Source organism: Rhinoderma darwinii, chromosome 2, assembly GCF_050947455.1.
Source record: "Rhinoderma darwinii isolate aRhiDar2 chromosome 2, aRhiDar2.hap1, whole genome shotgun sequence".
NCBI classification, from domain to species: Eukaryota; Metazoa; Chordata; class Amphibia; order Anura; family Rhinodermatidae; genus Rhinoderma; species Rhinoderma darwinii.
Genome location: NC_134688.1, coordinates 186416880 through 186705237, shown reverse-complemented (window position 1 = coordinate 186705237; position 288358 = coordinate 186416880). Strand labels below are relative to the sequence as shown.

Here is a 288358-nt window from a genome sequence, read left to right as displayed (position 1 = left end):
ACTTCCATCTAAAACACACTGATCAACCACTGCACCTCACCTACTTTGAGTGTAGATGTCGCTCTGCTCCTCATGCCCTGGATCTTATATCCCTTTTACATTCCAGCCATAATAATCGGGTGAATGTTACCCCACACACACACACACACCCCGCATATGTAAGAAAATGGAATTCTGACATTGGATCATAACTCTTAGATAGAAAATGGCAACAAATATGTGAAGGGACAGCAAAAAAAACAATAATACTCTTTTATTAGAATCTTCCTAGAAAATTTTACTTTGTTGGTACCTAGTTCCTGTGAGAATTGTTAATGCAGTACCTGACTATTCCCCTAATTGTTTTAGTGGCTGTACTTCATCTGGTACTATGTATCATACCTGGTGGCAATGCCCCAAAGTGATGAACTTCTGGACAAAATTATATTGACTTATTAACCCTTTCAAGACCGAGCTAATTTTGGCCTTCAGGACCAGCCCCATTTTTTCAAACCTGACATGTGTTACTTTATGTGGTAGTAACTCCGGAATGCTTTTGCCTATCCAAGCGATTCTGAGATTGTTTTCTCGTGACATATTGTACTTTATATTAGTGGGAAAAATTTGGTCAATAAATTTATTGCTTATTTGTGAAAAACACCAAAATTTAGAGAAAATATGCAAAAATTATGATTTTTCTAATTTTAAATGTATCTGCTTGTAAAACAGATCGTAATACCACACAAAATAGTTACTATTTCACATATTCCATATGTCTACTTTATATTTGCATAGTTTTTTGAACATTATTTTCTTTTTCTAGGACGTTACAAGGCTTCGTACTTTACCAGCAATTTCTCACATTTTCAAGAAAATTTCAAAAGGCGATTTTTACAGGGACCAGTTCAGTTCTAAAGCGGCTTTGAGGGCCTTATGTACTAGATAGACCCATAAATCACCCCATATTAAAAACTTCACCCCTCAAAGTATTCAAAACAGCATTCAGAAAGTTTCTTAACCCTTTAGGCGTTTCACAGGAAATAAAGCAATGTAGAGGGGAAATTGACAAATTTTATTTTTTTTGCTGCAATTCATTTGTAATATATTTTTTTCTGTAACACAGAAGGTTTTACCAGAGAAACGCAACACAATATATATTGCCCTGATTCTGAACTTTTTAGAAATATCCCACATGTGGCCCTAGTGTGAAAATTGACTGAAATACCGGCCTCAGAAGCAAAGTAGCACCTAGTGGATTTTGTGGCCTCCTTTTTTTAGAATATATTTTAGGCACCATGTCGGGTTTGAAGAGGTCTTGTAGTGCCAAAACGGTCGAAATCCCCCAAAAGTGACACGTTTTTGGAAACTGCACCCCTCAAGGAATTTTTCTAGGGGTATAGTTTGCATCTTGACCCCACAGGTCTTCTGCTATATTTATTGGAGTTTGCTTGTGAAAGTGAAAATCTACTTTTTTTCTGAAAAAATATTTAAAAAAAAGATATTTGTAAGGAATAAAGAATAAAAAGCACCCCAAAACTTGTAAAGCTACTTCTCCCGATTACATCAATACCCCATATGTGGTACTAAACTGCTGTTTGGACCCACGGCAGAGCTCAGAACGGAGGGAGCGCCATTTGGATTTTGAAGCGCAGATTTTGCTGGATTGGTTTTCAGTGCCATGTCGCGTTTGCAACGCCCTGGAGGGAGCAAAACGGTGGAAAGCCCCCAAAAGTTACCCCATTTTGTAGACTACACCCCTCAAGGAATGTTTCTAGGGGTATAGTTAGCATTTTGACCCCACAGTTTTTTTGCTGAATCTAGTGGAATTAGGCCGTGAAAATGAAAATCTACTTTTATCTGAAAAAACATAGAAATGTTTAATTTTTACAATGAATAAAGGAGAAAAATCACCCCAAAATTTGTAAAGCAATTTGTCCTGATTACAGCAATATGCCATATGTGGTAATAAACTGCTGTTTGGACCCACGGCAAGACTCAGAAAGGAAGGAACAATATTTGGCTTTTGGAGCTCAAATTTAGCTGGAATGGTTTTCGGGTGTCCTGTCGCATTTGCAAAGCCCCTGAGGTACCAAAACAGTGGAAACCTCCCAAAAGTCCCTTTAGGGGACTGGAACGAGTGATCATTAGGTCGCTGGTACAATACACTGCAGTACTAATGTATTGCAGTATAATATCATTTTTACAGGCTCCTGTAACAGCGCGATCGCTGTTCCTGTCCATTAGTCCCGGGTGTCAGCTGTAATACACAGCGGACACCTGCAGAATATGGCGCGGGCGCAGCGCATGAGCCCGCTCCATATATAGCCCCCCGCACCACGACATGCTATTAAGTCGTGGTGCGCAAAGGCGTTAATGCGCAGCGGATGGTGCAAAGTGAAAATGAAAATTTTCCACTGATATGCCATTTTAACGCACAATATGTTCTGCCCAGTTTGTGCCACTGAAGGCAAATACCTCATACAATGTTGAGCGGGTTCTCCCGGATATAAAATATCATATATGTGGACGTAAGCTGGTGTTTGGGCATGCTGTGGGGCTCAGAAGGGAGGGAGCGCCATTTGGCTTTTGGAGCGCAGAGTTTGCTTGGTAACTGTTCTGTTTGGAGTTTTGCTGGTATTTCAGTTCATGATGTGGGGGTATGTGTAAATTGGGCAGAGTACATCAGGACATAATAAGAGGGTATAATAATTCGGTAAATAAATAATAATCCGCAGATGTGTGGCCGATGTCGCACTGATAAATGGCGCCCGATCTTATCAGCTTTTGGACACTGCACAATTTCTGTCGCTATATTCTGAGAGACAGAACTTTTTTTTTTTTTTCTTCACTGGAGCCGTGCGAGGACTTATTTGTTGCGGGACAAATTGTAGTTTTCATTGGTACCATTTTAGGGTACATGTGATTTTTTTTATCACTTTTTATTAGATTTTTTTTGGCAAGCAAAGTGACAAAAAAACAAATTCTGACAATGTTTTTTGTCTTTTTTTTTTTTTTACACTTTTCACAGTGCGCTATAAATGACATTTTACTTTATTCTTCGGGTCGATACGATTACGGCGATACCAGATGTATATAGTTTTTTTTGTGTTTTGTGGCATTTGCACAATAAAATCACTTTTCGATAAAATTATTTATTTTTTGTGTCACCATATTCTGAGAGCCATAACTTTTTTATTTTTCAGTCAAAAAAGCTGTGTAAGGGCTTGTTTTTTTGCGGGACGGGTTGTCGTTTTTATTGGTACTATTTTAGGGTACATGCGACTTTTTGATCACTTTTTATTCTATATTTTTGGAGGGTTGATGACCAAAAAATAGTGATTCTGACATTGTTTTTTAATTTATTTTTTTGCGCTGTTCACCGTGTGGGAAAAATAATATTATAGTTTTATAGTTTGGGTCGTTACGAACGCGGTGATACCAAATATGTGTACTTTTTTTTAACATTTTCATTTTTTTCCTATAATAAAAGACTTATTATAGAAAAAAAGCATTTTTTGTTTTCGTAACTTTTATAACTTGTTTTTATACTTTTATAAAACATTTTTATTTTATTTTTTACTTTTTACATGTTTTACTTGAAGACCTGCAGCACTGATCGCTGCTATAATACACTACACTACCTAGGTAGTGTAACGTATTATAAACTGTCAGTGTGACGCTGAGAGTCACACTGACAGGAAGCTTATGAGGACCGGCCTCCGGCTGGTTCTCATAGGCTGCTGTGCATGGCAGACCCGGGGGCCGTTGTGTAGCCCCCGGTTCTGCCTTATAACCGATTGCAGCACCCGCAATCGGTCCCCGGGAAAGTTTGTTGTAGCAACAAACTTTCTAGTTTGTTGTAGTAACAAACTTTCCAGTTCGTTGCTACAACAAGCTTTCCCTGCGATCACATGACCGAGATCTGAACCAATTAGGTCCCGGTCATGTCTCCTGGACCAGAGGCAGGGGTTAACAGCGCGATCCGGGTGTCAGCGCTATTCTGAGACACCCGGATCGCGCTTTTAACACCCACCGTGAATTCACGTTGGCACTGCACAGAGCCCAGCAAATGCCGGCGTGAATATACAGTGGGCGGTCGGGAAGTGGTTAAAATGATGACCACTGCTTTTAATTTCATGGGACACAGAAGTGCACAGTAGTATCTATTAAGTGATGCATGTGGTCTTTACGTAGGGGCCCCAGAGAAACCTATTTAAAAAGGGTAGTCACAGGTCCGCTCTGGTCTTTATGGATGGTCCTCCCAAAGAGTTGTTCTTCTGGGGAGGTTTCAATGTACTTTCTATTTAGCAAATTGGCGCATAGTTACATACATGCACGACATGGAAAGGGAACCATTCGTGCATTCCGCCATGCATGTAAGTGATTGTGATCGTGCGGGCAGATGCTGCGCCCGCACGATCACTATGGGAGCCCGGCTGTGTATGACAGCCAGGCTCCCGCTGCAATGACTAGGATTGGAGAAACCTCCAATCCCGGCCAAATAACCACACAAAATGCCACGGTCAATAGCGAACGCGTCGTTTAAGTGGTTTGACAGAGGGAAGGGTTACCGACCAGCGCCCCCATGATCGGCGACCACCAACAGGTTGCCATGGCAGCCGGACGCCTAACAAAGACTATATGCCTATTATGCCATGCCAGAGGAATGGCCTAATAGATTGTCTGTCAGTTTTACACTGATTTGGTATACTAAGTATATTAGATGATCGCATTGTAAAGTCCTGTAGTAGGACTAAAAACAAAACAAAAAAAAAACTGTTAAATAAAGTTTATTAAAAAAAAAATAAAAAAAGATTACAGTAAAAATGAAATAAAACCACTTTTTGCCATTAAAAGTGGTTTTATTTACTAGAAGTGTAAAAATATATATATGTAATATCGTCATGATCATAACAACCTGAACAATAAAGTTAACACATTAATTAAACCGCAGAGTGAACGCCGTACAAAAAAAATACACAAAAACGATGGCGAAAATGCATTTATTTCCATTCCTCCAATTAAAAAAAATAAAATAAAAGTTAATCAATAAGACCCATGCACTCCAAATTAGTATCAATGAAAACTACATTCTCGTCCCGCAAAAAATAAGCCCACATATGGCTACATAGACGGAAAAAGACGAAAATTACGGCTTTTGGAAAGCGGCGATGCAAAAACAAATAATTTTGTTTAAAAGTGTTTTAATTGTGCAAAAGTAGTAAAAAACAATAAAAACCTATACATATTTAGTATCACCGTAATCGAACTAACCCGTAGAATATAGGTAACATGTTATTTACACCGCATAGTAAACGGCGTCATTTGGAAATGCGAAAAACAATGCTGGAATAGCTGTTTTTTTCCCAATTCCTTCCAAAAATTTTTTCTAAAAGTTAATCAATATAATATATACATCCAAAAATGGTGCAATTAAACATGACTCTTGAAACGCGAGGAGTAAATAATGAAAAATAAATCTTGCTCATTAACCCCTTAAAGAGGCTCTGTCACCAGATTTTGCAACCCCTATCTGCTATTGCAGCAGATAGGCGCTGCAATGTAGATTACAGTAATGTTTTTATTTTTAAAAAACGAGCATTTTTGGCCAAGTTATGACCATTTTCGTATTTATGCAAATGAGGCTTGCAAAAGTACAACTGGGCGTGTTGAAAAGTAAAAGTACAAGTGGGCGTGTATTATGTGCGTACATCGGGGCGTGTTTACTACTTTTACTAGCTGGGCGCTCTGATGAGAAGTATCATCCACTTCTCTTCAGAACGCCCAGCTTCTGGCTGTGCAGATCTGTGACGTCACTCACAGGTCCTGCATCGTGTCGGCACCAGAGGCTACAGTTGATTCTGCAGCAGCATCAGCATTTGCAGGTAAGTAGCTACATCGACTTACCTGCAAACGCCGATGCTGCTGCAGAATCATCTGTAGCCTCTGGTGTCGATGTGTCCTCGCTCGTCTGACACGATGCAGGACCTGTGAGTGACGTCACAGCGTGATCTCTGGAGAACACGGCTGTATCTGCACTGCCAGAAGCTGGGCGTTCTGAAGAGAAGTGGATGATACTTCTATACACAACGCCCAGCTAGTAAAAGAGGTAAACACGCCCCGATGTACGCACATAATACACGCCCACTTGGACTTTTACTTTTCAACACGCCCAGTTGGACTTTTGCAAGCCTCATTTGCATAAATACGAAAATGGTCATAACTTGGCCAAAAATGCTCGTTTTTTAAAAATAAAAACGTTACTGTAATCTACATTGCAGCGCCTATCTGCTGCAATAGCAGATAGGGGTTGCAAAATCTGGTGACAGAGCCTCTTTAAGGACGCAGCCTAGTTTTGGCCTTAAGGCTCAGAGCCCATTTTTCAAATCTGACATATTTCACTTTATGTGGTAATAACGTCGGAATGCTTAAACCTACCCAAGCGATTCTGAGATTGTTTTCTCGTGACACATTGGGCTTCATGTTCTAGGTAAAATTTGGTCGATATATTCAGTGTTTATTGGTGAAAAATTGCAAAATTTAGAGAACATTTTGAAAAAATTGAATTTTTCTGAATTTAAATGCATCTGCTTGTAAAACAGACGGTTATACCACCCACAATAGTCACTAGTTCACATTTCCCATATGTCTACTTTAGATTGGCATCGTTTTTTGAACATTCTTTTATTTTTCTTGGACGTTACAAGGCTTAGAACATAAACAGCAATTTCTCATATTTTTAAGAAAATGTCAAAAGCCTTTTTTTTAAGGTACCTGTTCAGTTCTGAAGTGGCTTTGAGGGGCCTATGTATTAGAAACCCTGATAAAACACCCCATTTTAAAAACTGCACCCCTCAAAGTATTCAAAACAGCATTTAGAAAGTTTTTTAACCCTTCAGGCATTTCACAGGAATTAAAGCAAAGTGGAGGTGAACTTTGCAAATTTCATTTTTCTTGCGGAATTTCAATTTTATTCATTTTTTTTTCTGTAACACAGAAGGTTTTACCAGAGAAACACTACTAAATATGTATTGTCCAGATTCTGAAGTTTTTAGAAATGTCCCACATGTGGTTCTACTGCGCTCGTGGACTAAAACACAAGCCCTAGAAGCAAAGAAGCACCTAGTGCATTTTGAGTCCTCTTTTTTATTAGAATATATTTTAGGCAGCATGCCAGGTTTGAAGAGGTGTTGAGGTGCCAAAACAGTAGGAATCCCCCAATAGTGACCCCATTTTGGAAACTACACCCCTCAAGGAATTCATTTATGGTTGTTGTTACCATTTTGACAGCACAGTTTTTTCACAGCACGTATTTGAATTGGGCTGTGAAATGAAAAAAATGTCATTTTTCCAATAAAATGTCATTTGTGATCAAAATTTCTTATTTTCACAGGGAACAAAATACCCCATTTGGTTGCCCAATTTGTCCTTAGTGTGGCAATACCCCATTTGTGGTGATAAACTGCCGTTTGGGCCCATGGGAGGGCTCAGAAGGAAAGGAGCGCTATATGTTTGTTGGAGTCCAGATTTTGCTGGATTGGTTTTCGGGTGCCATGTCGCATTTGCAGAGCCTCAGGGGTATCAAAGCAATGGAAACCCACCAAAAGTGACCCCATTTTGGAAACTACACCCCTCAAAGAATTCATTTATGGTTGTTGTTAGAATTTTGAGCACACAGTTTTTTCACAGCACCTATTTCAATTGGGCTGTGACATTAAAAAAATGAAATTTTTTCCAATAAGATGTAATTTTTTATCAAAATTTCTTATTTTCACAGGGAACAAAATGCTCAATTTTGTTGCCCAATTTCTCCTGAGTGCAGCAATACCCCATTTATGGCAATAAACTGCCGTTTGGGCCCATGGGAGGCCTCAGAAGGGAAGGAGCGCTGTGTGTTCTTTGGAGTCCAGATTTTGCTGGATTGGTTTTCGGCTGCCATGTCGCATTTGCAGAGCCCCAGAGGTATCAAAGCAATGGAAACCCACCAGAAGTGACCCCATTTTGGAAACTACACCCCTCAAGGAATTAATTTATGGGTAATGTGACCATTTAGACCCCATAGTTTCTTCACAGAACTTATTTGAATTGGGCTGGGAATTAAAAAAATATATATTTTTTCCAATAATATGTCATTTTAGCTCAAAAATTCTTATTTTCACAAGAAATAAAATACTCCATTTTGTTGCCCAATTTGTCCTGAGTGCGGCAATACCCCATTTGTGGTGATAAACTGCCGTTTGGGCCCATGGGAGGGCTCAGAAGGAAAGGAGCGCTGTGTGTTCTTTGGAGTCCAGATTTTGCTGGATTGGTTTTCGGGTGCCATGTCGCATTTGCAGAGCCCCAGAGCTATCAAAGCAATAGAAAACAATCACAAATGACCCCATTTTGGAAACTACACCCCTCAAGGAATTCATTTATGGGTGTTGTGACTATTTTGACCCCATAGTTTTTTCACAGAACTAATTTGAATTGGGCTGGGAATGAAAACAAAATTATTTTTCCCAAATAATATGTAGTTTGGGCTGAAAATTTCTTATTTTCACAAGAAACAAAATACCCCATTCTGTTGCGCAATTTGTTCTGAGGGCCGCAATACCCCATTTGTTGTGATAAACTGCCGTTTGGGCCCATGGGAGGGCTCAGAAGGAAAGGACCACCATTTGGCCTACTGGGGATTTTCTAGTGCGAAGTCATGTATGCAGAAGCACCTGAGGTACCAGTACAGTTGAAACCCGCAAGAAGTGACCCCGTTTTAAAAACTACACCCTTAAGGCATTCATCTAGAGGTGTAGTGAGCATTTTGACCGGAGACCTACACCCCATAAACTGTAATGTGGGTTCTCCCGGGTATGGCAATACCCTACATGTGGCTGTTATCAGCTGCCTGGGCACACAGCAGGGCTCAGAGGGGAAAGACGAGGGGGGATAAGCTGTGCGGAGTGCATCAGGGTAAGTAGAATTGGGGTAAATTATAAACCAAGGGATGTATGATAAATTTTAAAACACTCTTTCATACAGAGCTCTGGTTATTCGGGACACGTGTCACATTGATATATTGTGTCCTCCCTTATCGCCCTCTTATAGCAGACTTTGCACCTCTTTTGACTTTTTCCCTTCTTGCCAGTTTGGGGAACTTCCCCTGGAAAGTGTTGCCGCCCTGGTACGATGCGTGTGGCCCCGCTTCCAGAAGTACTGGGTGCCCCCCCTGCTTGGTCCCTAAAGATTAGGTTCTTGATAATCACCTCTTGAAATTCCAGGAAAGTTCCCGTCTGGCCTGCACATCGACGTAGCACGTACGCATTGTACAAAGCCATCTGTATGATGTGCACGGCCGGCTTCTTATACCACACCGCATAGCGCTGTAGGGCTTCAGGGCTTGATCTTACAAGTCCACCCCTCCCATGTACCTATTGTAGTCCAGGATGCAGTCTGGTTTGGGGGTGGCCTTTCCTTCATATATCCTAAACCTGTAGGTATACCCTGATGCACTCTCGCAGCTTATACATCTTCACGCCATACCTTGCCCTCTTACCCGGCAGGTACTCGCGGAATTGAACCCTCCCTTTAAAATGTACCAGGGACTCATCTATAGAAATACACTTCTCGGGGTGTATGCTGGGGAAAACCGGGCACTGGAACGGTCTAATAGGGGTCTCCGTTTATACAAACGGTCAAAACTGGGGTCATCTCGGGGTGGGCACGGCTCATTATCAGTATAATGTAAGAAGCGAAGTATTGCCTCATTTATTTATTTTTTTAGGTTCCAGTTCAGTTCTGAAGTTGCTTTGAGGGGCCCATATATTAGAAACCCCTATGAAATACCCCATTTTAGAAACTAGACCCCCTCAAAGTATTCACAACAGCATTTAGAAAGTTTATGAACCCTTTAGGTGTTTCACAGGAATTTAGAGCAAAGTAGAGGTGAAATTTACATTTATTTTTTGTCGTCAGAAATCCTCTTTATACCATTTTTTTTATACCACAAAAGGATTTATCAGTGAAACGCAAATTATTACGTATTGCCCAGATTCTGCAGTTTAGAGAAATATCCCACATGTGGCCCTCGGGCGGTAATGGGCTGAAGCACCGGCCTCCGAAGCAAAGGCGCACCTAGTGGATTTTGAGGCCTCTTTTTTATTAGGCACCATGTCCGGTTTGAAGAGGTCTTGTGGTGCCAAAACATTGGGAACCCCCCAAAAGTGACCCCAATTTGGAAACTAGACCCCTTGAGGAATCCATTGTAGTTTTCTTGGGGTGCATGCGGCTTTTTGATCAGTTTTTATTCTATTTTTAGGTGGCGTGGTGACTAAAAAACAGCAATTCTACTATTGTTTTTTTATTCTTTTTTTTTTACAGCGTTCACCGTGCGCTATAAATAAAATATTCACTTTATTCTGCGGGGCGATACGATTACGGCGATACCAGATGTTTATAGGTTTTTTTTATGTCTTATGGCGTTTGCACAATAAAATACGTTTTGTAAACAATCATTCACTTTTTGTGTTACCTTATTCTAAGAGCCATAACGTTTTTATTTTTCAATCAATAACGCCGTGCAAGGACTTATTTTTTGCGTAACGAACTGTAGTTTCGATCAGTACCATTTTTAGGTACATGCGACTTTTTGATCTCTTTTTATTCCATTTTTTGGGAGGTGAAGTGACCAAAGAATTGTGATTGTGGTACGGTTTATTATTATTTTATTTTACGGCGTTCATCGTGCGGGATAAATAATGAAATAATTTTGTAGTTCAGGCCGTTACGGACGCGGCGATACCAATTATGTATAGTTTATTTGTTTGTTTATATATTTTTATTAATAATAAAGGACTGATAAGGGAAAAAGGGGGATTTTTACTTTTATTACTTTTAAATCTTTTATTTTCTTATTTTTACACATCTTTTTTTAACTTTTTTTTAACTTTATTACTTTGTCCCACTAGGGGACTTGAGGGCAGGAGGCCCTGATCGCTATTCTAATACACTGCACTACATGCGTAGTGCAGTGTATTAGAACTGTCAGCTACTCACTGACAGCAAGCATAGTGGGTCCTGACGTTGTCACGACCCACTAGGCTTCCGTCTATGGCATAGCCGGACGCCATTGTTTGGGGTCCGGTTGCCATAGTCACCATCGCCGGCCGCTATCGCGTAGCAGGCCGGCGATGGCAGCTTAACCCCTAAAAAGCCGCGATCTCTATAGAACGCGGCTTTTAAGGGGTTAATCAGCGGGGACACAGCGATCGGTCCCCGCTGTAGGAGCTGTGACAGCTGCTGAACAAGACAGCAGCGTCACAGCTCCTGTATGTGTCGGGAGGACGGCCGAAACGGCCGTTACTCCCGTGACGTACTATTACGTCATGGAGCGCGAACGATACAGCTGCCATGACGTAATAGTACGTCAAGGAGCGGGAAGGGGTTAAGGCCAAAATAGGCCTGGTCCCCAAAGGGTTAAAATATATAATTTGATCCATGCTGAATTTTATTGTTTTGCAATGTTACCATAATTGTTAGAAACCATGCTTGTTAAATTATTGTATGTAACTTACACTACAAGTGCATAATGCTGATCTTAAAAACCCCATATGTTACATTACATGGAGAATAATACATTTAGTGAACTAACCTCATTTTGGAGCGCACATTAAACTACTAAAAATCACAGGGCATTTATCTTCTGAAACGCTAGATATTTTAGAAATATTAATTTAGTTTTCATTTTAGGCTTAGTGACCTTATTTCATATGTCAGAAACTTCTAGAAATGAGGGCCCTTTGGAACCTCCAGAAATGACACTTCTTCAAAGTTTTATGTCACAGATGGAGTACCAAAGGGCATCTTTGCTGAATACTGAGCACATATGATCTACCAACATACAATACAATGTCTCAATACAGACATGAATGTATGGCAACGTATGTGTCAAGGACTGTGACAGATTCGGAGTCCAGTTGCTGAAACGATCAGGTGGGAGGGTGCAAAGAGCAAGAGTAATCATGTAACAGTCTAGGTTTGGTACACAGATAGACAGCAATAAGTAGTTACATGTGGCAAATATATGATCGGAAACAGTCGAAGTTCGGTACACAGATAAATGGCACAGGTACTTACGTGAGGCAGAGATGTAGTCAGGAAATATTCCAAGTTCGATACACAGATAAATGGCAATAGGTTGTTACGTGAGGTGGAGAGAAAGTAGACCACAAGCAGGGAGCTCAATAGTCTGGCAAGGAGGTACTGCAAAGTCCAGGCTTGTTAAAGGGCTAGTATGTAGTGGGATTCACTGGGCTAGTGTCATCCACTATTACTACCTTTTTTTATTAGGGTCACTAGGGTTATGCCTAGCTACCCTACCTTTTTGCTTGTGTTATGCGTCACTATTTGCCTTAGTACTAAGTGTGTGTGCGCGGTGATTCACAACACAATTGTATAGTAAATAAACGTTTATTACTCACGCAATATCACACACACCTATAAAACACAGTATATACACAAAATATAAATAATCACTGAACAGTATGAGTATACCTCAATAAATATAATAACTGTCAATATGTATTAAGTATACTAGCAATATGCGTGGTACAATAAAACAACAACACATTAACAGTACCCATACAATCCTATACTAGTACCAACCCACGTACCTACACACACATATAAAATACAATACCCTCGCTCAAGTTTACTTCTGTGACCCTCCCCCACCTGGCTCTAACTGTCAATAAGGCTGTATGGAAAGAGAAAGGGTAAAGGGGGTTGTAATAGATTAAGGTTTGTGGCATATGGATGTGAGCTGAGGGCTAGGGTTATAGAATGGAAAGGGTTGCTGTAGAGCAGGGTTATAGTAGGATATGGTTAAATGCCATGAAAAGGAGTTGCAGGGGATAAGCTATTGCTGGAGGGGGATGCAGCAGCTTGAGTAGTTATGGCAGGGTAGGGAAGGGTTAGGAATGATACTTAGACTGCTGGTATTAGTGGTTTCAATGGTTGGTGGTGCTGGAGCCTCTTTTGGAGTGAGTTCAGCAGGCCTGCTTTGGTGGTATCAAACTTCTCCTCAGGTTAGGGCAGAAGTGCAGGTCTTCTCAGGCAGGGGGTGGAGTGTAGGACTTCTGAGGACGAGGGTGGACTGTAGGACTGGGGAGTGCACTCGCACTGGATTATTTAACCCTGTCCATGCACTCCTGTATGATATCACTGTGCCTAACTCATGCACGTGCAGGGGGGGCAGGCCGTGGGAACCTCCTGTGACATGGGAATGCATCATAGGATGTGTCCACTGTTTATGGGCCTCCTGGAGGGTAGGAGACAAGAGGATCAAAAGCAGATCCTTTTGTCTTTCCTATTTTAAAACAGACAAGACAATGGGCTGGTGTTAGATTGTTCTGTCTTGTTTTACCTGGGGCATTTTCACATGGCTAGGGCTGTGTTTATACAGGCTCATGGGACATAGATAGACATAGATATACACAGTCGAGTCATATTATTATGACCACCAGCTAATATCCAGAGTAACCGCTGTGTGCAACACGGACAGCAGCTAGATGGGCTGGGAGTGACTTAATAAGGTGCTGATAGGTTGTCTCTGGTATCTGGAGTCATGCTGACTGCAGTGCATCCCACATTTGCTGGAGGGTGCGTGGATCCATAGAGTGAACAAGATGATCAAAGTGGTCCCACAAATGCTCAATTGGGTTCAAATCTGGCCAATTAAGTGGCCAGGGAAGTACTTGCAAATCTTGGTCATGCTCTTCCAACCACTGTCGGACATTTCTAGCCGTGTGACATGTTGCATTGTCTTGCTGGAACATTCCATCTGCCCCAGGGAAGATGAACAGCATGTATGGGTGGACGTGATCTGCAACAATGGATTCATACCCAAATTGGTCCAGAGTGTCTTCTATATGGATGAGTGGGCCCAGACAATGGCATAGAAAAAAATTCCCCAAACCATAACGCTGCCGCCACCAGCTTGCATTCTTCCAGGGTTGGTTGCAGGGTGTTGTTCTCTGATGTTTCTCGCCTGACACACTAAAGTCCATCCGTTTGACGAAGAAGAAAACGTGACTCATTGGAGAAGGCAACCCTTTGTCAATCATCGGTGATCCAATTCCGATACTGCCCTGCAAATTGAAGCCTTTTTTTTCGATGCACCTTTGTTAGCATAGGAGCAGTGACCATACGTCTGCTTGGGAGCTCCATACGCAGAAAGGGTCGCTGAACTGTTGTTTTAGACACACGTCTGCTAGCCCCCTGGTTGATTTTCACGGTGAGCTGCTCCACTGTAACGTGTCGTTTGGCCCTCGCGCACCTACATAGCTGACGTTCACCTCTCACATCAATGGCACGTGGTGCTCTGCAGTTTCCACTTCGGTCATTCCCAATGGTGCCATTTGTCCACTCCCAATACACTTTCACCACAGCAGCACGCGAACAATTCACAAACTGGTCTGTTTGAGAAATACTGCCACCCTTGGCCCGAAAGCCAATAATCATCCCTTTTTGCAACTCTGATAATTCGCCCCTTTTACCCATGGCAACAACGAGTGATATGTGTTCAGACAGCCTATCACACACCTTATATAGAAAACCAAGACAGCCCAGGACACATCACTGCCTTCGTGGGCTATATGCAGCCGACGTCGAAAGTAGGAGGTGGTCATAATAATGTGACTCGACTGTGTATATGTACATATATCTCTATCTATCTATAACAAAAGGGACACTTCGCTTTACAAGGCTTATATAGGAGCCACGATGGTGTGACCATTTAAGACAATCAAGGCAAGCAATTCAGAGAGGGAGGAAATAAAGAGAAGCTAGACTCTAAATCCAGCATTGGAGCTGTACACAAGAGAACAGCTAGTGCCTGGGACAAAGTAGTCTCCGGGTTTGAATCCTGACAATATGACAGCAACTTTAGAGTCCAGGTTAGCATTCACCATCTAGGGATCTAATCCTGATGTCTGGTCTGATCATTTGTTTAAAATGGACCCTATCATTTTTATGTACAATTAAAATACAGCAGTAGAAATGCTCAGGTGTATATGCTAATTCTGCTCCCCTACATCCTCTACGCTTACTTATCCAAAGGCTGATTCAATATTTATTCATGAATAGAAAAGAGAGAATCTGTCAGGCAAAGCTTTGAAACATCCACCTGGGAAATGTCCTCAGCAGTGTGAGAGTAAAGCAGCTTTGCACAGTTAACCAGTACTGAGACTATGTACAGAACATATCTCCAGGGGCATACATCAAATCTCAAGCTTTTCAATGAGAGGACAATACTTCTGGCATCATCTCCAGCCTCTCTGTGATTCTACATGATGAACAAGTAGAATACGTAATATTATCAACTGGATGTATTACTATGTTACAATAAAAATTATATTGTTTTCGCGATAAGATTGACAGTAGAAGAATTAGCCTCATAGAGGATGTAAAGGCTTCACTGCAGAACAGTGTATAGAAGTATAAAGAAACCTGGGCTCTGGTTTCTACACATTTGTATACAATAATAACATGCATTTACTAAGCCTGCTAAACTCTAAACCTTGAGTTACTACTGAAATACTATATAGTTACAGCTAAAAAATAATACAATAAAAACTGAAGAAAGAAAAGGCAGTGAACACGTGTATAGAGCGAATCTGTTCCATCTGTGCCGCTGCCTATTTTCTATTCGCTGAAAAAGATTTGGTAATAAGTCAACCATTGTCCTGTGTGTTTTCCAAACCTCAATAGTTTATTCACACAAAATAAAAACATGATTATAAAACAAGTTGGATATATGAACACAGGTTAGGCTCCGTTCCAGTGGTCCTTTAAATATATAACCACACACTTTGATTCACCCCTGCATTAGCGATCTTTTAGCTCACACATTGAATCCTTTCTCAAGCTTTGAGAAGCGCACCAATGTGTGAGCTTATAATGAGGAGAGGGTGAAGCCCAATGGTGCGGAAGAATGGCAGGCAGACATGCAGTTCAAATGCAACAACTTAAACATTTACTTAGTAATCAGGCAATACAAGCTTGACGGCAGTGGCGGAACTACCGCTATTGCAGCTATAGCGGCTGCTATGGGGCCCGTGGCATGTGGGGGCCCATGCTAAGGACCGGTACATAAATGTTCTTTTAAATGCGACTGCCACATTCAATTAGGACACAGATACAATTGAATACTATGGCGGAGCAGGGAGCTATCGCTCCCTGCTCTGCCATTCACTAGGCTACAGGCCACATTAGGCCTGCAGCCTATAAAAACCTGAGCTAGGATCCCTGTCCAGGATGGTGCGATGAGGTCACTGCATCCCGCTGGCCTACACAAGGGTATCGTCTCAGTGTCTCATAGGCTGCAGTTCGTCGTGGGAACAGGTCTATGTGAGTGTATTTTTTGGAGTTTTTCGGGGTACTATCTTAGAAGGGGGTGAACTATCTGCAAACAACTATCTGCAAGCGGGTGCACTATCCATAAAGGGGGGCATTATCTGCAACAGGGGCTACTATCTAAAAAGAGGCACTATCTACAAGGGTGCACTATCCACAAGGGCTGAGGCGTAGCTAGGTTCTCCAGCACCCAGGGCAAAGATTCAGTTTGGCGCACCCCCCGCCCCAACCTCTTTCCCGCCATCTCATTCCCCCCCCCCCCCCGCTGTGTTTGCTTTCTCTACCAATCAATGACGTGTCATTTCTTTTCCACATTTCTTTTTATGTAACTCGAGCATAAAAACATTTGTACATTTTACAAGCAATATTGTTCTATACACAACACCAGAACCAAGCTCAGTACATAAATAGCCCCCTGTAGATAGTGCCCCCATATAGCCCACCCCTGTATGTAGTGTCCCACAAATAGCTCCCCCTATAGTGTTCCACAGATAGCCCACCCCTGTATACAGCCCCCCTGTAGATATAGCCCACACCTGTATATAGTGCTCCACATATAGTCCACCCCTATATATAGTGCTCCACAGATAGCCCACCCCTGTATATAGTGCTCCACAGATAGCCCACCCCTGTATACAGCCCCCCTGTAGATATAGCCCACACCTGTATATAGTGCTCCACATATAGTCCACCTGTAATGGCAGGGGGTAGGGAGACGGACAAGTGAGCCCTAATCTACCCGCCACTCTGTCCCTGCCTACTTGCAACGACCCGCCCTAGGCGACGGGGTACAACTGGGCGGCGGTCCCTGCGCTCAGTAAGTGCACGACAAACCCGACAAACATACAAAGGAACACAAGCAAGAAAAAGGGGCCGTTGCCCACGGCAACACCGTGAGCAACCAGAGTGGTGAACGAGCCGAGTCAAGCCAGGAGTGTGCGAGGTACAAAACGAAAAGCAGAAGAGTAGTCGGTAAGCCAGGGTCTGTATGGAGCAGGATCAAAAATAGCAGGAGCTGTAGCTGGGCCAGGAAACCACAAGGAAAGAATCACAAGCACTGAGGGACAGGAAGTGCAGGCTTAAATAGACCGAGGGCGGGAGCTAGCTGAGTCTGGCCAGGTTACGATAGGTTCTCCCACTCCTAAGCCTGCCAGCCTGAATGGTGGAAGCAGGAGTCAGTCTCAGGGATGTATTCTCAGGTGCTGACTGATTAGTTCTGGGAGTTAACCCCGAAGCTGTGCCTGGCAGATCCTTTACAGTACCCCCCCTTTTATGAGGGGCCACCGGACCCTTTCTAAGTGGACCTGGCTTACTGGGGAAACGCAGGTGGAACCTCCTGACCAATACCCCAGCGTGAACATCCCGGGCGGGTACCCAAGTCCTCTCCTCGGGCCCGTATCCTCTCCAATGGACCAGGTACTGGAGGGAGCCTTGGACCATCTTGCTGTCCACAATCCTGGCCACCTCGAATTCCACCCCCTCAGGGGTGAGGATGGGAACAGGAGGTCTCCTCGAGGGAGCCAAGGACGGGGAGCAGCGTTTGAGGAGGGAGGCATGAAACACGTCGTGTATCCGAAAAGACGGGGGTAACTCCAGCCGGAAGGAGACAGGATTGAGGACCTCAATGACCTTATACGGCCCAATAAACCGGGGAGCAAACTTCTTGGACGGAACCTTGAGACGCAAGTTCCGAGACGACAACCACACCAGATCCCCAACCATAAACAGGGGGTTAGCAGAACGTTTTTTATCAGCCTGAGTTTTTTGTACGCTCTGGGACACCTCTAGGTTTTTCTGAACCTGGGCCCAGACTGTGCACAGTTCCCGATGAACGACCTCTACCTCGGGATTGTTGGAACTACCAGGTGAAACGGAGGAGAACCGTGGATTAAACCCAAAATTACAAAAAAAAGGAGAGACCCCTGACGAGTTACTGACCCGGTTATTAAGGGAAAATTCGGCGAGGGGAATGAAAGAGACCCAATCAAATTGACAGTCAGAGACAAAACACCTTAAGTATTGTTCTAGAGATTGATTAGTCCTCTCCGTTTGGCCATTGGTTTCAGGATGGAAGGCAGAGGAGAAGGACAGATCAATCCCCAACTTCATACAGAAGGCTCTCCAAAACAATGAAACAAATTGTACCCCTCTGTCCGAAACAATATTGACAGGGACCCCATGGAGACGCAGGATGTGTTTGACAAACAAGGTAGCCAACGTTTTGGCGTTGGGTAGTTTCTTGAGGGGCACAAAGTGGCACATCTTACTGAAGCGGTCCACCACCACCCACACCACCGACTTGCCTTGGGATGGAGGCAAATCGGTGATAAAATCCATGGAGATATGTGTCCAAGGTCTCTGGGGAATGGGCAACGAACGCAGTAAGCCCACTGGTCGGGACCTGGGAGTCTTGGACCTAGCACAAACCTCACAAGCGGCGACGTAGGCCTTAACGTCTTTAGGCAACCCAGGCCACCAATAATTTCTGGTAATGAGGTGTTTGGTACCCAGGATGCCTGGATGGCCAGATAGTGCGGAGTCATGATTTTCCCTAAGTACCCTTAGCCGGAATTGCAGGGGAACAAACAGCTTGTTCTCAGGAAGGTTCCCGGGAGCTGCACCTTGATCAGCAGCAATATCAGAGACTAAATCAGAATCGATCGAGGAAATGATTATACCTGGAGGCAAAATACAAGCAGGATCTTCCTCCGAAGGAGGGCTGGCCATGAAGCTACGCGACAGTGCATCAGCCTTAATATTTTTAGACCCAGCCCTATAGGTAACCAAAAAATTGAATCTGGTAAAAAATAACGCCCATCGAGCTTGTCTCGGGTTTAGCCTCCGGGCAGATTCTAGGAAAACTAGATTCTTGTGGTCGGTAAGGACCGTTACCTGGTGTCTAGCCCCCTCCAGGAAGTGGCGCCACTCTTCAAATGCCCATTTAATGGCTAAGAGTTCGCGGTTGCCAATATCATAGTTACTTTCAGTTGGCGAAAACTTCCTGGAGAAGTAGGCACAGGGGCGGAGATGGGTGAGGGACCTGGTACCCTGGGACAAGACAGCCCCCACTCCCACCTCAGATGCGTCAACTTCCACGATAAATGGCTCCATTTGGTTGGGCTGAACCAGCACCGGGGCCGAGACAAAGCACTTCTTAAGGACCTCAAAAGCCTGGACAGCCTCAGGAGGCCAGTGGAGGAGATCAGCACCTTTGCGAGTGAGGTCCGTAAGGGGCTTAGCGATGACCGAGAAGTTAGCAATAAATCTCCTGTAATAATTAGCGAACCCCAAAAAAACACTGTAACGCCTTCAGGGAGGCAGGTTGGACCCATTCCGCCACAGCCTGAACCTTGGCGGGGTCCATGCGGAATTCATGAGGAGTGAGGATTTGACCCAAAAATGGAATCTCCTGTACCCCAAACACACATTTTTCGGTTTTGGCAAACAGTTTGTTTTCCCGAAGGACCTGGAGCACCTTCCTGACATGCTCAATGTGGGAGGACCAGTCCTTGGAAAACACCAGTATGTCATCAAGGTACACTACCAGAAAAACCCCCAGGTAATTTCTCAAAATCTCATTTATGAAATTCTGGAAGACCGCAGGGGCATTACACAACCCAAAGGGCATGACGAGGTATTCGAAATGGCCTTCGGGCGTGTTAAACGCAGTCTTCCACTCATCCCCCTCTTTGATGCGAATAAGGTTATACGCCCCCCGTAGATTCAATGTAGAAAACCATTGGGCCCCCTGAACCTGATTAAAGAGATCAGGAATCAAAGGAAGGGGATACTGGTTCCTTACCGTGACCTTATTCAGGCTACGGTAGTCAATGCATGGCCTAAGACCACCATCCTTCTTCCCCACGAAGAAGAAGCCAGCACCTACCGGAGAAGAAGAGGGACGAATGTAACCCTTGGCCAGGGATTCCTGGATATACACTCTCATAGCTTCACGTTCGGGACAAGAAAGATTAAATATCCTACCCTTAGGAAGCTTAGCTCCTGGTACCAATTCGATAGCGCAATCGTATTCTCTATGAGGAGGTAACACTTCGGAGGCCTCCCTAGAGAAAACATCAGCGAAGTCCTGAACAAACTCGGGTAGCGTATTCGCCTCCTTAGGGGGAGAAATAGAATTAACAGAAAAACATGACGTACAACATTCATTACCCCATTTGGTTAGCTCCCCAGTATTCCAGTCAAACGTGGGATTATGCAACTGCAACCAGGGAAGACCTAGAACCAAATCGTACGATAATCCCTGCATCAACAGTACAGAGCATTGCTCCAAATGCATGGAGCCAACAAGGAGTTCAAAAACAGGGGTATGCTGTGTAAAATAACCATTAGCAAGAGGAGTGGAGTCGATACCCACTACCGGGACAGGTTTAGGCAAATCAATCAGAGGCATAGCAAGGGACATAGCAAATTCCACAGACATGATATTAGTAGAGGACCCTGAATCCACGAAGGCACTGCCGGTAGCAGACCTACCACCAAAAGAGACCTGAAAGGGAAGCAAGATCTTAGTACGTTTCATATTTACGGGAAATACCTGTGCGCCCAAGTGACCTCCCCGATGATCACTTAGACGCGGAAGTTCTCTGGCTGCAATCTTACGCTTAGGACAGTTGTTCACTTGATGCTTGTCGTCCCCACAGTAGAAGCAGAGACCATTCTTCCTGCGGAATTCTCTACGTTGTTGGGGGGACACGGAGGCCCCGAGTTGCATAGGTATCTCTAAATCTTTCGGGGAGGAACGAAGCAACGGAGCTTCGGGAGGCATCATGGGGGAGTCGGAGGAGAAAACACATAAACGTTCACGTTGTCGTTCCCTGAGACGTCGGTCAAGTCGTACCGCTAAAGCCATAACCTGGTCTAGGGAGTCAGAAGAGGGATAGCTAACTAGCAGGTCTTTCAGGGCATTCGACAGACCCAACCTAAACTGGCACCTTAAGGCAGGGTCATTCCACCGAGAAGCTACGCACCACTTCCGAAAGTCAGAGCAATACTCCTCAACAGGTCTCTTACCCTGACGTAAGGTCACCAGCTGACTCTCGGCAAAGGCAGTCCTGTCAGTCTCGTCATAAATAAGTCAGAGAGCAGAAAATAAACAATCAACGGAGGAAAGTTCAGGGGCGTCAGGAGCCAAGGAGAAGGCCCACTCTTGGGGCCCTTCCTGGAGCCGGGACATAATTATACCCACCCGCTGGCTCTCAGAACCTGAGGAATGAGGCTTTAAACGAAAGTAAAGCCTACAACTCTCCCGAAAGGAGAGAAAAGCCCTCCGGTCCCCTGAGAACCGGTCGGGCAACTTGAGGTGGGGTTCAAGAGGTGCGGTGAGGGGAACTACCAGGGTAGCATCAGGCTGGTTGACCCTCTGAGCCAGGGCCTGGACCTGTAGGGAGAGTCCCTGCATTAGCTGAGCCAGGGTCTCACGGGGATCCATAGTGGTGTCAGGGACCAGGGGTAGACTAGGTATGGGCTTGTGATTATGTAATGGCAGGGGGTAGGGAGACGGACAAGTGAGCCCTAATCTACCCGCCACTCTGTAACTGCCTACTTGCAACGACCCGCCCTAGGCGACGGGGTACAACTGGGCGGCGGTCCCTGCGCTCAGTAAGTGCACGACAAACACGACAAACATACAAAGGAACACAAGCAAGAAAAAGGGGCCGTTGCCCACGGCAACACCGTGAGCAACCAGAGTGGTGAACGAGCCGAGTCAAGCCAGGAGTGTGCGAGGTACAAAACGAAAAGCAGAAGAGTAGTCGGTAAGCCAGGGTCTGTATGGAGCAGGATCAAAAATAGCAGGAGCTGTAGCTGGGCCAGGAAACCACAAGGAAAGAATCACAAGCACCGAGGGACAGGAAGTGCAGGCTTAAATAGACCGAGGGCGGGAGCTAGCTGAGTCTGGCCAGGTTACGATAGGTTCTCCCACTCCTAAGCCTGCCGGCCTGAATGGTGGAAGCAGGAGTCAGTCTCAGGGATGTATTCTCAGGTGCTGACTGATTAGTTCTGGGAGTTAACCCCTAAGCTGTGCCTGGCAGATCCTTTACACCACCCCTGTATGTAGTGCTCCACAGATAGCCCACCCCTGTATATAGTCCCCCTGTAGATATAGCCCACCCCGGTATATAGTGCTCCATAGATAGCCCACCCCTGTATATAGCCCCTCTGTAGATATAGCCCACCCCTGTATATGGTGCTCCACAGATAGCCCACCCTAGTATATAGTCCCCCCTGTAGAGAGCCCCCCGTAAAGCCTCCCTGTAGATAAAGCCCCCCCGTAGATAAAGCCCCTCTTGTAGATAAAGCACCCCCATAGATAAAGCCCCCCTGTAGATAATGCCACACACTTTTTTATTACAATAAAATAACAAACTATTCAAACTCACCTTAATCCCGTTCCCATGCCGGCCGGCAGCCATGGAGACCTGCTCTCTTCTGCGCAGGTCCCCTGGGGGTTGAACGAAGTGCTATGAAAGGCGCTGATTGGCTGGGCAGAATGACCTTCCCTGTCAGTCAGCGCCTTCGAGTGACGGAAGCGCGATACCGCTTCACTCATAGAAAAGAGCTGGATGGCCGGCATGGAACGTACCCGGCCATTCATTGCTTCTAATTGTACCTGTGTTCTATAGACACAGGTACAATTATAGTGCAGGAGGAGGTGGCGCTGGCGCCCCACTCTCAGTTGCACCCGGGGCACATGCCCCGCCTGCCCCCCCCTTGCTACGCCCCTGACAAGGGGGGCGTGTGTGGCACTATCTACAGGGGGATGTGTGGCACTATCTGCAACGGGGACACTATCTACACGCGGGGTGACGCTATCTACAGGGGGCCGTGTGGCTATCTACAAAGGAGGCATTGTCTACAAGGGGAGGGTGTGGCACTATCTACAAGGGCTGTCTGTAAGTATTTACAGAGGTACTGTGTGTAGCACTATACAGGGGGGTGTCACTCTATATACAGGGAGCACTGTGTGGGGCAATCTCTACAGGGGGAATGGGTAGATGATCTACCCCCCAGGCCCCCCCCCATTAGATCTATTTTAATGGAATCTCATAAAATATGGAGAGATGGGGGGATGCATGCAGTGATAGCTGTAACAGAACAAAATAGGCTATACTCCCCCTGCCCTTTGCACATTAAAAGTTAGCAAGAACAGATGAAAACAAGTCCTTCCTGTCCCGATGCTCTGAGTTTCAGGTAAGTTTTTTAAATTAACTACTATGACTATTAAATAACATAGCTAATTGATAAAAAAAAAAAAATATCAGGGCTGTGCTGGTTGTTACATCATTCATAACCCTGTAACTAAAGATTAATCATCGTACACTTGGTGGCCAAGCTGTATTTTTACATTGACAAAAAGACAGATTTTGACCCTGGGTAGTCAGCAGGTACATTACATAAAGTCAATAGAAGGAATGCCTGCAGGCAGACAGAACCATTTTCCTGACCACCCAAAAGTTAATAGAGAGTAAATTTTATTATCAAATTTTATTAAGCTACGTATAGCACAAAACAGACCACATATAACAGTTTAAAATTATCACTGCCAAGGACCGAAGTTATAGTGAAGGCAACCAGCTGGAGGAGCCAGCAAGGTATTAGACAGCCAAGAATGAATGCCGGCTGACAGTCAGTCAGGAGGCAGCGAGCCACACTTAAAGTAGGGCAATAGATTCGGTTAGGCAGGAATTAAAAACACTTAGAGCCCCCCCGACATGTTTCGCTAACTTGTAGCGTCCTCAGGGGTACACGGGGCTAATGGCGGCGCGGCAAGAAACTACTCCTCTTAAGGGAGTGTAAAGTGACGTGGATGGGAGGTGGGTGTGAGAGCAGACAACCAATGGGGGAAAGCAGGACACAACAGGCGCCGGAGAGGAGGCCACAGCCAATGATCGGCTATGTATCAAGGAGCCAATAGTAGATGTCAAGGCGGCGCAGGCGCACATCCGAAACTGCAGAGACTGTCAGAATGTGGGCGCCTGCGCAGTAACGCAAGAAAGGAACTCAGAGCAGTGCCGAGTGGGGAGAGAAAATGACAGATCGGCGCAGGCGCAGTAGAAGTCCCCATGGACTTAGTGTCCCAAAAAGTACATCGAGCACAGGGAGGACACAGAGACTCGGCGCAAGCGCCGTGGGTGTCTGCCTGGACTCAGTGCGGGGATTGATGTGCATCCCCCGCCAATGTATGACAGCGGACGCACAGCCAACCCCTCGGTAGAAATGAGAACAGAGCACCTGAGCCATGGGAACAGGAACGAACCCAGACCCCACGGACAGAACCAAATATGTGCAAACTGCGGAGACTGTCAGAATGTAGGCGCCTGCGCAGTGGCGCAGGGAAAGAACTTAGAGCAATGCCGGCATATACGTAGCTTAATAAAATTTGATAATAAAATTTACTCTCTATTAACTTTTGGGTGGTCAGGAAAATGGTTCTGTCTGCCTGCAGGCATTCCTTCTATTGACTGTATTTTTACATTGCACCCAGAACTGATAAATGTTCATTGTCGGGATGGAAGGTATTGTGGGGCTATGTGGTTGTGGGGAGGGAGACCCAGTCAAATGTTTGCTATGGGGCCCAGTCTTTCCTAGTTACGCCCCTGCTTGGCGGTTTTAAATACATACACAGTTCAGCAAGCTTACGGTTACATTCTCTCACACAGAAGGTACAAACTTGTAGAAATTATATACAATGTGAGTGGCGGTTGGCAGATTGGTGGCAGTTATTCACTTAGTCACAATACATTTGCTGGTTCCATAATAGGCACAATTCTTAGTTACAGTCTCTTGCAAACAACTATTTCCAATGGTTGGCTATGGTGGCTTCCCCTTTAAATGTTCTTTCACAGTTTCTGGCAGTAGCTCGTCAGCCCGATATGCACAGATGGACTAAGTAGGGATAGGATAGTTCTCTCACACTTCACAGTATCTCCTCAGGGTATGTACCTGAGGAAGGGACCTGTCCGGTCCTGAAACTCGTGGTATCTATTACAATTAAAGCATATTATAACATGCTCTGTTTTGAATACTGCATTTTTTTCCCCTTCACATCCTGTGTTCGTTTTCCCCGGGAACAGAACTTTTTCTTATGGGATAGCAGCGGGTGGCAGCCGACTTCCACAACGATCTTCATGTTATTCTCCTTTCCATGCTCAGCAATAGTGTTGTGCCTATCCTAGCACAACACTGCCAGGTGAGTGTCTCAGCTCGCCTTTTGCTCACATTGTCCCCCGTTCCTTACAATATTACCTTAGAGGAGCGCCGTGTCCTCCTCTCTTCGTTTTTCTTTATCCAGATATCCTCAGGTCTCTGACACTCTTTTACTTGTGGTGGCCCTCTCCAGCCAATCAGTTACAGTCTTTACCTCGCGACTCCCACTCAGGATAATGGCATTTAGCCTTTGACCGTATGACTCTCAGGTCACGTGGCACGCCTTACACGAACACACAGCCTCAGACGCTCACACCCTATAATGTCACTGGCTCACTATTGGCCTACTAAGCTGCGTCACCTCTTGCAACCCGGTCACTGATAGGTACCGCCATCCCTCACCGCAGTCTAATGCCCAACAGTGTTTAGCATGAAGGGAATTTACTTTTGTAAACTCTGGTTGGCCCTGCCTCCTAAATGTGCAAGTGTAGCCTACCCATGTTTTAACATTTCACAAATTGCAAAGATCAACTTCAAGGGACCTGCCACCTTAGTAATGACAGTTGGGGGCCCCACCTTCCAGCCGCCAAGGCAGCAGCCTGCAAAGAACAGGATCTTCACACTTGAGGACCATCACACCTTGGTCATGTGACCACAGGTCCCATATACATAACAGCATTATATTAAATACCAATGTAGTTTGGCCATAAGGTGGCAGCAACATACTTAAATTTACATAGAACTGCTGATTTGGAGACACAGGCTTGGTCTTGAACCTACTAAGAAATGAAATTGACAGTCACACCCAGGTTTGATGCCCCGGGCACACCTTACATCTCCTCCAAGGATTAACTGGGTTACAGGATTTGCCCATCGAAGGTACTGCACAGGACTTGCCCATCGAAGGTACTGCACAGGACATCATTCTACATAAGGCCAGCCCTGGATCTAGATATATAGGACCTTGTATATGACACCTGGTGCAGACCAGAACTGAAGGTGTTTCTCTTACAGAATTCAGCTTTTACCTTTTGAAAGAACATCTGAAATTAAAAGCAATGATATCACTGGTTGCAATGAGCAACATCCCAAGTTCTGCACTAATTTTTATACAAGAGACCTGCCTTCTGATATCCTATCGAATGCCTGTGTGCTGATCTTGGGAACCACACCTGCTTGGAGGTAGTGACATCTCCGGCCAGAGTGTTTTGCCGTCACTCTGGCCGTGGATTATGGGTTTTTAAAGCTCCTAACATCACTGTCCATATATGGACAGTGACGTCAAGGGCTTTCCCAAGACAGGAGTCCCCGGCTAGAGCACTTGCGATTCTTTGGCAGGGGACTCCTTAGTTGAAAGCCCCTGATATCACTGTCCATATATGGACAGTGACGTCAGGGGCTTCCCTGGGCACATCGCTTCAAGTAGCGCTCTGCCCAGGGAGTTCCAGCTACGTATCTCACTCAGTGGTGTAGCTATAGGGGTCGCAGGCCGCAGGCCCCCCGCCCCCACCACACTAGCACAGTAGCACTGCAATGATTCTTCTACATTGCTGGGTCCCTGCTGGGGTACAAAAAAGACCCAGTAATGTAGTTTAAACAGGATCTGTCACCAGTTTCTCAAATCCCTATCTCCTATTGCATGTGATCGGCACTGCAATGTAGAGAACAGTAACGTGTTTGTTTTTTTTAAAACGTTCATTTTTGGACAAGTTATGAGCTATTTTATATATATATATATATGCAAATGAGCTTTGAAATGGACAACTGGGCGTGTTTTTATTCATATGTCCAACTGGGCGTGTATTGTGTTTTTAACTGGGCGTGTTTACTTGTTTTACTAACTGGGCGTTGTGGAGAGAAGTGTATGATGCTGACGAATCAGTGAGCAATCAGCATCATGCACTCCTCTCCATTCATTTACACAGCACATAGTGTTCTTACTAGAACGATGTGCAGCCACATACACAAGTGTTCTGATAATGAATACACATGACCTCCAGCCTGGACGTCATGTGTATTCAGAATTCTGACACTTCTGAATCCTTTCTGTGAGATTTCCAGCAAGGGAAAATAAATCTCGTTTTCCTCGTAATCTCGCGAGATTACGCACGGCTTGCTGGAATCTCACAGAAAGTATTCAGACGTGTCAGAATTCTGAATACACATGACGTCCAGGTCATGTGTATTCATTATCAGGACACTTGTGTATGTGGCTGCACATCGTTCTAGTAAGAACACTATGTGCTGTGTAAATGAATGGAGAGGAGTGCATGATGATGATTGGTCACTGTATATAAACAGTCCAAAAATTGATGAACACAGCACTCCAATAATTCCAGAAAATCAGGCCATGTGCTCGTTACCTGGGGGTGAATCAAGTCCCCAATACACAATAGAGAGAAACATAGAACACAGTAACGGCACCAGGACTTCAAGGTAGATGAAAGCAGGGTGGATTTATTTCACCTCAACACAGCAACGTTTCGATTCAACAGGAACCTTTCTCAAGCCATCACAAACGAAACAAAGTGTCAGGTATAAATAGGAGGAGCATACATTAATCAGCAATAAAGCAATCATATGTACGAGTATGAGTCTCGAAAAACAATATAAATGAGGGCAATTTAGATAATTGGAAAGGAGGCAAATGTAGCATTTAAGGAGAGGTTTGAGGCCATCTCAAATAAATATTCTAAAGATCTCCTGCTACTGAACCTGGAGCTCCTACAAAGAGAGATTGACCTGCTTAAAATACGTCTGAGCGAAAGGGAAGCTCAGTTAAAAGAGATGATGTCTACACAAGATTTGTCAACACTGAGAGAAAAGGCTACCCTATATCTACAGAAATTCCGGGGTGACATTGAGAAGACCAAGCACCAGAAATGGCAGCGAGACCTGGATGACTACACTACAGGCAAAATTTATTGCTGGCGGGGTGAAGATGCTGACCCAAGGGGTCCCAGGAGGATCGAAAGAGGACCCAGAAGAAGACACAGGGGAGCTGTGCCATATGTTACGGACTCAGAATTTTCTGACGACCAATACAATATTCCTTTTTTAGGGGACAATATGGACACTCCTATCACAGGAGAAAGCGAACCCGCAGGGGCGGAAGGAAGCATAGGAGGAAGAATGAGTTCCAACAAAACCAGAGGCAGGTTGATTTCAGCACGGGGGATACGGCAATATCAGACCAGGAAGAAAAACCTCCAGACCTAGTGGTGAATATTTCGTCATATATGTTAACTGACCCACAGGTCAAAGTGCTCAACCGTGGTCTGTCTTTTTGTCCAAATAATCCTATTGATTGGTTTAGGTTAAATTTAGATCTAGAATGTTTTTTTTAGGTCATTGAGACTTAAGGTGTATTTTTCTGAACAGTCTAAATCTGTGAATGATACCTCTATAGCCTCAATCAATGAGATGTTCCATCTTAGAGATTATGGGTTATGTAATAGGAGTAAATTCCAACCTCCCCAGAATATCCATGCTGTTGAAACCTATATTCTACTTGTTAAAGAACAGATAGATTCTTTGAGGAAAATGCAGAGTAGTCAATTTAATCATAGAAATTTGACACGTGCACAAAGTCTGGCACTTAAGGGACAAATGGATAATAGTGATTTAACAATTAAACCGGCAGATAAGGGAGGTGCCATTAAGACAACTTAATGATACTAACGTTTATGCTGTCTTATCGGGTGATCCTAAGTTCACGTATTTACGTGAGCTGGATACCCTGATCAGTAATGCATTTAATATATATATATATATATATATATATATATATATATATATATATATGTATATATGTGTGTGTGTGTGTGTGTGTGTGTGTGTGTGTATATATGTATATATATATATATATATATATATATATCATATAACATTAATTATAATTTTGCTTTTGGCGTAATTGGCAGTAGTGTGAGGAAGTTGGGGACCCAAGCTGAACTTTTGCACCAGGGACCATGAGCCTTTAGCTACGCCTCTGTTCTCACTGTATGCCTATACACTGGTATATGTCGCTACCTTCTTTGGAGGCATACGTTGAGATTACTCCCGACGTATACCTCCGAAGGAAGGAGAAAACGAGATGTTAATATGGCTTAGGAGCCTCAGCCCTATCATATTATAACATAGATTATATAAGTTGTTTTAGTTAGAGGCACAAAACAGAATTCTACATCTGTTCTATTAGTTTAGCAATATTTATTATAACTTATATAAAACGATATAAATATACAGCACTGTGCAACTGTTTTAGGCAGTTGCAGGAAAATGCTGCAGAGAAAGAATGCTTCCAAAAATAGAAGCGTTAATACTTTTTTTTTATCAATGAACAAAATACAAAGTAAGGCCCCATGCACACGACCGTGTTTTTGCGGCCGCAATTCCCCCGAAAATCCACGGGAGAATTGCGGCCCTATTCTTTTCTATGGGGCCATGCACACGACCGTAGTTTTTGCGGTCCTTGCACGGCCCGGGAGCCCGGACCGCAGAAAGAACGGGCATGTCTTATTACGGCCCGGTTCTGCGGTCCGGGCTCATTTCAAACAATGGCGGCGGCCATGTGCATGTCCCGCGATTTGCGGGCGGCCTGCGGCTGACAGTCCGCTGACAGTCCGCAGCCGGCCGACCCGAAAATCACGGCCGTGCACACGGCTACGGTCGTGTGCATGAGGCCTAAATGAAGGAAAATCTAAATTAAATCAATATTTGGTGTGACCACCCTCTGCCTTCAAAACAGCATCAATTCTTCTAGGTACACTTGTATTACAAGAATAATGTGTTACTCTTTTAGTGACATTTATTCTATAAGATTTCACATTTTTTTGCAGCAAAGTAAAGGTAAGATTCATAAATACATATTTATATGGAAATATCCATAAGCTAGTGTATACGAGTTGAATTATGTATAAGAAAGCAAAAAGTCTGAATTCAACAAGGATGTGCTTTTTATAGTTGTGAATAATGTTTCCCCAGGGAATATTATATGGAGTTATCTGTAGTAGGCTGTGTTTTCAGCAAAATACAAGATAGGTCACTTTCACACGGCTGTATTTTGGTCAATGTTTTGTATCGGTATTTGTAACACAAAACAGGAGTGTAACCTGCACAGAGAAAGAGTAAGGCCCCATGCGCACAAACTTATTTTTGCAGCCAAAATTCACCCGGAAATCTGCGGGTGAATTGCGGCCCCATTCATTTCAATGGGCCCATGCAAAAGACCGTGGTTTCCATGGTACGTGCATTGCCCGTGAGCCTGGACCACAAAAAGATAGGATATGTCTTATTACGGCCGCATTTTGCGGTCCAGGCTCGTTGAAATTAATGCACATGGCAATGTGCACGGCCCGTGAATACCACTACGTTCGTGTGCATGACGCCTATAATCAATGTTCCCTCTAAGTCTTGGCAGCTCCTGAGTGGGGCAGTTAGGGAGCAGGGCAAGTCTCCATCAATGGTGGGCGATCTGATGACCAAAAGTAATACCCCCAGTAAACTCTAATATAGCGACTACATAAGAGAATAAGAAAACTTATTTTAATTTAGTTTTAAATTACTTTTTTAAATACTATAATATTACAAGTACAGCAGTAAAATAGACAACACCAATTATAGGCATCAATGAAAGAATATATAAAACAAGATTGGGTTAAAAAAAGAAACCCTACGCAATAGAAAAGCCCAACAATAAATGCAATGTCAATATCGCACGGTGCAAATTCTGAATGAAATATATGCAAAACAAAAAAGAAAGATTATATCAGAATATAACAAGGCACTCTTGGGTCATTGAAAAATTATGAAAATTTATTTTATTCTTTAAACTCCAAATATTTTGAAAATATAAATATATTCACACAAATTTTAAAACATTTTTTTCTCCTGGCCAGGAAAAGGTTACATATGGATACAGATACCTCCCATACACAGATTGTATAGCTAATTTGACAAAGCATTCATGTACACCTTGTTTTCTCCAAAGAATTGGCGTCAATAACATAGACCGAAAAAAAACCGCTAAGTGACGTTCACACCTGCGGTTTTTCTCTATATACATTTCTTTGTGTATTTCCTCGTGAGATGGCAACAGTTCCTATTAAGGAGATTTGAAAATAGGTTGATAAGGACCATATATGATCGTTCCTTTACAGGGATAAGGCCATCCTGCAAAAATGAGGTTATATTTTCAATGTGTATAGGCTCTCGTTTCTCCCTTTCAGAAACAGATCTTTCCTAGGGAATCAAGGGAAACCAGCAATCTGTTCTTAGACCATTACGGTCAATATATATTCCTCCTGATCCCTAACGTTATTGTTGTCTCAGAGAGCGTCATTCCTTATAATTTTATATGGTACATCTTACTTCTATTGTCCACATGGTTTTTACCTTTAATCATCCGGGGAAACACGTGGAAGAGGAGCAGGCACCGCTTAGTCTCCAATGGCTCTCACCAGGTGATTTTCAGCCCATATGCTCGTATATTCTTTCCAGCCTTTAAGATTGTGTTTTCAATAAAGGCTTTTTGTTTCTCCGATGTACAAGGTTACTCCACCATAAGTGCCAAGAGGTATTTGATCCAAGAGAAAGAGGGGCCCACACTTTCAAGAAGGTAAGTTTCCAAACCACATCGTAACCTTTTTCATGTGATGTTCCCAGCACGGTCAGGGATTCACAAGGCAGAGTCTCGACGTCACTACCTGCCTCGCTTGATTAGGTCAGCTGACGCGTTTCATCCCTTGTCGGGATTTCCTCAGAGCTGTCTTGGCAAGTTCAGCCAAAGTCAATGTATTTATAGTATCCAACATACATTTTATTGGTTCTACAATTAAGAATGAAGTATTCCACACAGGAAATATACGCTATTGCAAGATTGCCAACATGTTCCTTCCAAGATGTAATAATTATAATTTCATTTCTACATCCAAAAAATTATTATTAGATCATTCAATATTAACCCACATTTACAAGGTATTTTTAATCCCTGTGTAATCAATGGATAGTCAGTAGTGTACCTTCATACGCAAATACATATGTACATCCGAAGCATGAAAGGAAATTATTTCATGCCTCGATATGATTTTGTAACATTGCACTAATTATACATTTTATATTGCGTATTTTTGCAAAGAGACATATATGGGAAGAGCTAATAAGTATTACATACCAAACATCAAAATATTCATGCCAATTTTTTTACAATTATTCCGTAAGATAATTCTGCCACATAAGTAAAATGTCATATAAATGTCATATATGGCAGAAATATATGTGGATGGAATTTATTTAGCGTTCCGGGGAAGGCAGGGAGGGGGCTCATATACCTAAAAAGGCAATAGAGCCCGGGTCCCCACCAACCCTGGAAAGCATAACAAATAATTCCCCACATATCCGAACTTCTCCAACAATTTAGGAGACAAAGTATTAGTCGGCATTCACAAGGTTTTTTAATCCCTATATAAATGATGGATAATCAATGGTGTGCCTTCATACGCAAATGCATATGTGAGTCTCGACTATAAAGGGAAGTTGTTTCCTACCTAAATATAGTTGTATAGCGTTGCACCAATTGCGCTCTTTATATTATATTTTTTTTATTTACCAAGAGACATATATGAGAGGAGCCAATAAGTATCTCAAATCAGATATCACAATATTAATGTCAGATTATTTCAATTCATCCACGAATACAAATCTGCCACATGAGTAATTCTAATTTTTATGGCAGAAGCATATGTGGATGGAGTTCATTTGGTGTCCCTTCATTACAACACTGCCCCTATAGATAGCGCCACACAGACCGCCTGTAGATAGCGACGCACACACCCACCCTGTAGATAGTGCCAGACCCCCTATAGAGTGCCACACAGCCCTTGTAGATAGCGCCACACACCCCCCTGTAAATAGCGCTACAAACAATCCCCCTGTAGATAGCGACACACACAGCCCCCCAGTAGATAGCGTCCAACACATGCCACTGTATATAGCGTCACCCCCTGTAGATAGCATCACACACAGCCCCCTGCAGATAGCGCCACATGCAGCCCCCTGCAGATAGCGCCACACGCAGAGCCCCCTGTAGATACTGCCACACAGCCCCCTATAGATAGTGCCACACAGACCCCTGTAGATAGTGCCACACAGACATCCCTGCCGATAATGCCACACAGACCCCCCTGTAGATAGTGCCACACAGACCCCCCAGTAGATAGTGCCACACAGACCCCTGTAGATACTGCCACACAGACCTCGGTAGATAGTGCCACACAGCCCCCTGTAGATACTGCAACCCAGCCCCCCTGTATATAGTGCTACACAGCAATTCCCCCTGTATATAGTGCTACATAGCCACCCTCCCCTTGTATATAGTGCTACACAGCCCCCTCTCCCCTTTTATACAGTGCTACACAGCCCCCTTGTAAAGGATCTGCCAGGCACAGCGGGGTTAACGCCCATAGGTAATCAGTCAACACCTGACTCTATGTCTCTGAGACTGACTCCAGCTTCCACCACTCAGGCTGGCAGGCTTAGGAGTGGGAGAGCCTATCGCAGCCTGGCCAGACTCAGCTAGACTCAGGGCGGCTCTGTCTATTTATACCTGCCTTTCCTGTTCCTCCAGTGCTTGTGATTCTTCTCGTGTGGTTTCCTGGCCCAGCTCAGCTCCTGATTATTTGATCCTGCTCCATACTGACCCTGGCTTACTGACTACTCTCCGGCTCTGCGTTTGGTACCTCGTACACTCCTGGTTTGACTCGGCTCGTTCACCTCTCTTGTTGCTCACGGTGTTGCCATGGGCAACTGCCCCATTTCCCTTAGCTTTGTGTACCCTTGTCTGTTTGTCTCGTGCACTTACTGAGCGTAGGGACAGCCGCCCAGTTGTACCCCGTCGCCTAGGGCGGGTCGTTGCAAGCAGGCAGGGACAGAGTGGCGGGTAGATTAGGGCTCACTTGTCCGTTTCCCTACCCCTATCATTACATAATCACAAGCCAGTTACCTAGTCTACCCTGGTCCCTGTCCCTACTATGGACCCCCTTGAGACCCTGGCCCAGCAAATGCAGGGTCTCTCCCTACAGGTCCAGGCCCTGGCTCAGAGGGTCAACCAGCCTGACACTACCATGGTAGTGCCCCTCACCTCACCCCTTGAACCCCACCTCAAGTTGCCTGACCGGTTCTCAGGGGACCGGAGGACTTTTCTCTCCTTTCGGGAGAGTTGTAGGCTTTACTTTCGCTTAAAGCCTCACTCCTCAGGTTCTGAGAGCCAGCGGGTGGGTATAATTATGTCCCGGCTCCAGGAAGGGCCCCAAGAGTAGGCCTTCTCCTTGGCTCCTGACGCCCCTGAACTTTCCTCCGTTGATCGTTTATTTTCTGCTCTCGGACTCATTTATGACGAGACTGACAGGACTGCCTTTGCCGTGAGTCAGCTGGTGACCTTACGTCAGGGTAAGAGACCTGTTGAGGAGTATTGTTCTGACTTTAGGAAGTGGTGCGTAGCTTCTCGGTGGAATGACCCTGCCTTAAGGTGCCAGTTTAGGTTGGGTCTGTCGAACGCCCTGAAAGACCTGCTAGTTAGCTATCCCTCTTCTGACTCCCTAGACCAGGTTATGGCTTTAGCGGTACGACTTGACCAACGTCTCAGGGAACGACAACTTGAACGTTTTTGTGTTTTTTCCCTCTGACTCCCCCATGATGCCTCCCGAGGTCCCGTTGCTTCGCTCTTCCACGGAAGACTCGGAGGTACCTATGCAACTCGGGGCCTCCGTGTCCCCCCGACAACGTAGAGAGTTCTGCAGGAAGAATGGTCTCTGCTTCTATTGTGGGGATGACAAGCATCAAGTGAACACCTGTCCTAGGCGTAAGAATAAGCAGCCGGAAAACTTCCGCGCCTAAGTGATCATCGGGGAGGTCACTTGGACGCACAGGTATTTCCTGTAAATATGAAACGTAATATAATCTTGCTTCCCTTTCAGGTCTCTTTTGGTGGTAGGTCTGCTACCGGCAGTGCCTTCGTGGATTCAGGGTCTTCTACTAATATCATGTCTGTGGAATTTGCTATGTCTCTAGCTATGCCTTTGATTGATTTGCCTAAACCTGTTCCGGTAGTGGGTATCGACTCCACTCCTCTTGCTAATGGTTATTTTACACAGCATACCCCTGTTTTTGAACTCCTTGTTGGCTCCATGCATTTGGAGCAGTGCTCTGTACTGTTGATGCAGGGATTATCGTCCGATTTGGTTTTAGGCCTTCCCTGGTTGCAGTTGCATAATCCCACGTTTGACTGGTATACTGGGGAGCTTACCAAATGGGGTAATGAATGCTTGACGTCATGTTTTGCTGTTAATTCTATTTCTCCCCCTGAGGTGGTGAACACGCTACCTGAGTTTGTGCAGGACTTTGCTGATGTTTTCTCTAAGGAGGCCTCCGAAGTGTTACCTCCTCATAGAGAATACGATTGCGCTATCAAATTGGTACCAGGAGCTAAGCTCCCTAAGGGTAGGATATTTAATCTTTCTTGTCCCGAACGTGAAGCCATGAGAGAGTATATCCAGGAATGCCTGGCCAAGGGTTACATTCGCCCCTCTACTTCTCCGGTAGGTGCTGGCTTCTTCTTCGTAGGGAAGAAGGATGGTGGTCTTAGGCCATGCATTGACTACCGTAACTTGAATAAGGTCACTGTAAGGAACCAGTATCCCCTTCCTTTGATTCCTGATCTCTTTAATCAGGTTCAGGGGGCCCAATGGTTCTCTAAGTTTGATCTACGGGGGGCGTATAACCTTATCCGCATCAAAGAGGGGGATGAGTTGAAGACTGCGTTTAACACGCCCGAAGGTCATTTCGAATAGCTCGTCATGCCCTTTGGGTTGTGTAATGCTCCTGCGGTCTTCCAGAATTTCATAAAGGAAATTTTAAGGGATTACCTGGGGGTTTTTCTTGTAGTGTACCTTGATGACATACTGGTCTTTTCCATGGACCTGTCCTCCCACATTGAGCATGTCAGGAAGGTGCTCCAGGTCCTTCGGGAAAACAAACTGTTTGCGAAAACCGAAAAATGTGTGTTTGGGGTACAGGAGATACCATTTTTGGGTCAAATCCTCACTCCTCATGATTCCGCATGGACCCCGCCAAGGTCCAGGCTGTGGCGGAATGGGTCCAACCTGCCTCCCTGAAGGCGTTACAGTGTTTCTTGGGGTTCGATAATTATTACAGGAGATTTATTGCTAACTTCTTGGTCATCGCTAAGCCTCTTACGGACCTCACTCGCAAAGGTGCTGATCTCCTCCACTGGCCTCCTGAGGCTGTCCAGGCTTTTGAGGTCCTTAAGAAGTGCTTTATCTCGACCCCGTTGCTGGTTCAGCCCAACCAAATGGAGCCATTTATCGTGGAAGTTGACGCATCCGAGGTGGGAGTGGGGGCTGTCTTGTCCCAGGGTACCAGGTCCCTCACCCATCTCTGTCCCTGTGCCTACTTCTCCAGGAAGTTTTCGCCCACTGAGAGTAACTATGATATTGGCAACTGCGAGCTCTTAGCCATTAAATGGGCATTTGAAGAGTGGCGCCACTTCCTGGAGGGGGCTAGGCACCAGGTAACGGTCCTTACCGACCACAAGAATCTGGTTTTCCTAGAATCTGCCCGGAGGCTAAACCCGAGACAAGCTCGATGGGCGCTATTTTTTACCAGATTCAACTTTTTGGTTACCTATAGGGCTGGGTCTAAAAATATTAAGGCCGATGCACTGTCGCGTAGCTTCATGGCCAGCCCCCCTTCGGAGGAAGATCCTGCTTGTCTTCTGCCTCCTGGTATAATTATTTCTTCTATTGATTCTGATTTAGTCTCAGAAATCGTGGCTGATCAAGGTTCAGCTCCCGGGAACCTTCCTGAGGACAAGCTGTTTGTTCCCCTGCAATTCCGGCTAAGGATACTTAGGGAAAACCATGACTCCGCACTATCTGGTCATCCAGGCGTCCTGGGTACCAAACACCTCATTGCCAGAAACTATTGGTGGCCTGGGTTGCCTAAAGACGTTAAGGCCTACGTCGCCGCTTGTGAGGTTTGTGCTAGGTCCAAGACTCCCAGGTCCCGACCAGCGGGCTTACTACGTTCTTTGCCCATTCCCCAGAGACCTTGGACCAATATCTCCATGGATTTTATCACCAATTTGCCTCCATCTCAAGGCAAGTCGGTGGTGTGGGTTGTAGTAGACCGCTTCAGTAAGATGTGCCACTTTGTGCCCCTCAAGAAACTACCCAATGCCAAGACGTTAGCTACCTTGTTTGCCAAACACATCCTGCGTCTCCATGGGGTCCCTGTCAATATTGTTTCGGACAGAGGGCTACAATTTGTTTCATTGTTTTGGAGAGCCTTCTGTAAAAAGTTGGAGATTGATCTGTCCTTCTCCTCTGCCTTCCTGAAACTAATGGCCAAACTGAGAGGACTAATCAATCTCTAGAACAATATTTAAGGTGTTTTATCTCTGTGAATATGATTGGGTCTCATTCATTCCCCTCGCCGAATTTTCCCTCAATAACCGGGTCAGTAACTCGTCAGGGGTCTCCCCCTTTTTCTGTAATTTTGGGTCTAATCCACCGTTTTCCTCCGTTTCACCTGGTAGTTCCATCAATCCCGAGGTAGAGGTCGTTCATCGGGAACTGTGCACAGTCTGGGCCCAGGTTCAGAAGAACCTAGAGGCATCCCAGACCGTACAAAAAACTCAGGCTGATAGAAGACGTTCTGCTAACCCCTTGTTTATGGTCGGGTATCTGGTGTGGTTATCGTCTAGGAACTTGCGCCTTAAGGTCCCGTCCAAGAAATTTGCTCCCCGGTTTATTGGGCCGTATAAGGTCATTGAAGTCCTCAATCCTGTCTCCTTCCGACAGGAGTTGCCCCCATCTTTTCGAATACACCACGTGTTTCATGCCTCCCTCCTTAAACTCTGCTCCCCGTCCTTGGCTCCCTCGAGGAGACCTCCTGTTCCCGTTCTCACCCCTGAGGGGGTGGAATTCGAGGTGGCCAAGATTGTGGACAGCAAGATGGTCCAAGGCTCCCTCCAGTATCTGGTCCATTGGAGAGGATACGGGCCTGAGGAGAGGACATGGGTACCAGCCCGGGATGTTCACGCTGGGGTATTGGTCAGGAAGTTCCACCTTTGTTTCCCCAATAAACCAGGTCCACTTAGAAAGGGTCCGGTGGCCCCTCATAAAAGGGGGGGTACTGTAAATGATCTGCCAGGCACAGCGGGGTTAACGCCCATAGGTAATCAGTCGGCACCTGACTCTATGTCTCTGAGACTGACTCCAGCTTCCACCACTCAGGCTGGCAGGCTTAGGAGTGGGAGAGCCTATCGCAGCCTGGCCAGACTCAGCTAGACTCAGGGCGGCTCTGTCTATTTATACCTGCCTTTCCTGTTCTTCCAGTGCTTGTGATTCTTCTCGTGTGGTTTCCTGGCCCAGCTCAGCTCCTAACTATTTGATCCTGCTCCATACTGACCCTGGCTTACTGACTACTCTCCGGCTCTGCGTTTGGTACCTCGTACACTCCTGGTTTGACTCGGCTCGTTCACCTCTCTTGTTGCTCACGGTGTTGCCGTGGGCAACTGCCCCATTTCCCTTAGCTTTGTGTACCTTTGTCTGTTTGTCTCGTGCACTTACTGAGCGTAGGGACCGCCGCCCAGTTGTACCCCATCGCCTAGGGCGGGTCGTTGCAAGCAGGCAGGGACAGAGTGGCGGGTAGATTAGGGCTCACCAAACTGAAACAAACAGAAACCATAGCTTTCCATTTGCATTACCATTGATTTAATCAGTTGCAAATGGTTTCCGTTGTTTTGACGGCATCAATAGCGCAGTTAACTGGGTGGTTTTGATGTATTTTTTTTTTTTACTGCACCTCAAACTATGTGAATATACCCTCCCCCGCACCAAATCTATAACAACATTTTTCCCTCGCGTAACATCTATAGCAAAGCCCCCTACCCTATACAAATGTACCACAAGGGTCTCTTCACACGTCGAGGTCAAATCACGTTTTTTGCAACAGTTTTTGTAAAATTGCTTTATAACCATGTCATTTGCCATGGTTTTGTGAATATCTCTGCAAAAAAAAAAAAACGCAATATGACCGTAACCCATGAGTATACACAACCGTTCAACAGTTTAGGGTCACTTAAAAATTTCCTTATTTTTGCAAGAAAAGCACAGTTTTTTTCAATGAAGATAACATTACATTAATCAGAAATACACTCTATACATTGTTAATGTGCTAAATGACTATTCTAGCTGCAAACGTCAGGTTTTTAATGCAATATCTACATAGGTGTATAGAGGCCCATTTACAGCAACCATCACTCCAGTGTTCTAATGGTACATTGTGTTTGCGAACTGTGTTAGAAGGCTAATGGATGATTAGAAAACACTTGAAAAGCCTTATGCAATTATGTTAGCACTGCTGTAAACAGTTTTGCTGTTTAGAGGAGCTATAAAACTGACCTTCCTTTGAGCTAGTTGAGAATCTGGAGCATTACATTTGTGGGTTCGATTAAACTCTCAAAATGGCTAGAAAAAGAGAGCTTTCATGTGAAACTCGACAGTCTATTCTTGTTCTTAGAAATGAAGGCTATTCCATGCGAGAAATTGCCAAGAAGCTGAAGATTTCCTACTCCCTTCAGAGGACAGCACAAACAGGCTCTGACCAGAGTAGAAAGAGAAGTGGGAGGCCCCGCTGCACAACTGAGCAACAAGACAAGTACATTAGAGTCTCTAGTTTGAGAAATAGACGCCTCACAGGTCCTCAACTGGCAGCTTCATTAAATAGTACCAGCAAAACACCAGTGTCAACGTCTACAGTGAAGAGGCGACTCCGGGATGCTGGCCTTCAGGGCAGAGTGGCAAAGAAAAAGCCATATCTGAGACTGGCTAATAAAAGGAAAAGATTAATATGGGCAAAAGCACACAGACATTGAACAGAGGAAGATTGGAAAAAAGTGTTATGGACAGACGAATCGAAGTTTGAGGTATTTGGATCACACAGAAGAACATTTGTGAGACGCAGAACAACTGAAAAGATGCTGGAAGAGTGCCTGATGCCATCTGTCAAGCATGGTGGAGGTAATGTGATGGTCTGGGGTTGCTTTGGTGCTAGTAAAGTGGGAGATTTGTACAAGGTAAAAGGGATTTTGAATAAGGAAGGCTATCACTCCATTTTGCAACGCCATGCCATGCCCTGTGGACAGCGCTTGATTGGAGGCAATTTCATCATACAACATGACAATGACCCAAAGCACACCTCCAAATTATGCAAGAACTATTTAGGGAAGAAGCAGGCAGCTGGTATTCTATCTGTAATGGAGTGGCCAGCGCAGTCACCAGATCTCAACCCCATAGAGCTGTTGTGGGAGCAGTTTGACTGTATGGTACGCAAGAAGTGCCCATCAAGCCAATCCAACCAAAGTTTGAAGGAGAAAATTATTATTTCAAATAAAAATCATTATTTCTAACCTTGTCAATGTCTTGTCTATATTTTCTAGTCATTTTGAAACTCATTTGATAAATATAAGTGTGAGTTTTCATGGAAAACACAAAATTGTCTGGGTGACCCCAAACTTTTGAACGGTAGTGTATGCTAAATAAGTTCCAACACACATAGCATTTACAGTCAAATTCCCCCCTCCCCACAAAAATTATTTAAAGGCTATAGCCGCTACACCTTTGAAAACTTTTTTTTAAAATAAAAATGTGTATCAGTTTGTTTTGTGCAACATTGCAATTATTTTATTCAAAAGAATTTTTACTTTTTGAGATACAACTGCTTTATATCCTGTATACAGAGCAGCTGTGTCGTGCGCTGAAACCTGTATCCTTCAGGTCAGTGGGACTGACGTGTTCAGTGACAGCGGATCGAGCTGTTAGGCTGGGTTCCCACGAGTCAAAAAAGGCTTAATAAAAGTCACGCAGCGTGTCCGACCTGGAACCCGCAGGACATTCCGTCCGAAAAATCGCACCACAATGTATACATAAGGCTGGGTTCACAGCTGTGTTGGTGTGTCCGTTATTCTGCTCCCACAGAGAAGAACAACAAAAATACCGGAAGCAACCGTTACTTTTTATGACGGACAATAGCGCAGCATATTTCTTGTATTTTTGTACGGATCTGTGATTGACTGACAGAACAGTAAACTAGTAAAGCAAACCAAGCAAGATGACCTTTGGTGTATGCTAAATTTAAATATCTTTAAAAAAAAAGCATTCGATGGGGGCTGCCTTAGAAAAAGTGTGAAATGCATTACAAGCATAACCTCTGATCATTTTCTATCATAGTATAATATATAAGCACGTTTATAACAACTCTCAAAGACCAACAAACAAAATAAAAAAAATCACATGTCAAGGGTTTTTGAAATGATGCTGGAAAAAAAAGAAAAAGCAGTGAAATTAGATGGGTGTGAAGAATAAAGTTGTAGAGAGAAGAATGGAGAAAGGAATGATAGGCCGATAAGATGGTGGCTATAAAGCCAAATACAAGAAAACAGGAAAAAGGAAATATAGAGCCTATGTCCCACATTGGGTCAATGGAAAGGAGTGGCCCTTTAAATCTGCATGTTCTGGAGATTTGGGATTCTCCAGATCATCATAAAGTAGATGCATTGCTTGATTAACCCCTTAAGGACGCAGATTGGTTTGGGCCTTAAAGCTCAGAGTCAATTTTTCATATCGGACATATTTCACTTTATGTGGTAATAACTTTGGAATGCTTAAACCTATCCAAGCGATTCTGAGACTGTTTTCTCATGAGACATTGGGCTTTAGGTTAGTGGTAAAATTTGGTCAATATATTCAGTGTTTATTTGTGAAAAATTGCAAAATTTAGAGAAAATTTAGAAAAAATAGAATTTTTCTGAATTTAAATGCATCTGCTTGTAAAACAGATGGTTATACCACCAAAAATAGTTACTAGTTCACATTTCTCATATGTCTACTTTAGATTGGCATCATTTTTTTGAACATTCTTTTATTTTTCTTGGACGTTACAAGGCTTAGAACATAAACAGCAATTTCTATTATTTGTAAAAAAAATTCAAAAGCCTTTTTTTTAAGATACCTGTTCAGTTCTGAAGTGGCTTTGAGGCGACTATGTATTAGAAAGCCCCATAAAACACTCCATTTTAAAAAATAGACCCCTCAAAGTATTCAAAACAGCATTTAGAAAGTTGTTTTTAACCCTTTATGCATTTCACAGGAATTAAAGCAAAGTGGAGGTGAAATTTGCAAATTTAATTTTTCTTGCTGAATTTAAATTTTATTCAATTTTTTTCTATAACACAGAAGGTTTTACCAGAGAAACTATACTAAATATGTATTGTCCAGATTCTGAAGTTTTTAGAAATGTCCCACATGTAGCTCTAGTGTGCTCGTGGACTAAAACACAAGCCCCAGAAGCAAAGAAGGACCTAGTGCATTTTGGGGCCTCTTTTTTATTAGAATATATTTTAGGCAGCATGCTAGGTTTGAAGAGGTGTTGAGGTGCCAAAACAGTAGGAATCCTCCAAAAGTGAAATTTTGGAAACTACACCTCTCAAGTAATTCATTTATGGTTGTTGTTACCATTTTGACCCCACAGTTTTTACACAGAATGTATTTGAATTGGGCTGTGAAATTTAAAAAAATGTCATTTTTTCCAATAAAATGTCAATTTTCATCAAAATTTCTTCTTTTTACAGGGAACAAAATACCCCATTTTGTTGCCCAATTTCTCCCGGTGTGCAGCAATACCCCATTTGTGTGATAAACTGCCGTTTGGGCCCATGAGAGGCCTCAGAATGGAAGGAGCGCTGTGCTCTTTGGAGTGCAGATTTTGCAGATTGGTTTTCGGGTGCCATGTCGCATTTGCAGAACCCCAGAGGTATCAAAGCAATGGAAACCCAGCAGAAGTCACCCCATATTTTCGAAACTACACCCCTCAAGGAATTCATTTATGGGTGTTGTGATCATTTAGACCCACAGGTTTTTTTAACAGAATTTATTTGAATTGTTCTGTGAATGAAAGAAAAATGAATTTTTTCCAATGAGATGTCGTTTTGGCTCAAAATTTAAAATTTTCACAAGGAATAAAATACCCAATTTTGTTGCCCAATTTGTCCTGAGTGCGGCAATATCCCCTTTATGGTGATAAACTGCCGTTTGGGCCCATGGGAGGGCTCAGAAGGAAAGGACCACCATTTGGCCTACTAGAGATTTTCTGGTGCTAAGTCATGTAAGCAGAAGCCCGTGAGGTACCAGTACAGTTGAAACCCCCGAGAAATTACCCCGTTTTAAAAACTACACCCCTTAAGGCATTCATCTAGAGGTGTAGTGAGCATTTTGACCGGAGACATACACCCCATAAACTGTAATGTGGGTTCTCCCGGGTATGGCAATGCCCTACATGTAGCTGTTATCAGCTGCCTGGGCACACAGCAGGGCTCAGAAGGGAAAGATGAGGGGGATAAGCTGTGCGGAGTGCATGAGGGTATGTAAAACTGGGGTAAATTAAAAATCAAGGGATATATGATAAATTTTAAAACACTCTTTCATACAGAGCCCTGGTTTTTCGGGACACGTGTCACATTGATATATTGAGTCCTTCCTTATCCCCCTCTTATATCAGACTTTGCACCTCTTTTGACTTTTTCCCTTCTTGCCAGTTTGGGAAACTTCTCCTGGAAAGTGTTACCCTGGTATGATGCGTGTGGCCTCGCTTCCAGAAGTACTGGACCCCTTCTTGGTCCCTAAAGATTAGGTTCTTGATAACCACCTCTTGAAATTACAGGAAAGTTTCCGTTTGGCATGCACATCGGTGTAGCACGTACGCATTGTACAATGCCATCTGTATGATGTGCACGGCCAGCTTCTTATACCACACCGCATGGCACTGTAGGCTTCAGGACTTGATCGGACAAGTCCACCCCTTCCATGTACCTATTGCAGTCCAGGATGCAGTCTGGTTTAGGGTCTCTGTACTGGTACCTCGTATAGGTACATGGGTACTGGTGTGGCCATGTATTGTTGACACACAATATGTTGCTGCTAGAATGTGCCCTGCTCTCACCCTTCTGAGTGTTTGCCCAAGCAGAGTCTTAGGGAGGCCTCTCAGATTTCTTCTAGCAGTGCCGCATGCCGCAGTACTTCTGGAAGCGAAGCACTTGAAGTGTGGGATGCTGGTATAAAAATTATCCAGGTAGAGGTGGTAACCCTGGTCCAGCAGTGGGTGCACCAAATCCCACACAATTTTTGCATAACTCCCAGTAAGTGTGGGGGGGGCATACTGGGGGCTGAATACTGGTGTTCTTCCCTTCATATATCCTAAATTTGTAGGTATACCCTGATGCACACTCGAACAGCTTATATATCTTATATATCTTCATGCCATACCTTGCCCTATTACTCGGCAGGTACTAGCGAATTGAAGCCTCCCTTTAAAATGTACCAAGGACTCATCAATAGAAATCCACTTCTCGGGGGTGTATGCTTGGGAAAACCGGGCACTGAAACGGTCTATCAGGGGTCTCTGATTATACAAATGGTCAAAACTGGGGTCACCTCGTGGTGGGTGCTGCTCATTATCAGTATAATGTAAGAAGCGAAGAATTGCCTCATTTTTATTTTTTTTTAGGTTCCAGTTTAGTTCTGAAGTTGCTTTGAGGGGCCTATATATTAGAAACCTCTATCAAACACCCCATGTTAGAAACTAAACCCCCTCAAAGTATTCACAACAGCATATAGAAAGTTTATTAACCCTTTAGGTGTTTCACAGGAATTTAGAGCAAAGTAGAGGTGAAATTTACATATTTATTTTTTTTGTCAGAAAATTTTTATTTTTAATTTTAAAAAAAATTCTGTAAAACAGAAGGTTTTACTAGAGAAATGCAACTCAATACTTATTGCCCAGATTCTGCAGTTTTGAGAAATATCCCACATGTGGCCCTAGTGTGGACAGAAGAACCGGCCTCCGAAGCAAAGAAGCACCTAGTGGATTTTGAGGCCTTCTTTTTATTAGGCACCATGTCCTGTTTGAAGAGGTCTTGTGGTGCCAAAACAGTGGAAACCCCCCAAAAGTGACCCTATTTTGGAAACTAGACACCTTGAGGAATTCATTGTAGTTTTTATGGGGTGCATGCGATTTTTTTTATCAGTTTTTAGGCCTCATTTACACGAGCGTATTATACGCGCGTGCGACGCGCGTGCTTTTCACGCGTGTCGTACGCACCTATAATAGTCTATGGGGCTGTTTAGACGATGCGTGAATTTTGCGCTGCGTGAGTGCGTTGCGTAAAACTCACGACATGTTCTATATTCTTGCGTTTTTCACGCAACACGCACCCATTGACTTCAATGGGTGCGTGAAAACAACGCATGCCACACGGACGGTCCTGCGTTGCATGCGCGAAAATCACGCAAGAGCTGTCAAACTCCTGAATGTAAACAGAAAAGCACCACGTGCTTTTCTGTTTACAAACATCCAAACGGAGTGTCAAATTCGAGATGAGCGCACCGAACTTCACCGGGTTCGGCCAAACTCGTTTTGACCGAAACCGGTAAAAAATGTTCGGGTACGCGACGTCAGGAGACAGTCACTGTCCACGGTGCTGAAAGCGTTAAACTGGTTCAGCACCATGGACAGTGACTTCCGCTCCGAAAATCCATGAACCTGTAAAAAAAAAAAGACGTTCTGACTTACCGATAACTCCGGTCCGACCTCCCGGGATGACAGTTTAGTCCAAGTGACAGCTGCAGCCAATCACAGGCCAAGCACAGGCTGCAGCCAATCACAGGCTGCAGCGGTCTCATGGACTGCGGCGTCATCCTGGGAGGTGGGGCCGGATGACAAGAGAGGGACGCGTCACCAAGGCAACGGCCGGGAGCCCGGACTGGGGGAAGCAGGAAGTTCTTGGTAAGTATGAAATTTTTTTTTTATTCACAGGTTGGTGTATATTGTGTTCGGCATTCACTGTCGAGGGTGCTGAAAGAGTTACTGCCGATCAGTTAGCTCTTTCAGCACCTTGGACAGTGACGGGCGTCGACTAGCCTCATCTCTATGATGGCGGCTGCGTGAAAATCACGCAGCCGCGCATCATACACGGATGACACACGGAGCTGCCAAGTGCCTTTTGCGCGCGCAAAACGCAGCGTTTTTTGCGCGCGCAAAACGCACACGCTCGTGTAAATCAGGCCTTATTCTATTTTTAAGAGGCGTGGTGACTAAAAAACAGCAATTGTAAATTTTTTTTACAGCATTCACTGTGCGCTATAAATTACATATTCACTTTATTCTGCCGGGTGATACGATTACGGCGATACCATATGTTTATAGTTTTTTTTATGTCTTACGGCGTTTGCACAATAAAATACTTTTTGTAAAAAATCATTTACTTTTTGTGTTAACTTATTCTAAGAGCCAGAACTTTTTTATTTCCATCAAGAAAGCCGTGCGAAGACTTGTTTTTTGTCTAGCGAACTTTAGTTTCGATCAGTACCATTTTTAGTTACATGCGCCTTTTTCATCTGTTTTTATTCAATATTTTGGGAGGTGAAGTAAACAATTGTGATTCTGGTATGGTTTATTATTATTTTCTTTTATGGTGTTCACCGCGCGGGATAAATAACAAAATAATTTTGTAGTTCAGGCGATACTAATTATGTATAGTTTGTTTATTTATTATTATTAATAATATAATAATAAAGGACTGATAAGGGAAAAAGGGGGATTTTTACTTCTATTACTTTTAAAACTTTTATTTTCACTTTTTTTTTTACTTTATTACTTTGTCCCAGTAGGGGACTTGAGGTCAGGAGGCCCTGATCGCAATTCTAATACACTGCACTACATGCGTAGTGCAGTGTATTAGAGATGTCAGCTACTCACTGACAGTAAGCATAGTGGGTCCTGACTTTGTCAGGACCCACTAGACTTCCGTAGATGGCATAGCCGGACGCCATTGTTAGGCGTCCGGTTACAATAGCAACCATCGCTGCCCGCTATCATGTAGTGGGCCGTCAATGGTGGTGTAATCCCGAAAAAGCCGCGTTCACTATTGAACACGGCTTTTAAGGGGTTAATCAGCAGGGACACAGAGATCGGTCCCCGCTATGGGAGCTGTGGCAACTGCTGTACGAGACAGCAGCTGTCACAGCTCCTATATGTGTAGGAATTGGCTGTTCCTCCCGTGACGTACTATTCCATCATGGAGCGCGAACAGGATGGTTACCATGACGGAATAGTACGTCACTGAGCGCGAAGGGGTTAAAGCCAAATGTTGCTATTTTTTCTGCTGTGAAAAACTGTGGCTGCCATGTAATGTTTTTGCCCACTTTTTTGTATTTAACTTTGTGACCTCCACTTTTATCTCTTCTAGGACCTGTGTATGCTGAAAATCAGAGTTAGGGCTCATTCAGACGAACGTAAAACTCACCCGTGTGCTGTGCGTGTAAATCACGCACAGCATAGGGACCCATTGATTTCAATAGGGCCGTTCACACATACATTGTTTTTCACGCAGAGTGAGTTTTCACGCACAGTTGCAAAGGGTATTGGGAAAAAAAAAAAGCAGGTAGTGTTTGTAGAGAAGCGTGACCAGCAACAAGAACAACACCCAGACAGTCCTTTGTGCAGCCAGACAACATGTCTCAGGCACTAAATGTGGAGAGGATTATCACGCTGGTGCAGGAGAGGCCGGAATTGTGGGACACGAGGTCGGATGCCTACCACGACCGGCACCGCAAAGACACTGCGTGGGAGGCCATAGCAAAAGTGATATTCTCAAATGAGTGGAGTAGTGCGACGCCTGGTCACAGAACCAAATTTGGTAAGTGCAAGCATAGTATAGCTTGTTATAGTACATGTTGATCTAGTGTTCGTACGCCATGTGGTCCTGATACAGTGTCTCCGTTACTGCCCCCTATATAGATGCCTTGTGTCCATGTTGATCAAGTTTCTGTGCAACTTTTGAAGTAATATACGCCCTGTGGTCCTGATAAACACGGTGTCACTGCTAAAATGAACAATTCATTTCATGTTGGACTAGTAGTACATGTTTAGTATACTGGCCACAATGTTAAATACTCATATATCCATATACATACAGTTAGGTCCAGAACTATTTGGACAGTGACAAAAGTTTTGGCATTTTAGCTGTTTACCAAAACATATTGAATATACAGTTATATAATCAATATGCACTTAAAGTGTAGACTCTCAGCTTTAATTCGAGGGTATTCACATCCTAATTTGCGGAAGGGTTTAGGAATCACAGCTCTTTAATATGTAGCTGCCTCTTTTTAAAGGGACCAAAGGTAATTGGACAATTATCTCAAAAGCTATTTAATGGGCTGCATGGGCTATTCCCTCAATAATCCATTATCAATTAAGCAGGTAAAAGGTCTGGAGTTGATTCCAGGTGTGGCATTTGCATTTGGAAGCTGTTGCCCTGAACCCACAAAATGCGGTCAAAGAAGCTCTCAATGCAAGTGAAACAGACCATCGTTAGGCTGAAAAAAAATGAAGAAATCCATCAGAAGGATAGCACAAATGTTAGGAGTGGCCAAATCAACTGTTTGCTACATTTTGGAAAAAAAAAGAGCGCACTCGTGATCTCGGAACTCCAAAAGGACTGGACGTCCATGGAAGACAACAGTGGTGAAGAAAAACCCCTTCACAACATCTACCCAAGTGAAGAACACCCTCCTGGAAATAGGTGTATCAGTATCTAAGTCTACCATAAAGAGAAGTCTTCATTGGAGCAAATACAGAGGGTTCACCACAGGGTGCAATCTATTAATCAGCCTCAAAAATAGAAAGGCCAGATTACACTTTGCCAAACAACATGTAAAGAAGCCAGCCCAGTTCTGGAACAGCATGCTTTGGACAGATGAAACTAAGATCAACCTGTACCAGAATGATGGAAGGAAGAAAGTATGGAGAAGGCTTGGAACGGCTCATGATCCAAAGCACACCACATCCTCTGTAAAACATGGTGGAGGCAGTGTGATGGCATGCGCATGCATGGCTGCCAAAGTCCCTGGGTCACTAGTCTTTATTGGTGATGTGACTGAAGACAGAAGCAGCTGGATGAATTCTGAAGTGTTCAGGGATATACTTTCTGCTCAGATTCAACCAAATGCATCAAGGTTGATTGGACGTCGCTTCGCAGTACAGATGGACAATGATCCAAAACATACTGCGAAAGCAACCCAGGCGTTTAAGGCAAAGAAGTGGAATATTCTGCAATGGCCAAGTCAATCACCAGATCTCAACCCGATCGAGCATGCATTTCACTTGCTTAAGACAAAACTTAAGGCGGAAAGACCCACAAACAAGCAACAACTGAAGACAGCTGCAGTAAAGGCCTGGCAAAACATCACAAAGGAGGAAATCCAGCGTTTGGTGATGTCCATGGGTTCTAGACTTCAGGCAGTCATTGCCTGCAAAAGATTCTCTACAAAGTATTTTTTTTAAAAACACATTTTATTTATGGTAATGTTAATTTGTCCAATTAATTTTGAGCCCCTGAAATGAGGAGGCTGTGTAGAAAAATGGTTGCAATTCCTAAACGTTTCACAGGATATTTTTGTTAAACCCCTTGAATTAAACCTGAAAGTCTACACTTCAATTGCATCTGAGTTGTTTTATTTCAAATCCAATGTGGTGGCATGCAGAGCCCAAATCATGAAGATTGTGTCACTGTCCAAATAATTCTGGACCTACAGTGAAGGAAATAAGTATTTGATCCCTTGCTGATTTTGTAAGTTTGCCCACTGTCAAAGACATGAACAGTCTAGAATTTTTAGGCTAGGTTAATTTTACCAGTGAGAGATAGATTATATATATATAAAAAAAAAAAAAAGAAAATCACATAGTCAAAATTATATATATTTATTTGCATTGTGCACAGAGAAATAAGTATTTGATCCCTTTGGCAAACAAGACTTAATACTTGGTGGCAAAACCCTTGTTGGCAAGCACAGCAGTCAGACATTTTTTGTAGTTGATGATGAGGTTTGCACACATGTTAGATGGAATTTTGGCCCACTCCTCTTTGCAGATCATCTGTAAATCATTAAGATTTCGAGGCTGCCGCTTAACAACTCGGATCTTCAGCTCCCTCCATAAGTTTTCAATTATATTAAGGTCTGGAGACTGGCTAGGCCACTCCATGACCTTAATGTGCTTCTTTTTGAGCCACTCCTTTGTTGCCTTGGCTGTATGTTTCGGGTCATTGTCGTGCTGGAAGACCCATCCACGAGCCATTTTTAATGTCCTGGTGGAGGGAAGGAGGTTGTCACTAAGGATTTGACGGTACATAGCTCCATCCATTCTCCCATTGATGCGGTGAAGTAGTCCTGTGCCCTTAGCAGAGAAACACCCCCAAAACATAATGTTTCGACCTCCATGCTTGACAGTGGGGACGGTGTTCTTTGGGTCATAGGCAGCATTTCTCTTCCTCCAAACACGGCGAGTTGAGTTAATGCCAAAGAGCTCAATTTTAGTCTCATCTGACCACAGCACCTTCTCCCAATCACTCTCAGAATCATCCAGATTTTCATTTGCAAATTTCAGACGGGCCTGTACATGTGCCTTCTTGAGCAGGGGGACCTTGCGGGCACTGCAGGATTTTAATCCATTACGGCGTAATGTGTTACCAATGGTTTTCTTGGTGACTGTGGTCCCAGCTGCCTTGAGATCATTAACAAGTTCCCCCCGTGTAGTTTTTGGCTGAGCTCTCACCTTCCTCAGGATCAAGGTTACCCCACGAGGTGAGATTTTGCATGGAGCCCCAGATCGATGTCAATTGACAGTCATTTTGTATGTCTTCCATTTTCTTACTATTGCACCAACAGTTGTCTCCTTCTCACCCAGCGTCTTACTTATGGTTTTGTAGCCCATTCCAGCCTTGTGCAGGTCTATGATCTTGTCCCTGACATCCTTAGAAAGCTCTTTGGTCTTGCCCATGTTGTAGAGGTTAGAGTCAGACTGATTAATTGAGTCTGTGGACAGGAGTCTTTTATACAGGTGACCATTTAAGACAGCTGTCTTTAATGCAGGCACCAAGTTGATTTGGAGCGTGTAACTGGTCTGGAGGAGGCTGAACTCTTAATGGTTGGTAGGGGATCAAATACTTATTTCTCTGTGCACAATGCAAATAAATATATATAATTTTGACTATGTGATTTTCTTTTTTTTTAAATATATAATCTATCTCTCACTGGTAAAATTAACCTAGCCTAAAAATTCTAGACTGTTCATGTCTTTGACAGTGGGCAAACTTACAAAATCAGCAAGGGATCAAATACTTATTTCCTTCACTGTAACTGTATATGTATATATTTTTCTTTTTCAACAGTGTATAACTTAAAAATCCGTTGGCTTAGTACGAGGGACCAGCACCGAAGGAAGCTGAGTCAAAACGAGAAGAGTGGTTCTGCGCTCTCAAAGAAAAGGGCATACATCTTCACCAAACAGCTGTCTTTCCTGAGGCCCATATTTGATCTTCGTCCGTAAGTATCCCGAAAAATAAATAAATAAACGTTCTAGTGGTTTTCTCCTCATGGAAATTTAAGATATATCCACAAGATATCTTAAAAATGTAACGTGTGGATATATCATTAATTTCTATGATGCAAAATACAAGTAATATACAGTATATTAATTTGCTAATTTTTTATCCAAATTTAGCTCCGAATGCAACCTGGAGAAGAATGAGGAGGGAGAGTAGAGTGGTGGAGGAGAGTAGAGAGGAGCAAGACACTGCTCCTCCAACCCCAGAATCTGATCCCGGTAGAACTTATGGACCCAGTCCATGCAGCACTACCCCTCCGCAAAATATGGTTCGCTCTCGTGCGTTAAACAAGTGGAGAAAAAACTGAACCCTCACGGGCTAGCCAGGTGGACACTCATGTTCTGGAGTATCTGAATAGAAATCAACCAGAGGATGAGGTGGACACTTTCACCCGTAGCCTGGGTCCATATTTACGGATGGTACCGGCAGAGGATCGCCTACGCACCCAATCATCTCTTTTGATTTTGCTGCAAGCTGCTACACCACCTCATGATCCCAGGGAGTGCTTTTCAGCACTAGAGCACTGGCGCTTGTTTGGGTACATGAGGACTCAGGCTCAAGCATCACAGAGCTTTAGCACTCCACCTCCTCTAATGCCGCATCAACGGCAATATTTCCCGAGGCAAATGACTCAAGACCACCCAAGTGGTTATAGAGGGGCTTACTACAGCCAGCAGGAGCCTTATTATGGCAATCCGGCGCCATGGCAACCTTCATTGCAATCTTCCTCTGAGAGAATGGAGTCCACTGCAGCAAGTGCCCCACCATCATCTCTTTAATTTATAAGTTTATTTAAATGTAATTTATTTTTGTTTATGTTTGCGTTATGTAAAGCCTGAGTTCTACAGGTTTTATGCACGGATGTGTTTCATATAAAAATGTTTCAATACTTTATTTCTCATATTCGGTGGTGGGTGGGCATGAATGTGTCATGTACAAAAACACTACACACTACAGATCACATATTTTTATCATCAAATTTTATTTAAAGAAATATATATATACTTACCAAGAATACAAAAATGAGGTATTAGTTTATATTCTGGCCAAAATATTAATGTTAGTTTTCTGTGTAATTAATTATAAAAAAGTATTTTAAAATAAAGTAACATATAAATTTTTTTGCCTGAATATAAAAGCCCCCAACCTGCATCAAGGGTCCTCATTGTATTGCGAGTCCCTACACTAACCGAACAAAAATATAATCAATGTAATAACAGAACTAACTAAAATAACTCCACACATGGCATTTCTAGCGTATAGCATCCTGCTGCCAGGGCACTTCTCCCTCAGAGCTGACAAAAAAAATATGCATAGAATTCACGGATTCTGAGTCCAGATGTTCCTGGTCTTCCTTGGATGGTCTCGTCCAAAGTCAAGGCTCCAGTGGCCATGTCATGTTCCACGTCACCATCACCTGCAGAATCGTACATACTGGTGAATTTGTGCAGAATGACACAGGCTTGAATTGCGTGGTTGACATTGTATCTATTTGGTTTGAAAACATGAACAGCCTCCATTTATTTGCCAGTATACTGAAGGCGCACTCCACCTAACGACAAGCCCTGCCATTCTCTCCAGATCCTCTCAAGCTCTGTCAGGTTGGATGGGGACCATTGGTGGACAGCCATTTTCATATCACTACAGAGAATTTCGATTGGGTTCTAGTCAGGGCTCTGGCTGGGCCACTCATGGACATTCACAGAATTGTCCCTAAGCCACTCCTGTGTTGTCTTGGCTGTATGTTAGGGTCATTGTCTTGTTGGAAGGTGAACCTTCAGCCCATGCTGAGGTCCAGAGCACTCTGCATCATGTTTTCATTAAGAATATCTCTGTACTTTGCTCCATTCATCTTTCGCTCCAACCTGACCAGTCTCCCTGTCCCAGCAGCTGAAAAGCACCCACAGCATAATGCTGCCACTACCATGCTTCACTGTAGGGATGGTATTGTGCAGGTGATGGGCAGTGCCTGGTTTCCACCAGACATTAAGCTTACAATTGAGGCCTAAAAGTTTAATCTTGTTTTCATCAGACCACAGAATCTTGTATCTCACAGTCTGAGTCCTTTAGGTGCTTTTTTGCAAACTCCAGACAGCTTCTTTCTAGCCATTCTGCCATAATGGTGAAGTGCTGCAGTGATGGTTGACCTTCTGGAAGATTCTCCCATCTGCAAACAGGATCTTTGGAGCTTAGCCAGAGTGACCATTGGGTTCTTGGTCAACTATTGTACCAAGGCTTTTCTCCCCCTATTGCTTAGTTTGTTGGGACAGCTAGCTCTAGGAAGAGTCCTGGTTGTTCCAAATGTCTTGCATTTAAGAATTATGGAGGCCATTGTGCTCTTGGGAACTTTCTCCAGATCTGTGCCTCCACACAATCCTGTCTCTGAGCTCTTTAGACAGTGCTTTCCTCCTCATGGCTTGGTTTTTGCTCTGATATGCATTGTCAGCTGTGAGACCTTATAGAGACAGGGGTGTGTCTTTCCAAATCATGTCCAATCAAATTAATTTACCACAGGTGGACTCCAATCAAGGTGTAGAAAGATTTTTTTAAGATGATCTAGAGAAATGGGAGGCCCCAGAGCTAAAGGAGAGGAGTCAGAAAACCACCATCACTAATGATAAAGTTGGTAAAACACCTTTTTTTCCAATTCACTCCAGCAGCACCCAATATTTCAGCCATACATATTTATAAATAAATCCACCACTAGTCCATTCTTTCAATCTGATAAAATGTCCAACACCCAGCTTAAAAAACAATTAATTACTTGGTAAGAGTGACACATCTGCTGACGCTCCTCTATGCAAATACTGACGCTATTATACTTGCAACAAGAAAAATATATATTTTTAAAAAATATATAATAACCCATGCTCATTAGATTAGCCCAGGTAACTTTGTGCAACAGTGACTTGAGGCCCAAAAAAGTTAAAAATAATTAGTTTGCTTTAACATCCTCTTTCTGCCTGATATAAAATTATACTATATACCATACATTTGATTCATGTTTGAACTAATACGTCACTAGTCAGTATTTCATCCAACCAGTCCATGATGACCTGAAGTAGATCAGTGTGATCTGGCTAGAGGCATTAGTGCCTCCACATGCGGCAAGCCGCCATACACTAAGCGCCATTACGCAGGACCCAGGCTATTACAGTGCCTGATGAAGGTCAGAGACATGACCGAAACGTCGCACTTATACTGCCATAATTACTAATATTAAAAATCTATCTTTGGATAATGACTTCTGGTGTGCATTGTACCTTTTCTTATATTAGTGGAAACACTCCACTCTAACCTTCTTAGCCAATGAAAGCAGGGTGTACCAATCTCTGTACCTGGATCACAGGCCTTTGGGTACCCCCACACCTAGAATACATTCAAAAGTTTGAAGCTCACAGTGAACATTCAGAACAGAATGAGCATGCTGCAGATTTGAAAATCCATAGCATGTTCTGATTTTTGTCCGGGAAATTAATTAATTTTCATTAAATTGGCTTACAAATCTGGACGGTAAAACCCCAAGTAATCCGATACATGTGCCTGGGGCCTTAGGCTGGATTCACATGGGTTTTGATGCAGTTTTTTTCTTTTAGCTAAACACAGGAGTCGATAAAAAGGGAGGAAAAGTATAAAAGAATGACTGATATGTGTCCTCTCATTTGGATCTGCATTTGTCTGTTGTGTGATTGTTTTAAAACTGCACCAAAACCTGCATGTGTGATTTCAGCCTAAGACATGTTTCTGGGTCCAGTTATTCCATAGTGAATCCAATGGCTTGGAATGGGCGTGTAAGATTCTTATACAGATCTGTGGTGCTCATCGTGTTAATTTAATAGACTGCATGCAGCTGTATCAAACTACCAATCAATAGCTAAATGTATTAAACACATAAAATTACACACAACTATATTAGTTTATCATAAGCAAATGTGTATAAAATATTGACATACATGAAACCTTTTAATATGTTCCGTTCCAAAAAAATATCAAAATAAACAGAGAATATATTAAAAAATCCAGACAGAAAGCGTTCACTTATGAGTATATTTTTATAATCTGCAAATTGAAAGGAGGGTAAACACATAAAAAATATAAGGAGAGGCACCATATGCACATTGGCACAGCGGCAGAATTATTTAAAATCGACTTGGATTTTTATTACCATACTCAATAGACTGCTGCCACAGTAAACGCAGTAAATATATGCTGAAATGGACACCAACTTTTCAAACTATTTATGCTAATCTAAGAGTATACCTCATATATATATATATATATATACATACATACACATACACATACATCAACTTTGCAACTTACTTACTGTTGTTATTAGGTTGTTATATTCATGCTAATTCTGTGTGAAGTTACTGACAGCTAGGTGTCTCCCTACCTTTAATCTGCTGTCCACCACTTGTTGTCAAGCAAAATACGTCTTTAGTTACTTAGCAGAGGAGATGGACTGCGGGAAGCGGGGTGTGTATCTCTTCGAAAGCACACTCAAGTGTCTTCACAGCCTGCCCATAGAAGTCTATGGATAGGGGAGGGGGAATAGGAAGTGGTAACAGGAGCAGAGACTTAGATGCTGCTGCCCATAGATGTCTATAGAGAGGAGCAGAGAGAGAGACACAGACGCTGGTGCCAATAGACATCTATGGAGAGGGAAGGGGGAGGGGGAGCAGAGTGAAAAACACACAAATGCCCATAGAAGTCTATGGAGAGGGGAGGTGGAGCAGAGAGACACACACAGACAATTCTGCCAATAGACATCTATGGAGAGGGAAGGGGGAGCAGGAGCATAGTGAAAGACACAGATGACATAGAAGTCTATGGAGAGGGGGAGAAAGAGGGGGGGACAGGAACAGATTGAGAGACACAGATGCTACTTCCCATAGAAGTCTATAAAGAGGGGAGGAGAGAGCAGGAATAGAGACACAGACCCATAGAAGTCTACGGAGATAGGAGGGGGAAGGAGGAAGAGCAGAAAAAGAGAGAAGACACAGGCTGCTGGTAAGAGTTCTATTTCCCCCCAGTTCTGGATTCTCGAATACACTGCTCATTACTCCTGTATAATCTCCTCCATGCTGTTGCTGCAGTATATATATATATATATATATATACATATATATAGACAAATCAAGGGTAGGAGCAGCACTGTGATTCCTTGCCTGTTAAGGCTGGTGCTCAGCTTTCAAACAGGGAGTGACCTCTCCCTGCACAAACGTGTATCCAAAAAAGAGAGAAAGAAGCAGCACTCAAAAAAACTGTGGTTCATTCATCCAGCATCCACTGCAAAGCTTCACCTTCTCTATGAAGGCTTTTTTATAGAGAAGGTGAAACGTTGCAGTGGATGCTGGATGAATAAACCAGAGTTTTTTTGAGTGCTGCTTCTTTCTCTCTTTTTTGAATGGATATATATATATATATATATATATATATATATATATATATATATATATATATATATATATAGAGAGAGAGAGAGAGCGAGAGAGAGCGAGAGAGAGAGAGAGAGAGAGAGAGAGAGAGAGAGAGAGAGAGAAATAGAGTGCAGTAACGGCACCATGGTAGATGAAAGCAAAAGTGGATTTATTTCACCTCAACACAGCAACGTTTCGGTTCAACAGGAACCTTTCTCAAGCCATAATAAACTGAATAAAGTGTCAAGTATTTATAGGAGGAGCATACATCAATCGACAATAAAACAATTATATGTATAAATCCATCAAAACATGTACAAAATGTATACCAATATTGAATGAAAACATTCATAGAGTGCACATCACTTTTCCACTGTGAAATATACAGAAACAATACAATATACATGAAAAGTGTAGTGATAATTGTAAGAAACACCGTAAATAAAGGCAATTTACGATAATTGGAAGCAGGCAGAAGCTAATTACATTGTAGCACCAATGTACTCACTGTAAATCGTTCAATATGCAGAGAGATGAAAAGTGCGCCCGACACACACACATGTGTGTCTAGTGCGCATGTCCCAAGATGGCGCCCACACCGGATATTAAATACGGTGGAACGCATCAGACAGCGTTCCACCGTTCCTGCGCATGCGCCAGCCGGGAATTAGCTAAATAGAACCTATAGATATCTAAAAATAGCGTGATACCTAGAGTTAGACCATAGTCCACACAATGCATTGGGCTAAATTGTCCATCCATCAGAAATTGGATAGATATTCGACCGCCTACACAGATAGGAAGACTAGATAAAGCAAATATATGTGCACAAATACCATTCTGTTGATGTAACATGCGACCCCCTAGTGGTAGATAAATAAATCCATATGTCATGATGTCTCAATATGATAAGACTGTAGTCACCAATGGGACAACTGCGAATATTATATTAATGGGAAAATTTACACTCCAATCAATGATATCAGATATTCACAAAAAATATCGTGGCAGAGAAAGACACATCCGCCAAAATAACACAACATGGGTGAATATCAACGCTGAGCCCATATTTAAATGGAGACATAAACTGACATTTATTAAAAATACCAGGGAGGAAATACAGACATCAACAGCATTGGAGCTATATGGTCCAAATAAACAATAGTTTTAGATTATAATTAAATTAGCTATCTCATTAAAACTCTGCTAATGTATATTCCAAAATTTAACATTGGCGCTTTTAAAGAGAGGAAGACTTCTGCCGCTTTCCAATGTCTCTCAAAATTGCTTAACATGCAATTATGTATCTAGAAAGTGAAAAAGAAAAAGAAAAAGTGTCCTCAAGACTCAACCAAATGTGCAAAAAATTTTCAGATCGGGGGTATCCAGATTATGTGTTGGATTTTAATAGACGGAAGGTGGATCTGTTGGACAGACAGGACCTTCTCAGTGGTCAGACTGTTGTTAAAAAGAATGCTCGGTTACCATTCATCTCCACTTTCTCCTCATTAAGCCCACAGATTGGTGGGATTTTGATGAGGGATTGGAAGATGTTAGAGAGAGCTCTTCCGAGGGTTACTGAATTCCGAGAGAGGCCTATGATGGCATATAGGAGAGGTAAAACACTCAAAAATAGCGTGGTTAAGGCTGATATTGGGTCACATCGGAAAAATCAGATGTTTCTGGCCCCCCCGAAACATGGGTGTTTCCCATGTCTTGGTTGCAATATCTGTGATATGATGATCAAGGGTGGCACTTTCAATCACCCACAAACTGGCCAGTTAATAAACATCAAAGGCTTCTTTACGTGCCAATCATCTTATGTGATTTATCTGTTGAGCTGCCCATGTGGTCTTCACTATGTTGGTGAGACCACTACAGAGGTACGTCTCAGGATGAGAAATCACAAATCAAACATCAAAACTAAGAGACAAGATCTACCAGTGTTGAGACATTTTGTTGAGAAAAAACATAGTTTATCACAGTTGAGATTCAGAGTCATTGACTCTGTGCCTCAGCTGAGGCGTGGTGGTGACAGGGGTTTGATACTCAAAAGAAAAGAGCTTGAGTGGATCTTTAGATTGGAAACCATGTCTCCCAAGGGGTTGAACATAGAATATCCTTGTGGCCCACATATTTGAGATAGTGACGATTCACTTGTTTTCTCCCGCGGATCTATAGAGATATGATTGGTTGACGTTCTCGAAGGTATAATTTGTGTCTGTAATGTATATTTCAACTGAGGTCTTATTTCGACCTTCTTGGAATATACATATTTTATATATTTGTTTTTAAATTTACATATTTTGTATAGTAATGCATTTTTTCTTTTTCTTTTTCACTTTCTAGATACATAATTGCATGTTAAGCAATTTTGAGAGACATTGGAAAGCGGCAGAAGTCTTCCTCTCTTTAAAAGCGCCAATGTTACACTTTGGAATATACATTAGCAGAGTTTTAATGAGATAGCTAATTTAATTATAATCTAAAAGTATTGTTTATTTGGACCATATAGCTCCAATGCTGTTGATGTCTGTATTTCCTCCCTGGTATTTTTAATAAATGTCAGTTTATGTCTCCATTTAAATATGGGCTCAGCGTTGATATTCACCCATGTTGTGTTATTTTGGCGGATGTGTCTTTCTCTGCCACGATATTTTTTGGGAATATCTGATATCCTTGATTGGAGTGTAAATTTTCCCATTAATATAATATTCGCAGTTGTCCCATTGGTGACTACAGTCTTATCATATTGAGACATCATGACATATGGATTTATTTATCTACCACTAGGGGGTCGCATGTTACATCAACAGCATGGTATTTGTGCACATATATTTGCTTTATCTAGTCTTCCTATCTGTGTAGGCGGTCGAATATCTATCCAATTTCTGATGGATGGACAATTTAGCCCAATGCATTGTGTGGACTATGGTCTAACTCTAGGTATCACGCTATTTTTAGATATCTATAGGTTCTATTTAGCTAATTCCCGGCTGGCGCATGCGCAGGAACGGTGGAACGCTGTCTGATGCGTTCCACCGTATTTAATATCCGGTGTGGGCGCCATCTTGGGACATGCGCACTAGACACACACATGTGTGTGTGTCGGGCGCACTTTTCATCTCTCTGCATATTGAACGATTTACAGTGAGTACATTGGTGCTACAATGTAATTAGCTTCTGCCTGCTTCCAATTATCGTAAATTGCCTTTATTTACGGTGTTTCTTACAATTATCACTACACTTTTCATGTATATTGTATTGTTTCTGTATATTTCACAGTGGAAAAGTGATGTGCACTCTATGAATGTTTTCATTCAATATTGGTATACATTTTGTACATGTTTTGATGGATTTATACATATAATTGTTTTATTGTCGATTGATGTATGCTCCTCCTATAAATACTTGACACTTTATTCAGTTTATTATGGCTTGAGAAAGGTTCCTGTTGAACCGAAACGTTGCTGTGTTGAGGTGAAATAAATCCACTTTTGCTTTCATCTACCTTGAAGTCCTGGTGCCGTTACTGCGCTCTATTTTTCTCTATTGGATATTGGGGAATTGATTCACCCCCAGGTAACGAGCACATGGCCTGATTTGTTGAATTATTGGAGTGCTGTGTTCATCTACCCTGGACTGTATATATATATATATATATATATATATATAACAGTCAGGACAGTAGGAGTAGGATTCTTCTCTTCTATGTGTGCTGTATATAGAAGACACGATGGCCGTTAGGCTCTGCCCACTAGCTAAGGGTAAATTGAGAAATAGAGATAGGGCCTGAAGAGTTAAAAAACTGCTTAAAAATAATTATTGTCATGTAATAACCGGAAATAGAGTTATTCCTCATGTACACACATATGACAACTTATTCTGAAAGTTCACTAAAAGGTTAGGTATGCTTTTAAATATATGAAATACTTTTTCTTTTTCATTCGAATGTTATTTTTAGGGGTTGAAAAACCTCTTTAAAGTGAATGTATTACTATGATAGACCTACTCAAAAGGGTATAGAAATGTGATCCCCTAATAGGGTTATACTAATGGGTACAATTACACCCACTAAGCGAGTAATACGTTATAGCCTGTCATACGTTATAGCCTGTGATTAACATTTCCTCAGGAATCCTGTAATTTATGTCATATGATTTTTTTTTAGAGCTGCTAAATAGTTAGAGGGTATCATGTGATCCAGTGCTTTCTTTGCAAGCCAATTATACTCAATATAGATATATTCAGACTTGTCTTCTAATTTAATCATAGTAACAGGTTCTCTTTAAAAGGGGGTGTATAAAATAGCTTGTTCTCCTTAAAATGCATCTGCACAGTTACAGTATATCCACACCTTCTTCGTACAGGTAGAGAGATAGCTGCGTTTTATTCTTCACCAAAAGTTGAGTAGTTATTGCCAAAGTAAAAAAAAAAACAACCAAAGATGTAAAGTGTTCTACTATCACGAGTGGCAGACCTCTAACAATTTATTTGACAGTTTACTTTTCTGAATCAATTGATGATATTGTAAAGGAAGATATATCTGAAAGTGAATCTTCATTCTCTGAAATGATATGATCTTCATCAGAACCTATTATCTTATTGTTCTCATAGTAGAATTCTATAGCATTGTTATATGTCTTCTCTGAGAGGCCAAAACAGTGGTGTGCTTCCATATTCTGACATCTAAAAGACAAGAACCATTTAGAGTGTTACACACAGTCTGTCATTCAGGAGCTGCCCATCAAATTTACACCATCAACAGTTGAATTGTATATCAATTACATTTATTAACCCGTTCTCGTCGCAGCTATTTTTAATTTTAGTTTTTTATCCCTGCTTTCCAAGAGTCATAACTTTTATATTCTTCCATCGACATAGCCATATATAGCCTTGTTTTTTGCGGGAAGTGTATGACACTGATTGGTCACTGATTGGTCAGCATCATACACTTCTCTCCACAACGCCCACTTGGTCAAAAGTAAAAACATGCCCAGTTGTCTATTAAGAAAGTCATTAGCATAAAGCTAAAATATGTCAACTTGGTGAAAATAGATTGTTTTTCTAAATAAAAAACACTGCTGTAATCTACATTACAGCGCCGATCACTTTATGTACAAGATACGGCACTTATAATGTGGTGACAGAGCCTCTTTAAAGGCATATGAATGGGAGTTGTCCTCATAAGACCTCTTTAAGGTGACATTATAAAATAAGTAAAAACAAGATACCTAGATCAATAGTAGAAATTAATTTCTGCAATCAAGCATTAACCTGCTTGATTCCAGTTGTGCTTATTGATATGTGATGGACCATCAATGAGGATAGATGGATGGATGATGGATATATAGATATTTATGTGTTTCCAGCAGATATTGAGCTGCTGAGATGTTAACCCCTTCCCGTCGTGAACAACTTTCAGATTTTCATTTTCGTTTTTTCCACCCCACATTCCAGAAGCCATAACGTCTTTATTTTTCCGTCTATATAGTACTATGAGGGCCTGATTTTTGCGGGACGAGTTGTAGTTTTTCGTAGCACCATTTATTTTGCCATATAATGTACTAGGAAATGGGGAAAAAATTATTTGTGGGGTAGAAAATGAAAAAAACAGCGATTACTCCATGGGTTTTTGCGCGTTGTTTTTACGGTATTCACTGTGCAATTAAAAAAACATGTTAACTTTATTCTGTGGGTCAATACGATTACAGCGATACCAAATATATAAAGTTTTTTCCTTATTTTACTACTTTTACATGTAAAAAAGAAAATTTATTCTGCGTCGCCAAATTCTGAGAGCCACAACTTTTTTATTTTTCCGTCGATTAAGTGGTATGAGGGCTTATTATTTGCGGCATAAGCTGTCGTTTTTAATAATACCATTTTGGTGTAAATACGATGGTTTGATCACTTTTTATTTCATTTTTTGTGGGAGTTCACGATGCAGGTTAAATAAATGATATATTGTAATAGTTCAGACTTTTGCGGACGCGGCGATACCAATAATGTTTATTTATTTATTTTTTTACTATGCTCTAGGGGGAAAATGGGAAAAGGCGGGTTATTTAAACTTTTAATTTTTTTATTTTTTTTTTACACCAAAAAAAAAACTTTACTTAACTCATTTTTACTTTTTTTATTAGTCCCCTTAGGGAACTTCAACCAGCGATCGTTAGATCGCATGTACGATATACTGCAATACTAATGTATTGCAGTATATCGTGATTCTGACAGGCACCTATTAAGCCCTGCCGGAGGCAAGGCTTAAGCCCTTAAGGACGCAGCCTAGTTTTGAAGGCTCAGAGCCCATTTTTCAAATCTGACATATTTCACTTTATGTGGTAATAATGTCGGAATGCTTAAATCTACTCAAGCGATTCTGAGTTTGTTTTCTCGTGACACATTGGGCTTCATGTTCGTGGTAAAATTTGGTCGATATATTCAGTGTTTATTGGTGAAAAATTGCCAAATTTAGAGAAAATTTTGAAAAAATAGAATTTTTCAGAATTTAAATGCATCTGCTTGTAAAACAGACAGTTATACCACCCAAAATAGTTACTAGTTCACATTTCCCATATGTCTACTTTGGATTGGCATCGTTTTTTGAACATTCTTTTATTTTTCTTGGACGTTACAAGGCTTAGAACATAAACAGCAATTTCTCATATTTTTAAGAAAATTTCCAAAGCTTTTTTTTTAAGGTACCTCTTAAGTTCTGAAGTGGCTTTGAGTGGCCTATGTATTAGAAACCCTGATAAAACACCCCATTTTAAAAACTAGACCCCTCAAAGTATTCAAAACAGCATTTAGAAAGTTTTTAACCCTTCAGGCATTTCACAGGAATTAAAGCAAAGTGGAGGTAAAATGTGCAAATTTCATTTTTCTTGCTCAATTTCAATTTTATTCATTTTTTTTTCTGTAACACAGGAGGTTTTACCAGAGAAACACTACTAAATATGTATTGTCCAGATTCTGCAGTTTTTAGAAATGTCCCACATGTGGTTCTACTGCGCTCGTGGAATAAAGCACAAGCCCTAGAAGCAAAGAAGCACCTAGTGCATTTTGAGTCCTCTTTTTTATTAGAATATATTTTAGGCAGCATGCCAGGATTGAAGAGGTATTGAGGTGCCAAAACAGTAGGAATCCCCCAATAGTGACCCCATTTTGGAAACTACACCCCTCAAAGAGTTCATTTATGGTTGTTGTTACCATTTTGACCGCACAGTTTTTTCACAGCACGTATTTGAATTGGGCTGTGAAATGAAAAAAATGTGTAATGGCAGGAAGGAGGTGAAGGGAAGTGAGCCCTAATCTACCCACCGCCCTGTCCCTGCCTACTTGCAACGACCCGCCCTAGGCGACGGGGTACAACTGGGCGGCGGTCCCTACGCTGTCTAAGTGCATGGGAGAACAAACAGGGAACACGCAAGGGAAGGGGCAGTAGCCCACGGAACGCCGCGAGGAAACGGAGCGGTGAATGAGTAGTCCGGACCAGGATGAAGTGGAGTATACCCAAGTGAGCACGGAGGAGGAAGCAAGCCAGAGGCAAAGCAAAGCAGGTTAAGAGGAACTGCAGCAAGGCAGAAGCACGACAGAAGCAGGCTGGAGCAAGCAGCAGTGGGGCCAGGAATCCGGAAGAATTACAAGCACTGAAGAGGAGAACACGGCAGGTAATAAAGGACAGGGGGCGGAGCTAACTCTGACTGACCAGGCCACGATAGGCTCTCCCACTCCTGAGCCTGCCACCCTGGTTGGTGGGAGATGGTGTCAGTCGAACAGGTCTGGCCTCAGGTGTGGATTGATTAATCCCAGGAGTATACCTAGACGTAGTACCTGGCAGATCCCTAACAGTACTCCCCCTTTTATGAGGGGCCACCGGACCCTTACTAAGAGGACCCGGTTTAGTAGGGAAGAGAAGGTGGAACCTCCTGATCAATACCCCAGCGTGAACATCACGGGCAGGTACCCAAGTCCTCTCCTCCGGCCCGTATCCTCTCCAATGGACCAGGTACTGGAGGGAGCCCTGGACCATCCTACTGTCCATAATCTTGGCCACCTCGAATTCCACCCCCTCAGGGGTGAGAACGGGAACAGGAGGTTTCCTCGAGGGGGACCAGGACGGGGAGCAGCGTTTAAGGAGGGAGGCATGGAAGACGTCATGTATGCGAAAGGATGGGGGCAGCTCCAGACGGAAGGATACAGGGTTGAGGACTTCAATGATCTTATAAGGTCCAATAAATCGGGGAGCAAACTTCCTGGACGGGACCTTAAGGCGCAAGTTCCTGGACGACAACCAGACCAAATCCCAGACGACAAACCGGGGGTTAGCAGAACGTCTACTATCCGCCTGAATCTTTTGCGCGCTCTGGGACGCCTCTAGGTTCTTCTGAACCTGGGCCCAGACAGTGCACAGTTCCCGATGAACATCCTCTACCTCAGGATTATTGGAACAACCAGGGGAAACGGAGGAGAACCTTGGGTTAAACCCGAATTTACAGAAAAACGGGGAGACCCCTGACGAGTTACTGACCCGGTTATTCAGGGAAAATTCAGCAAGGGGAAGGAATGAGACCCAATCGAATTGACAGTCAGAGATGAAACACCTTAAATATTGTTCCAGGGATTGGTTGGTCCTTTCCGTTTGGCCATTAGTTTCGGGATGGAAGGCGGAGGAGAAGGACAGATCAATCTCCAACTTTTTCAAAAAGCTCTCCAAAATAAGGAAACAAATTGTACCCCCCTGTCAGAAACGATATTGACTGGGGCCCCATGGAGACGCAGGATGTGTTTCACAAACAAAGAAGCTAACGTCTTGGCGTTAGGTAGCTTCTTAAGGGGCACAAAGTGGCACATCTTGCTGAAGCGGTCTACTACCACCCACACCACCGACTTGCCCTGAGATGGAGGCAAATCGGTGATAAAATCCATGGAGATATGGGTCCAAGGTCTCTGGGGAATGGGCAAGGAACGTAGTAGGCCCGCAGGTCGGGACCTAGGGGTTTTGGACCTAGCGCAAACCTCACAAGCGGCGACGTAAGCCCTAACGTCTTTAGGCAACCCAGGCCACCAATAGTTTCTGGTGATGAGGTGTTTGGTGCCCAAGATGCCAGGAAGACCAGATAGAGCGGAGTCATGGTTTTCCCTGAGTACCTTTAGCCGGTATTGCAGGGGAACAAACAGTTTGTCCGCAGGGACGTTCGCGGGAGCTGCACCCTGATCAGCCGCGATATCAGAAGCTAAATCAGAATCCGTGGCAGAAACGATTATACCAGGGGGTAAAATACAAGCAGGATCCTTCTCGGAAGGAGGATTGGCCATGAAACTACGTGACAGGGCATCAGCCTTAATATTCTTGGACCCAGCCCTATAGGTAACCAAGAAATTAGATCTGGTAAAGAATAGTGCCCACCGAGCTTGTCTAGGATTAAGCCTCCGGGACGATTCTAGGAAAACCAGATTCTTGTGATCCGTAAGGACCGTTACCTGGTGTCTGGCCCCCTCCAGGAAGTGCCGCCACCCTTCAAAAGCCCATTTAATGGCTAGAAGTTCGCGGTTGCCAATATCATAGTTACTCTCCGTGGGCGAAAACTTCCTAGAGAAGTAAGCACAGGGACGGAGATGGGTGAGGGAGCTGGTACCCTGGGACAAGACGGCCCCCACTCCCACCTCGGATGCGTCAACCTCCACAATAAATGGCTCCTCTTGGTTGGGCTGAATCAGCACGGGGGCCGAGATAAAGCACTTCTTGAGGGTCTCAAAGGCCTGGACGGCCTCAGGGGGCCAATGGAGGACATCAGCACCCTTGCGGGTAATGTCCGTAAGAGGCTTAGCGACGACCGAGAAGTTGGCAATAAATCTCCTGTAATAGTTGGCGAACCCTAAAAAACACTGTAACGCCTTAAGGGAGGCAGGTTGGACCCATTCCGCCACAGCCTGAACCTTGGCAGGGTCCATGCGGAATTCATGAGGAGTGAGGATTTGCCCTAAAAATGGTATCTCCTGTACCCCAAAGACACATTTTTCAGTCTTAGCAAACAGATTATTCTCCCGAAGGACCTGGAGCACCTTCCTGACATGCTCCACGTGGGAGGACCAGTCCTTGGAAAACACCAGTATGTCATCAAGGTACACAACAAGAAAATTACCCAGGTAATCTCTCAGGATTTCATTAATAAAATTCTGGAAGACAGCAGGGGCATTACACAACCCAAAGGGCATGACCAGGTATTCGAAATGACCCTCGGGTGTGTTGAACGCAGTTTTTCACTCATCCCCCTCTTTGATGCGGATAAGGTTATATGCCCCCCGTAGATCGAACTTAGAAAACCATTGGGCTCCCTGAACCTGATTAAAAAGATCCGGAATCAAAGGAAGTGGGTACTGGTTCCTTACGGTGACCTTATTCAGGTTACGATAATCAATGCACGGCCTAAGACCACCATCCTTCTTCCCCACGAAGAAGAAGCCAGCACCTACAGGAGAAGTCGAGGGGCGAATGAAACCCTTGGCCAAGCATTCTTGGATATACACCCTCATAGCTTCACGTTCAGGACATGAAAGATTAAATATCCTACCCTTAGGAAGCTTGGCACCAGGCACCAAATCGATGGCGCAATCGTAATCTCTATGGGGGGGCAACACCTCGGAGGCCTCCTTAGAAAACACATCGGCGAAGTCCTGAACAAACTCAGGAAGCGTGTTTACCTCCTCCCGGGGAGAAATAGAGTTAACAGAAAGACATGACATAAGACATTCACTACCCCATTTGGTGAGATCCCCAGTATTCCAATCAAATGTGGGATTATGCAACTGCAACCAGGGAAGACCTAATACCAGATCAGACGATAATCCCTGCATCACCAGTACAGAGCACTGCTCCAAATGCATGGAGCCAACCAGGAGTTCAAAAACAGGAGTATGCTGAGTAAAATAACCATTAGCAAGGGGAGTTGAGTCAATACCTACTACAGGGATAGGATAAGGCAAATCAATCAATGGCATAGCTAGAGACATGGCAAATTCCACAGACATGATATTAGCAGATGAGCCAGAATCCACGAAAGCACTGCCCGTGGCAGACCGGCCAGCAAACGAGACCTGAAAGGGAAGCAAAATTTTATTGCGTTTCACATTAACGGGAAATAACTGTGCGCCCAAGTGACCTCCCCGATGATCACTTAGGCGCGGAAGTTTTCCGGCTTTTTATTCTTGCGCCTGGGACAGGTGTTCAGAAGATGCTTGTCGTCCCCACAGTAGAAGCAGAGACCATTCATTCTGCGAAACTCCCTACGTTGTCGAGGGGACATGGAGGCCCCGAGTTGCATAGGTACCTCCGAGTCCTCCGTGGAGGGGCGAGGAGACGGGACCTCGGGGGGGATCGCAGAAAAGTCAGAGGGGAGCACATTGAAGCGTTCCAGCTGACGTTCCCTGAGACGTCGGTCAAGTCGTACTGCTAGGGCCATAACCTGGTCAAGGGAGTTAGAAGAGGGGTAGCTAACCAGCAGATCCTTCAGGGCGTCAGATAATCCTAACCTAAACTGGCACCTTAGGGCCGGATCGTTCCACCGAGAAGCTACGCACCACTTTCTAAAATCAGAACAGTATTCCTCCACCGGTCTCCTACCCTGACGTAAGGTCACCAGCTGACTCTCGGCTAAAGCAGTCCTGTCAGTCTCGTCGTAAATGAGTCCGAGGGCAGAGAAAAAACGATCAACAGAGGAAAGTTCAGGGGCGTCAGGAGCCAAGGAGAAGGCCCACTCTTGGGGCCCTTCCTGGAGTCGGGATATGATGATACCCACCCGCTGGTTCTCGGAACCTGAGGAGTGGGGTTTTAGGCGGAAATACAGTCTGCAACTCTCCCGGAAGGAGAGAAACGTCTTACGGTCCCCTGAGAACCGGTCAGGTAACTTGAGGTCGGGTTCTAGAGGTGAGGTGAGGGGAACTACTAAGGCAGCGTCACCCTGGTTGACCCTCTGGGCCAGGGCGTGGACCTGTAGGGAGAGGCCCTGCATCTGCTGGGTCAGGGTCTCAAGGGGGTCCATGATAGCGTCAGCGTAGGAGAAATGGTAGACTAGGTATGGGTTTGTAATTATGTAATGGCAGGAAGGAGGTGAAGGGAAGTGAGCCCTAATCTACCCACCGCCCTGTCCCTGCCTACTTGCAATGACCCGCCCTAGGCGACGGGGTACAACTGGGCGGCGGTCCCTACGCTGTCTAAGTGCACGGGAGAACAAACAGGGAACACGCAAGGGAAGGGGCAGTAGCCCACGGAACGCCGCGAGGAAACGGAGCGGTGAATGAGTAGTCCGGACCAGGATGAAGTGGAGTATACCCAAGTGAGCACGGAGGAGGAAGCAAGCCAGAGGCAAAGCAAAGCAGGTTAAGAGGAACTGCAGCAAGGCAGAAGCACGGCAGAAGCAGGCTGGAGCAAGCAGCAGTGGGGCCAGGAATACGGAAGAATTACAAGCACTGAAGAGGAGAACACGGCAGGTAATAAAGGACAGGGGGCGGAGCTAACTCCGACTGACCAGGCCGCGATAGGCTCTCCCACTCCTGAGCCTGCCACCCTGGTTAGTGGGAGATGGTGTCAGTCGAACAGGTCTGGCCTCAGGTGTGGATTGATTAATCCCAGGAGTATACCTAGACGTAGTACCTGGCAGATCCCTAACAGTACTCCCCCTTTTATGAGGGGCCACCGGACCCTTACTAAGAGGACCCGGTTTAGTAGGGAAGAGAAGGTGGAACCTCCTGATCAATACCCCAGCGTGAACATCACGGGCAGGTACCCAAGTCCTCTCCTCCGGCCCGTATCCTCTCCAATGGACCAGGTACTGGAGGGAGCCCTGGACCATCCTACTGTCCATAATCTTGGCCACCTCGAATTCCACCCCCTGTTTCTTATTTTCACAGGGAACAAAATACTCCATTTTGTTGCCCAATTTCTCCTGAGTGCAGCAATACCCCATTTGTGGTGATAAACTGCCGTTTGGGCTCATGGAAGGCCTCAGAAGGGAAGGAGCGCTGTGTGTTCTTTGGAGTGCAGATTTTGCTGGTTTGGTTTTTGGGTGCCATGTCGCATTTGCAGAGCCCCAGAGGTATCAAAGCAATGGAAACCAACCAGAAGTGACCCCATTTTGGAAACTACACCCCTCAAGGAATTCATTTATTGGTGTTGTGACCATTTTAACCCCATAGTTTTTTCACAGAACTTATTTGAATTGGGCTGGGAATGAAAACAAAATTATTTTTTTCAAATAATATGTAGTTTTGGCTGAAAATTTCTTATTTTCACAAGAAACAAAATGCCCCATTATGTTGCGCAATTTGTTCTGAGTGCCGCAATACCCCCCATTTGTGGTGATAAACTGCGGTTTGGGCCCATGGGAGGGCTCAGAAGGAAAGGACCACCATTTGGCCTACTGGGGATTTTCTAGTGCGAAGTCATGTATGCAGAAGCCCCTGAGGTACCAGTACAGTTGAAACCCGCAAGAAGTGACCCCGTTTTAAAAACTACACCCTTAAGGCATTCATCTAGAGGTGTAGTGAGCATTTTGACCGGAGACATACACCCCATAAACTGTAATGTGGGTTCTCCTGGGTACGGCAATACCCTACATGTGGCTGTTATCAGCTGCCTGGGCACACAGCAGGGCCCAGAGGGGAAAGACGAGGGGGGATAAGCTGTGCGGAGTGCATCAGGGTAAGTAAAATTGGGGTGAATTATAAACCAAGGGATGTATGATAAATTTTAAAACACTCTTTCATACAGAGCTCTGGTTATTCGGGACACGTGTCACATTGATATATTGTGTCATCCCTTATAGCAGACTTTGCACCTCTTTTGACTTTTTCCCTTCTTGCCAGTTTGGGGAACTTCTCCTGGAAAGTGTTGCCGCCCTGGTACGATGCGTGTGGCCCTGCTTCCAGAAGTACTGGGTGCCCCCCCTTCTTGGTCCCTAAAGATTAGGTTCTTGATAATCACCTCTTGAAATTCCAGGAAAGTTCCCGTCTGGCCTGCACATCGACGTAGCACGTACGCATTGTACAAAGCCATCTGTATGATGTGCCCGGCCAGCCTCTTATACCACACCGCATGGCGCTGTAGGGCTTCAGGATTTGATCTGACAAGTCCATCCCTCCCATGTACCTATTGTAGTCCAGGATGCAGTCTGGTTTAGGGGTGGCCTTTCCTTCATATATCCTAAACCTGTAGGTATTCCCTGATGCACTGTCGCACAGCTTAGACATCTTCACGCCATACCTTGCCCTCTTACCCGGCAGGTACTCGCGGAATTGAACCCTCCCTTTAAAATGTACCAGGGACTCATCAATAGAAATACACTTCTCGGGGGTGAATGCTTGGGAAAACCGGGCACTGAAACGGTCTAATAGGGGTCTCCGTCTCGGGGTGGGCACGGCTCATTATCAGTATAATGTAAGAAGCGAAGTATTGCCTCATTTATTTATTTTTTTAGGTTACAGTTCAGTTCTGAAGTTGCTTTGAGGGGCCCATATATTAGAAACCCCTATCAAACACCCCATTTTAGAAACTAGACCCCTCAAAGTATTCACAACAGCATGTAGAAAGTTTATGAACCCTTTAGGTGTTTCACAGAAATTGAGAGCAAAGTAGAGGTAAAGTTTACATTTTTTTTTGGTCAGAAAATCCTCCTTATTCCATTTTTTTTACAACACAATTGGATTTATCAGAGAAACGCAACTTAATACGTATTGCCCAGATTCTGCAGTTTTGAGAAATATCCCACATGTGGCCCTCGGGCGGTAATGGACTGAAGCACCGGCCTCCGAAGCAATGGAGCACCTAGTGGATTTTGAGGCCTCTTTTTTATTAGGCACCATGTCCGGTTTGAAGAGGTCTTGTGGTGCCAAAACATTGGAAACCCCCCAAAAGTTACGCTAATTTGGAAACTAGACCCCTTTAGGAATCCATTGTAGTTTTCTTGGGGTGCATGCGGCTTTTTGATCAGTTTTTATTCTATTTTTAGGTGGCGTGGTGACTAAAAAACAGCAATTCTACTATTGTTTTTTTACAGCATTCACCGTGTCCTATAAATGACATATTCACTTTATTCTGCGGGGCGATACGATTACGGCGATACCAGATGATTATAGTTTTTTTTATGTCTTATGGCGTTTGCACAATAAAATACGTTTGGTAAAAAATCATTCACTTTTTGTGTTACCTTATTCTAAGAGACAGAACTTTTTTATTTTTCAATCAATAAAGCTGTGCGAGGACTTATTTTTTTGCGTAACGCACTGTAGTTTTGATCAGTACCATTTTTCGGTACATGCGACTTTTTGATCTCTTTTTATTCAATTTTTTGGGAGGTGAAGTGACCAAACAATTGTGATTGTGGTACGGTTTATTATTATTTTCTTTTACGGCGTTCACTGTGCGGGATAAATAACGAAATAATTTTGTAGTTCAGGCCGTTACGGATGCGGCGATACCAATTATGTATAGTTTATTTGTTTGTTTATATATTTTTATTAATAATAAATGACTGATAAGGTAAAAAGGGGGATTTTTACTTTTAATACTTTTAAAACTTTTATTTTCTTATTTTTACACGTCTTTTTTTAACTTTTTTTTTTTACTGTATTACTTTGTCCCACTAGGGGACTTGAGGACAGGAGGCCCTGATCGCTATTCTAATACACTGCACTACATGCGTAGTGCAGTGTATTAGAACTGTCAGCTACTCACTGACAGCAAGCATAGTGGGTCCTGACGTTGTCAGGACCCACTAGGCTTCAGTCTATGGCATAGCCGGATGCCATTGTTTGGTGTCCGGTTGCCATAGTCACCATCGCCGGCCGCTATCGTGTAGCAGGCCGGCGATGGCAGCTTAACCCCTAAAAAGCCGCGATCTCTATAGAACGCGGCTTTTAAGAGGTTAATCAGCAGGGACACAGCGATCGGTCCCCGCAGTAGGAGCTGTGACAGCTGCTGAACAAGACAGCAGCTGTTACAGCTCCTGTATGTGTCGGGAGGACGGCCGAAACGGCCGTTACTCCCGAGACGTACTATTAGGTCATGGAGCGCGAACGCTATAGTTACTATGACCTAATAGTACATCCAGGAGCGGGAAGGGGTTAATAGGTGTACAAAGATGGTGGACCTGGGGGCGTTCTTTAAGCCCCTAGGCAGCCATAGCAACCATCGCCCCCCCCCCGTGATTGCGTTACGGGGGGTGCGATGAGCTGTTAGAAGGGGTCGCCCCCTCTTTCTGACGATTTAAATGCTGCGGTTAAACTACGAGTTAAACTAGCGGGATCGCGCTCGAGCGCGATGCTGCTAGTTACTCTGAAGTGTCGGCTGTAACATACAGCCGACACCGTCATCGTATGGACCGAACTCACTGCGTGAGCCCGCTCCGTACTTCCCCTACCCGACTTTGGCGTATGGATACGTCAAATGTCGGGTAGGGGTTAAACACAATTATTATGCAACTATTTTTGCAAAATCAAATGGAATTCAATTATATTTCTATATCAAGACTCCAAGATGTCAATCTTATAGTTAACAAATGCTATATGAAAATTGACCAACCTTTTTCCATTACAAAACAGTATCTGCAAGTTTTTCCCATTGATGGCAGTTATGATACCAGGTAAAAATGTCAGAGAAGATGGATATGCTAAAGTTAAGACGTGATCACCAACATTTAGTAGATGTGGCTGGCTGAACTTTCCAAAAATCCATTCCATGTCTTGTATTGTTGTTGTACCATCTGCCCAAGAAATTACATACTTCATACGATTGTCAGTCTGCTCCTTGACTTCAGCTGAAAAAAAAAAAAAAGTCTTTATACAAAGGGGTGAATTGTGTAGAAAAAAAATTGCAAGAGCCTTAGAAGTAATAGCTGATTTAATATATTGAAGACACAAAGTTAAAGAGGATCTGTCACTAGTTTAAGTTCCTATCTCCTAGCTAATCTAATAGGCGCTATGATGCTGATAACTACAGTATAATTTGTTTTAAAAACTTAAATTATTTGCAAAGTTATGAGCATTTTTCTAAATATGCTAATATGGCTATGCTTGCCAAATAGTAGGTGACTCTTTTTTTTCACTCTGGGCGGTGTGATGTTTTCTGTATGACGCTGTCCAATCAGCATACAGCTTCTCCCCCTTCCCTGCCCAGCAACACAGTGAGCTTATAGTATACAGCTTCCATTCCCGACTGTGTATTCAACTGGAGATATCTCCGGTTGTGTCACAGCTAGAACTGCGATCCTGATGCCATATGAAAGATTAGAATCTCCTCTTTCATATGCCACCAGAACTGCTGAAATGGCTGTTTGAAGTGATCCCCTTTCCCTCCAGCCTCAGTCTCTTACACTGTGTGAAGCAGCTTCATGCTGATAGGACAGCATCAGAGGCTGTGAGGTGGCTCCACTTCATGAAAATTGCTGCTGTTATCTCCCAGTTGTCTAATAAGGGCTCATTTGCATATTTAGAAAAAAAGCTCATAACTTTTAAAATAATGAACGTTTTGGGACACAAGTTTCACTAGCATTATCAGTGTGACAGCGCCTATTAGATTAGCTAAGAGATAGGGCATTACTAAACTAATGACAGATCCTTTATAAAGTCATGGCGATGTTTGTTTTAAATGAGAGGTACAGTTAAATTAATTCATTAAAACTAATTAGCATTGCTTTGTCTGAAATTAATATGAAAATAATGATTTTTTTCCTGCGAGTAATCAAGCACTTTGTATTGAATAATGCACACATAATAATGCAAGTAACCCTAACATCCCCAAAATTGCTGCATAAAAAGGGATGTGTCACCTTATTTTTTGTTTACTAATTAAAAATATGTAATAATAAAAATAAGTCATAAAAAGATTTATTGACTTATATGAGAGATTGGAGTGGGCACGCTCTGTGACCAGTGCAGAGGTCACTGTTAAGGGAGGTGGGGGAGGGAATGGGGATCTTGTGTTATCTGCCCCCCAGCATTATAGTAGAGGTGTTACCTGTCATTGTAATACTGCCTCGGATGATAATGAGTTGACTGCTGAGCCTGCCCCTAGTTTATACAGCACAAGCTGAAAAGTGATCTCTACAAAACAGGAAGTGTCAGCCTATTGTGAGGCTCAGTAGCCAGCGTGAATCTTCAACATTTATTCTTTCACTTTCAAACTGATGGCTTCTAGAATTCAGATGTTTTAATTATATTGTTGAACTTTTTTTATTTATTTTTTATTGAATATCTTTAGCCAGTAGAAAATAACGAAATACATAAATAAATGACGTTCTGTCAAACGTGTTTTATAAATTACAGTTGCTTAAGTTACCTAGCTTGGATTTTTACGGAATAAAGTATGTACATTTTTTTACATATGAAAGTATGTAAATATATATATCCATATAATACCTAAATGAAATGTTCCCGTTTCATCATTCCTAGCAACAACAGGCTGCCCAACCCATCTCTCTTCACACGCCAAGATGTATGAAGTGTCTCTGTTATATTTTGCAGTGCTTATTGAGTAGATACGTTCCCTTGGAGCAAGAGCTTCAGAACTGTCATAGTAACGCACCTAAAACAGTGATAATCCCATTTGTTATTTACATTCAATAAATTTTGAGACACAAATAGCCCTGACTAAAGGCCATATTTATACATTCTAATTATTTATATACACAATGAAATTGTGTTTTCTGATCATAAAAACACCTGACCTTTACATTATAGGTAGATTACATTATTATAATAATATCACATGTCCTATCCAAGGTATTCCAAAATAAAGTATATACATAAATATATGTAATGGTCCGCTAACCATGCACTTGTTCCTGGACACTAGGTTTGTATCACATCGGTGCTCGGATGAAGACTCTGCATTAGTAGCAGGTGGAAATGCACAATAGTAAGATAGTATCCAACACACAATCCAAAAAACAAGTAAGATTCCTTGGAAGGATGCTACGTATTTCGAACCATTGGTTCTTACTCTATGAGTAAGAACCATTGGTTCGAAACGCGTAAGCATCCGTCCTAGGATATTTACTTGTCCTTTTAACAAGATGAAATAAAGAGAATTAGTTTTTACTTGGATTGTGTGTTGGATACCATCTTACTATTATGCATTCCTAAATAAAGGACTTTACAGGATAGGAATGTCTTGTCACAATATCGTGCAGTTCAGCTTGCTCCAAAAAAATGGAAGGTATATCGTTTTAATAAATGATCAGTTTTCAATTAAATAGCTAGGTCGCTGTATGACGACATGTATCCTTACATGCTAAATCAAGGTTGTACTCTTTAATATTTCTCTCTAACGTTTCCAAGATCGGTCTTACTTTGGTTGCTGCCCTGTGCCATAACTTCTGTTGGTGCCCTTCCCTCCCATATATGCCGTATGGTCATAGAGTGTACAAGTAACGATATCATACAGTGCCTAATTATTACTGCCATAGAGTATGGTGCCCAAATAACAGTGCTATACTTTATGTTGGCCAGGTTGAACTTCCATACAGTTGCCTAAATAACAATGCTAGACAGTACCGCCATCACCATACACTGCAAAAATAATATACTGTACATTCCTAAGTAGCAACGCCACACAAAGTAAATACCATCATATAGGGCTCAAACAATAACAACAGTGACCCTAACCTCCATACATAAAGTAGCTTTATAACAGTGCTATACAATGTCTAAATAAAACTGCTATACTATAAAGATTTGTGGCGTTCGCAAGCTTCAGGTGCCAGAACATCTGTGGCGCCCGTTTAGTAGTGGCGGTCAATACGCCCTGTGTGACAACAAAGGTTGCACACCCCCAAGGACGACCCTGATGCTTTTTTAAAGTAATTGCTATGCTAATTATTCATAATGTCAAAGTGTAACTGCTGCAATGATTATTTCTGCTGTCAGCACAGTGCCGATTAAGCATTGAACAGTTTACCCATGTCTGACAGCTCTTCTCACTGCTCCTCTTCTCCCTAACGGGTCCCCTCTGGCTCCCTCTTCGTGCCGCGGCTGATTCAAGGCACTGACGCCAGGCAGCGCCAGTACCTATGTGATCCATCACTCAACGTCATCAGTGTTGTAACGTATGTGATGCAGCACTGGTGACATTAAATGCTGCGCCGCATAGGTACTGACGCTGCCGACGTCAGTACCTTGAATGAGCCACGGCATGAAGAGGGAGTCAGAGGTGACCCGGTGGGGAGAAGAAGAGCGGTGAAGTAAGTATAAATATTTTTTTTATTCATGTGTCCGATGGGGTAGGGGGTAGTCAGATCAGGGGGGGGCCAGGCATGGGCCTCTAACTTGGCTGAAATCAGCGCCAGATAGGAGCGGGCACAGATTTCTACTATAATTAATGGCAGTTTTCTGCCGTAAATTATAATAAATTTGTCGTGATGGCGGAGGCCCTGACCCCGTGCCTAAGCCATGGCCTCTTTTAATTAAAGAGTTGCAAATTTTAGCGCAATTATAGCATGTGCCAAAATCTGAGACTTTTTAACTCCAGAAAAGTGGCATAAACCTTTTAATATATTCCCCCCAGTCTTTTCAATTGGGCTGTAAAAATGCATGTCTTTAACAACTCAGGTCCTCAACTTAAAGCATAATTGCCACTTCATTTTGCTCAACCCATGGAAACAGCTTGGAAGCAGAAATTTGCCACTACTGAGGAAATGTGTTATTACAAGACGGCAATTCCAAACTTTGGTTGGTCATGATTGTCCAGAGCGGGTGCGGTTCTTTCTTAACCACTCTCTGCCATGGCTTATAGAGGGACATCATGAATGGGGGACCCCTCTCTCTAGAAGGGTTTAAAGGGGTTTTCCACTTCTTTTTTTTTTTTTTTTTTTTAAATCATTGCAATGCTTCTGTCTTGTTATAGTATTGTCCCCTGACTATGGTTTTCACAATTTTAGATATTTAAATCAGCTTTACGCTGTATTGTTTATATCCTGATGTTTGTTTACAATATATTGCACATGTGCTTCAAAAGTCTGTTTATTGCGCCTGCGCTTTTAAATACAATTAACTGCACAAAAAAAAAAAGAATTGTTTGAGCCTTTTAGATTCTGCTTCACTTCTGCCATACACCCGCGTTCGAGGCATCCTATTGGTCTAAAGCCTCCTCAATACCCGCCTTGTTCTTTCTTAGATTATACCTCAATGCCAGCCCTATTTTATTTACGTTCATGTTATCCCTCTGTGCCCTCGCCTTCGCAAAGACGGTATCTACAGTGATAATGGTACTGAGGAACAATGAGCGGGCACTGGGTGAACACATAAAGGAAAATAAAATAGTGCTCGCATTGAGGCGTAATCAAAGAAAGAACGGGGCTGGCATTGATGAGGCTTTGAACCAATAGCATGCCTCGAACACGGGTGTATGGCCGAAGTCAAGCGGAATCGAAATAGCTAAAATAATATTTTTTTTTGTGCAGTTGCAATTAATAGTATTTAAAAGCGCAGGCGCAATGAACTTACTGTTAATGCGCATGCGCACTGAAATTTCTTTCAATGCGTATACGCTAAATATAGTAGGTTACTGCGCATGCGTGAAAAATATAACTAGGTTGTAATGCGCACTCTCAAGGGGAAGAGAAGAAGCTAGAAGACCGGAAGAGGAGCTCGTCCGAAAGTCAAGATTGAAGAAGACCGAACGAGACGTCAGTGGAAGAGAAAATTTCGAACGGTGGCAGAGTCACGTGACACTAGACGGAATTAGAAGATATATGCAACTTTGAAATGGTAAGTATATTTAAAAAATACTTTAATAAATATTTAATTAGTATTGCTTCATAGTTTTTCAAGAGTGGACAACCCCTTTAAATTGTTGAGTCAACCACTTTAGTGGAAAACAAAGAAGGGCCATGGATTCTTGACATGACTTGAATTATGACTTTCGTTATATCTTACTGCCACATTAACCATATTCTTATAAAATAAATGTTGTTGGAGAACCTTTTAAAAGTACTTTCCAGGATTTTGTGCCACAACCTCTGCAATATAGTTTTAGTCATGTTTATTATATATATTTTTATTTAACAAATCTGTAAATACAAGATAAAAGCAAGTATTATGGAAATCATCTGTGTGATCACATTGAAGAGCAGAGGGGAAATGAAATATCTATGCTTCCACTATGACGTAAAGGCACTTACAGTATTGGCGTCATTAAGATATATAATTCCATTCCTTACCGTCACTTTGAGATCAGGAGTACCATTTAATACAACTCCTGGACAATAACTCCCAGGATGAAGTGGATGAGGTCCAATCACATGGTCATTTTCCTTCAGAGAGACAACAGTGACATATGATTAGGTGACATAGAATCTTTTCTTTCTAAATTGTTTTTATGTGAGGTCAATAAAGAATTGAGGGAAGATGTATTATGCCGCTAAAAAAAGAAAGAAAAGGTTCTAGCTTGATAAAAAAAAAACATCCTATGCTCCAACGTGAAACCTGCAATTTGTGTACTGCTGGGCACGGCATTATTGTATCTCTACAGGGACGACATACACTTAGTTTTCCTTTTCAGCTTTTTTATTAAACTCCATTTAAAACGTGGATTTATCTAGAAAAGGGATTTAAATTCAATCACAACTTGGATTCTGAACAGAAGATGGCCATGTTATGCCTCCCTTCCTACCACTGAATACCATGTCCCCTGGAGCTAACTGATATTGACATCTTTATCTAAAAATATGTTGTGCTTAACATGAGTTTACAATATTGCATTCAAATGTGAAGTGAGTAATTTAATCAAAAGGGCAATTAAGTCACTTGCTGCTGGTTGTAACAGATCTTTGACTGGATGCATGGCAGTTTTAGGATAGGTACACATTGTGTCAGTTGTGGGCATTGGGGGTTTACCCAAGGAAAATCTCCTGACATATACACTACCGTTCAAATGTTTAGGGTCACTTAAAAATTTCCTTATTTTTGAAAGAAAAGCACAGTTTTTTTCAATGAAGATATCATTAAATTAATCAGAAATACACTCTATACATTGTTAATGTGCTAAATGACTATTCTAGCTGCAAACGTCTGGTTTTTAATGCAATATCTACATAGGTGTATAGAGACCCATTTCCAGCAACCATCACTCCAGTGTTCTAATGGTACATTGTGTTTGCTAACTGTGTTAGAAGGCTAATGGATGATTAGAAAAACTTGAAAACCCTTGTGCAATTATGTTAGCACCGCTGTAAACAGTTTTGCTGTTTGGAGGAGCTAGAAAACTGACCTTCCTTTGAGCTAGTTGAGAATCTGGAGCATTACATTTGTGGGTTCGATTAAACTCTCAAAATGGCTAGAAAAAGAGAGCTTTCATGTGAAACTCAACAGTCTATTCTTGTTCTTAGAAATGAAGGCTATTCCATGCGAGAAATTGCCAAGAAACTGAAGATTTCCTACAACGGTGTGTACTACTCCCTTCAGAGGACAGCACACACAGGCTCTAACCAGGGTAGAAAGAGAAGTGGGAGGCCCCGCTGCACAACTGAGCAACAAGACAAGTACATTAGAGTCTCTAGTTTGAGAAACAAACGCCTCACAGGTCCTCAACTGGCAGCTTCATTAAATAGTACCCGCAAAACACCAGTGTCAACGTCTACAGTGAAGAGGCGACTCCGGGATGCTGGCCTTCAGGGCAGAGTGGCAAAGAAAAAGCCATATCTGAGACTGGCTAATAAAAGGAAAAGATTAATATGGGCAAAAGCACACACAGACATTGGACAGAGAAAGATTGGAAAAAAGTGTTATGGACAGATGAATCGAAGTTTGAGGTGTTTGGATCACACAGAAGAACATTTTTGAGATGCAGAACAACTGAAAAGATGCTGGAAGAGTGCCTGACGCCATCTGTCAAGCATGGTGGAGGTAATGTGATGGTCTGGGGTTGCTTTGGTGCTGGTAAAGTGGGAGATTTGTACAAGGTAAAGGGGATTTTGAATAAGGGCGGCTATCACTCCATTTTGCAGTGCCATGCCATACCTGTGGACAGCGCTTGATTGGAGCCAATTTCATCCTACAACAGGACAATGACCCAAAGCACACCTCCAAATTATGCAAGAACTATTTAGGGAAGAAGCAGGCAGCTGGTATTCTATCGGTAATGGAGCGGCCAGCGCCGTCACCAGATCTCAACCCCATAGAGCTGTTGTGGGAGCAGCTTGACCGTATGGTACGCAAGAAGTGCCCATCAAGCCAATCCAACTTGTGGGAGGGCTTTCTGGAAGCATGGGGTGAAATTTCTCCCGATTACCTCAGCAAATTAACAGCTAGAATGCCAAAGGTCTGCAATGCTGTAATTGCTGCAAATTCTTTGGCGAAAGCAAAGTTTGAAGGAGAAAATTATTATTTAAAATAAAAATCATTAAAAAATATAGTCAAGACATTGACAATGTTAGAAACAGTCATTTTGCAACCCATTTGATAAATATAAGTGTGAGTTTTCATGGAAAACACAAAATTGTCTGGGTGACCCCAAACTTTTGAACGGTAGTGTATGTCTAACAAGCCCATAGCCGTCAATAGCCGAACATATGCCAGCAGTATTCTGGGGCATACATTTGGTGGATAGTTTTAAACCGTACCACCTAACCAAATTTACTGACATAGCGATAGTAATAGCCATAACTGTATCTATGTCAAATAATAATATAACTAGTTTGAAACGGTGAGACCGATTTTTCAGAAACAGTGGAACTCTCGTCTATAGGTTGTGCCTGGTATTGCAGCTCATCCCTATTAAACTGTTTTTTGGGGTAAAAAAAGGTAGTCCTTTTTTTATAGTCTCATACTTAATAAAGGTATGTGGTCTTCAACACTACCATGAAAAGACTTACTGGTAACATTTTTTTTTTTTATTAAGTATTATGTAAATTACAGTAGACTGTAAAGTTAGTTAAGTATTTACTTAATATCTTTGGATTTTGTTCTTTTTATTAAATGTTCAACTCTCTTCCTCTTAGATCTGCAGTATAACAGGGTAATAACAGGGCAGCGTACTGAGAGAGTAGCTGTATAGATATGTGCAGGTTAAACTTTCATTTCAAGGACAAACAAGACTGAGCAATTGTGACATTAGTATTCTTTAAATAAAATAAATGGTCGCCCCAAGATAAAAGTAGCTGAACGAGAAATTTATAGAATGAGAAATATAAAGAAATGAGGAGTAGACCAAATGGAGGCCATTTATTAATCTAATATATATATATATATATACATACATACAATACCGTTCAAAAGTTTGGGGTCACCCAGACAATTTTGTGTTTTCCATGAAAACTCACACTTATATTTATCAAATGAGTTGCAAAATGACTAGAAAATATAGTCAAGACATTGACAATGTTAGAAATAATTATTTTTATTTGAAATAATACTTTTCTCCTTCAAACTTTGCTTTCGCCAAAGAATGCTCCATTTGCAGCAATTACAGCATTGCAGACCTTTGGCATTCTAGCTGTTAATTTGCTGAGGTAATCGGGAGGAATTTCACCCTATGCTTCCAGAAGGCCCTCCCACAAGTTGGATTGGCTTGATGGGCACTTCTTGCGTACCATACGGTCAAGCTGCTCCCACAACAGCTCTATGGGGTTGAGATCTGGTGACTGTGCTGGCCACTCCATTACAGATAGAATACCAGCTGCCTGCTTATTCCCTAAATAGTTCTTGCATAATTTGGAGGTGTGCTTTGGGTCATTGTCCTGTTGTAGGATGAAATTGGCTCCAATCAAGCGCTGTCCACAGGGTATGGCATGGCGTTGCAAAATGGAGTGATAGCCTTCCTTATTCAAAATCCCTTTTACCTTGTACAAATCTCCCACTTTACCAGCACCAAAGCAACCCCAGACAATCACATTACCTCCACCATGCTTGACAGATGGCGTCAGGCACTCTTCCAGCATCTTTTCAGTTGTTCTGCGTCTCACAAATGTTCTTCTGTGTGATCCAAACACCTCAAACTTCGATTCGACTGTCCATAACACCATATTCCAATCTTCCTCTGTCCAATGTCTGTGTGCTTTTGCCCATATTAATCTTTTCCTTTTATTAGCCAGTCTCAGATATGGCTTTTCTTTGCCACTCTGCCCTGAAAGTCAGCATCCCGGAGCTGCCTCTTCACTGTAGACGTTGACACTGGTGTTTTGCGGGTACTATTTAATGAAGCTGCCAGTTGAGGACCTGTGAGGCGTCTATTTCTCAAACTAGAGACTCTAATGTACTTGTCTTGTTGCTCAGTTGTGCAGCGGGGCCTCCCACTTCTCTTTCTACTCTGGTTAGAGCCTGTTTGTGCTGTCCTCTGAAGGGAGTAGTACACACCGTTTTAGGAAATGTTCAGTTTCTTGGCAATTTCTCGCATGGAATAGCCTTCATTTCTAAGAACAAGAATAGACTGTCGAGTTTCACATGAAAGCTCTCTTTTTCTAGCCATTTTGAGAGTTTAATCGAACCCACAAATGTAATGCTCCAGATTCTCAACTAGCTCAAAGGAAGGTCAGTTTTATAGCTCCTCTAAACAGCAAAACTGTTTACAGCGGTGCTAACATAATTGCACAAGGGTTTTCAAGTGTTTTCTAATCATCCATTAGCCTTCTAACACAGTTAGCAAACACAATGTACCATTAGAACACTGGAGTGATGGTTGCTGGAAATGGGCTTCTATACACCTATATAGATATTGCATTAAAAACCAGACATTTGCAGCTAGAATAGTCATTTAGCACATTAACAATGTATAGAGTGTATTTCTGATTAATTTAATGTTACCTTCATTGAAAAAAACTGTGCTTTTCTTTCAAAAATAAGGAAATTTCTAAGTGACCCTAAACTATTGAACGGTAGTGTGTGTATGTATATATATATATATATATATATATATATATATATATATATATGCATGAGCTATAAAACGGACCTTTCTTTGAGCTAGTTGAGAATCTGGAGCATTACATTTGTGGGTTCGATTAAACTCTCAAAATGGCTAGAAAAAGAGAGCTTTCATGTGAAACTTGACAGTCTATTCTTGTTCTTAGAAATTAAGGCTATTCCATGCGAGAAATTGCCAAGAAACTGAAGATTTCCTACAACGGTGTGTACTACTCCCTTCAGAGGACAGCACACGCAGGCTCTAACCAGAGTAGAAAGAGAAGTGGGAGGCCCCGCTGCACAACTGAGCAACAAGACAAGTACATTAGAGTCTCTAGTTTGAGAAATAGACGCCTCACAGGTCCTCAACTGGCAGCTTCATTAAATAGTACCCGCAAAACGCCAGTGTCAACATCTACAGTGAAGAGGCGACTCTGGGATGCTGGCCTTCAGGGCAGAGTGGCAAAAGAAAAAGCCATATCTGAGACTGGCTAATAAAAGGAAAAGATTAATATGGGCAAAAGCACACAGACATTGGACAGAGGAAGATTGGAAAAAAGTGTTATGGACAGACGAATCGAAGTTTGAGGTGTTTGGATCACACAGAAGAACATTTGTGAGACGCAGAACAACTGAAAAGATGCTGGAAGAGTGCCTGACGCCATCTGTCAAGCATGGTGGAGGTAATGTGATGGTCTGGGTTTGCTTTGGTGCTGGTAAAGTGGGAGATTTGTACAAGGTAAAAGGGATTTTGAATAAGGAAGGCTATCACTCCATTTTGCAACGCCATGCCATATCCTGTGGACAGCGCTTGATTGGAGCCAATTTCATCCTACAACAGGACAATGACCCAAAGCACACCTCCAAATGATGCAAGAACTATTTAGGGAATAAGAAGGCAGCTGGTATTCTATCTGTAATGGAGTGGCCAGCGCAGTCACCAGATCTCAACCCCATAGAGCTGTTGTGGGAGCAGCTTTACCGTATGGTACCTAAGAAGTGCCCATCAAGCCAATCCAACTTGAGGGAGGGGCTTCTGGAAGCATGGGGTGACATTTTTCCTGATTACCTCAGCAAATTAACAGCTAGAATGCCAAAGGTCTGCAATGCTGTAATTGCTGCAAATGGAGCATTCTTTGACGAAAGCAAAGTTTGAAGGAGAAAATTATTATTTGAAATAAAAATCATCATTTCTAACCTTGTCAATGTCTTGACTATATTTTCTAGTCATTATGCAACTCATTTGATAAATATAAGTGTGAGTTTTCATGAAAAACACAAAATTGTCTGGGTGACCCCAAACTTTTGGTAGTGTATATATATATACACTGCTCCAAAAAATTAAGGGAACACATCAGATCTCTGTCAACGAAAGATTCAAGTTGAAAATCTTTACTGATAGAAATTGTGTAGTTAGTTGAGAACAAAATGACGTATCAGCATTCAATGCAAACAAAAATCTTTAATTGAGGGCTGGAGTTTAAATCCCCGAAAACCAAAGTATCTGGGCATGTTCCTGAAGAGGCGGCTAGATCAGGGCATCAGTGAGCTCCTGGACAGTCTGTGATGCTACTTGGCGGTGTCAGATGCACTGATTCATAATGTCCCAGAAGTTCTCAATTTGATTCAGGTCTAGGCAACGTGAACTGCCTACACTAGGGCCACAATAGGCTGGTCATTGTCCTGCACTAGGAAGAAACCAGGGTCCCCTGCACCAGTGTAAGCACTGACAATTGCGCCTAAGATTTAATTACGGTACCTAACAGCAGTCAGGGTACCGTGGGCTATTACGTGGAAGTTTGTGCAACCCCCCAAGGATTTGCCCAGACCATCACTGCTCCAAAATGGTCATGCCGGATTGACGGTGACTCTAGACCAGGGGTCTCAAACTCGGCCGGGTAAGTGGGCCGCATATAGAAAAAATGGGAAGTTGACGGGCCGCATTACTTTCAAATTTTGATACAATACAAAATTATTGTTAATCAATTAGTTATTTGAACTACTATAACACTACATTACTAGAATAATAATACTACATTACTATAATAATAGCGCTAGGTTTAAAATTTGAGATATTTCTCCACGTGCTTATTTCAACAATCCAGCTTTCCAGTTTAAGTGTCGCTAAATGCAGCCCGGCGGCTCAGTTAGCACACGTCAAGATTGGGCAGCCCCTTTTTAGATAGTGCCGCAGTGCCCTCTGTGGATGCTGCCGCAGTGCCCTCTGTGGATGCGGCCGCAGTGCCCTCTGTGGATAATGCAACACACCCCTAGATAAGGCCACAGTGCCCTCTGTAGATAAGGCCACAGTGCCCTCTGTAGATAAGGCCACAGTGCCCTCTGTAGATAAGGCCACAGTGCCCTCTGTAGATAATGCAACACACCCCTAGATAATGCCAGTGTCCTCTTCAGATACTGTCACACACCCACTTGTAGATAACGCCACAGTGCCCTCTGTAGAGGCTGCCACAGTGCCCTCTGTAGAGGCTGCCACAGTGCCCTCTGTAGAGGCTGCCACAGTGCCCTCTGTAGAGGCTGCCACAGTGCCCTCTGTAGAGGCTGCCACAGTGCCCTCTGTAGAGGCTGCCAAAGTGCCCTCTGTAGAGGCTGCCCCAGTGCCCTCTGTAGAGGCTGCCCCAGTGCCCTCTGTAGAGGCTGCCCCAGTCCCCTCTGTAGAGGCTGCCCCAGTCCCCTCTGTAGAGGCTGCCCCAGTGCCCTCTGTAGAGGCTGCCCCAGTGCCGTCAGGGGCTTGCCCAGAGCTGGAGTCCCAGGCAGAGCGCTAGTAGGCTCTTCCTGGGACTCCAGCTGTGCTCCTGACATCACTGGGATTCCTGCTCTGGGGAAGCCCCTGACATCATTGTCGATGTATGGACAGCGATGTCATAGGCTTCCCCAGAGTCCCGGAGCAGAGCCGATAATAGCGCTCTGCCCGGGACTCCGCTCTGGGGAAGACGCTGACACACTGTTCATATGTGGACAGCGATGTCAGGGAATTCCACAGAGTCCAGGAGCAGAGCCGACACCAGCGCTCTGCTCCGCTCTGGGCAAGACCCTGACACACTGTCCAATTCCACAGAGTCCCGGAGCAGAGCCGACACCAGCGCTCTGCTCGGGACTACGGCTCTGGGGAAGCCCCAGACATCGCTGCTCATATGTGGACAGCGATGTCAGGGAATTCCACAGAGTCTAGGAGCAGAGCCGACACCAGCGCTCTGCTCCGCTCTGGGCAAGACCCTGACACACTGTCCATATATGGGCAGCGATGTCAGGGAATTCCACAGAGTCCTGGAGCAGAGCAGACACCAGCGCTCTGCTCGGGACTCCGGCTCTGGGGAAGCCCCAGACATCGCTGTTCATATGTGGACAGCGATGTCAGGGAATTCCAGAGTCTAGGAGCAGAGCCGATACTAGCGGCTCTGTGTCCCGCGGGCCGCAGATGACAGCCCCAGGGGCCGCATGCGGCCCGCGGGCTTGAGACCCCTGCTCTAGACTATCACCTCTGTCACATGGGCGGAGTGTGAACCTGCACGCCTCTGTTAAGAGAACGGGGAGCCAATGGTGGACCTGCTAATTGTGGTGTTCTCTGGCAAATGCCAATCAAGCTGCATGGTGCTTGGCTGTGAGCACAGGTCCCACTACAGTACGTCGGCCCCTCATGCCACCATCACGGAGTCTGTTTGTGACACTTTGGTCAGAAACATGCACACTGGTAGCCTGCTGAAGGTAATTTTGTAGGGCTTTGGCAGTGCTCCTCCGCATAAAAATGTCAAATGCCCTCCTGGCAGACCGATTATTTCGGGAATTGGTGGGATTTGTGAGATGACATGTAGATTCATTGATTTCTATCTCAGACCTCATGTGGAAACTCTTCCATCATATATATGTGATTCAACTGATATTCTTGTATCCCTTGAAGGTCTGAGATTGGAATCAGACATGTATCTGGTCACAAGTGATGTTGAATCCTTGTATACATCAAAACATCATGATCATGGTCTACATGCATGCAGGTTTTTTATGCAGACAGGAAATTTAGCGTGTGAAATGGTTGAGCTCATCCTGGAACTGCTAGATTATGTGTTGAGGCATAACTTTTTTGTTTTTAAGGATAAATATTATCTACAAAATCGAGGCACTGCGATGGGGGCAACCTGCGCCCCATCCTATGCAAATCTATTTATGGGATTTTGGGAAAGATCTTTGATAACAAATGGCAATTGTGGTGATGAGTGGCAGGTCTTGTCTTGGAGATGTTTTATTGATGATGTATTGTTCATTTGGCAGGGGACTGAGGATGAGCTCAACCTATTTCTAAACCATCTGAACAATAATGAAATGGGTATTAAATTGGCAAGCAAGTACAGTAAAACCTAAATCGATTTTCTGGACCTAAAGATAAAGGTGGAGGCTGATGGTAAGCTTAACACCGATATTTTTAGAAAAAACACTTCTGTGAATTCCTATTTAACGGCTGACTCCTCCCACCCTAGAGACATCATTAGGGCCATCCCAAGAAGGCAATTCCTCCGAGCCAGAAGGATTTGCTCTACTGAGGATGTGTTTGAGCATTGATCCAAGGATCTGATGAACAGGTTCCTCAATAGAGGCTATGAAGAATCGGAAGTGAAACGCGAATATGAGTATGCTAAAACCAAGACCAGAACCGATCTACTCAAACCCCAATTGAAGGGAAGAAAAGGGTCGGATAATGTGGTAAGATACATATCTGGATACAATAAGCAATGGAACATCATGCGAGGTATCTTTGATAAGCACTGGTCTATTTTGAAAACAGACAAATGTCTATCCAGAATCATTACTCCTTTTCCATCTATGACACCACGTCGGAGTCCTAACCTCCGTGATATTTTAGTTAGGAGTCACTATGTTCCCTCGACATCCAATAAATATTTATTTGAATCTAGAGGGCCAAGGTGGGGTAACGTGTCATGCGGAAAATGCGGAGCCTGTCAGGTAATGGAAAGAACTGATTTGTTCTCTGGCTCAGACTGCACCAAAATGTATAAAATTGAGCATTTTGTAAATTGCAACACAAGGAATGTCATTTACCACGCATGTTGTCCCTGTAATAAGATTTACATCGGAATGACCTCAAGGGAGCTGAAAATGCGCATAATGGAACATATCAGGGATATTAAAGGCATTCAGCATAAACATAGTGGAGATGACGATATTCTTTTTGGTGACAGGAGTAAGCCTCTTGCTAGACATTTCAAGGAGTTCCATGGTAGTAATTGGAGATTGCTGAAAGTAAAGGGAATTGACCGTATTTATGCTGGGAACCGTGGGGGGGATACTGTAAAAAATCTTCTTAGAAAGGAAATGAAATGGATTGTTACCTTAGACACACTGTCCCCAAGGGGCTTGAACGAATCACAAAGTTTTGCATCCTTTTTATAATTATTCTGTTTAGGACTAATGCTGTTTTTATTTGTTATTTGTTGCTAGTGTCGAATTACCGGATTTCTGAAAAAAAGCGAATACTGAAGATTGTGAATTATATGGATCGGTGTTTATGACTATATATGTTGTATGATGCTAAATTTTGGGATAATATACATGCCGTTCTATATTGTATATGCATATATAATTTGGTATGTGTGGTGATATCAGTTATTGATATATTAATGTATATATGTATGCGTGTGTAGATTTTCATTCTTATTTTCGTTATATAATATGGATACTGAGGAGATCTATACGCGTATATACTGTCAATTGCTGATGTATTGGGCCAATGTATCTATTCTGGTTGTTTATGTAAGATTTGTTTATTCAGTCTACTCTGTCTATGTCTATCTCTATTTGTACCTGTTATTTATTTGTATTTGTATTATGGATTTATTTAATGTACGTGTGTAGAGAGTCTATATATGTACAAATTATTTGTATACACTGTGGGTTCACGTTGAGGATAATATTGTATATTTTGATATTATGTATTAATTTATTTATTTAATGTACTAGATAGCGTTCCAAATTCTAATATATAGAGTATATACGTGTATATATTTTTTTTTTATGGTTATAGGTTAATAATTCACAATATTTTTGGATACTGGATATTCATCTGGGTCGGAGCCCGTAATTCCTGTGGTCAGGTTGGGTTTCCGATCGAGGTGTTTATTCACGATTCCATTAACTTACACTTGTGCACTTTATATTTATTATAATTAATGGTTTAGGGTCTGGTCCGGGTTTTAGGTCCTCTTGTATATATATATATATTTATATATTTTTTTGGGGGGTTATATATTTTTATAACTATAACTATATTAATTAATTATATTCATATTTGGAATATTTGGTGACATAGTATTCTATAGTTTTTTGGTATGTATATGGATTTTTAAGATAGGGGTAGCATTGAAATATGTGTACAGTCATGGATTAGATATTTATTTATTTATTTGGAATGTATTAATGGTATTTTGTAATACTGATATAGGCATATTGTGATATACACTGATCAAATTTTATATTGACGTATATAAGCTTCAGCTTTCTATGGACCAATACTACAAACGACACTTTTTCCTCTATCAATCGTATGCTTCTTGTTTTACTCACTGGGTACGTGATGGGTGCGCATGCGGGTCACGTGGTCTCCTATGCGTCGGACCGGAAGTTGTCTCTAGGTTTGAGAACGAGTCCTGGTTTCCAGGTACAACTTCCGGCCGTGACACGGATGGTCTGGCGCGTGGAGATGGGCGTGACGTGTCGTGCGCCGATGAACATCACCTCATTTGAGGTGTACTTAAGGGGGGAAACATCTAGCATACCTCACCTCCTGACGAAGGAAGCGAAACGCTCGTCGAGGTGGTCCTCGGATTAGGTCCTTTTCATCATGTCCACCCCAGGTAACTAAATAGCCTATTTAGGCACTGATTTGATCTTGTACTCCCATATATGTGTTATGGTAACTATATATGCCAGACCTAGTGGATCATTCTAGATATCTGATCTTACGGCGATACTCTATTAGATTACAATTTTTTCAATACTGCTATATTGTAAAGTTGTTACTATGGGATATGGTGGACATTCCTATCTGGGGTGTTTTTAATTTTTTGTGTTTTAAACGTTTGTATTTTGTGGGTAATGTTTCCCTTATGGGATAATAAAGATTTATATTTGTTATTTTTTCTGTCTATTTGATATTATTTGCGCATCAGGTATATTTTTGGATCTTTTTCTCCTCCTGTTCCTCCCTGAACAAAGTTACCGGTCATGCTGATTGTTTGATGCCCTTGTCTGCCATCTTTGTGCTCCTATTAAGCCCTGCCAGAGACCTGTCAAAATCCCAACATACTGCAATACATTATTAATGTAGTAAATATTGCAAGCAATCCCTAGGGGGACTTATAGAAAAAATAAAACACAAAAACACAGTTAAAGTTCTTTTTAATGTAGAAAAAAAAAGTATTAAACGTTAGAAAAAACTTTTACCATTTTTTTTTCCTAAAGTAATGTTAAAAAAATAAACGTTAACAAAGCTGGTATCGCCGCGTCCATAAAAGTCCAAACTTTTACAAAATAATGTTATTTAACCCGCAAGTTTAACGGCGTAAAAAAACAAAAAACGCCCGAATTGCTGTTTTTTGGTCCACTTAGCTCCCAAAAAAAAACATAGAATAATAAGCCATCACACTGCCCAATTAACGGAAAAATAAAACCGTTTTCTTTTTATAAAAGTGGTAAAACATTAACAAAGATATCAATTTGGTATCGCCGGAATTTTGCCAGATTCACCCCACAAATATTTTTTTTCCAGCTTCCCACTGTCACGATGCGGGGTGTGGACCCACTGGGCTGCACCGCGTAGCGGAAAGGCAGCTGGCCAACCAGGTACAATACAATGTCTATAGTCCAGAAAGGGTACCTGTGCCAATATAGACAGTAGCGGTGATTCAGGCTTAAGATGAGGCTCCGGCAGCAGACATACAAACAGTGGGTGTTACTCAGTAGATTCAGCAGAAGACACAACTCGACTTCAACTCTAGATGGCACAGAAGCAAGTTAGCACAGTATACAGGGTACAGGCAGCAAGAACGGGTAACACCGGGAATTGGAAAACACTAGGAGACCATTTGCAAGACAAACTAAGGTAACACAACAACGCTCCGGCAAAGATCAAGAGGGCAGAGCCCTTTTTATAGTCCCGAAGCATTCTGGGCTAATTGCACATTCACAGCAACTGGACGCGTACTGGTCTCTGAACCAGGAAGTGAGTGCCGGCGTCTCTCAGGAGGGAGATGCCGCCGAGAACTCACACGTCCATGGCCGTGGCCATCAGAGGGTAAGTCAGAACGACGGTCCGCTGCCATAGACGTTACAGTATCCCCCTCTTACGCCCTCTCTTCTTGGGACCAGAGCGGGAGAGGAACTTCTTCACGAGGACAGGAGCATCGATGTTCTCCTCTGGCTCTTAAGACCTCTCTTCTGGACCAAATCACCTCCAATCCACCAAATAAAACGTCCTTCCTTTCACTTTCTTGGTGGCCAGGATCTCCCTCACTTCGAAAGTCCCTGACGAGCCGCCAGGAGCCACTGCGGAACTAGGAGTCCCAGAGTAGCGGTTCAGGACCACGGGCTTCAGCAGGGAGACATGGAAGGAGTTAGGGATCTTGAGGGTAGAAGGCAGCCAAAGCTTATACGACACAGGATTAATTTGCAGCAGAATCTTGAAGGGTCCACCGCCTGCAGAATAGAAGATCGGGTCTGTTGCCATATCTGCAGAAAGTCCCTGAAGGTAGGGTCAGCTGCAGGCACCTGGGACATAGTAGAGACAGGAAGAGGTATTCTAGGATGTTGGCCGTACACAATGCAGAACGGGCTGGAGATGGTGGACTCACTAGTATGGTTATTATAGGAGAACTCAGCCCACGGGAGCAGCTGCACTCAGTCATCATACCGCCTGGAGACAAAGTGCCGCAGATAGTTTTCCATAATCTGGTTAACCCTTTCGACTTGACCATTTGACTGAGGATTGTAGGCCGAGGAGAAGTCCAATTTTGCACCGAGGAGGCTGCAGAATGCTCTCCAGAACTTCGAGGTGAACTGGACCCCACGATCCGAGACAATATGCAGAGGCAAGCCATGCAGACGGAAGATGTGTTGAACGAAGAGATCAGCCAGTCGAGCAGCAGAAGGCAGGCCTGTCAGAGGAACAAAATAAGCCATTTTAGAAAATCGATCCACCACCACCCAGACGACACTGCATCCAGCAGAGAGAGGGAGATCGGTGACAAAGTCCATTGCAATATGTTGCCAGGGGGCATCAGGCATAGGCAGTGGTTTGCGCAGGCCAGCTGGTCTGGGGTGGGAAACTTTATCTGCTGCGCATACCGTACAGGAGGAGACAAAGTCCATGACGTCTTTGGGCAGCGTGGGCCACCAGAACTGACGGGCAATTAGGTCTCGGGTCTTATGGACACCCGCGTAACCTGCCAGCTTAGAACTTTGACCCCAGTGAAGGATTCTTCCTCTGTCTGCCAGACCTACAAAAGTCCTTCCCAGAGGAATATCTCTAACTAGCAGAGGGTTGACAGGGAAGATGAGAGAAAGGTCAATAATATTCTATGGGGATTCCACAGTGTCCTCTGTCTCAAATTACCTAGACAAGACATCGGCCCTCACATTCTTGTCAGCAGGTCAGTAGTGTAGCTCAAACTGGAACCAAGCAAAGAACAACGACCACCTGGCTTGACAAGGATTCATCCGTTGAGCCGTCTGAAGATAGGTCAGGTTCTTGTGTCTTCCATGAAGACCAGGATAGGATGAGCTGCGCCTTCTAGTAGGTGTCTCCATTCTTGCAGGGCCAGCTTGATGGCCAGTAACTCCCGATCCCCAATCGAGTGGTTGCGCTCTGCGGGAGGAAAAAGCTTGGAGTAGTAGCCACATACCACAGTCTTGCCTTTCGAACCTCTCTGGAACAAAAGTGCGCCAGCACCAACAGAGGAGGCGTCCACCTCTAGCGAAAACTGTAGGGATACATCAGGATGATGAAGAATAAAGGCTTATGTGAAGGCCTTTTTTAAGGTTTTGAACACGGCTTCTGCTTCTGGAGCCCACTCCTTGCATTCATGCCCTTTTTGGTGAGAGTGGAGATGGGAGCTGTCAAAGAAGAGAAGTTGGGAATGAACAGCCGATAGAAGTTGGTGAATCCCAGGAAGCGTTGTATGGCCCTTAAGCCTTGAGGGAGTGGCCATTCCAGGACAGCCTTTACCTTCTCAGGGTCCATTTTGAGGCCCTGATCGGAGATGATATAGCCCAGGAAGGGTAGAGACTTTCTTTCAAACACGCACTTCTCCAGCTTGGCATAAAGATGATTCTCCCTTAAACTAAGCAAAATCTGGCGGACATGTCTCTGATGAGTTACTGGATCTGGGGAAATAATCAAAAAGTCCTCGAGATACACCACAACACAGATATAGAGGAGATCACAAAAAATGTCATTGACAAATTCTTGAAACACCGTGGGGGCATTGCACAGGCCAAAGGGCATAAGCCAGGTATTCGTAGTGCTCATCATGTGTATTAAATGCAGTCTTCCACTCGTTACCCTGATCCGCGGCAGGTCCAGTTTAGAAAAAAAATGTTGCCCCCAGTATGCGATCAAACAGTTCTGAGATCAAAGGCAATGGGTAATCTGTTTTTCACCATGATCTGGTTGAGCCCCCAGTAGTCAATGCAGTGTCGAAGGGATCCATCTTTTTTCTTGACAAAGAAAAACCCGGCTCCGGCCGGGGATGAGGATTTACGTATGAAGCCCCTCTCAAGATTCTCCTTAATGTAGGTCGACATAGACTGGGTCTCAGGTAAGGAGAGAGGGTATACTCTACCGCGAGGAGGGGACAAATCAGGAACCAAGTCGATAGGACAATCATACGCTCGATGTGGAGGCAACGTCTCTGCTTCCTTCTTGTCGAAGACATCCGAGAACAGAGAGTAACAAGGAGGCAATCCTGCCAATAACTGATGTGGAGGAGACTGAGGCGGATGGATATACCCTAGACAGCGGTTGAGACACTTGGAGACCCACTGGAGAACCTCTCCAGAATTCCAATCCAGGACTGGGGCGTGTAGACGGAGCCAGGGCAAACCCAGCAGCACAGGGTTGACAGCCTTGGGCAGGACAAATAGGGAGATGAGCTCGGAGTGAAGGGCTCCCACTTGAAGCCTCAATGGCTTGGTCACAGACAAAATTGGGTCAGGCAGCGGAAGTCCATCTACCGAGGCAACGGTCAACGGCCTTTCCAGAACAGTGGGCAAGTGAAGCAGGTCCAGAAGGTCTTGGCAGATGAAATTAGCTGCAGAGCCAGAGTCCAGGTAGGCAGAGACCGGATGGGGCCTCTCGCCAGCGATGATGGTCACAGGAATGAACAGTTTGGAGGAGAGTTCTCTATTAAATGCTGTATCGCCCAGGGTTGTCTCTCCAACCAATCCTAGGCTGTGGGTTTTTTGGGCTTCTGAGGAGACAGACACATGACATGGCCAGCGAGGTCGCAATATAGGCAGAGTCCAGAGGTGCGCCTGAGCTGTTTCTCCTGGACTGACAGTTTAAGCCGGTCCACCTGCATTGGGACCTTGGGTGGAGTAGTAGAAGAAGGAAAGAGGGGTTGCTGTAAGTTGGGCGCCAGTCTAGGAAGCCGTCTATCTTGTCGAACTGCTTGAGATCTTTCTTTGAGCCTTATGTCCACACGAGTGGCAAGTAGAACCAGCTTGATCTTGGATGATAGGCCATGCAAGAAGGAAGCTACCAATGCCTCGTTGTTCCAGGACAGTTCTCCTGCCAGGGTCCGGAACTGGATGGTGTACTCGCCCACGGAGGCGTCTCCCTGGCGAAGGTTCAGCATAGCAGTGGCTGCTGATGAGACTCGTCCAGGCTCCTTGAACACCGTACGGAATAACAGCACGAACCCCTGGAAGTCTTGGGTCTCGGGTCTCTGTCATTCCCAGATTGGGTTCGCCCACGCCAGGGCCTTGCCGGCAAGGAGATAATGAAGGCAATCCTGGCTCCATCTGAAGGAAAGGCTCTGGCGTGCAGGGTGAAGTGGATGACACTGGTTAAGAAATCCCCTGCACACGCTTGTGTCTCCGTGGAAACGAGGTGGCAGTGGTAGCGAGAACCGAGGATCAGAACCGGAGCTACCAGAAGGTGTAGCAGGAGTGTAAATTGGAGGAGCTTGAACAGGAGCAGAGAAGGAAGCAGCTAGCGCCCCTAGTTGCTGTGCCATGTCTACTGCCACAAGAATTTGATCCTGTCGTGCTCGCAGATCCTGCAGATCCGCCTGCATGGCTTAGGAGGGTGACAGACACTTGAATTGACCAGCGGGGTCCATGGCCTGAGCGTACTGTCACGATGCGGGGTGTGGACCCACTGGGCCGTAGTGCGTAGCAGGAAGGCAGCTGGCCAACCAGGTACAATACAATGTCTATAGTCCAGAAAGGGTACCTGTGGCAATGTAGACAGTAGCGTTGATTCAGGCTTAAGATGATGCTCCGGCAGCAGACAAACACCTGGTGGGTGTAACACAGTAGATGCAGCGGAAGACACAATTTGACTTCAACTCTAGACGGCACAGAGGCAAGGTAGCACAGGATACAGGGTACAGGCAGCAGGAACGGGTAACACTGGGAACTGGAAAACACTAGACCATTTGCAAGACAAACTAAGGTAACACAACAACTCAGGCAAAGAACAAGAGGGCAGAGCCCTTTTTATAGTCCAGCAGCATTCTGGGCTAATTGCACATTCACTGCAACTGGATGCATACTGGTCCTTTAAGGCCGTGCGCGCGCCCTGCGGGAGACAGTCTCTGAACCAGGAAGAGAGTGCCAGCGTCTCTCAGGCCGCCGTGAACTCACACGTCCATGGCCGCAATCGTCAGAGGGTAAGCCAGAACGATGGTCCGCGGCCATAGACGTTACACCCAGTACATTATATGGTACATTAAATAGTGGCAGGAAAAACTACGACTTGACCCTCAAAAAATGAACCCATATATGGCTATGTCGACGGAAATATAAAAAAAGCTATGGCTTTTGGAAGGTGGGAAGGAAAAAACGGAAATTAAAAAAATGAACGAAAATTGGGTGCATCATTAAGAGGTTAATTGACTCAGGGTTATACTGTGATGCTTAAGTGTTCCCTTCATTTTGTTGAGCAGTGTATTTATTTTCTATCTATATTTATTGCTTTTTAGATTTAGTACATGATTACGGCTAAATTCACACCACGTTCGTTTTAAACGTTCCCACCAAACGTATAGACACACACATGCAACTGTATCTGACGTGGTATACATTTCTTTTGTATACTGTTGTATTAAGAAGTGCAGTTGACTATGCTTTTTAATACATGCTTTTTTATGCTATTCAATACAGCTGCAAAATACGGCTGCAACTGCATATCCCAGCCAAACATGTGCCATATGGACACTATTTTGGCTTACTTTTAGTCATCAATGTCTATAGGCACATTAAAAAAAAAAAGTATGGAGATTTTTCCGACATATACGCCAACAGTACACCACATTGGTGCGGGTGAATTTAGCCTTAGTGCCATCTTTCCTTTGACTTTAAATGATTACCTTTATCTCCTTCTTGTAGTCATCAGTATCAGTCAGTAGGTCATCTCTATGTATCCTTGCCACCTCACCAGAAGGTCTCCCAACAAAATAGGTGAGATTTCCACAGTCATGGATAATGGATCCTGAAAAGAAATTAGTAAAATATAGACAAGAGAAAACACTATTTCGAAACATCTTATTCTTCCCATTAGACATCTTGCTCATCTATGGCAAACCATAGCTTCCATGCGAAAAGTCAGAGAGACATATCGTCCAGGGATCTGCTCATTCACACGCCATTCATTGTGCTACAATTTTTACTCTGCAAACAGATGTTCTACTCTAAAAAGGAAACATCACTTGTAGACATTTCATGGAAATGAAACATAAAAATGGCTGAGCAGGCTACATGATGATGTCAAATAATACTAAAAGGTGTACACTAAAATCTAAACCGCTAATAAACTAATAGTTTTATGGCAAATTGGAAGATCACAAAGCGATAAAAAACAGGACACATTATATTTTGTGGGCATATGTGCCTCAATCCGCTTCAATTATTATAAAAAAAGTGAATGAAACTCATGACTTTAATATGAGGTAAATATTCATGGTTCCTCCAACTGAACTTATTAGAAAAATATGATTAATAACTCTAAAGTAAGATGGGGAATGTAATGAGGTGACTGTTATTTTGCATAATACATGTTTATTGAAAAATATTTAACAGAGAAATACAGAGGAAAAGAGCTTAAGGGCTTGTCCACACGTAACGGAATTGCTGCAGAAAATTTCTGCAGCAATTCCGTTTAAAGTAGCAGACTTTCCGCTGCGGCAAAATTCAATTTTCTTCAGTTTTGACTGCGTATTTTGCTGTGTTTTTCACAAAGCAAGGAGATGGTGACATCTCTGAAAAACGCAGCAATTCAGCCCACTTTCCGCAGCAGGAATTGACATGCTGCGGTCCGAAAAATACGCACTGCAGGTGAATTTCTGCTCGGAATATTTACGCAGCGTGCGGATCAGATTTCTTAAATCTCATCCACTATGCTGCTACTGTATTCTGCTGCGTATTTTCCGTCCGCAATTTCCAGACGGACAATACGCAGCAATTCTGCTGCATGTGGACGAGCCCTAACAGAGAACGTCTTAAAGTAGAACTAAACCTAATGTCAGAAGCGTATAGCTTAAAAAATAACTGTTAATATTGATCATATATATATATATATATATATATATATATATATATATATATATATATATATATATATATATATATATATATATATATGTGTGTTTCTGGAGGTTCTAAGTATTGGTAATAATTGAGAGAACGCAGTGGGTACAACATTATTCTGGACATGTCGTCAGTAATCCCATGAACGCTACAGTTATCCCCAGGCTGAAATGGCTGCTTACACACGATAGATTACAGAAAAAGATAGACTATGGGTTTATGGAAGTGCATAAGTCATATTCAGCTATCCACATTTGTTGTTGCGCATTTTGTGCTGTGGTTCTTATAGAATTTCACCAAGTATACACTGACAAAGCCATTATAATCATACCTTCTTCATACCATCCACTGTTAGAGCAGATAGACAGCACCTTTTGTCCTGGTAGAAGCGGGTGATCATTTTTCAGAACGGATGCCTCTAGAATAATTTGGAGTAAAAATACATATGTATAATGGATAGTGGCATAATACTACAAAATAAGTGATGTTCCATGTCCCAACATTTAATAAGCTATTTTAGACTTTATCAGACAACATGATGCAACCAGCGTTAATGGAAACTTACTCCTACAGGGACTCTCCACTATGTTTAATGTCTTTATTAACAAGCTGAGTGTAAGTGAAATTTAGAAAGTGGTCATGCAATTATAAATAACAAGTAGATAGAGTGATCGCACATGATACGTAACACTATATACTATATACACAGACTGTTGAAGAGCAAGTGGAAGAATATCTAGTTCTCTGGTGTTGCATAATACGTCTGTCTATTCAGATTGCACTACAGCCATTTTAGACGTACTGACCAATGTTACCAGCACATTTCACATGAAGAAAATAAGCTGTAATAGAAGATTTAATTTTCTATATTCAGTACAGGTCTGCATTAGGAAGTCGATTTGTAAGGCATTGGATCATTTCAAAGATTTCCGTTTTTCTGGTTTATCCTCCATATCATTAGCACATGTGATGGAGGATATCATCAGTGGCAATAAAAGGCAGTCATTTCATCAGCTAGATCAGGGGTCTCAAACTTTGCCGGGTAAATGGGCCGCACATAGAAAAAATGTGAAGTTGACGGGCCGCATTACTTTGAAATTTGACACAATACTAAATTATTGTTAATCAATGAGTGATTCGAACTACTATAATAATACTACATTATTATAATAATACTAGTACTACATTACTATAATACTACATTACTATAACAATACTACACTACTGTAACAATACTACATTACTATAATAATAATAATACAACTTTTCTATAATACTACTACATTACTATAATACTACATTACCATAATACTACATTACTATAACAATACTATACTACTGTAACAATACTACACTACTGTAACAATACTACATTACTATAATAATAATACAACTTTTCTATAATACTACTACATTACTATAATACTACATTACTATATTAACAATAGTACATTAGTACAATAATAATACTACATTACTATAACAATTCTACATTACTATAATAATAATACTACATTTTTATAATACTACTGCATTACTATAATACTACATTACTATAACAATACTACATTACTATAATAATACTACACTACTGTAACAATACTATATTACTATAATAATACTACATTTCTATAATACTACTGCATTACTATAATACTACATTACTTTAACAATACTACATTATTCTAATACTACATTACTATAATACTACAGCATTACTATAATACTACATTACTTTAACAATAATAATACTACATTTCTATAATACTACTACATTACTATAATACTACATTACTTTAACAATACTACATTATTATAATACTACTGTAAAGGATCTGCCAGGCACAGCTTCGGGGTTAATGCCCATAGATAATCAGTCTGCACCTGCTTCTATGTCTGTGAGACTGACTCCATCTTCCACCACTCAGGGTGGCAGGCTTAGGAGTGGGAGAACCTATCACAGCCTGGCCAGACGGAGCTAGCTCCCGCCCTCTGTCTATTTATTCTTGCCTTTCCTGTTCCTCCTTTGCTTGTGATTCTTCTCGTTTGGTTTCCTGGCCCTGCTGAAGCTTCTTGTACCATTGTCCTTGCTTCTTATTGACCCCGGCTTGCTGACTACTCTCCTGCTCTGTGTTTGGTACCTCGTACACTCCTGGTTTGACTCGGCTTGTTTACTACTCTTCTGCTCTGCATTTGGCACCTCGTACTCTCCTGGTTTGACTCGGCTTGTTCACTTCTCTTGTTGCTCACGGTGTTGCCGTGGGCAACTGCCCTTTCTCCCCCTAGCTCTGTGTACCCTTGTCTGTTTGTCTGTCGTGCACTTATTGAGCGTAGGGACCGTCGCCCAGTTGTACCCCGTCGCCTAGGTCGGGTCGTTGCAAGTAGGCAGGGACTGAGTGGTGGGTAGATTAGGGCTCACTTGTCTGTCTCCCCACCCCCGTCATTACAACTACATTACTATAACAATACTACATTACTATAATACTACTACATTACTATAATACTACATTACTATAATACTACTACATTACTATAATACTACATTACTATAACAATACTACATTACTATAATAATACTACATTACTATAACAATACTACATTACTATAATAATACTACATTACTATAACAATACTACATTACTATACCAATACTACATTACTATACTAATACAACAATATTACAGTACTAGAATACTACATTACTATAACAATAGTACATTACATAATAATACTACATTACTATAATAATACTACATTACTATAATACTACATTACTATAATAATACTAATAATAATAATACTACTACTACTACATTACTATAATACTACATTACTATAACAATACTACATTACTATACCAATACTACATTACTATAATACTACATTACCATAACAACAATACTACATTACTATCACAATACTACATTACTATCACAATACTACATTACTATAATAGTAATAATAATAATACTACATTACTATAACAATACTACATTACTATAATAACACTACATTACTATAACAATACTACATTACTATAATACTACATTACTATAATAATAGCGCTAGGTTTAAACTTAACGGAAATAAGCGAGTTATTTTAACAATCCAGTTTTCCAGTTTAAGTGCCGCTAAATGCAGTCTGGCTGCTCAGTTGGCAGCGTTTGGCAGACACAAGAATATCAAGAGTGGGCAGTCCCTTTTTAGATAGTGCCAAAGTGCCCTCTGTAGATACGTCCACACACACACACACACACACACACACACACGCACACACACCCATAGATGATGCCACAATGCCCTCTGTAGATAATGCCACAGTGCCCTCTGTAGATGGTGCCACACAGCCCCCTGTAGATAATGCCACAGTGCCCTATGTAGGTAATGCCACCCCCTCTAGATAATGCCACAGTGCCCTCTGTAAATAATGCGACAATGCCGTCTGTAGATATTGCCACAGTGCCCTCTGTAGATAATGACACATCCCCCCTAGCTAATGCCACAGTGCCCTCTGAAGATAATGCAGCAGTGCCCTCTGTAAATAGTGCCACACACACATCCCCTATAGATAGTGCCACACACATACACACCTCTGTAGATAGCTCAATTGGGGCTCCCTCTAGGACTGGAATCGTCAGCCAGAGCATTTCCGATGCTTAGGCCGGGGATTCCTCTGCTGGAAGAGCCCCTGACGTCACTGTCCATAGACAGTGACGTCAGGGGCAACCCCAGACCTGGAGTCCCAGAGCAGAGAACTCTGGGACGTCATGAAGGAGCGCTGGCACACTCATCCTTCGACCTGCTCTCTCCTCTTCCAAGGAAGCTATGGTGCCCCACGGGCTGCAGATGACAGCCTCGGGGGCCGCATGTGGCCCTTGGGCCGCGTGTTTGAGACCCGTGAGCTAGATGATGATAAGTGTGGCACTTTGTTCTGTTAGAGGATCGAAATGTACTTATCATGGTAAAAACAGTCAATAACTACAATTCTGTAATGTTCTGCTAAACAATTCCTGACATATTTTCTGGTATTACAAACAACAACTAAGCATGGTTTACAATATTGTACAGCCCTAAATTTGCTGTGTAAAAGTTTTTGGGCATTAAAAAAGGCTATTGTTATGTAGACAGGAATGGTAGGACTATAACTATCCAGCATATTACATCAGCTCATCATTATTATGATACAATCATTGTAACTTAAAAGGGTCTTCTCATCTACAAAATATGCCAAAACTGTCTGATGGCTGCGGGTCCCGCACCTATTTCTAGAACTAGAGAGCAATTGTGACCCTGGGCAGTCAGCAGGTAAAATATATAGTCAACAAAAGGAATGCCTGCAGGCAAACAGAAACCCTTATTTCCTGACTACCCACAATATAATAGAAAAATAAACGAACAAGTTTTATTAAGCTACGTGTAGCAAAAGACAGACCACATAAATGTCAGTTTAAAATTATCACTGTCAAAGTGCCGAAGTGAAAGTGAAAACAGCCAGCTAGGGAGCTCGGCAGAACATTCAGACGACCAGGGTGAATACTGACTGAATCAGAGTCAGTTGCGAGGCAGAGGCCACACTTTAGTGAATCGGCATTATATTCGGCTAGGACAGGAATTAAAAAACACTTTAAAGCCCCCCCGACATGTTTCGCTAGCTAGTAGCGTCCTCAGGGGTACATGGGGCTAATGGCGACGCGGCGAGAAAACAAACATTCTTATGGGGATGTGGAGTGACGTAGATGGGGGGCGGGTATGCGAACAGGCCGCCAATCAGACACTTCAGGACATCGCAAACACCAGACGAAGCGACCCAGCCAATAGGGATCACCATGGTAGAGGACCAATAGGAGGCAGCGAGTGACATAGGCGTACTGTCGATAAGGCTAGATTAGCTTGTGAAGACGCGCATGAGCAATAGTCAATGACAGGGACTTAGAAAAATACTGAGAGACTAAGCTACAATAGAGATCGGCGCAAGCGCCGTAGCTGACAATAAGAACATAGAGTAGACGCCCCATAATATATTCCTCCGGAGGAGACGCGCATGCGCTATGGCACATAGCAGACACTTAGAAAAATAATGAGCACTAAAAGCAACAGCAGAATGTATGGGAAGTCGGCGCAAGCGCCGTAGCCGTCAATCCAGACTTAGAGCAGGCACATAACGATATCATCATATTAGCCACACGCGTGCGCAATGACGCTTATCCCGAACTTAGAAAAATAGTGGCAAAAACAGAATTGTAGACGGTCGGCGCAGGCGCCATAGCTACAATTCAGAACTTAGTGCAGATGTATAGTCGTCATTGCCGAATTGGTGTAGGAAAGACGCGCAAGCGCAATATGACATGATAGGGACTTAAAAGAGTATGGATAGCCACAGTAACCTGACAAACCGGCGTGTGCGCCGTAACTGTCAGCTGGACCTTGACACAGAGAGTGGTGAAGTCCCCCGTTACGAATAACAAAGGGCTCCCGATCAGGGCTACAGGAACAGTCCATGTCATACATAACTGCACAGCACAATCAGAGGAGAACAAAACAATACGTAATCAGACAAAATATTCAAAATAAACGTAAATGTCAGGAATGTCCCTACCGCTCTAAGCCACAAACCCTAGTGACAGCAGCCCTCCCGCTAAGGCATCCAAGGGTATGCCCATAATGGTGCAATTATCCGTGATAGGCACATCCAATATCCCAGTAGGGATAATGCGTACTACATATATAGATGAATTCTTGAATGTATATGATAAATATAATTAAACAAAAATAATAATCGCGGTCGCACATTAAGAGACATATATGGTCATAACTGGTAATTCCATAGTAAGATAAACCATAACAAACTAAGAGATAAAGCCGCCCTATTAGGAGGGGCCAAAATTAACATAATAAAGGCGATTAATCTAAACCAAAAGCACCAACTGATCATATATGAGTATAAACGATACAGAGATTATAAGGGATAACAATAGACAATGAAGACATCCATACAGTACATGAAGGGAAATGCGAAACGAATCAAAGAAAGGCACTATAGGTGAAGCCCTCATTCAATCCCTGAGGGGTCATGGTACCGAGGCGGTGGATCCAACGTGCTTCCTCCTGTAGGAGTTTGCGATCTAGGTTACCAGCCCTGGGTCCCAATTTTAGTTGTTCAATGCCCCAAAATTGGAGTAACTTGGGGTTATCCGGATGAAACCTATGCATATGTCTAGAGAGAGTGGTATCCTCTTTAAGGTTGATGGTACTGAGATGTCTCGATACTCTCCTCCTCAGTTCCTGCAGGGTCTTACCGACATATAATTTCGGGCAGGGACATTTAGCCAAATAGATGATCCCGCTACTCTGGCAATTAAGAAATTGCTTAATGTGATATGATCTATTATCTGAGGGGTTAGTGAAACTTCTAACGCTAGGCATCAGGGGACAAAAAGAACACCTACCGCAGGGATGAAACCCAGTTACAGGTGATTTTAGCCAAGTAGATGGTGTGTTAGGGGAGGTGGGGGAATAATGGCTATGTACCAAAAAATCACGGAGATTTTTACCCCTACGATAGGTGATGGCAGGGTTGGTCGGGAGTACCTCCACTAAATCTGGGTCAGCGGTAAGGATAGACCAATGCTTCCTTAGAACGCCAACCACCTGGGAGGAGCATACGTCGAAAGTGCCAATGCAACGGATGGCATTGGACGATGGTGGCAATGCGGATACAGCACCTCTATCAGAAAGTAGTTCAGATCTTTGAGATGCCCTGGCCCTAGCATAAGCCCTATGGAGCCACTTTTTAGGATACCCCCGTGCCAAGAATTTATGGTAAAGACCATCGCATTCTTTCTGAAAAGAAGACTCATCAGAACAGTTGCGTTTGGCTCGTAGGTATTGACCGATAGGTATCCCTCTCTTCAGGGCAGGGGGGTGATGGCTATTCCAGTGCAGGAAACTGTTGGTCGCTGTAGCTTTACGGAATATATCAGTTTGGACACCGCCAACAGGGTCCAAAGAGATCTTAAGGTCAAGAAAATCAATTACCCGATCGTTTATATCAAACGTGAATTTCATACCAATAGAATTGTTGTTGAGCATAGACATGAAGTCAGTAAAGATGTTGACATCCCCATCCCATAGGATGAGGATGTCATCGATATATCTGCCCCAAAAGGAGATATGTGACGTAAAGTAAAGTAGATCGTCGGAAAAGACAATGGTGTCTTCCCACCAACCCAAGAAAAGGTTGGCATAGGAAGGTGCACAGACAGTGCCCATGGTCGTGCCTTTTATCTGATGATAATATTTGGCATCAAAGGTGAAAAAATTATGAGTGAGCAAAAAACGTAATAGTGATAGAACAAAATTATTATGACGATGAAATTGGGTGCCTTTGGTGCTCAGAAAATATTTAACTGCAGTGAGACCTAGGTCGTGCTGAATGTTAGTGTATAATGACTCCACGTCTATGCTCGCCAACAGGGTGGTGGGGGTGACACTGATCTCTTGAATCCTGGTGACGGTGTCCTTAGTATCCTTAAGATGAGATGACAGAGCAGAAACAAAAGGGGACAGAATCTCGTCCACATAAAGACTTATGTCCTGTGTAAGGTTGTCGTTTCCCGACACTATAGGTCTGCCAGGGATAGGGTTCTTGTTTTTATGAACCTTTGGTAAGGCGTAAAAAGTTGCAAGAGTGGGAGTGGGATTGTACAGACGTTTGAATTCATCCAAAGTGATAAGATTATCACTCTTAGCGTCGGTAAGAAGATCAAACAGTTCTGATAGGTAGCTAGTGGTAGGGTTGCTTTTTAAGATGGTGTAAGTTGTATGGTCACCTAGCAGCCTATGGACCATATCTGCATAGTCCACACGGTCCATCACTACAATGTTGCCTCCTTTATCCGAGGGCTTAAACACCAAATCCGCATTACCACACAAATCGTCCAACGCCACCCTCTCGTCACTGCTAAGGTTACCAAAGGCCATAGACCTACCACCTCTCAGGCTTTTAAGGTCTTTACAGACCATTTTAACAAAGACATCAATATGTCCATACTGAGAGAAAGGGGGAGTAAGCTTGGACTTGGGGCGCAGCGACGAAAAGGGACCAACCGCCTCGGAGACTCCAAATTGGTTCTCATGAAGGAGACTCTCGAGAGCCCTCATGGTATTTTGTTCCTGACGATCATGACGAATACCGTCCTGTATGGAACCCTTAAAATGCTTGTGTAGGGCAAATTTCTCGCGAAAAGGTTAATATCTATCTATTGTAACTTAGTCTCTCAGTATTTTTCTAAGTCCCTGTCATTGACTATTGCTCATGCGCGTCTTCACAAGCTAATCTAGCCTTATCGACAGTACGCCTATGTCACTCGCTGCCTCCTATTGGTCCTCTACCATGGTGATCCCTATTGGCTGGGTCGCTTCGTCTGGTGTTTGCGATGTCCTGAAGTGTCTGATTGGCGGCCTGTTCGCATACCCGCCCCCCATCTACGTCACTCCACATCCCCATAAGAATGTTTGTTTTCTCGCCGCGTCGCCATTAGCCCCATGTACCCCTGAGGATGCTACTAGCTAGCGAAACATGTCGGGGGGGCTTTAAAGTGTTTTTTAATTCCTGTCCTAGCCGAATATAATGCCGATTCACTAAAGAGTGGCCTCTGCCTCGCAACTGACTCTGATTCAGTCAGTATTCACCCTGGTCGTCTGAATGTTCTGCCGAGCTCCCTAGCTGGCTGTTTTCACTTTCACTTCGGCACTTTGACAGTGATAATTTTAAACTGACATTTATGTGGTCTGTCTTTTGCTACACGTAGCTTAATAAAACTTGTTAGTTTATTTTTCTATTATATTGTGGGTAGTCAGGACATAAGGGTTTCTGTTTGCCTGCAGGCATTCCTTTTGTTGACTATATATTTCTAGAACTAGGCCCCCTGACTCCCTCCCCGTCCTCGTGGCTCTTTGGCTACTGACTGACAATGTGGTCGGGAGGATGTAAACTGCCAAAGTCGTTGAGCTGCACTGTCTCCGTAACTCCTTTAGAAGTGAATGGGAGTTACAGAAATAGAATAGCTCAGTGAGGTACGCTGTTTCCGAAACTAAGGTGATAAGGAAACAGCGTAGCTCACTGTGCTACGCTGTTTTCGTAACTTTCATCCACTTCTATGGGGGTTATGGAAACAGCATAGCTCAGTGAGTTCGGATGTTTCTGTACTCCCGACCACCTCAGTTAGTCAAGTCAAAGTAATAAAGTAATCTCTTACTCAATGACTGATCCCTAGTATATTGTTTTCAATTAAGGTTTACATCCTTGTTTGATAGTGATAATTGTAAAAGGATGCAAGGAAATGTAATGATATAAAACTTTCCAAAAACGGTAACAAAAATTATGATTCAGAATAGCAGAAAATACCTAGTGATGAGGATCTTGTTTGAGTACCAACACCAAGTTCAGGAAGAGTTATGTAGGATTAAACGGGTGAGTAACCTGAAGGGTTCATATTACGGCTGCAACACCTGGACCCCTTTGTGGTTCTACTGAACAAAACTTTGTCAATTCAATAGAACCGTGCGGGGTCCAGGTGTTACAAAAGTATTCAGTAAGATGCAGTCGTATTACAGCCGCTTGATATTGGCCTTAGACTTAGAACTTCTTTAGCTAAAGGCTCCATATAAGAGTTGTATCAAAAGAGAAAATAGTTTTTTTTTGGCGAGTTACGATTTTTACATTTGCTAGTCTAGACTGACAAGATCTTCTCTACTGAACCACAATTTTAAACCCAATTCAATTAAAGTCCAAAAATGTAATTCTATATTTACCCACATAAATTAGTGCGCATGCTGCAGATTTAGTTGCAGATGTTGTGCTTGCTGCAGAAACAACCCTATTTAGATGAATGGAACTAATTTTAAGTTGCAGAAATTTCTGGGAATGGGAAATATAAAGAAAGAACTTATACTTCTCCTTCCTCCTGGATCAACTTCTGGCTTTGGCTCAAAAATCTGCAACAAAATCTGCAACAAATATGCGATGTATGGAGTGAGGTTTAAACAACTAAAATTGGATTATCTTATGTATGTTTTCTATTTATTTGAATTTTATTTGTATGTTTTTATTTGAACAGAGAAATATTGTTATCCCTCATGATTTATTGTAACAAATATTATCTTATCTTTCCCTTATGGAAACTACTTTTATTTGAGTGATTCATGTCATGTTTACTTCACAATATTATAAAGAGGTTTTCCCACCAAATACATTTATCACTTGTTTACAGGATAAGTGATAAACGTATAAATCGCTGGGGGCCACAGCTGGGACACCCACTCATCACTAGTTCGCATCGCTGGACTGTTTCTTTCACACCCATAGTTTAAACAGAGCGACACCGCACATACTCAACTGACGCTCCATTCAAATTCCTTCTCACTGCGGTGATACGATCATGTGACACTTTGCACACAAGGGGACCTTATTCTACTAATTAGGTGAGTTCTGAAGTTAATTGGATTAACCTGAATTTATTTTGTTTTTTAGTATACGTTAATCATTGAATTCTGGTGTTTCATTAAATTCCATTACCACAGGTGTATAAAATCCAGCACCTAGCCATGCAGCTGCCTCTACAAACATTTGTGCACTAATCAGTGAGAGTCATTCTATAGAGATCACTGAATTCCAGTGTGGTACTGTAATAGGATGCCACTGTTGCAAAATGTAAATTAGTTAAATTTCTTCCCTCCTAGATATTTAAACAATCAACTGTGAGTAATATTATTGCAAAATGGAAGCGTTTAGGAACCGCAGCAACTCAGCCACGAAGTAGCAGACTAAGTAAAGTTACAGCGCGGGGTTGCTGAGAGATAAGGCACTAAGTGCATAAAAGTCGCCAACGCTCTGCTGACTCAATAACTGAAGAGTTCCAAGCCTCCTCTGGCATTAACGTCCGCGCAAAAACTCAGTGCTTCATGGCATGGGTTTCCATGGCCGATCAGCTGCATGCAAGCCTTCGATCACCAAGAACAATGCCAAGTGCCGGAAGGAGTGAGCACACCGCCACTGGACTCTGCAGCTTTGGACACAGGTTCTGTGGAGTGACAAATCACACTTCTCTGTCTGGCAGTCTGATGGATGAGTCTGGGTTTGGCAAATGCCAGTGGAACATTACCAGACTGACAGCATTGTGCCAACTGTAAAGTTTGGTGGGGGAGGGATAATGATATGGGGTTGTTTTTCACGGGTTGAACTAGGCCACTTAGTTACAGTTTAGGGAAATCCTAATGCTTCAGCATACCAAGACATTTTGGACAATTCTATGCTTCCAACTTTGTGGGATCAGTTTGGGAAGGCCCTTATTCTGTTCCAGCATGACTATGCCCCAGTGCACAAAATAAAGTCCATAAAGGCATAGTTGGGTGAGTTTGGTGTGGAAGAACTTGACTGGCCCACACAGAACCCTGACTTCAAGCCAATTGAACACCTTTGGGATGAACTAAAATGGAGATTGCGAGCCAAGCCCCCTCATCCAACATCAGTGTTTGACCTCACAAATGCTCTACTGGATGAATGGGCAAACATTCCTACTTGCACACTCCACAATCTTGTAGATATCCTTCCCAGAAGAGTGGAAGCTGTTTTAGATGCAAAAGGGGGACCAACTCCATATTAAAGGGGTTTTCCCATCAGAGACATTTATGACATATCCACAGGCTATGTCAAATGTCAGATAGATGCGGGTCCCACCTGCAGGACCCACATACGCTGTTTCCGCAAGTCCGATAGAACTGAATGGCAGTTACGGAAACAGCGTAGCTCGCATGCTACGCTGCTTCCGTAACTGCCATTTACTACTATGGGAGTTACGGAAGCAGCATAGCTCAACTGTGTGTGTGTGTGAATGATGACAATCTGTGTACAAACTGTGGAATATATTAGCGCTGTATATAATTCACAAAAAGTTAAGTAATTTTAAAAACTGATTTGAATCATAAATTAAACAATGATATTATCACCAAGTCTAACAAAGTTTGTCCAATATCTATTATGATATTCTAAAGTCAAAGGTTTATGATGATGATGACGTATTTCCGATTATGTAAAAAGAAAGTTAATACTGAAAAACAAGTAAAGTCGCTGCTCTTTGCCCAGACACATGGCCTGGGCATTGTGCAGAGTGTGAAAACTGACATCTTTGATTTTTTCATCTGCGACTAGAGCCAATCATTTTCAGAAACGACAGGCAAATCCTGCAGAATCCACTGCACAATCTGTTAATCGCAGGTTTAAGTAATTCTTAGCATAAGGCCGCATGTTGCTTATGTTAGGAGGCAGTACAAAAATACTTGCTGCACACAGGTGTCGTATATTGTACTATCCTATTACCTTACAGTAAGAAGACGAACATTGTACTCCTGATAAAATAGCAAAATTATACAGATATCACTAATGCACATTTATTGTTGGCAGGAAGCATTGTAGCAAACCGGAGACATTCTCCCTTTTTCCATGTTAAGTATGGAGCACTATTAGATACAATAGATACTCTTATATGTCTAAGTATACCACATAAGTATAAGTGTAGATATGTATAACACACAATATGAATTATGGCAGCAGCGTGATCTAGAGCGATATTTACTTCTCTACTGCCAAGTTTAGATTAATCCTGGTAATGGGGCTAAAACTAATCTCCTGATGTCTCGAGAAAGTCAAATGAGAAGTGGCAAAAGCAGCTGCTACAAGAGGAATAGATGCTGAATACAACTTGACTGAATATAGTATCATCCAATCCACATTTACAACACTTAATAAAAAATAAAAAAAATGGTATCTTTAAAGCAAAACACATAATGAAGAATCTAGAAAACTGCAAAAGCAAAAGTTAAAAAAATGTAAAATAATAAATACACATACAAAAACAAACAAAACACATCAATTAACTTGCATATAACGACTTGAGTTAGGGTTTATTCAGACGACCGTGGGGAAACTCGGATGTGAAAAACGGCCGTTTTTCACGTCCGTGTTGCCCACGTGCGGGTCCTGTTTTCACTGATCCCCATAGACTTGAGTCTATAGGGATCCGTGAAAGCGGAAGAAAATAGGATATGTTCTATTTTTCAATGGACCCTTCACACGGTTCGTTGAAACAACGGCCGTGTGAATGGCCCCATTGAAATACATGCGTCCGTGTGACGGCCGTTGTTTTAACGGCCGTCACTCGGACATATTTTACATTCGTCTGAATACGGCCTTAGCCTGTGTTTTTTTATGTGGTGTTGTTGTTTGGTTTTTAGAGACTAAAGCTTGACATACATATTATGACATACATATTAGATACATTTGGATGTATTGTGTATTAGGGCAGCCTGGCTATCTCCTGACATTTGCATATTGGGAATGAGAACAAGGACCGGGGGTGTTGGATCTCACTATGCCGAATCAGAGGGGTAACTTGAAACTCCTGGGCTCCAATGCATAATCTGTACCAGGGCCCCCACCTACCTTGTGCCATTTATTATACCTGTGTTTTCCTATGTGGAAAAGAGGTGCCCGTTGCACCTCCTCAGACATTAGGGCCCAGGTGTAACTGCCACATCTGCACCCGCTAGTGCTAGTTTCCCTAGAAGATAAGATGCTATCAGGAGGTGTCTGGCAATGTCTTGCTCCCCTCTTCCTATTAAAATACAGCTGATCCAAGTATGCATGTTAATGGGGGATGTAGGGAAGATTGCAACAGTTATCTTATTTGTCTAGTTAGCTTAATGCCAGATGGTCCGCCATTTTGGTATACATTTGATAGGTTAACATCTTGATAAGTTTTTGTAGTCCAGTGGACGGTCCTACTTACCTAATTGACAGCTATCTCTGTATGCACACTTATACAGGGAAGACTGTCAATCACTGATTGCCCACTATACAACGCTATTTAGATGAATGGAACTAATTTTAAGTTGCAGAAATTTCTGGGAATGGGAAATATAAAGAAAGAACTTATACTTCTCCTTCCTCCTGGATCAACTTCTGGCTTTGGCTCAAAAATCTGCAACAAAATCTGCAACAAACATGCGATGTGTGAATCCAGCCTAATGCGTCATGTATGGAGTGAGGTTTAGACAACGAAAATTGGATTATCTTATGTATGTTTTCTATTTATTTGAATTTTATTTGTATGTTTTTATTTGAACAGAGAAATATTGGTATCCCTCATGGTTTATTGTAACAAATATTATCTTATCTTTCCCTTATGGAAACTACTACTAGGCCTTGACTGAGCAGGAAATTAAAGAAATAAATAAATTAGAAATTAAAGGGAAACTTTTCCCACAAAACTATGTATTAATCTGCTTAGCTCCTCTTGCTCTATAAAATACTGCCTGAATATTGGACAGAATGCTCAGGTTCCCTTTAAGAAAAAGAAAAACACAATACCTTTTATTCTCTTACTTATTTTACTAGCATGCCCTGCTGTGTCTATATAAATGCCGCCTTCAGTGAACCCTTAGTAAAAAGGAATCAGGAAAGCAATTACGGGAACTGTATAGTTAGTTCTTAATGTTCTAATCAGGACAAGACTTATTTAAAGACTTATAGCAGATGAAGTGCATGAATCTTCTAAGACGGAACTAAGAACATTCATTTTTATTCTGTTTTATATCGATTTTTTGATAAAGAAAGTTGTACTGCTTACTAGACGTGTTTAATCTCTCTAGTAAAATATATACAATGTGTACCTTTAATCCAGTGTGTGTTACCTGTCAAACACAAATACAACATCTGGCTCTTATGTCAGCCTCTTCAGTTTATTGAAAGAATCAACAGCTTTGTGGCTTGCTTCCAGCAACAAAATTATTTTGGGGAGTTAATACCATGAAATCCCTGCGCTTACAGCGTTAAAACGTAATTTCCCAATTATTCCCTAAAAATATGTCAATGCATTCTGTCTATGCAGCAGCATATATTAGACATATAGCTCATCCTTGAGAGGTTTAAAGTAGCTGTATTTGGCAAATCTATAACTGTGCCAGAATAACCTGGCTATGGGGATCCAGTAAATAAATCTATTACAGGGCTTCTAAGCTTTCGACTGCAGGCGAATCTTCCTGCAACCTTCACGACTGAGAACTGCTCATCTGTGCTTGTCTACTTGCAATGTAGACCAGCTAAGTTCATTATATAATACATATATATTTTAATAATGTTGCTTGCTTGTCATTAAACAAATAGTTATGCCATTTACTACTAGGGTCTCTGCTTAAAATATTGGCAGTTTTCCAAATCCGACATGACACTGGATCCATAGTGGCGCTTGTGCAGTTGACAAATATTCACAATTGTAACATTTTAGTAATTTTTTGTTCCTAGCTCTTAAACAGTACACAATACTAATAGTTATCACAGCTTATATGTCAATAAGGGTATGTTCACACGAGGGCGTCCGTAACGGCTGAAATTACGGGGATGTTTCAGCCTGAAAACATCCCCGTAATATCAGCCGTAACGGCATGTGCAGGCGCTTGAACGCCGCGTCAATTACGGGCGTAATTGGCGCTGCTATTCATTTGAGTCAATGAATAACGGCTCCAATTACGGCCAAAGAAGTGACAGGTCACTTCTTTGACGCGGGCGTCTATTTACGCGCCGTCATTTGACAGCGGCGCGTAAATTACGCCTCGTGTGAACAGACAAACGTCTGCCCATTGCTTTCAATGGGCAGATGTTTGTCAGCGCTATTGAGGCGCTATTTTCGGACGTAATTCGGGGCAAAAACGCCCGATTTACGTCCGTAAATAGGCCGTGTGAACATACCCTCAGTTGTGAAAGCAACGCATTTTACAAGCATAGTGTTTGCAAAGATATTTAACAAGGCTATTGACATACACAGTGAAAAGCCAAAAGTACTGTGTTCCCAGCTTTTACTCCAAATCTACTTCTCCATTCACACCGGCAGCAAAAATCAATGGTGACATTCACCACAGTTAAGAGGTAGTTCACTTAGCAGGACAAGAAGCGTGTTCTTACCATCCATCTCTTTTTCTGTGCTCCTAATGTGTATCAGCAATTTCAGCTGCTCAAGCATATTGATTTTCTGTTTTGCAATGTCTTTTTCTTCCTCTTGTTGGTACGAATTACGTTCTTTTAGTTCTTTAATGTATACCTGAATTGCCTAGTTCACAGAAAAAGTAAAATTAAATGCAAATGTTTGTGCCCATTTGGCTTTTTACAGTCATTATGAACATCATTGTCGCCATTATGTATTTACTGTGCACAATAACCAGTTTCATGTCAGAGAAATTGCACTATTTTATATTCTATGCATTCTAATACCAGCTCCTCACTTCATATTACTATTATGTACCGGAGCCCAATTGCATATTGACTCTATGAAATTAATTTACTATAGCACGGGCATGAACAGCTCATTCAATGTTTACAAGGGGGAAAAAAACATTACTCCTCCTGTGACTCAATATAGTCACTATGCTGCAGTACTACTTGTTTTTTTAGGGCCTGTTCACATCACCGGTCGTTTCCGCTGAGTGGTTCCGTTGGGTTAATCCCTCGGCGGAAAGTTAAACGGAAACCTTAGCTTCTGTTTCCCTCACCATTGTGCTCAATGGTGACAGAAACCTAGCTAATGGTATCCGTCTGTCACCGTTGTGACAGGGTTCCGTTGTTTTGGACGGAATCAATAGCAGTCGACTGCGCTATTGATTCCGTCAAAATGACGGAACCCTGTCACAGCAGTGACAGACGGACACCATTAGCTAGGTTTCCGTCACCATTGAGTTCAATGGTGGGGGAAATGGAAGCTAAGGTTTCCGTTTCACTTTCCGCTGAGGGGTTAATCCGATGGAAACCTCCGACGGAACCCCTAAGCGGAAACGAACGGTGATGTGAACACACCCTTACTCTTACCTTTTGATTCTCCTTTTGTTCATTTTGATATTGGGTAACTTGCAAGGCTAGGTCCTCCAATTTATTGATAAAGTTTTCATTTAGAGAATTTCTTTCTGCAGAAGAACTAGTATTAATGTCCTTAAGAAATGGATTGGAAGGTATAAAGTGTATATAACAATACATTCTGCACACAAGCTCACACTGCTCCTATCTTAGGGGAAGAAGAAAATGTGATATTCAATTAACCATTTAGGCATATAAAGCAATATGTAATATACTTTTAGACCAGGATGTGAGACATGGTCAAATTGCAGGATTATACATTTGATATGATAATTTATTTATTTAGACCAATATAATTTATTTAGTTTGTGCCTTATGATTATTAATGAGTTGATTAATAATTTTCCAAAACATTAATATTGGACAGGGAAAAGAATGAAGGCAATAATGTGGTTTAATTGCTCGGTAGACTAATCTCTAGGGACCTGGCCCTTACACAGTGGTTATGTTTACACAACGTAAACAATAAAAACACTGGGTGTCCATAAGGCCCCATGCCCACTTCCGTTTTTTCCTTCAGGGTGCTAGCCGTTTTTTTGATGGCTAGCACCCTGACCCATTCATTTCAATGGGGCCATGCAAACACTTCAGTTTTTTTGACTGTCCCGTTGTTCCATTCCGACAAAAGTAGAGCATGTGATGCTTTGGTCCGCGATTCCGTGACCGTGGGGCCCATACAAGTCAATGGCTCCGTCAAAAAAACTGAAGGCACACAGAAGGCATCTGTGTGCCGTCCGTGTGCCTCCCGGGTTGTTATGGCACCGATGCCTAGCAACGGCCGGGCGGGCAGAAGTAGACGTAGAGCGAGATATTGCACTGCACTAATCGGCAGCCCCTTCTCTCTATCCAGCAATGATAGAGAGAAGAGGCTGCTGATCAGTGCTGGATAGATAGCGATAGAAAGAAAAATAAGTTTATATGTACCCCGGCCACTGTCATGTTGACGCGTCCCTCTTTGGACATCCAGTCCGACCTCCCTGGATGACGTGGCAGTCCATGTGACCGCTGCAGCCTGTGATTGGCTGCAGCGGTCACATGGGATGAAATGTCATCCCAGGAGGCCGGTCTGGAGGAAGAAGCAGGGAGTTCTGTGTAAGTATAAACTTATTTTTTTCAGAACTAGGGATTTTTAAAGAAAACATTAGAGATCTATATTGTGAGTGCCACACATGGTACTCTCTGTCCAGCGGTAGTCACTGTCCAGGGCGCTGAAAGAGTTACTGCCGATCAGTGCAGCCTCTTCTCTCCATCCAGCACTGATCGTAACTCTTTCAGAACCCTGGACAGTGACTATCTCTGGACAGTGAGTACCATGCGCGTCTCTCGGAAACGGAAAAAGGGAGGTGTACACGGAGTACACACAGGAACCACACTGATACAATCACGGACACACGGATCCGTGAAAACAGTGATGGAAGTGAGCATGATGCCTAACAGTATACACTGTATGGCCAATGCTTATAGAAACTAGAACTTATTCACTATAAGGTAACATGAAACTAGTGATTATACTGTGAAAGAAGTGTATATATGAAAAGTCTTACTAAGGACAATAAGTCCAATAGTCCCCTGTTCCCTGCTATCCATCAACATACTAAAGATCTCTTCTATAGTTGAAGGTAGTCTGTATTCTAAACAGGAACCAGATATGATCATATCCTATCAGAATGACTGATAGGCAAGGAAGCCACAGGAATTTCCCTGACAGAATCCCTTCATGCAAAATAGCTCCGAAAGTAGAGCTACACAGTCATTGGCATTGGAGAAAGCCTTCCCTTTGTTTCCATATGTTACCATCTTCATTGTTATTTCCCATGTCTTTATTATACTTAAATAAGATATTTTAAAATATCTCTAAAGGCATGACTATTTTGCATATTTTATGTAGAAACAGCTACTGGTATTCCAACTTGATTTCTGCATTTTCTCTTATTTCCAGCCATTTCCAATAATGCATACCTTTAAGAAAGAACCTCTTTTTAACACAGATGATATGATTTAGTTAAGAGATGTAACAATAGAAGTTGTATGAGATATTCAGAAGTACTTCAGAACTAGCCAGTGTCTCATAGAGATAATGCCTCTTTGCTTAATCTAAATGACATGAATAATGCAGAAGCCTGAAATCACACAGTTGCATTAGAATATGTTTATACAAGAGATATCAGTCTGTATTCTGCTTCACGTTTAAATATTGAGTTTCAACATATAATAGACTTTTAAAATGAGAAAGTTTGAAAAAATGCATTGCGAAAAATGAATAATATATATATAAAAAAATAATATTTCAAAATAATTGTTCTCATTATCATACTCAAGTAACAATAATATATGTAAAAATTTGTGTGAATGATGGAATTTATTCCATCGGTTGAAAACAGCAGAATGTTAAACAAAAAAAACAAAAAAGAAAAATTTTGTTTGTCTTGTTCATAGCAAAAATTATCGATTCTTAGACCAGTTACAGATGACCATAAGGTGGCTGCTTTCTAGCATCTGTATTACAGGCGCAATATCTGGACCACCCACGTTCTATTGTACAAAACTTAGATCACCATAGAGTCTTATGGTGATCTAAGTTCAGTTCAGTAGAATCACCGGGGGTCTAAGTATTTCAACTGTAATACAGATACTAGAATGCGGCCACAGTATGGCCATCTGAAACTGGTCTAAGAATCTATAATTTTTGGTATGATCAAGACAAACAAAATGTGGGAAATATAGGGATTGGGATAAATACAAACCCTTTGTAGCAGTTTTAGGATAAGTTCACACCATGTGAACCATATCTTCATTCAGTGTTTTCTAAATGCTGGGAAATTCTTCAAAGGTATACGTCTAATGTGCCCATACACTTTCACTATCCAAACGTATGGAAAAAAAAAGTGTCCTTTCGACATATGTTTGGCCATTATGCATTGGTATAACTATACTTAAGCTGTATTGAAAACCATAGTCGACTACGCTTTTCATTACAACTGTATGCAAAAAACACTGCATGGGAATCAATAGCAGACATATGCAACTGTATAAGCAAAAAAACAACACAAATTCTTATATTTTAATACATACTATATAAATAAACTCTACATTAATAACAAGAATGCATGGAAAAATATTAGTTTCTTCGATTTCCTGTTCTACCCCTATGGCCATCCATGATTACAACAATATCATAATAACAAGGGACGGAAAATTGTAGGGTCTCCTAGAACCCGCTTATTGTCTTGGACATTCAGCAAGTTATCGCTGCACCAAAGCCTTAGAAAAAGGTGACGTCTATTGATGATTTATTCCACAGATTATCAACCGGTTATATTTTAAGATTGCGAGAGGTAGAAAAGGTGATCCTGAAATGGTTGATTTATATTTCTTGATGTACATGCACATAAACCATGCAGCAATATTCTAACATCATGCAATTGTTCATTGTTAAAGAGGCATAACTTTTGTACTTTTCCTTTGATGTAGACATATGTGGGCTTGTTTTTTGCAGGATGAGGTGTTGTTTTAATTGGTACCTTTTTGGGGTACATCGGACTTATTGTTTAATTTTATTATATTTTTTAAAGGTGGAATGGGGAAAAAAACAATTCCACCGTTGTTTTTTGCAATTTATTTTGTATGGCATTCAACATGCGGTTTAAATAACAATAACTAAATTAATTAACTTTATTGTTTGGGTCGTTATAATCGCAGCAATACCACATATGTGTATTTTGAAAGTTTTTTTTTACACTTCTACAAAATAAAATTACTTTTTATGGAAAAATGTTTGTTTTATTGTTACTCTGCACTTGTATTTTTAAATAAACTTTATTTAACTGTATTTCTTTTTTCTTAGTCCCACTAGGGGACTTCACAATGCGGATTCTGATCGCTGATATAATGCTTTGGCATACTCAGTATACAAAAGCATTACTGCCTGTCAATGTAAAACTGACACAGAGTCCATTAGGACATGCCTCATGCATATAGTCTTGGCAGGTCTGGGGGACTTTGTTAAGCCCTGTGGCTGCCATGGCAACCCCTCGGCAGCCCGTGATTGCCGGACGCTAATGGGTGACAGAAGTAGCCTCCTGTTTCTGTGAAACCACTTAAATGCTGCAGTCACTATTGACCACGATATAAAAGGGGTTAATTGGCTGGGGTGGGAGGTCTCTCCGATCCAGGCAGTTGCAGCAGGAGCCCGGATGTGACAGCTTCTGTGCCTGTGCGATCACCATACATGCATGTTGGAATGAGGAAAGGGGATGCTTCCCATAAAAGCATGTACGTGATAATGCCTTAAGGTGTTAATTAAGTTTTGTTGAATGCATTGAAGGGGGAGGGGTTATTTTTGCTGTATTTACCAAAGACTGAAAACTTTAATAAAACTGATTTTAACAAAATAAGGTCATATAAGTTATTTGTGAATCATCCCATAAGACATAGACCCTAGTAGCAAGTGGTTAGCTCCAAAGCCAGCTTCAAAAGAGGTTTTATACTGCTGAACCTATGGGGACAATTATTGTGTCAGATCCTGGACCGGAAATAGAGGATTCTTCTGGTCTGGTGGGCCAGTCCGACATTGCCTAATGGTAGTCAAGCTCTCCAATGTCATTCTTACCTGTTTCTTGATCAATTCTGATATCTGTGCAGTACATAGGTTTCATAAACTGGCTAAAATCAGTTTTCCAACAAAGTCAACTACAACGAGCACCTAAACTTAAGATCTAAATAATTTCTTAACAAGCCACTAGTCTGTTTTAGCAAAGGCAAACAATTATTGTCAACTTCAGTGCATACTACATAATAGAAAGATGGACATATCTCAAAATAAAATTGCAATGCTGGGTTTAGATGATACCATTATTACGACGATAAGACACAGCAATTTTTTTAATTAGAAGCAAAAATGTCTTTGCTGATCGCAGTTTGATATTGGGAGGTTAGCTGAAAAACACTTGTTTACTTGTTTACTAGTGGCAGTTGTCTAACTGCACACACGAATTCTCTACGGCAGTGATTAATATCAATTAAAAACTGTGGGGCAGATTTGCTAATGTGTTAGCACCTAGAATATGCGGCAAAATGCTCCAAAATGTGGAACATTTCTGGTGCATAATGTTGGTTCAAAAAATAACGTATTTCTGTGCTTCACTAGCCACTTTTGAAAAGTGTCTCAAAAGGGGGTGTAGCTTAGCAGAAAGGGGCATGGCGTAAAATGCGCAAACTTGTACAAAATACTGTTGCAAAATAATCCAAATCAAAGGTGGTATAAGGAAGAGAAAAGTCTCTAAAAAGTCAAGCAAAATTAGCCAAATTTATCTTACAGCTTGGGCCACTGTGATAAATGGTGTATCTTCTGATTGCCTAGTCTAAGTTACAGAGTCTAAATATTACACAGCATTAGTAGATCTGCCCCAATGTCTGGCTCATTCATGCACAATTTTCACAACATATTCTTGGAAATAATCAAATCGCACACAAAAAGTGTAGCGTGTAAACCCACCTTAAAGCTGGACATACATTAGTGATATGAAATTGCTGAACGATCACCGACATCTCGTACGCCGTCTATCGGTTTAAATTATCACACAATAGTGACAATTAGTGATGGAAATTAACATCTACATAAAATCTTTTGTGGGTGTGAAAATGTATCCAAATAAACTTATGATTTTAAATTGGCCATAGCCAGCAAACAAATGCGTGTTGTTTGTTGTCACTTTGTGATGGTAGGGTGTTTAATTTGACGCCCATTTTATGATGTCATTTAATGGCAATCTTAAATATCATTGACTGTTCAGTTAAAAGGACAAAAAAAAGAATTCAACATGTCAAATCGAATCCCACACAGATTTCAGGAGTCGGTCAATGTGTAACATGATCATTCGGTTCACGAAAAAAATTGATGGTCGCTGCACATAAATTCTCTAAATCTGTGGTTTTGGTCGATCAAAATCACTAGTGTATGACCACCTTCAGTGTGATTTTTAAACAATAGTGCCATATTTCCTGATCTCTATGAATCCCCAAGTGCAAAGCACATTTGCTTAGAACCAAAATGAACATAGTTAAGTGTTAAAATTATTTCACCAATAGGTAATAAATGCAATGAAATAGAGATGTATCAATAAGCAATTGGTAGTATTTTATAGGGTGGATAGCTATTGACTTGGGAATATCACAGCTACAAGGTTTTTATTATATTCTATTGAATCACACAAGCAAAACAAGAGAATCTAGTGTATCATCACCCAATGCCCCAAACTCTCCTTTGGTGAAGGCACATATAGGACGACTTCCTTTATCTGTCCTCTGAGGTATGAAATGAAATAACAAACGTTTAACATAAGTAGGCAGTATGGTTACTTCTATAAATATATGCACTTTGTTAATGTTAAAAACAACTCTATAAAGAATACAACATTTCCTATTGATTTATGAATTTTAGAGTTATTGGTTTAGAGGCTCTGACGAAGTCAATACTTTTCATATATGACTTTCTCAAAAAAAACCAACTTCTTCAAGTAACAGGTTATTTATACAGCAGAAAAATGAAGCCTACTTCAAGGAGAAGATTGATTTGAAAATGAAATTAAATATTGTCCCTTCCCTCCCCTAAGCTCTCTGTATCTCCGTTCCAGTCTACTCATTCTCCCATTTTTGAAATCCCATATTTTTTCAAATGAGAAGGAAAAGTAAAAGCTTTCTAGATCTGGTGTAATTACATAAATGTTTAGATTATTTTATATAAACATATTTTATTTTTACACGGACGTTAATGTTTTCCCAGCGATGATAGAACAAAAATAGCAGTAGCGAAAACTTTCCCGTGCTTAAAGAGGTATTCAGTTTTAAGAAATAAAGTGAATTCATTGTATAATAAAAGATAATTTCGTTTGTCTTCAAGATCTCTGCTTGTAATAATTGTATGGGAACCGTTATTATTTATATTCAGAGCATATGAATCTGTCCTGGTCATGTGATGAGCACACATGTGCATGGCTCGTTCATTTTACAATGAATCTCTTAAGACTCTTTTCACACTGGGATCGCAGTGCCCGTACGAGCTGTATGTCGGGAGATACTCCGGACGTATAACTCCAATGTCCAATGTTTGCCTATGACGTATACCAATGTATAGGCATACAGTGGCATACGCCGCCAATAGGCTTCCATTGGAAAACGAGAAGTATACCACACAGTATAAGTTTTTCTGCTGGATACTTCTATATGAAATAGCGCAGTTGACTGTATCTTCAATAAAGCAGAAAAAAAAAAAAGGTATACCGATGTATACCAGCTCAACGGAAACCAAAAAGCACTCTTTTGGCCTTAGTTGGGCGAATAGGGGCCTATGGATACATTTAACCTATATATGCCGGAGGATTTCTGGTGCATATGGAAAACGTATACTGCAGTGTGAAAAGGGCCTTATTTGCTAAAAACAGAATACGTCATCTCTGTTAAAACATGACATAGACTGCTGTTTCTGGCACCATGTAGTCTATGAGTGGACTTAAGTCTATCATAAAACACAGCTGACCGAGATGCCATTCCTAGGGGTGCCAAGTTATATTATTGGAATACTGCAGCTTGTATTGGTAGGGGTTCAAATAATAAAACCTTTAAAAATTTATATTTATACATTGCCCTAATGCATTAAGTAGGGTCACCAATAGTGATTGATACCTTTACTTTAATACAAGGTGTCAAGTTCAATATGCGTAGACAGTATAGAGCGGGGTTATTAAGGAGGGGAGGGTCCAATAGTGCACTGACAGATTTACTATAATTTACACCAGAAACTGGTTTTCAATGTCTGTTGCACGGACAAGAAAAGATGCACCAAATTTATTAAGAGGTGTGCGCCTGTTAATAAATTTGGCGCAGTTAACTCTAGTAAAGTTTGGATTAAGACTGGTGTTTAAAATGCCAGACTAAGTAAATCTGCCCCAGATGTTTGTTTTATAAATACAGAGCAATTTACCATTCCTAATTACATCGCCTTTCAAGCACAAATACCTAAACTAAGAGAAAAAATTATGTTTGTGTTTTTTTTTTTTTACATGTGGCCCTCACTGTGCCCAAACTGAAGCAAGAGACTGACAAAGCAATTTTATACTAAGACAGTGTAGGCAAATGGACACTTAATAATGTAGAAATAGGAAGTCTGCAAAATAGCGGGAAATCAAAATGATTGTCAAATTCGAAAATCCTCTAAATGTCTCTGAGCCATTTAAATCTAATCTGAAAATGAAAAAGTGGATCCAATCTTGTTACTTGTATGACTGAATACAAATGTGCATAGAGTGTATGAATAGCAAAGAATGGGATTTTTAGATTGCCATTATATGGAGTATGTAAAGAAATGTGCAGTGGGTGAATCAATAAGGCTCCTCATGATAAGTATACTCTACCTTGGTCCGTTCTATCAGCACTCGCCGAAGAGTCGCTGCCATTGGGAGTTCTGGGCTCTAGATGATGTATCACTGACCGTCTGTTTCTCCTTGATTCTGATCTATGTCTCTTCTCTTTCTTTGGTGGGGTTGGCTTAAGGAGTGGTTTAGCAAGTTGAACACTGGGACTGAAATACAAGATGGATATAAAGATTAGTGCTGTAAAAGTAGCACATTTACAGTTAATTGAAACATTGTTGTTGTTGTTTTTTCAGTACAACCTATATAGGGCAAGTATGGAAAAATGTGTTAGTACAACATCTTCTGTGCCTGTCAGAAGCCACAAACAATTTCCTTTAATAAATATTGTTCATGCACAGCCGCAACTAAAGATTTCATTAACAACCTGATGTTTTTCGTAATGTCGTAAACCTTGTCCTTCTGATTCACTATTATAATTTGTCGTTTTGTTACCATTTGCCAGGAGGCAGACCTCTGAATATAGAGAAGTATTCCATGACTTTTAATACAATATTCAGCAAATACTATTTTATTTTATAACTACCTTTTCATATTTAAAGAGAATCTGTCATCTCTCCTGACTAGAGATGAGCGAACTTATGAAAAGTTCGGTTCGGCAAGTTCGCCGAATTTCGTGCAAAAGTTCGATTCGGACCGAACTAGTTCTGACCGAACCTGTAATACAAGAAAGCCCCTAAAAATCGTGTATAACACTGTTTTAAAGCCCTAGAAGCCCTGTATAACACTCTTAGGTCACCCATGAGTGTATCCAAGTACTTTTGAGCTGTCTTTAATGCAAAGTTGGTGTCAAAGTTACGCCAACATGTATGGCTCTAGGAAAACGGATGGGACACGGAGATAACTAACAGAAACCACTGCACTTGTGCATGTTGTATGCTTAATGCATTGTTAAAAAAGGTACAAAAATTTACCATTTTAGGCGGCTGATGCCTGCCAGGGTTCATACATATAAGGTGGTAAAAGAAGAAGCAATGGCTTTTGACAAGCCCTCCAAAAATTGACCCTTTTTATTGGCAGATGCCTGCCGGGGTTCATCCATACATGGATGTAAAAGCAACAAGCAATGGCTTTTCACAAGCCCTCCAAAAATTGACCCTTTTTATTGGCAGATGCCTGCCGAGGTTCTTCCATACATGGATGTAAAAGCAACAAGCAATGGCTTTTCACAAGCCCTCCAAAAATTGACCCTTTTTATTGGCAGATGCCTGCCGGGGTTCTTCCATACATTGATGTAAAAGCAACAAGCAATGGCTTTTGACAAGCCCTCCAAAAATTGACCCTTTTTATTGGCAGATGCCTGCCGGGGTTCTTCCATACATGGATGTAAAAGCATTAAAGCAACAAGCAATGGCTTTTCACAAGCCCTCCAAAAATTGACCCTTTTTATTGGCAGATGCCTGCCGGGGTTCTTCCATACATGGATGTAATAGCATTAAAGCAACAAGCAATGGCTTTTCACAAGCCCTCCAAAAATTGACCCTTTTTATTGGCAGATGCCTGCCGGGGTTCTTCCATACATGGATGTAAAAGCATTAAAGCAACAAGCAATGGCTTTTCACAAGCCCTCCAAAAATTGACCCTTTTTATTGGCAGATGCCTGCCGGGGTTCTTCCATACATGGATGTAAAAGCATTAAAGCAACAAGCAATGGCTTTTCACAAGCCCTCCAAAAATTGACCCTTTTTATTGGCAGATGCCTGCCGGGGTTCTTCCATACATTGATGTAAAAGCATTAAAGCAACAAGCAATGGCTTTTCACAAGCCCTCCAAAAATTGACCCTTTTTATTGGCAGATGCCTGCCGGGGTTCTTCCATACATGGATGTAAAAGCATTAAAGCAACAAGCAATGGCTTTTCACAAGCCCTCCAAAAATTGACCCTTTTTATTGGCAGATGCCTGCCGGGGTTCTTCCATACATGGATGTAAAAGCAACAAGCAATGGCTTTTCACAAGCCCTCCAAAAATTGACCCTTTTTATTGGCAAGGGTGAGTAGTAGCAGCACATTAAAAGACACTGGACGACAGTCACAGGACAAAGCCCTGTGGTGGGGCAGGCCTGCTTGTAGCAGACGGGCGGCAGTGGAGGTTTATTGGTGGTAGTAGTCGAGGTAGCCAACACAGACAGCAAGGGTGCAAGCAGTAGTAGCAGTAGTAGCAGCACATTAAAAAAAGAGACTGGACAGTCAGAGGAGGACAAAGCCCTGTGGTGGGGCAGGCCTCAGGCCTGCTTGTAGCAGACGGGCGGCAGTGGAGGTGTATTGGTGGTAGTAGTCGAGGTAGCCAACACAGACAGCAAGGGTGCAAGCAGTAGTAGCAGTAGTAGCAGCACATTAAAAAAAGAGACTGGACAGTCAGAGGAGGGCAAAGCCCTGTGGTGGGGCAGGCCTCAGGCCTGCTTGTAGCAGACGGCAGTGGAGGTGTATTGGTGGTAGTAGAGGTAGACTAGCCAACACAGACAGCAAGGGTGGTAGGACTGGTAGTAGCAGCAGCACATTAAAAAAAGAGACTGGACGACAGTCACAGGACATAGCCCTGTGGTGGGGTAGGCCTGCTTGTAGCAGACGGGCGGCAGTGTAGGTGTATTGGTGGTATTAGAGGTAGCCAACACAGACAGCAAGGGTGCAAGCAGTAGTAGCAGTAGTAGCAGCACATTAAAAAAAAGAGAGACTGGACAGTCACAGGAGGACAAAGCCCTGTGGTGGGGCAGGCCTCAGGCCTGCTTGTAGCAGACGGGCGGCAGTGGAGGTGTATTGGTGGTAGACTGGTAGTAGCCGAGGTAGCCAACACAGACAGCAAGGGTGCAAGCAGTAGTAGCAGTAGTAGCAGCACATTAAAAAAAGAGACTGGACAGTCAGAGGAGGGCAAAGCCCTGTGGTGGGGCAGGCCTCAGGCCTGCTTGTAGCAGACGGGCGGCAGTGGAGGTGTATTGGTGGTAGTAGTCGAGGTAGCCAACACAGACAGCAAGGGTGCAAGCAGTAGTAGCAGTAGTAGCAGCACATTAAAAAAAGAGACTGGACAGTCAGAGGAGGGCAAAGCCCTGTGGTGGGGCAGGCCTCAGGCCTGCTTGTAGCAGACGGGCGGCAGTGGAGGTGTATTGGTGGTAGTAGTCGAGGTAGCCAACACAGACAGCAAGGGTGCAAGCAGTAGTAGCAGTAGTAGCAGCACATTAAAAAAAGAGACTGGACAGTCAGAGGAGGGCAAAGCCCTGTGGTGGGGCAGGCCTCAGGCCTGCTTGTAGCAGACGGGCGGCAGTGGAGGTGTATTGGTGGTAGTAGTCGAGGTAGCCAACACAGACAGCAAGGGTGCAAGCAGTAGTAGCAGTAGTAGCAGCACATTAAAAAAAGAGACTGGACAGTCAGAGGAGGACAAAGCCCTGTGGTGGGGCAGGCCTCAGGCCTGCTTGTAGCAGACGGGCGGCAGTGGAGGTGTATTGGTGGTAGTAGTCGAGGTAGCCAACACAGACAGCAAGGGTGCAAGCAGTAGTAGCAGTAGTAGCAGCACATTAAAAAAAGAGACTGGACAGTCAGAGGAGGGCAAAGCCCTGTGGTGGGGCAGGCCTCAGGCCTGCTTGTAGCAGACGGCAGTGGAGGTGTATTGGTGGTAGTAGAGGTAGACTAGCCAACACAGACAGCAAGGGTGGTAGGACTGGTAGTAGCAGCAGCACATTAAAAAAAGAGACTGGACGACAGTCACAGGACATAGCCCTGTGGTGGGGTAGGCCTGCTTGTAGCAGACGGGCGGCAGTGTAGGTGTATTGGTGGTATTAGAGGTAGCCAACACAGACAGCAAGGGTGCAAGCAGTAGTAGCAGTAGTAGCAGCACATTAAAAAAAAGAGAGACTGGACAGTCACAGGAGGACAAAGCCCTGTGGTGGGGCAGGCCTCAGGCCTGCTTGTAGCAGACGGGCGGCAGTGGAGGTGTATTGGTGGTAGACTGGTAGTAGCCGAGGTAGCCAACACAGACAGCAAGGGTGCAAGCAGTAGTAGCAGTAGTAGCAGCACATTAAAAAAAGAGACTGGACAGTCAGAGGAGGGCAAAGCCCTGTGGTGGGGCAGGCCTCAGGCCTGCTTGTAGCAGACGGGCGGCAGTGGAGGTGTATTGGTGGTAGTAGTCGAGGTAGCCAACACAGACAGCAAGGGTGCAAGCAGTAGTAGCAGTAGTAGCAGCACATTAAAAAAAGAGACTGGACAGTCAGAGGAGGGCAAAGCCCTGTGGTGGGGCAGGCCTCAGGCCTGCTTGTAGCAGACGGGCGGCAGTGGAGGTGTATTGGTGGTAGTAGTCGAGGTAGCCAACACAGACAGCAAGGGTGCAAGCAGTAGTAGCAGTAGTAGCAGCACATTAAAAAAAGAGACTGGACAGTCAGAGGAGGGCAAAGCCCTGTGGTGGGGCAGGCCTCAGGCCTGCTTGTAGCAGACGGGCGGCAGTGGAGGTGTATTGGTGGTAGTAGTCGAGGTAGCCAACACAGACAGCAAGGGTGCAAGCAGTAGTAGCAGTAGTAGCAGCACATTAAAAAAAGAGACTGGACAGTCAGAGGAGGACAAAGCCCTGTGGTGGGGCAGGCCTCAGGCCTGCTTGTAGCAGACGGGCGGCAGTGGAGGTGTATTGGTGGTAGTAGTCGAGGTAGCCAACACAGACAGCAAGGGTGCAAGCAGTAGTAGCAGTAGTAGCAGCACATTAAAAAAAGAGACTGGACAGTCAGAGGAGGGCAAAGCCCTGTGGTGGGGCAGGCCTCAGGCCTGCTTGTAGCAGACGGCAGTGGAGGTGTATTGGTGGTAGTAGAGGTAGACTAGCCAACACAGACAGCAAGGGTGGTAGGACTGGTAGTAGCAGCAGCACATTAAAAAAAGAGACTGGACGACAGTCACAGGACATAGCCCTGTGGTGGGGTAGGCCTGCTTGTAGCAGACGGGCGGCAGTGTAGGTGTATTGGTGGTATTAGAGGTAGCCAACACAGACAGCAAGGGTGCAAGCAGTAGTAGCAGTAGTAGCAGCACATTAAAAAAAAGAGAGACTGGACAGTCACAGGAGGACAAAGCCCTGTGGTGGGGCAGGCCTCAGGCCTGCTTGTAGCAGACGGGCGGCAGTGGAGGTGTATTGGTGGTAGACTGGTAGTAGCCGAGGTAGCCAACACAGACAGCAAGGGTGCAAGCAGTAGTAGCAGTAGTAGCAGCACATTAAAAAAAGAGACTGGAGAGTCACAGGACAAAGCCCTCTGGTGGGGCAGGCCTGCTTGTAGCAGACGGCACTGGGGTGGATTGGTGGTAGAAGTAGTAGCAGCTGCAGCACCAACAGCGGCACATTAAAAAAAGAGTGGACAGGACAGAATCCCATAGTAGCAGGCGGCAGTAGCAGGCGGCAGCAGCAGCAGCAATGTAAGATCTAATCAGTGGCATCAGGCACAGGGGTTTTAAAATCCTCACCGATCCACGCTTGATTCATTTTCAGAAACGTGAGATTTTCCAAGCTGTTGGCGGACAATCTTGTTCGCTTAGGGGTGACGAAGCCCCCTGCTGCGCTGAATACCCTCTCTGACGCTACACTGGAGGGTGGACAAGACAGTACACCCATGGCAAACTGGGCCAGTTCTTGCCAATGATCCAATCTGCTGACCCAGAAGTCCATGGGGTCTGGGATCAGCATTTCTGACGGAGAAAGGGCACAGTCCAAGTACGAGTGAACCTGGTTGTTTAGGTGCTGCACCTGGAGATGGTGAACATCCCTTTGGTGACTAGTGCTACGATGTGTGTCAGGTCGGGGTATTGGATGTAAAAATGTTGTCATCATATTTTCCAAACTGAATTGGCTGCTGCTGCTGCTGCTGCTGCCGCTGCTGCCACGGCTGCCGCCTATTGCAGAGGTAGCTCTGCCAGAGGCGGTGGAACGATGAGACAGTGGGGAGCGGAGAGTGGCCCCCCGGTCAGACATGCTTGCAGCGGGTGTCTGCCGTTTGAAAGCCATGACAAGCTGGCTGCATAGCTTCTCTCTATAATAAGCCAATTTTGCCTCCCTCTCGGAAGGCGCAAAAAACTCCCCCATTCTGGCTTTATACCGAGGGTCTAAAAGTGTGGCTATCCAGTAGTCATCTCTTTGCTTCATGCTAACAATACGACAGTCAGCGCGCAAGTAACGAAGCATACAGCTCGCCATCCTGGCCAGCGTTTCAGAGGGCCCGGTTGGTTCCATCTCCGCCCCATACTGCCATGGTTGTCCATCATCAAGGTCGTCGTCAGACTCGTCATCACCACCATCACTGTCATGTTGTGCGGCTGCCTCGTCCCCTATCCCTTCCTGTGATTCCATCTCCAAATCCAGCTCCTCTTCAGGTCCTGTTTCCTCATCCTCCTCCTCCTCCTCAACATCCATAGCCAGATGTGATCCTTCCTCCATCCTTTGCTGAATCATCGCTGTGAGCGTTTGCTCCATAATGAATATCAGCGGCATAACATCGTTCATTCCGCTAGCGTCACGGCTCACAAATCGTGTGGCCTCTTCAAAGGGCCTCAAAACGCGACATGCGTCTCTAACCAGCTGCCAGTGCCTGAGCTCGAAATTACACTGGCTCCAAACGCTGCCCGTCTGCTGCATCAGGAAATCATTCACGGCTTTCCGCTGTTCGTACAGACGGTCCAACATGTGCAGGGTGGAATTCCATCGTGTTGGAACGTCGCAAATCAGGCTGTGTTCTGGGAGATTGTTTTGACGCTGCAAGTCCAGGAGGGCGTGCTTAAATGCATACGAACGTCTAAAGCGAACGCAAACCCTCCTGGACATGGCCAGCACACCCTTCAAACCAACATATGACTTTAAGAAGCGTGTTATGACCAGATTGATCACATGTGCCATGCAAGGAGCGTGTGTCAGGTGACCTAGACGCAGTGCAGCCACAACGTTCTTGCCGTTATCAGAGACAACATTGCCCAGTGTGAGTTTCAGAGGAGACAGCCAGCGTGCGATTTCCTCCTTGATGCACAGCAGCAGCTCCTGCCCTGTGTGGCTTTTCTCGCCCAGGCTCAGCAGGTGTAAGACAGCGTTGTGGCGCTTCACCTTGCACCTATGAAAAGAGGAGGGAGGAGGAGTGGAAGATACGCTGTGTCCTGTCGGGGACGGGAAGACCTCCAAGGAGGAAGGCAAGGAGGAGGAGGAGGAGTAGGAGGAGAAGGATGGTAGGCGCCTGGTGTCCGGAGTTGAACTAGAAACATACAAGCGTGGAGGTGGTAATGCCTGGCATTGCTGCGGTGGTGCATCGGACTGCAAAATATTGACCCAGTGGGCCGTGAAAGACATGTACTGTCCCTGCCCATAGTTGCTGCTCCACGTGTCGACGGTGGCATGTACCCTGCTGCACACGGATAATTGCAAGGACTTGGACACCTTTTCCTCCACATGCTTGTGCAAGGCAGGGACAGCTGTTTTGGAGAAGTAATGTCGGCTAGGTATTCGCCACCTAGGCTGAGCGCACGCCATCAATTGCTTGAAGCCGGCGGAGTCGACCAGGTGGTATGGCAGCGACTGCACCACCAACAACTTTGCCAGGTGTGAATTAAGCCGCACGACAAGTGGATGACTGGGTATATATTGTTGCTTATTGGACAACGATTCCGTAATGGATAACTGACGGGACATAGGAGGAGCACTAGATGACAGTGATGATGATGATGACAACGACATGGTGGATAAGGCCTGGCTACTACTTAGATGACAGGGACTCGGAGCAGCAGCAGCAGCGGAAGAGGGGTCTTCATTAGATGTACATGATGGTGGGGCATGTTGATTGTCCCACATGGCCTTGTGATGCCGTTCCATGTGTTTACGTAGAGCAGTAGTTCCTACATTGCTGCCCTGCCCACGCCTTACTTTCTGCTTGCAGATACGGCACTGTGCCATGTTTTCCTCCTCTGGGAAGGTACAGAAAAATTGCCACACGGCAGAGTACCGTAAAGAGGTAGTACCACGTCCACCACCACCACCACCACCACAACCACCCGAGCTTGCCCCTTGTCTGGCAGGCTTTTTTCGGGAACCTACACCAGCATCTGTGTCGCCGTCACCGGCTCCTGAGCTGACCCTACCGCTGCAACGTTTTGCAGATTGACTTCTGCCCCTACCTCGGCTTGGCTGTTTATCACATCCAGTGCCGCCACTACTACCCTCCTCCTCTGACGCCGTCATCACCTCGTCACCTGGTTCCCACGTCCTGTCTAAAACAACATCATCATCATAGCCTTCCTCATCATCCCCGCCACTTCTGTCACTGTGTTGTGAATGTGATGTGACATCATGGCGGGCTCCATGCCCCCCCTCATTACTGCGTCTGCCACCACGGCTACCACCACCAACACCCCCACTACCGCAGCTATGCGTCTCGGTCACCGCTTCCACCTCCACCACCGCCGCAACACACTCCGTTGGCTGACTCGCGGAAAACAAATCATCATCATCACTATGTTGTTCAGTATCTTCCTTCGCACCCGAGGAGATGTCTCTTAGGACTCTCAGGAAAGATGGCTTCCCGCTAGGAAGGGGGAGCGAAGACATAGATGATGGAATGGAAACGCTAGAAATACCTATATTACTACTGTCACCGTGCCAAGGAACTGTAGAGGATCTGGAATCCAACGAAACCTGGCTTGAAGCCAGATCGTCAGAGTCTTCCTGCTGAGATGACCGCGAGCCAGCCAACCAGTCCACAATGGCCGTATTGTCTAAAGTAACCCGCCCACCGGAGGAGATGGACAAGTCTGGCTTGCTGATACTACTACTAGCAGGCACATGGCAGCTGCTACTAGTGGAACTGGGCACATGTCTTGTGCCACAAATGCTGCTACTGGGTCTGGCACCAACAGATCCAACATTTGGACTGGAAGAGGAGACGGCATGGGTGTTTCTTCCTCTACCCCGTCCTTTCACAACCTTTTTTTTCCCAGACATTTCAGAGCCCCTTTTAAAAGCGTATTCACACACGGACACTGGCTTGGCAAATGGCAATGAATGAGAATTTCAATCAGCCTCGCTGCAGTGCACTCAGGGAATGCTGGGCCTTGTAGTACTACTAGGCTGCCTGTATGGCAAGTTGGATTGTTATTCCAGGGATGAGCCCCTTTTAAAAGCGTATTCACACACGGACACTGGCTTGGCAAATGGCAATGAATGAGAATTTCAATCAGCCTCGCTGCAGTGCACTCAGGGAATGCTGGGCCTTGTAGTACTACTAGGCTGCCTGTATGGCAAGTTGGATTGTTATTCCAGGGATGAGCCCCTTTTAAAAGCGTATTCACACACGGACACTGGCTTGGCAAATGGCAATGAATGAGAATTTCAATCAGCCTCGCTGCAGTGCACTCAGGGAATGCTGGGCGTTGTAGTACTTCTAGGCTGCCTGTATGGCAAGTTGGATTGTTATCCTGTTAATAACGGCCAGGGATGAGCCCCTTTTAAAAGCGTATTCACACACGGACACTGGCTTGGCAAATGGCAATGAATGAGAATTTCAATCAGCCTCGCTGCAGTGCACTCAGGGAATGCTGGGCCTTGTAGTACTACTACTACCACTACTACAAAGGCTGCCTGTATTGCAAGTTGGATGCAATGGGGATGAGCCCCTTCTAAAAGCGTATTCACACACGGACACTGGCTTGGCAAATGGCAATGAATGAGAATTTCAATCAGCCTCGCTGCAGTGCACTCAGGGAATGCTGGGCGTTGTAGTACTTCTAGGCTGCCTGTATGGCAAGTTGGATTGTTATCCTGTTAATAACGGCCAGGGATGAGCCCCTTTTAAAAGCGTATTCACACACGGACACTGGCTTGGCAAATGGCAATGAATGAGAATTTCAATCAGCCTCGCTGCAGTGCACTCAGGGAATGCTGGGCCTTGTAGTACTACTACTACCACTACTACAAAGGCTGCCTGTATTGCAAGTTGGATGCAATGGGGATGAGCCCCTTCTAAAAGCGTATTCACACACGGACACTGGCTTGGCAAATGGCAATGAATGAGAATTTCAATCAGCCTCGCTGCAGTGCACTCAGGGAATGCTGGGCCTTGTAGTACTACTAGGCTGCCTGTATGGCAAGTTGGATTGTTATTCCAGGGATGAGCCCCTTTTAAAAGCGTATTCACACACGGACACTGGCTTGGCAAATGGCAATGAATGAGAATTTCAATCAGCCTCGCTGCAGTGCACTCAGGGAATGCTGGGCGTTGTAGTACTTCTAGGCTGCCTGTATGGCAAGTTGGATTGTTATTCCAGGGATGAGCCCCTTTTAAAAGCGTATTCACACACGGACACTGGCTTGGCAAATGGCAATGAATGAGAATTTCAATCAGCCTCGCTGCAGTGCACTCAGGGAATGCTGGGCCTTGTAGTACTACTACTACCACTACTACAAAGGCTGCCTGTATTGCAAGTTGGATGCAATGGGGATGAGCCCCTTCTAAAAGCGTATTCACACACGGACACTGGCTTGGCAAATGGCAATGAATGAGAATTTCAATCAGCCTCGCTGCAGTGCACTCAGGGAATGCTGGGCGTTGTAGTACTTCTAGGCTGCCTGTATGGCAAGTTGGATTGTTATCCTGTTAATAACGGCCAGGGATGAGCCCCTTTTAAAAGCGTATTCACACACGGACACTGGCTTGGCAAATGGCAATGAATGAGAATTTCAATCAGCCTCGCTGCAGTGCACTCAGGGAATGCTGGGCCTTGTAGTACTACTACTACCACTACTACAAAGGCTGCCTGTATTGCAAGTTGGATGCAATGGGGATGAGCCCCTTCTAAAAGCGTATTCACACACGGACACTGGCTTGGCAAATGGCAATGAATGAGAATTTCAATCAGCCTCGCTGCAGTGCACTCAGGGAATGCTGGGCGTTGTAGTACTTCTAGGCTGCCTGTATGGCAAGTTGGATTGTTATCCTGTTAATAACGGCCAGGGATGAGCCCCTTTTAAAAGCGTATTCACACACGGACACTGGCTTGGCAAATGGCAATGAATGAGAATTTCAATCAGCCTCGCTGCAGTGCACTCAGGGAATGCTGGGCCTTGTAGTACTACTACTACCACTACTACAAAGGCTGCCTGTATTGCAAGTTGGATGCAATGGGGATGAGCCCCTTCTAAAAGCGTATTCACACACGGACACTGGCTTGGCAAATGGCAATGAATGAGAATTTCAATCAGCCTCGCTGCAGTGCACTCAGGGAATGCTGGGCGTTGTAGTACTTCTAGGCTGCCTGTATGGCAAGTTGGATTGTTATCCTGTTAATAACGGCCAGGGATGAGCCCCTTTTAAAAGCGTATTCACACACGGACACTGGCTTGGCAAATGGCAATGAATGAGAATTTCAATCAGCCTCGCTGCAGTGCACTCAGGGAATGCTGGGCCTTGTAGTACTACTACTACCACTACTACAAAGGCTGCCTGTATTGCAAGTTGGATGCAATGGGGATGAGCCCCTTCTAAAAGCGTATTCACACACGGACACTGGCTTGGCAAATGGCAATGAATGAGAATTTCAATCAGCCTCGCTGCAGTGCACTCAGGGAATGCTGGGCGTTGTAGTACTTCTAGGCTGCCTGTATGGCAAGTTGGATTGTTATCCTGTTAATAACGGCCAGGGATGAGCCCCTTTTAAAAGCGTATTCACACACGGACACTGGCTTGGCAAATGGCAATGAATGAGAATTTCAATCAGCCTCGCTGCAGTGCACTCAGGGAATGCTGGGCCTTGTAGTACTACTACTACCACTACTACAAAGGCTGCCTGTATTGCAAGTTGGATGCAATGGGGATGAGCCCCTTCTAAAAGCGTATTCACACACGGACACTGGCTTGGCAAATGGCAATGAATGAGAATTTCAATCAGCCTCGCTGCAGTGCACTCAGGGAATGCTGGGCCTTGTAGTACTACTAGGCTGCCTGTATGGCAAGTTGGATTGTTATTCCAGGGATGAGCCCCTTTTAAAAGCGTATTCACACACGGACACTGGCTTGGCAAATGGCAATGAATGAGAATTTCAATCAGCCTCGCTGCAGTGCACTCAGGGAATGCTGGGCGTTGTAGTACTTCTAGGCTGCCTGTATGGCAAGTTGGATTGTTATTCCAGGGATGAGCCCCTTTTAAAAGCGTATTCACACACGGACACTGGCTTGGCAAATGGCAATGAATGAGAATTTCAATCAGCCTCGCTGCAGTGCACTCAGGGAATGCTGGGCGTTGTAGTACTTCTAGGCTGCCTGTATGGCAAGTTGGATTGTTATCCTGTTAATAACGGCCAGGGATGAGCCCCTTTTAAAAGCGTATTCACACACGGACACTGGCTTGGCAAATGGCAATGAATGAGAATTTCAATCAGCCTCGCTGCAGTGCACTCAGGGAATGCTGGGCCTTGTAGTACTACTACTACCACTACTACAAAGGCTGCCTGTATTGCAAGTTGGATGCAATGGGGATGAGCCCCTTCTAAAAGCGTATTCACACACGGACACTGGCTTGGCAAATGGCAATGAATGAGAATTTCAATCAGCCTCGCTGCAGTGCACTCAGGGAATGCTGGGCGTTGTAGTACTTCTAGGCTGCCTGTATGGCAAGTTGGATTGTTATTCCAGGGATGAGCCCCTTTTAAAAGCGTATTCACACACGGACACTGGCTTGGCAAATGGCAATGAATGAGAATTTCAATCAGCCTCGCTGCAGTGCACTCAGGGAATGCTGGGCCTTATAGTACTACTAGGCTGCCTGTATTGCAAGTTGGATGCAACGGGGATGAGCCCCTTATAAAAGCGTATTCACACACTGGCTGAGTAGTGAGTAGTGGATGAGCCCCTTCGATTTCTGAATTCCTGCCTTTTAGATTCCTAAAGCTTTCCCTTACTGCACAGAGATGCTATTCCTACAGCTCCTGTCTGTAAAATGGCCGCTGAGCTCCGTGCATAGACTTTTATTGCAGGCTTGAGCCCGCCCCTATGCTGCCTCCCGATAGGCTGGGAGAGCCGTTTGCAAGGCATTATGGGGTAGCCTGATGTCAGGTGATCTTCTGTAATCCTCCATTTTAGATGTAACATGTGGCAGGCGCCAAAATGTAGCCGGGTTCGGTCAAAACGGGTTCGGCCGAACCCGGTAAAGTTCGGATTCGCTGCGAACCGAACTTTTCCTGAAGTTCGGACCGAAACCGGGTTCGGTTGTCCCGGTTCGCTCATCTCTACCTGACTTGTCTATTTTGATAAATACTTGTATTTCCCATTAAATAATTCTAAGAACATTTTGCCATGAATCTATTATTTATCCTAGAAATTCATGAATAAATTGACAACTGGGTGATACCATTCCTCTTGTCAAAGAGGCGTGTCCTGCAGAATACGGCACTGTCAGTACTGATTGGACTGTTTTAGTCTGTGTAGGGATACACCCCCAACTGGTAACACCCAGTTGTCAATTTATTCATAAATTTCTAAGAGGAATATCAATGGAACGGCACAACACGATGCTCCAGAAATTTTATTTCATGGTGAATATGAGTATTTACTAAAACAGATACGTCAGGACAGGTCACAGGTCCTCTTGAACTCACAAAGTTGTAGCTCAATCAAAAACTGATGACCCTTTGCATTACACAGAAACTAGTAACTACACGTGAGGAGTTGTCAAAACACTAGAATGTGTGATCTTCGGCTCTGTTCACCCTGGTTTTTCTTTCCCCCGTTGTGTTAGGGTTCCATTGCTTTTTGATGGCAGGAATAGAATAACCTGCTCCCTTCATCAAAAATACCATAACCCCAATAGAAACATGATGTATTCCTTTATAAGAAACACATTATTGTTAGTTCAGAAATCCTTGGCATCTGTGTAAATAGAGCTTTAGAGATATACATTTACAAGTAAAGAAAATGACTGTATATCATTATTATTAGATACAACCAAATTTGATAAGGAGTATTTGTGGGCTGAATCAATAAGAATGACAGGCACAGCGCAGCTGCATAACTGCAAGTAACATTGAGGCCTTATTCACACGAACGTGTATTATGTCCGTGCTACGCACGTGTAAATCACGCGCGTCGCACAGACTTATGTAAGTCAATGGGGCCGTTCTGACAGGTCGTGATTTTCACGCAGCGTATGTCCGCTGCGTAAAACTCACGACATGTCCTATACTTGCCTGTGTTTCACACAGGACGCACCACTTCCGGGTGCCGCGCGTGATTCGAGCTACAGTAGTAAAAAAAAAAGAATGAAAACATAAAGGCACCTCCTGCTTTTATGTTTGTAAACATAAAAACAGAGTGTCATAATGATGCTGGCTACGCGAAAATCACGCAGCCACGCATCATATACAGATGCCACACTGAACTTTTGCGCGCCCAAAACGGACACGTTTGTGTGAATAAGGCCTGAGAAAGAGACTGGCTGCTTTTTCTGAGGGCAGAAGTAAGGTTTCCTCTTTTCCCTTATTAAAAATGGCACTGCTGCCATTTTTGAACAGCACAGAGGGGATCCTAAAACGGCGGATCCACAGCAGAGGGGCACAACTGGAGGTCACCAGGTAATGTCACTTCATATACCCCATCATATTTAAAATGTTGTCCCGGGACCAGAGGGTCGCTTTTAGTCCTTCAAGAGGAACAAAAAAAGTTGTTACGTATGGGATATTAGTGACCGTATAGTTTTGCGTTACAGAAATATATTTTTATGCATTCCCAGGTACAGAACATTTCAACCCTGGAAACAAAGGAGAAGTCTGCAATAATTCATAGTAGAAGGGAATTTGAGGCAATCCCCAGTGTTAACAGAGTACATCCGCTCAGCAGGACATGTCAAAACATAGCTCGGATATAGTATATTTACAGCACGCGAACACTATATATGAAGGAGACGTGCGATCCACCACTCTAAAACCTCAGTTTGCTTCTGTTCTGGCAATCATCTCGTATAGAAACAACTCTCTTTTTCACAGTTTACTGCATTTGGAATGAACCAGACACTGCAAAATGGTGTCTGCATTGCTGATGAGACCCAACAGAAGGATTCACATATATACTCAATATGAATGAAGGCATCAGCAAGGGCATAAAATTACATCCTTATGAGGAAAATTGAAGATATTTTATAAGGAAGACTTGACCGGGCACGTAAAATAATCTCTTTTTACATTCATTTTCCTTGAAATATGTATTTGCCTCAAACCAAAGAAAAAGCCAGTTAGGTCTGACTATGTTCTTCCTCTTACAATTCTCATTTAAAATCCTGTGAGTGATGTGTGCAGATTTCCATGAAATGACTACCTGTCGTCAGTCACTTTTTGTTTATCCACAAGAATAATTATTGGCTTTAAGTATTCAAGAACATAAGCTCTGGAAAGGAAAACAAATAGTGCAAGCTCATCTACTTAATGCACCAAAAAGAAAATGCTTAGTGGCTTGTATGCGAGTTCATTTATATTATATTATGGTTTTTTAAAGTCATTTGAGCACAACTAATTATTTGAAAAAATCCTTCTATATGTCATGTTGTATGTGCATTCAATGGAAACATGTAGGCTATTTGCCTTTACTCTTAGGCCACATGCACACGACCGTGTCCGTAATCACGGCGCGTTTTGATTACGGGCACGGCTGGCCGCAGACAGTCATCCATATTTGCGGGCCGTGCTCCCATTATAAAGTATGGGAGCACGGTCAGAAAAAAAAAAAGGACATGCCCTATTTTTTATGGATGCTTCCTATGGCCCAGACCCCTTTCTGGAAATATACGGGAAGGTGTCCGTGGCCCATAGAAATGAATGGAACCATATTTTGATCCGCAATTACGATCCGTAATTGTGGACCAAAATTACGGTCGTGTGCATGGGGCCTTAGTTATTGTAAGATTCATCTGCATAATACATGCATCAGAGCAATAACAATCAGTTAGCATCATTATAGCATATAACCGCTAAATATAAAGAAGCTCAGAGGCGGATGCACATCTGATGTTCATGATGTTTCATGCAGCCTTTTCTATTCAAATCCACCAAGGGAAATTCTAGGTTGGGGCACTTCAGCATATTTTTTTGACCTTTTAAAAAAATATATATATTGTGACTATCGACATAAAAAAAATCTGTAAATATTACAGTTTTCACATTGGCCACTAGAGCAGTCATGATAGGCTTTGCTATGTAGGTTTGGACAGAATGAGCAGTCATCTCCTTATTATTAGAGGGCAAGTGATTTGTTTAACAGCTTTATTATACTTCTAGAGACCGAGATAAGGCAAGAAAGCAACACTACACATATATATGGTTCTATATCCATAGCCCCTGTCCCACCCTGGCCTCCGGAGAAGGGGCTGCACTACATTACTTCCTGGTTATTGTAATGATCTATGGCATTTCTCTGTCAATTGTCTCACTTTTTATTGAAAAAAATTAATTAGAAAAAACAAACAACATTTTTCTCTTCTACTGACTTACATCTAATAATACAATTAAATACATGAGACGTTCCCTTTAAAGGGATTTTTTTGAGTGAAAAAGATGAAATGAAACATTTTATTTTTTGATAAGGGGGAAATTAGTAGTATACATGCCTGAATAGTCTCATTTACTTCCACACATTTTGGCAGTTTTCTATTTCCATGTTGTCAATTTCCAATGAATAATTCTGTAAAAATGGCAGAATCATACTTACATTGTAAAATCAATCATCTGTGCTTTTCCAATATACCCACAGGAAACAGCAAACTGAGATGGACTGATTTTAATGAGCTCACTTCTTAAACAATGTTCCTGAAATGAGACAGAACTCGGTTTAATATGTGCAGATTTATTTCCTCTTCTTCAGCCAAATTAACACAGTGAAATAAAAGTGGCGAGTACAGTGGATAGATGAAAGGGAAATTATTTCAATTTAAATTGTGCACTTTCATTCAATTGGAAATACACCTCGAGTATCAGCCTGGTAAAATTGCAGTGTTAGACTGCTTTACATGGTAGTAATACGGGGACATTTTAACCCCTTAAGGACACAACCTAGTTTGGACTTTAGGAATAAGTCCAATTTTTCTAATCTGACGTGTCACTTTATGTGGTAATAACTTTGAAATGCTTTTACTTATCCAAGTAATTCTGAGATTGTTTTTTCATAACACATTATATTTTAATTTAATGGTAAATTTTGGTCAATATGTTTTCTCTTTATTTATAAAAAAAGTTTTTTAGGATGTTATAAGGCTTATAAGTTGAATAGGAGTTTTTTAAATTTACACCAAAACTTGCAAAACCTGCTTTTATAGGGACCAATTCAGCTCTGAAGTGGCTTTGAGGGGCCTATATATTAGAAATTGCTCATAAATCACCCCATTTTAACCTTTCAAAGTATTCAAAACAGCATTTAGGAAGCTTGTTAACCTTTAATATGTTTCACAAGAATTAAAGCAAATTGGAGGTGAAACTGTCATATATTTTTACAGAATTTTACTTTTGATCAATTGTTTTCGGTAACTCAGCAAGTGTTAACAGAGAAACACAACTCAATATTTATTACCTTGATTCTGCAGTTATCAGAAATATCCCACATGTGGCTCTAGTATGCTCCTTGACTCAAACACAGCCCTCAGAAATGAAGATGCACCTTATGAACTTTGGACCCTCATTTTTATTAGGATGTTTTCCAGGTGCCATATCATGATTTAAGAGGATTTGAGGTGCCAAAACATAAGAAACACCCCAAAAAAAGACCCCATTAAGGTAACTGCTTTTACTCCACAGGAGTTTTTGGGAATATATTAGAATTGGGCCATTAAAACATTTCCACGATTTCTTCAAGGTAATGCAGTACCCCATATGTGGTTGTAAACTGCTGTTTGGACACTGTAGGGCTGAAGAGAAGATGTGCCACTTGGCTTTTGAAGTGTAGATTATGGGTTTTAGATGTCAAACTTGCTGATGTTCCAATGGAAAGCCCCCAATAGTTTCCCAATTTTTGAAATTGCATCCCTCAAGGAATCAATCTAGGGGTGTAGCAATCATTTTGACCCCACAATTGTTTCATATTTTTGTATTAGAAATTAAAAATTCATAAAATTAAGTTTTAGGTAATTTTTTTTCATTTTCACAAGGATTATAGGAGAAAAAGAACCCCACAATTTGTTTTGCAATTTCTCCCGAATATGGCAATATCCAATATGTGGTCATAAAGTACTGAATGGGCACATGTCATTGCTCAGAAGTGAAGAAGCCAATATGGTCTTTAGAGTGCAAATTTTGCTGGAATGTTTTTCTGTATGTCGCATTTGCAGAGCCCTTGAGGTATAAGCACACTGGAAAATCCTGAGAGGTGACCTTATTTTGGAAACTATACCACTCAAGGAATCATTCTAGAGTTATAGTGCACAATTTGTACCCACTGGTGCTTTGCAGAAATTAGTGCATAATAGATGTTGCAGAGTGAAATGTGCAATTTTTTCGTAAACATGCAATTTCAGTGCCCAATATGTTGTGCACACATTGTGCCAATGTAAAAAGACAGCTCTCTAATTATTATGCTGTCTTTCCTGGCTTTAGAAACACCCTACACGGGGCCCTAATGTTTTGTCTGGGCATACGACAGGTCTCAGGAGTAAAAAAGCATTATGCACATTTGAGCTCTAATTTGATGATTTACACAGCATTACCCACAGTTGTAGAGTCTCTGAGGTGAAATAATAAAAGAAATCCAAAAGAAGTGACCCCATTTTAATAACTACACCTATCAAGATAAGCTGTAGTTTTTATTAGGACTATTTTGGGGAAAAAGCTACTTTTTGATCACTTTTTATTCCATTTTTGGAATGCATAGAGACCAAAGACAAGCAATTCTGGTGTTTTCTTTCATATATCTTTTTAATGGTGTATCCTTTAAATGGACAAATAACATGATATTTTTTTTATCGTTCAGGTTATTATGGACACAGCAATACCAGTTGTTTTGTTTTTTTCATTTTTTCCCCAATAATAAAGGACAAAAAGTTAAAAAAGGAAAATGTTGTTTTTATTACTTAAAAAGGCTCTGTCACCAGATTTTGCAACCCCTATCTGCTATTGCAGCAGATCGGCGCTGCAATGTAGATTACAGTAACTTTTTTATTTAAAAAAAACGAGCATTTTTGGCCAAGTTATGACCATTTTTGTATTTATGCAAATGAGGCTTGCAAAAGTACAACTGGGCGTGTTGAAAAGTAAAAGTACAACTGGGCGTGTATTATGTGCATACATCGGGGCGTGTTTACTACTTTTACTAGCTGGGCGTTCTGATGAGAAGTATCAGCCACTTCTCTTCAGAACGCCCAGCTTCTGGCAGTGCAGACACAGCCGTGTTCTCAAGAGATCACGCTGTGTCGTCACTCACAGGTCCTGCATCGTGTCAGACGAGCGAGGACACATCGGCACCAGAGGCTACAGATGATTCTGCAGCAGCATCGGCGTTTGCAGGTAAGTCGATGTAGCTACTTACCTGCAAATGCTGATGCTGCTGCAGAATCAACTGTAGCCTCTGGTGCCGACACGATGCAGGACCTGTGAGTGACGTCACAGATCTGCACTGCCAGAAGCTGGGCGTTCTGAAGAGAAGTGGATGATACTTCTCGTCAGAACGCCCAGCTAGTAAAAGAAGTAAACACGCCCCGATGTACACACATAATACACGCCCAGTTGTACTTTTACTTTTCAACACGCCCAGTTGTACTTTTGCAAGCCTCATTTGCATAAATACGAAAATGGTCATAACTTGGCCAAAAATGCTAGTTTTTTAAAAATAAAAACGTTACTGTAATCTACATTGCAGCGCCGATCTGCTGCAATAGCAGATAGGGGTTGCAAAATCTGGTGACAGAGCCTCTTTAACCCCTTAAGGACACGGACAATTTTAGCCTTGAGGACAGAGCAATTTTTTTTACATTTCCCTCTTTGCATCCCGACGCTCATAACGCTTTTATTTTTTGTACGATGTAGTTGTATGAGACTTTGTTTTTTGCGGGACGAGTTGTACTTTATGTGCGTACCATTTTTTGGTACAAATACATTATTGTTTCATTTCTATAAATTTTTAAATAGCTTAAAATGCAGAAAAAAAGCAGTTGCGCAGCAGTTTTAATATTTTTTTTTTTACACCATACACTGATCATCATAAATAATGTTATAAATTTGTTATACAGGTTGTTACGGTCGTGGCGATACCAAATGTGTCTATATTATTTCATGTTTTGGGACTTATATTTTAAAAAGTTTATTTATTATAAAAAATGTGTGTTTCTGTGTATTTTTTTTACTTTTTATTTATTTATTTACCATTATTTTTTTTTTACATTAATTTAACTTTTTTTTTTTAATCCCATAAAGGGATTTATCATTTAGATTTTTATTTTGTAACTGTAATGTACTGGCATAGATCTATATGCCAGTACATTAGCCTGTTACTGATTGTACACAGGCAGTTGTTAGGGCATACCTCAGTATGCCCTAACAACAGGAAATATGTTCAGACAGCCCTGGGGTCCTTCAATAGACCCTGGGCTGTCAGGCCATACGAGTTGTGGACTTTGATCGCGTCAGTTATTTTCTGTGACGCGATCAATGTGCAGTCCCCTCTCCTTGAACGCCGCGATCAGCTGTCATCGCGGCGTTCAAAGGGTTAACAGTGGAGAGAAGATGTTTCTCTTCTCTCCGCTGTCAGAGCAAGGCCGTGGCTGTGTATTACAGCCGTTGCCCCGCTCTCGATCGCGCGCACAGACGCGCGCAGGGACGGCTGTCACACAGGACGAGTATGCTCGTCCTAATGCGCGAAGTGCTCGCCGCTCAGGACGAGCATACTCGTCCTGTGTCGGCAACCAGTTAAAACTTTTATTTTTTTATTTTGCTAAAACATTTTTTTGTTTACTTTTTCTTTGGTCACACTGGCGGACTTGATATCGCTAACTTGTGATCGCTGGTATATTACTCTTTCCCTCTCTCAACCACTTAGATGCTGCAGTAGCTATTGACTGCATCATTTAAGGGGTTAAATGCCTGGGATTGGAGCTAGCGGGAGCCAAGCTGTATAGTACCTGTACGTCATGGGGCGGGAAGAGGTTAATATCCGCATTACAGTCGCAACACTCAGATCTCCTGCAGTACAAATTAAGTGAATTGATAACCCAATGGTGATCTAAGTTTGGTTCAGTTTAACAATGGGAGGACCAAACATTGCAGTCGTAATATGGACCTTTAAAATTCACAGGCATTGCAGATGTTTTAAAGTGGATTTAGGTTGTATTAAGGTGGCCATAAATGTAATGATTTTTTACTCAATATAAGACCATGTGATACCAAGAGTTGCCACAACATTTAGAAATTCTCAGAAATGTTAAGAAAATGCATTTGATATTTATTCAACATTTTTACGAATTGGCATTTTAAGAATTGTATTAATGTACATGTAACAAGTATTATTAAACGTGAAGAGTCGTGGACATATACTTCACAGCCAAGGCAAATGAAACACAAAATTTCTAACTATTTAATTAAAGGTCTCAAAATAACCTGAGTATTCAGTGACTGAAATTAAATTTTCATAGAATTAAAAAAAATATATGAAGAAATTTTTCCATGTAACGGTACTCATTAAAGAATACAGAATATATATGACTAGAAGTCATCTAGGAGAATGTACTGACCTTAAAATAAACTGTACTTATCAATATACAATTATGATGTAAATATTACATATCATGAGACTGATTAAAACGATTAGGCACTGATTAAAAAAAGAGAATTGAGTCTGCCTGCAAGTTTTCCTCTATAGAGATGATGCAGACTACTTTGCTGGTCTGAAGGGGTTAATGAACTGCGTATGATGCAGGTTACATTACAGCAAAAGTTTTGTCATGTACATCATATTCTATTGTAATATAGAGAAACGCGTGACCTGTAGTGACAAAACGTACTTTTCTTTTGTTGTACATTAGAACGGTGTACAGTTTGTCTGCCGCATCCCTCCTTGGTGTTGCTATGACCACTGCAGGAACATAGCAGCCTCCTCCTCCTCTTGCCCCAGTTTTTGAAAAAACACAATCTCCAACCTAAAAGCACACGGATGTTAACAAAAAATATTTTACTTGTTCCTCACCTTCATTTTTTTTCAGCATTCTGCATTACTGCTATGTGGATACAATACCACATCCAAAAACTAGATGGGGAATTATAATAATTTTTTCATGTAAGCAAAATGTCAGACCTTAAAGCATATTTATTAAAGGGAAAGTCCACCTTAGAAACCATTTTTCTTACTGCTGCAATACAACTGATTGTACAATTACTGACATACATGTACTTAAGACAAAGCAAATCATGAAGAACATGTATGCCAGGGTGTTTCAAGGTGGTTAGAAGTGGCAGTTTTTTGCAAATATGAGAAAAGGATGGCGTAACTATTCCGTTACTGTAACAAGCTCATTCAAACTTTATTTGACCAATAGAAGACACTGCAAGAGAGAGTTAAAATAAATTTTATTAAAAAAAATCAGTTGGTTGATGCACAGCAGTCTAGCTATGTAGTCTGGCTATAAGGGGGCGGTCCAGACTACACTGCCAATTGATTTTTTTTATTCACACTCTCTTGCAATGTGCTGGACAAACAAAGCGCAAAAGCTAATTAAAAGAATTTTACAACTGTGTTCCTTTTTTAGGTTTACCAGTTAAGTATATTTTTTTGACACTGCAACTGCCTATAAGATTTCCAATACTGCCATCTAAAAATATATCCCACTCATAATTGCAAAGCTTTTCCAGGGAGGCATATGAAGGATAATATTATGGTCATTTTTGGTTCATGATGGGATTTTTATTTGGAATTATATGAAATTAATGTTAAATATTTTATTAATTAACATAATTAATAGCAAATAATAAAACCTTCAGACTTGGGCAGGGCAAAGCTCCTCCAGTTTGTATTATAAATCTGATAGGGACAACCTCATTTTCTCCTAACCAGAAATCCACAAGGGCACTTCTGGAATTAATACTTCTGAGCACGGTGCCTGTGTGGAAGAACATATTTGTTATAATTAAGAAAAGTTTTCCATTGTATTATGAAATAAATTATGCTAAAATTGGATTGCAATTAAATCAATAACTGGGAAAAATCACCTGAACCTGCCAAATATTTCATTCTTTGCTAATGCTAGAAAAACCAAGTGATAGTTCTAAGTCCAGGGGCCAATATAACCTAAATATTTCTACCCCCTGCACTGGAAATGTATGTTTTAGTAATTATGGATCATAAACCCTGCTCTTCCTTTATTCAAACACACAGCTAAAATCTTTTAGTTACCTTATACAATAAAAGGATTACAGCTAAAAAGAAATGAAACAGAGTTGGAAAATGAATACTCGGTTGCAGCTAGCTAAACAGCAGCACTAAATGCAAGTGCGAATAAATTCATGAAATATATGAAATGAGGGATGAAAACCTTTGATTCAAGTATAATATTCCAGTATATATACTGTATATTACTTGTGAGGCCAAGTCAAAGTGCAAATCTAAATACTGTAAAGAATGTTTACCACTATTTTAAAAAAGTGCCTTATGGTGCTGTAAGCGGCTCAGTAGAACTTCTGGGGGTTGGGTGTTACATCTGGAATTCGGACTGTTAAACATGGATACAGTATCATTGTCTAAATGACGTCTAAAATGACGTCCAGGATTAGAAAAACATGGCTGCTTTCTTCAAAAAACAGCACCACACCTGTCCTTGGGTTTTGTCTATTGTTGCAGTTCAGCTCCATTGAAGTTAAATTGATTGTCTACTACCAGACAACTGATGAATTATCCACTGGATAGGTCAACAGTACACAATCGGTGGGGGTCCGACACCTGGACCACGCACCTACTTAGCTGCTCCAGCTGCCTCCGGGCACCTGACGTCCATGCCGGAAGCAGTTGGCTTCGGTCACAGAATAGGGGCCGAGCTGCAATACTGCAGCTCTGCTTCTATTCAAGTGAATAGGAGCTGAGCTGCATTTCTGCAGCACGGCCACTATGCAATGTACAGAGCCAACTGCTTCCGGTTCCGTACACTGCATACTTTGCAATGACATCCGATGCCATGGGGCAGCCGTAGCAGATAATCGGTGCGGGTTCCAGGTGTCGGACCCCCACTGATCGTATACTGATGACCTATCTGGTGGATAGGTCATCAGTTGTCCGGTAGTGAACAACCCCTTTAATGGGGCTGAGCTGTAATTCCACGCGCATCCAGTGGACAGGTGTGGTGCTGTTTTTGTAAGAAGGCAGCAATGTTTTAATAATTCTAGACAACCCCTTTAATGAAGCTTATGTAGTGAAGGACATGAAGACTGAAGGAAGCCCCTATTGTGAAGGACATCATAATGTGTAAATGAATATTTCCACTATGATGTCTGGTCGAAGTAAACTGTAGCATGATTGAATACCTGGATAGTAAAATCCGTCAATCTCAGACCTTGCAATTACTTTTTGACCTCTTAATGTGTCTAAAAATGTTCTTTTCGGCTTCTGATTTATCTTTTGTTTTTCATTCTCTTCATGATTGGTCTGTTAAGAAAACACATTTTTAAAATACAACAATACAAAAGGAAATGCAATTAATAATGCTGAACAGATATGTGTGACAGAAATAATGGGGTTCTAATCATCTTAAAGGAACACCATCAAGGTACAAAATAAGGTGTCTTTATTTCACCAAAACAGCGACGTTTCGACCCCAAGGGTCATTCTCAAGCTTGGGGTCGAAACGTCGATGTTTTGGTGAAATAAAGACACCTTATTTTGTACCTTGATATAGTGGTTGCTGCGATTTTTCTACCTCCTTTTACCTCTTTTGGAGTTGCTTTGGCTGCAACTCGACACTGCCTGCACTGACTGGAAAATTCCTTCCTGAGTAAAAAGCTCCCTGTGAATGGTCTCTGGGACTGTGATGTGCTGCTGATCTCTCTTTTTTATTTAAAGGAACACCATCATCAAAAGTGATATATGTATTTAATATTTTCTTTGTAAATGTACTTTTATTGTGTCAAATATATCCATATAAATATAAATGAAGAAATATTTTTTTCACATATGCTGACATCTAATGACCAACAGACAACCCAAAAAACACATAGCTTTCATTGAAATCAGAGAGCCTGTAATGCCGTAAGTTTTATCCTCAGAAAACTCAGCGAGGAGTTCACAAATGGGGAACGGTCATGATATTTACAAGAGCACCATGACCCCTTTGTTCTAGCAATGCATATACCTTTTATTCTCATAATAGTCTTCTCTGGCAGATTAATCAAACGTGTCACAAGGTTACATTGATAGCAGATTGACAGTTGGAATACCACCAATGTCCTGAACAAGTGGATCCCAGTACTGGTTGACTGTGGAGAGATAGTCCAGTCACTCTATACTGGAATCGAAGGGAAGCATGGAAACCGGAGTAACAGCATTGATAGGGTTGTATATGATGCCATTTCTCCATTGAAAACTAACACTGGGATATGATTATCTAGCACAGGGTTCTCAAGCACGCGGCACGCGGCCCGCGGGCCGCATGCGGCCCCTGGGGCAGTCATCTGCGGCCCGCGGGACACAGAGCCGCTAGTACAGGCTCTGCTCCGGGACTCTGTGGAATTCCCTGACATCGCTGTCCACATATGTTCAGCGATGTCTGGGGCTTCCCCAGAGCCGGAGTCCCGTGCAGAGCGCTAGTATCGGCTCTGCTTCGGCACTCTGTGAAATTTCCATGACATCGCAGTCCATATATATACAGTGTTATCAGGGTCTTCCCCAGAGCGGAGTCCCGAGCAGAGCGCTAGTACAGGCTCTGCTCCGGAACTCTGTGGAATTCCTTGACATCGCTGTCCATATATGGACAGTGTTTTCAGGGTCTTCCCAAGAGCGGAGTCCCAAGCAGAGCGCTAGTACGGGCTCTGCTCCAGGACTCTGGGGAATCCCCTGACATCGCTGTCCTCATATTGACAGTGATGTCTGGGGCTTCCCCATAGCCTGAGTCCCGTGCAAAGCGCTAGTATAGGCTCTGCTCCGGGACTCTGGGGAATCCCCTGACATCGCTGGCCTCATATTGACAGCGATGTCTGGGGCTTCCCCAGAGCTGGAGTACCGTACAGAGCGCTAGTATCGGCTCTGTTCTGGGACTCTGTGGAATTCCCTGACATCGCTGTCCATACATCGACAGTGATGTCAGGGGCTTCCCCAGAGCAGGAGTCCCAGTGATGTCAGGAGCATAGCTGGAGTCCCAGGAAGAGCCTACTAGTGCTCTGCCCGGGACTCCAGCTCTGGGGTTGCCCCTGATATCACATTCCCATCCAGGAGAATCCCCTGACATCACAGCAGGGGCGTAACTAGGAAAGACTGGGCCCCATAGCAAACTTTTGACTGGGGCCGCCCTCCCCTGGGTGTCACACAACCCCCCCTTGTAGATAGTGCCTTTTTTACAGCCCCCCCCTGTAGATAACGCCATACAGCCCCCTCTGTAGATAGCACCATACAGCCCCCTCTGTAGATAACGCCATACAGTCCCCCCTGTAGAAAACGCCATACAGCCCCCTCTGTAGATAGCGTCATACAGTCCCCCCTGTAGATAACGCCATACAGCCCCCTCTGTAGATATCTACAAAGGGGGCTGTATGGCGTCATCTACAGGGGGGGCTGTATGGCGCCATCTACAGAGGGGGCTGTATGTCGCCATCTACAGGGGGATGTCTGTATGGCGTTATCTACAGGGGGGCTGTATGGCGCTATCTACAGAGGGGGCTGTATGGCGTTATCTACAGGGGGTGCTGTATGGCGTTATCTACAGGGGGTGCTGTATGGCGTTATCTACAGGGGGGGCTGTATGGCGATATCTACAGGGGGGCTGTATGGCGCTATCTACAGGGGGACTGTATGGCGTTATCTACAGGGGGACTGTATGGCGTAATCTACAGAGGGGGTTGTATTGCGCTATCTACAGGGGGGCTGTATGGCGTTATCTACAGGGGGGCCTGTATGGCGTTATCTACAGGGGGTCTGTATGGCGTTATCTACAGGGGGTCTGTATGGCGTTATCTACAGGGGGTCTGTTGTATGGCGTGATCTACAGGGGGTCTGTATGGCGTGATCTACAGGGGGTCTGTATGGCGTTATCTACAGGGGGTCTGTATGGCGTTATCTACAGGGGGTCTGTATAGCGTTATCTACAGGGGGTCTGTATGGCGTTATCTACAGGGGGTCTGTATGGCGTTATCTACAGGGGGTCTGTATGGCGTTATCTACAGGGGGTCTGTATGGCGTTCCCTACAGGGGGGGTCTGTAGGGAACGCCATACAGCCCCCTGTAGGGAACGCCATACAGCCCACCCCTGTAGGGAACGCCATACAGCCCACCCCTGTAGGGAACGCCATACAGCCCACCCCTGTAGGGAACGCCATACAGCCCCCCCTGTAGGGAACGCCATACAGCCCCCCCTGTAGGGAACGCCATACAGCCCCCCCTTGTAGGGAACGCCTTACAGCCTCCCCTGTAGGGAATGCCATACAGCCCCCCCTGTAGGGAACGCCATACAGCCCCCCCTGTAGGGAACGCCATACGGCCCCCCTGTAGGGAACGCTATACGGCCCCCCCTGTAGGGAACACCATACAGCCCCCCCCTGTAGGGAACGCCATACAACCGCCGCCCTGTAGGGAACGCCATACAGCCCCCCCGTAGGGAACGCCATACAGCCCCCCCTTGTAGGGAACGCCTTACAGCCCCCCCCTGTAGGGAATGCCATACAGCCCCCCCTGTAGGGAACGCCATACAGCCCCCCCTGTAGGGAACGCTATACGGCCCCCCCTGTAGGGAACACCATACAGCCCCCCCCTGTAGGGAACGCCATACAACCGCCGCCCTGTAGGGAACGCCATACAGCCCCCCCCTGTAGGGAACGCCATACAGCCCCCCCTGTAGGGAACGCTTACAGCCCCCCCTGTAGGGAACGCTTACAGCCCCCCCTGTAGGGAATGCCATACAGCCCCCCCTGTAGGGAACGCCATACAGCCCCCCCTTGTAGGGAACGCCTTACAGCCCCCCCTGTAGGGAATGCCATACAGCCCCCCCTGTAGGGAACGCCATACAGCCCCCCCTGTAGGGAACGCTATACGGCCCCCCCTGTAGGGAACACCATACAGCCCCCCCCTGTAGGGAACGCCATACAACCGCCGCCCTGTAGGGAACGCCATACAGCCCCCCCGTAGGGAACGCCATACAGCCCCCCCCTGTAGGGAACGCCATACAGCCCCCCCTGTAGGGAACGCCATACAGCCCCCCCTGTAGGGAATGCCATATAGCCCCCCCCCAGTAGGGAACGCCATACAGCCCCCCACTGTAGGGAATGCTATACAGCCCCCCCTGTAGGGAACGCCATACAGCGTCCCCAACCCCCCCAAAAAATGCAACCTACAGTGTGAAACGACAAAAGACATGTATCCCCTCTCCACAGGATAGGGGATACATGTGTGATCGCTGGCAGCGATAAAGAGAACAGGGGACTGAAAGTCCCCTGAAGTTCTCCATGACTAACCTCTGACTTCCGGCGTCTGCGCAGCTCAATAAAAATGAAAGGAGCTCTGGTCACGCATGCGCACAGGCATGACCGGCGCTCCATTCATTTCTACGGAGCTGCCGACACAGACCCCGGAAGTCCGAGGTTTGTGATGGAGAACTTCAGGGGACTTTCAGTCCCCCGTTCTCCCTATCAATGCCAGCGATCACACATGTATCCCCTATCCTGTGGAGAGGGGATACATGTCTTTTGTTTAATAGCAGAGCGGGGAGATACCTCCCTGCTCTGCCATAGTGTTCAGTGGCGTCCCGCTGTAGCAGCCATAGCGGCTGCTAGCGGAGCCTCTGGCCATGGTGGGGGCCCGTGCAGGCGGGCAACACGAGCCCCCTCATGCCGCGGGCCCCGTAGCAGCCGCTACGGCTGCTATAGCGGTAGTTACGCCACTGCATCACAGTGTATGGACAGTGACGTCAGGGGCTCCAACAGCAGAGGAATCCCCAGCCAAAGCATCGGCAACGCTCTGGCTGGGGATTCCACTCCTAGAGGGAGCGCCAATGGAGCTATCTACTTGGGGTGTGTGTGACAGCATCTGCGGAGGGCACTGTGGCAGCATCTGCGGATGGGCACTGTGGCAGCATCTACGGAGGGCACAGTGGCAGCATCTACAGAGGGCACTGTGGCAGCATCTACAGAGGGCACTGTGGCAGCATCTACAGAGGGTACTGTGGCAGCATCTACAGAGGGCACAGTGGCAGCATCTACAGAGGGCACTGTGGCGGCATCTACAAGTGGGTGTGTGGCAGTATCTGCAGAGGACACTCTGGCATTATCTAGGGCTGTGTTGCATTATCTACAAGTGGGTGTGTGGCAGTATCTGCAGAGGGCACTGTGGCATTATCTACAGAGGGCACTGTGGCATTATCTACAGAGGGCTACTGTGGCATTATCTGCAGAGGGAACTGTGGCATTATCTGCAGAGGGCACTGTGGCATTATCTACAGTGGGCACTGTGGCATTATCTGCAGAGGGTACTGTGGCATTATCTGCAGAGGGCACTGTGGCATTATCTGCAGAAGGCACTGTGGCATTATCTGCAGAGGGCACTGTGGCATTATCTGCAGAGGGCACTGTGGCATTATCTGCAGAGGGCACTGTGGCAGCATCCACAGAGGGCACTGTGGCACTATCTAAAAAGGGGCTGCCCAATCTTGACATGTGTGTCTGCCAAACGCTGCTAACTGAGCCGCCAGACTGCATTTAGCAACACTTAAACTGGAAAACTGGATTGTTGAAATAAGCACGTGTAGAAATATCTCAAATTTTAAACCTAGCGGTATTATTATAGTAATGTAGTATTAGTAGTATAGTAATATAGTGTTATAGTAGTTCAAATAACTAATTGATAAACAATAATTTTGTATTGTATCAAATTTAAAAGTAATGCGGCCCGTCAACTTCCCATTTTTTCTATATGCGGCCCACTTACCCGGTCGAGTTTGAGACCCCTGATCTAGCACATTAGTGGGGATCCCAGCTCAATAATTGTATAAGAAGAAGCTAATACGTCTTTAGATGAGTAATGTCAACATAGCATATGGACAAAATGTTTCTAAACGACCGTAAATGCTGTTTATACTGGAATTTTGAAGGTAAAATGCAGTGTCACAAAGAACAGTTCATTTATCAATATGCTAAGTGGCAGATGTTCTGAAAAAATAGAGGTCTACACAGAGAACCCGAATAGAAGTCATTTATCAAAAGAACAATGACCTTGAAATACAGCTGTATCAATGACTGAGGTAGCTGTCGAGTGTTCTTCACAAGAAACAAAGGTGAGCATAATTAACCTTATAAATGTGTACAGTAACATAAATCATTTTTCAGTCACTTGGCATGAAACGTCTTATAGGGGAACCATTATGGCACACGTAGAACAGGAATTTCATGTGAAAATATCCGTTTGGTTTTAATTTGTTGACATGTATTTCTGTGCCAAAATTCATCCATTAATGGAACTTATGGATTCCTATTGAATTTAATTTGCAACTATTTAATTAGGATAAGTATTTTACACAACATAAAAAACGCAGTTTGCTATGCCTCGGAGTTAAATAATGGAACGTATAAAAGTAACCCCTTCGGGACAAAGCCTTTTTTTATTTTTCATTTTCGTTTCTCACTCCCCGCATTCCAAGAGCTATAACTTTTTTATTTCTCGTCAATAGAGTGGTGTGAGGGTTTATTTTTTGTGGAAAGAGTAGTAGTTTCTTTTGGTACCATTTATAGTTCCATATAATGTACTAAGAAACTGAATAAAAATTATTTGCGGGCTGAAGTTGGAAAAAAACTGTGATTCCTCAATAGTTTTTTGGGTTTCGTTTTTACGGCTTTCACCGTGCGGTAAAAATGACAACTTATCTTTACTCTGTGGCTCAATACAATTACAGTGATACCAAATTTATATAGGGTTTTTTATATTTACTACTTTTATTGCTAATAAACTTTTTCTTAAACAAAAAAATGTTTTGTGTCGCCACATTCTGAGAGCCATAACTTTTTTATTTTTTTCACCGATGGAGGTGTGTGAGGGCTTATTTTTTGTGGGACAAGCTGTAGTTTTTATCGGTACCATTTTTGGTACATAGAACTTTTTGATCACTTTTTATAAAAAAAATTTAAGAGCTAAGTTGACCACAAAACAACGATTTTGGCGTTTTCCATTTCTTATTTTTTACGGTGTTTACCGCGCGCGTTAAATAATGCTATATTGCAATAGTTCAGACTTTTACAGACGCAGCGATATAAATTTTGTTTGTTAACAGAGGCAGAGTGAAGGCAGTCCTGGGGGCCTTCATTAGGCCCCTGGGCTGCCATAACAACCGTCGCCACCCCCCGATCTCACTGTGGGGGGGGGTGATGAGCTGTCTGAGGGGGCCGCTCCCCTCTTTTCAATGCCTCAGATGCTGCGGTTGCGATTGACCGCAGCATTTGAGGGGTTAAAGAGCCAGGAACAGCATGATCGCTGCTCCCGGCTGTTAGTCCCGGGTGTCTGCTGTAAAATACAGCTGATAGCCACAGCATATGGAGCGCGCTCAGTGCGTGAGCGCACTCCAAACAAACCCCCCCTGCACACGGATGTAATAGCACGACCGGGTGCGCGAAGGGGTTACAATAAGACCACTTTAATCATATTGTCATGCTGGTTTTCCAGTTGGTTATGATTGACTTCAATGGGAAAAAAGGATGATCGCTGTTTCCTTTTATCAGACAGAGATATCTATGTTTTTGGCCCAGGAGTTTACACTTTTTTTTCCTTTTTCTAAATGGTTAAAAAGTGATGTCATTTTGTTATGAATTGTAACATCCATTCACATTAGCTGAATATAAAATACAATTTGAACCTAGCCTTATCAAAAGTATATAGTGTAAACATCTTTTAGTCGTGCCATAGGCTAAAGATTGCTGTCAGCTAGTATTTTTCCCACCCTTCTATTAACATGCTCACTTGGCAAAATGGAGATTTAATTTGTATGGAACAAAGAGGGGAACAAAGCATTGGACGGGTTAGAACCCAAACTGTCCGATCTCGGGGGGGGGGGGGGGATGTCCACATAAACTCCAGCTTGTGGCCAATTCCTGCCACATTTGGCAGGGTCTGCAGTCAAAAAAGTCATGTCTTTAGTTAGTGTAAAGGTATGTTCACACGCAGTAGCAAAACACGTCTGAAATTATGGAGCTGTTTTTGCCTGAAAACAGCTCCTGATTTTCAGAAGTTTTTGTAACTACTCGTGTTTTTCGCGGCGTATTTTACGGACGCTATTGGAGCTCTTTTTCAATGGAGTCAATGAAAAACGGCTCCAAAAACGTCCCAAGAAGTGACATGCACTTCTTTGACGCGGGCGTCTTTTTACGCACCGTCTTTTGATAGCAACGCGTAAAATTACACCCCGTGGGAACAGAACATCGTAACACCCATTGAAAGCAATGGGCAGATGTTTGTAGGCGTAATGGAGCCGCTTTTTCAGGCGTAATTCGAGGCGTAAAGCGCGCGAATTACGTCTGAAAACAGTGCGTGTGAACATACCCTATCTTGTATTCTATATCACTTCTTGTAGTCTATATCCATTTGATATTCTACGCCTCAGAAGCCATTGGACTCATCGTTTTTCTCTGTTGTATTGCAAAATATCTTAGAATTACATGTTACCTGTGTATTAGAATTTTCAGGCAGTGACTTTTTCTTGGTGGTGTCCTGCAGATCCAAGGCTTGTTGAAAATATGTTTTTCCTGCTTGTATTTCATCTTCAAGTAACATTACATCTTCTGCAGATACAGGCCACCCTTGTCTGTCTAAAGCTTGTAGGAGGGCTTCTTTATTTTCCAAATATGATATTGGAACATCACTGTCAAAGCTTTAACCAGAAGCATTAATATTTTACATACTCCTCATATACTACCCATGACAGAATCTCTGCTATCTGTGATATTATACAAAAATAACTCATATATAACTAACTTTAATAACTTGTATTCATAAAAATAACTTTAAATGTTCTACAAACTGAGCATACAGATGTAGCAGAGCTAAATTTATCATTTGGCATAACTCATCATGATTTCATGATGTGATGTCTGTGGTTTTATATAGAACTGAAGGTAAACTGGAAGAAAAAACTGAATTATCATATCGGTGCATTAACCCATTGGGGCAAAATGGCCCGCTCCCTTGCACTATCTGCAGCAGGTATCAGCTGTGCATTACAGCTGACACTCTGCTGCAATGGCTGGGATCAGAGATGATTTATATTGACGGTGGCATCTAAGTGGTTAGACAAAGTGGGGGCTCCCTCTGTCACCAAGCGATGCGATTGCCTGATGCCAATGGGTTGTCATGGCAGCTGGGGGCCAGGTGTGCCATGTGTGTATGTCTATAAAAAAAATATTAAAAAAGTTAAATAAAATGTTCATAAAGCATAATGTAAAAATACCCCGACAAAAACAATAAAAATAACTTTTTCCCACCTAAAAAATGCTTTATTATGGGAAAAAAAACTATAAAAATAATACGTTAATGACCCTGTGCGGTAAACGTGATAAACAGCATGAATGAAAAAAAAAATTAAAAAAGCAATGGCAGAGTTTTTGGTTTTTTTAATCCCCCCCTCCCAAAAAAAGGAATAAAAGTGAATCAATTAGTCCTATAAACCGCAAAATGGTATTAATGAAAACTGCAAGACATCCATCAAAATGAAAACCACCGTAAAGCTCCATTGATGGAAAAAAAGGAAAAACCATAAGCAGAGAATTTTAAAAAGGAAAGTGTTTTTATTGTGCAAAAGTAGTAAAACATTAAAAAAACTATAGAAAGTTAGCCTTTTCACCCGGTCATACACAACTCAATGTATGAACTGGAATAAAATGTCTACATAATCTAAATATATGATTTATTTCTGTAAATTCTGTACAGTTGTAGATAGCATAGGTTTAATTAATATAAACCTTTAACTTATCTCAGTTCAGCAAGAACTTTACCCCCATAAAGGGTTATTCCCATCTCACACATTTATGGCATGTCCACAGTGAATGGGAAAGGCGGCCGGCGCATCCAGATAGAGGAGTAATGGAGAGGGGGCTGCACATGCTGTTCTATTCAGTTCTATGGGAATTGTGGAAACAGCCGAGAATGCAAGCCCATTTTCACATGGTTGCGGGTCCTAAAGCTGGGACCCGCACCTATCACACATTTATAGCATATCCTGTCGATATGCCATAAATGTGTGAAATGGGGTAGTGCCTAGTTGGGCTTTAAGGACGTACCAATTTTACTAGTTCTTCAATCTCCGCATTCTGTTACATAGTCGTATAAGGGTTTATTTGTTGTGGGATGAGTTGTATTTTTAATGCCACCATTTTGGCCACATATAAATGTATTGAACAACTTTTATTAACAGAAATTTCACCATTGTTTTTTGTTCTTTAAAATTATGACGTTCACCGTAAAGTACAAATTACTTGTTAACTGTGTTGTTACGGTATAACCAAATTTATATATTGTTCTTAATGTTTTACTACTTTTGCACAATAAAAACACTTTCTTTTGTAATAATTTTTGTGTGTCGCCACATTCTGAGAGACCTATAGTTTTTTTAACGGCCGACGGAGCTTCTGGAGGGCCTGTATTTTAAAGGAAGAGTTATAGTTTCAATTGGTACAACATTGGGGTATATATGACTTTGTGGTGCATTTTGTGAGGTGAAAAAACTTTTTGTTTTACTTTTTTTCTATAAACTTTAACTTTTTTTAATATTTTTTTTTTAGTTCCTCTATGGGACTTAAAGACCTGATCTCCTAATCGCTTGTATAATACATTGCATTACTTCTGGTATTGCAATGTATTATGCCTGCCTGATAGGCAGCCTTTTAGGCCCTCATTCATGGGAGGCCTGGGGGCCATTATTAGCTCCCCAGCTGCCTTGGCAACTTATTAGCATCGGTGGGCTTCCAGAGGGAGCCCCTTTCCACTGTAAAACCTCTTAGGTGCTGTGGTCGCTATTGACTGCAGCATGTAAGGGGTAAAATGGCTGGGATCAGAGTTATCTCCGATCATGGCCGTTAGAGATGGGTGTCCGTTGTAGAATACAGCCAACAACCGAAAGTGGGGATGTGTGCACAGCTCATGTGCCCGCTCCATTAGTGGCCCGCTCACCGCAATGTACTATTACAGTGCAGGACAGTAAGGGGTTAAATTAAGCGAGGACTTACTTGTCTCTTTCTTCCTGGGATAAAGCCCTCCATATGATTAGATTTAGGCGCCTAGTATAAGACAAAAAGGGTGGATAGTGCACAGTGAAGATCATCAGCATGACACGAGTTAAACAAATATATTATACAGTTCAAAGGATAGTCAAATGAATGGTCGAATTAGTGATTTGCATTCCAAGTAAAAGGCAGCATCAGGACACATCTCGTATTGTAGCTATGGAATTATCATCTACATTAAGAGATGAGAAAACGACATCTTCTATCAGTCTCATAAATCTTTTCTGGGTCACGTGAGACACCAATATATGTAGAATCAGCTAGGACTCATGACCGTATTCCTTATGTATGAAGACCTTTGAATCACCCTGTATTTTATTACTTTTAAGTGAGGCTACATTTCTAAATATTCCTAGGTTAGCGGAGAGGCAGCATACAGTCATAAACAAGATGACCTCTGCTAAAGCCCTCTTCCCTGAGAGCTACCAAAAAGTAAACACTTACAGAAGCTCATCCCTAGCATTGGGAGTAGAAGAGATGGTGTTGTGTACCATCTTATGTGCCACCGTTACTTCTCCAAGTGAGTGGCATGCCTGCTTTCCACAACAGCGTGAAAATTTAGCCATGTCACCAATGGTGATTTTCCTTCAAAACTTAAGTAGCCAAAGTGTGCTACTGTGTATTTTAGAGATAATGTCAGCAAGAGTGACAACAGCAAGTGCATCCATATCGGTTGTCAATTTTGATTTCGCTTCTCATAAATTGATAGCTAACTCTCATTTTGTCACCAGGATCAATCCATAACAAAGTGACAGTTTAACACCACAAATTTGCACTTTCTGTTGTTTTGCAAAACTTGCCTCCACAACAAAACAGATAAATGACAATATCTCTCTTAGGCTTCGTTCACATCTGCCTCGGAACTTCATTCATGGATTCTGTCTAAGCTTTCCATTAGGGGAACCCATGAACGGAATCCAAACTGAAACAAGCGGAAACCATAGTTTTCCATTTGCATCACCATTGATTTCGCTGGTGACGGATCCGGTGCAAATGGTTCCCGTTTGTCACCGTTGTGTAATGGTTCCGTAGTTTTGACGGAATGAATACTGCAGGTCGACTATGGTATTGATTCCGTCAAAACTACGGAACCCTTGCACAACGGTGACAGAAACCATTAGCACCGGATCCGTGACAATTGAAATCAATGGTGATGCAAACGGAAAACCTACGGTTTGTTTCAGTTTCGATTCCATTCATGTGTTCCGCTGATGGAAAGATCAGACGGAACCCATGAACGGAGTCCCGACGCAGATGTGAACAAAGCCTAAGAAAACCAAATTTTTGAAGCTTTTCATGTTTTCCGGGTAATAAATAAATAAACATTTGTCCAGTTGTGCTGCTAAACATAGACCAGGTCACTTATGCATACATAGGAAAAGCATTCACAGTTGTCTTGTGAGGAAATTGAGCAAACATTAATTCTTTCACTACGTCCACATGTAGCGGATTTGCTGCAGATTTTTCGTACGGGATTGCAGACTAAAAATCCACAGCGGAACAGAGTTTGTGTGGACCCAATTTATATGTTGAGTAGATATTATACTTATTATAATGCAATATGTACCTTTCATATGACTTAATTGCTTCTTGGAGCTTTTCTTTGTAGTCTGAGAGGTTCACAGCTTGGGGATTAATTAACGTGATACGTTTTCTGTTTCCACTTATGTGAGCTAAAGGGAGCACCTGAAACAAGTAGAAGAGCCTATCATCATATACACTTATAAAATAGTCACAAGCTTTGGATCTTGCATAGTACTACACCTATATAGGCCTCAACACACTAGCGTGTATTCACATATCATATGAGATCCACCCATATTTATAAAAAATATGTGGTTTTGAGTAAAATTAGGCATAAAGCAATCTGCTAAACTGAACAAATAAGACTCTATTCACAATTCATACAGAAAGTAAACTGAAAAATTGTATAACTTTTTATTATACAAAGAATGACTTTTATTAGCTTAAACAGGAATTCCCTTTTAAGATCCATTTAAAACAGTTAACCCATGAATATTTGCTTTAAAAATTACTATTTGGGATACTCTGTCACAGTGCAAGCAGAGGGGGGTGTGAACCCATTTTTGTCACCAAGGAATTTGATGTGGAGCTAAATTGGGGAGCAGAGTCTAAGGGAACCCCTGGTAGTCACCCTTTAACAGGGATCTGGAGCTCTCTGGTGGGGAACCCCAGGTTGGTACCACCAGAGTAGTCTTCCTTGGTGACAGCCAACGTAACAGGTGAAGTGCCAGTAAGGGGGGTCTGGATTAGCAAAAGGTCAGGTTTGGCGGTAAGGTTCGTCACAGCTCACTAGCAAGGGGTCAGGGCAGGCAGCAGGCAAGGACAGTCAATATTACAGGCAAAAGGTCAAACAGAGATAATCCAGTAAACAAAATAGCAGGGATACTCTAGGAAATCTAGGAATTCCTAGGTATTAATGCTTTGACATAGTGCATAAAAGGAGGAGGACCCTTTATACCCAGGGAAAGCTGGGTGGAAATAATTTGGACCCAGAGCAGAGCATCGGCGGCATGGGCGGCCTCCAGATGTAGACCTGGGAGAAGAGGAGCAGCGCTGGCCAGAAGGGAGAAAACGACAGGAGAACGAAAGTATAAAATGCTGGCAATGGGGAGTAGAGGACAGGCGGGTAGCGGCCATTATACTATTAATGTTACGGTCTCATGTTAACTAAAATAGGAAATAAAAGGAGACACGGCGCCGCATAGTGCAAAGTAAAAGCAGGATGGGGCAGAGGAGCAATCTTGTTTAAGAAAACGCTCACCTAGCCCAAGGACACAAAGGTAATGGTGGTAATGAAGCTGCTGCTGCCAAGTCCAAATCACAACAAATGGGGTTTGTTGTCCCGAGAATATTTGTAAAAAAATATAAAAATAGGACCATCGGCGCTGCACGAAGAGACAGAAAATTGGACGACTTAGATGACCATCATGGCAATATTTAATGGAAGGGCTACGCGTTTCGACACCGAACTGGTGTCTTCATCAGGCCAGTATAAAGTTCCCCAAAGGTCTTTTTTGACCTTTGAGGGACAGACCATAGTAATAAAAAAATAAAAGTAAAGTAAAGTGCAAAAAAAATTAATAATAAATACACATAAATACCCATCCCAAAAAAAGTTCCGCTCCCGCCAATCATTGTTGTAACACTAGCGCTGACCCAATTACCCTAATATAGACATGTAATATATTAAAATTTACGGTAGACAATGACGATCACAAATAAAAGGTCTATTTTAGGGTAAAACGATGTTATTACCAAAAAAAAAAATAGCCGAATCGTAAAAAAGCTTATTTTTTTACTATTATTTTCAAACTTTATGAATAAAAATTCTAAAATAGCAAAAAGGATGTGTATAAAAATGATAAAAAAAGAAACCTGCATTGTCTACGGAAAAAACGTCGCAAAAATCACGTCGTTAGCCCAACAAATAAAAAAGGTATAGCCATTTAACTAACACGTGTTAAAAAGGGCTAAACGGTGTCTTGTCCTGAAGGCTCAAAATAGCCCGGTCCTGAACTGGTTAATGATCTCCATGACTACTGTTCTGGGCAGTTCTGGATTTTTCCTTGAGCCTATCTCTTTTCTCTATCTTTCTGCTATCAGATTTGGTTTAGTATTTATACCTGTTATTCTCACTCAGTCTTTGCTTGTGATTTTCCTTACCTTCTGGCGTCTTGATCAAGCTTCTGACTAAACCCCATACCTCTGACTTTAGGACTTTTTGAAATACTGGCCTTGGCTTGTCTCTCGTTAACTCCTTGTTTGCTCATTTGTATTATCTGCTCCCGGCTGGCTCCGACCTATGCTTTACCTGGTATCCACTTGCTTATTGATTTGGACTTTCTGTTTAACCTCTGGCTGTCTGGTTATCCTGTTTAGGGTCGTCTGCATTGCACCTCTTATCCAACATTGAACTCTGCTAAATAACCTGGGTTCTATGCAGCAAAAACCATCCCGCCTTTCGGTGGGCTCTGGCGAATACCATAGAATAGCCTTCAACTCTGTTGATCAAAGTTGTGGCGGATTTGAGGTTGCGGATTTATATGCACGCTCTCCCCCAGCAGTCACCAGCAGCCTTTGGGGAATCGCTCTCCTAACAATTCCATAACATATATTGTCATTTTTACAGGCATCTGTTAAGCCCTGCCACAGGCAGGGCTTAGCAGAGGCAGAGTCAAGGCAGTCCTGGGGGCCTTTATTAGGCCCCTGGGCTGCCATGACAACCATAGTCTCCCCCTGATCTCATTGCGGGGGGGAGATGAGCTGTCGGAGGGGGCCGCCCCCTTCTTTTCAATGCCTCAGATGCTGTGGTCGCAATTGACCACATCATATCAGGGGTTAAATAGCCAGGAATAGCGCGATCGCTGTTCCTGGCAGTTTGTCCCGGGTGTCGGCTGTAAAACACAGCCGACATTCGCAGCCTAAGGAACGCGCTCAGTGCGTGAGCACGCTCCATACATTCTCCCCCGCACTACGACGTACCAGACATGTAGTTTTGCAGGAAGGGGTTAAACAAGAAATAACCTGCGCTAGCGAACCAACCACACGACGTGTTCAGCACACGGATTCTTGTCAGCAGATGAGTATTCTAATGAGGGGTATAATGAATTAATCTCCTGAACCAGATCTAGTAATACACTCATGCTATCAAGCTTCTGAGCGCACATACTGGCCTGATGTTAATAAGGGGCTGCCATAGCAACTTAATATGGTTAACGGGAGATGAAATGACAAGGCAAGAAGCTTATAACTGGCTGTGATACTTTGTTGCCAAGAAAATAACCTTGTCACAAAATGGGAACTAGCAGCTGTTTGAGAATATGAAACAAAGCATAGAATTTATATAGGACTTCATTATTGAAATTATACAAGTAAATTTTAAATTGACATCAGTATGCATCAGTTTTTCAGGCTGTCACCCAATGCATATGTATTAAATTACATATGTCAGATGAAGCAAAACAAAACAACTGGCTGACTCCGCATGACCTGGACATTTGACGTCAGTTGGAGTCCTATGTAATAAATAGGATTCTTCTGAGCTTCTCCTGAGGTCTGAAGAATCTGCTATGTCCTCCCTTGAATGCTTTTAACTTTTTGCTGAATGCCACAATAAAAGAAAAATACAACCACATGGGTGAGTGCCGTAATTTCACTTTCCTCACTACTTGTTACATAAAAGATTGCTTCTACTGTTTTTTACTGAGCACCACCCAAGGTTTTGATAAGAAACTCCTGTTTCATTTGCTCTATATATCTGTTCCCAACCTCAAAGACTGACTAGAAGTGCCAACTTTCTTCTACCGTGCCAGACCCATCATTAAATGTTTGTTTTGTGGCTTCCATTTATAATAGAAGACACAATGCAGTGTCATATCCGACGTACGGCAGGCAGACCCCATTGACTTACAAAGCGGTCCAGCGACAGAGGCTAAGAATGGAGATTCCAACACAAGTGTGAACACAGCCATAATTAGATAATGAAAAAGAAAAACACAAGTGTAAACAGCTCCTCTTATCTAATAAACTAGCTTGGACTCAGGAAACTATAGTTTTCACCAAAAATATAACTGAGGAATGCATAACACCCTTTGACCAACCTTATTAAAGCACATGGCAGGCAAATAAACTAAAAGTGTCGTTGAAACAAAAATAGCAATATTGAAACATTTAAATCAACACGGCGCAATAAAATTTTACAAAGCACTCTCTAAGGCTATGTTCACATTTGCGTTCAGAATTTCCGTTGCTCCGCTCCGTCATAGGAGCAGAGCAAGGAAAATATCAGGTGCATAACGGAAACCACCGGCGGCCAACAGAACCCATTGACTCTAATTGGTTCAAGGAGATTCAACAGCTGACACCCCAGCATATAGGTGAGTCTGAAACACACGGTCATCACTTCTCTTGCCATGACTAAGAACGCAGACTGCGTTCAAAACACGTAGGCTCGGGTATACACCCTGACTACTCCTGCCTTGGGACTGCGTCTCCCTTTCGATTTTAATGATTTCTCCAATAAACATGGGACCTGCTTTTCCCTTTTAACTACTATCAGCGCTGGATCATCCTTTCTTCTATTTTTCTAATTGGTTCAGTCGGGTTTCCATCGGGGTGCTTTGGTTTTTGCCGGAAACAATAGCGCAGCATGCTGCGCTACTGTTTCCGGTAACTTCCACTGGATCTGAGACAGAGGCTCTTAATTGCCTCCATTGCAGATGAGAACGAGACCTCATCTATCACCAAGACAAACATAACTTGCTTATTGGTTTCTGGCTGTCATATTGTGTTCACAAATCAAACTATTCTCACAGCAGGAAGCAAAATTTATTCACACTGCCATCAGATGCTCTGTCCTTTGGAGCCTTTGTTGGATGCACTGGCGATTGTGGCGGAAGCATAGTGCATGCAGCGCAATTCTCCTTGGAAAAACAATGGAAAGCACGCCGAAACCCAATGGACCCTTTTGTAAGTCAACAGGGTCCATCGAGAGGCTGTGGTATACGTTGTAAAATGGATCCAGCTGAGCAATGTAGCTTCCATTGTGAACGAAAGCCGCAACGATAATGTGAATATAGCCTTTGCACCACGGTGCATCTGAGGAGGGTAAGCTCCTCTATGGGAAGAGAGATAGACAACTGTAACACAATAGCCATATGTCAACTATAGGGAACAAGAAGTGACTTTGAGGATCACTCAGTGACAATAACAGATAACACGTAATGATGGAGATATGATGTGTTCGTCTGATACATGCAAGACCAGGACCGCACCGTCCATGAGGCGAGATGAGCATCTCGTCTCAGGCGGTGCCCTGCTGTCTCTCTGAGGGGGCCACTAAAACCAGCCACCGCCGCCACCCCCACCTGCACTATAATTGTACCTGCGTCTATGGGAGACAGCTACAATTACATGCATAAGCGCTGAATGGCGGGACACGTTCCGTGCCCCGGTATTCAGAGCCTTTCACTGACGTAAGCGGTGAGCGCCACTTGCGTCATTGAATGACAGGGCAAGGCAGCCTGCCTATCAGCGCCTTTCAACGACGCAACGTTGAAAGGCGCTGATTGGCCGGGAGAGTGACTCAGCACCTTTTGATGACGCAAGTGGCGTGATGACATCATCGCGCCGCTTGCGTCATTGAATGACCGAGCAAGGCAGGCTGCCAATCAGCGCTTTTCAACAACGCAACATTGAAAGGCGCTGATTGTCCGGGCAGAATGAATTGCGCTGCCACTGAGCGCCGTGTCGTTCAGCCCCAGAAGACCTGCATTGCAAAAAGATGGTACAGGTACGGAATTAGGTGAATATGTAAATCTTTGTTTTTTTCTGCTAAAAGTATGAGGGGCTATATGTGCAGCACTATCTACAGGGGGTAGGGCTGTATGTGGGGGCTATATGTGCAGCACTATCTACAGGGGGTAGGGCTGTATGTGGGGGCTATATGTGCAGCACTATCTACATGGGGGTAGGGCTGCATGTGGGGGCTATATGAGGAGAATTATCTACAGTGGGGCTATATGTGGAGCACTATCTACAGGGGGTAGGGCTATATGTGGGGGCTATATGAGGAGCACTATCTAAAGGGGGGCTGTATGTGGAGCACTATCTACAGGGGGTGGGGGCTATATGTGGAACACTATCTACAGGGTGGGGCTGTATGTGTGGGCTATATGTGGAGCACTATCTACAGGAGGGCTGTATGTGAGGGCTATATGTGGTGCAGAAATGTTTGAAAAGTGAGAAGCTCAAGACATCTGAGTGGAAAACTGCTGAAATGGGCCATGGCCGGGAGAAGTCATCATAGAGATCTGGACTGGATGGTGAGTCACTTAACATAAATATTTATTCTGCCTCTAATCAGTAATGTAGTCACTGTATAATCTGCAGCAAGAGGATGTTTTTTTTTTTTTGTGAGGCTGCTAGTGGTGTAGAACAGCCTGGAGGGGAGGGGGGGGCGCCATTTCAATTGTCGCCTCAGGCAGCAAAAAAGATATTCGGTACTGTGCAAGACAGTATATGGCTTGTATTCAGCTCTCCAAGGGGAGCTAATGGGAGAAGAAGGGGCAGCAGAGCGCCTCAGGAGACAATGCATATGTACAGAATGTTTTCACACAATGTTTCAGATATCAAAATGGTCTAAAATATTCAAAATCAGCAGCAGAAAAAATATGAATCGGTATGCATTCTATGCATGTATTAGAGAATTAGTTTTTTTTTCACGCTCACCACACATTACTATTATGAGAATACACAGTAGTATCATAGTTTTCACTGCATCCAAATCATTCTCAAAAACACCACTCACATCTGAGGCAATAGAAAGATCTATGGTGTTATACCCTTAATGATAAATAATACATTTTTCTGTATATCTCTATAAAGATTTGATTTTTCATCAATTTTCTCTGTGTAATTCACATCCATCCAAATGTGTTCCCTTTTTTAATTTCAATATGGATAATATTCAGTAGGTGTACACTAAGTGATAGTTATAGATATATGCAGTATAGACTGAAGGGTTAAAAATGGTTTTGTACAAAATTAACCTTGAGGATTTTGTTTCATAACAGAAAATAATCTGCAAAAAGATGACCATGACTATAAAACAATAGAATTATTACTGCAATGGACATATTGTTAATTCCAATTGAACATGGCATTACAGAGAACATAATGTCATGTCAGCTCCACACTGCCCCTTAGTGGTAACAAAAGAAAAGGCTATATACCCCTGATTCTTGGACCACTCGTATAATAAAATGCCAACTTTATTTCTATACAATTAAAAAAAATATATACAAAATAAAAATACAATTATTCAACATTTTCCCTGTTTGCACTATAGGCTGATTTACCAGAGATTTACATATATATGATTCCAGTAAAGTTTGAAAACTTACACTATGCATGTAATTACTCCTCCATAAGAAACTATTTGTGAATTCTATTTATTAATATGATTATTTAAAGTGTAACTAAACCTTCCACAAACTTCTGACATGTCATAGTAATATGGCAGAAGTTTTGATCGGTGTGGGTCTGAGCACTGAGACCCCCACCGATCGCTAGAACAAAGCTTCAGAAGCACTCGGGTGAGCGCTGAGCCGCTTGGTCTGTTGTGATCAGCTTGTTTCGTAAAGCCGATGTAGCGGTGTACGGGTCCATAGACTTTCTATTGAGTCCGTACACTTCGGCATTCCGAGAAAAGCCGATCAGAAACCAAGTTGCTCAGAGCTCATCCAAGCGCTTCTGCCGCTTCGTTCTAGCGATCGGTGGGGGTCCCAGTACTCGGACCCCCAGCGATCAAAACTTCTGACTTGTCACTATGATATGTCAGAAGTTGTTAAAAGTTTAGTTACCCTTTAAATATATTGAAATAGTCTAGAAAGATGGCAAAGCTTAAAGAGTAACTCCAACCGCAATTTTCCAATGTACTCCCCCTTATTCTTACCTGGAATCTCAGCAGTCACTAAGAAAAAAACTGTAAGCTGATAACAAGACTGAACTGTACTTTAACTTTCTAACTCTTTTTCCTAATTTCCTCTGTACAGTGGCCTAGAGTTCAGTCATCACCATGATCACATCTCCCTGCCAGTTGGCACTGTTAGGTAAAGACGCAAAGTGCGGACACGTAAGGGCACGTTCAGAGGTGGAAGAATTTTTCCGCTGCAAATGTTGGTGCAGATTTGGGGCAATTACACAACGAAACTGCACCAACATTTGCATATTTGAGAGGTAATTCAGACGTTGCAGATATCACAGCAGACTTGCCACAGATTTCAGTTTTTGCATTGCAAAGGCTGAAATACGCAGTGAAATTCCACTTCTTCTCCGCAACGTCATGAGCATGCTGCGGAGGGAAAATTCTGCACTGCAGCCTAATTTCCACACAGTTATTTTCTGCAACGTCTGAACTAACTTTCCTAAAAATGTATAGAAACAAATGTAAAAAACGGCTGCTGCAGAATTCCACTGTGGACTGTCCGCAGGGGAATTCAACAGCAATTCCGCCACGTGTGAATGTGCCCTAATTGTTTTCTCTCTTAGATCAGTATTATATGGAGTCAGTCTTGAATACTAAACTTCTTATGCACCAAGTGCTCTTACCTCATCAAACACTTTAGAAACAACATGCTTATCAAGAATTGGGATATATTTAGCAGAGTGTGGAACAGTTGTTGGCGCCAGGGAATCCATAATAGTGAGCCTCTTTGCAGCCAGTCCATGGGTCTTCAGCCAGCGAAATGAAGAAATGTCCAGAGAACTGAAATATTATTAACAATGATATACTGAATGTATAAAATAAAATAATCAAGAAGAGCTCCTTTAAGAGCACCCTTACTTTTTAGGCAGTTTCTTCACTTTTGATTGAACTTTGCTGCCATCTATAAGGTTCAGCTCTATAATGAAAACACAAAGATGTATTTTTATAGGAATCTTATAATTGCTATATAGTTACATATATCAATTGTGTGAGCTATAGCTACTAATGTTATTTTACTACAGATCATCAGCAGAAAACATTCAATACTATATAAAGGGGCACTTCATAAAACTATAACAATATGAATATATTTAGTACAGGTGAAAAAAGGAATTTACTTAAATAAACATCACAATTCTAAAATTGACTTATGAAGACAGAACCAGCAGGAGATCTATATTAAAGCCGCTTTGGTGTATTTAAAAAAAATGTATCAGATTATCAGGTTGAAGTTACAGACAGCCCATTTGAAGAGCATCTCTGCTTAAGTCCCTACTACAACACTTCCTGCCGCAATACTCTGGCAGCTCATTTTTATCATCAGGGGCACTTAGAGTCTTCACAACCAAACAAACGCTTGTTTTTATTTTTCTAGCACAAACTACAAATTGAATGAATTGTTGCCTCTCTGGAATCTGATCTCATGTTTTCTTAAGATATTAAAAATAATCGAAAGCGCAAACCTGCCTTTTAAAGGCTATATGTGAACGTGTACTCACAGTTGAATAAGTAAAATACTTTCTTGAACATTCCAAGCAGAAATATGCAGAGTAGGAGGGTTTCTAGGATCCCAATATGTCTGGGGCACACTGGAGGACCACTAGTGAGCATAGTGTGGCGCACAAAATCTGTTTAATAAAAAGTCCCCTTTTATAGCCCCACCACAAATAATTTGGTTATTGCTCCAACACCCCTTAATCCTGATAAGATTCTTGGATCTACAAATAACTGCTGGAAAAAAATATGAGGACCTCAAATAAATACTTAAAACATTTTAGTCAATATCCTTTAAACCCATTAGGTGAATACATACGTACACAATACATACATAATAAAAAAAAAGCATGAATACTAAAATATAAGAGGGTTCATGTATCTTAAAATGTAAAGAATAAATATTATCCTATGTACATCTCACTATTTCAGGAGTATGCTCTTTCATATACAGAACATAAAGTAAGTTGATGGATTAATAGTTAAAAATGGGGTCTTGAATTCCCTGCTACTGCCCTGTTGTATGATCTGATCACTATAATTTGTAGGGAGAGTGGTTCTGATAATAATATATTAAGGGATTGTAATTTGTGCAGAAGGAGGTTCAACAATGCTAAATCTAATTTGAAGGGGTTGTCTAGTTTAGAAACCCCATTTTGAAGTATTCTTCTTGGTAAATTCTGGGCTAACAGAAGGGGTTTGCCATTCCGGACCATAATCTATTAGCCATAGTTGAGCGTGGTTAAAAAAAACAGTCTCTCACCCTTGAGGACATCTATGTTTTATAGGTTTTCAATAGGAACGGTGTAATGCTTAGTTTCTCCTCTGGTGGCGCTGCAGAAAACTTAAACCTTTGCTCCTGGGTTCCCACACAGAATACAGATGATTGCTGGAGATCCCATCATCAGGATATCCTGTGATTATCTTATTGTTGATGGACCCATCTAACAAAAAGGGATTGTACAAAGCGGACAACCCCCTCCAATTTGTACTGTACAATAGAATGTGGTTTTACTCAGGCCCAGTTCACAAGCAATACTATTTAACAATATACAAATTACATATGGTTGACGTCTTCTCTGATGGTACTGTAGTTGTTCTCATTTTCATATTGTTTGATTAAACTGTTGTTTTTGTCTGCCATTAATGCTGTACATAATTAATCTAGTGGAATGGTATTATACTCACGTTTAATTGATGTTTATTTGATCTTATCAGTAAGAATGATCAAAAATCTCGGAATCCGTGTTTGAGGCTAGAGCATGCATGTATAACACTATTTCAATGACTAGGTACTTATTTTGGTATGAATTATGTATGTACGTCAGTTGTATTTTCACACAAAGTTACCTTTAAGCACAGATGCTGTTTTCTTGTCCATGTTAAGAAACAACTCTTTAGTCTCGGGTGGTATATGTAAATTCATTATACTCTCAGACAATCTCACTCCATGGCTCAGAGCCCTGAGCAGGCTAGACCTTGTATGTTCTTAGTGGTGCCAAGATAGAGAAATATTAAAATATCAATTAAATAAAAATATCTATGAGATCTATACTACATACATGTAGTTGAAGATAACATAATAGTCACAGTAGATATGCAGACAGACTGTTTTACAAGTGATATGAATATTAAAATATATTAATAATAAAGCACAATATACCATTTGTTTAATGCCCTAAGAAATACGTATAGTCAGCCAGTCCACGAAAAATATATATTTAATAAGGATGTGGGCAATACTGTCAACAACGTGTTTTTGAAATAAAGACACAAAATTAAAGGAATTGTCCCACCACCAGTGGCGTAGCTATAGGGGTCACAGCGGTCGTACTTGCGACTGGGCCCCTAAGCATGGGGGGCCCGCAGGGCCACCGTTGCCACACAGAATGCTAGTGCTAATTCTTTATGTGCCGTGACGCCGGCACTTCCTGGTTATGGGCAGGGCTCCTTTAGACTCTCTTAGTGTACCATGTGACATGAGGGGTGTTCCAGCCACTGTGGAAGAGCCGGTGCGGAAAAGCATGGAGGACTCCATGTGAGCTGCAGAATGGGCCCATAATGTATGTGCGTTGTATTGTACGGTCTGTTTGCGGTGGAGAGAGGAGAGGGGGGCTTTAAATTACAGGCCCCCCTCTCAAACTGCACGATACAATACATTACAAACTGTGGTCCTCAGGACGCAGATACAGTTGAAATTAATGTTGGAGCAAGGATCTGATGGCTCCTTCCTCCAGAATTCACTGCGCTGTGAGCCATTAGTGGCTCGGCGCAGACAGGCGCGATTTAATGACGTCATCACGCCTGTCTGTGCCGAGTCACTCATAACACAGGGCAAAGGAGGAGAAGAATCTCCTCCACATGTCGTGGGAACGGGGATAGGTAAGTAATCTTATTATTTTTTTATTATTCACATATAGGGGCATTATACTGTTATACTGTATAAGGGGGCACTAAACAGTAGAGGAGAAAAAACAACACAAAGCGCACATAGAGCATCAAATTATAAAATAGAAAAGCCACAGATAGGTGATCAGTTCTGCTGACCTGGTTGGTTGTGCTAGGAGCACAACATCCTTGAAAGCGTGTTTTAAAATATTGCTGCAGCCTGGGTTCCGATTCGGATCCAAAGGGTCCAGTGGTAAATGGTAATTTGAGAAGTTTGAGGAAAAAATGGATATTCCCTGGCGCTGCTAACTGGTAAAACCCTTCTTGAGTAATGAGGATTTAAAACAAGCAAATGTAATATCAGATATTGTTTTAATCACTACGCGTTTCAAGGCCGGACCGGCCTCTTCATCAGGTAAAATGCAAATGCTATACATTCCCCTTGCAAAGGTGGAATATATAGCCAAGACAAAGTGGTAAAAAAATGTGTGAAAAAGTGCTAAGTCACATGGATGAGTCATGCAGGTGGCATGTACGTGTTAATAAAATTATAAAATTATTATATAGGCAGAGTTGATGACCTGTAACTAAGGTCTCTTCGTTTTTCACTACCGACTCCACTGAGCTTCCACAGTCCCAGCAAGCGTCAGGTTACCTTAGTTACAAAATGGAACTACTTTTCGTTATAGTAGCTCTCTTTATAGAGCACTCACAAACTCTCCAAAACTCCACCATAGCCTCCAACTCCCGAGCTACAGACCACTACCATTTCCAGTGGCACGATCAAGCAGACTGCAGCACGCCAGTTTCTTCATTTTATATACATGTATGATTTTAAAAAAATGTGCTACAATATGCCAGTTTTCAACTCTGCCTATATAATAATTTTATAATTTGATTAACACGTACATGCCACTGTGATCGGTGAAATAAGTGTGTCCCCTACCTTTCTTATCTATACTGCAGTCTTTTTAGGTTTGTCTTTACTTTGACAGTATGTGTTATCAGACTTCATAGACCTTTTCAAACCGAGTAACCTTTAACCCGCCAAACACATTTGCATGTCTTATCCATGACTCATCCAAACACCTCTGAATGACTCATCCATGACTCATCCAAACACCTCTGAATGACTCATCCATGACTCATCCAAACACCTCTGAATGACTCATCCATGACTCATCCAAACACCTCTGAATGACTCATCCATGACTCATCCAAACACCTTTGAATGACTCATCCATGACTCATCCAAACACCTCTACATGACTCATCCATGACTCATCCAAATACCTTTGCATGACTCATCCATGTGACTTAGCACTTTTTCACACTATTTTTTACCACTTTGTCTTGGCTATATATTCCACCTTTGCAAGGGGAATGTATAGCATTTGTATTTTACCTGATGAAGAGGCTGGTCCGGCCTTGAAACGCGCAGTAATTAAAACAATATCTGATATTACATTTGCTTGTTTTAAATCCTGATTACTCAAGAAGGGTTTTACCAATTAGCAGCGACAGGGAATATCAGTTTTTTCCTCAAACTTCTCAAATTACTGTATAAGGGGGGGCTGATATGGTGGCAGCTATGAGGGGCATTATACTGTATGGGGGGGCTGATATGGTGGCAGCTATGGGGGCATTACACTGTGGGTCGACAGGTATGGGGGCATTATACTGTATGGGGGGCTGACATGGGGGCATTATACTATGTGGGGGCAGCTAAGGGGGCATTATACTGTGTGGGGGGCAGCTATGAGGGGTATTATACTGTATGGGGGATGCTATAGTGGCATTATACTGTGTGGGGGCAGATATGAGGGGCATTATACTGTATGGGGCTGCTATGGGAGCATTATACTGTATGGGGCTGCTATGGGGGTATATTTTATGGGGGGGCATTATCCTGTATTGGGCTGCTGTGGGGGCATTATACTGTATGGGGCTGCTATGCGGGGTTTATATTGTGTGGGGCAGCTATGGGGGCATTATACTGTATGGGGCAATTATACTGCATGGGGGGCATTATACTGTGTGGGGGAAGCTGTGGGAGCATTATACTGTATGGGGGCAGCTACGGGGAGCATTATACTCTATGGGGGCAGCTATGAGGAGCATTATACGGTGTGGTGGCGGCCATGGGGGGCATTATACTGTCTGGGCATCCATGGGGGCTGTTGGGCAAGGTGGCTGGGCATAGGCGTGGGCAGGGTCTTGTGGTGTTGGGGTGGGGTGGGGTAGGGGGGCCCAAGCTGAATTCTTGCACCAGGACCCATGAGCCTTTAGCTGCACCCCTGCCCACCACAGCAACTTATCAAGTGTTTGATCGCTGGGGTCCCATCGCTGGTAACCCCACCGATCAAGAGAATGGGGGTCCCGAATCTCCTTATGAACGAAGCAGGAGGTTACACATGCGCCCTGCCGCTGAATTGATTCTCTATGAACTGCCGACGAAAGCTGAGAACTGTACTTGGCTATCTCCGGCAGTCCCACAGAGAATGAATGGAGCAGCAGGGCGCTTGCATGACCTGCCACTCCGTTTATAAGGGGATTCAGGACCCCCATTCTCTTGATCAGTGGGGGGTCCCAGAGGTAGGCCCCCACCGATCAAACACTTATCACCTATCCTATGGATAGGTGATAAATTGTTGTGGCGGAACAACACCTTTAAGCTAAGGTACTCAGATCTTCCCCCACAGTCCAAAAACATACCAATAGGTTAATTTGCTTTCAATGAAATTGGCCCTAATGTGTGCCTCAGATCGGGAATTTAAATTAGTCGCCCCAATGGGGGCAGAGACTGATGTGAATGGTAATAATCTGTGTACAACTCTGCAGAATGTGTTGGCGCTATATAAGTTTAATGAAAGCCAAGTACACTAAAACTTAGGCCCCATTCACACTTACGTATTTTGTTCAGTATTTTGCATCAATATTTGTAAGCCAAAACCAGAAGTAGAACATAAGGGAAGAAGTATAGTAGAAAGACCGTGTTTTGAACCTACTCCTTGCTTTGGCTTACAAATACTGCTGCAAAATACTGACCTTAATATGCAAATGTGAATAAGGTCTTACAATACTCACCTAATGCTCTGTTGAGTAAACAGATTTAAAGACTTTATTTATTTATTAAATTTTTTACAGCAACATCAGGGATTACCTGCATGCCGTATCTTCGATCTCTGGAGAAGCCGTGATGGACTTAAACTTGACCTATGCAGCATTGATGATGATGAAGATCTGAGTTCATGTGCAGACTGCAACCTTGAGAGAGATATATTGTATTGCTTCTGGAATGTCCTGCAATTTACAATAAAATAATGTAATGTTCACACCTAATCTATTCTATCACTTTGCCTTGTGTTTCTTACTCTCTATACAGTATTTGTTTGTTTAAATATGTTATTTCTGTTACAGTGACATAATGATGTCCTATAAGATTTAATGTCGAAAACATCCCAGGATAGGTACAGGGAAATGTGATACTCGTGCTTTGTTGTGAAAAGACTCTTATCTAAATGATTAAAAAGCATACCTTCCAACTCTCATGTATCAGAGATTCCGCTCCAGGAGTAGCCCCTGACATCACTGTCCATATATGGATAGTAATGGCAGGGGCTTCTCCAGGAGCGGAATTCCCAGCCAGAGCGTCGTAAATGCTCTGGCAGAGGACCGCTACAGGAGGAGCCACTGACGTCACTGTCCATATATGGACAGGGACGTCAGGGGTTCCCTCTAGGTGTGGAATCCCTGGCCAGAGCATCGCCAACACTCTGGCAGGGGATTCTGCTCCAGGAGTAGCCCCTGATACCACTGTCCAGTGACGTCAGGGGTTCCCTCTAGGAGCAGAATCCCCGGCCACAGCGTTGGCAACTCTTTGGCAGACGATTCCGCTCCAGGAGTAGCCCCTGACGCCACTGTCCATATATGGATAGTGACGTCAGGGTTTCCCTCTAGGAGCGAAATCCCCGGCCAGAGCATCGGAAACGCTCTGACAGGGCATTCCACTCCTGGAGGAATCACTGACATCACTGTCCATATATGTACAGTGATGTCAAGGGCAAGTCCTCGGCAAGTGGAGGAGCTCCCTCTGCTCTGTACTAATACTGAAACAGGGAGCTGACGGTTCCGCCCGGAATCCGGGACTGTCCTGCTAAATACGTTGCAGTCTAGTCAATTAAAGTACTGCTACCTTTGCGGAAGATCAGGGTCTCCATTATGGTACCAGTCTAACATCAAACATTCTGTATGAAGTTTTTTTATCTTCTCCAGCGTGGATTTTCCTTCTTTAATCTCACTTAAAAGTAACTGTATATCTTCACTCTGTGAATCAAAAAATCTTGTTAGATAACAAGAATATATTAATGCCCTTTTATACAAGTTACCATCAATGAAAAAACTGAAAGCGTGCAAAGTAATGTATGGTAAGAAATTATTGTTCTCAGAAAGCTACATTATTTTGGTATTTTGTGTGAGTCATTGATTCATGATACAGTTAGTAAGATGTACAATAAATGGTGACTCTTTGAGGCCAGATGTTAATAGATCTGCTTACAAGGTTTTGGCCTGCAGAGCCAATAAAGTTATTGAAAAGATTGCTTTGTTTTTTTATATAAATAATTTTTTAATAAATTTCATATTAAAGGGGTTCAAATCTGACATGATGTTGAATTCAAGTTCTTTGTTAGAAAAAATTCCTGAAAAGTTTTAATGTTGGTTACTGGGCGCTCACAATAGGCTGACATATTCTGATATGTGGAGATCACTTTTTAGCCTGTACTGCATACACTGGGGGCAGGGTCAACAGTCATCTCATTATCATAAGAGGGTAGGATTACAATGAAGGTATCACCTTTATAAATCTGAGGGCACATAACACAGAATCCCACTAATGATAAAAGGTGACTGGAACAGATCATTGCCCCTCTCTCCTCAACCTGTCTGCACAGTGAACTCTGCACATGACACAGAGCATGCCCACAACACTCATGAACAAAAGTCATTATCTGACTAAGTTTTCTGTCCAGCAAGATAGCCCCATGTAAAGAATACAGAATACAAAAATAACAAACAAAAGTAAAAACTGATTCGAATAAAAGAGTATATTTTAGCGTACATTTTCAATTAGTAATAAAAATAAGGTTATGCATTCATTTTAAAGCATTCGACTGTTCACTAATCTGCTTATTGATATTGACTACTGATAAATGACCACATATGCAGAAGCATCAATATCTTTATAGAAAGGCATAATATACTGTACATAAGAGACAAACCTAAAATCTCAGTATAGGACAACAGTCAGTTCTTTTTTTGTTAACCAGCTTCAGCCACAAAACACATTTTAATGATTGTATACAATCCACACATAATAAAGAAGCATCTCTAAATGATATATTATCAACAGAGAAATTGACATTTCTATATGTTTGTGGCAACTTACCACAAAAGGTTGCGGAGCGTCCGAATCCTTTAGGTAACTACTGTAAGTGTGAAAACGCCCACCTGTCTTGCTGGAAAGCTCATATAAAAAGCTGTTTGCCTCGGTGTCATCACAGTTGAATGAAATTGTGTGTATAGGTATTTGATTTAGGATATTAACCTGATCAAGAATTGCATCAGTAGGCTGTAAAAGATCAAACATTTGTTATTCCTTTTTAACAATTCTATCCATGCCATTGCTAGAGTGCCTAAATTTCCGATAATTAAAAACGCAAGATTTATATTCTGCTCTGAACTTTCCATTTCACATTTAGGCTATGTTCACACAGGGTGGATACTGTGCATAAAAGTACACAGCGTATCCTCCCTGGGCGCCACAGGGAATTCCGACCGAAAAAAAACGCACCAAATTGTGGTGCAGTTTTTCGGCCGAAATGTTCACTGTAGAAAAATGCGCATAAAAAATAAAGTTGCATACTTATGTAGCCAAGGCGACGAGTCCTTCTGCCGTCCTGCAGGCCAGCCTCCTGGAATGACATTTGAAATGCACCCATTCACTTCATTGGGCGACTAGGTGCGCAAAAACGCACCAATATAGAACATGTAGTGAGTTTTACGCAACGGACACTCGCTGCGTGAAAACTCTCGCATGCCTGATTGGTCTTATTGAAATGAATGGGTCCGTGTGCTGTGAGTTATTTCAACGCACAGCATACGGACGAGTATTACTCTCATCTGAATGAGCCCTAAAGAGTCAGCGTGTGCCTAGTGAACTTTGGCTGAGCATCTCTATCTATTCAACTCTGCCTCTGACATCACATCCTTGCCTTAGTAACAAGGTTCTTTTGGTTCCTGTGTTTTTGTGAAGGTGTTCCATTCATTTACTTCTTAGTTTTCTGCTTTTTGTCCTGCTACCATGGAATTCCAATCTGCTCCCAAGTCAGCTATTGCTAATGGACACTGCTCCAGGGAAGTGACCTGAGGATACCTACCAGGAAAGTCCACACCTCGTGAGGGGGGGTTTCAAAGTGAAGAAATTATATTCTGCTGCCTGTCCACTGGCCTGTCCTTGACATATAGCTTGGTCTGCTTGTATCTAATATTTATAAGATTACATTTAGCTGTTTTGTTAGTACCTGATCGGGTCTTCCATCAGTAAGTAGGTAAACTGCCCGCGTATTACCGTCAGTGAATGCAACCTGAAGAGCCTTCAAGGTATTTGTTGAACTGCCAACCTTCGAATGAAAAAATTAACAAGCAAATCAGCACCACATTTCTTCCTGTCTTATTACACTGGATATATCGTCCACTGGACAGAAAATAATGTTAACCTGATTTTATTTTGTGGAATTTATTAGTTTATTTTGCAATATAAACAATTTTGCAACAATTTTTTATTGCTCTGATGCAAGAATAAGAACATTTGCAAAGTCTTAATTAAAAATATCCTAAGACTTTGTGTATACAGCTCCAATGCAGACATATTTGTCTCCGTGGATACAGACTACATTCAATAACCGTGTGGTCTCAAACTACAGTTTTTTCAATCTTCCAATTATTTTGCTAAACTAATATCTGCAAGAAGAGGAAGTAGAGTAGCAAAGGGTTTGAATCTGGAGGGCACTTCCTGTCAGAACAAATGGTGCCAATAGAAGATAGTTTTTTGGTTGTTTTTTTAAACATTATGTTTTCATTGAAGACATTTTTAATAAAAGGAATAACACAGTGTGACATAAAGAAAGCATAAAGTAATCAAGTATAATAAATCCAGGCATTATATCTCTTCTGACAAAGCTGCAAAACAGTTGAGCGAATACAAATTAAAGAGGTTCAAATAATAAGTGTAAAAATAGATGAAGGTGTATAACTAAAAGGACAATTCAATAATAGAAAGGATCAAGTGGTATAGATAAAAACAAAAAAAATGAATGTTCTGTGTCCGTGGCGGATATCATACCAAATTATACCAATAATTATAAATTATTATTATTATTAATTAAAGGGTACACAGTTTTCCTTCCACACCAATACTTTACCTAGTAACAATAATGACATGTAATATTAGAGTTTGGTAAGTGGCTGAGTATTTATTATTGTCAATGGAGTAGGGCCAGGGTAGGGTTGGATAATATATGGAAGCCACTAATGTTTGAGAGAAAGTGAATAATTTCACAGTAGAGTTCAGTGAAGGAGAACTAATATTTTGGGCTGTTTTTTTTAGGCCTTATTCCCACAGTCTGGATTTGCAGCAGATTTTGCATGAATTTAAGCCAAAACCAGAATTGGAACCAAGAGAGCCAACCCATAAGGCCCTCAATTATATATTTTTCTGTTTAGGATCCATTCTTGGTTTTAGCTTAAAAAATACATGCAAAATCTGCAGCAAATCTGCACTGTGTGAACAAGGCCTTAAAGTTTGGGCTGGGCCTCTTGGATCTGGTAAAAGGATATATCATATATAAAAGGGTTAAAAAACAACAACACATGAACCTGCTGGTAATAGAAGAATAGGTAACGTTCAAATGTATATCTAGGGTCTGTGTGTGATATACAGTACAATTAAATGATTCAACATCATAAGACTTGACACAGTACACTGGTAATATATTTAGAGCTTTTTGTTTTTCTGGTTGTATGCAGGTCATGTATCTATTAGTCTCTAAATATCTGTAAATGAGCAAAGTATTTGCAGCAAAATATGTCCACCGGATCATCTTCCAACATGCGTGATCCTTTGTTCTGCTGGGAAATAAGACACTGCTAGAGGTGTTTGGCAGTGACTGGTCTCCCTCATTCTGGTCTTTGTCTAAGGTGAGGTTCGGGGATATAGTTGTCAACTGCACAGTGACGATGCATTCAATGAATATTCATGTGCAGCCATTCACATCTGTAGTGAAAGCTCCGGTAGGAGCCTCCTTCACAGATTCCATCGTTTTTGTCGGAGAAAATAAAGCAGCATGCTGCACTATTTTGTCTGGCAAAATTACAGACACCATGACAGAAACCATTAAAGTTCGGTTCCGTTGAGTGCGGTTGGTGTTCGTTATGCGATTCCAGTATTTTTTTTGTTCTGCTCCTATGACAAGCAGTCACAGTGCAGTATGTTAATTTTGAGCTGAAATGCCATGTGTATTGGGTGAATGAAGGTGTATTATGTTACCTGAAGCTCCTTAATCCAGCACCAGGCTTCTTTCATGTTTTCTTCATTAACCTCTGCCAACTTTGGTTTCCATGCCTCTACTTTAGAATCGAACTTTATGAAATTGAACATCTTCTTGTGTTTTAGCTGCTCCTGTAGAAATCAATGTTACTATAATCGTCAAAAACTGTTTACTGAACAAAACTCTATTGCCATGTTATATTTTTAGAGACATATTTCACTAGCTGGCTGAAAATCAAAGATGGATTAATTCTAAACTAGGGTTACACGATGCATCAAAATATTGATACTATTTCAATGCTGTGCACCCGCAAATGGCTCAATACCATGAATTCATGTATTTTGATACTAAGCTGTACAGCCGCACAGTTTAGTATTGTAATACATGAATTTAGTCACTAGCAAACTGCGGCCGGCACCACACTGATGAGTGGCGGTGCCTGCCCTGAAGACAGAACATGGCGCCCCCATGTTCTCTGTCTTCAGTGGCTGCCACTCATTAGTGTGGCATTGGGCCGCATTGCATCATGGAGCAGGGCAATGACTGTAATACACAGCTACAGCCTCGATCTAACGGCGGAGATCAGAGAAACTGCTGATCTCCGCCGTTATCCCTTGAATCAAAACTTATTGCGACATTCAAAGGGAAAATGAGAAAGGGGGACCCCCTTTAATCATGTCACAGGAAATCCCAGTGAACTCTTCTATAGTGCTTTGGTATACTTAGTGTAAAACCGACAGACAGTTTATTAGGACATGCCTCTACGGCCTAATATATATCAATTCATAGTAGTCCTGGGGGCTTTTCTTAAGCCCCCGGCTGCCATGGTAACCCATCAGCAACCCGTGATCGCATTCAAGAGCCGTTCATGGGTCACAGAGGGAGTCCCCTCCCTCTGTAAACCACTTAGATGCCGCGGTCGCTATTGTACTGTGGTATCCTTTCCATCTATGCATATCTGTGTGTGGGCTTTTTTTAAATATATATGCTTGTGGTTTGTGATGTATTCCATATGTATTTTGTCAAAAACAGGAACAGCTATCTGAAGATTTTTTTTGGGGAAAGTTTATTCGTCTGCTGAGTCTAAACCTGTTTTTAGATAAATCAGAATAGGTAATAAGAAAAATAATAAGAATAATGAAATTTACTAAAAATGTTTGTTTAGCAGAAAAATAATTTACCTGTAAAAGCTGTAATATTTTCTCTTTGACTAAAAACAGCTTGTCCTTCATCGAATGTGAAGTATCAATGAGAATATACACTTGATCTTCAAGGATACTACCAAACAGCTCTCTACTCCCATTCTTAAGCCATTTGACCCTAAAAATCATGTTAAACAACATATGCTTACAAAACAGAAAAATGAAAAAAAAAAAAATCATGTGGTTGTAAACTGCAATTTAACAATGTTCATTCTTACATTATCTTTGCACGCCTATGGTAAGTACTGTAGCTTGACATTTATAATGGTAGAAGATTAGTCATTTGTAAAAATAAGGCACATAAAGCAACTACTCCTAAATCATCATCCTCATGTTTACAAGAGATTCCGAATGTCACCTTCTATCCATTTTGTCTATCGCAGTCTTCATTTTCTCCTCATACCACCGGCATTTCTCCTTACTGATATGCACATGTGCCACAGAGCCATCTTTCCAAAGCACATGGGCAAAACGGTCACAGTATTTAGCGTTTATCAATTTCATATTGTTTTCCTGTAGGTTACAGAGACAAAAGTAAAAAGTATTGTAAGACATTGTGATATTGAGATTAAGAAACGGAGTGTACTCATACTTAGCAATAGTGGTGTAGTGCAACACCATGCCAATAACATACCACAGAAAATGCAAATATATATATAAATATATACACACACGTGTTATTCTACTTTGAAATGCTGCTCTTTTCTACATTATATATATATGTGTATATATATATATATATATATATATATATAGTCTTTTCAGACTTTCTTGCCACAATTACCTAACAAAATGTTCCTAGAATTACTTCTATAGGAAATTACATTTTTACATGTAAGGGTATGTTCACATGGCATATGTTCAAACTAAAACATATGAGGCTGATTTCAAGAGAAAACAGACCTTAAATACAGGCTTTTTTTGAGTAGATCTTAAAAGTGTTTTTAACTTTTTGCAAGCGTTTTTGAAGCGTATTTTAAAGCGTTTTTAAAGAGTGTTTTGAAGCGTATATTGAGGCGTATCTCGGAAAAGTTTTTTTGTTTTGTCAGTGGAAAATCAGCTTGTAAAACATTTCAAGAAGTAACGTATTTTGGAGCGTAATATGAGTGTTTTACCCTCCGAAATTCATCTGAAAATTAGCCGTGTGAAAATGCCCTAAAACGATGATCAAGTTTTTTATATGCAGTTTTCCTTATTGAAGTCAATGTGGAAAAACTGCCACAAAAACATTAAAAAAAAATCGGCAGTGATACACATTTTCAATTACAGACTTAAAAATCCCATTCACAAATATGTAACAACTGGTGACTGCAAAAAAAATAGAGCAGTGGCAAAAATGTAGCAAATACAACATGTGACAACAATACATCAAAACTAACTACACAACGTTAAACATGAAATCAATAGTAAACAGGGTCTTAGCTTTTCTGTATGTATTTTCTGTACTACCAGATGCTTAATAGATTGTTAAATTATTAATTCTGGCACAGAACATATTAGAATTCTTTATGACCAAAGTATAGTTCAGGTAGTTATCTCATATTACCAGTAATATACGGTAGGTATAGGGCAGCAGGCGTCTCACTGGTTAGCAGCACTGGGGTCCTGAATTTTTAACTAACCAGGGCAACAGCTACCCCGAGTAGGTATGTATGTTCCACGATGTGTACTCCCACACCCCCGAAACACAGATAGCTTTTTTTTTTACTTGTCTTCCATAGATTGTGAGCCACAAGCATATATATTACAATATGTGTACAGTACTGCAGAATAGGTTGGTGCTATACAAACAATAGTTATTTCACTGTTTTTTATGATATTTTATTTGTGCTCCCACAAAATATTAGAGATTGCAATTCACTGAAGTGACTAATGAGTAAAACTTTATAATTTTTATTGAATAACTCGCTAAAAACAGGGGTACAATCACCCTTGTGAAATGAGCCCACCATGTGTGTTAAAAAATTATTAAATACACTGCATTTTCTGATTCATTTGCGAACCCTTCTATGAATGAGTACATTTGAATATATGGGCTCAAACAGCGTTTAACCATTGGTGTTTCAGCGAATGGGACCCTGCACAGCACCGGAGCCTGCAGTTACCGCTCCTCTGTACCCCAGTACTGGGGTTACCCAAATATAACGCTGTCACCTACGCAAAAAACCCTCTCTCATTTGACCCTACACGTTTCTATATATAACATTTCATCAGGGGTCTGTTCTCTTGTCAAACCGGCTACTGTGCCAGTAATATAAATTTGTAACAGATATTCTGTTACACACACGGAGGCGTGCTCGTATTGATATCAGCGGCACGCTTCCCTAAGGAATCTGAGTTTATATAATTAATACTCCTCCCCTAGGGCTGAGGCTAAGCCCCATTACTGACCAATCAAATTAGTGAGCGTTTAACCATTGGTGCTTCAGCGAATGGGACCCTGCACAGCACCGGAGCCTGCAGTTAAAGCTCCTATGTACCCCAGTACTGGGGTTACCCAAATATAACGCTGTCACCTACGCTAAAACCCCTCTCCCATCTGACCTTACGATCTGGAAAGCATTGAAGTGCTAGAGGGGTTACTCGAGGAATCGAATAGAACCCCAGGACAAGGTCCCTTTACTAGCTTAAAAACTAAAAGTAGGAAATTGCCGCCAGTTGGAGACTTTACAAATGTTGATTTATTTGTTGAGTTGGTGGGAGATGAGCTAAAAGCATTGGATTAGGATATGAGTGGAATTCAAAATAATCTGTCCCGGTTTGAACGTGAAGCTCTGACTACCCTGGAATAGAGACAAAATATAGTGTTAAAAGCATCTGACAAGGGTGGGAACATTGTAGTTATGAATAGGGAGGATTATAAAAGATGTGTGAAGACATACTACTCAATCCAGAGTGCTATACAATCCTCACAGAGAACCCCACCGCCCTATTTAAGAAGGAGCTTTTAGGTATCCTTCGAGATGCAAAAAGTAGAGCACTGATTAGTGCTAGCGAGTTCAACTTCTTATTTCCACAATTTCCTACTATGGCATGTTTTTATAGTCTACCAAAAATCCATAAGGGGTACCCTCCTCTACGTGGTAGGCCTATTGTATCAGGTATAAACAATCTAACCCAAAATGTGAGCACATATATAGATGTAGTATTGCGTCCCTTTGTGTTGAGTTTGACATCTTATATCCGTGATACCATGGATGTATTGAAACAAATTGATGGTATAACGCTGGAACGGGGTGCAATTCTGGCAAGCCTCGACGTAGAGGCGTTGTATTCCTCTATACCACATGAGCTTGGCTGCCAAGCAGTGGAGTACTTCCTTAAATCACGAGGTACCCAAAATATGGCCCAAAATCAACTTGTGTTGCAATCACTACATTTTGTATTGGAAAAAAATATGTTTATTTTTGAGGATCTAATTTTTCATCAGCAACGAGGCACAGCAATGTCTCACTCTCCCACATATGCTAATTTGTACCTCGGCTGGTGGGAGGAAACTGTAGTTTTTGGAGATAAATTTTCCAATTGGACCTCATCTATAGGTCTCCGGATAAGATATATTGATGACGTGCTGTTACTCTGGAATTCCACAGTTGAAGATTTTAATGCCTTTGTGGCCCCTCTAAACGAGAATGATTTAGGACTCATGATTGACTAGTGATATCAGCGATCATTCACTATCTTTCCTAGATCTTAAGATTCCCAAAACAAAGGAAGGTACGATTCGAACCAAAGTGTACCGTAAAGAGACAGCTACAAATAGCTTTTTACAATGGGACAGTTGTCACCCTTATCCCCTCAAACGAGGTATCCCCAGGGGCCAGTTCATGAGGGTACGCCGAAATTGCAGCTCTTTAGATGATTTTGAGCTACAGTCACAGGATCTTGCTACTAGATTGAAGAAGAGGGGTTTTCCCGAAGAGGTAATAAAAAAGGCATATGAGGCAGCAAGAGATTCAAATAGAACAAGTCTCTTAGTTCCAAGAAAAAGAAAAGATGAAAATATCACAAGACTCATAGGCACTTTTGACTCCAAACAATCAGAAATTATGGAAATACTAAAAAGATACTGGCGTATTCTCAGTGCAGATATGGACTTGGCGGATCAGATCACTCATCAGCCAACGGTCACGTTCCGTAGGGGTAAGAATATCAGTGAAAGAGTGATGCATAGTTGCTTTGATCCTATACCGCAAAAAGGAACATGGCTATATAGAAAGATTCCAGGTACATACAAATGTGGCAGTTGTAGAGCTTGCAACTTTATCCAGAATGGGAGGAAATTCAAAAGTGTCACCACTGATATCGAGTATGATATACAAGATTTTGTGAACTGTAAAAAACAGGGGTGGTGTACCTCATTACATGCCCATGCCCACTGAATTATGTGGGTAAAACTATTCAGCAATTTAGTCGCCGAATTAGAGAGCATGTAGGGGATGTGACAAATGTTAGAGATGCTCCCATATCTAAGCACATACATGAAAAACAGCATGGAAGAGCAGAATGTTTACGATTCCAGGCGATTTAATTGGTCCGCCCTCCGAAACGGGGAGGAACAGGGACAATCTAATACTGAGAAAAGAGGCCCAGTGGATCTATAGACTGGCATGTATACAGCCAGAGGGTTTAAATGAGCAGACAAATTATAGCTGCTTTATCTAAACATCTATTCATCTACAGTCATCTATTAATCTTTAATTCTCAAAACTGGTATAGCTGTCCTATATCATGGACAAGATGTACTATTGTACAAAGCACTTTTATTTACCTACTAATCCATATCTCATAGTGTGTGACCAGAGGGTATGTTAGACTAGGGGTTGCCAAATTGCAGTGTTGAGCTGGACAGCAATCTTTATTCTCACGTCAATAATTTACTCCGCCCCCTAGACGCTAAGGTTAGAGGCGTTAATGAGATGCACTTTGCTTCCTCTCTCTGCGCATGCACGTTCAGTTATGGCGATGGTGATGAATTCCCGGGTATGTCAAATGACGCGCCGGGTGTCACATGAATATACGTCACAGATGACGTAGGCGAATTTGATTGGTCAGTAATGGGGCTTAGCCTCAGCCCTAGGGAAGGAGTATTAATTATATAAACTCAGAGTCCTTAGGGAAGCGTGCCGCTGATATCAATGCGAGCACGCTTCCGTGTGTGTAACAGAATATCTGTTACAAATCTATATTACTGGCGCAGTAGAGAGTTTGACAAGAGAACAGACCCCTGATGAAATGTTATATATAGAAACGCGTAGGGTCAGATGAGAGAGGGGTTTTAGCGTAGGTGACAGCGTTATATTTGGGTAACCCCAGTACTGGGGTACAGAGGAGCGGTAACTGCAGGCTCCGGTGCTGTGCAGGGTCCCATTCGCTGAAACACCAATGGTTAAACCCTGTTTGATCCCATATATTCAAATGTACTCTTTCATACGAGGGTTCGCAAATGAATCAGAAAATGCAGTGTATTTAATATTTTTTTTTAACAAACACGGTGGGCTCATTTCACAAGGGTGATTGTACCCCTGTTTTTAGCGTGTTATACAAACAATAGGAAAATAATACAAGTCCAAAAAGACAAGGTTATTCGACTGTGAATTTGATAACAGTTTGGTATAAAAGTAGGCTTAGGCTTTCCACACATTCATGTGGCATGTTAAAGAGGCTCTGTCACCAGATTTTGCAACCCCTATCTGCTATTGCAGCAGATAGGCGCTGCAATGTAGATTACAGTAACGTTTTTATTTTTAAAAAACGAGCATTTTTGGCCAAGTTATGACCATTTTTGTAGTTATGCAAATGAGACTTGCAAAAGTCCAAGTGGGTGTGTTTAAAAGTAAAAGTCCAAGTGGGCGTGTATTAGGTGCGTACATCGGGGCGTTTTTAATACTTTTACTAGCTGGGCGCTCTGATGAGAAGTATCATCCACTTCTCATCAGAACGCCCAGCTTCTGGCAGTGCAGACACAGCGTGTTCTCGAGAGATCACGCTGTGACGTCACTCACAGGTACTGCATCGTGTCAGACGAGCGAGGACACCGGCACCAGAGGCTTCAGTTGATTCTGCAGCAGCATCGGCGTTAGCAGGTAAGTCGATGTAGCTACTTACCTGCAAACGCTGATGCTGCTGCAGAATCAACTGTAGCCTCTGGTGCCGATGTGTCCTCGCTCGTCTGACACGATGCAGGACCTGTGAGTGACGTCACAGCGTGATCTCTCGAGAACACGCTGTGTGTCTGCACTGCCAGAAGCTGGGCGTTCTGAAGAGAAGTGGGTGATACTTCTCATCAGAGCGCCCAGCTAGTAAAAGTATTAAAAACGCCCCGATGTACGCACCTAATACACGCCCACTTGGACTTTTACTTTTAAACACACCCACTTGGACTTTTGCAAGCCTCATTTGCATAACTACAAAAATGGTCATAACTTGGCCAAAAATGCTCGTTTTTTAAAAATAAAAACGTTACTGTAATCTACATTGCAGCACCTATCTGCTGCAATAGGAGATAGGGGTTGCAAAATCTGGTGACAGAGCCTCTTTAAGTAGTCTGCCACATGATTATTATCAATTCAGCAGAAGTATTGAATGATTGAGCTGCACGCCATTGCTCCGGCACACTGTATTATTACTGGTATTTCTACAGGTGTACAAACCATGAAGTCTGCCTGTGAAATAGACCTGAGTATAGTAGCTTTTCCTGTTGTACTTACTGCATCGGTCTGTATGGACTCATCCTCTGGCTTGGTTTTTATATCAACTACTCCATCACTGTGGCGGAAAGCACAGTCAGCAAGGGCATCATAAAACAGCAATTTCTGTGATTTTAAGCCAAACTTCTTCAGCCATTCCTTTGAGCTAATACAGTCTTCACTAGTCTCCTTTACCACAAGGCTGCTGTTCTTTTCTAGGAACACATAGAGATAAAGCACTTAGTTCATTCTCTCACATTTGAATACATACAAGATAAAAATGTATTAAAAGACATAAAAAAAAATACAGAAGATTCCCCACAGCATTGCAGTTTATTTTTGGTTTGCTTGGATATGGAATCTTGTATATGAAATATGTTGATATATTTGTACAGTTGCTCATATAAACTTCAAAGCAGCCTCAAACCAGAGCTTCACTTTAACAGCATTGGAGGCTCAGGTAGGAGCCTCCATTGCAGAGTCTGCCAAAAATCGTGGACAAAATTGCACAGCATGCAGAACTATATTGTCTGGGAAAATGACAGAAACCCGATGGAAGTCGATTAATTCACAGGGTTCATTCGGGATACTTTGGTGTCCATCAAGTGACAGATCCAGCACTTCCATTATTATTGTTTTTCTGTTCCTATGACGGGGCAGTAAAACAGAAATAACTATGCAGATGTAAAAAGATTACGCTTTTATTTTACAATCACATGAATTTCACCACTAAAATATGGAAACTCATCTTTAAGGCCCTGTTCAGATGTGGCGAAAGTGTCGCAGATTTTCAGAGCAGATTTTGCACCATAAATCCACAACAATTTACAGTACAATACATGTGTATGGGAATTAAGGATGTCACGATACCAGAATTTGGACTTCGATACCGATACTTTGTGTAGTATTGCGATTTCGATACCAAAACGATACTTTGCCAACAGTAATAAAAAAAAAAGTTCTTCCATTGTGTGATGTGAGGCATGAGGAGTGATGAATTTTCAATGTGCCTCACATTAATAGTAATTAACCCCATCATGTTTCTCAGTCATAATGGGTTAATGTGAAAGGTACATGATGGGGTTAATTACTATTAATGTGAGGCACATGGAGGTTAAATTCATCAAAAAAAATTGTTGTGAAGGTTATTACGGCCGCGCCAATACCCAATATGTGAATATTTTATGTATTGAGACTTATTTTAATGTTTATTGTAAAAAATGTGTGTGTATATTTTTTTTTATTTAATATTACTTTATGTTTTTAATTTTTTATTTTTAAACTTAATGTACTGGCATATATCAGATATATGCCAGTACATTAGTCTGTGTACTGATAGTACACAGGCAGTTGTTAGGACATACCTAAGTATGTCCTAACAACAGGAAATATGGTAAGACAGGCCTGGGGTCCTTCAATGGACCCTGGGCTGTCTGCCCATATATGGTATGTCCCTCAATCGCATCACAGGGATATCTGTGATCCTTCTCACTTCCTCTTGAACGCTGCAGTCAGCTTTGATCGCAGCATTCAGGGGAATAGTGGCGGAGATGAGAGGTTTCCCTGATCTCCGCCGTTATAGAGCGGGGCTGCGGCTGAGTACTGACAAGTGTGCGCGCGGTCATCACGAGGGGATGCGACCGGCGCTGCACTAATAAGCGGCGGCGCAGGCACTGAGGACAGAACATGGGGGTGTTTTGCAGTGTCCGCCATGTTCGGTCTTCAATGCCGCCGCTCATTAGTGCAGCGCTGGCCGCATCGCATCATCCTGACCACGCGCGCACTTGTCAGTACTCAGGAGCGGGGCAATGGCTGTATAAGGGTATGTTCAAACGACAGCGTCCGTAACGGCTCAAATTACGGGGATGTTTTCAGGAGGAAACATCCCCGTAATTTCAGCCGTAACGGCATGTGCAGGCGCTTGAACGCCGCATCCATTACGGACGTAATTGGCGCTGCTTTTCATTGGAGTCAATGAATAACGGCTCCAATTACGCCCAAAGAAGTGACAGGTCACTTCTTTGACGCAGGCGTCTATTTACGCGCCGTCATTTGACAGCGGCGCGTAAATATACGCCTCGTGTGAACAGACAAACGTCAGCCCATTGCTTTCAATGGGCAGATGTTTGTCAACGCTATCGAGGCGCATTTTTCGGACGTAATTCGGGGAAAAAACGCCCGAATTACGTCCGTAATTAGTGCGTGTGAACATACCCTTACACAGCCGCAGCCCCGCTCTCATACATCCATGTGTTACTATACTAAGCTGTGCGGCCTACAGCTAAGCATCGAAATACATGAAATAACGGTATTGAACCGTTTGGGGATGCACAGTATCGAAATAGTATCGAAGTTTCGTGCATCGTGCATCTCTAAAAAAAAAAATCGGTGCAGAATTCAGAGCATGCTGCAGATTTTGCTCATTCTGTTGAGGAAATGTTGCAGATTTTCGCAGAGGATTTCACCTTGCAATGCAATGTGCAGGGCGAAATCTGTGGCAAAATCAACATGTAACTGAAAAAACTGCACCATATCTGGAATTGGCCACTTTCTAAAACATACTGGTCATATGCCTTAGGGTATGTTCACACGAAGTGTTTTCAGGCATATTTAGGAGCATTTACGCCTCGAAAAATGCCTGAAAAAAACGGAAGCTGAACGCCTACAAACATCTGCCTATTGAAATCAATGGGAAAAACAGCACCGCTGTTTAAAAAAAGACGCTCCGTAAAAAGAAGTAGCATGTCACTTTTGCGTTTTTTGGAGCTGATTTTCCATTGAACACTATGAAAAACATGTCAAAAAAAGCCTGAAAAGAAGCCTCAAAAGAAGCTCCAAATTAAAAGAAGATTCATTTTCAGCTTCAAAAACGCCTGAAAATCAGAGGCTGTTTTCCCTTGAAAACAGCTCCGTATTTTCAGATGTTTTTGAGTTTGCGTGTGAACATACCCTTAGGCCTCATTTACACGAACGTGATATACGTCCGTGCGACTCGCATGCTTTTCACGCGGGTCGCACGGACCTATACAAGTCTATGGGGGCATGCAGACAGTCCGTGAGTTTTGCTCAGTGTGAGTGAAGTCAATGGGTGCGTGAAAACCACGAAGGTCGCACGGAAGCACTTCCGTGCGAACTGCGTGATTCGTGCAAGAGCTGTCAAACTGAATGTAAACAGAAAAGCACCACGTGCTTTTCTGTTTACAAACATCCGAACGGAGTGTCTTAGAGATGAGCGAACCGAACTTCACCGGGTTCGGCCGAACTCGTTTTGACCGAACCCGGCAGGAGACAGTCACTGTCTAGGGTGCTGAAAGAGTTAAACTGGTTCAGCACCAAGGACAGTGACTTCCGATCCCAATATACGTGAACGTGTAAAAAAAAAAAAAGTTCTGACTTACCGATAACTCCCGGCTTCTTCCTCCAGTCTGACCTCCCGGGATGACAATTCAGTCCAAGTGACAGCTGCAGCCAATCACAAGCCAAGCACAGGCTGCAGCGGTCACATGGACTGCCGCGTAATCCAGGGAGGTGGGGCCAGATGTCAAGAGAGGCGCGTCACCAAGGACGCGTCACCAAGGCAACGGCCGGGAAGTTCTCGGTAAGTACGAACCTCTTTTTTTTTAAACAGGTTACTCGATATGGTGATCGGAATTCACTGTCGAGGGTGCTGAAAGAGTTACTGCCGAACATTTAACTCTTTCAGCACCCTGGACAGTGACTGACGTCGACTAGCCTCATCTCTATGATGGCAGCTGCGCGAAAATCACGCAGCCGCGCATCATACACTGATGGCACACGGAGCTGTCAAGTGCCTTTTGCGTACGCAAGACGCTGCGTTTTTTTGCGTGCGCAAAACGCACACGCTCGTGTAAGTGAGGCCTTAAAATGAAAAAAGTTATGAGACTTGTTCATTATGTGTTATTTAGTTAAGTGGGAGCATGACGCATGTAAACAATTGCAGTGGTAGTATTGGAGTCAGCGGCCACATGATGTATCAGGTGACCCCCTGGATTCATTACCCCCTGCTTGCACATGCAAATGAAAGTTGTTTTTTTGTATTATGAAAGTGATACAATTTTTCAAAATACTTTCTTTATCCTCACTGTTTTTTATCCGCTGGAAGTAAATAATTAAACGATTTCAAGTAGGGTTCTTTAAAACCTTGAGGATTGGTACAGAAAATATATTGAAATAGTGTAAAAGTTTTCATTATACAAAGAACACAATTTATTTGCTGAAACTGAAATACTCCTTTAAGGCGCTTGTCTATGTCTGTGCATGCCCAAGCATGGCATGCTATGGATGCAGGTGTAACATGAAACATCATGTGACCACCACCACCATTACTGCCACCACAATTGTTTACATGCGCCCCTATCCTGCGGCACATGGTACAGATTGGGCAGGGAAAGCAGAACTTAATTAACACATGGTATGAGCAAGTCTCATAACTTTTTAATTTTATTTAATTAAGCCATATGACAGGTATGTTTAAGAAAGTGGCCAACCCCCTTTAACCCCTTAATGACTAGCCTATTTTAGACCTTAATGACCAAGCCATTTTTTAAGTTTTTCCATCGTCGCATTCCAAGAGCTATAACCTTTTTATTTTTGCGTCGACATAGCTGTATAAGGTCTTGTAAAAAACACCAGAGCCTGCAGTTACCGCTCCTAAATCACCTGGTGCTAGGGTGAACAACAGTGACACTGTCACCTACGCTATGATCCCTCACTAACCTGACCCTACGCGTTTCTATACATATATTTCATCAGGGGTCTGTAACTTGGTCATTCTGGCTAGGGTGCCAGCGATATTCATTCATTAGCAGATATTCTGCTGTACAACACGGAGGTGCACTGCCGAAGCCCGGGGGGAGGAGTATTAGCTATATCAACTCTGGGTCCCGAGTGAAACGTGCCGCTGACATCCATGCGTGCACGCTTCCGTGTTGTACAGCAGAATATCTGCTAATGAATGAATATCGCTGGCACCCTAGCCAGAATGACCAAGTTACAGACCCCTGATGAAATATATGTATAGAAACGCGTAGGGTCAGGTTAGTGAGGGATCATAGCGTAGGTGACAGTGGCACTGTTGTTCACCCTAGCACCAGGTGATTTAGGAGCGGTAACTGCAGGCTCTGGTGTGTTTTAAGGTCTAATCCACTGTTACACCAATGTTGAAACGCTGATCCCATATTTGTATCTATCAAGTATACCCAGTTAGAGAGGGTTCACAAATGAACCAGGAATTGGAGTATGTGTTTAATACGTTTTTAACGCACACGGTGGGGCTTTTCACAGTGGTGACTGTACCCCTGTTTTTAGAGAGTTATGAAATAAATGTATAAGTTTTACTCATTCATCACTTCAGTGAATTGCATAGGAAAGTCACCTGAAAGTCACCCGTGCACTACGTTTTTAAAGCATTTTCCTTCCTTTATGTGACTTCCATTCATGAAAAGGAAGAAACTTTTCAGCAAATGAAACAAAAAAGTTTTGTCTTGATCACACAAGTGCAAGTAACATTCTTTTATTTGTGTGTTTGTGTTTCTGTCAAATCTCCCTGCTCTCAGCTGCTAGAGGCAGCTGAGGGCTGGGAGCGTCCCTGCTCTGCCGGGTGAGATCGATATAAGTATCGATCTCACCCGTTTAACCCTTCAGATGCGGTGCGCAATAGTGAGCACCGCATCTGAGTGGTTTTGGAGAGAGGGAGCTCCCTCTCTCTCCCACCGACACCCGGCGATACGATCGCCGAATGTCTGTGTCTCTAATGGCAGCCGGGGGCCTAATAAAGGCCCCCAGGTCTGCCTGGAGCGAATGCCTGCTAGATCATGCCGGAGGCATGACCTAGCAGATGCCTGTCCGTTTTAAACGAACAGGCTGTAATACACCGCAATACAAAAGTATTGCAGTGTATTACAATAGCGATCGGAGAATCGCATATTAAAGTCCCCTAATGGGACTAGTAAAAAAGTAAAAAAAAAGTTTAATAAAGTTAATTTTAAAAAAAATGTGACTGTACCCCTGTTTTTAGAGAGTTATGAAATAAATTTATACGTTTTACTCATTCATCACTTCAGTGAATTACAATTTCCTATACTTTGTGGGAGCACAAGTAAATATATATCGTAGTGAATGACTTTCCTATGCAATGTGATATATCCAGTTCAAGTGTTCTGCTTACCGTCTTCTGAGTGGTAGAAAGTCTTCCATATATATTGCAATTGTTTTAGATTCTCCTGAGCTTCATTCAGTTCATTCCTAATCAAAAGCTCATCCTTCCTCAGGTCAAGATCTAAAATGATTTGTATTTAATAGTTAATATACAAAGCAAATGATGTGATGGTGCAAATAACTGGTATTAATCATACACCTTCCCTAAATATGTCTGGTTTTTAGTCCATCTCTAAGGCTATGTTCACACGCTAAACAAAAAACGGCCAAAAATACAGAGCTGTTTTCAAGGCAAAACACCCTCTGATTTTCAGTCATTTTTTAAGCAACTTGCATTTTTGCTGCGTTTTTTACGGCCGTTTTTGGAGCTGTTTTTCTATTGAGTCAATGAAAAACTGCTCAAGAAGTGATATGCACTTCTTGTTTTTTTACGCGCCTGATTTTAAAAGCAGCCGCGTAAAAAACACCCCGTGGAAATGGAAAGCTGTTTTTCCCATTGAAATCAATTGCAGATGTTCGGCCTTTTTAGCATTTTTAGCCATTTGTCGGGGCGTTTACGGCCTGAAAAACGGCTGAAAATAGGTTGTGTGATCATACCCTAAGCGTTCATGCATAGGAGTGTGTGCATTTTGGTCCCTAATATAATGTGCAAATGGAACGGTATTCCGACCTGCATTGCAGCTGCTCGGTTCTGAGTGAGCTTGCCTTCTACAGACCGAGTTTTTCTCTGGAAGCACTGAAATCAGTACTTCTACGGTTCACTTTTACTAGATGGCATGCTTTAGAGCTTTATGCAATTTTTTTTTTAAATGCGATCCCTGCATGCGTTTACCTCAATAATGGTAAGCATGATCCTGCTAAAATTCAATAACCCATGTATTAGGGATCGGTGTGATATGCTCCAATGGGGCACAAGATGCAACCTTTAAGGGTATGTTCACACGGCCTATTTTCGGCCGTTTTTCCGGCCGTAAACTGCCAAAAAATGGGGAGCAGTGCGCCTCCAAACATCTGCCCATTGATTTCAATGGGAAAACAGCGCTCAGTTCCGACGGAGCGTTTTTCCCTGCGTTTTTTACGAAAATCGCGAGTGGCTTAAAAAACATCTGAAAATCAGGAGCTGTTTTCCCTTGAAAACAGCTCCGTATTTTGAGACATTTTTGAGTTTGTGTGTGAACATACCCTTAGAGTTATGATATTAGAAGTATAGCGGGATTATCCCAATCACAGATCCTTGCAAGTAGTGTCACAATGTATCCCATTATCCTGGATACGTTATTTGAGCTTAATACGTATCTTAAAAATGTAAAATGCAGAAAAAAAAATCTATCAAATTATAAGTGGTCCGAATGGTCGCTATGGGCAATAATGACACTTATTTTCACATATACGCTTGCTCCCTGCAGAGTTGTTTATACATACAGACAAAACTTTACCTGGGAAATCTTTTGATGCTTCTATATGTGGATATTCATTGGACTGATTTGTCTTAATTTCCTCCTCCTTATTTTTCTCCAAATACACGTGGAACCTGTTAGAAAAATGACAGTACTTTTATTGAAACTATGTCGTTTGTATACCTATAATGTGCTACGATTAAAAGAGACAGAGTTCCAGTGTCTACTTGTCCTGGGAAAACAGCCATAAACACACTAAAAGGTTAGAGCTTTTTATTAACTTTTGTTTCAGCGAGGGATGTAGCTATAGGGGGTGCAGAGGTAGCAGTCGCACCCACGCCCTGGTACCTGAAGAGGCCCAAAATCTTCTGTGCCGCATAACAAAACAGCAGTTTTATAAATGACACCTGGTAGGTAAGGAGCCCTGTTATATATTTTGCATTGGGACCCGGAAACTTGAAGCTATGCCTTTGGCTACAGCCACATTTCTTTGTTCTCTGAAATAAAAATATATAACATCATGCCATACACTGTTCATCTACTGATCCCTTTCCTCTCCACCAAAAAAAGACTGGTATTTAAAAAAAATAAAAACAAAAACAAAAAAAATCTCAAAGAAAATTCTGTAATACATGTATATAACAAAATGTCTGTTTCTATACTCCACTGAAATGCAAAGTTACCCAACGGTGCAGCTCTACTTTAGGGCTTGAATTGCTTTTTTTTTTTTTTTTTAACACATTAACCCCTTAAGGACGCAGCCTAGTTTTGGCCTTAAGGCTCAGAGCCCATTTTTCAAATCTGACATATTTCACTTTATGTGGTAAAACGTGGGAATGCTTAAACCTACCCAAGCGATTCTGAGATTGTTTTCTCGTGACACATTGGGCTTCATGTTCGTGGTAAAATTTGGTCGATATATTCAGTGTTTATTGGTGAAAAATTGCAAAATGTAGAGAAAATTTTGAAAAAATTGCATTTTTCAGAATTTAAATGCATCTGCTTGTAAAACAGACGGTTATACCATCCAAAATAGTTACTAGTTCACATTTCCCATATGTCTACTTTAGATTGGCATCGTTTTTTGAACATTCTTTTCTTTTTCTTGGACGTTACAAGGCTTAGAACATAAACAGCAATTTCTCATATTTTTAAGAAAATGTCAAAAGCCTTTTTTTTAAGGTACCTGTTCAGTTCTGAAGTGGCTTTGAGGGGCCTATGTATTAGAAACCCTGATAAAACACCCCATTTTAAAAACTAGACCCCTCAAAGTATTCAAAACAGCATTTAGAAAGTTTTTTAACCCTTCAGGCATTTCACAGGAATTAAAGCAAAGTGGAGGTGAACTTTGAAAATTTCATTTTTCTTGCGGAATTTCAATTTTATTCATTTTTTTTTTCTGTAACACAGAAGGTTTTACCAGAGAAACACTACTAAATATGTATTGTCCAGATTCTGCCGTTTTTAGAAATGTCCCACATGTGGCTCTACTGTGCTCGTGGAATAGAATACAAGCCCTAGAAGCAAAGAAGCACCTAGTACATTTTGAGTCCTCTTTTTTATTAGAATATATTTTAGGCAGCATGCTAGGTTTGAAGAGGTGTTGAGGTGCCAAAACAGTAGGAATCCCCCAATAGTGACCCCATTTTGGAAACTACACCCCTCAAGGAATTCATTTATGGTTGTTGTTACCATTTTGACCGCACAGTTTTTTCACAGCACGTATTTGAATTGGGCTGTGAAATGAAAAAAATGTCATTTTTTCCAATAAAATGTCATTTGTGATCAAAATTTCTTAATTTCACAGGGAACAAAATACCCCATTTGGTTGCCCAATTTGTCCTTAGTGTGGCAATACCCCATATGTGGTGATAAACTGCCGTTTGGGCCCATGGGAGGCCTCAGAAGGAAAGGAGCGCTATATGTTTGTTGGAGTCCAGATTTTGCTGGATTGGTTTTCAGGTGCCATGTCGCATTAGCAGAGCCTCAGGGGTATCAAAGCAATGGAAACCTACCAAAAGTGACCCCATTTTGGAAACTACACCCCTCAAGGAATTCATTCATGGTTGTTGTTAGAATTTTGAGCACACAGTTTTTTCACAGCACGTATTTCAATTGGGCTGTGACATTAAAAAAATGACATTTTTTCCAATAAGATGTAATTTTTTATCAAAATTTCTTATTTTCACAGGGAACAAAATGCTCAATTTTGTTGCCCAATTTCTCCTGAGTGCAGCAATACCCCATTTGTGGCAATAAACTGCCGTTTGGGCCCATGGGAGGCCTCAGAAGGGAAGGAGCGCTGTGTGTTCTTTGGAGTCCAGATTTTGCTGGATTGGTTTTCGGCTGCCATGTCGCATTTGCAGAGCCCCAGAGGTATCAAAGCAATGGAAACCCACCAGAAGTGACCCCATTTTGGAAACTACACCCCTCAAGGAATTCATTTATGGGTAATGTGGCCATTTAGACCCCATAGTTTCTTCACAGAACTTATTTGAATTGGGCTGGGAATTAAAAAAATATATATTTTTTCCAATAATATGTCATTTTAGCTCAAAAATTCTTATTTTCACAAGAAATAAAATACTCCATTTTGTTGCCCAATTTGTCCTGAGTGCGGCAATACCCCATTTGTGGTGATAAACTGCCGTTTGGGCCCATGGGAGGGCTCAGAAGGAAAGGAGCGCTATGTGTTTGTTGGAGTCCAGATTTTGCTGGATTGGTTTTCGGGTGCCATGTCGCATTTGCAGAGCCCCAGAGCTATCAAAGCAATAGAAACCAATCCCAAATGACCCCATTTTGGAAACTACACCCCTCAAGGAATTCATTTATGGGTGTTGTGACTATTTTGACCCCATAGTTTTTTCACAGAACTAATTTGAATTGGGCTGGGAATGAAAACAAAATTATTTTTTTCAAATAATATGTAGTTTTGGCTGAAAATTTCTTATTTTCACAAGAAACAAAATACCCCATTCTGTTGCGCAATTTGTTCTGAGGGCCGCAATACCCCATTTGTTGTGATAAACTGCCGTTTAGGCCCATGGGAGGGCTCAGAAGGAAAGGACCACCATTTGGCCTACTGGGGATTTTCTAGTGCGAAGTCATGTATGCAGAAGCACCTGAGGTACCAGTACAGTTGAAACCCGCAAGAAGTGACCCCGTTTTAAAAACTACACCCTTAAGGCATTCATCTAGAGGTGTAGTGAGCATTTTGACCGGAGACCTACACCCCATAAACGGTAATGTGGGTTCTCCCGGGTATGGCAATACCCTACATGTGGCTGTTATCAGCTGCCTGGGCACACAGCAGGGCTCAGAGGGGAAAGACGAGGGGGGATAAGCTGTGCGGAGTGCATCAGGGTAAGTAAAATTGGGGTAAATTATAAACCAAGGGATGTATGATAAATTTTAAAACACACTTTCATACAGAGCTCTGGTTATTCGGGACACGTGTCACATTGATATATTGTGTCCTCCCTTATCCCCCTCTTATAGCAGACTTTGCACCTCTTTTGATTTTTTCCCTTCTTGCCAGTTTGGGGAACTTCCCCTGGAAAGTGTTGCCGCCCTGGTACGATGCGTGTGGCCCCGCTTCCAGAAGTACTGGGTGCCCCCCCCTTCTTGGTCCCTAAAGATTAGGTTCTTGATAATCACCTCTTGAAATTCCTGGAAAGTTCCCGTCTGGCCTGCACATCGATGTAGCACGTACGCATTGTACAAAGCCATCTGTATGATGTGCCCGGCCAGCTTCTTATACCACACCGCATGGCGCTGTAGGGCTTCAGGGCTTGATCTTACAAGTCCATCCCTCCCATGTACCTATTGTAGTCCAGGATGCAGTCTGGATTGGGGGTGGCCTTTCCTTCATATATCCTAAACCTGTAGGTATACCCTGATGCACTCTCGCAGCTTATACATCTTCACGCCATACTTTGCCCTCTTACCCGGCAGGTACTCGCGGAATTGAACCCTCCCTTTAAAATGTACCAGGGACTCATCAATAGAAATACACTTCTCGGGGTGTATGCTTGGGAAAACCGGGCACTGGAACGGTCTAATAGGGGTCTCCGTTTATACAAACAGTCAAAACTGGGGTCATCTCGGGGTGGGCACGGCTCATTATCAGTATAATGTAAGAAGCGAAGTATTGCCTCATTTATTTATTTTTTTAGGTTCCAGTTCAGTTCTGAAGTTGCTTTGAGGGGCCCATATATTAGAAACCCCTATGAAATACCCCATTTTAGAAACTAGACCCCTCAAAGTATTCACAACAGCATTTAGAAAGTTTATGAACCCTTTAGGTGTTTCACAAAAATTTAGAGCAAAGTAGAGGTGAAATTTAAATATTTTTTTTTGTCAGAAAATCCTCTTTATACCATTTTTTTTATAACACAAAAGGATTTATCAGAGAAACGCAACTTAATACGTATTGCCCAGATTCTGCAGTTTTGAGAAATATCCCACATGTGGCCCTAGTGCGGTAATGGACTGAAGCAGCGGCCTCCGAAGCAAAGGAGCAACTAGTGGATTATGAGACCTCTTTTTTATTAGGCGCCATGTCCGGTTTGAAGAGGTCTTGTGGTGCCAAAACAGTGGAAACCCCCCAAAAGTGACCCCAATTTGGAAACTAGACCCCTTGAGGAATCCATTGTAGTTTTCTTGGGGTGCATGCGGCTTTTTGATCAGTTTTTATTCTATTTTTAGGTGGCGTGGTGACTAAAAAACAGCAATTCTACTATTGTTTTTTTATTCTATTTTTTTTACAGCGTTCACCGTGCGCTATAAATGACATATTCACTTTATTCTGCGGGGCGATACGATTACGTCGATACCAGATGTTTATAGTTTTTTTCTATGTCTTATGGCGTTTGCACAATAAAATACGTTTTGTAAACAGTCATTCACTTTTTGTGTTACCTTATTCTAAGAGCCAGAACGTTTTTATTTTTCAATCCATCAAGCCGTGCAAGGACTTATTTTTTGCGTAACGAACTGTAGTTTCGATCAGTACCATTTTTAGGTACATGCGACTTTTTGATCTCTTTTTATTCCATTTTTTGGGAGGTGAAGTGACCAAAGAATTGTGATTGTGGTACGGTTTATTATTATTTTATTTTACGGCGTTCATCGTGCAGGATAAATAACGAAATAATTTTGTAGTTCAGGCCGTTACGGACGCGGCGATACCAATTATGTATAGTTTGTTTGTTTATATATTTTTATTAATAATAAAGGACTGATAAGGGAAACGGGGATTTTTACTTTTATTACTTTTAAATCTTTTATTTTCTTATTTTTACACATCTTTTTTTAACTTTTTTTTTACTGTATTACTTTGTCCCACTAGGGGACTTGAGGGCAGGAGGCCCTGATCGCTATTCTAATACACTGCACTACATGCGTAGTGCAGTGTATTAGAACTGTCAGCTACTCACTGACAGCAAGCATAGTGGGTCCTGACGTTGTCAGGACCCTCTAGGCTTCCGTCTATGGCATAGCCGGACGCCATTGTTTGGTGTCTGGTTGCCATAGTCACCATCGCCGGCCGCTATCGCGTAGCAGGCCGGCGATGGCAGCTTAACCCCTAAAAAGCCGCGATCTCTATAGAACGCGGCTTTTAAGGGGTTAATCAGCGGGGACACAGCGATCGGTCCCCGCTGTAGGAGCTGTGACAGCTGCTGAACAAGACAGCAGCGTCACAGCTCCTGTATGTGTCGGGAGGACGGCCGAAACGGCCGTTACTCCCGTGACGTACTATTACGTCATGGAGCGCGAACGATACAGCTGCCATGACGTAATAGTACGTCAAGGAGCGGGAAGGGGTTAAAGAAAGTCTAAGGGCACATTCAGACGTGGCGGAATTACAGTTGAATTCCGCTGCGGACAGCCTGCAGTGGAATTCTGCAGCAGCCGTTTTTTACATTTGTTTCTATACATTTTTAGGACAGTTAGTTCAGACGTTGCAGAAAATAACTGTGTGGAAATTAGGCTGCAGTGCAGGGAAGAAGCGGAATTTCAGTGCGGATTTCAGCCTTTGCAATGCAAAAACTGAAATCTGAGGCAAGTCCGCTGTGATATCTGCAACATCTGAATTACCTGTCAAATATGCAAATGTTGGTACAGATTCGTTGCGTAATTGCCCCGAAACTGCACCAACATTTGCAGCGGACAAATTCCGCTACGTCTGGACATGGCCTTAGGCCGGTTTCACACACATTGTATTGGCGTCTTTTTTAAACTTTTTTGCAATTTGTATCTTGGGGAATTTTTTTCCACGCTGAAACACTGCAGTCTGCTGGGAGTCTATATGACATAATAAGAATGTCCACATATACAGCGTTTTTGGTTTGTTCTGTTTTTATGGCATGTTGTCATCAGAGGCATTTTGTTTTCAAAACAAAACGGAGGGGCTGGAATTTTTTTCTGGTGTTTTTCTCCATAGAATTAAAAATGTTTTCAATATAGTTTCAAAAACACCTTAAACCATAGGTGATAAAGAGAGGAAAAGTTAAACGCAAGGACTTTACATTATTTTTATTTTTTTTAGGATCCAGTCTCAGTTTTGGGTTTAAAAAAAAAAAAAAGGATCAAAAACATCATCAAAACTGCACAGTGAGAACAAGGCCTAAAATGCATGTGTGAATCTGGATTGAAGATTTAGGGCATGGCCAGACGTGGCGGAATTTCTCTGGAATTCCGCTGCGGACAGTCCGCTGAAGTATTCCGCAGCGGACATATTCTCCATTGCTTTCCACTGCTTTTTAGTTAGGTTCGTGCACATGTTGCGGAAAACTCAGATGCGGACCATAGGCTGCGGTGCGGAATTTGGTGTCTGCAGCATACACTGGCTGTTGCGGACTTGTTGCGGACTCTTCAATGGAGATTCAAAATTCCGCAATGAAATCCGCAGATGTTATGTGTGTTGCGTAGCATATTGGTTTTAAGAACATTACATTTCTTCATTCTGGCTGGACCTATGTATTTCTAGGTCTATAGCCAGACTGAGGCTCCATGCACACTAACGTCAAAACGCCCGTAATCACGGGCTGTTATTACGACACGGGCAGGCCCATAGAAGTCAATGGGGCTCCCGTAATTATGGGTGACTACGTGTGTGCACCCGTAATTACAGGAGCGTTGCTAGGCGACGTCAGGAGATAGTCACTGTCCAGGGTGCTGAAAGAGTTAAGCAATCGGCAGTAACTGTTTCAGCATCCTGGACAGTGACTTCCGATCACAATATAGATCAACGTGTTAAAAAAATAGAAGTTCCTATTCACCGAGAACTCCCTGCTTCTTCCTTCAGTCCGGCCTCCCGGGATGACGTTTCAGTCCAAGTGACGGCTGCGGCCAATCACAGGCCAATCACAGGCTGCAGCGGTCACATGGACTGCCGCGTCATCCAGGGAGGTCGGGCTGGATGTCGAAAGAGGGACGCGTCACCAAGACAACGGCCGGGTAAGTATGAATTTATTTTACTAGGGAAAGAGCTGTCTCTTCTCTTTATCCTGCACTGATAGAGAGAAGGGAAGTACTTTCACCTCAATACGCAATGGCTAATCCACATCAATTTCCTGCCCATTTTAGGCAAAGCCGCAACAGAATGTGCAATGCAGATTATGTGCGGCATTGATGCGGACAGTGGCGGCAGAAACACGCCACGTCTGGCCATGCCCTAAAAGATCAGTTTTTGTCTAGGTTAGGTTTCATGCACATAGACAAATTTGCCGGCATTATGTACATGCTTGCAAATACATCTCTGTCCATTAATAAAAAAATATTCCTAAATTTAATGATAAAAACAACAAAAGCGAATCCCATTCAATTCCTTTACTGGGGTCAATCAGTTGTCCGTTGAGGTTCTGGTATTTTTTTGCAATAAGAATATCAGTGCAGATTTTATACTTAGCATAAAAAAGTAACAGAACCTGATAGACCAGGAAAATCACCAATGTGTACAGTACCTAAGACATTGGAACAGGTACTAAATAGCATCTGTCACCAGGGATAACTCTTTATTTTAGGGCATTTATAAAATGCACCCGCTAACTTGCCAGGAAGATTACTGGCACTAAAAAATACCATTGACCACACAAATGCCTGTGGCATCCATCACCCTTAGGCTATTACGGCATCCGTTTAACGTATATGTCATGAAAAGCTCATGACGTTTAGGTTAAATGCATGACATCAAAGGCTCCATTTAACATATACATTGAGAACTTTTATCGCCTTATATGCTAAACTTATGGCAAAAACGTGATATGAATGAAGCTAAAATAGCAAAATTTATTTTCGAAAACCTTCCATATACATAATATTTTAGTTCATTACTACATACCTTCCTGATGTTTGACGACTTAACTCACTCAACATAGCTACAGTCTCGGTTTTATGTGGGTTGTAGCACACAATATGCAGTGGACAAGGGTTGTTTTCTAAGCCTTGCTTCAATTTCTGTATCTTTGACACAGAAGCATCCCCAACAGTGAAGTAGTAAACTGCGTCAGCCTGCAATATAAAATACATCTGTAAATATTTTACATAGGTCACATTTAAATGTTCACGATGAACCTGCTGCAGTATAAAGTTAGAGGTATATGAAGCCATAACTACATTACATTACATCACATTTGTGTCAAACAAATCTGATCATTACAGTACACTTTACAAAGTTTTACCAGTAAGGCTTCGTTCACATCTGCGTCAGGGTTCCGTTCATGGGTTCTGTCAGACCTCTCCGTTAGGGGAACCCATAAACGGAAACCAAACGGAAACCACAGCTTTCCGTTTGCATTACCATTGATTCCAATGGTAATGCTTCCGTTACTAATGGTTTTCGTTTGTCTCCGTTCCGTAAGGTTTCCGTTTTATTGGCGGAATCAATAGCGTAGTCGACCTCGCTATTGATTCTGCCGGAAAAACAGAAACCTTACAGAACGGAGACAAACGGAGCCATTAGCAATGGAAGCATTACCATTGGAATCAATGTTAATGCAAACGGAAAGCTATGGTTTCCATTCATAGGTTCCCCTGACGGAAAGGTCTGATGGAACCCATGAATGGAACCCTGACGCAGATGTGAACGAAGCCTAATTGGGGTGAAGAATCAATGCTGTTTAACTATTTAGTCTCAGTTCAGCATTTCAAGCACATCAGAAGAATGTTGTAAAACAGGGGAAAAAATAACTTATCTGAAGAGTTTATGTTTAGGTTAAAGCCTCATACACATTGCCGTATTGCGAAACAGTGGGAAAGCTGTTTATACGCCTGAAAATAAGCTGTGTGAATATACCTTAAGAAATGAATCCAAACGATAAACACACATTGTTTCATTCATGCTTCTTTTCCATTCTGGATCTCATTTTCGAAAAAATAAATAAAAAAATAAAGAAGCCCCTCCGGCTGAATTTTGGGGGGCCGGCTAGTGGAACCACTGATGATTAGCTATCACTGGGAGTACCTATCAGCATGTCTAAATTCCTTCTGTAGTATTACATGGCTCTTTATAAAGTGGATCAGGAACCACTTAAATAGGCTCTGTCACCACATTATAAGTGCCCCATCTCCTACATAATGTGATTGGTGCTGTAATCTAGATTACAGCAGTGTTTTTTATTTAGAAAAACAATCATTTTTGACTGAGTTATGGCCTATATTAGCTTTATGCTAATGAGTTTCTTAATGGACAACTGGGCGTGTTTTACTTTTTGACCAAGTGGGCGTTGTGGAGAGAAGTGTATGACGCTGACCAATCAGTGACCAATCAGATTCATACACTTCTCTCCATTCATTTACACCGCACATATTGATCTTGCTAGATCACTATGTGCAGCAACATACACACACATTAACGTTACTCAAGTGTCCTGAGAGGTAATAGACATCGCTTCCAGCCAGGACGGGATATCTATTCAGAATCCTGACACTTCGGTAACGTTTGTGTAAGATTCACAGAAAGGCAAGCGTAATCTCGCTAGATTACGCTGTAAACTGTCATTTAAAACGAAATTACGCTTGCCTTGCTGTAAATCTCACACAAACGTTACCGAAGTTTCAGGATTCTGAATAGACATCACGTCCTGGCTGGTAGTGATCTCTACTCACTGTCAGGACACTTGAGTAACGTTAATGTGTGTGTATGTGGCTGCACATAGTGATCTAGTAAGATCACTATGTGCAGAATAAATGGAGAGAAGTGTATGACGCTGATTGGTCAGCGTCGTACACTTTTCTCCACAACGCCCACTTGGTCAAAAAGTAAAACACGCCCAATGGTTCATTAAGAAAGTCATTAGCATAAATCTAATATTGGTCATAACTCCGTCAAAAATTATCGTTTTTCTAAATAAAAAACACTGCTGTAATCTACATTACAGCGCCGATCACATTATGTACAAGATAGGCCACTTATAATGTGGTGACAGAGCCTCTTTAAAGGACGGGTGTCGCGAAAAAATTTTTTTTATATAATATTGCTTTTAGTATGTTATTAAAATAAATTTTATTTATTTGTGTGTTTGTGTTTTACTTTTTTCTTTTTTCTAACTTTTACTTCACTATGGGGGCTGCCATTTTGTTTTTCATCTCTGTATGTGTCGATTAATGACACATACAGAGATTGAATACGGCAGCTACAGTGCATAGGAGTCAATGAACGGTAGCCGTTCCATTGATTCTGCTCTCTGGCTCTGTACTGCGCAGACGCAGGTCAGAGTCACACAGCAGAGCAGCTGTTTGCAGGGAGATAGCAGGCGCCATCATGAAGACCAGCTGCACTGCAGGTAAGATGTGTGTTTCTCCGTCTGTCCCTCTCTCTCTCTCACAGACCGCCGCTCTCGTGACCCCCGCTGGCCGCCCCCCCCCCCCGACGGGCCCCTCTCCCAACGGGCCCCCCACCCGACGGGCCCCCCTGTAGTCGTGCAGGAGACTCTGTATAAAGGACACATGATGTAACTGTCCTGGGAAAGCTGCGTGATAAACAGTATGCCCGCTGTTAGTGTGGTACCCAGCTTTCCCAGACCCCTGAACGATAAATCTCTCTTGTTGTGCTGAGACTGAGAGGTTCATTAGTCACATTCCCAAACAGTCTCAGCACAACTAGAGAGATTTACCGTTCAGGGGTCTGGGAAAGCTGGGTGACCACCATTACCCCTCCTACTGGAGTGTGTTTGGGGATGTGACTAATGAACCTCTCACACTCCAGTAGGAAGGGTAATGTTGGTCACCCAGCTTTCCCAGACCCCTGAACGATAAATCTCTCTAGTTGTGCTGAGACTGAGAGGTTCATTAGTCACATTCCCAAACAGTCTCAGCACAACTAGAGAGATTTACCGTTCAGGGGTCTGGGAAAGCTGGGTGACCACCATTAGCACTCCTACTGGAGTGTGAGAGGTTCATTAGTCACATCCCCAAACACTCCAGTAGGAGGGGTAATGGTGATTACCCAGCTTTCCCAGAAGCAGATATAACCAGGAAAGGGCTGGATGGACGGGCTGAGGGTGTACAGCGTTTTTGGTGATCCCCCTCTGTCATGTGATCGGACCTAGGTTACCGGTTCATCAGATGGGGTTCATGTGACTATAAATCTGTCCATAACAAGAGACAGTGCACTCAGGACAAGCCCTGCCCTCATGCCGTAGTTGTATGGTTCTGTCTGCAGTGATGGCGGTGGGTGGCTCTGACACCCGCCTCCCCCGTCGGGTCATCTCAGGACAGAAGGAGTGTCCGGATTGGAGACACAGCGCCGCACCTGTCCTCAGGTTGTGTCTGGTATTGCAGTTCACCTCCATTGAAGTGAATAGGGCAGAGCTGTAATACCACACACGACCTGAGGACAGGTGCGGCGCCATGTTTTCCTGGACGACCCCTTTAAGACTTTTCCCGTGTGTGTGTGTGTGTGTGTGTGTGTGTGTGTGTGTGTGTGTGTGTGTGTGTGTGTGTGTGACAGGTGCGTGATTTTCATACAGCGTGAGTCCGCTGCGTAAAAGTCACGACATGTCCGTTCTATGAGCGTTTTTCGCCCATCACGCACCGATTGAAGTCAATGGGTGCGTGAAAACCACGCATGTCACACGGAAGCACTTCCGTGCGAACAGCGTGATTCGCGCAACAGCAGTGAAAAGGATGAATGAAAACAGAAAAGCACCACGTGCTTTTCTGTTTACAAACATCCAAACGGAGTGTCATAATGATGGCGGCTGCGCGAAAATCACGCAGCCTCGCATCATATGCTGCTGACACACGGAGCTGTTAAGTGGCTTTTGCGCACGCAAAAAGCCGCTTTTTTTGCATGCGCAAAACGCACACGCTCATGTAAACCCGGCCTAAGGCTGGATTCACACGAGCGTGTGCTTTTTGCGCACGCAAAAAAAACGCTGCGTTTTGCCTGCGCAAAAGGCACTTAACAGCTCCATGTGTCAGCAGCATATGATGCGCGGCTGCGTGATTTTCGCACAGCCGCCATCATTATGACACTCCGTTTGGATGTTTGTAAACAGAAAAGCACGTGGTGCTTTTCTGTTTTCATTCATCCTTTTCACTGCTGTTGCGCGAATCACGCTGTTCGCAAGGAAATGCTTCCGTGTGACATGCGTGGTTTTCACGCACCCATTGACTTCAATGAGTGCATGATGCGTGAAAAACGCCCAAAGAACGGACATGTCGTGACTTTTACGCAGCGGACTAACGCTGCGTAAAAATCACGCAACTGTCTGCACAGCCCCATAGACTAATATAGGTCTGTGCAACGCGCGTGAAAATCACGCGCGTTGCACGGACTTATATCCCGTTCGTCTGAATAAGCCCTAAGGGTATGTTCACACACAATGTTTACAGCTGAAAAATCGGAAGCAGAACGCCTACAAGCATCTGCCCATTACTTTCAATGGGAAATACAGCGTTCTGTTCAGACAGGGCATTTTTTACGTGGTTGTTTTCGTTTTCCAAAACCGGCACGTAAAAAGACGCCCACCAAAATGAAGTGCACATCACTTCTTGGGACGTTTTTGGAGCCGTTTTTCATTGACTTTATAGAAAACCAGCTCCAAAAACGGCCGTTAAAAAACGTGAGTTTGATTAACAAATGGCTGAAAATCAGGAGCTGTTTTCCCTTTGTTTAGTAAGGGTATGTTCACACGTGCACGTCCGTTACGGCCGAAATTACGGGGCTATTTTCAGGAGAAAACAGCCCCGTCATTTCAGCCGTAACGGCATATGCAGGCGCTTGAACGCCGCGTCCATTACGGACGTAATTGGCTTTCAATGGGCAGATGTTTGTCAACGCATTCAAGCCGTAATTTCGGACGTAATTCCAGGCGTAAAACACCCGAATTACGTCCGTAATTTGGCCGTGTGAACATACCCTAAGCGTGTGAACATACACTTAGCCTTTTGGTGTGTCCTATAACTTCTGCCAGCTGCAGAATCACACCCAAAATGGCTGCCGGACACTGCTTAGCAATTTGAAGACACCTTTTCCTGGCTTGTGGGAGAGGGGGGTGAGATTCCCTCCCACATTTACAGCAAAATGCACTTAACAGCTGCGTGTGTCATCAGTGTATGATGCGCGGCTGCGTGATTTTCGCACAGCCGCCATCATTATGACGCTCCGTTTGGATGTTTGTAAACAGAAAAGCACGTGGTGCTTTTCTGTTTACATTCAGAGTTTGACAGCTGATGCGCGAATCACGCAGTTCGCACGGAAGTGCTTCCGTGCGACCTGCATGGTTTTCACGCACCCATTGACTCCAATGGGTGTGTGATGCGCGAAAAACGCTGAAATATAGAACATATCGTAAGTTTTACGCAGCGCACTCACGCTGCGCAAAACCCACGGACTGTCTGCACTGCCCCATAGAGTAATATAGGTGCGTACGACACGCGTGAAAAGCACGCGCGTATATTACACTCGTGTAAATGATGCCTAATTCTGGGAAATGCTCCCCCTGGTGGCCAAGATAGGAAAACATGTAAAATTATTATTTGATTTTTAATACTTTCCACCATATGGAAGAAAAAAAAAATACACCAAAAAACGTAAAAAAATATAATAGAAATAAGTAACGACACTTAAAAAAATGGTTTAATTCGCGACACATTCCCTTTAAAGAGATCCTTTCACCTGCCCATACATGTGCAGCTAAGTGCAGCATGTGATAGGCAGGGCTTCACAAACCTTGTGTCCCTTTAAACCATGTTTCTAGCCTCCTCCGTTATTTAGATATCGGTGCCGTTATATTTGGCTGCCGATATGTAAATAAACCCTTTACTGTCAATGGGGCGTTTTATTTATTGTTTGATCTCGCGGAGAGATCACACAGCACAAGCCGCTCTGATACTGTCTGTAGCTGATTGGACACTGTCAGAGCGCTAAGTATCACGCCCCGTGCTATTTACAAAAAAAGGAAACGCCCCATTGATCGTTCAGGGTAGGGCTGGACGATTAATCTAATGAATTGAATTAATTTGCCCTCCTGGGCACTCACGATTGTTTTTTAAGGGCACGGCCAGATGTGGTGGAATTCCGCTGCGGAGAGTCCACAGTGGAATTCTCCAGCGGCCGTTTTTTACATTTGTTTCAATACATTTTCTGGCAAGTTAGTTCAGATGATGCGGAAAACTCCGCTGCGGACCATAGGCTGCGGTGCGGAATTTTCCCTCCGCAGCATGCACTGACTGTTGCGGAGAAGCAGAATTTCACTGCGGATTTCAGCCTTTGCAATGCAAAAACTGAAATCTGTGGCAAGTCCGCTGTGATTTCTGCAACGTCTGAATTACCTGTCAAATATGCAAATGCTGGTGCAGATTCGTTGTGTAAATGCCCCAAATCTGCACCAACATTTGCAGCGGAAAAACTCTGCCACGTCTGGCCGTGCCCTAACAGAATCGTTGAATTGATTCTGTAGTGGCGCCGTCGTGCTGTGCTGCAAGGGGAAGCTCTGCCCCGTCGTCTCGTCACTGCCTGGTCTGCCCCGTCCTGTCTCTGCTTCCCCATGGAACTGCTGTTCTGTACTGAATAAAATTATACATTACAGAACAGCTGTTCCGTGGGGAAGCAGAGACTCCTAGTACATAGCCACACCGCCCCGCTGTAAATAGCACCCCCCCTTGCATATCCCACTACAAACCTCCCCCTTGCATATACCTCCACCACCACCCCCCCTTGCATATCCCACCCCCCCCTTGTAGATCGCACCCCCCTCCCTTGTAGATTGCAACCTCCCTCCCTTGTAGATCGCAACCCCTCCTTCCTTAGTCGACTACGCTATTGCTTCCGGCAAAACGACGGGTCCGGTGCACAACAGAGACAAATGGAAACCACGGGCACTGGATCCATCATCTCTGGTTTCCGTCTGTGTCAGTTTGTGTCTGCTCATGGTCCTGTTCTGACGGAAATCTCAGACAGAACGTCAGACCGGAACCCCAACGCAGATGTGAACAGAGCCTAACGGAGGAGGCTAGAAACATAGTTTAAAGTGTCACAAGGTTTGTGCAGCACTGCCTATTACATGCTGCACTCAGCTGCACATGTATGGGCAGGTGAAAGGTTCTCTTTAACCCGTTCCCGAAATTTGACGTATTCATACGCCAAAGTCGGGTAGGGGAAGTATGGAACGGGCTCACGTAGTGAACCCTCTCCATACGATGCCTGTGTCGGCTGTATGTTACAGCCAACACTTCAGAGTAACGAGCTCGTTTAACTCGTTAAATGTCGCGGTCAATAGCGACCGCAGCATTTAAATCGTTAGACGGGGGCGACCCCCTCTAACAGCTCATCGCGCTCCCCGCAATGCAATTGCGGGGTGGCGATGGTTGCTATGGCTGCCTGGGGGCCTAATGAAGCCTGTCAGAATCACGATATACTGCAGTACATTAGTATTGCAGTATATTGTGCAAGCGATCTAACGATCGCTTGTTGAAGTCCCCTAGGGGAATTAATAAAAAAAAGTTACAAATTATTTGTAAAATAAAGTGTTTTTTTATGTAAAAAAAAAAAATTCAATTAAAAGTTAAAAAAAACCTTTTCTCATTTTCCCCTAGAGCATAATAAAAAATAAAAATAAAATAAACATAATTGGTATCGCCGCATCCGTAAAAGTTTGAACTATTACAATATATAATTATTTAACCCGCATGGCGAACACCGTAAAAAAAATTAAATTGTAAACGCCAGCTTATCCCGCAAAAAATAAGCCCTCATACCACTTAATCGACGGAAAAATAAAAACTTTATGGCTCTTGGAATTTGGCGAAACAAAATAAATACAAATTTTTACACTTAGGTTTTTACTTAAAACTATATATATTTGGTATCGCCGTAATCATATTGACCCGCAGAATAAAGTTACCATGTTGTTTTAATTGCACAGTGAATTCTGTAAAAACGACGCACAAAAAACAATTTCTACACCACAAATAATTTTTTTTACCGTTTCTTAGTACATTATATGGCACAATAAATGGTGCTACGAAAAACTACAACTCGTCCCGCAAAAATCAAGCCTTCATAGTACTATATCGATGGAAAAATAAAAAAGTTATGGCTTTTGGAAGGTGGGGAGGAAAAAACAAAAATGAAAATCTGAAAAAGGCTGTGGCGGGAAGGGGTTAATACATGCTCACACAGTGTACTTCAGTCCTTCAAACATACTTACCTCCCTTTGCAGCGGCTCACCCCTCTGGCTTAGGGCTTATTGAGACGAACGGGTTATACGTCAGTGCAACGCGCGTGATTTTCACGCGCGTCGCACGGACCTTTATTAGTCTATGGGGCCGTGCAGACAGTTGCGTGATTTTTACGCAGCGTGAGTCCGCTGCGAAAAAGTCACGACATGTCCGTTCTTTGGGCGTATTTCGCACATCACGCACCCATTGAAGTCAATGGGTGCGTGAAAGTCACGCGCACCACACGGAAGCGCTTCCGTGGGATGAGCGTGATTCGCGCAACAGCTGTCAAAATATGAATGGAAACAGAAAAGCACCACGTGCTTTTCTGTTTACAAACATCCAAACGGAGTGTCATAATGATGGCGGCTGCGCGAAAATCACGCAGCCGCGCATCATATGGTGATGACACACGGAGCTGTTAAGTGCCTTTTGCGCACGCAAAACGCCGCATTTTTTGCGTGCGCAAGATGCACACGCTCGTGTGAATCCGGCCTTAGGGCGGATTTACATGAGCGTGTGCGTTTTGCGCGCGCAAAAAACGCAGCGTTTTGCGTGCGCAAAAGGCACTTAACAGCTCCGTGTGTCATGTTCATATGGTGCGCGGCTGCGTGATTTTCACGCAGCCGCCATCATAAATGACACTCCGTTTGGATGTTTGTAAACAGAAAAGCACGTGGTGCTTTTCTGTTTACATTCATTTTTTTCCTGCTGTTGCGCGAATAACGCACGTCCCACGGAAGTGCTTCCGTGTGGTGCGCGTGATTTTCATGCACCCATTGACTTCAATGGGTGCGTGATGCGCGAAAAATGCAGAAATATAGAACCTGTCGTGAGTTTTACGCAGCAGACTCACGCTGCGCAAAAATCACGGACAGTCTGCACTGCCCCATAAACTTGCATAGGTCCGTGTGACCCGCGTGAAATTCACGCGGGTTGCACGGACGCAAATCACGTTCGTGTAAATCCGCCCTAAAAGAGAGAACTTCCATATGAAAGAACACAGTATGTGGATAGTTAATAAACTCAATGTTAGGCCCCATGCACACAAACGTGCTTTTGCGGCCGCAATTCCCCCGAAAATCCACGGAATTGCGGCCCTATTCATTCCTATGGGTCCATGCACACGACCGTGGTTTCCACGGTCCGTGCATGGCCCAGGAGCCAGGACCGCAGAATGAACGGACATGTCTTATTACGGCCGTGTTCTGCGGTCCAGGCTCATAGGAAATAATGCACGGGGCCATGTGCACGGCCCGTGATTTGCGGGCAGCTCGCGTGTGACACTCCGCGGCCGGCCGGCCTGAAAATCACGGGCGTGCACATGGCTACGGTCGTGTGAATGAGGCCTAAGGTTGGAAAACAGCAACCCAAAGGGCATGTTCAAACGTGGTGGAAATTTTTCGCTGCCGATTTGTCTGCAGATTCACGGCACGGGCAGTTACGCAATGAATCTATAGCAAAATTTGCATATTTGACAGTTCGTCCAGACAAGGTGGATATAGCAGCAGACTTGCCACAGATTTCAGTCTTTGCATTGCAAAGGCTGAAATCTGCAGTGAAAATCAGCTGCTTCTCCGCAACAGACTGTGCATGCTGCGGAATTGACAAGCTTGTTTCTGCATCGTTATTTTCTGTAATGTCTGCCCTGCACGCAGTGGTATTTCATAGCAAATTTGCCACGTCTGAACATGCCCTTACAACTCAAACAGAACTCATGTTGGGTCAGAAAACCGCACGCTGAAATTTTACCCAACAGTCACTAGGACAAATCACTTGTGTAGCATGGAATTGGAAGCCCGTCAAAACAAAAGAGTCTGGGGATGGTGTGACCAAAATATGTTTTAGAAAAAGCAGGGTCTGCACATAAAAGATCTGCATTACGCCCAGTTCACATGGAGTTTTTTGGCGCGGAAACCGCATCGGAATCAGCATAAAAAAACAGCTGAAGCCGTCTCCCATTGATTTCTATGGGAGATGGAGGTTTTTTTTTTCTCCCAAGCGGCTTTTAGCAGCTTGTGGGGAAAAAAAAGCGTCACGTCCTTTTGTACTGCGGTTTCGCTTCTGACCTCTCATTGAAATCAATGGGAGGCAGAGAAAGCATCTTTCGCAGCGTTTTTTGCCTGCGGCGCTCAATGGCCGTGGGTGAAAAGCTGCGAAATACGCAGAAAGAATGTGCAGGCAGGTTAAAATCTGCCTCAAAAATCCTGAAGGAATTTTGAGGCAGATTTTTTCTGCCTGCAAAATGCTCTGTACGAACAGGGCCTTACTACAATGTACAACTCTCCAGCAAGACATAAAATGTCAGATTTATTTTTAATTAACAGAAATCTAACATGGGGTTAAAAAAAATTAAAAATTGTTGGGAATAGTTGTTTTTTTTTGTTGTTGTCTACTGCTACGTTTAGGGACAGAATGCAGAACTATACGGATTTCTTCCCCTCTAAATCACCCTTAGGGTATGTTCACACTACAGCGTCCGTAACGGCCGAAATTACGGGGATGTTTTCAGGAGAAAACAGCCCCGTCATTTCAGCCGTAACGGCATGTGCAGGCGCTTGAACGCCGCGTCCAATACGGACGTAACTGGAGCTTGTTTTCCATGGAGTCCATGGAAAACGGCTCCATTTACGTGTGAATAAGTGACATGACACTTCTTTGACGCGGGCGTCTTTTTTACGCCCCGCCTTTTGACAGCGGGGCGTAAAAAAAATGACCGTCTAACAGAACATCGTAAGACCCATTCAAATGAATGGGCAGATGTTTGCCGACGCTATTGAGGCGCATTTTCGGACGTAATTCGGGGCTAAAACGCCCGAATTACGTCCGTAAACAGTGTGTGTGAACATACCCTTATTGCTTTCAGTAAAGACAGAAATAACCGAACTTGCATCAAAATTTGTCAGGTATCTAGATGCAAGTGGAATACAAACATTTTTATTTTACTGCCATTAAACTATAGGACATTAATAATGCATTCACATCATGGGCTTCTTTTTTTAACATCAGGTAACACATCTATATGGTTTTACCAGAGATCATGTGACACTTTAATATGCAAGTGTTAATAAGAGCTGCATTGTGTCAGTGACCTGATACACTAGTTCTGCAAAAGGCCATAGAAACTGAACTTGTAAGATATATTGTTACTATTTTATTACACCTAGTTCCATTTACATAGGACATAAAGTCACATATGAGCCTATAATCAATATATATCATTCACCATACATTTGCAAAACAAGCTATCTTGTAGAACTTGGCTTCTTTTACAACCTGGTCATCCAAGGCCTCTGAAACAGCTTTGCCTGTGCTTCCCACATTGGCCACTGGAGAGTGCTGAAGGTTCCAAATCCATTCCACAGCTTCTTCTATGGAGTGCGGCGTGACCGGAGTAACCTTCTGATGCCACTTCACTGGCTCTTGTGAAACCCTATACAAAATATATCATACCAGATTACAAGGAACTTGTCAGGTATTAAAGCTGATGCACTGTTCCAAGGTCAGTCAAACACTTAAAGAGGCTCTGTCACCAGATTCTCAAACCCCTATCTCCTATTGCATGTGATCGGCGCTGCAATGTAGATAACAGCAACGTTTTTTGTTTTTTTTTTAAACTTTCATTTTTGGCCACGTTATGAGCTATTTTATATTTATGCAAATGAGCTTTGAAATGGACAACTGGGCGTTTTTTTTTCGTTATGTCCAACTGGGCGTGTATTGTGTTTTTAACTGGGCGTGTTTATGTGTATGACGCTGACCAATCAGTGACCAGTCCGCGTCATACACTCCTCAACATCTGCACGCTCCTCTCCTGAAATATTCTGTGCTGCTGTGAACTCTGCTCTTACCATTACGTAGCTCTCAGTCTGTTACCTCTCCTCCACTCCTGTCCTCAATAACACCTTCACATGATTGGCAAGTCACCACCCCGCACAAGATCCTACTGCACGGCTGACAGCCGTCAGCTGTATAGCTAACAGCACGGTTGTGTTGGAAGCGCGCCCTGCTGTGTCTCATCTTAGCAGCTGGGTGTGTTCCCCTCATCACTGCCATACGCGCAAAAAAACACAGCGTATTTTGCGTGCGCAAAACGCACACGTTCGTGTAAATAAGGCCTTAAATTGTCAGTCCACTCTCCCGCCCGATGCTCCTGCACGCTGGGCGTTACTGTTGCCGTGGCAACCCTACGACGCTCGGAGGGTATCGTGCACGGATCCAATTCTAATTAGGATAGGTGATCAATATTAGTTCGGTGGAGATCCCACTATCGGCAACCCCCCCCCCCCCCCGATCAGCTGTTTAAAGGGGCCGCGGTGCTTGTACTATTTATTGTTTACATGGTTCTTCTCTCCGTTCGTACTTGAACGTGCTGTTACATTTGTAGTGTCTGTGCAAAGTATTGCACTACTGCCCCATTTGTACAAGTGCCGTGGCCCCTTCAAACAGCTGATCGGTGGGGAGGGGCAACATTCAGACACCCACCTATCTAATATTGATGGCCTATCCTATGGGTAGGCCATTCATTTTAATAACCCCGATAACCCCTTTAAATAATTAATTAATGAATGAATGAATGAAGCATGGAAACCAGGGCTTCATTCTGAAAAAATTTGTTGAATCTATACTTGACTTTTGATTGATTTGCCATTTGTAATGACATACTAACCAAATAAGATTAAATTTGGAAATGTGTGCAATTTGTTCTCTGATGAGAAGGCATATGACATCCAGGCACAGGATATGTTCTTCTTTGGTAGTAGAACTAAGGTCGAGAATAATGATTACAGATGGTTCCTGCACCACTCCAAACACTGATCGAGTAGAGCTGTTCAGCCAGTCGAGTCTTCCATTGTAAAGTTCAATGATGTTTGTAACAGATTCAACCTTCTGTAAAACGTCTTCTTTTTTAGCTGTCAACTAATTGTTAAAAATGGATAGACGTTACATATACATAACAGAGCAGGTATGTAAGTATATTCCCTTACTGCTTTAGTTATATATTCATTATTTTTTATGTCATGAAATCAAAGTGGGGGAAGTTCAATAGAACAGAAGTTTTATTTTATGTTCACCGGCGCCAGATTTGTTGCAGAAAAGCAAGCCCAACAAATCTGCCGCGTGTGAATCTGCTTTGTATCCTGTATACAGAGAAGCTGTGTCTTGCGGAAAGACCTGAATCCACCAGGTCAGTGTCAGAGGGTCCTGCGTGGATCCACCTGTAATCGATCACATCTAAGTGATGAACTGAGATGTAATCGATAACAGGTCGATCATTAGTGTCAGAGACACGCAGGACCCACTGACACTGAACCCATCAGTCCTGCTGACCTGACAGATACAGGTTTCAGCCCAAGATACAGCTGCTTTGTATACAGGATACAAAGCAGCTGTATCTCAAAAAGTAAAAAGAATTTTTAATAACAAGTAATAAGAAAGTTGCACCAATCACTCTGATACACATCTTTATTTTTTTTTTTTTAAAACAACACGTTTTCAAAGGGGTACATAGACTTTAAAGAGGCTCTGTCACCACATTATAAGTGGCCTATCTCTTACATAATGTAATCGGCGCTGTAATGTAGATCCCAGCAGTGGTTTTTATTTAGAAAAACTATCAATTTTTACGGAGTTATGATCTATTTTAGATTTATGCTAATGACTGGGCATGTTTTTACTGTTTGACCAAGTGGGCGTTGTAAAGAGAAGTGCTGACCAATCAGCGTCATACACTTCTCTCAATTCATGTACTCACACACAGTGTGATCTCGGGAGCAAGTGCCTTGAGAGTGAATAGACATCGCTTCCAGCCAGGACGCGATGTCTATTCACAATACCGACACTTCGGTAACATTTGTGTGGGACTTACAGCACAGCACATCGAGATCACGCTGTGCTGTCATTTACAGCATGATCACGCTTGCTGTGCTGTAAGTCCCACACAAACGTTACCGAAGTGTCGGGATTGTGAATAGACATAACGTCCTGGCTGGAAGCGATCTTAATTCTCTCTCATGGTATGTTCACACGCAGTGGTTTCAGCCGTAATTCGGGCCGTTTACGCCTCAAATTACGCCTGAAAAAAACGGCACCATTACGCCTCCAAACATCTGCCCATTGCTTGCAATGGGATTTACGGTGTTCTGTTCCCACGAGGCTTAATTTTACACGTCGCTGTCAAAATACGGCGCATAAAAAGACGCCCGCGAAAAAGAAGTGCAGGACACTTCTTGGGACGTTTTTGGACAAGTACCGTAAGGGAAAGTTGAATTTTTATTTATTTAGGTTTATATATATATTTTTTTAAGTAATTTCTAGTACTGTATAGGCTATATTCACACCTGCATCAGGGCTTTCCGTTGTTCTGCTCCATCAGAGGAGCAGAACAAGGGAAAACCGGAAGCAGTGGTTCTGTTGCACCACGGACACCTCTGGCGGCTGACGGAACCCATTATCTTTATTGAGTTCCGATTGCTTTCCATCAGGGTGTCCGTGGTTTTACCGGAAACAATAGCGTAATCTCTGCCGGATCTGCGATGGAGGCCCCTAATGGAGCCTCTGACAAAGATGTGAACAGAGCCATAGAAAGTTGTTTCTGTGATATATATAAATGTAGAGGATTACTTTAAAGGCATCTTCCTAAACACTAGGCAAACCCTATGATACAGCTATGTTCATGCATCGACCTTTTACTATTTATACAGTGATCTTATCAAATGAATTACTTGATTTACAAATGCGATTTGTAAAGAATCAAGATTGTGGGTCTCTCCTATAAGGGCACATTTAGACGTGGCGGAATTGCTATTGAATTCCCCTGCGGACAGTCCGCAGTGGAATTCTTCAGCAGCCGTTTTTTACATTTGTTTCTATACATTTTCAGGAAAGTTAGTTCAGACGTTGCAGAAAATAACTGTGCGGAAATTAGGCTGCAGTGCAGAATTTTCCCTCCGCAGCATGCACATTACATTGCGGAGAAGAAGCGGAATTTCACTGCAGATTTTAGCCTTTGCAATGCAAAAACTGAAATCTGTGGCAAGTCCACTGTCTTTTCTGCAACGTCTGAATTACCTGTCAAGTATGAAAATGGTGGTGCAGATTCGTTGCGTAATTGCCCCAAATCTGCACTAACATTTGCAGCGGAAAAATTCTGCCACGTCTGAACATGGGCTAACTGAAGCAGGCTGTGTCTGCCTATCCGTTAGAATTTGTTTATATCCTTGGTGAATAATTGCAATATGACACATGTATTATGCATGTCTACACTTCATTGGTTATTAGAAGAGTGATATCCTGTAATCTGCTCTGCATATTTTTGCACACTTACATTGTAGATTTTACCCTTGCTGGTGAACTGTTGGAAAAGACCATGAGAATACCGCGAGGACACTGGGCGGCCTAGTTTGTTTACATAATCTGTGGAAATAAAAGTAGTATGACTCAAACCATTAAAAACTTTATTTATGATTACCAATGGCGAATAAAAATGAATTAAGTTATATGACGGGTTCTTCGGGTATGTCTTAACACAAAAACATCAAGTATTATGCCACACATACTTCACTATCACACTTGCCTTCATTTCTTAACCTCTTAACGCCGAAGGACGGATATATCCGTCCTCTGCAGCTGCTAGTTCGCGCAGGAGGACGGATATATCCGTCCTGTGATGGCGCGGTTACTGAGACTGTACCCACGCGATCAGCGGCAGGAGCACGGCTGTTATACAGAGCCTGGCTCCCGCTGCAACTGCCGGAATCGAAGCGCGCTCCGATTCCGGCAGTTTAACCCATTAAATGCCGCTGTCAATAGTGACAGCGGCATCTAATGTGTTTGACAGAGGGAGGGAGCTCCCTCTGTCACCCCATCGGCGCCCCCGCAAACAAATCGCGGGTCGCCGTCGGGTTTCCATGGTAGCGGGGGGTCTAACAAAGACACCTAGGTCTGCCTTCAGCATCTGCCTGTTAGGCGATGCCGGAGGCATGACCTAAAAGGTTGCCTGTCAGTTTTACACTGACAGGCAATAATGCTTTGGTATACTAAGTATACCAAAGCATTATATATGCGATCGGCACATCGCATAGTGAAGTCCCCTGGTGGGACTAAAAAAAAAAATGTCAATCAGTTAAATAAAGTTGGTGAAAAAAAAATAATAATAATTACAGTGAAAATCAAATAAAACTACTTTTTTTGCCCAAAAAGTGGTTTTATTTAGTAAAAGTGTCAAAACAAATCACACATACACATATATGGTATCCCCGCGATCGTAACAACTTGACCAATAAAATGAACACATTAATTAAACCGCCGGATGAACGGCGTCCAAAAAAAAAACGCAAAAAACTACGGCAAAATGCTCTCTTTTCTCCCATTCCCCCCATAAAAAATTAAATAAAAATTAATCTATAAGTCCTATGTACCCCACCCCAAAATAGCACTAATGAAAACTACACATTGTCCCGCAAAAATCAAGCCCCAATACGGCCACATTGACGGAAAAATAAAAACGTTACGGCTCTTGGAATGCGGCTTGCTCTATTTCTGGAACCATGTTTCTGAAGAGTTAGATGTAACTCTCTTGCTACTAGTTTGTAGACGTTATTTCACCTACTGCTTGTGTGCATGTACTACTTGGTGGAGAGATGGCGCAGATTCCGTTTCAGTAAACCAGCACTGTCTGTATGTTATGGCGATGTGCTTTCTCTCCCCCACATATCTATATACTAACGGAACCTCTCATGTTTGTGTATTTATGGCATACCCGTGTTGAGGGTTTTTTGATACCTGACCCACCTATCTACTTTCAATTTTAAAACATCTCGTTGTGTATTTGTGTTTTTATATTTGTGTACTTTCGAATGTAACAATAAAATTATTTTTCTTTGTGTACTTATAGTTTATGACTCCTTTTTCTCATGGTTTCTAATATTATTATAATGAGAACTTTGGTCAGCTGAAAACGTATGTTTATTTTAGCGTGGAAATACGCTTTCAATTTTTAATTGTAGTTTCAGCTTTAGTGTACCCACACTAAACCAGCTTTAGGCTAGGGCTACACAGTGACTTTAGCCACTACACAGGTCGCACGCCAAAGATCGCTGTTTGTTTGCTGTGTTGCACTACCTGCATCGCATTGTGGCGCTGGCGCTTGATGGACTTCTTGCAGTTGAATCTAAATATTGTTAACTTTCTCCAATTTATTTTTCTAGAAATAACAAAAGAAATGGATTGTATGACTGACCTTCCTTCTGCTGAAAACCAAGCCGTGCCAGGATTTTAGGCATTGTAAGTTTCTTCTTACTGAGGCCAAAGGACTGCAGCCATATTGCTGATGAAACTTGTGCTGCTGCATCCATATTTGAAGACATCAGTCATCTAGATACTGAAAAAATTATATAAATTCAGCGCAATTACTTTTTTAGAAAGCTAACAGTCCAAAGAATTCTGAGTCTGATAAATATTTACAGCAAAAGAACTGCAAAATAATCTTAAGTCTCATAAAATGTGAAACAGACCAATGAGTAAGGCTAAGTTCACACTTGCGTTACTATCTGTTTAGCTCTCTTTCGTCAGAGAAAAAGATGATCGAATGCTTAAACGGAAAGCAACGGATCCGTTAGAATTACCATTGATATCAATGATAATTCTTTTATTTCTGTTCTGTTTATTTAGTTCTGCAAACTGCACTTTTGCTTCCGTCAAAAAACGGAAACCTAGCGAACGGAGACAAACGGAAAGCAACTGAAACAAAAGAATTACAATCTAAATCAATCGTAATTCTAACGGAACCGTTGCTTTCCGTTAAGCTTTCAATCATCTCTTCCTCTGACGGAAGAGAGGTAAACGTATAATAACGCTAGTGTGAATTTAGCCTAATCCATAATGTTTCATAATCTGCCAATTCTATCAGATTCTGTTAATGAAGAATAAAATAATTTTACTGTGTTATGATTCATTATGCAACAGTAAGGTTACAAAAATGTTGCAACAAAATGTGTACAAATTCTAATTTGATTTGCATATCAGAAGCCCTGCACCTAAATTTAGAATAACAAAAACATTCTCCAAAATAAAAAATTGTTTAAAAAAGCATAAAATATAAATTTTATACATTATAAGTGGCCTATCTCTTACATAATGAGATCGGCGCTGTAATGTAGATTACAGCAGTGTTTTTTATTTAGAAAAACGATCATTTTTCACCAAGTTATGGCCTATTTGAGCTTTATGCTAATGACTTTCTTAATGCCCAACTGGGCGTGTTTTACTTTTGATCAAGTGGGCGTTGTGGAGAGAAGTGTATGACGCTGACCAATCAGTGACCAATCAGCGTCATGCACTTCTCCCCATTCATTTACTCTGCACATAGTGATCCTGTGTTGTTCACTAGGTGCAGTCAGATACTCACACATTAACGTTACTGAAGTGTCTTGAAAGTGAATAGACATCATGTCCAACCAGGACGCGATGTCTATTCACAATCCCGACACTTCGCTAACGTTTGTGTCGTATTTATAGCACAGCACATCGAGATCACCCTGTGCTGTCATTTACAGCGAGATCTCGCAAGATTACGCTTGCTGTGCTGTAAGTCACACACAAACGTTACCGAAGTGTCGGGATTGTGAATAGACATCCCGTCCTGGCTGGACGCGATGTCTATTAACTCTCAAGGCACTTCAGTAAAGTTAATGTGTGTGTATGTGACTGCACATAGTGAACAACGCAGGATCACTATGTGCAGAGTAAATGAATGGGGAGAAGTGCATGATGCTGATTGGTCACTGATTGGTCAGCGTCATACACTTCTCTCCACAACACCCACTTGGTCAAAAGTAAAACACGCCCAGTTGGGCATTAAGAAGCTCATTAGCCTAAATCTAATATAGGTCATAACTTGGTGAAAATAGATCGTTTTTCTAAATCAAAACCACTGTTGTAATCTACATTACAGCTCCGATCTCATTATGTACAATATAGGCCACTTATAATGTGGTGACAGCCTCTTTTAAATGCAAGCTTCCTTGTGTAAACAAGGCATTTGATCCATTTGTTTGTGCACCTTCACCGATGGCTAAAATAAGCAGGACGTGAACAGCGCCCCCTTAGTCTTCAGTTGGTTCACTGCGAATTATGACAGCAGAGATTTATTTTGCTACAGTGGTACAACTTTTAACATAAAAATCACATCCTAGCAAAATACCTTTTTATAAGTGGCAAATACGATGTTAAAATAATGAATTATCATAAGAATTCAGTTACGCAGTAATGCAGAGATATTTTGCTGAAATGGGAAGAGGAACAACCGTTGCCATGGAAGCAAAATAAATCCCGCTATTTTTACATGTGCACATTTGTTTTGTTTTTTTACACCCGTATTTCAGCAACATTAGAAAAATAGCAAAAAAAATATGTTTTAGACCTCATTCGCACTTGTGTATTTTGGTCAGTGTTTGTAAGGGTATGTTCACACGGCGGGGGTCCGTAACGGCTGAAATTACGGGGATGTTTCAGCCTGAAAACATCCCCGTAAATTCAGCCGTACCGGCATGTGCAGGCGCTTGAACGCCGCGTCAATTACGGCCGTAATTAGCGCTGCTATTCATTGGAGTCAATGAATAGCGGCTCCAATTACGGCCAAAGAAGTGACAGGTCACTTCTGTGACGCGGGCGTCTATTTACGCGCCGTCATTTGACAGCGGCGCGTAAATTACGCCTCGTGTGAACAGACAAACGTCTGCCCATTGCTTTCAATGGGCAGATGTTTGTCAGCGCTATTGAGGCGCTATTTTCAGACGTAATTCGGGGCAAAAACGCCCGAATTACGTCCGTAAATAGGCCGTGTGAACATACCCTAAGAGTGGAACATACAAAGAGAAAAAGTCTAATGGAAAGATTTGTACCTCTTCTGTGTTTTTGACCCTCTCATGGTTTTGGCTTCGAAATGCTGATGCAAAATACTGACCAAAATACTGGCGTGTAAAAAAACGGTGCAAATACAGATGAAAAACAGAGAACACATAACAAAATATGGAACAGAAGCAGATACAATTCCAAAACAAAAACGTAACAATCCGTATTTGATCCATACTTTCATATAACACACTGGACATTGCATAATTATATGAACTTTATAGCGTTTCTCTCTTATTTCCATACTCAAGTGCTCCCTGTTATCAGCCATTTTAGGGTCTGTTTATAGTATTCCTCAATGGGATGACTAAAGGCAGTGCAGAAAAATTCCTGCCCCATGATCACCACTTTATGTATATAAATCTTCAGGTTTTGAGAACCTTCGTTTCCAATATAAATGAGCAGAACGCAGCACAGACTTATTACATTAGTGCGATTATTGCATTTGTGTACGTTTCATTTTCCGGTACTCACATTACTTTCCTGCACGTATCGTATCCTCTGCAGCCGATCAGCAACTTGTTGACTATAGAAACGGTGGTTGCTAAGTTCTGTCCAATCAGAGGCCAACACCCTCTCCAACATGGCGGCCTCCGTGTGAGGGGCGGGATGGAAAGCGCGGCTGAATGTGAGGGGCGGGGCGTGGTGCCGCAGCACGTTTCTTGCTGTCCGCAGCTGACTAGTGATTACCGTCCTATACGTTCGGTGGCAGCAGACCGTACAAGTGTCCTGCCACGTGACTGAGCAATACATTCAATTATTTCATTTAGGCAAATTTTGGGCAACCCCCTTATCAAAATGCTTCTTTATAATTAAGTTCAGGAGCATATGTATGATTTTGTTAGAGGGAGGGGTTCATGGGCATGGTTGCAGGGCAAAAACGTCCTGCACTTCATATCAAAGCCCTATATAAGTTCCTGCCAACTTTCTTCAGTAGCTTTCTTGGAGACTTTAGATGAATACGATTTATTTATTTTTAACACAAAACCTTCCTTTAATTTCCCAAAGTTATTTTCAACTTAGGCATTTATGGCATAGCCACAGAATACGCCATAAATGTCAGATTTATGCGGGTCCCAGCTCTGCGACCCACATCTATGTGGGGATCAGGGGTCTCCCAACCCCCGTTTCAACTGTCAAGAGCTGCTCAGCTGTTTCTGTAACTTCCATACAACAGAATGGCACGTCCTCCTCTCCACTTAGTCCCCACATGCAAATGGCAGCCAGCGGCATTAGGCAGGGACGGCGTCGGGTGACCCTTTTATTATATAGATGCGGCCCGGGTCCAGGACCTGCCACCCACATCTGTCAGACATTCATGGCATTAATATCCAAATTGGGAATAACCCTATAAGTACAGATAGACTCCCCCACAAATAATTTTTCTGGAAATTATACTACATTAAAAAATGCTTTAAAAACGCCAGAATTATTAAAATATAACATGCGTTTTTAATGGCGTTTTAAGGCTGTGTTCACACAGAGTTTTTTGCAGGAGGAAAATTCCTCCTGCAAAAACTGCTCCAGCAGGTTTTTGCAGTGTTTTGACAAAAACTCGTCAAAACACTCGTCGAGGTATTTTTTTCCTCTTTCTGACTGATTGAAATGGGGTTTTGGAGGCGGAAACCGCCTCAAGATGGGTCATGACGCTTCTTTTTACCGCGACGCATTTTTTTTACTCGCGGTAAAAAAAACTCGTCCAACTCCCATTGAAATCAATGGGAGGCATTTTCGGGCGGTTTTTGAGGAGTTTTTCGGCGCGGTTTCCGCGTCAAAAAACTCAGTGTGAACAGGGCCTAGTTCCATTTTTTTAAGCCGTTTTTCATTTAATGTAATTTTGTAAAAAAAAATCTGCCTTTTTTAACCCCTTAAAGAGGCTCTGTCACCACATTATAAGCGCCCTATCTTGTACATGATATGATCGGCGCTGTAATGTAGATTACAGCAGTGTTTTTTATTTAGAAAAACGATCATTTTTGACGGAATTATGACCTATATTAGCTTTATGCTAATGAGTTTCTTAATGAACAAGTGGGCGTGTTTTACTATATGACCAAGTGGGCATTGTACAGAGGAGTGTATGACGCTGACCAATCCGTGACCAATCAGGGTCATACACTTCTCTCCATTCATTTACACTGCAGATAGCGATATAGCTATATCGTTATGTGCAGTCACATAAACACACTATAACGCTACTCATGTGTTATGACAATGAATATACATTACCTCCAGCCAGGACGTCATGTGTATTCAGAATCCTGACCACTTCTGTAGCGTCTCTGTGAGTTACAGCATAGCAGGCGTAGTCTCGCGAGATTACGCTGTAAGCTGTCATTCAAAGAGAGATCTCGCTGTGCTGTGCTGTAAATCACAGAAACGCTACAGAAGTGGTCAGGATTCTGAATACACATCACGTCCGGGCTGGAGGTAATGTATATTCATAGTCAGGACAATGCAGTAATGTTATTGTAATGCCGGGGTAGGGAGACAGACAGGTGAGCCCTAATCTACCCGCCACTCAGTCCCTGCCTACTTGCAACGGCCCGTCCTAGGCGACGGCGTACAACTGGGCAACGGTCCCTACGCTCAATAAGTGCACGACAGACAAACAGACAAGGGTACACAGAAGCTAGGGAAATGGGGCAGTTGCCCACGGAGCACCGTGAGCAATGAGAGTAGTGAACGAGCCGAGTCAAACCAGGAGTGTACGAGGTACCAAACGCAGAGCAGGAGAGTAGTGAACGAGCCGAGTCAAACCAGGAGTGTACGAGGTACCAAACGCAGAGCAGGAGAGTAGTCAGTAAGCCAGGGTCAAAATGAAGCAGAGGAAAAATAGTTCAAGCAGCAGCAGCAGAGCAAGGAAACAGGCAGAATCACAGGCACTGGAGGAGCAGGAAGTGAAGGTATAAATAGACAGAGGGCGGGAGCTAGCTCCGTCTGGCCAGCCTGTGATAGGCTCTCCCACTCCTAAGCCTCCCAGCCTAACTGGTAGAAGATGGAGTCACTCTCTCAGACTTAGGAGCAGGTGCAGACTGATTTGCCACTGGACCCTTTCTAGGTGGACCTGGCTTATTGGGGAAGCGACGATGGAACCTCCTGAGCAATACCCCAGCATGAACATCCCAGGCGGGTACCCAAGTCTTCTCCTCAGGCCCGTATCCTCTCCAATGGACCAGGTACTGGAGGGAGCCTTGGAGCATCCTGCTGTCCACAATCTTGGCCACCTCGAATTCTACCCCTTCAGGGGTGAGAACAGGGACCGGAGGTTTCCTTGAGGGAGCCAAGAACAGGGAGCAGCGTTTAAGGAGGGAGGCATGAAACACGTCGTGTACTCGAAAAGACGGGGGTAACTCCAGTCGGAAAGAGACAGGGTTAAGGACTTCAATGACCTTGTACGGCCCTATATATCGGGGAGCAAATTTTTTGGATGGGACTTTAAGGTGCAAATTTTTAGAAGAAAGCCACACCAGATCCCCGACCACAAACAAGGGGTTAGCAGAACGTCTTCTATCTGCCTGAGTCTTTTGTATGCTATGGGACGCCTCTAGGTTCTTCTGAACCTGGGCCCAGACTGTGCACAGTTCCCGATGAACGACATCTACCTTGGGATTGTTGGAACTACCAGGTGAAACGGAGGAGAACCGTGGATTAAACCCAAAATTACAGAAAAAGGGGGAGACCCCTGACGAGTTACTGACCCGGTTATTAAGGGAAAATTCGGCGAGGGGGATGAAGGAGACCCAATCATATTGACAGTCAGAGATAAAACACCTCAAATATTGTTCTAGAGACTGATTAGTCCTCTCAGTTTGGCCATTAGTTTCAGGATGGAAGGCTGAGGAGAAGGACAGATCAATCTCCAACTTTTTACAGAAGGCTCTCCAAAACAATGAAACAAATTGTACCCCTCTGTCAGAAACAATATTGACAGGAACCCCATGGAGACGCAGGATGTGTTTGACAAACAAGGTAGCTAACGTCTTAGGCCCCATGCACACGACCGTGCCCGCAATCACGGCCCGCGATTGCGGTCACGGCCGGCCGCTGACTGACAGCCGCATTTTCGGGCCGTGCTCCCATACAAATTATGGGAGCACGGCCCGCAAAATGCGAAAGAACGGACATGTTCCATAATTCCCGGAACATTTCCACGGCACTGACACCCTTCCGTAGTGCTATGGAAAGGTGTCAGTGTTCAATGAAAGTGAATGGCTCCGTTTTTGCGGACCGCAACGGCGGTCCGCAAAAACGGAGGTTTTTTGCTGTCGTGTGCATGGGGCCTTCGCATTAGGTAGTTTCTTGAGGAGCACAAAGTGGCACATCTTACTGAAACGGTCTACTACAACCCACACCACCGACTTGCCTTGAGATGGAGGCAAATCGGTGGTAAAATCCATGGAGATATGGGTCCAAGGTCTCTGGGAAATGGGCAAAGAACATAGTAAGCCCGCTGGTCGGGACCTGGGAGTCTTGGACCTAGCACAAATTTCAAAAGCGGCGACGTAGGCCTTAACGTCTTTAAGCAACCCAGGCCACCAATAGTTTCTGGCAATGAGATGCTTGGTACCCAGGATGCCAGATAGTGCAGAGTCATGATTTTCCCTGAGTACCCTTAGCCGGAATTGCAGGGGAACAAACAGCTTGTTCTCAGGAAGGTTCCCGGGAGCTGAACCTTGATCAGCCGCAATTTCGGAGACTAAGTCAGAATCAACAGAGGAAATGATTATACCTGGAGGCAAAACACAAGCAGGATCTTCCTCCGAAGGAGGGCTGGCCATGAAGCTACGCGACAGTGCATCAGCCTTAATATTTTTAGACCCAGCCCTATAGGTGACCAAAAAGGTGAATCTGGTAAAAAATAACGCCCATCGAGCTTTTCTCGGGTTTAACCTCCGGGCAGATTCTAGGAAAACCAGATTCTTGTGGTCGGTAAGGACCGTTACCTGGTGCCTAACCCCCTCCAGGAAGTGGTGCCACTCTTCAAATGCCCATTTAATGGCTAAGAGTTCACGGTTGCCAATATCATAGTTACTCTCAGTGTGCGAGAACTTCCTGGAGAAGTAGGCACAGGGACGGAGATGGGTGAGGGACCTGGTACCCTGGGACAAGACAGCACCCACTCCCACCTCGGATGCGTCAACTTCCACGATGAATGGCTCCATTTGGTTAGGCTGAATCAGCACTGGGGCCGAGATAAAGCACTTCTTAAGGACCTCAAAAGCCTGGACCGCCTCTGGAGGCCAGTGGAGGAGATCAGCACCTTTGCGAGTAAGATCCGTAAGAGGCTTAGCGATGACCGAGAAGTTAGCAATAAATCTGTAATAATTAGCAAACCCCAGGAAGCACTGTAACGCCTTCAGGGAGGCAGGTTGGACCCATTCAGCCACAGCCTGAACCTTGGCAGGGTCCATGCGGAATTCATGAGGAGTGAGGATTTGACCCAAAAATGGTATCTCCTGCACCCCAAACACACATTATTCGGTTTTATCAAACAGTTTGTTTTCCCTAAGGGCCTGGAGCACCTTCCTGACATGCTCAATGTGGGAGGACCAGTCCTTGGAAAACACAAGTATGTCATCAAGGTACACTACAAGAAATACCCCCAGGTAGTCTCTTAAAATCTCATTTATAAAATTCTGGAAGACCGCGGGAGCATTACACAACCCAAAGGGCATGACGAGGTATTCTAAATGACCTTCGGGCGTGTTAAACGCAGTCTTCCACTCATCCCCTTCTTTGATGCGGATAAGGTTATAAGCCCCCTGTAAATAAAACTTAGAGAACCATTGGGCCCCCTGAACCTGATTGAAGGAATCAAAGTAAGGGGATACTGGTTCCTTACAGTGACCTTATTCAAGTTTCGGTAGTCAATGCACGGCCTAAGACCACCATCCTTCTTCCCTACGAAGAAGAAGCCAGCACCTACAGGAGAAGTAGAGGGGCGAATGTAACCCTTGGTCAGGCATTCCTCTATATAATCTCTCATGGCCTCACGTTCGGGACAAGAGAGATTAAATATCCTACACTTAGGGAGTTTAGCTCCTGGTACCAAATCGATTGCGCAATCGTATTCTCTATGAGGAGGTAACACTTCGGAGGCCTTTTTAGAAAAAACATCAGCGAAGTCCTGAATAAACTCAGGTAGAGTGTTCACCTCCTCAGGGAGAGAAATAAAATTAACAGAAAAACATGACGTCATGCATTCATTACCCCATTTGGTAAGATCCCCAGTATTCCAGTTAAAAGTGGGATTATGCATCTGCAACCAGGGAAGGCCTAAAACCAAATCGGACGATAATCCCTGCATCACCAGTACAGTACACTTCTCCAAATGCATGGAGTCAACAAGGAGTTCAAAAACAGGGGTATGCTGCGTAAAATAACCATTAGCAAGGGGAGTGGAGTCGATACCCACTACCGGGACAGGTTTAGGCAAGTCAATCAATGGCATAGCTAGAGACATAGCAAATTACACAGACATAATATTAGCAGAAGACCCTGAATCCACGAAGGCACTGCCGGTAGCAGACCTACCACCAAAAGAGACCTGAAAGGGAAGCAAGATTTTATTAGGTTTCATATTTACGGGAAATACCTGTGCGCCCAAGTGACCTCCCCGATGATCACTTAGGCGCTGAAGTTTACCGTCTGCTCATTCTTACGCCTAGGACAGTTGTTCACTTGATGCTTGTCATCCCCACAGTAGAAGCAGAGACCATTCTTCCTGCGGAACTCTCTACGTTTTTGGGGAGACACGGAGGCCCCGAGTTGCATAGGTTCATCTGAGTCTTCCGTGGAAGAATGAAGCAACGGGACCTCGGGAGGCATCATGGGGGAGTCAGAGGAGAAGGCACAAAAACGTTCAAGTCGTCGTTCCCTGAGACGTCGGTCAAGACGTACCGCTAAAGCCATAACCTGATCTAGGGAGTCAGAAGAGGGATAGCTAACTAACAGGTCTTTCAGGGCGTTCGACAGACCCAATCTAAACTGGCACCTTAAGGCAGGGTCATTCCACCGAGAAGCTACACACCACTTCCTAAAGTCAGAACAGTACTCCTCAACAGGTCTCTTACCCTGACGTAAGCTCACCAGCTGACTCTCGGCAAAGGCAGTCTTATCAGTCTCGTCATATATGAGCCCGAGAGCAGAAAAGAAAAGATCAACAGAGGAAAGTTCAGGGGCGTCAGGAGCCAAGGAGAAGGCCCATTCTTGGGGCCCGTCCTGGAGCCGGGACATAATTATACCCACTCGCTGGCTCTCAGAACCTAAGGAGTGGGGCTTTAAGCGGAAATAGAGCCTACAACTCTCCCGAAAGGAGAAAAAAGTCTTCTGGTCCCCTGAGAACCGGTCAGGCAAGTTGAGGTGGGGTTCAAGAGGTGAGGTGGGGGGCACTACGAGGGTAGCATCATGCTGGTTGCCCCTCTGAGCCAGGGCTTGGACCTGTAGGGAGAGGCTCTGCATTTGCTGAGCCACGGTCTCAAGGCGGTCCATAGTTGTGTCAGGGACCAGGATAGAAAAGGTATATGGGCCTGTGATTATGTAATGCCGGGCTAGGGAGACAGACAGGTGAGCCCTAATCTACCCGCCACTCAGTCCCTGCCTACTTGCAACGGCCCATCCTAGGCGACGGCGTACAACTGGGCGACGGTCCCTACGCTCAATAAGTTCACGACAGACAAACAGACAAGGGTACACAGAAGCTAGGGAAAAGGGGCAGTTGCCCACCGAGCACCGTGAGCAACGAGAGTAGTGAACGAGTCGAGTCAAACCAGGAGTGTACGAGGTACCAAACGCAGAGCAGGAGAGTAGTGAACGAGCCGAGTCAAACCAGGAGTGTACGAGGTACCAAACGCAGAGCAGGAGAGTAGTCAGTAAGCCAGGGTCAAAATGAAGCAGAGGACAAATAGTTCAAGCAGCAACAGCAGAGCCAGGAAACAGGCAGAATCACAGGCACTGGAGGAGCAGGAAGTGAATGTATAAATGGACAGAGGGCGGGAGCTAGCTCCGTCTGGCCAGGCTGTGATAGGCTCTCCCACTCCTAAGCCTCCCAGTCTGACTGGTAGAAGATGGAGTCACTCTCTCAGACTTAGGAGCAGGTGCAGACTGATTATATAAAGTTTATTTGTGAAAAATGTCAAAATGTAGAGAAAATTTAGAAAAAATAGAATTTTTCTGGATTTAAATGCATCTACTTGTAAAACAGATGGTTATTCCACATTTCCCATATGTCTACTTTAGATTGGCATCGTTTTTTGAACATTCTTTTATTTTTCTTGGACGTTACAGGCTTAGAACATAAACAGCAATTTCTCATATTTTTAAGAAAATTTCAAAAGCCTTTTTTTTAAGGTACCTGTTCAGTTCTGAAGTGGCTTTGAGGAGCCTATGTATTAGAAACCCCCCATAAAACACCTCATTTTAAAAACTAGACCCCCTCAAAGTATTCAATACAGCATTTAGAAAGTTTTTTTTAACCCTTTAGGCATTTCACAGGAATTAAAGCAAAGTGGAGGTGAAATTTGCAAATTTCATTTTTCTTGCTGAATTTCAATTTATTCTATTTTTTTCTGTAACACAGAAGGTTTTACCAGAGAAACACTACTAAATATGTATTGTCCAGAGTCTGCCGTTTTAGAAATGTCCCACATGTGGCTCTAATGTGCTCGTGGACTAAAACACAGGCCCCAGAAGCAAAGAAGCACCTAATGCATTTTGGGGCATTTTGGGGCCTCTTTTTTATTAGAATATATTTTAGGCACCATGTCGGGTTTGAAGAGGTGTTGAGGTGCCAAAAAAGTAGGAATCCCCCAAAAGTGACCCCAATCAAGGAATTCATTTGTGGTTGTTGTTACCATTTTGACCCCACAGTTTTGAATTGCGCTGTGAAATTAAAAAAATGAAATTTTTTTCAAATAAGATGTCATTTTTGATCAAAATGCACATCATTTAAAAAAAAAATAAATGCCGTTGGGTCCCCCCCAATTTTCATAACCAGCCAGATACAACATAGCAGCAGCAGGCTAGCATTACCAGGGAGGGAAGGGTCACTGTTTCTGGCCTTTACCAGCCTAATAAAACCATCAGTACAGATGGTCGGGTACTGGATCGTACCCGGATCTTTCCGGTACACCTGGTGACGAAGGATACCGGGGTAATAATGGGGGTTAGTGTTAGCCTTTTCACCAGCTAACATTAAGCCCCGCCTTAGTAATGGACACTGTCAATCAGCCAGCGGCCATTACTATGGCGGTAGTAATAAAGTTTAAAATAATACAAAGACAGAAAAATTATTTTATTGAAATAAAAAAACACAACCCTTGTTAACCATTTTATTGAGAGTAAAAAACTGCCGTCATCGAAGTAGTCCTCGAATCCGATGTAGTCCAAAAACCGATATCTAATCCTATCATGTGTGATACTGTCTGCTGAGCTGCTGTATCTAATCCTATCGTGTGATACTGTCTGCTGAGCCACTGTATCTAATCCTATCCATAACTATAGGGTCATAATGCTGCAGATATGAGGTCTCTGATATACAATTATATATATATAGATATATATAGATATATATATATATATATATATATATATATATATATATACACACACACACATACATTTTTTATGGGGGGCATATATAGTGGCTATTGCCCCTGATGTTTTAAAACCTTAACCACGCCACTGGCTGCTGGTATTGCATAGTTTTGTCACTTGGGAGACCTAGCGATTCAGCTGAAAGCTGTGGGCCGTCAGCCATGAAGAGAACTGGGGGGGGGGGGGGCATGAAGAACTTTTGCACCGGGGCCCATGAGTCTTTATCTACGTCCCTGACCCCAGAGAAATCAAAGCAATGGAAACCCACCAGAAGTGACCCCATTTTGGAAACGACATCCCTCAAGGAATTCATTTATGGGTGTTGTGACCATTTGGACCCCACAGTTTTTTCACTTAATTTATTTGAATTGGGCTGTGAATTTAATTTTTTCTAATAAGTCGTTTTGGCTCAAAATGTCTTATTTTCACAAGGAATAAAATACGCCATTTTGTTGCCTAATTTTTCCTGAGTGCGGCAATACCCCATTTGTGGTGATAAACTGCCGTTTGGGCCCATGGGAGGGATCAGAAATAAAGGAGCGCTATGTGTTCTTTGGAGTGCAGATTTTGCTGGATTGGTTTTCGTTTACCATGTCGCATTTGCAGAGCCCCATAGGTATCAAATCAATGGAAACCCACCAGAAGTGACCCCATTCTGAAACTACACCCCTCAAGGAATTCATTTATCGGTGTTGTGACCATTTAGACCCCACAGTTTTTTCACAGAATTTATTTGAATTGGGCTGTGAATTAAAAAAATTATTTAATTTTTTCCAATGAGATGTAGTTTTGGCTCAAAATTTCTTATTTTCACAAGGGATAAAATACCCCATTTTGTTGCCCAATTTGTCCTGAGTGCGGCAATACCCCATTTGTGGTGATAAACTGCCGTTTGGGCCCATGGGAGGGCTCAGAAGGAAAGGACCATCATTTGGCCTTTCTGGTGCTAAGTCATGTATGCAGGAGACCCTGAGGTACCAGTACAGTTGAAACCCCCGAGAAGTGACCCCGTTTTAAAAACTACACCCCTTAAGGCATTCATCTAGGAGGTGTAGTGAGCATTTTGACCCCACAGGTATTGTGTAAAAGGTAATGCGCAGCAGATGGTGCAGAGTGAGATTTGCAATTTTCTATACATATATGCCAATTCAGTGTCCGATATATTGTGCCCAGCATGCGCCTCCGGAGACATACATCTCATAAACTGTAATGTGGGTTCTCCCGGGTACGGCAATACCCTACATGTGGCTGTTAACAGCTGCCTGGGCACACAGCAGGGCTCAGGGGGGAAAGATGAGGGGGATAAGCTGTGTGGAGTGCATCAGGGTAAGTAAAACTGGGGTAGATTGAAAATCAAGGGATGTATGATAAATTTTAAAACACTTTCATACAGAGCCCTGATTTTTCGGGACACGTGTCACTGTGGTAACGCGGGCGCCGAGTCGCGGTGGGCGGGGCTCTGAGCTGAAGTTGGTATTCGCGCCCTTTGGTCACGGTGGCACACTTTCTCTCTCCCGCGCCTCGGGCCGCAGAACCAGTGAAATAAGTGGTGCTTGTAGGATACACTGTTCTCTGTCCCCTGGGATGTTATGTGGTGTACCCCAAAATAAGGATGTTCCAGGAGACAGGGTTCAATAAACTTTCACAGTAGTTTTACTGGGCACAATATGCTTGGTGGTTACTTTTGTTACAGAGGCAATGTCTTTAAGTAGTATAAACATATCACAGGGTATTGCAAATGGTGGTACCTGCTTCACCTCCCTGACTCTGTCTGTAATTCCTCCAAGTGTGCTGTGAGCTCTGCTCCTCTTTCTTCTCTATACTGTGCTGGCAGGTGTGCTGCTGACTGTCCCAATCCAGTTGCACTATCACAGAGGAATGGTGTCCCTTGGGAATTCTAGGCTGTGTGCAAGCGCCTTGCTTTGCTCTAGGCACTCTCAGTAGTGTCCAAGCTCCTTGTCTGGCTTCTGTGCCACATGCAACACACACTGACCTGCACTCCTTTTACTACCACATGGCTGTAGCTGATCCTCTCACAGAATTCCTCTCAGTTCCACATGTCTGCTGCAGCATCTCACTGAATCCAACTACAGACACTGACGTGTCTGCTCTCCTCTGCCTGCACGCTGCTGCACACTTCTCCTCACTTCTAGAAGCACTGCGCTGCTCCACACACTGCACTGGGTGAGGTTTGTTCCTGAGTCCCCAGCTAGCTACACCCCTCCCCTCTCTCTGGAGAATACATCTTAAAGGTGAAGCAGCCCATTTATGTTTCTGCTGAGTCATATAGGGAAGTGAATTCAGTACCAACCATGATTACAGAATAAAGCACATTAAAACCTGCATACTAAAGCAACAGTACAATGACAGTAAATAAACAGCAATTTTCCTGGGTATCACATACGTCCCCGGTAAAATCAGGGTCGTCCCCGACACTGTCTCTCCTGCAACAAAAACGGGACAAAAATATGCAATATAACATATTCACATATTAAAGGTAAACTTTGCATCATAACGGCAAATGTCCATAGTGCATTCCTGAAAGGCAAAAATATTAAGGCAATACTGTAAAACTTGTGTCTCTCAATATATCCGGCAACAACGTCCATATGGCAAGACATCTTCTGGCGCCATTTGCAAGGAGCATGGTACAGCCAACAATCCTTGCGATGCACTTCAATAGACTCAATAGAGATGTGGCGCAACATGCGCAACATGGGTTTCAAAATAAAGTTCAGGACAGTCTCTGGGTCTCAAAAAATCAAATCAAGGCTGCATCAGCCAACTGGGGGGTCAAATGTAACTATAGGGCTCCATAGAAATAGTCTGTAGCATAGACATGTCTATTCAGTCACAGTATCGTTCAGGCATTTTACCTTTGGTGGCTCTCTCCGACCTTCTAGGAGGATCACAAGTAGTAGGGGGCTGAGAGTCAATAAGTTCACAGTAGCTCGGAACAACTTGTGGGTGGGACTCAATCGGCACACTTTGGCTAGGGACAACTTGTGGGACACCTAGTTGCATCCAAGGACCGAAAGGCCAGTCAAACGGGAACATATTACCTGCAGTTTCCATGGGTGACTCCAGTCTTTCCTCAGCGGGTGTCTCATCTGGAATGGTTTCCTCTCTAGAGTCCTTCAACAGGCAAAGTTTCAGCTGATTACGGTGTAATCTTTTCCAATCTCGTAGATTTCTATTTCTGGATGAGGAATGGCTTTCACAGTGTACGGCCTTGGTTCCCAATAGTCATCTAGCTTGCTGGTTCTGTGGTTCTTCTTTAACCAGACTTGATCTCCAACTTTCAAAGGTTCAGCGTTGGCATTGGAATTATAGTCCTCTTCTTGTCTCTGACGTACGACTTTCATCCGGTTCTCAACCATTTCATTGGCTTCATTCAGGCGACGCTGATGGTCTGCTACCCAGTCTGTTCGTGGTAGTGGATTGATGGTATCGCTGACTTGAACTTCCATAGCTATATCAGATGGTAGTTTGCCTTGACGACCAAACATCAGGAAGTATGGAGTGTATCCGGTGGAACAATGGACGGTATTGTTGTACAAATAAGTTAGCTCTGGAAGAAGAATGGGCCAATCTGCTCTTCGATTAGTAGGCACAGTTTTCAGCATTTCTATCAGTGTCTTGTTCATTCTTTCGCAGAGTCCATTGCATTGTGGATGGTACGCAGTTGTTCTTAACTTCTTACAGCCATAGAGAACTCTTGAAACAATTGTGACTCAAACGCAGACCCTTGGTCCGTCAAAATCTGTTTGGGATATCCATAAGGTAGAACAAAGGTTTTCCAGAAGACTTCAGCTGTGGTCTTGGCTGTCAAATCCTTCACGGGCATTGCTACAACTTTGTGTAATGGTCAATGATGGTCAGAGCATGGGTGAACCCAGTTCTGCTTGGCTCCAGCTTCACATGGTCAAGTGCAACTAATTCCAGCGGCTTATGACTCACAATAGGATGTAGTGGCGCTTTCTGGCCAGGTTGCTATCTTCGGCTCACTGCACATGAAGTACATTCGCGACACCATTTTTCAATGTCCTCTCTCATTCCAATCCAGAAGAACCGTCTTCTTATATTGGCTTCAGTCTTTTGACACCCAAAATGACCAGACTGGTCGTGGTAAGCTTTGAGGACTATGCTGGCGTCCTGCCGGGGCACCACAATCTGATTCACACGTTCATAAGTGATTGGATCTAGAGTGCGTCTGTGTAGCTGACCCTTCCCTATGAATAGCCGTCTTCTCTGCCTTAACAGTTTGACCAACTCTGGATACGCTGACTCCTGCTGAGTTTTCTTCCAGATTCAAGAAGGGTTTTTAAACTTTCCAAGACTCTGCTTTCTTTCTGGACCTGAGCCCAATGTACTTTCTCTGTTTGTAGATTAAGAGGCACTTGTTTAGATGGCGGCGGGGTTCCTCTCCTTTTTGTCATGGCATTTTGGTTGGCAAATTGTGCATGACCACGCAGACCCATTCGTGCCCTGCACCGTATCATAGTCTCTGTACCTGGTTGCAGCAATATTGGTCGTCTGTCAGTCACTCGGACCTTGCAAATTTCTCCATCTGGGTTGGCAAATTTCTGGTGTCCATGCGACAAGCGGAGAGTTTGCTGGATTACTCTTCCTTCTGACGATGGGGCTAAGCCCAGATCCTTCTTCAGGGCCACCATGAGTTCTTCAAAACAGTTCTGCAGCACATTCATGCCTAGGACCACTGGGGGAAATTCGTCATCATGAACGTCATCCACTATCAGGCCTTGTTGTGGTAGTTCGGTCTGTCCAACTCTGACTGTTGGTTCCCAATATCCTTGATGGGGAATGATCTGTCCATTACTGGCTATAACATTAATCCATGTTTGTGGAGGTTTCAATAGCTGATCTAGCTTCCAATGTCGTTCATAATGTGACACTTGTATTGTTGTCACCTGCGAACAGGTATCTAGCAATGCTGCAAACGAGACTCCATCTATCTGGATAGTGACCACAGGACAGCGCCCAATGTATCGGGGAATCCACTCTGACTGATCTGGACCTATGCGCTCTCCTCCCGAGGGTTGGTCCTTGGCCTGGGGGAGATTCACATTTAAATGCTGGCATTCTCGCTCAATGTGACCACTTTTCCTACACCGCCTGCAAATGGGTCTTCCTTGGGAATCAAACTGGTCAGTGGGCCTTCTCCCAAAATTTCTATAACTGTCCCCACCGGGACTGTAATGTTGCCTACCTCTCGGAGACCAGCGATCTTCATCTTGTCGGCGTTGCTGTTTAAGTTCTCTCAGCTCCCGGCACATTTCTGTCAGATCTTTAGCCAGTTCTGCAACCTGCACTTGCAACTCCTTTGCCACATCCTGCACTTGTGTCTGAGCGCACTGCGTGACAATTTCATTGATGCCAGACATTGGCGCTGCACCGTTGGGGTTCTGTTCAGGGCGGGTTTGGACTGGGTTGGACTCTGATTCGGTTCCTAGGACTCTGATGGCCATCTCTTTAAAGTCTAGGAACGAGCTGTCAGGGTTCTGCAGTGCTAAGATTCTCAATTGCGTCTTTGTAGCCTCTTTCCTTGCTCCTTCAACGAATTGATCCCTCAGTGTTCTGTCTGTATTCAGCACTTCATGTGGATCCACTTGTTTAATAGCATGCAACGCTTCCTGCAAACTGAGGGCAAAATTACGTAACAACTCACCAGGCTGTTGCTCCGTGCCAAAGAACCGCATCTTTAGTTCAGAGATAGTCCGGGTATCAAAGGTAGTGCTCAGCCGCTCAAAAATCCGTTCCACTGTCCGTTTTTCAGTGTGAGGCCAGGACTTCACCTCCCTCAAGGCTGCTCCTCCTAACTGACCGATCAGCATTTCCACTTTTTGCTCTACGGTAACCGGGTACAGCCGGAACATGGCTTGCATCTTCTCCTTGAAGTCTCTCAGGCTGTTTGCATCTCCATTATAGTTGGGGAGCCAGGGCGCTCCAAAATAATACGGCATCGTTATTGGCATTGCGTGCGCTGTGCTGGGGGTCCCACTGCTGCCAGGCAGTTCATGATCTCCCTCCATCGACATCTTATCAGAGACCTTCTGGTCGTGTTGTCTTTACTTAACAACTGTCTGTCCCTGCAGACAATACGCAGCAAGAAAACAGTGCAGTCATCCACTTACTGTCACACACACAGAGCGATCTCACAGTTCTGCACTTCTCCTCACTTCTGCACTGTGCTGCTCCACACACTGCACTGGGTGAGGTTTGTTCCTGAGTCCCCAGCTAGCTACACCCCTCCCCTCTCTCTGGAGAATACATCTTAAAGGTGAAGCAGCCCATTTATGTTTCTGCTGAGTCATATAGGGAAGTGAATTCAGTACCAACCATGATTACAGAATAAAGCAAATTAAAACCTGCATACTAAAGCAACAGTACAATGACAGTAAATAAACAGCAATTTTCCTGGGTATCACATCACATTGATATATTGTGTCTTACCTTATCCTCCTCTTATAGCAGACTTTGCACCTCTTTTGACTTTTTCCCTTCTTGCCAGTTTGGGGAACTTCTCCTGGAAAGTGTTGCCCTAGTACGATGCGTGTGGCCTCGCTTCCAGAAGTACTGGGTGCCCCCCCTTCCTGGTCCCTAAAGATTAGGTTCTTGATAACCACATCTTGAAATTCCAGGAAAGTTCCCGTCTGGCCTGCACATCGATGTGGCACGTACGCATTGTACAATGCCATCTGTATGATGTGCCCGGCCAGCTTCTTATACCACACCGCATGGCGCTGTAGAGCTTCAGGACTTGATCTGACAAGTCCACCCCTCCCATGTACCTATAGTAGTCCAGGATGCAGTCTGGTTTGGCGGTCTCTGTACTGGTACATGGGTACTGGTGTGGACATGTATTGTTGTCAATACAAGGACATCTCCTTGTACTTGACACACTATATGTTGCTGCTAGAATGTGCCCTGCTCTCACCCCTTCTTGTTTGCCAAGCAGTGTCTTAGGGAGGCCTCTCAGATTTCTTTTAGCCGTGCCACAGTACTTCTGGAAGCGAGGCACTTGAAGAGTGGGACGCTGGTATAAAATATCCAGATAGGGGTGGTAACCCTGGTCCAGCAGTGGGTGCACCAAATCCCACACAATTTTTGCGTTAATTCCAAGTAAAGGGGGGCATTCTGGGGGCTGAATACTGCTGTCCTTCCCTTTATATATCCTAAATTTGTAAGTATACCCTGATGCACTCTCGCACAGCTTATACATATTCACGCCATACCTTGCCCTCTTACTTGGCGGGTACTGGCGGAATTGAACCCTCCCTTTAAAATGTACCAAGGACTCATCAATAGAAATACAATTCTCGGGGGTATATGCTTTGGAAAATCGGGCACTGAAATGGTCTAATAGGTGACTCCGTTTATACAAATGGTCAAAACTGGGGTAATCTCGGGTGGGCACTGCTCATTATCAGTATAATGTAAGAAGCGAAGTATTGCCTCATAACGGATCCTGGACACGGCCATGCGGTACATCAGGGTGTGGTATAAGAAAAAGCCTCTTTTTTGTTTTTAGGTTCTAGTTCAGCTCTGAAGTGGCTTTGAGGGGCCTATATATTAGAAACCCCTATCAAACACCCCATTTTAGACACTAGGCCCCTCAAAGTATTCAAAACAGCATTTAGAAAGTTTATGAACCCTTTAGGTGTTTCACAGGAATTTAAAGCAAAGTAGAGGTTAAATTTAAATTTTTGTCAGAAAATCCTTTTTATTAAAAAAAATTCTGTAAAACAGAAGGTTTTACCCGAGAAACGCAACTCAATACTTATTGCCTAGATTCCCCAATTTTGAGAAATAACCCTCATGTGGCCCTAGTGCAGTAATGGACTGAAGCACCGGCCTCCGAAGCAAAGGAGCACCTAGACAATTATAAGGCCTCCTTTTTATTAGGTACCATGTCCGGTTCGAAGAGGTCTTGTGGTGCCAAAACAGTGGAACCCCCCCAAAAGTGACCCTATTTTGGAAACTAGACCCCTTGAGGAATTCATTGTAGTTTCCATGGGGTGCATGCAACTTTTTGATCAGTTTTTGTTCTATTTTTAAGAGGCGTGGTGACTAAAAAACAGCAATTCTACTATTGTTTTTTATTCTATTTTTTTATAGCGTTCACCGTGCGCTATAAATGACATATTCACTTTATTCTGCGGGGCGATACAATTACGGCGATACCATATGTTTATAGTTTTTTTTATGTCTTATGGCGTTTTCACAATAAAATACTTTTTATTAAAAATCATTTACTTTTTATGTTGCCATATTCTAGGTGCCATAACGGGTTTTTTTTCTATCAAGAAAGCCGTGTGAGGACTTGTTTTTTGCGTAACGAACTGCAGTTTTGATTAGTACCATTTTTAGGTACATGCGACTTTGTGATCGCTTTTTATTCAATTTTTTTGGGAAGTGAAGTGCCCAAAAAATTGTGATTCTGGTATGGTTTATTATTATTTTCTTTTACAGCGTTCACCGCGCGGGATAAATACCAAAATACTTTTGTAGGTCAGGCCGTTACGGACCCAGCGATACCAATTATGTATAGTTTATTTGTTTATTTATTTATTTTATTAATAATAAAAGACTGATAAGGGAAAAGGGGGAGTTTTACTTTTGTTACTTTTAAAACTTTTATTTTATTATTTTGACACAACTTTTTTGTAACTTTTTTTAACTTTATTACTTTGTCCCACTAGTGTACTTGAGGGCAGGAGGCCCTGATCGCTATTCTAATACACTGCACTACATGCGTAGTGCAGTATATTAGAGCTGTCAGCTACTCACTGACAGCAAGCATAGTGGGTCCTGACTTAGTCAGGACCCACTAGGCTTCCATAGATGGCATAGCCGGACGCCATTGTTAGGCGTCCGGTTGCCATAGCCACCATCGCCGGCCGCTATCGTGTAGCGGGCCGACGATGGTAGCTTAACCCCTAAGAAGCCGCGATCGCTATTGAACGCGGCTTCCAAGGGGTTAATCAGCGGGGACACAGCGATCGGTCCCCACTGAAGGAGCTGCGGCAAATGCTATACGAGACAGCAGCTGTCACAGCTCCAGTATGTGTCGGGAAGATGGCCAAAATGGCCGTTCCTCCCGCGACGTACTATTCTGGCGCTGAGCACGAACAATGCACTTAGCACCACGGAATAGTACGTTGCTGAGCGCAAAGGGGTTAAAATCCTATACAGAAGCCTATGGGAAAAACGCCAGAAAAAATACAATACCCAGCGCATACAGCTCTTGGTATGGCAGAAGAGCCAGCCGGTCACAACTGCAGCCCATGCGACCCCTATGTTATGCTACTGTCCACATCGAAGCGGTAGCTAGTATATGGACCTTGATTTGGATCCTCATAATGTTCCTATAACAGCTGCCAGAACATAGTATATGAAGTGTTGTCATAGGGACACTGGAGTAGAGTAGCTCTAGGTGCAAAGACTCTAAATTCAATACATTTTTGCTACATAATGGTGGTCTATATCTTACTGAGGGGAATTCTTGAATGACTCTCTGCAAGCTGAAATGATTCCATTGTTCTTTGTTTCTCTAAAGCTCAGGCACACGTCAATATTCGACTGAAAGGTGTTTTTCTACTTTTTAAAATGTCTTACATATTTTATGTTCTTCTCATCTCAGTGCTAAATTTATAAAACCGGTGCAACCCAACTTTAGACGTATGCGATGAGATGATGTGTCAGTCATTTTGGGTATAAATGTATCGTGCTGCTCCCATTTTAAATCTTTACCATACATTTTTCTATTGTAAATGTCTTACACAGAGGGACTGTAAAAGAAACTAGAACAACTAAGACCTCAGACTTAAGTTTTCGGAGAATTTCAGATGTGTCTATAGTTACAATAAAACAGAGTTTATAGTGACTTGTCTAATTCTTGTCTATTTGTAAAGGCAGTGACTCTTACACTTTGCAATTCAGATTGTACTGACAAGAGGCGGCTTCTGTCTTTAAAATACTAGTAAATAATGACTCTACTTGTGACTCACTCCTATTGTCAAGGAGTAAGAAACTGTATTCCTTGAAAACTTAGTTGGCAAAATTTTTCAATAGATAGATATATTTTTATTAATAATGATAGATTAAAGGGGTTATGTGGGGAGCAAAACTTATTAGCAGTGTACTCACTTCAGTATGTGAGTACACTCACTAATATACATTCCGGTCCCCCGTCACACTGATTATGAGATTTTAATAGATTTTTATAGCGCTGGCGGGGGATCAGATGTCTAGTGGAACAGTCTTCCTTCATGACGACACGACCCTTCATCATCTGACCGGCCCCGCTGTAATCTATGTACAAGCCAAAACTACTGCTCTTGCATGTAGATAGAGTACAGCGGGGCCGGTCATATGACGAAGAGTCTTGTTATCATGAAGGAAGACTGCAACTAGACTTCCGGTCCCCCGCCAATGCTATAAAAAAACTATTAAAATCTCAGAATCAGCGCGACGGGGGACCAGAATGTATATTAGCGAGTGTACTCACATACTGCAGTAAGTACACTGCAAATACTTCTCACTCCCCACTTAACCACTTTAACACTTTGAGGGTATTTAATTTACAGTGCTTCCAAATGGATTGGTAACCATTCTGCAAAGGCTCCTGGTTTTCAATGTAATGGGGGGAAAAAACACACCCCAAAAGCTTTATTTTTTTTCCCTTTTAGGATACATCAACACACAGAATAAGGGCATGACCACACATGGCGGAATTCCTCCGCAACTGTCCGCATCAATGCCGCACAGAATCTGCGTTGCAGATTCTGCAGCGGATCTGCACAAAATGTGCAGAAAATTGATGCGGACTGGCCGCTGCGGACTGCAGGAAAAGTGCTTCTCTTCTCCCTATTCAGTGCAGGATAGAGAGAAGGGACAGCACTTTCCCTAGTGAAAGTCAAAGAAATTCATACTTACCGCCCGTTGTCTTGGTGACGCGTCCCTCTTTCGGCATCCGGCCCGACCTCCCTGGATGACGCTCCAGTCCATGTGACCGCTGCAGCCTGTGCTTGGCCTGTGATTGGCTGCAGCCGTCACTTACACTGAAACGTCATCCTGGGAGGCCGGACTGGAGACAGACGCAGGGAGTTCTCGGTAAGTATGAACTTATATTTTTTTTTACAGATACATGTATATTGAGATCGGTAGTCACTGTCCCGGGTGCAGAAACAGTTACTGCCGATCGCGTAACTCTTTCAGCACCCTGGACAGTGACTATTTACAGACGTCTCCTAGCAACGCTCCCGTCATTACGGGAGCCCCATTGACTTCCTCAGTCTGGCTGTAGACCTAGAAATACATAGGTCCAGCCAGAATGAAGAAATGTCATGGTAGTAAAAACAATACGCTCCGCAGCACACATAAGATCTGCGGACTTCATTGCGGAATTTTGACTCTCCATTGAAGTCAATGGAGAAATTCCGCCATGAGTCCGCAACCAGTCCGCCACTGCTCCGCAACAGACAGAGCATGCTGCGGACACCAAATTCCGCTCCGCAGCCTATGCTCCGCAGCGGAATTGTACGCATCGTGTAAACGAACACTGCTAAATTAAAGTGAAAGTCAATGGAGAAACGGCTCCGCTGCGGATTAACGCTGCGGAGTGTCCGCAGCGGAATTTAAGTGAAATTCCGCCATGTGTGAACCCGCCCTAAACACTGCAGAAATTCCATCCAGACTTTCTGTGCGGATTTTCTACAGCGTTTTCGCAAGAGAAATTGACATGCTGCAGATTGACAATCCACACCGCACGTGAAATTCTGCATGTGTTTTCTCTGGGTTTTGTACAAATCTTATCCACTTTGCTGCTACTGTAATACACTTCTCTGACTGAAAATTCCTTCTTTTAGAAAAAGTAAGCAAAACATACTGTGCCAATAACTGAAGCTATAATAATGAGAGTAAAACAAAGATAGACAAGCAAAATCAAAGCACAATGATCGGGAACGCTCGTTCCTGATCTTTGTCCTGTATAAACTGGGCAACGATCAGCCAATGAACGAGCAAACGCTTGTTCATCGACTGGTTGTATAGTTTATGTAGCCGAAAATATTATCATTGTCGGCAGCACATCTCCCTGTGTAAAGAGGGAGACATGCTGCTGACATAATAGAAATGTATGGGGACAAGCGCTCCTAGTAACGACCGCTTGTCTGCATATATAGTTCTTTGTGAAAGGAGCAAATGAGCGCCTATCAACGAGCTGTCTCTTTGATCGGCACTCGTTAAGGCTTCATTCACATCTGCATCAGGGCTCCGGTCAGGAGCTTTCCATCAGAACGGAACCCTGACTGAAAGAAACGGAAATCATAGGTTTCCATTTGCATCACCATTAATTTCAATGGTGACAGGTCCGGTGCAAATGGTTTCCGTTTGTATCCATTGTGCAACGGTTTTTGACGGAATGAATAGCGCAGTCGACTGCAGCATTGCTTTTGTCAAAACGACAGACCCTTGTGCAACGGAGAGAAACCGAAACCATTTGCACCGGATTCATCACCATTGAAATTAATGGTGATGCAAACGGAAACCTACGGTTTCCGTTTGTTTCAGTCAGGGTTCCGTTCTGACGGAAACTCAGACGGAACCCATGAGCTGAGCCCTGACGCAGAGGTGAACGAAGCCTTAAAAGGCTCACGTTGGGCTGTGTAAGAGGACCCTTAGGCTGGGTTCACAACTGCGTTGGGTCATTCCGTTGTTCTTCTCCATCAGAGGAGCAGAACAAGGGAATACCAGAAGTGATGGTTCTGCCACTTCCGGTATTTCCTTTGACTTTAATGGGTTCCGTCGGCTATTCTGTGCTATTGTTTCGGGTAATCTCGGACGGATTAGCGATGGAGTCCCCTAATGGAGCCTCCGACGCAGTTGTGAATAGAGCCTAAGTATCCCGCTTACATCCTTGCTAGTACATCTGAGAAAGAGGAGAAGTGACATTCAGTCACTGAAACCGTAAATGGTAAGCAGGTAAGTGCCACAAGGCAGAACAGCATGAGTGGCATGTACTGCATGGTCTGCAACCATTGTCACATTAGATATGCTACTCAAAAATTCTTAAAACTATATGCAGCTCTATAAACAGCATCTAACTGTATAAGGCCTCGTTCACATCTGCGTCGGTCTTCCGTTCATGGGTTCCGTCAGACCTTTCCGTCAAGGGAACCCATGATTGGAAAGGCAAATGGAAACCATAGCTTCCATTTGCATTACCATTGATTTCAATGGTAGTACTTTCATTGCAAATGGTTTCCGTTTGTCTCCGTTCTGTAAGGTTTCCGTTTTTTTTGCGGAATCAATAGCGCAGTCGACTACGTTATTGATTCCAACAAAAAAAAAATGGAGACCTTATGGAACAGAGACAAACGGAAACCATTTGCAATGGAAGCATTACCATTAAAATCAATCGTAATGCAAATGGAAGCTATGGTTTCCATTTGCCTTTCCAATCATTGGTTCCCCTGAGGGAAAGGTCTGACGGAACCCATGAACGGAAGACTAATGCAGATGTGAACGAAGCCTAAGTACACAACATAGAAAAATATTATTAATAAAAAAAGGAGAAAAAAGAGAAATGTTACTGAGAAAACGAAACAGCAACTGACAACCAGCTGTCACTTCCTCAGCATTACTAACAAAGGGACAGCTGATCATCAGTTGCCAAGAATCATATTCCTAAGTGACTAACGAATGGCAACAGATCCTGTTGTTACTTTAGAAAAAATGGTTATTAAAACAGAATAGATTGCCATCATCTCCGTAAAGTAAAACACTATAATTAATTAACTTTAGCCATTATTCTAGCTTCTTTTTTTTTTTTTTTACAACTGCGTCAAGTCATTCCGTTGTTCTTCTCCGTCAGAGGAGCAGAACAAGGGAATACCGGAAGTGACAGTTCCACCACTTCCGGTATTTCCTTTGACTTTAATGGGTTCCATCGGCTATTCTGTGCTATTGTTTCCGTTAATCTCGGCCGGATATATAGCTGTTTTTGTTGTAAATCTTTTCATAGCTTTTAAAAGGGCTTTCCCATCAGAAAAAAGTGATGACCAACTGCCAGGACCCCTACGATCCTGAGGATAAAGGCTCCAGGGGTTGGTTTAGCGCTGCAGTCTCTTCACGGCTTTTCCCTGCAGCCGCTGTGCAGGGTACTGCAAACACAGTTCCATTCAATTGATGGAACTGGTAAAGTGAATGGAGCTATGCTGCAGTAACCTGTACTGCTGGTGGATGGACGCACCCCAGTGCAGGAAAAAACTTTGAAGGGTTTGCAGCGCTAAACCGGCACTGCGGCACCTTTATCATTTTTAATGTTTTATATATTTCAGAAATAATTAATATTTAAAGTTGTGGGGTTGTCCTAAAAGGGTATTTAGTCATATGGGGTTCTTTTGCTCTATAAGTCAGAACAATAGAACTGCTGAAAAGAGCAGCACCCACTCTGGAGGAGTTAGTGTGCGCCTGTATTAGGCTCTGTTCACATCTGCGTGGGAGGCTCTGGTGAGAAATGCTGGTAAAATGATGGACACCATGGTGGAAACCCGACAAAAGCCATTAAAGTTAATGAGTTTCGTCGGGCTCCACTGGTTCATTGTTCTGCTCCTTTGAACAGAACAACGTAAAACCAAACTCAGATGTCAACGAAGCTTTACATGGTTGCTCATTTATTTGAATGGGTGCCACGTTATACCACATTTCTTCAGTGGCCACAGGGTTACAGCTGCCGGACCTGTTGTGGTAAGCTTATCATCGAGACTTTGACGAGTTAAATGAGTTAAAGTGAGGGTTTTCCATATGGGACAACAACTTTAATTCCAGTGTACAAAATGGTCTAATAGAAAATCTCGCTTTATTGCCCATAGCAACCAATCACAGCGCAGCTTTCAAAATTACGGAGTTTAAAAATGAAAACTGCATGCTGCACCAGTTTCCAACCTGTGGCTGTCACAATGAAGATTGAAGACCGCTGTTGTAGAATCTACAATCAGGAGAAAATGTTAATTATGGTGTTGACCTCGTTACAATGTTTAGATAGATGAGAACTTCTATAAGAAACCATATACCGTTCTGTGCTTACGCAATTAGGAAAAATGTTTAAAGAAAACATCTTACAGAGTTGAATAAGTTGATGGAAAATCATCAAAATTAGTTTTTTTCTGGAATAAGTAAAGTCTGAAAAGTGAAATTATCATACATGGCCTATGTATCTATGACTATATCAGGGTGGAGGGACTTTTGCTCTCTTATCTCTTGGTACCAAATCTTTCCACTATTCATAGTTTTAAAACTAAATACATTTTGCTTAATCATACTATTAGAAAAAAAAAAGGAGACGTCATACTCATAACCCATAGTAATGAATACAGAGTCTTTCTCTAAAAAAAAATACGTTGTGTATCTTCTGCATGGTGGAGACCACACAGCAGGTAAATGCAGACCGCAACAATATAGAAATGAAAGCGTGCATCCTCTGACTGCTGTCATGGTTCAAGGCACACAGCCTGAGACCTAGGGCACAAGCCCCTTCTATCCTACACAATTCACAATGATAAATTAAAGGGAATGTGTTATCAGAAAATAACATATTGTTTAACCCCTTCTCGCCGCAGCCAATTTTAGGATTTACATTTTTTCCTTCCCACCTTCCAAAAGCCATAACTTTTTTTTTTCATTGATACAGCCCTATGAGGGCTTGTTTTTTGCGGGACAAAGTATAGTTTCTCATGGCACCATTTACTGTACCATATAATGTACTAGGAAACGGGGAAAAAAATTCTTTGTGTGGTGGAAAATTTAAAAAACAGCGATTCCCCCATTGTTTTTTGCGCTTCATTTTTACGACGTTCACCGTGCAATTAAAATGACATGTTAACTTTTGTCTGCAGGTCAATACAATTATGGCGATACCAAATTCATATTGTTTTTTTAAGATTTGACTACAATTTTTGCATTACGAGGGCTTATTCACAATCCCGACATTTCAGTAACGTTTGTGTGGTACTTACAGCACAGCACATCGAGATCACGCTGGGCTGTCGTTTACAGTGTAATCTCGCGAGACTACACTTCCTGTGCTGTAAATCCCACACAAACGTTACCGAAGTGTCAGGATTGTGAATAGACATCACGTCCCGGCCGGAGGTGATGTCTATTAACTCTCAGGACACTACAGTAACGTTAGTGTGTGTGTGACTGTGTATGTGGCTGCACATAGTGATTTAGTAAGATCACTATTTGCAGAGTAAATGAATGGAGAGAAGTGTATGACGCTAATTGGTCACTGATTGGTCAGCGTCATACACTTCTCTCCACAACGCCCACTTGGTCAAAAAGTAAAACACGCCCAGTTGTCTATTAAGAAAGTCATTAGCATAAATCTAAAATAGGTCATAACTCTGTCAAAAATGATCTTTTCTAAATAAAAACACTGCTGTAATCTACATTACAGCGTCGATCACATTATGTAGAAGATAGGGCATTTATAATGTGGTGACATAGCCTGTTTAATAGGAGTACAAAAATGGCAGACCTGGGGGCCTTCATTAGGCCCCCAGGCTGCCATGCCAACCATCAGCACCCCACAATCGCATCGCAGCGGTGGGGGGGTGATAGGCTGTCAGAGGGAGTTACCCCCTCTTTCTAATGCTTTGGATGCTGCGGTCGCTATTGACCGCGACATCTAAGGGGTTAAACTAGTGGGATCGCACTCGAGCATGATGCCGCTTCTTACAGTGAAGTTTTGGCTGTAGCATACAACCGACATCCGCGTTGTATGGAGTGGGCTCAACCCGTGCACACTCCATTAAAAGTCAATGGGTCCCTTCCTGTTCACAGGTTCTTATGGTGCTCGTAGCGGCTGTAAAGCATGTCTTTAAATGCTAATATGTAGAAGATAGGGCATTTATAATGTGGTGACAGAGCCTGTTTAATAGGAGTACAAAAATGGCAGACCTGGGGGCCTTCATTAGGCCCCCAGGCTGCCATGCCAACCATAAGCACCCCACAATCGCATCACGGCGGGGCTGTAAAGCATGTCTCTAAATGCTATTAACAGCAGCTCAGGCAAGATAGCTGCCCTCATAATCATGTACAGAAAACAGAATAAAAACAGTCTATAATTAAAAAATAAAAAATAGATTAGAAAAAAAGATTATGTTTCACTGGTTTTAATTAGAAAAAAATATATAGATGATCCATTCCCTTTAAGGCGATGGTTTTTTGAGTCTACCTTTTTGGTGCACTTCTGAGTACATAAACATTAAAAAAAATAAACAGCATAAACATATTATTATTGTCACCTCCCCCCACACATATGGGGTAAAAAATGATTTTTCTATATCACTTCTTTCTTTTTTTATTTGCTAGAACTGTAACTTTTTGAAGAAAATGGTATATGAATAATGCCATCGTCTGACAAGGTCAACTGTACTCCATGTGTTTTTCATGTTCGTAGGTGCCTCAGTGCCTTTATAACCATTGTTTAATACAACATATTGGATGAAAATATATATTTAAAAAAATCGTTTCATTTTAGAACTGATACTGAAAGTATGCACGTCACTTTTCACATTAAAATGTTGCGCCAAGTTTCTAGAAGGGCAATGTATGGTAATGTCCATGTATAATAAACTATCATTGACATTATACCAGTGTATCATTAGGCCTTGACATGATTCATTGGTTTGTGTTCCTAACAACCTGAAATAACAATATACTTTTTTTTTTCATACAATATTTCACAATACAAACTGCTGATTCCTAGAGCGTTAACTTTTGTCCATGTTTCTCATACGGCAATATATGGTAATGTCTATGTTTAATAAACTATAATTAACCAAGCACTGAGTTAATACCCATATATTATTCGGCTTTAACATGATTCATTTGTTTGTGTTTTTTTGCACCCTGAAATAATTATATACTATTTTTTTCATACTACATTGCACAGTACCAATTGCTGATTTTAACATTATATATACAAGTCGGCAGCAAGCAATTCAGTAATTAAACCGATAATATAAGGAAAATAAAGACGTAAATAACATCTGCCTGACGATTATGATCAGAATTAAAATATTTGATTTATTTTTCTACTTTTCCTTGTAATGTTTTATTTTTATGTACCATCACTATGCTTACTTTCAGACATATGTCTTTCCCAAATAGAGGTAGACTATTAGGCTATGTTGACACACTGTGTTTTCAGCCATTTATCGGGGGGCTTAAACGCCTCGAAAAACGCCTGAAAAAACAGAAGCTGAACGCCTCCAAACATCTGCCCAATGATTTCAATGGGAAAAACAGCTTTTCGTTCAGACAGGGCGGTTTTCTTCACCTTGCCGTTTGAAAAAACAGCGAGTAAAAAAACGCCCCGTAAAAAGAAGAGCCATTTTTTGAGCCATTTTTCATTGTTTCAATAGAAAAACGTCTCAAAAAAACGCATAAAAAAACCATTTGATGCTTTAAAAATTGCTGAAAATCAGAGGCTGTTTTCCCTTGAAAACAACTTGTATTTTACAGTCATTTTTACTTTAGCGTGTGAACGTAGCCTTAAAGCTGCCATTTTTCTAAAATGTTTAAATGGACATTAACTTTTCAAACAACTTATTCTAATCTAATGGTATACCTTTTATAGATCAACTTTGTAATGTATTTACTGTTAGAATGTAGTTGTTTTATCCATACAAATTCTGTGTGTAGTTACTGCCACACTCCCTTCCTGTAATCTGCTGTCCTCTCCCAGTTGTAAAGCAAAGTCCATCCTTGTTTACGGACCAGAATTAATGGGCTGGAGAAGGTGGGGGTCTGTCACTTTACTGCCTGCTATACGAGCCTTTGGAGAGGGGAGTGGGGAACAGGAGGAGGGAGCAGAGAGAGAGAGTGAGTTAGCAACAGACATGCTTCATACAAGTCTATAGAGAGGGAAGTGTGAGCAGGGAGAGAGCAGGAGCAGTACAAGTCTATGTAGAGGGGAGGGGTGAGTAGGAGGAGGAAGCAGGAGCAGAGAGAGAGAGAGGCACAGGCTGGAAAGATTTAACTGTCACACCAATGCTGGATTCTCAGCTACACTGGTCTGTACTGCTGTATAATGTCTTCCATGCTGATGCAGCTTCTATATGTGTGATATATAGAGATAGGAGAGCAGGATTCTTCTCTTCTATGTGTAGTGTATGGCAGACATGATAGCAGTTTGGATCCGCCCACTAGTTCAGGTACAACTTACAATTACAGATAGAGCCTGGGGAGGGGAAAACTGCTGGAAAAAAAAATGCAGAATACAAGTCATATAATGACCAGAAACAGTGTTATTCATGCGAACACACATACACATATGACAGCTTATTCTGATAAGTCACCTAAGAAGTTAGGTTCGCTTTAATGAAAAAATTGCTGGCTATTCATTTTTATCTATTTACAATACATTTTCTAATTCCGTTTTATAACAGTGAGGTCCCATTGGGCAGATGTATTTCAAAATGATGTACATATATTTAACAACAGAAATGAAACATTGTTTCAAAAGGAAATACAGGCTGGGAGCAGCTGTAACTATGGCATGTTCAGATGTCATCAGTAAGTGCATCACGTTTTCTTACCATTTGGTGAAACGTAAGCCTGCTTTGTCAGCTGAGTCATAGACATGCAAAGAGTTATTTTTAAGTAAATAAGCAGCTATCTAATCTGAACCATACCATTAAGAAATGGAACTGGTCATCCACACCTTCATTACAACTGGCATTGCTAAAGAATCTTTCTAGAACTTTCAGGACCGTTTTGTACACATGATCAGTTAGTTGCTTTCCATTGAGGGGTTCCGTCGGGGGAACCCCTCAACGGAAAGGCAACGGAAACCTTAGCTTCAGTTTGCATTACCATTGACCTCAAAACGGAAGCTAAGGTTCCGTTTGCCTTTCCGTTGAGAGGTTCCTCCGACGGAACCCCTCAACGTAAAGCAACGCTGATGTTAACACAGCCTTATGCTGATGGGCGCCACTTTCTGTATAAACATGGACAGAAATTATTTTAGAAATGACTGAACTGCACACCATCATTTACAAAGTGTTTTTTGCTTTTGAAACCATTTGGACTATTATACTCATGTAATGAAATAGAAGAATACAATAGTGTATAAAAGTGTACACTAACTACACAACGCCCTGATAACGTACTTGCAATGTCATACAGCTACATATATTTTATCTGTATATATGTAGATTCACAGTAGTCCATGATTATATCCTGCAACATAAATCCATATATTTATTTTTTTTAGTCAGAAAGAATTTTCACATTTTAGAAAAGTAAAACAGATTACATAATCCCTTCCCCCCACCCGATCCCCCAGCTGCAGCTGAGAGTGTCCGTCCTCTTCTTCATCAACTCGAAGTATCCTCCATAGAACCTCTTGATGGCAAATTGCCATTAACATATGTCATATAATCGTCGCACTCCATTTCCACAGATTATACAATGCATACAGAGTGGACACATTTACTAGTCCTTCTCAATTAATTAGATTATCATCAAAAAGTAAATTTATTTCACTAATTCAATTAAAAAAGTGAAACTCATATATTATATAGATTCCTTACACACAGAGTGATCAATTTCCAGCATTTTTTTCTTTTAAGGTTGATGATTATGGCTAACAGTTAATGAAACCCCAAAATTTAGTGTCTCAGAAAATTGGAATATTATATAAGCCCCATTTCAAAAATGATTTTTAATACCGAAATGTTGGCCTACTGAAAAGTATGTACAATATATGCACTCAATACTTGGTCGGGACTCCGGCTATGCATGAATTACTGCATCAATGTGGCGTGGCATGGAGGCGATCAGCCTGTGGCACTGCTGAGGTGTTATCAATGCGGCGTGGCATGGAGGCGATCAGCCTGTGGCACTTCTGAGGTGTTATCAATGCGGCGTGGCATGGAGGCGATCAGCCTGTGGCACTGCTGAGGTGTTATCAATGCAGCGTGGCATAGAGGCGATCAGCCTGTGGCACTGCTGAGGTGTTATCAATGCAGCGTGGCATAGAGGCGATCAGCCTGTGGCACTGCTGAGGTGTTATCAATGCAGCGTGGCATAGAGGCGATCAGCCTGTGGCACTGCTGAGGTGTTATGGAAGCCCAGGTTGCTTTGATAGCGGCCTTCAGCTTGTCTGCATTGTTGGGTCTAGTGTCTCATCTTCCTCTTGACAATACCCCATAGATTCTCTATGGGGTTTAGGTCAGGCGAGTTTGCTGGCCAATCAACCCAGTGATACTGTGGTTATTAAACCAGTTATTGGTACGTTTGGCAGTGTGGGCAGGTGCCAAGTCCTGCTGGAAAATGAAATCAGCATCTCCATAAAGCTTGTCAGCAGAGGGAAGGATGAAGTGCTCGAAAATTTCCTGGTAGACGGCTGCGTTGACTCTGGTCTTGATATAACACAGTGGTCCAAAGTCCTGTTTTCAGATGAAAGTCAATTTTGCATTTCATTGGGAAATCAAGGTCCCAGAGTCGGGAGGAAGAGTGGAGAGACATCCATCCAAGTTGCTTGCGGCCCAGTGTGAAGTTTCCACAGTCAGTGATGGTTTGGGGAGCCATGTCATCTGCTGGTGTTGGTCCACTGTGTTATATCAAGTCCAGAGTCAACGCAGTCGTCTACCAGGAAATTTTAGAGCACTTCATGCTTCCCTGCTGACAAGCTTTATGGAGATGCTGATTTCATTTTCCAGCAGGACTTGGCACCTGGAAAAAAACGTTGCTGTAGACGCAGCACCTGCACCGCCTGCCGTCAAAAGACGGTAGGCGGTCGTTAAGGAGTTCAAGTAAACATGTTTATTTTGTTAGACCAAAGTTCCTAAAACCGTTATTATGCTGGATATAGCTCATGCGCCAGACATATAGGCATTCCCTTTCTATGGCGAGTTTCAGCCTCTATGTGCCTAATGCTGATTGGATCATTCCTAATAGCCAATAGAAGTTTAGAATGTGTTGTTGCGTTGTAATAGGTTAATGCTATGTTAATGAGGAAGCATACAATGAGTATAAATAAAGTTACAGGGCATCGGCTCTTCAGAACAGGCACTTTGACAAACCACCAACTTGTCTCTATGTTACAACTCTCCAGCGCGCTGAACAATTTGGAATCTCTGACAGACCCGGACTTCGATAGACGTTGCCTATCACCGTAAAGGAGGAAACTCTAAGGCTATGTTCACACGGAGTATTTTGGGGGAGGAATATCTGCCTCAAAATTCCGTTTGGAACTTTGAGGCAGATTTTCCTCTCCCTGCACGCCGATTTTCGCGGCGATTTTCGCGCCGTTTTTCGCCCACGGCCATTGAGCGCCGCGGGCATAAAACAGCGCGAAATATGCTTTCTCTGCCTCCCATTGAAGTCAATGGGAGGTCAGAGGCGGAAGCGCCCGAAGATAGGGCATGTCGCTTCTTTTTCCCGCGAGGCAGTTTTACTGCTCGCGGGAAAAAGACGCCGACACCTCCCATTGAAATCAATGGGAGGCGTTCTCGGGCCGTTTTTGCCGAGTTTTGCGACGCGGTTTCCGCGTCAAAAAACTCGGCAAAATACTCCGTGTGAACATAGCCTTAGGCTGGGTTCACATGAGCACATTAACGTCCGTAATGGACGGACGTATTTCGGCAGGAAGTCCCGGGCCGAAATCAGTGCAGGGAGCCGGGCTCCTAGCATCATACTTATGTACGATGCTAGGAGTCCCTGCCTCTCTGCAGGACAACTGTCCCGTACTGTAATCATGTTTTCAGTACGGGACAGTAGTTCCACGGAGAGGCAGGAACTCCTAGAATCGTACATAACTATGATGCTAGGAGCCCGGCTCCCTGCACTGAGTTCGGTCCGGGACTTCCGGACGAAATACGTCCGTCAATTACGGACGTTAATGTGCTCGTGTGAACCCAGCCTAACAGCTGAATGCTTAAAATAATTTCAAACATTTGTTATTGCAGGTTTTACCTCCCATGAATTCATTGGGCAAAACCCCAACAGGAAAACAGTGATTCCGAAGCATAAATTTACATACTGCGGATAAAAAAAACGCACCGCAGGTCAATTTATACGTTTTTCGGCAGATTTTTTTCAGCTCTGTCTGGGTGAGATTTGTTCAAATCTCATCCACTTTGCTGTTACTGTAATACACTGGGGATTTTTCACAATGAAATTCGTTGTGGAAAATTCGCAGTGTTTACGCTACATGTAAACATAACCATAGTATAAACAAAATTCATCCTATAAAATTATTTGCCACCCTGCTGGTATATTCATTTCCAAGTAGAGAATATTAAGGAAAATAACAGTAGAAGTAAAAAATTGGCCCCAGGCCTGGAGGATCAAAGATGAATCAAAGAACAATGTTGTTTGAGCAGAGCTGCAGTGTCAAGTATGGGGAGGCACAGAGCAGCAGCCCGAGCCTGAGATGAGGAGGAGCTGTAATGGAACAGCCTCAAATCAATCAACACAGAATAAGGCCCCATTCACACCACCATAAAAACTCTGAATTTCTGAACTTGTATTACGATCGCAAGTTCTGGCCCAACCGCAGGTCTAATAACTTAAAGAGGCTCTGTCACCAGATTCTCAAATCCCTATCTCCTATTGCATGTGATCGGCGCTGCAATGTAGATAACAGTAACGTTTTGTTTTTTTAAAAACGTTAATTTTTGGCTAAGTTATGAGCAATTTTATATTTATGCAAATGAGGTTTGAAATGGACAACTGGGCGTGTTTTCTCTTATTTCCAACTGGGCGTGTATTGTGTTTTTAACTGGGCGTGTTTACGTGTATAACACTGACCAATCAGTGACCAGTCAGCATCATACACTCCTCTCCATTCATTTACACAGCAGCGATGTGCAGCCATATAAACAGAGATTAACGTTAATCAAGTGTCCTGATAATGAATACACATGAAATCCAGCCTGGACGTCATGTGTATTCAGAATCCTGACACTTCTGACTCTTTTCTGTGAGATTTCCAGCAAGGGAAACGAAATCTCGTTTACCTCCGTAATCTCGCGAGATTTCGTTTCCCTTGCTAGAAATCTCAAAGAAAAGACAATACACAATAAAAACACAATACACGCCCAGTTGGACATAACGAAAGAAAAAAAACGCCCAGTTGTCCATTTCAACCCTCATTTACATATATATATATATATATATATATATATATATATATATATATATATATATATATAAAATAGCTCATAACTTGGCCAAAAATTAATGTTTTTTTAAAAAAAAAAACACGTTACTGTTCTCTACATTGCAGCGCCGATCACATGCAATAGGAGATAGGGATTTGAGAATCTGGTGACAGAGCCTACTATGATGCTGCTAGGGTGTATTCACATGTGCAGATTTTTTTTTTAATGCAGTTTTTTAAGCCAAAACTTGGAGTGGGTTCAAATAAGAGAAGTGGTATCTGTCCTTTATACTTTCTCTCCCTTTATGATCCACTCCTGGTTATGGCTTATGGTGTCCACGGCCAATAGAAGCGGGCGGGTACGTAATTGCGGACCGTATTGCGGTCCGCAATTATCGAGTTTTTCCACGGTCGTGTGAATGGGGCCTTAGTTTAGGTCATACAACTGGGATTTGGGCTGCAAAAACGCACCTGTATAACTATAGTGTGAACCTGGAATTTCCAGAGTTAAGAGAGTCGACTAACATGAATTTTGTAAAACCACAATCCCTTCCCTATTACAAGCGAACAATGAGTATAACAGAAAGCATTTGCTCTGGTGTAGGAGACACATGACCGCTGTAATGCCACGTGAATGACACTCAGGTAGACGGCTAGTACATGTGAACCTTGCTGATGTATACACATTGATATGAGGGTACTCATTTACACAGCTGCACACTAGGGGTCGCTAGAGACGCTGCGCTACGTTGAGAGGCGGCGTTACAGGTCACAGGAAGCGGATGTTTGCAGGCAACTAGCAAGCTGTCTAACTAGAGTAAGGAAATGAAAACAGGTAGACGCTCTTGCCCTGATTTCTCTATCGCTCTGGTGGAGTTTTACTTAGGTGAGAGCAGAGTAGGTGGCGAGTTGTGGAGACGGTGCCTGGAACTAGGAGACACCTTGACAGGAGAGACACACGTACACACGTAGAGTTGACGGCGGTGACAGGAGACTACTACTGGAACATTTCCACCCTGGGAGACAGGGGCAGGACGAAGAAGAGGGCGGATTGTATTCACATGCTGTTTTCCTAGAAGCAGCCCGTACATATAACCAGCATGGCCCCGATCCCGGCCCTCAGCCTTCTACCCCAGCAACATTACTGCTGCTGCTGCTGCTGCGGCGGCTACACACAGGGAGACCATAATAACAGCAGATACACGCGGGATGAGAGGAGCAGCCGCACTCCTTGCACTGGCATCTACAGCCTCATCCTCACCTTGTTAACCCTGCACACAGCTCGCAGCCACACAGAAGGTGAGAACCCCTGTTATTTCTCCTATGCCAGACATGTCAATGAGGCCCAGACTGCCTGTAGTTTTCTCTCTTAGTTCTCAGCATCATCATGCCTTGGGCCCCCTGTGCTAGCATTGCCCTGCCGTGGGCCCCCTGTGCCAGCGGCGTCCTCCCTCGTGCCCCCTGTGCCGGCGGCGTCCTGCCTCGGGCCCCCTGTGTCGGCGGCGTCCTGCCTCGGGCCCCCTGTGCCGGCGGCGTCCTGCCTCGGGCCCCCTGTGCCGGCGCCGTCACACAATACTATTCCTCTTTCGGTTCCTTGTCTTGTAACCTTGTCTTCCGTCCTGCAGTCTTGTAAAGTTGATAAGGACGTTTTATTTTCTACCAGTGAGTCTTTAGCACTGACGCTTCATGTGACTTTACATTAGAAGCATGGACGCCGTACAGAAGTACAGCAATGAACTGTCCTCATTACAATGACGTTTTATGAAATAAAGAGGCGCCGGTACATCCATGATCCAGTGCCGGGTCCCTCTCTGGTAGCCGAGATCATTGGTGCTGGTCCATCTACTCCGTGTCATTTACAACTTCGAGCAGAAAATGACTTATTAGATCCTTTCCTTTTATATGTTGGATTTGTTGTCAGATCTGGCCAAGCTTGGTGGGTTCTGCAGAAAATGTTATGTTACAGTGGGCCGCCTGCACACGCTGCAGAAACAACCCTATTCTGATGAATGACACTGATTTTTAGTCTCAGAAAATTCTGCAACAGAATCTGCAGCGTGTGCAGGGGGCCTTAGATCAGGGCTACACAGACTGTTTATAGCGCTTCCGATTTATTAAGCTACAACTGCAGTGTAAAGGGATTCCTTTGAGTTGTATTCAATCTTGTGGGCTGCGTAGTACTACAAAGTGTGTGTAGCCCTGGCATGACTGGGATCTGTTTACTACTGCTCAGACGTCCCTTCATTTACGTGATGTTAGTACATTGTGAGGACACCCGCAGTAAGGCTATGTTCACACGGAGTATTTTGGGGGAGGAATATCTGCCTCAAAGCTCCAAACGGAATTTTGAGGCAGATATTCCTCCCCCAAAATACTCCGTGTGAATAGCAATGATCGCGCCGTTTTTCGCCCGCGGCCATTGAGCGCCGCGGGCAGAAAACACGCTTTCTCCTGCCTCCCATTGAAGTCAATGGGAGGTCGGAGGCGGAAGCGCACGAAGATAGGGCATGTCGCTTCTTTTTCCCGCGAGGCAGTTTTACTGCTCGCGGGAAAAAGACGCCGACGCCTCCCATTGAAATCAATGGAAGGCGTTCTCGGGCCGTTTCTGCCGAGTTTTGCGACGCGGTTTCCGCGTCAAAAAACTCGGCAAAAGACCCCGTGTGAACATAGCCTGAAGGTCTTTCATATTTACCTGCCTCTTCAGTTCTTGTGAGTGAGATGCTTGTAGGGCACTTCCATAGGATTGACCACATTTGTACAGCCATAACTTGTAACTTCCTCTTAACCATTACAACACTTCCACACTTTTGTATAAATACTGCTTCAGAGACAAATTGTACTTGTTGCCCAATAACGCCAGGGCTACACGGAGACGTTTTGTAGCGCTACATAATTGATTTTAACTATTGAGCTAGAGCTGAAGTCTAAATGGATATGTTGAGTTATATTCAATCTAGGACTGCAGCGGTCACTCAAGAGTTGAAATCGATTAAGTAGTGCTCCAAAAAGTCTAGGTGCTTCCCTGGCCTAAGGCCTTATTCCCACGAGCGTGTCCGTTTTGCGCGCGTTGCAGATCTGTGTGACATCCGGTGGATAGGTCATCAGTTGTCAGAAGCTGGAAAACCCCTTTAACAAATCTCATCCACACGCTGCGTAAATATTCCGACCAGAAATTGACCTGCGGTGCGTATTTTTCGGACCGCAGCATGTCCATTCCTGCTGCGGAAAGTGGACTGATCTGCTGCGCTTTTCAGAGGAGATGTCACCATCTCCCAGCATTAAGAAAAACGCAGAATAATCTGCATTTTCTGCGGTAAAAAAACACATGCGTTTTTTCCCCAGTGGAATGTCTGCCACTTTTTATTTTCTGCAGCAATTCCGTTACGTGTGGACAAGCCCTAAACCCTTTAGGCTGGATTCACACACAGCGTTTTTGCTGGGGTTTTTTTTGGTGCCGTTTTTAATAGCACTTTTTTTTAGTGTGGTCAGATGTTACATTAAAGTCTAAAGTAAAATATCAAATGTACTACATACTGCGTCTTTGTTGTTTTTGAGGCAATTTTGTGGTCCTTGGCCCAAAACGCAGCATTCTCTGGGTATGGAGTTTTTTCTGGTGTTTTCTCATAGGCTCCTCAATAGGACTTCTTAAAGAGGCTCTGTCACCACATTATAAGTGCCCTGTCTCCTATATAAGGAGATCGGCGCTATAATGTAGGTGACGGCAGTGCTTTTTATTTAAAAAAAGATCTATTTTTACCACTTTATTAGCGATTTTAGATTTATGCTAATGAGTTGCTTAATGCCCAAGTGGGCGTATTTTCACTTTAGACCAAGTGGGTGTTGTACAGAGGAGTGTATGACGCTGACCAATCAGCCTCATGCACTCCTCTCCATTCATTTAGGCAGCGCATAGGGATCCTTTTAGATCGCTATGTGCTGTCTTATACTAACACATTAACAATACTGAAGTGTTTAGACCGTGAATAGACATTCCACGGGATGTCTATTCACAATCTCTGCACTTTGTTACTGTTTCTGTGGTAGTTACAGTAGAGGAAGCGTGATCTCGTTGTAACCTGTCATTTACCGCATAATCTCGCGAGATCACGCTTCCTCTGCTGTAACTACCACAGACAGAGTAACGAAGTGCAGAGATTGTGAATAGACATCCCGTGGAATGTCTATTCACTGTCTAAACACTTCAGTATTGTTAATGTGTTAGATCCTTATGTGCTGTCTTATACTAACAGGATCCCTATGCGCTGAGTAAATGAATGGAGAAAAGTGCATGATGCGGATTGGTCACTGATTGGTCAGTGTCATACACTCCTCTGTACAATGCCCACTTGGTCTAAAGTAAAAATACGCCCACTTGGGCATTAAGAAACTCATTAGCATAAATCTAAATTCGCTTATAAAGTGGTGAAAACAGATAGTTTTATTAAATAAAAAGCATTACTGTCACCTACATTATAGCGCCGACCTCCTTATGTAGGAGATGGGGCACTTATAATGTGGTGACAGCCTCTTTAAAGGCACGTACAAAATGACACTAACTGAAGAACGCCATAAAACAGCATGTTTCATTTTAATGCTGATGCGATTTAAACGCCAATAATATTTTGTGTGTTAGGGGGCCTTATGGGAGAAGCCCTCTAACTATAAATCCCCTAAGGCTATGTTCACACTGGTTGAATACTCTAAGAAAAATCTGCAGCGTATACAGTACACTATGAGAAATCCAACGGATTATTCGCACCAAATGGTGCTTTAATCTGGTTTGTACATTCGACCAGATTGACCGCTGCGGAAAACGGCCTACTGAAATAAAACCTGCATTCCTTCTCTTCTGTGTCCAGGGGTCCTACTGGGATGACGTTTCATCACATGTAAACTGCTGCTGTTTGTGATTGGCAGCCAGGACAGAGCCCCTTGAAGAGCTGGCACGTGGTGCTATGGCATTGCCGCATGAGGGAAGTATGCTTAACGCTTTATTTTTATTTGCGGAATCTGCTGCGAATACGTTGAGTAATCGCAGCAAATTCTGCAAACAATGGCATTTGTTGCGGAATTTGACTTGAACTTAATGGGGGAATTCTGCAACAATTGCGCAGCATTCCGCACCACAGGCGAATTTATTCATGTATGCCGTTTTTTTCCCCCCTGCATTGTGTGAATGAGATTTGTTAAATCTCATCCAGTGCGCTGCTACTATAATATGCTGTGAATTTTCTACCTGCAAATCCAGACATAAAAACTGCACCGTATACGCTACATGTGAGCATAAATTATCTTCTAAAGGGTCCAACAAAAATAGCTGAACATGGTTCAAAACTCCATATATAAACTCCACTAACAATCCACTTATCAGTAGCCAAAGTAAACAATGTTTGAAAATAAAATATACCTTTTATTAAATATGTATTAAAATGCACAAAAAAAGTATACAAGATGGTAAAAACATTGAGCTGGTGAACACCAAATATAGAATGTATAATACAGCTAGGTATATAAATATCTAGAAATGATTAAGGCTAGGTAGCGTATAATATAAATAAGCTTTTCATGTATTTGAATCCTATAAGTGGAGTGAATGAACCGTGCGTATACATGTGAACATACTCTAATAGGGTATTTGGAAATTGCTTGCAATAATATGAACTTGATTCTATTATAATTCTCACTTGGTAAAGGGCCGCAAACCCCTTTTTGTTTTAGTCCTTGATGGGGGTCCCAGCTTATGGTCCCTCTCTGATGCTCATATGGAATTTTGGATGTTTAGAAATATGTGACATATATATGAAATGTTTCTGAATGCATCAAAGGACACTGTGGTATAGAATATAGAAATGTGGATATACAGTTCAATGGGTCATTGTAAGAAGCACCTGCACTAACTGCCATTCTTCCATCCCATACACACCTTTATTTGTGTGATCTCTCCATGTGTTTAGAGAAGATAGATTGTGGCCTGCTACTAATGCAAACAACCTGTTTCTAGTACAGACTTAGGCCCCATGCACACGAACGTAAAAACGTCCGTAATTACGGGCCCATGGACTTCTATTGGCCACAGGTACCTCCCCGTATGCTTACGGGAAGGTGCCCGTGCCTTTAAAAAAATATAGAAAATGTCCTATTTAGAAGTCTATCGGGCTCCCATAATTACGGGTGACTACGTGTGTGCACCCGTAATTACGGGAGCGTTGCTAGGCGACGTCAGGGGATAGTCACTGTCCAGGGTGCTGAAAGAGTTAACTGATCGGCAGTAACTCTTTCAGCACCCTGAACAGTGACTACTGATCACAATATAGATCAACCTGTAAACAAAAATAGACGTTCATACTTACCCAGAACTCCCTGGTTCTTCCTCCAGTCAGGCCTCACGGGATGACGTTTCAGCCCATGTGACCACTGCAGCCAATCACAGGCTGCAGCAGTCACATGAACTGCCGCGTCAGCCAGGGAGGTCGGACTGGATGTCAAGAGAGGGACGCGTCACCAAGACAACGGCCGGGTAAGGCGGGATTCACACGAACGGGTCGTTCCCGAGCCCGAGTGCCGGCCGGTAAAATCGGCCATTCTGCCCGGCCGGTTTGCATAAAGTTTTGCATCCGGGCCGGGCCGGACAGTGACATCAGCGGCAACTCCTGAAGGGGAATCCCCATGTGTTCGGGGATTCCGCTTCAGGAGTTTCCCCTGATGTCACTGCCCAGATATGGACAGAGACATCAAGCACTCTGTCCAGGAGCGGAATCCCCGAAAACACGGGGATTCCGCTCCTTCAAGGAGCTAAAGTGCGGCTAGCACATAGCAGAGCGGGGAGATACCTCCCTCCTCTGCTATAGTGGGGTCGCTACAGTAGTAGCAGCAGCTGCAGCTGCTAGCGGCGCCATCGAAGGTGTCGCCGGGCCAGGGTGATTTTAACAAGCAGGGGAAGGGAGCCAGCGCAGCGCTCCCTCCACCTGCTGTACACCCCGGCCCTGCCACACAGTGTGCAGCGATGCCATTCGTCAGAATGGCATCAACTCCTCCTCCTCACATGCACTCTGCGCTGTGAGGAGGAGGAGATAGAGCGCAAGCGCCGGAAAACCCGGCCATTACTCGGGACACATTCCGGTGATGGCCGTGTAATACCCGGCCCCATAGACTTCTATGGGGGCCGGGTACCCGGGCGAAGATAAAGCATGTCGTATTTTTTGACGGCCGGATTTCCCGGCCGTCAAAAAATCGGTCGTGTGAATAGCCCCATTAGGGGTCTATTATTCCTAATGCAGCTGGGTGCCGGCCGATTTATGAACGGCCGGCAGCCGGCCGGGAAACCCTGCCGTGTGAATGAGGCCTAAGTATGAATTTCTTTTGCTGTGGAAAGGGCTGCCCCTCCTCTCTATCCTGCACTGATAGGCTGGATTCACACGACCATGTTACGTCCGTAATGTACGGAACGTATTCCAGCCATAGAGAGAAGGGCTGCTGATTAGTGCAGTGTAATTTTGCAGCGAAAACTTGCCCGTGAATACGGGTGACATTGGACCCGTATTTACGGGAGGACAAAAATACTTTCGTGTGCATGAGGCCTAATAAAATGAGAAGATCTGAAAACAAGTTGAGTGCTCACCGGTCATAACCTCACCTGTGTGGAGCATTTGTCATGTGGTGCATTGTAAGAAAGTGATGACATGGTATCTAGAGTTATAGAGGTTTGTTGGTTGCCCAGTTTAGAATACCCATTTTCATTTACCGACTAGGGAATTCTGAATTGCTAAAGGGGAGTGTAATGTTGAGGATCCCCCTCTTTTAGCTGTTAGGGTATGTTCACACGATTAACAAAATACGTCTGAAAATACGGAGCTGTTTTCAAGGGAAAACTGCTCCTGATTTTCAGACGTTTTTTGAGCAACTCGCGTTTTTTACGGCCGTTTTTGGGTCTGTTTTCATTGGAGTCTATGAGAAAACTGCTTCAAAGACGTCCCAAGAAGTGTCCTGCACTTCTTTTGACGAGCCGTCATTTTACGCGCCATATTTTGACAGCGACGCATAAAATGACAGCTCGTCTGCACAGAACATCGTAAGACCCATTGCAAGCAATGGGCAGATGTTTGCCGACGTATCGGAGCCGTCTTTTCAGGCGTAATTCGAGGCGTGAAACGCCTCCATTACGCCTGAAAATTGGTCGTGTGCACATACCCTTACAAAGTATGTCTCTTGCTTTGTAGGACCTGTCCTGTCCTGCGTTTCACAGAAAACCCAATGATCTGATTGAATACTGCAATTCTTAATTTTGCCTGTGGTGGCGCTGCAGGGAAACTGAACACTAAACAGAATTCACTGAAAAGTTGTGTATCGGCACTGCTTGACTCCTCAGATGTCTCTGATTGGGAAAAGAAACATTGGACGGGTCTGACTTGCATCTTTCCAAACATTCGTTCTTCTACAAGATATGTAGCGCCCTATCCCGCTTGAAATAAACACGCACATGACTTGAGCATGAGATACGAAGATCGCTTTCATATACTATTAATGAAAAGTCCTCTTGCTTACCAATAACGTTTTGTCAATTCTTTTTGGCGATCTGTAACGTGGGGGCACATACAAATAGTGACCGCAGTAAAGGAGGTGGTGGTCATGTGATGAATGCGCATTTTGTCCATAGCGTCCCTGCTTGGACATACACAGACAAGAAGCTAATACTTACCTGACGCTTCTTTATGAATGTGCGTGCAGGGACGCGATGACACATATCTAACCTAAAGTATGTCAAGTATTCCTGTCAGATGAAGCTACTCCCTGTGAGTACGATTACCATAGTGATTGGCATGACTGATCTGTATAGCTGTATTCTGCTGCTTTGGGTTAGTCCATTGAAGATTTTTGAAGTAGGTAAGCCATTGCGGACAGATTTTATTTTTGTGCCTAGTATGGGAGCTTGAGTATACATGAGCCAGGGTTATACCATTAAAAATATTTCATTTATGAGCTCAGATGAACATTTTGTTCTATCAGAAAGTGTTGAGTTGAAGTTACTTACACAAACTTCTTCATTTTTCTTTGCACTGTTTAATGAAATTACTAGGGAAGCTCATGTGCTTTTCTTGGTAATAGATTATCCACGCGCTATACTGGAAAACTGTCCACCATAGTAAGATTTTTCACGGTAGTCATCACTTCCCATCACTCATATCATTTACTTTGAATCTGAAGACATACGGTGGTGAAGTAGGACCCCATAGAACACGATCGGTTCCATGTTAAAGATCTGTACAACTTGGGGGTCGGCCAATAAGCTGTTTATTAAAGGGGTTTTCCGGGGACCAAAAATTGCATTGCAATAATATATTTGTTAAACTCCGTAACTTACTAATATACTTTAATTTCAAATTCTGTACTAAATGGTGCAGTTCAAACCTCATGAATTATTCAGGAAGTGCTGGAGCTTTTCTAATAATGAATGACGCTCTGACACGGCCCCACGTGACTGAGGTCTTCATGTGCTGTTCCTGAACATGACCGCAAGGGGCTGTTACATTGCCTATTGCTTGAGTACCGAGCAGAGCATCAGCTAGCGCTTTGCTCCAGCACTGCTTCTGCAGTCCATATTTGGTCAATTCAGGGGTTTCCTATGCGTTTTTTTTTGTCTGGAATCGCGGCAAAACGGAACAATTTTGTCGCAATTTTTCTAGAATGGCTGCAAAATGGTGCAGTTTTGCGACCGTTTTGGGGAAAAAATAAATATGGGGTACATAAACACGAGCTGGGAGGGGGGGGGGGGTAAATGAGAAGGTGGCAGTGGAGGAAGGGGCTTGATGGCGCAGGGAAAGGACCACAGGCGATCTTCTTACCTCCAGCTTTCGCTCCTGTGAGTACTAGCCTGGGCGCTGCCACAGTCTCTCCCCCCCCCCCTCCTCTGCGGCTCTTATAAGTACCCTGGTAATGGGGAAAACCATAGGAAGCTCTGGCTTCTAACTGAAGTGGCACAATTCTCATAATGCTGCTAATGGTTTTAGCTGATCTCTGGCTGTGTGAGCCTTCCTATTCCCACGCTGGAGCCATGCTCGTAGCACCCACTGTTCCAGAATAAACGTGCAACATCTGTTCAGCTTTTTGTGCCAATGTGAGCCTCTACCTTAATAGCCTTTTACAGCTCATCTAACTTTTTTCTGCTGGGTGAGCCGTGTTGCATTTTTGTGTGCACGGGTCATGTCCTGGGAACTGTGCAACCAACGTGGGATAGCCGGGTGGCTCATAATGGCGCCAACAGAGTCTAATTGGCTTAATGTGCTGTCGCCTGACTGACATCATTAGCACCCGCCTGGCAGTACAGTACGGGACTTTAATGAAGTACATAAAGAGAGGCTCTGAGAACCTCTTATTACCTGTAATACTCTGCCGCCCTCCCGCTCTATATGAACTCCGTCTCCTGCGTAAGAATACTCATGATACTGATTTCAAAGCGTTTAGTATCCTTTACAGGCTTCAATGACGCCTGTAGAGATATTATTGCAACCTCTGGGAATGCCCCTTTTGCTAATTCGCTCTTGGAGAAGTCATTAACACATAGGTGCACTTACCTTTTCACCCTCCACTGTGGATGTTTACTCAGTATGCTCAATTATTTGTGTGTTAAGGGGATTTTACATTGGGCAATTATCGGGCAAATGATTGTTCATAGAATGCTCGTTGCCGATAATTGCCCTGTGTAAACAGGGCAGCGATCAGCAAAAGAATGAGCAAACACTCAATCATCTGCTGGTTGTATCGTCTTAAAGTGAAATATTATCGTTGTCGGCAGCACATCTCCCTGTGTAAAGAGGGAGACGCGCTGCCGACATGATGATAATGTATGGGGACGAGCGATCAGAGTAACGAGCGCTCGTCCTCAACCATAGCTCCTAGTGATAGGAGCAAACGAGCAACGAGCTGTCTCGTTGATCATCGCTCGCTGCATCGGCCAAAATAGGCCGGTGTAATATGGCCTTTAGTTCAGTTAGATTGTGTTTGTGAATGCAGAAATCCAGGTAATTCCAAAAGGTTTAACTTACTTTTTCTTGCATTTGCATATATACACTGCAGTCTACCCTGTATAAACTTGGAAAAGGCAGACGTGCTAAAAAGTGTGTTTACCTTCTCTCTCGGTAATTTGTGCACCCACACTTCTGGTAACCCATTTTAAAAAAAAAATCCTTGATTTGTGATAAAGTCCATTAAAGGGATTGTCCATTATTAAGGGTGTATTTAAAACCTGATGGAACCTGTAGAAAAAACTTTTTAATATGCTGTAACTGCTATCCGATTTCTTCTCTTGTCCCTCAAAACTAGTAGTTGCTGTTTAGGTATTATCAGTAGGCCACAAATGTTTCCTCCATAGTGACATAATGACCTGCATTAGCCATTGGAGGAAATGCTTATGTGACACTATTGACTCTATTAGCTTAAAGCTAGGTTTCTAAGGCTATGTTCACGTCAGCGTTGCCCTTCCGTTGAGGGGTTCCATCTGGGTAACCCCTCAACGGAAAGGCAAACGGAAAACCTTTCACAGGGTTCCGTTGTTTTGTCGGAATCCATAGCGCAGTCGACTGCACTATTGATTAGTCAAAAACAATGGAACCCTGTCACAATGGTGACAAACGGAAACATTTAGCAACGTTTCCGACTCCATTGATATATCAATGGTGATGCAAACAGAATCTAAGATTTCCATTTGCCTTTCCGTTGAGGGGTTAACCCGATGGAACCCCTCAATGGAAGGTCAACGCTGATGTGAACAGGCCCTTATTCTCCATTTTCTCTGAGCTAGTGGGTGCTCTATCGTGTTTTCTATACAATGGTTTGTTTTTTTTAAATATAAAATTAAAAGTTAAACAAGCCTTTTCCCATTTTACCTCAAGCACAAGGTAAAAAAAATAACATAACTGGTACTGACGCATCCGTAAAAGTCTGAACTATTACAATACATCATTATTTAGTCCTCACGGTGATCGCCATAAAAAAATGCCAGAATCACTGTTTTTTTAGTCCGTCTCCCACAAAAAAAATCTGATCAAAAAGTCTCGTACCCCAAAATGGTACCAATAGAAACTACAGCTCGACCCGCAAAAAAATAAGCCTTCATGGCGCTCGACGGAAAAATAACAAAAAATTATGGCTCTCGGAATACGGCGACAACTCAAGTTTTTTTTATTTGTAAAAATCATTTTTTTCCTTGTAAAAGTAGTAAAACCTATATAAATTTGGTATCCCCATAATCGTATTGACCCGCAGAAAGTTAACATGCTGTTTTTTACCGCACATTGCTTTCCTATTCCACACATATTATTTTTCCAGTTTCCCACTACATTATATGGTACAAAAAATGAATCAGTGAAAACCTACAACTCGTTCCACAAAAAACACGCCCTTACGCGGCAATATTGATGGAAATATAAAAAAATTATGGCTTCTGGAAGGTCGGGAGGAAAAATATGAAAGTGAAAATCCGAAAAACGGCTGTGGCGGGAAATGGTTGATGCTTGTTCTATTTACCTCTTGTTTAGCCTAAATGCCCACGCGCAATGCCAAGCAGACCGTGCCCGCCCCAATTGTATATTCACAAATCTGATGGGGGTTATTCGCAGGGCTCACGGCTCTGGGGTTATTCGCAGGGCTCACGGCTCTGGGGTTATTAGCAGGGCTCACGGCTCTGGGGTTATTAGCAGGGCTCACGGCTCTGGGGTTATTCGCAGGGCTCGCGGCTCTGGGGTTATTCGCAGGGCTCGCGGCTCTGGGGTTATTCGCAGGGCTCGCGGCTCTGGGGTTATTCGCAGGGCTCGCGGCTCTGGGGTTATTCGCAGGGCTCGCGGCTCTGGGGTTATTCGCAGGGCTCGCGGCTCTGGGGTTATTCGCAGGGCTCGCAGCTCATGGCATAATATACAGGGACCCCCCCATCCCTATATATACCAGCCTGCCATAATCCCTGTGTGTAACCCCCCCGTCGTCCCCATGTGTATACACACCAGCCCGCCATCGTCCCTGTTTATAACCCATATCAACCCCAGTATATATAACCCCACCATCCGTGTGAGTTTATGGCGCATGGGAATTGAGGTTGAATATAAAGCAAATGGGGTGGGCATTGAGGACACCATGGACCAATAGGGTGTCTGAAATGCCGGTATATGGCAGAAGTGAAGCGAAATTTGAAATTATGCGCTGAGCCACACAGGCCGGAGAAGAAGAGGGCTCTCCTCCACTTGTCATTGGAACGGGGTTAGCTAATGTATTTTTTTTTTTTTATTAGGCACTATTGGGGCTTGTATGGGGGCATTATACTGTGTGAGGGTTAGTGTCCGGGGTATATTATATATAGTAGTATACAGCAGGCTCAGGGGATCTATATTATTTCAATGGAATGGAAAAAGGGGTGTGGCCTAAACATCATTCCTGAATCGTTCTCGAGGTCACATGTTCAATTAATCAGGATTTTGATTTAGGTCATAATCGCTCAGTCCTAGTGATGGCATGCTGTGGAGATTCTTTTTATCATCAGGGACTGGAAAATTGGTCAGGATTGAATAATGGTAGTAAGTCTGCCAGAGATTGGAGACTGGGATGAGATTCACCTTCCAGCAGGACAATGACCCTAAACATACTGCTAAAGCTACACTGACGTGGTTAAAGGGAATGTGTTAGCAAAACATGTTTTGTTTTTTTTAGTTAAACAATTAGTGTGTAGGTGATTAACCCCTTCAAGACACAGCCTGTTTTGGCCTTCAGGACACAGCCAATTTTTTCAAATCGGACATGTTTCACTTTATGTGGTAATAACTTCGGAATGCTTTTACCTATCCAAGCGATTCTGAGATTGTTTTCTCGTGACACATTGGACTTTATGATACTGGCAAAATTTGCTCGATACATTAAGTATTTAATTGTGAAAAACACCAAAATTTAGCGAAAAATTGCAAAAATTAGCATTTTTCTAAATTTATATGTATCTGCTTGTAAGACAGGCAGTAATACCACACAAAATTGTTGCTAATTAACATCACCCATATGTCTACTTTAGATTGGCATAGTTTTTTGAACATCCTTTTATTTTTCTATGACATCACAAGGCTTAGAACTTTAGCAGCAATTTCTCACATTTTCAAGAAAATTTCAAAAGGCTATTTTTACAGGGGCCAGTTCAGTTGTGAAGTGGATTTTAGGGCCTTATATATTAGAAACCCTCGATAAGTCACCCCATTTTAAAAACTTCACCCCTCAAAGTATTCAAAACAGCATTTAGAAAGTTTCTTAACCCTTTAGATGTTTCACAGGAATTAAGGCAAAGTAGATGTGAAATGTTCAAATTTCTTTTTTTTTTTGCAGAAATTCATTTTTCATCTATTTTTTTTTGTAACACAGAAAGTTTTACCAGAGAAACGCAACTCAATATCTATTGCCCAGATTCTGCAGTTTTTAAAAATACCCCACATGTGGCCCTAGTGCACTTATTGACTGAAGCACAGGCCTCAGAAGCAAAGGAACACCTAGAGGATTTTGGGGCCTCCTTTTTATTAAAATATATTATGGGCACCATGTCGGGTTTGAAAGGCTCTTGCGGCACCAAAACAGTGGAAATCCCCCAAAAGTGACCCCATTTTGGAAACTATACCCCTTGAGGAAATTATCTAGGGGTATAGTGAGCATTTTGACCCCGCAGGTTTTTTGCAGAAATTATTGGAAGTAGGCCGTGAAAATGAAAATCTAAATTCTTTCAAAGAAAATGTAGGTTTAGCTTATTTTTTCTAATTTCCACAAGGACTAAAAGGAGAAAATGCACCACCAGTTTTGTAAAGCAATTTCTCCCGAGTAAAACCGTACCCTGCATGTGGTCATAAACAGCTGTTAGGACACACGGCGGAGCTTAGAAGGGAAAGAGCGCCATTTGGCTTTTGGAGCTCAAATTTAGCAGGAATGGTTTGCGGAGACCACGTCGCATTTGCAAAGCCCCTAAGGGACCAAAACAGTGAAAACACCAAAAAAGTGACTCCATTTAGGAAACTACACCCCTTGAAGAATCCATCTAGGGGTGTAGTGAGCATTTTGAACCCACAGGGGCTTCATAGATTTTATTAGAATTGGGCAGTGAAGATAAAAAAAATCCTTTTTTTCCAATAAGACGTAGATTTAGCTCAACATTTCTCATTTTCTCAACAAATAAAGGAATAAAAGAACCCCAACATTTGTAAAGCAACTTCTCTGGAGTACGGCAATACCCCATTTGTGGTCATAAACTGCTGTTTGGGCATACGGCAAGGATCAGAAAAGGAGTGCCGTTTGGCTTTTGGAGCACAGATTTTGCTGGATTGATTTCTTGACACCATGTCACTTTTGCAAAGCTCCTAAGGTACCAGTACAGTGGAAACTCCCCAAAAGTCACTCGATTCACGAAACTACACCCCTTGAGGAATCCATCTAGGGGTGTAGTGAGCATTTTGACCCCACAGGTGTTTCATAGATTTAGAATTGGGCAGTGAAAATAAAAAAAATCCTTTTTCTTCAATAAGACGTAGTTTTAGCTGAAAATGTTTCATATTCTCAACAAATAAATGAAAAAAAGCTCCCCAACACTTGTAAAGCAACTTCTCCTGTGTATGGCAATACCACATATGTGGTCATAAACTGCTGTTTGGGCACAGAGTAGGGCTCAGAAGGGAAAGAGCGCCATTTGGCTTTTGGAGTACAGATTTTGCTGGATTGGTTTCTGGTCGCTATGTCGCATTTGCAAAGTCCCTGTGGGACCAAAACAGTGGATCCCCCCCAGAAGTGACCCCATTTTGGAAACTACACCCGTCAAAGTATTCACCTAGGGGTGTAGTGAGCATATTAACCCCACAGGTGATTGGCAGAAATTGGTGTGCACGCGATGTTGCAGAGTGAAAAGGGTTTTTCAATAGATATGCCAATATGTGGCGCCCAGCTTGTGCCACTGGAGACACACACCCCAAAAATTGTTAAAAGGGTTCTCCCGGGTATGGCGATGCCATATATGTGGAAGTAAACTGCTGTTTGGGCAAACTGTAGGGTTCAGAAGGGAGGTAGCGCCATTTGGCTTTTGGAGCGTGGATTTTGCTTGTAGTAGTTTTGTTTTGAGTCTTACTGGTGTTTCCGTTTATAATGTGGGGGTACATGTAAGACGGGCGGAGTATATAAGGGGCATAGTCAGGTGGTATAGTGGGGTAAAAAAAAAAAAAAAATAATCCATAGATGTGTGTTATGCTGTGACTTTCTGCACAGGCCGGTGTCGCACTAATAAATGGTCTTTACTTAGTCCCCTTTTGGACCACACTCTGGACCTTTGCAGTTTGGGGGATTTTGCAGGAAAGTGTTGTCCTGGTATAATACGGGCGCCCTCACTTCCAGCAGATATGTTTGGGCCCTCCCCTTCCAGGTTCCCTAATTTTAGGGGCCTTGATAATTCGCCACTTGAAACAGAAGAAACGTTCCCCTCGGGCTGGCACAACTGCATATTTTTATTTCCTGGCTTATTGGTGCCTTGACTAATTTTATTTTTTCATAGACGTAGTGGTATGAGGGCTGTTTTTTTTTGTGTGTGACGAGCTGTAGTTTTTATTTGTACTATTTTGGGGCACATGCGACTTTTTGATCACTTGTTATCCTTTTTTTTTGGGAGGCAAGGTGACCAAAAAACAGCAATTCTGGCATATTTTTTTAGTTCTTTTTATACAGCGTTCACCACGCATTATAAATTACATGTTCACGTTATTCTGCGTGTCAGTCCGATTCTGGCGATACCTAATTTATAGCACTTTTTATGTTTTACAACTTTTTGCACAATAAAATTACTTTTGTAAAGATAATGGATTTTTTCTGTCGCCAAGTTGTGAGAGCCATAACGGTTTTACATTTTTCGTCGACGGAGCTGTATGAGGGCTTGTTTTTAGCGAGACGAGTTATAGTTTTTATAGGTACCATTTTTAGGTACATGCGACTTTTTGATCACTTTTTATTTCAATTTTTGGAAGACAAAGTGACCAAAAAATAGCAATTATGTCAGTATTTTTTAGTTTTTTTTTTACGGCGTTCACTGCGCTGGATAAATAACATAATATTTTATAGTTCAGGTCGTTACGGTCGCAGCGATACCAAACATGTATGGCTTTATTATTTTTTTCAATAATAAATGACTTGATAAGTGAAAAAGGGCGATTGTGTTTTGTGTTATTATTTTAAACTTTTATTGTATTTTTTACAACTTTTATTTTTACATTTTTTACACTTTTTTTTACACTTTTCTTTAGTCCCACTAGGGGACTTGAAGGTCCAACTGTTTTATTGATGTTCTAATACATTGCACTACCTATGTAGTGCAATGTATTAGAACTGTCAGTTGTTCACTGACAGCAAGCCGATCAGGCTCCGCCTCCGGGCGGGGCCTAATCGGCTAACGTAATGGCAGATAGGAAGCCATTGTTAGGCATCCTGTTGCCATAGTAGCAGTCGCCAGCCTTGCCATCGCGTGGCAAGGCTGCCGATTGCATACAAACCACTTTGATGCAGCGATTGCATTGAATCGCTGCATTGAAGGGGTTAATGCCAGGAATCGGAGCTAGCTCCGGTTCCTGGCGATAGATCGGGGTGTCCGCTGTAACATACAGCGGACACCCACTGCTGATGACGCCGGCTCAGCTTCTGAACCGGAAGCTGAGCGGGCGCCATCTTGCCGATGGTACCGGAAGCCTCCTGGGCCCCGCCGACGACGGGGCATAGGAGGATTCCGTTACTGGCGGACCGGGAGGTAAGTATTACCCCTCCGATCGCATTTGCAGCCACCGGAAACCCAGCGATCACGTTGCTTTGTCGCCGGTGGCTATAAACTCCTCACATGCTGCGATCTCTATTGAACGCAGCATGTGAGGGGTTAATCGGTCGGATCGGAGGCTAGCTCCGGTCCTGGCCGATACCTCAGGGTGCCAGCTGTAACATACAGCTGTCACCCGGCGGTGATGTCGCTGGCTCAGCTCCTGAGCCAGCTTCATCTCCATCACGTACAGTTACGTGGAGATGCGGGAAAAGGCCATCTCCCATCACGTAACTGTACGTGAAAATGCGGGAAGGGGTTAAACATTGTTCTCATTTTTTATTTTATTTTTTTCACGAGTCAGAAAATATTATAAATTGGATTCTAATTTATAATATTTTCCATTGCTGGTCACTAGATGGAGCCATTCCCAAAATTGCAGCATTGCATGTGGTAAAGCAACCACATTGCTTTATGCTGCAAAATTGGGTAAAAATCCCTCGCTCTAGTGAGCTCTCAGAATCCCCCCCTCCTTTATCCTGGCTAGTGCCGGGAGAAACGAGGGGATTGAACGGTCTAACCTCCTACACTGTGTCGCCATTTTTTGAGCTAACACACAGTGTAGTAGGTTTACATACAGTTGTAAACACACACTGAAACACAAACATACATAGAAATCCCTTACCTGCTCCAGTCGCCGCCGCTCCCTCCGGTCCATGCGCTCCGTCTGCTGCCGCTGCTCCATGTGCACAAGTCCGGAAGCCGCGACCGGAAGTAGTAATATTACTGTCCGGCCGCGACTTCCGGTCCACAGGAAAATGGCGCCGGATGGCGCGCATTTCAAATTGAACTGTGTGGGAGCGGCGCATGCGCCGTTCCCACACAGCGGCGTACATGATAGTGGATGGAATGGGCCCTGTTCGCAGTCCCTATGGGACTGGAGCTGCTGTATTCCATGTCTGTATGTGTCGTTAATCGACACATACAGAAATGGAAAAAAAATGGCAGCCCCCATAGGGAAGAAAAAGTGTAAAAATAAAAAAAAGTAACACACAAATGAATCCAAACGTTTTTAATAAAGCACTAACATCTTTAACATATTAAAAAACATTTTTGTGGTGACACTGTTCCTTTAAGGATAAACATTTAAATGTCTTGGAATGTCCTAGTCAAAGGCCAGACCTCAATCCGATTGAGAATCGGTGGCATGACTTGAAGACTGCTGCAAACATCTAACTTGAAGGAGTTGTAGCAGTTTTGCCTGAAAGAATGGGCAATTATACCAGTATGTACATTTGCTAAGCCAATACAGACGTATCCTGAGAGACTTATGTCTGTAATTGCAGCAAAAGGTGACTCCCCAATGTATTGACTTTCAGGGGGTGAATACTTCTGCACATTAAAGTTCTCTGTTTTTTTTTACCTAAATTATTGTTTGTGTCACAGTAAAATAAATATTTTGCTCCTTCAGTGTGGAAGGTATGTTGTGCAAATCAAATGGTACAAACCCCCCCCAAAAAAGATAGGTATTACTTTAAAGTTGTAATACAACAGCACAGAAAAAAAAGTGAATACTGTCGTAAGGGACTGTATATAGAAGCTGCAGCAGCATGGAGGAGATAATACAGCAGTAATGAGCAGTGTAACTAAGAATCCAGCACTGGGGTGACATATAGAACTCTTACCAGAAGCTGCAGCATGTCTGTTTTTTGTGTCTCACCCTGCTCCTACTCTTCCTCCCCTCTCCATAGACTTTTATAGGCAGCATGTCTCTGTCTCTCTCTGCTCCCTCCTCCCCCTCCATAGATTTTGTTTTGTCAGGCTGTGAAGAGCCACCCCCAGCTTCTGTAGTTCCCCTGTATCTAGGGCAGGATTAAGCTTGACAACAGGGGGTGGATGACACATCAGGAAGGGACACCTAGTGGCAGCAACCACACACAGAATTTGCATGGAAAGAACAACTTAATTCTAACCCTAAGTAAATTAAAAAGTTGCGCTATCATTTATACTATTAGATTACCATAAATTGTTTGTAAAGTTAGTGTCCATTTAAGATTGCTTAAATTATTTATAACACCGGACCAATGTATAGTAGCAGTTTGACAGAGGAAGGATTTGCACTCTAGGTTTATTAGAAAATGTTTCTGCTTTCTACTAATTCCTAGGCCTGTTTTAAAACTCCTCAAATTCAGACAACTCCAAGTTATATGTATTATTGCAGTAAATATGTCTTGATGAAAATATTTTTAGGAATGTCATTTGAATACCTAATGCCAAGAGTATCTAGGCAGTACGCATGATAAAAACAATAATTTTTTTTGTTTTTTTTTTACATTGGAAGTCCATAGCATACTTTCGATGTATATGCACGTTATCCACACTAAACGTATGATCAAGAGCATAAGGTTATTTTAGTGCAAGGTACACTTTTCTTCGGTACCATATCTTTCTTGGCATTTCAAAATGACCATAATTAATATTCCCAGCCTTGGTGTGTGTTCTTTAAATGATTTCTAGGAACTGCTGTAACGAAAAGTCGTTTAAGGAAATATATTGCCTATATTTTCTTTTTACTCATTAAAAACCAGATACTGATAAAGATTATATTTATATTTGCCATGAGTGGTGCATTGTTAGTCTCTGATGTAAAGCTGTCCATAGACATAAGATAACGGTTCGTTGGTCAATCCTTTTTCCACTCGCCCATAAACATACCCGGTTATTTCTTGACAAGGCATGTTATTTTTATGAAGGGGAGATACATAGCGATGAACCTGCCAGCTGCTTCTGTTGGGGAGTCAATGGGATCAGTTCCTGTTTCTCCCATCTACATATGTTGGGGGACAATACAAATGTATAAGTGTCTAATTTTGTCTTACAAAAGCAGGGCATGTGTGAGTTGGCATTGAGTTTCTGTCTTCAGTTGGTTATACACAAACTAGGTATTTTTCTATGCATCCCCATTATGTTGACGGGATTTCCAGGCAAAATAACAGGAATTGAGAGCATTTTGTTTTACAACTTGTTTGTAGAGGAAAATAAGGGCAGAGTATATATCCATCCTCAGTCTGTTGGTCCTACTGTTGGCATAATGACCCATATATGGTGGAGCAGCTGCCTGGTGCTGTGGCACATTTTGGTCTGTATATAAAAGCTCACTCACCCAACATCTACAGGCATCGAACATAGTCCTCCTGCGGTGATTGGCGTCAGAGGACTACCCAACTCTGGAGGACTGGTATGGGGAAATGGCTCTGACACAGATGATGGAGGAGGTCATTGCTAATATACTGGGGTACCATTGAACCTTTTTTCAGTCATCCTCCACCTACCATACACTTATGTGCTAAGGATGTCTTGCACATGCTTTTTGGTCTTTACTCCTTTTCTATGGAGCTTCTCTTTAATATCATTGCAGCCTGATTTCACCCTTTTATTTGGACTTTTATTATCACTACCTGGATGAAACCTCCACGGTTTCCCACTCTTCTCTTTTCTTCCCTATTCTCCTTTTTCTTTTCTTTTGCTTGTTCTCTCTTACAGGTGTGCCTTTCGTTTTAGAACTACTGGAGTTTTCCCACACGTCCCTTATATGAAGATGACTGACTCTCGCAGTCCAAAGGCCTCGACTTCTTATCCCAGACATGGACTTCTTCAAGTTCTGTCCTCATGTTATCCTTACTGGCCACTGAGCTTGGGGCTCACCTGAACTGATGGCTACACCTGGACTTACCTAAGGATGCTTTATATTGTCTTATACTCCTGTCTTGTATTTTTTTTTCATGATATTTTTTTTTTCTTAGGCTCTGTCACCACATTATAAGTGCCCTATCTCCTACATAATATGATCGGCGCTGTAATGTAGATAACAGCAGTGGTTTTTATTTTGAAAAACAATCATTTTTGACCAAGTTATGAGCAATTTTAGATTTATGCTAAATTTTTCCTAATGCCCAACTGGGCGTTTTTTAACTTTTGACCAAGTGAGCGTTGTGAAGAGAAGTGTATGACGCTGACCAATCAGCGTCATATACTTCTCTCCATTCATGTCCATTTGTACTCGGCACAGCATGATGTCGCAAGACACTTTGGTAAAGTTTGTGTGGGACTTAATCGCTGAACAGCGTGATCTCGCTGTGCTGTCATTCATAGCTTGATCTCGCAAGATCACACTGTGCAACTATGAAGTCCTACACAAACTTTACCGAAGTGTCGGGAGTGTGAATAGACATCGCGTCCTGGCTGGAGGCAATGTCTATTCACTCTCAAGACACTTCTTCAGTAAAGTTAATGTGGGTGTATGTGACAGCACAGCGTGATCTCGTAAGATCACTATGTGCTGAGTACATGAATTGAGAGAAGTGTATGATGCTGATTGGTCAGTGTCATACACTTCTCTTCACAATGCCCACTTGGTGAAAAGTAAAAAAACGCCCAGTTGGTCATTAAGAAAGTAATTAGCATAAAGCTAAAATAGCTCATAACTTAGTCAAAAATGATCGTTTTTAAAAATAAAACACTTATCTACATTACAGCGCCGATCACATTATGTAGGAGATAGGCCATTAATAATAAAATGTGGTGACAGAGCCTCTTTAAGGTCAAAATTTTTTCTGCATTTTTTTTATTTTATGACCTTGTAATGTGAAAAATGTAATAGACGTTTGAATTTTCAAAAAAGAAAGGCAGAACAGGATTTTACCTTTTCAAGCTTTTGTTATCTAGGGGTAAGCCATGCCAGCCCCCCCCTTTACAAAAAACATGCATTCTTGGCCCAGCTAAATGGGCTTTCTTTATTTTATATATGTGTGTGTGTGTGTGTATATATATATATATATATATATATATATATATATATATATATATATATATATTAGTATGTACAGGAATCAGTTTATGCTAACCATTTTGGTTTTATTGGGGTTGCCCAGTTCATAGCTTACTTTGGAGCATAGTGACGTTTATAGTGGACAGATTACAGTAGACCTCAGCAAGTGAAGAGTATTCTTGCAGTGTTTCATTTAGTAGTACACCCAATAGAATTATCGGTTTACCTGGAATGTGAGCCTAATGGATGGCTGCCCGTCCACAATTTCCAGGACACACCCTGCTTGATCCCTAGGGTGTAGAGCTGCCTCTAATGATTTCGTTATTCCCTCTCTCCAAAAGCAAAAATAATTGACTATTTATGTATGTGAGTCATAGTAAATTATTATTTTTGTGTTTTTTTAAGTACTATAATAAAATAGGTCTCTAAATGGATTCTGAGCTAAAAATAACTTCGCTATTTTAAACATCTGCTCTTTATCCATGTAGTACAGTACTCTTTAAGGCAAATATGTAACGTTATATTGAATTCTTTTCTTCTTTCCATGTAGGCAAAAATGTTTTCTTTGTTTGCCACCATAGTTACATAGTTTGTACGGTTGAAAAAAGACACATGTCCATCAAGTTCAACCAAGGGATTGGAAAGGGGAAGTAAAAAATTTCTACACATAGCAGTTAATATTTTTTTGTTCTAGGAAATTATCTAAGCCTTTTTTAAAGCCATCTACTGTCCCTGCTGTGACAGCTCCTGCGGTAGGCTATTCCATAGATTCACAGTTCTCACTGTAAAGAAGCCTTGTCGCCTCTGCAGCTTGAACCTTTTTTTCTCCAGACGGAGGGAGTGCCCCCTTGTTTTTTGAGGGGGTTTTACATGGAACCATAGGGAACTCAATGTTGTAGAAGTTAGAGGCTCTGTCACCAGTTTAGAACTGCCCTATCTCCTACCTAATCTAATAGGCACTGTAATGTAGATAACTATTTTTCTTTTAAAGTTTAATTTTGACCAAGTTATGAACGTTTTAAGATTTATGCAAATTAGTTCTTAAGGCCCAACTGGGCGTTTTTTTTAACTTTTCACCAATAGGGCGTTGTAGAGAAAAGTGTATGACGCTGACCAGTCGGTGTCCTACACTTCATTCCAGCCCAGCTTGATCCACAGCACAGCTGTGACGTCTCTTCCTCCCGCAGGTCCTTCACCAAAGCAATGAAAGACTGAACAGACATTGCCTCCAGCCGTTCCAGAACGTTTATCCGAATCTACAGAGGCTGGAGGCGATGTCTGTTCAGTCTTCCATCGCTACAGTGACGGACTCGCGGGATGAATTGACATCACAGTGTGATCTTGCGAGATCACGCAGTGCTGTGGATCAAGCTGGGCTGGAATGAAGAGAAGTGTAGGATGCTGATTGGTCAGCTTCATCTACTTTTCTTTACAATGCTTACTTGGTGAAAAGAAAAAAAACGCCCAATATTTTTTTTATAGAAAATATAATTTGGGGTTTTTGAGAGTTGGATTTGAGGTTTGGACTCATCAATGTTTTAATAAAATTTGTCACAATGCTTTTTTTGTTTCATTATTTGAAACAATTTTCTGTCTGGTATCTTGTGGCTTTGGTTGTTACAGCACAGACTAAATTATTGTGGGCTGAATTCAGGCTAGTTCTAATATGTAGATTGTATGTGGCACAGATGCTGGCCGTGCATATTTGGCTCAGTTGATGACAGTGATCGCATACGTGGCAGGTGAGTCCATAGACAGACAGTGAGCTGTATTTAGTTTTCAGTTACGATGTCATTACTCATTTTGTAAGGGCATCAACTCTTGCCCTTTCGCACTTCTGTCAGTCGTTCAAAACACTGGCCCTCTCTAAAGTGAGTTTACGTTTTCTTAATACAGCAATTCATTCCTTGCATTTTCTTTTTGGTGTGGTTTCCTCCAGGAACTGTTCCTCAAGTGCATGTATCACAGACAGAATATTTAACAGATAACAAGCAATGACTCTATGGCTTATGTGCTGGAAACCAGAAACCTAGTTTTCACATATGTGGCCAACCTTAGGCGTCCTGCACATGACCGCAATTCTGTGGCCGTATACTATCCGCAATTGTGGATAGTATAGAATGCATGCTTTCCTATGGGCCAATGCACACGTACATTGCCCGGACCGCAAACGAAATAGGACATGTCATTATACAATCTGCATTTGCGGTCCGGGCTCATTGAAATCAATGCACATCTTCTGTGTGCACGGTGCATGATTGCGGACGGCCCACGTTTGACACTCCGCAGCCTGTCCTTGTAATCCCGAATCGTGCATACAGCTACTGGGCAGGGGTCCTAAGGCCTCATTCACACGAATGAGTTTTTGCTTCTTCAAAAATGCGGCTGAATTGCGGACCCATTCATCTCTTCCACAGTCCGTGCATTGGCCGGGAGCCCGGACCGCAAAAAAAAAATTGGACAAGTCCTTTTACGTGCCGCATTTGCGGTCCGGGTAAATAAGTCAATGCACCTCTTGTATGTGCATTGTCCATGATTGCGGATGACACTCCGCTGCTGTCCATGCCGTGATCAGACCGTGCACACGGCTACGGCTATATGCGTGAGGACTTAGGGTATGTTCACACGGCCTATTTACGGACGTAATTCGGGCGTTTTTGCCCCGAATTACGTCTGAAAATAGCGCCTCAATAGCGCTGACAAACATCTGCCCATTGAAAGCAATGGGCAGACGTTTGTCTGTTCACACGAGGCGTATATTTACGCGCCGCTGTCAAATGACGGCGCGTAAATAGACGCCCGCGTAGAAGAAGTGACCTGTCACTACTTTGGCCGTATTTGGAGCCGTTATTCATTGACTCCAATGAATAGCAGCGCTAATTACGGCCGTAATTGACGCGGCGTTCAAGCGCCTGCATATGCCGGTACCGCTGAAATTACGGGTTTGTTTTCAGGCTGAAACATCCCCGTAATTTCAGCCGTTACGGACCCCCGCCGTGTGAACATACCCTTAGGCCCCATGCACACGACGGTGCCCGCAATCACGGCCCGCGATTGCGGGCACGGCCGGCTGCCGGCAGACAGACGCATTTTCGGGCCGTGCTCCCATACAAAGTATGGGAGCACAGCCTGCAAAATGCCAAAGAACGGACATGTTCCATAATTCCCGGAACATTTCCACAGCACGGACACCCTTCCGTAGTGCTACGGAAAGGTTTCTGCGTTCAATGAAAGTGAATGGGTCCGTTTTTGCGGATCGCAATTGCGGTCCGCAAAAATGGAGGTTGTTTAAGGTCGTGTGCATGGGGCCTTACTATACTTTTTGTGTGACATGCACAAAAAGCCTTAAATATAACTGCCAATGTTAATAGAAATGTATTATAGACTGCAACTGAAATGGTTGAAAATGTGGCCAAAGATTAAGGCCTCGTTTACACGAGCGTGATATACGTCCATGCGACGCGCGTGGCTTTCACGCGTGTCGTACGGACCTATGTAAGTCTATGGGGGCAGTGCAGACAATCCGTGAGTTTTGCTCAGCGTGAGTCCGCTGAAAAAAAAACTCCCGACATGTCCTATATTTGTGTGATGTTCGCGCATCACGCACCCATTGAAGTCAATGGGTGCGTGAAAATCACGCAGGTCACACGGAAGCACTTCAGTGCGAACAGCGTGATTCGCGCAACAGCTGTCAAACTCTGAATGTAAACAGAAAAGCACCACGTGCTTTTCTGTTTAAAAACATCCAAACGGAGTGTCATAATGATGGCGGCTGCACGAAAATCTCGCAGCCGCGCATCATACACTGATGACACAAGGAGCTGTTAAGTGCCTTTTGCGCACGCAAAACGCAGCGTTTTTTGTGTGCGCAAAACGCACTCGCTCGTGTAGACCAGGCCGAAGTATGCGATATCCACAGTCCTAAAGAGGTTGGCCACTTTACAAAAAATACACAGGTGATAGTTTTCTTAAACTTCTTGACTTTATTTGCAATTCACTGCCGTTTAACCAGGGACATAAGCCAGGCTTCATTATTACAGCTGTATCTGCCTTCTGCCCGCGGCTTCTGCCGTACTATGATGAAGCACGTGACTAGACCCATCACTCTACATTCGCCATTGTAACACAGTGCACCTACACTATTTCCAAGATGCACTGTTACCATAGAGAAGGCAGTGACGGATTTAGTTACATGCTCCTCCATTCTTGGCCATATTATGGCCGCCTCCAACCCCTCCACTCGATCGCAAGATATTGATGGTTGCAATGGCAGTCTGGGGTGTTAATGAAGGTCCGCCAAGAATGCAGTCACACGCGACAGTTTCTGTTGCACAAATTTTCAGTAACTGAAAATGAGTTCCATTCATCTGAATGGAAGTAACCGACTTTAATGCACGTGCTGCAGAAACCTCTCCATTCAGATGGAGGGCTTGTCCACACGTAACGGAATTTCTGCAGAAAATTTTGGCAGCAATTCCGTTTAAAGTAGCAGACATAGAAAAAATAGGCACCGCAGTTCAATTTCGAGTCGGATATTTTACGCAGCGTGTGGATGAGATTTGTTTAATCTCACCCACTTTGCTGTTACTGTATTCTGCTGCGTATTTTCTGTCCGCGATTCCGGACCGGAAATACGCAGCAAAGCACCTTCCGCTATGTGAATTTCTGCAACAAAATCTGCCGTGTGTGATTCAACATTCAGTTAGAGGCAGGGCTTAATAGGAGACATAGAACAATACACTGCTATACATAAGTATTGCAGCATATTGTATTAGCAATCAAACAATCTCTTATCTAAGTCCCTAGGGGGACTGTAAAAAAACAAAAAAGTTGACTTTTTACTGTACAAAAAGTCAAAATATTAAAAGTTTAAAAAACATTTTCTCGTTTCCCACATAAAATATTGTAAAAAAAAATACCTAATTGTTTTCACTGCGTCCGTTCTAATTGTCCAAAGAAAACAATCTTTACGTTTAATCACATTTCCTCACTTATTTATGATATGGGGTTGCATATGTCGGATAAAGGGATCAGGCCACGGAAAAAGAGTGGTAAAAGCTTTTCTTTAGGAAATGCATATTAAAGAGGCTCTGTCACCAGATTTTGCAACCCCTATCTGCTTTTGCAGCAGATAGGCGCTGCAATGTAGATTACAGTAACGTTTTTATTTTTAAAAAACAAGCATTTTTGGCCAAGTTATGACCATTTTCGTATTTATGCAAATGAGGCTTGCAAAAGTCCAACTGGGCGTGTTTAAAGTAAAAGTACAACTGGGCGTGTATTATGTGCGTACATCGGGGCGTGTTTACTTCTTTTACTAGCTGGGTGCTCTGAAGAGAAGTATCATCCACTTCTCTTCACAACACCCAGCTTCTGGCAGATCACGCTGTGACGTCACTTCCTGCCCCAGGTCCTGCATCGTGTCAGACGAGCGAGGACACATCGACACCAGAGGCTACAGATGATTCTGCAGCAGCATCGACGTTTGCAGGTAAGTCGATGTAGCTACTTACCTGCAAATGCTGATGCTGCTGCAGAATCAACTGTAGCCTCTGGTGCCGATGTGTCCGACACGATGCAGGACCTGGGGAAGTGACGTCACAGATCTGCACTGGCAGAAGCTGGGCGTTCTGAAGAGAAGTGGATGATACTTCTCATCAGAAAGCCCAGCTAGTAAAAGTAGTAAAAACGCCCCGATGTACGCACATAATACACGCCCAGTTGTACTTTTACTTTTCAACACGCCCAGTTGTACTTTTGCAAGCCTCATTTGCATAAATATGAAAATGGTCATAACTTGGCCAAAAATGCTCGTTTTTAAAAAATAAAAACGTTACTGTAATCTACATTGCAGCGCCTATCTGCTGCAATAGCAG

At 42.9% G+C, this 288358-nt stretch overlaps 2 protein-coding genes across 5 annotated transcripts in view; one reads left to right on the top strand and one right to left on the bottom strand.

Annotated features, from left to right (window-relative positions):
* Positions 1-61987: 61987 nt before the first annotated feature.
* VWA3B (von Willebrand factor A domain containing 3B) lies at positions 61988-226675 on the bottom strand. Of its 3 annotated transcripts, XM_075852598.1 has the most exons (35): positions 226548-226675; positions 223402-223542; positions 221488-221576; positions 218830-219080; positions 217437-217593; positions 205837-206006; positions 197532-197626; positions 196106-196216; positions 189940-190133; positions 183588-183742; positions 183209-183347; positions 182027-182158; positions 180003-180101; positions 178868-179050; positions 177617-177747; positions 176585-176724; positions 172384-172521; positions 170398-170455; positions 170163-170319; positions 161596-161714; positions 159972-160022; positions 157417-157621; positions 149097-149217; positions 147558-147682; positions 146591-146725; positions 141322-141419; positions 124628-124794; positions 116175-116269; positions 115278-115422; positions 99593-99679; positions 98046-98167; positions 79752-79844; positions 75952-76117; positions 74117-74351; positions 61988-62226 (listed from the first exon to the last, which is right to left on the bottom strand). In XM_075852598.1, the coding sequence occupies exons 2-35, from the start codon at positions 223526-223528 to the stop codon at positions 62040-62042; spliced, it is 4677 nt and encodes a 1558-aa protein (XP_075708713.1). In that variant the 5' UTR covers positions 223529-223542; positions 226548-226675; the 3' UTR covers positions 61988-62039. The 3 variants fall into 3 exon arrangements, with proteins under 3 accessions (XP_075708713.1, XP_075708714.1, XP_075708716.1); XM_075852599.1 differs by lacking the exon at positions 146591-146725; XM_075852601.1 differs by lacking the exons at positions 61988-62226; positions 75952-76117 and having other exon boundaries at positions 74223-74351.
* Positions 226676-260649: 33974 nt separating this feature from the next.
* Positions 260650-288358, top strand: part of TMEM131 (transmembrane protein 131) — a 218173-nt gene continuing 190464 nt past the window's right edge. For both annotated transcript variants that reach the window (XM_075852597.1, XM_075852596.1), the window contains exon 1: positions 260650-261171. In XM_075852597.1, coding sequence (XP_075708712.1) covers positions 260973-261171 — 199 coding nt within the window. In that variant the 5' untranslated portion in view covers positions 260650-260972. The remainder of the gene's footprint in view (positions 261172-288358) is intronic.

Excerpts from the sequence above, each read along its gene's own strand:
- VWA3B (XM_075852598.1), bottom strand. The coding sequence starts at position 223,528 with ATGTCTTCAAATATGGATGCAGCAGCACAAGTTTCATCAGCAATATGG. Across the intron at positions 146,726-147,557 it reads TGCCCTGCCCAAGTCTGAAG|GTTGGAGATTGTGTTTTTTC; the intron begins GTTTTATTATTT and ends GTGTGCTTTTAG. Across the intron at positions 115,423-116,174 it reads AACAAAAGGAGAATCAAAAG|GCAATTCAGGTATACATTAA; the intron begins GTAAGAGTAAGG and ends TCTGTGAACTAG.